The sequence below is a fragment of the Podarcis raffonei genome, chromosome 7 (genome assembly GCF_027172205.1).
Source record: "Podarcis raffonei isolate rPodRaf1 chromosome 7, rPodRaf1.pri, whole genome shotgun sequence".
NCBI lineage: Eukaryota > Metazoa > Chordata > Lepidosauria > Squamata > Lacertidae > Podarcis > Podarcis raffonei.
The window spans coordinates 1,281,690-1,566,032 of record NC_070608.1 but is presented as its reverse complement, the minus strand read 5'-3'; the positions used below and the strand labels follow the sequence as shown (position 1 = coordinate 1,566,032).

General features: G+C 48.3%; 8 protein-coding genes and 1 long non-coding RNA gene across 15 annotated transcripts; 4 read left to right on the top strand and 5 right to left on the bottom strand.

Annotated features, from left to right (window-relative positions):
* Nucleotides 1-14,008: 14,008 nt before the first annotated feature.
* FOXH1 (forkhead box H1) lies at nt 14,009-34,711 on the bottom strand. Its single transcript, XM_053395074.1, has 3 exons — nt 34,451-34,711; nt 16,331-16,435; nt 14,009-15,031 (listed from the first exon to the last, which is right to left on the bottom strand). The coding sequence occupies exons 1-3, from the start codon at nt 34,709-34,711 to the stop codon at nt 14,009-14,011; spliced, it is 1,389 nt and encodes a 462-aa protein (XP_053251049.1).
* An 8,036-nt stretch (nt 34,712-42,747) lies between these two features.
* Nucleotides 42,748-49,801, bottom strand: LOC128417266 (uncharacterized). The gene is made up of 3 exons (XM_053395691.1): nt 49,460-49,801; nt 46,067-47,052; nt 42,748-43,782 (listed from the first exon to the last, which is right to left on the bottom strand). Exons 1-3 carry the CDS (start codon nt 49,662-49,664, stop codon nt 43,300-43,302), a joined length of 1,674 nt encoding a protein of 557 aa, XP_053251666.1. The 5' UTR covers nt 49,665-49,801; the 3' UTR covers nt 42,748-43,299.
* Nucleotides 49,802-59,872: 10,071 nt separating this feature from the next.
* PPP1R16A (protein phosphatase 1 regulatory subunit 16A) lies at nt 59,873-112,929 on the top strand. Of its 2 annotated transcripts, none has more exons than XM_053395070.1 (11): nt 59,873-59,984; nt 74,672-76,214; nt 93,849-93,919; nt 96,728-96,873; nt 100,503-100,606; nt 101,499-101,623; nt 102,710-102,835; nt 105,088-105,163; nt 108,544-108,673; nt 110,142-110,301; nt 110,883-112,929. In XM_053395070.1, the coding sequence occupies exons 2-11, from the start codon at nt 75,965-75,967 to the stop codon at nt 111,264-111,266; spliced, it is 1,572 nt and encodes a 523-aa protein (XP_053251045.1). In that variant the 5' UTR covers nt 59,873-59,984; nt 74,672-75,964; the 3' UTR covers nt 111,267-112,929. The 2 variants fall into 2 exon arrangements, with proteins under 2 accessions (XP_053251045.1, XP_053251046.1); XM_053395071.1 differs by lacking the exon at nt 59,873-59,984 and adding an exon at nt 66,834-66,948.
* An 11,340-nt stretch (nt 112,930-124,269) lies between these two features.
* On the top strand, nt 124,270-162,145 carry GPT (glutamic--pyruvic transaminase). 6 transcript variants are annotated; one of them, XM_053395065.1, is made up of 12 exons: nt 124,298-124,454; nt 145,512-145,611; nt 146,013-146,181; nt 152,282-152,371; nt 153,465-153,573; nt 153,947-154,080; nt 154,222-154,465; nt 155,254-155,333; nt 156,732-156,868; nt 157,070-157,244; nt 158,352-158,507; nt 161,484-162,145. In XM_053395065.1, exons 3-12 carry the CDS (start codon nt 146,044-146,046, stop codon nt 162,063-162,065), a joined length of 1,845 nt encoding a protein of 614 aa, XP_053251040.1. In that variant the 5' UTR covers nt 124,298-124,454; nt 145,512-145,611; nt 146,013-146,043; the 3' UTR covers nt 162,066-162,145. The 6 variants fall into 6 exon arrangements, with proteins under 6 accessions (XP_053251039.1, XP_053251040.1, XP_053251044.1 ...); XM_053395067.1 differs by lacking the exon at nt 124,298-124,454 and adding an exon at nt 142,282-142,390; XM_053395064.1 differs by lacking the exon at nt 145,512-145,611 and having other exon boundaries at nt 124,270-124,454.
* LOC128416963 (uncharacterized) lies at nt 140,638-144,492 on the bottom strand. Its single transcript, XR_008331364.1, has 2 exons — nt 144,375-144,492; nt 140,638-141,462 (listed from the first exon to the last, which is right to left on the bottom strand). It is a non-coding gene; the product is annotated as an uncharacterized LOC128416963 (long non-coding RNA).
* Nucleotides 162,146-173,487: 11,342 nt separating the features above from the next.
* LOC128416961 (fucolectin-like) lies at nt 173,488-186,621 on the top strand. Its single transcript, XM_053395077.1, has 4 exons — nt 173,488-173,575; nt 175,095-175,180; nt 177,175-177,466; nt 185,927-186,621. The coding sequence occupies exons 2-4, from the start codon at nt 175,096-175,098 to the stop codon at nt 186,081-186,083; spliced, it is 534 nt and encodes a 177-aa protein (XP_053251052.1). The 5' UTR covers nt 173,488-173,575; nt 175,095; the 3' UTR covers nt 186,084-186,621.
* A 15,350-nt stretch (nt 186,622-201,971) lies between these two features.
* Nucleotides 201,972-206,424, top strand: LOC128416960 (fucolectin-like). Its single transcript, XM_053395076.1, has 5 exons — nt 201,972-202,096; nt 202,415-202,506; nt 202,866-202,943; nt 205,032-205,335; nt 206,181-206,424. The coding sequence occupies exons 2-5, from the start codon at nt 202,416-202,418 to the stop codon at nt 206,344-206,346; spliced, it is 639 nt and encodes a 212-aa protein (XP_053251051.1). The 5' UTR covers nt 201,972-202,096; nt 202,415; the 3' UTR covers nt 206,347-206,424.
* A 2,668-nt stretch (nt 206,425-209,092) lies between these two features.
* Nucleotides 209,093-265,071, bottom strand: LOC128417264 (uncharacterized). Its single transcript, XM_053395689.1, has 11 exons — nt 264,768-265,071; nt 264,348-264,439; nt 262,557-262,848; nt 260,098-260,252; nt 244,092-244,383; nt 243,091-243,245; nt 231,493-231,784; nt 229,112-229,266; nt 212,614-212,736; nt 210,761-211,055; nt 209,093-209,317 (listed from the first exon to the last, which is right to left on the bottom strand). The coding sequence occupies exons 2-11, from the start codon at nt 264,436-264,438 to the stop codon at nt 209,158-209,160; spliced, it is 2,010 nt and encodes a 669-aa protein (XP_053251664.1). The 5' UTR covers nt 264,439; nt 264,768-265,071; the 3' UTR covers nt 209,093-209,157.
* A 12,500-nt stretch (nt 265,072-277,571) lies between these two features.
* LOC128416962 (hemoglobin subunit alpha-D-like) lies at nt 277,572-278,198 on the bottom strand. Its single transcript, XM_053395079.1, has 3 exons — nt 278,107-278,198; nt 277,858-278,014; nt 277,572-277,701 (listed from the first exon to the last, which is right to left on the bottom strand). Exons 1-3 carry the CDS (start codon nt 278,196-278,198, stop codon nt 277,573-277,575), a joined length of 378 nt encoding a protein of 125 aa, XP_053251054.1. The 3' UTR covers nt 277,572.
* Nucleotides 278,199-284,343: the final 6,145 nt, after the last annotated feature.

Sequence of the window (284,343 nt, the reverse complement as noted above, 5' to 3'; positions counted from 1 at the left end):
CTTATTATGACTCAAATTTCCCTTATCTTGATCCTTTACTCCACCTTATATACTTTGACATAATATTATTCTAGTCATACCCCCCTTCTCTTTTTTTAAAATTCTTCTTTTCATAGCTCTTTTAACCATATCCCAAATGCCATGTTACCTTCACATCCCACATCATTTTAACACTCAAACATTTTACAATATTTTTGTAGATAGTTCTTGAACTTTTTCCAATCCTCTTCCATCAATTCTTCTCCCTGGTCACGGATTCTGCAAGTCATTTCTGCCATCTCCATGTAGTCAATCACTTGCATCTGCCACTCTTCCACGGTGGGTAGATCTTGTGTCTTCCAATACTTAGCGAGAAGTATTCTTGCTGCTGTTGTTGCATACATAAAAAATGTTCTATCTTTCTTTGGCACCAATTGGCCGACTATGCCCAAAAGGAAGGCCTCTGGTTTCTTAGGAAAGGTAAATTTAAATACCTTCTTCAGTTCATTATATATCATTTCCCAGTAAGCCTTAACCCTTGGGCACGTCCACCAAAGATGAAAGAATGTTCCCTCAGCTTCTTTACATTTCCAGCACTTGTTGTCAGGCCGGTGATAAATTTTTGCAAGCTTAACTGGGGTCATGTACCAACTGTAGATCATTTTCATAATATTCTCCTTTAAGGCATTACATGCCGTAAACTTCATACCGGTGGTCCACAACTGCTCCCAGTCAGCAAACATAATGTTATGACCTATGTCCTGCGCCCATTTAATCATCGCTGATTTGACCGTTTCATCCTGTGTATTCCATTTTAACAGCAAGTTATACATCTTTGACAAAATCTTAGTTTTTGGTTCTAGCAATTCTGTTTCCAATTTTGATTTCTCCACCTGGAAGCCAATTTTTTTATCCAAATTATAGGCCTCTCTTATTTGGTAATAATGAAGCCAATCTCACACTTTATCTTTTAATTTCTCAAAACTCTGCAATTTCAATTTGTCACCTTCTTGCTCCAGAATTTCCCAATATTTTGGCCATTTGGCCTCCATATTGAGCTTTTTCTGAGACTTAGCTTCCATTGGCGACAACCACCTTGGGGTTTTGCTCTCCAACAAATCTTTATATCTTATCCAGACATTGAACAATGATTTCCTGACAATATGGTTTTTAAATACTTTGTGTGCTCTAACCTTGTCGTACCACAAATATGCATGCCACCCAAAAACATTATTAAAACCTTCTAAATCCAAAATGTCTGTGTTCTCAAGAAGCAGCCAATCTTTCAGCCAGCAAAAAGCTGCTGATTCATAGTACAATTTAAAGTCTGGCAGGGCAAATCCACCTCTTTCCTTTACATCAGTTAAAATTTTAAACTTTATTCTAGGCTTCTTGCCCTGCCAGACAAATCTAGAAATATCTCTCTGCCACTTCTTGAAACAATCCATCTTGTCCAAAATTTGCAATGATTGGAACAAAAATAACATTTTTGGCAAAACATTCATCTTTATAGCTGCAATTCGACCCAACAAGGAAAGCTTCAAGTTTGACCAAATTTCTAAGTCTTTTTTAACTTCTATCCAACATTTCTCATAATTATCTTTAAATAAATTCAAATTTTTCGCAGTCATATTGATCCCTAGGTATTTCACTTTCTTAACCACAGTTAAACCTGTTTCATTCTGAAACCTCTCCTTTTCCAATGATGTTAAATTCTTCTCTAATACTTTAGGTTTTGACTTATTTAATCTAAATCCTGCCACATGACCAAATTCTTTAATCAGTTCCAAAGCCCTTTTCGTACTAGATTCTGGCTCCTGTACTGTCAAAACCAAGTCATCTGCAAAAGCTTTCAATTTATATTGTTTAGCTCCGACCTGAATTCCTTTAATAGACCGGTCCCTTCTGATCATGTTCAACAGCACCTCCAGGACCGAAATAAATAATAATGGAGAGATAGGGCAGCCCTGACGTGTTCCTTTTTCTATCTTAAATTCTTCAGTCACCACATTATTTACTATCAATTTTGCTTTTTGTTCTGAATAGATTGCTTCTATACCGTTTTCGAACCCCTGTCCCACTCCCATCCCTTTAAGATTTTTCTTCATAAAACTCCAAGAAATATTATCAAAGGCCTTCTCCGCATCAATAAAAATTAATGCTGCCTTCGTATTAATATTTGTTTGCAACAAATCCAAAATGTCAATTATATTCCTTGTATTGTCAGATAAATGTCTGCCTGGAAGAAAGCCTGCCTGGTCCTTATGTATTACTTCAGCTAACACTTTTTTAAGTCTATTAGCTAAAATATCTGCGAAAATTTTGTAATCCACATTTAAAAGGGAGATGGGACGGTAGTTCTTTAGTTGTGTCTTTTCAGATTCTGTCTTGGGTATCAATGTGATGTATGCTTCTTTCCACGACTCCGGCGCCTTCTTCCCTTCCATAATCTCATTGCAAACCTCCTTTAATGGTTGAATTAAATAGTCTTTCAAAGTCCTGTAATACTTGGAGGTTAGCCCGTCCGGCCCTGGAGACTTGCCCAATTGCATATTCTGAATGGCACCTTCAATTTCTTGTTCTGTAATTTGATAGTTTAATGTTGTCTTATTTTCTTGAGATATTTTTTGTAATCCATTGGTTCTTAAAAATTGATCTATGTCAGTTTCTTTCTGCGGCCCTTGCGTGTAGAGTTGTTTAAAATATCTCTGGAAACACCTTCTAATCTCCACCGGGTTCTGTATATTTTCCCCTTCAATCTCAAGATTTGTAATCATATTTAACTTCTGTCTTTTTTTCAATTGCCACGCTAATAGTTTTCCACATTTATTAGCAGACTCAAAAGTCTTTTGTCTCATTTGTTTAATTTTCCATTCTACTTCCTGATTAATCAGTTTCATATATTGTACCTGATATAACTTAATTTCTCTTAAAATCTCTTTTGAGTTTGGTTTTGATCTTAGCTTCTTCTCTCCTTCTTTTATTTTCTCCAAAATTTTCCCTTTTTTCTCATTTTGAGATCTCTTTTTTATTGCATTCTGTTGAATCAAGAACCCTCTCATGACCGCTTTACTTGCGTCCCAGATTACTCTTTTTTCCACCGTAGTTTTCAGATTTACCTCAAAGTAGTCTCTCAAAGTCTTTTGGGCCTTCCTTACAATGTCTTGATTTCTTAATAAGGTGTCATTCATCCTCCATCTGAAGGAACCGATGGGTGTTAGTTTCATTTCCATCCTTACCGCATTATGGTCGGAGCAGGTTTTTGGGCAGATTTCCACCTTTTTTATCTTAGGTGCCAGTCCTCTAGTTATCCATATTTGGTCAATCCTAGTCCATGTCATTTTGGCTTCAGAAAAAAACGTCCCTTCTCTACCTAGGGGGTTTTTGGTTCTCCAAATGTCAATCAAGTCCATATTGTCAGTCAGTTCAAAAAAAGTTTTCGGTAGTCTGCCCTCTTTCGTTACAGTCTGTCTTTGTGCTTTATCCATGTTCGTAGATACCACTCCATTCATGTCTCCCATCATAATGATGTTATTATAATCCATAAAGTCCATCATTGTCTCATGCAACTTCTTGTAAAACTCCGATTTCCCCTCATTTGGTGCATAAATTCCTAGAATCAAAAATTTTTCTCCTTGGGTTTGGATTTCAATTGCCAAAATTCTTCCCTGTTCATCTTTAAAAAGAAATTTTGGTGATAGGCTTTCTTTTGCATAAATAGCCACTCCTCTCTTCTTTACTCTGTCTGATGAAATAAATTCTTGGCCTAGTTTTTTATTAATTAACACTTTCCTGTGAAGCCTAGTCACATGTGTTTCCTGCAAACAAATTATGTCCAATTGTTCCTTTTTTAATAAATGAAAAATTTTCCTCCTCTTTTCAGGGGAATTCAAACCATGAATATTCCAACTTAGTAGTTGCAGAGACATGTTGAAATAGTTCTATTTTCCTCCTGTTGCTCCCAAAAGTGGTGTCTCTTTCTCCGGATCTTTCAATCCCCCAGGTGTAGGTATTGAGCTTAATAGTCCAGGTCCTAAGTCTCTTGATTCTTCTTCAATCCCTTTCTGAAGGTCTTCTCCGTAATCCTTCAAGAATTTTTCCTTGTCTTCTACAGATTTGATTTTAACTTTTTTCCCTCTAAAAGTAAAAGACATCCCCTGGGGGAATTCCCGTCTGAAGATAATTCTGTTACTTCTCAGTAGTGTCACCAAATCTCTGTAGTTCGCTCTGAGGTCAAGTAAATGCTTCGGGATATCCTTGTAAATTTCCACCCTTGAGTCTTTGATCTCTATAGGCGTCTTAAAGTGCGCACTCAGGATCTTATCTCTTTCTTCCTTCGTTCTGAGGGAGATCAGACAGTCTCTCGACTTAATCTTCCTCCCTCCCTTTCCCAGTCTGAATGCACTTACAATTTTAAAGTCCTTCTCTTCTTCCAGAGACCAAAATTCTGCAAATTCCTTTGTCAAATAATTAGTTAGGTCCTCTTATTCTGACCTTATTCTCAGGTTATTTTCTTTATTTTTTAACTCTATCATAGACAGAAGTGCCTGATGTTCCCCTATCTGTTTACGCATAGGTTTAATTTCTTCTTGAACTTCCTCAACTTTCTGCTTAGCCTCCTCAGCTGTTTTACGGTTTGCAGTAGTGTCTTCCACTAGTTTCCCAATGGTTTGCGCATTTAGGTGGACTTGCTGAGTCAGATTGTTGATACTAACAGTATTTTGGTCTATTTTAGCTGACTGGTCAGTCACTTGCTTGCTTAAACCCTCCAATTTTTCAAAAATTTTATTTAACACTGAGGTAAAATCCCCTCCTGAGGCCATTCCTTCCTGCCTAGTTTGATCTGGATCTTCCTCTTGTGCCGCGGAAATCGTGGGAACAGATGATCTGCGTAGCTGAGAAGTTGAAGTAGTCTGCAATGTTTTGGCTTTAGCTGATCTTGTCTTCCCACTCATCCCACTTCTTGTCTATGCGTCAAGGTCAGTCCCACAGTCTGCTTTTCTCATGGAAATCCCCAAATCCACAGATGGAAAATTCCCCCAGTATATTGCCAAACTTCAATGCTCCACTAGAGGGACACTATGTTCAGAAATGTCGCAGTTAGTAAAAGTTTCCCCCAAAGTCACAAAGTGCCCCCAACAAAATAACAGTAGCCAGTTACCAGAAGACCCTCAGAATCCTTTTACTCCTTTAAATTTCCACAAAGTTACTCTTGGAGAGTTACCATGTCCCAAAAAGAGAAGTGCGAGATACAAAATGACAGTTCCAAACAGCCTTCTAATTCCAGAGTTGACAGCCCGGTGACCGGGGGTCCAGTTATTTTATAGATCCAAAAACAAAGAGGAAAGAGTCAATTTTCACCTTCTCCACCCCAAATAAATTGAGGTGGGGTCTTCTGCTTGATGTGGAAGTTTAATTCTTTTAAACTCCCAGTTTCCAAAACATAGGTTGTTTAAACGTCGTTGCTTTAGTCTTTAAGCAAAGCCGAGAGACGGACTTCCTGGTTGCGTCTCCCGCTTGTATGCCAGATTAATTTATTTTTAGTCCTAATTCGGTCACCTACTCACGGGTAGTAGTTTTCTTTCAGCCGAATGGTCCCAGGAAAAGGGTCAGCGCTCACCGACAGCAGCTTTGCGGCTTCACTCCGCAAAAAGAGCGATCGACTCACAGCACCGCGCCAGCCCCGACACGTTCCGGAGCCCCTTGCGGGGTCCCTTTGCGTTTTTGGGGGGCGCTGAAGGTGCCCGCCGAGTCCCACGACCACAGGCTATCACTGCCTGTGGGTTTCCGACAAGGGTCTCCGCTTCGCCGTAGCGGACGACCCGTTTCTGCGGAGCTTCCCCTTCACAGATGAAAGGGGACCGCCATTGCCGTTCGCGCCGCCCCCGGAAGTCTAATTATGGGGGGGTCAGAGTTTTTAGGGGGCTAACCAGGCTGGGATAGCTGGGATAGCAGGCTTGTTGGGTTTTGAATGTTTTATGTAGCTTTTTCAATTTCATTGTTCTGTATGGGACAATGACAATAAAGATTATTGTATCATATCATATCGTATTGTAAAGCCATAGAGATTAACGAACTATCCAACCTAAAATGAATTTATAATGTCTGGTTTCAATAGATTTTTCAAATGCTTAACTCAGTCTTTTGTTTTCTTTATCTTTTTTAGATAAGTTCAAGTTCCCTTATTCCAAATAGGATTCCTCGCAAGAAAAGGGAAAAGTTGACAGCTATGCCCTGATGGGGCCCTTTCACGGGGGTTTGCAGATAGCATACTCCCAAGGTAGTTTTCCAGGCTTCTTCAGTGGTCTAATCTCAAAGCCTTGATAAGTGTATTGATATTCAATTTCATTTATTTTTTTTAGTCGTTTAGTCCTGTCCGACTCTTCGTGACTGTGGAGAGAACCAGGGTTAAGAAGTTCTGAGTGACGTCTCACATTCTGAGGCGTGGTTTAGTATACTGAGGGGAGTGTTTTACTGTGTCTCAGTGTGTTGTTCCGTTACTGGAGGAGAGACGGGCAAAATGAGCGCTCTGTCACCAGGAGAGTTATGAGTTGTTTTTTCTACATGAATAAAGACTTTGGAAGATAAGGAAGGCACCGTGCGTTACGACTGATTTATTACACGCACACACACACAGCAACTGCTTCTACGCTGCGTACACTCTGCTACAGGTAGCTGTGGGAGCAGAGCGCTGAGGCGGAAGCGTGTGGGCTCCGGAGAAAGAAAAGCTACAAATCAAACATTCCCCTAGACCAGAGCACGCCAGGCACTCCTGTCTTCCATTGCCTCCCCCAGTTTGGTCAAACTCATGTTGGTAGCTTCAAGAACACTGTCCCACCATCTCGTCCTCTGTCGTCCCCTTCTCCTTGTGCCCTCCATCTTTCCCAACATCAGGGTCTTTTCCAGGGAGTCTTCTCTTCTCATGAGGTGGCCAAAGTCTTAGAGCCTCAGCTTCAGGATCTGTCCTTCCAGTGAGCACTCAGGGCTGATTTCCTTCAGAATGGAGAGGTTTGATCTTCTTGCAGTCCATGGGACTCTCAAGAGTCTCCTCCAGCACCAGAATTCAAAAGCATCAATTCTTTGGCGATCAGCCTTCTTGATGGTCCAGCTCTCATTTCCATACATCACGACTGGGAAAACCATGGCTTTAACTATACAGACCTTTGTTGGCAAGGTGATGTCTCTGCTTTTTAAGATGCTGTCTAGGTTTGTCATTGCTTTTCTCCCAATTCAATTTCATAAAGAATACTATTTCTTGGCTTAAGCTTAAGACACTGTTTTGCTTAAGAAATACTCTGGCAAGGCCAGAGCTAAAATCAGACAGAAAGGGGTGTGTGTGTGCTTTCCAAACCTCCTCCTTTGTGCAGCCCAATGTGGAACCACCCCTCTCTCCCACTGTGAAAGAAATGCAAACTTTTCCAAGTGAAAATGCATTTAACAGAAGTCATTCACCACTTGATTGTAGCAAAACTTCAAAGAGTTTTTTCTAACTAAAGAACACCAGTAAGATGATCACTAAGAGACAATTAAACAAAGGTATTTAAAACCCTGAAAAATGGATAAGGAGGAACAATGGGCTAAATAAAGGATCAAAACACATGTAACTTCTCCGTCTCTGATTGGCTTACCAAAACAAAAATGTTTTTGGCAGTGCTATGAAGACACCTGCCTGGTATCAATTGCCAGGGAGTTCTAGACTGTAGGAGCCTCCATATAATAATATTGATTTCTTGCAATTGTGGAACGTGTGTTGAGAGGGCACCTATGGGGCAAAGTGATCTTGTAGGTAAGCTGGTCGAAAGCACAACAAAGTGCAAGTAGATCAATAGGTAGCGCTCCGGCGGGAAGGTAAACGGTGTTTCCGTGTGCTGCTCTGGTTCACCAGAAGCGGCTTAGTCCTGCTGGCCACATGACCCAGAAGCTGTTCGCCGGCTCCCTCGGCCAGTAAAGTGAGATGAGCACCGCAACCCCAGAGTTGGCCACAACTGGACCTAATGGTCAGGGGTCCCTTAACCTTTACATACGGTCATACCTCAGGTTAAAGACGCTTCGGGTTAAATATTTTCAGGTTGCGTACCAGAAAGGGTTACTTCCAGGTTTCGCCACTCGCACATGTGCAGACGCTCAAAATGACATCACGCGCATGCATAGAAGCGGCGAATCGCGACCCGCATATGCACAGACGCGGGTTGCATTCTGCTCAGGTTGTAAACGGGGCTCCGGAACCAATCCTGTTCACAACCAGAGGTACCACTGTACAGTGGTACCTCGGGTTAAGTATTTAATTCGTTCCAGAGGTCCGTTCTTAACCTGAAACTGTTCTTAACCTGAAGCACCACTTTAGCTAATGGGGCCTCCCACTGCTACCATGCCGCTGGAGCACGATTTCTGTTCTCATCCTGAAGCAAAGTTCTTAACCGGAGGTACTATTTTTGGGTTAGCAGAGTCTGTAATCTGAAGCATCTGTAACCTGAAGCGTATGTAACCCGAGGTACCACTGTATATGGACTCTTTACATATTGATACATATACATTATATTTGTAAATTCACATTTTCACATTTCTTTTTGTACCAACATTTATCCATTTCATATTTCTTGCCCTGTGACCTCCCTCCACTCGTGCAAAGATCTCCTTTCCGAAGAAGTGAACTCGATTGCAAGAGCTTTTGCTTGAAACCCTGGTCCATTTTGGCTGGTGCTGCCTGTTTTTATTCTGCTTGGGAAAGGCCACGGGGGCAGAAGGTTGCAGGATCAGTCCCTAAAAGAGTCTCCAGGCTGGGCTGTAGAGATGGCTTCCTGAAACCCTGGAGAGGCTGAGCTCCGTGGACCATGGACAGGGCTGGATTTAGGGTGGATGAGGCCCTCAGCTCCTGAAGGTAATGGGGCCCTTTCCATGTCCAGCTGTCCTTTGTCAACAACAAATTGTCACTTTTTTGTGTTGAATAGATGCTATATGGTCATTTATGGACCTCATAGGTATCTCAAGCCATTTGCACATGCCGAATGTAAGCACCCTATATATAGAAAGGAGCAAACCAGTGATAGTTTAGGGAGCAGGCTAATAATAATAATAATAATAATAATAATAATAATAATAATTTATAAAATCAGCTAGCAGGTGGGGCCCATGACTTACATCATAGGAGTACACAACACACAACACTGTTGCTGTATGTCAGTTTTATTTTATTTGGTTTTTTAATCTTGTATTTTGGAAATCTACATCCAGGTTTTTTCCCTTTAAATTTTATTTGGGGCCCCCAGGAGAGAGGGGCCCTAATCTATATCTTGTTTAGCTTATACGGTATGTAAATCCGGCAATGGCCATGGATCTGGGTTGCAGATTTTTGTTAAGGAGCTGAGTTATCAGATATCTGAGCTATCAGAGAGAGCAAGATATCTTTCATTTAAGCCGATAAGTGAGGAACAGCCCCTGCTTGGAATCAGGCACCTCCCTAAAGACCTTTAAGCGCAGGTTTATTGCTGATAAGGAGATTGGTCTTTACAGGACCACAGAAGAGCAAAACCCTGGGGAACGGATTGAAACGCATCATATTTATGCCCCAAGGAGCAGAATCCTTTTGGGAAAGGCTGGTTCTAATGTTTGTTTATTTCTGTCTCAAGGGACAATCTTAATTTCTTTTCTTTTCTTTTAAATTATTAATTTTGTTAGTATTCTAATAAAACAAAAAAACAAGCATACAAAAAACACACACACCACAAATCCAAATCTTACAAAATAAGAATATAAACACTAAAAAGAAAAACAAACATTGACTTCCACCATCTCAATTTCATATATGTGCTCATGGGGTCTGAACTAGCGGTGTGATGGACCGGGAACAAGACCTTGGGGGTCATGTTGTTGTTGTTTGTTGTTGTTTAGTCGTTTAGTCGTGTCCGCCTCTTCGTGACCCCCTGGACCAGAGCACGCCAGGCACCTCTGTCCTCCACTACCTCCCGCAGTTTGGTCAGACTCATGCTGGTAGCTGTTACCTTTATAACGTAAGAGAGAACATGATGAAAATGGCCCATAGGTGGTACCTCACTCCTTCCAGATTATTAAAAGGTAAAGGTAAAGGTACCCCTGCCCGTACGGGCCAGTCTTGACAGACTCTGGGGTTGTGCGCCCATCTCACTCAAGAGGCCGGGGGCCAGCGCTGTCCGGAGACACTTCCGGGTCACGTGGCCAGCGTGACATCGCTGCTGTGGCGAGCCAGAGCCGCACATGGAAACGCCGTTTACCTTCCCGCCAGTAAGCGGTCCCTATTTATCTACTTGCACCCGGGGGTGCTTTCGAACTGCTAGGTTGGCAGGCGCTGGGACCGAACAACGGGAGCGCACCCCGCCGCGGGGATTCGAACCGCCGACCTTTCGATCGGCAAGCCCTAGGCGCTGAGGCTTTTACCCACAGCACCACCCGCGTCCCTAGCTTCCAGATTATTAAGAATGTATAAAAATTTGGTGAATGCTTGTTGGAGATGTGGAGGAAATAACGGTGACATGATCCACATGTCGTGGACGTGTGAAAAGATTTAAGATTTTTTGGGGGGAAATATGCGGTGAATTAAAATTGAGGATGGGGATAACCTTCATTAAAAAACCGGAGGCATTTCTATTAAGTATTTTAGACAAAGAGATCCCCAAAAATTCAAGAGTTATTCATGTATGCAACTGCAGCGGCTCGTATACTTGTGGCCAAGGGGTGGAAAGATCAGGAGGCTCCCAAAATAACAGACTGGCAAATCAAATTATGGGAATTTGTGGAGATGGGCTCAATTGACTAGCAAACTCAGAGGAAACTCAAAGCAAAAATTTGCGGGAAAATGGCATGGTTATAGAAGATATGTTCAAAAATACAATAATAGTTTTGCCTCCGTGCTAGCGTTCGAGTGACAAAGGAAGTAAAAGGAGGTGGATAACAATTAAGGATTTATTGTGTTTTCTGAATGTATTGGAAAACTTAAATAGAAAGGTTTATTGTTTTGTGTACATTCAATTGTAAGATAAAACATATCCGAAGGGACTTGACAGGAAATCAAAAATTGAAGAAAAAAGTTTGTAAGATAAAAGGGGGAAAATATTTATTATTATTATTATTATTATTATTATTATTTGTGTGTGTTTTATATGGGATGTTTGGGAGGAAACAAGATGGTAAATAACAAACAAAATATTGATGTATGTAATTTTTATTTCTCAATTGTATTTTGTGGTCATATGGTTGTAATGTTTTTTGTAATATAAAAACATTCAATAAAAATTATTATTATTATTATTATTTTAAAAGAATCTTCCAAGACCGCTAGCAGCTGGGAATGCAACAATATTGAGTCTCCTGTGCCAGATTTCATAGTCGTTCAATTATTTTGCAATGCAAAGGATTTGCAGACAGTCTAAAGGGAGGCAAAAAGGTAAAAAAAAATGCAGTTGCCTTAACTTTAGAGCTGCTTTGATGCCTCTATAAATCTCTCGCATTGGAAACTGGAAAAGCGGAACACTAACGATAACGGCAGACACTTATGATAGAATATTTCCAACTAACAAAACTGACGGGTAAAGTCAGGGGAGCTTTAAATCAGGAAACGGAGAATGGAAAATATTTAAGGAATAAATTAAAATTATATTGTACAAATGATACCATCTTAGCAGAACTTGAATGATACTTGTGAACAAAAATGAACGAAACGAATACCTTAGTGGAATATATGAAGAAGGATATAACGCAAAGCTGTGCGACAAAACCACGATAATAGAAATAGTATAGTGAGAACGATTGGAAGTTTTAAGCAGAAATTTTTATTTGATGAACATGATTTTGTATAAATTTTTGGGTTTTTTTCTTTTTCCTTCATCTCTTCTTTCTATTCTTTTTCGTCTTTTTAACTTTTTTCTTACTCTTATGTCGTGATGTATTTTCTTCTGTATTGAATTTTTCTATACTTACCTTCGTTGTAAATGATCATTTATTGGTATTTAAAACCAATAAATATTTACCATGGGGGGAGAAACCCTCTCGCATTGCAATGCCTTATTTCCCCCCTCTATGTGGGCAATTCCTCAACAGCAGAAAAAAGGAAGAAACTGATTCAGGTGGAACATGAGATGCAGAAATGTTGAGTCTGTCGTGCAGTGACACCTGGCACAAAAATATTTCAAATATTTCCCCATCCTTCTCTTCCTCTCCCCTGCCCACGGTTCGCAGCTTTCAAAATATCCCCTTCCCTCCTTTCAAAAGTGAAGCAAACTGTGCAGCTCCCCATTCCCACAACCCGGTAGCAAAGCTTTGGACATAAATGCACCCATTTTCCTGAAGCTTATCATTGCAAGGTGAGGACTCTGTGGGGAATGGTAGCCCCAAAGGGGAGACAGAGATCTCCCATAACGTCAGCCCTATGGCCTCGTCTGCTGCCCTGTAGATTCCACCACAACACCATAGTTTGCTGCGGAGTGAATTTGTATTTATTTATAAAAATATTTACATCCCGCTATATCATTTTTTTAAAAGAGCAGTTTACAACAATATACAATTTTTTTAAAAAAATTGAAACTTTAAAAATTTAAACCAGAGACCATCACCTTACTATTATGCAAATACATTTCCTGAAGGGCCTGAAGGCACAGAAAAAGTTCAGGTTGAAACGGAAGGAGCCTGCTGAATCTAGTGGCAGGGAGTTCCACAGGACTGGCTGGGCCGATGACACTAAAGGTTTGGTTTCTTGTTGGGGTCAGATGATCCTCGCCAACTCAGGAGGTGGCCAGCAACGCTCTTGCGGATGATCTCAGCGGTTTGGGATAGAAGGGTTCAGGTGACCCCCAAGGTAGAATCGCAGAATCGTAAGGGACCCGAGGGTCATCTAGCCCGACCCCGGGACCAAAGTTGTCCCCCCCCCAACTTTTTCCTTTTATTTATTTTTTAAAAACCTTGCATTTATAAAGACAGACTTGCTACCAGCCATTATTCTCAGCAGTTGACCAGAAGGTGGAAGCAACAAGCTCTTTTCTGCATCTACTCCCGGAGTGCCAATTGGCGGGGAAGGTCTGTGAAGCTTCTGATGATTAGGTGCCAATTGGCGTAAGGGTCTTTGGAGGGGATCACAGTCCTAGGACTTGAGACCCTGATTGGTGGAAAGATCTGAAGGGGTGAGGGTGGGGGGAGATCTCCAGATTCCAAAATGTTGATTGGCCAGAAAGCGCCAGGGTCCTCCAGGGGCAGCGCAACTTGGGCATTGTGCTCTGTCTCTGCCAGACACTCTCTAACCAGCGCCCGGGGGGGGGGCGGGGCATGAATAATTCCTCCCTTCAGCCTCTCCATAGCACTCTTGCTGCCTGCGTAGGCAGGTCGACTCTCCTTCCCCGTCTCCTCAATGACCAAAAGCAAGTCTGTCTATGTGCTCTGGGAGCCTTGGGCACCTGGGGGCTTCATAGCCTGCCCGTAGCCCATCGACGGGGGCCCAAAATCGTTGGAGAGAGGTCAGAAGGGGGCAGAAGCTCCAGAGTCCAACTTTCTTTTCAGAGAGGCAAGTGGTCTGGGGACAGCAGCGCTTCTCCCGGCTGCTGGCAGGGGGCCACCACGTGCTCCGCAGAAAAGGCCCCGCCACGCTGGCAACTGGGAACACGATGTCGGCTGGCTGGGTCATCCAGTCGAGGCCTTTGTAAATCAATACAAGGACCTTGAACCTGGCTCAGTAGCAAATGAGCAACCAGCGCAGCTCCTTTAGCAAGGGAGTTCAATGTTTTCACTGGAAGCTCCGGTCAGCAATCGGATCGCAGCTTCTGAACTGGGTCCAAGGGCAGCCCCACGCAGAGCGCATTGTAGTAGTCCAGCCTCGAGGTTCCCAGTGCACGAACTATGGCTGTGCAGGAATGGCGAACCAAAGAGAGCTGGGCAAGATGGCGCCTAATGGAGGGAGACTGGGATTTCTGTTTCGATTTTTCCAGTGAGATCTGGAACATTTGCAGTTGCGAATCCCGGGTGTTGGAGAGATTAAGCCAAAAGGCGCCATCTCTAAGTCCAACTTTTCTTTTCAGAGAGGCAAGTGGTCTGGGGACAGCAGCGCTTCTCCTGGCTGCTGGCCGGGCTGGTAGGGGGCCACCACCGTGCTCCGCAAAAAAGGCCCCGCCACGCTGGCAACTGGGAACACGATGTCGGCCGGCTGGGTCAACCAGGCATCGAAGACGGTCTTGTTGGGCGGCATGGCTTGGTCCAAGTCAAGTGAGAGACCCGAGGGATGGGCCAGGGTGGCAGGGGGCCTGGGCAGCAGCTCCCAGTACCCCGGGGGGCTTGTGAAGGGCAGGGGGTTGTAAATCGGCAGGCCCGGGACAGCGGCAAAGGCGGAGAACGGAGGCGGGTAGCTGGGGGGAGCCACCACGTTGGGGGCCACGCACTTGGTGTACGAGGTGGGCAGCTGCTGCAGGTGTGGCCCTCCGGCCCGCGGGGCATCGTCGGAGTCCGAGCTGCTGCTCTCTGGGTCCTGGAGGACCCGGGGGCGCTTGGCCAAGCTGTGGGGCGCGTGCCCCTTCTTGGGCCTCGGCCACCTGGCTTGCCTTCCGTCGGGGGACAGGGACCCCAGGGAAGAGAGGCTGCTGGAGGAGGAGAAGGAACGGAGGGCTGGCAGGCGGCTAGGGGACCGCCAGGGCAGAACTGGGTGCCCTGTGCAGACCTGGTAGATGGGGACGGAGCCCCAAGCATCTAGGGCGGCGGAGGGGCTGTGGGGCAGCTCGGGGGCTGCCCTGGGCTTCCCGCTCAGACCCACGTCCTGGAAGTCGCTGAGCAGGGTGTCGATGCTGATGGGGCTGTTTTGGGGGACCCCTTCGCCGGCCGGGAATGTCCTTGTGTCCTCAGGGGTGGGCATGTTCTGGGGGGCTGGGGGTCTTCCGTTGAGCGGCCAGCCGTGGTACACATAGGGGGCCAGGTCGGCGGCAAACGCCCGCTCTTCCTGCCGGGAGATGGGGGTGTTCTGCAGTTTTAGGGCCTCCGGGGGGATGCGGTTCACATCCACGGTCCAGAAATTCCCCTTGGCCTTGGGCTTGGAGGGGTCCTTCAGCACCTGCGGGAGACGGGAGGGAGGAATGAGGTGCTTTTTATTTTTATTGTTATCAATAATAATAATAAATTTTGATTTATACCCTGCCCTTCCCGGTTCAAAAACCGGGCTCATGGCAGCTAACAACAAATTTAAAACACTTTAAAACACTTTTAATTATAAAAGCAGCATAAAATACAGTATAAAAACATGAATAACAATAAAATTCAAAGTTCAGAAATCAATTTAGCGGAAATAAGCCTTAGATGTATTCTGCTCTGGTCAGACCTCACCTGGAGTACTGTGTCCAGTTCTGGGCACCACAGTTCAAGAAGGACACTGACAAACTGGAACGTGTCCAGAGGAGGGCAACCAAAATGGTCAAAGGCCTGGAAACGATGCCTTATGAGGAACGGCTAAGGGAGCTGGGCATGTTTAGCCTGGAGAAGAGGAGGTTAAGGGGTGATATGATAGCCATGTTCAAATATAGAAAAGGATGTCACATAGAGGAGGGAGAAAGGTTGTTTTCTGCTGCTCCAGAGAAGCGGACACGGAGCAATGGATCCAAACTGCAGGAAAGAAGATTCCACCTAGACATTAGGAAGAACTTCCTGACAGTAAGAGCTGTTTGACAGTGGAATTTGCTGCCAAGGAGTGTGGTGGAGTCTCCTTCTTTGGAGGTCTTTAAGCAGAGGCTTGACAACCATATGTCAGGAGTGCTCTGATGGTGTTTCCTGCTTGGCAGGGGGTTGGACTCGATGGCCCTTGTGGTCTCTTCCAACTCTATGATTCTATTATTCTATTCTATGATTCTATAATTCCCAGGGCTAGCTGGCTGAATTGGTCCTACTTGGTCCAGCGAGGAGACCAGGGGAGAATTAGCTGTGGGGTCTCAGAGAGGGAAATCTTCATAAAAGGGGAGGCAAGGGAAATAAAAGATCAGGCTTAATTCAAATTAAAGGCCAGGCAGAATAACTCTGTCTTACAGGCCCGACGGAAAGAGGTTAAATCCTGCAGGGCCCTGGTCTCCTGGGACAGAGCATTCCACCAGGTCGGAGCCATCACTGAGAAGGCCCTGGCCCTGGTGGAGGATAATCTGACTTCCTTAGGGCCAGGGACCTCTAAACGATGGTTGTTCATGGATCTTGGTGTTCTGTTGGGAGCTGCTAAGAGTGGCTGGGGAAAATAATAATAATAATAATAATAATAATAATAATAATAATAAGCTTATGCTCTGCAATTATCCTGTCCAATTCTGGCCCCTCTTGAAGCGCAGGGTCCCCTTCAGGCCCCAACCCCCCCTCCCTTGCGCCCCCACCTCACCTTGTAGAAACAGTCGTTGGAAGACAGGTTGTGGCGGATCGAGTCCTTCCATCCCTGGTAGCCTTCCTTGAAGAAGGGGAATAGGGTGCTGATCTCTTGGATGATCTGAAAAGAGCAGGAAGCAAATGTGAAAGGATTCCTCGGGAGTCAGTGGGCACTGATCCTGGACAGTGCCCCCTAGAAACGCAGGCAATACTGGGAGATGATATATAATGAGTTGAAAAAAATATTGAAATATACATTTATAAAGAAACCAGAAGCATTCTTATTGGGCATTGTGGGGAGTGATATAAATAGAAAGGAATGCAAGCTCTTTTTATATGCAATAACAGCAGCGAGAATATTATTGGCCCAAAAATGGAAGCAAGAAGAGTTACCGTCGATTGAAGAATGGAGGATGAAGTTAATGGACTATGCAGAACTAGATAAACTAACAGGAAGGATTCGAAACCGGCAGGACCAGAAATTCACGGAAGACTGGAGTAAATTTACGGACTATTTGAAAAGTAATTGTGAAGAACAGACGTTTGTAGGGTTGCAAGAAGTTTTGTGAAGAGTATTATTAGAAGTATTGTAAAAATGGATAAGGGGGAGGAGGATTTGTTAAGAGATGTAAAGGCAATATAAAGTTCAGAAATGCATAAGGAGTGGTGAAAACGGTGGATCATCAGAGGTGCTGATGGAAGTCCAAAAAGATTGTATAAGTGATAAGCTTTGTGGTACATTTTATAATTTATATGTGAAAATTAATAAAAAATATTATATTAAAAAAAAGAAAGAAAAGAAACGCAGGCAATACAACTCTTGGGGAGAAGGAATGGAGAACGGCCGGCTCTGGATTCTAGGATTCTGCAATATCCTTGGAGGGGAGGAGGCCAGAATCTGGTACACAGCGCCATCTGCTGGAATGACCAGAGCTCTGCCATGCAGCTGACCGGGTGACCTTGGACTGGCCACTATCTCCAAGCCTTTCCCGCCTCACAGGGTTGTTGTGACAAGAGGGTAAGATCGGCTGCTTTGAGCTCCTTGGAGCAAAGCTGGGAAATAAACCAAATAAATAAATCGATTCCTGCGGGGGGAAATGGCTGGTCCAAGTATATATTGGATCAGATACGGCATTTTATATTTGCAAAAAGCCTGGGTCAAAACCATCTGTCAAGAGATAAGGGGAAATCGTTATTAAATATTATTAAATGTTACATATTAAGTATGCAGTATTTGACTCCAGACAGGTGATTTAGAATGCAGCGTGGTTCAGGGATGAGGTATACTCATTTCATATTTCATATATTTTTAACTGCAGCTATATCTGAATTGTCTCTGTTATATCCAGCTGCAATTCAATGTATCCCTGTTGTGTTTTATGATTTTCCTGATATTGTAAGTGAGCTGGAACTGGTCTGTGACCGTAATAATAAAATTCTAATTCTTCTAATACAGCGGATTTCTAATTTCTCAATTAACTTGTTTTGGATAAAAGGTTAACTATGCATTATAACTTCGCATTCTATCTAATATTAGGTTACAAAACCACTGCACTCTAATGTGGTTTTATCAAGTTATCTGAATGATGTAGTGAGGAAAAACATATATTTATGAGCTAGTATGAAGCTCTTGACAGCTACAGAAGTTTCAATTGCCACAAAGGGGAATGTTAGCATGACATTAACAGTGAAAACATGGCTGGAATATTGCAGAAATATCAGGTTACAGAGCACATTCAGTTATGGGATGGCTGGAAAAAAGCAATACGACCTTATTTACCAACTTCATGAAGAAAAAACTATAGACCACATATACACTGCTATAATTCATTCGAATTAACATAGTATTAATGAGCTGCAATGACTGTAGTTGTAATATTGGCTTACATTGCATTTTATTCATATTTATGTTAGCGCGCTTTATTGCATTTGGTTCTCTAGAGAGGTCTTTCAATACGAACCAGCCTAGAAGCTATCAGGAAAGAGGAAGATGAACTGATTAAGGGTTTCTAAAAGGGATGACCTGGAGAATTCTCCCCGCCCCACCACAGATAAGCTCTTTTAATGATCCCATCACCTCCTGGCAAATAGAAGGGGAAGAAATGGAGGCAGTGAGAGATTTTACTTTCTTGGGCTCCATGATCACTGCAGATGGTGACAGCAGCCACGAAATTAAAAGACGCCTGCTTCTTGGGAGAAAAGCAATGACAAACCTAGACAGCATCTTAAAAAGTAGAGACATCACCTTGCCAACAAAGGTCCGTATAGTTAAAGCTCTAGTTTTCCCAGTAGTGATGTATGGAAGTGAGAGCTGGACCATAAAGAAGGCTGATCGCCGAAGAATTGATGCTTTTGAATTATGGTGCTGGAGAAGACTCTTGAGAGTCCCATGGACTGCAAGAAGATCAAACGCATCCATTCTTAATGAAATCAGCCCTGAGTGCTCACTGGAAGGACAGATCGTGAAGCTGAGGCTCCAAGACTTTGGCCACCTCAGGAGAAGAGAAGACTCCCTGGAAAAGACCCTGATGTTGGGAAAGATGGAGGGAACAAGGAGAAGGGGAGGACAGAGGACGAGATGGTGGGACAGTGTTCTCGAAGCTACCAGCATGAGTTTGACCAAACTGCGGGAGGCAGTGGAAGACAGGAGTGCCTGGAGTGCTCTGGTCCAGGGGGTCACAAAGAGTCGGACATGACTAAACGATTAAACAACAACAACAAAATGATTGTATTTATAATATTGGCTTACATTGCATTTTATTCATATTTATGTTATCCTTGTAGTGCACTTTATTGCATTTGGTTCTCTAGATAGGTCTTTCAGTATGAACCAGCCTAGAAGCTATCAGGAAATAGATGAACTGATAAAGGGTTTCTAAAAGGGATGACTTGGAGAATTCTCCCCGCCCCACCAGATAGCTCTTTTAATGAGCTATAGACATATCCTGTTCGGAGGATTTGCATTTCCTGCCTTTGCTTTGTTCAAAGCAACCTTTTGAATAGAACAGGTGAGCTGCACCTGAGGGCAAGATGCTGAAGACTGAGCAGTGCTGTGTGTGCTGTCAGATTTAAGCTGTGGGACAGCTCAGTTGCTAAAGCCTGAGACTCTGAATATCATGGTTGTGGGTTCAAAACCTACGCTTGGCAAAAGATTCCTGCATTGCAAGGGGCTGGATTATCCTCATGGTCCTTTCTGACTCTGCAATTCTGTGATAACCTAAGTCAGAGGTTTTCAACCAGTTTGCTGTGCATAGCTATCAACTTTTCCCTTTTCTTGCGAGGAATCCTATTCAGAATAAGGGAATTTCCCTTAAAAAGGGGGGAAAGTTAACAGCTATGGTGCTGTGGCACCCTGGGGTGCCTTGAATTGATGGTCAGGGATGTCCTCTTGAAGCCTTAGATTAGCAGTACCCGGAGGTCCAGCGGTCCGCCAACCCCGTGGCCAGAGGGGAAAAACAATTCCAGAGACTTCTTGGTCAGAGAAAAGAGTTTTATTGCAAATCTGTGCACAGAGACAGTCAGCAGAATATAGTTTCTGAAATCTGACTGTGTTGTTACCATGTTCAGCAAGCATTTTTATACCTGAAAGCATTCACCCTCCTCCCATACCTCCCCCCAAAACTTCCCCAATCAGCTTGGCAAGTTTTCAACTCATTCCCTTTTAGGGCATATCAATATTTGCTGGCTAAGGCTGCTAGCTAAGCACTTCCTCTGCTGGTTAAGCATTTTCTCTGCTCAGTAAGCACCCCCTCCCACCTTCTTGTACACGTGTCTTTCTTTTGCTAGCTAAGCATTCCCTTCGTATCTCTTCTTATCTTGCATTACTTAAAGCAGAAGCAAAGCAGGAAACATCTTGCTAGTGGTTTTTAGTTGACAGCAGTTTTTGGCTAGGCAGGAAACGACCTTCTGACCTGTAGCTAGCATCAGCAGTTTCAGATAGCTGGTTAGACAGGAAACGGCCTCCTGACCTGTCTGATTTAGGCTTTGCAAATAACTGCATTTTTGAGTTTGAGCTTGTGTAGCCATCCTAGCAGAGTGCCGGAATTTACTATGTGTAGATAATATTAATGATTAACCGTTCCCCTCTCCCTTCACTCCCTCCTCTTCTTCTGAACAACCTAATACTTAGGTTCGTTCTGGGGTATGGGCCTATACTCCCTCATCACAGCGATGACTGTGGGTCCTAGCTTCCGTGACAGGAGTCTTTGCATCATTTGCTGCAAGCATTGCAATAAGCAGGGGATACAGAGGCAAAGAAGCAAAAGGATTAATAGCGGTCCTGCCAATAATACTATAACATTCCTGAGCCAACTGCCATCAGGGAGCCAGGAATACAACCAACCCCATAGATCACCTCCTGTAGTTTTCAGCGGGTTCCTGGCTATCATTGTTTCCATGTGATCAATGGTGGCTGAAATGCTGACATTATTATCTGGGACATATCTATTTTATTGCTGAAGGGCCCACTGATACTCGTGCTCTATCAGCTGCCTTGCTTTTTGGGAGGTTGTGTCCCACCTCTCTGAGGAGGAGCCTATTACCTTAACCAATTTTCCCACCTGTCCTTGTGGATGCTTAATACTCTCATGATTTCTTCCCAACACACTGTATCCGAAAGGGGCTTCTCCCTCTACATATATTAACATATACCCACAGGAATATATATATCCACCCTTGCAGAGGCCTGACACACGGAGTGACCATATCAAAGAGTTCTGGCCCCAATATCAAAAGTCCTGGCGGTGCCTCAGAATTTGCTGGGAAAAAAAAGTCTCTACGTTGGGGACGCTGCCCGCGGGCGTCCCTCCCATCCACTTGTCCAGTCGTCTGGCGCTCTTCTGGAGATGGTTAGCTTCAGAGGATCATCAGGATTTGGTGTAACTGTCCAATCTAAAATAGCCTTCTTCACTTAAGTGTGGTGGACCCAAGGGGTGAGGTCAGCAACTTTAACAGCAATGGGCCTGGGTCCACCTGTTAAGACAGAGAGAAAATCTCGGGAGAATTACTGCACATAATTATCAAACTGCACATTTTGACTAACATGGGGGGTTATTGCAAAACTGAGTGGACAAAGGCTGGTCCATTGTCAGATCCTATTGACCTAGGTAGTCCATAGCGGGGAATGATCTCCCTAAGCAGGCACCTGGTTACTTCAAATGCCTTTTCAGTCTTTGTGGGCCATGCTTCGACCCATCCGGTGTAGGTGCACACTGCCACCAGCAGGTAGCGGTGTAGTCCACAACGGGGTAATTCAGTAAAGTCCACGACAAGATCTTCCATAGGTGCCGTTCCACTGTGCTGAATCCCTGGGGGAGCCAGTGGTCCGGTTCTGGGATTATTCTTTTGACATAGCGGGCACTTCCTGGAAATCTGGGCTGCCAGTTGATAAAGGTGGGCTATGTAGAAGCACTGCTTCAGCTGTCTGGTTGTGGCATCTGGTCCCATGTGGGTGGACTCATGGTATCTCTGAGCAATCTGCCGAGAAAGGGACTCTGGAATCCATATTCTGTCATCATGAGTAAGGTACCATCCTTCTTTGGTTAATGTCAGTTCCTGGGCGTCTGCAGTGTCCTTTTCCTGCTTGGTATAAGCTGGCTTGTCAGCGGTGCTTAAAATTTCTTCTGGGACCAGGGCTCCAATAACCGAGGTGGGGGCTAGTTCCCGAGCTGCTTCCTTGGCCACTCTGTCTGCCAATCGATTTCCTCTGGCCACTTCTCCTGGTCCAGTTTTGTGGCCATAGCAATGGATAACTGCCACTGCCTCGGGCTCCCATACTGCATCCAGGAGGTCCAATAAGGCTTGTGGGTGGGCCACCTGATTTCCTCTGGAGGTCAAGCAGAGCTGGGACTGCATGCGGGGTCACACAAACAGTGTCTTGGCCAAAAGTAAATTTGTCTGCTTTGTTCAGTAGGGTGGCTACTGCCACAACTGCTCTCATGCATGGCGGTAAGCCTTGTTCTGTAGGCGTCAGGCGCTCAGATAGGTATGCCACGGGCTGCTGCCAGCTTCCCAATTTTTGGCACAAAACGCCTTTCGCTGTCCCTTGGTCCTCATCCACGAATAGAGTAAAGGGTTTCTCAGGGTTTGGGATGCCAAGCGCTGGGGCTTGCTGTAGTGCCCTCTTCAAATCCACGAAGGCTTGCTGTTGTTCTGTGCCTCAAACAAAGGGGTCTCTCTCAGTTCCTCTGGTTGACTCATGTAGAGGCTTGGCAATGATGCTGTAATTAAATATCCATATCCTACAAAATCCTGCAGACCCCAGAAAGCCACGGAGTTCTCTGCAGTTCTTTGGCTCTGGTATCAGGATAATAGCCTGCTTCCTTTCTTCACTGGTAACAAAAGGGTGTTCCACTGTGATTGGCATTGCCTCAAGATCCTATGTTGGAGCAGTCGCTCTAGATGCACCTACACTCCTTCAGTCGCCCTTCGTGGGATGGGATACTTATTTACTGCAACAGGATTGACAAATGGCTTGGGCTTCACGATTATTGGTGGGATATTCTTTGCCATTCCTGGGGGGTTCACTTGTTCCAGAATACTGGCGGGGATGGGTCCCTCCTCTTCTTTTATTATCATGAGGCGCCAGTACTCCCTCAGGGGTGCCTCCACAACCAGTTCCCCAAGTGACATAGTGGACAATGTGGCTTCTCCCGATGGCTTAAAAGTAATTTGGGCTTGCAACTTTACCAACAAATCTCTTCCTAATAATAGAATAGGGCATTCTCTCTTCCAGTGCCCTTCCTGTCGGCAGATGGCGCACTGATTCCTCCCCAGACGGCTTCGCCCTCCTCCCCGGGCACTTCCTCTTTTCTGAGGGGTGGGGGCGGCTGCCTGTAATGTCATCAACTTCCTTGTTTGATACTTCTCCTTTTTTCTCTGGGCCTCCTCATCTCTCTGATTGTAAGTGGTTTGAGCTATTTCCAACATCTATTCCAGCCCATGGCCGATGCACCCCTCATGCTTCTGGATTTTTTCTTTTGGCGAATATTGGACGCTGCCTGAGCTACAAAGGCAGCCTTTATAATGGGGCGTTGGCAATATCATCTGGGTTCTCCTCAAAGGTAGGGTTCTAATTTCTCCAATTGCACACATCAGCACTTGAAAAAGGCACATGTTGGACTGTATAAGTGCAAGGTGGTGCTTCCCCACCCTGTCCTGGGGGGCTGGTGGGTCATACACTCTGCATAGAGGCATCATTGCAGTCCCACCCTTTTTCTGTGCCTTATGGGACTTATAGAGGGACGCACTGGTTGCTGCTTCTATCCATTCCTTCTGCCATTACTTCCCTTGTGTTGGGAAACATCCTGCTGCTGCCAACAAATGGGAACTAACATCCACTTCTTTCGCATAGGGTTGTACATACTGTTGCAATCTCAATGTCTGATACTGTGTCCACATTTTTCCTTTCTTTGCTAACTCAATTAGTCCCTTCATAAACTCCTCATCATCCTCTTCCTCTTCGCTCTCTAATTCATCAACCTTGGAGGGTTCAGGCTGAGGGCCGGCTCCTCCCTAGTCCTGGGGCCCTGGGCCTGGGGGATTCGCTAGAGGGGCAGTTGGTGGAGCATAGGGTGGCGGCGGTTTAATGACTTCCCCCTCTTCTCCTTCTGGCTCTGGTATCACCGGGGGCTTTTCTGCCTTCCCTGCCGGTCGAACTGTACAGATTGTATTTCGTGGGGCGTCGCCTTGGCAGGCTTTCAACCACGGTGGATTCTTTTCTACATTGGTTTTCCAAGTAGAAATATAAGGGATCTGGTCTGGGTGGATGTTCAAGATATTTTGATATAGTGGGCTGATTAGTTGCAAATCAAAGCTCCCCTCCGAGGGCCAGTTAGTTTGTTGGGGCCAATCAACTTCACACAATGTCCTCATCCTCTGTCTTCTCAATTTGAACCCCCAATCATCATGCTTTGTGGCCGCTTTCCAGTTCTTTAAAAAACATTTCAGAGGACTACGTTAGCTTGCCCCAGACCCCATTTTTTTTTTTTTCCAGATACCCCGCACCTAATGGGCTGTAAATTCTTTCACACTCCACGCACTACAGATTGTGACCTGCCGAGGTCGCCCTGGCAGAAAATGCACAACCCTGCAATCGCTCGGCCAAGGGGAACGCTAGGCCCCGACCCACACTTGACAACAATTCAGTCACTGGGGTATCCGACATGCAACATATAACATACAAATCACACCATTATAATTTCAACATGCAACACACAAAACACACCAATACAATTTCCCCTCTGTTTCCCTTTTACCCAACCTTACTGGCGGCAAACTACTGCAATCGGCCAGTTCCCTTCCTGGCGGCCCTCTGCACAACCAGGTGAGGCTTGATCAGACCTCGCCCCCCTTTTCCTTGGGGCCCACGCCCTTTCCCTTGGGCTTACCGTTTTCCGCTGCGGATTCCCTCCTTCGGCCGTCCTCTTTTCTCTCCCGACTGGGTGTCTCGGCTCAGGCACAGCGTGGCGATCTCCCCCTACGAACTGGCAGGGTGCGCGCTGGAGATTGCGAGCGCTGGTCCTGGTTGCTCACCCGGTCGAGTCTGGCCCCTCGGTCCACCTTTCGTGGGGTGGGGACCCATCCCGGACACGAGCCCCCAAAATGAAGCCTTAGATTAGCAGTACCCGGAGGTCCAGCGGTCCGCCAACCCCGTGGCCAGAGGGGAAAAACAATTCCAGAGACTTCTTGGTCAGAGAAAAGAGTTTTATTGCAAATCTGTGCACAGAGACAGTCAGCAGAATATAGTTTCTGAAATCTGACTGTGTTGTTACCATGTTCAGCAAGCATTTTTATACCTGAAAGCATTCACCCTCCTCCCATACCTCCCCCCAAAACTTCCCCAATCAGCTTGGCAAGTTTTCAACTCATTCCCTTTTAGGGCATATCAATATTTGCTGGCTAAGGCTGCTAGCTAAGCACTTCCTCTGCTGGTTAAGCATTTTCTCTGCTCAGTAAGCACCCCCTCCCACCTTCTTGTACACGTGTCTTTCTTTTGCTAGCTAAGCATTCCCTTCGTATCTCTTCTTATCTTGCATTACTTAAAGCAGAAGCAAAGCAGGAAACATCTTGCTAGTGGTTTTTAGTTGACAGCAGTTTTTGGCTAGGCAGGAAACGACCTTCTGACCTGTAGCTAGCATCAGCAGTTTCAGATAGCTGGTTAGACAGGAAACGGCCTCCTGACCTGTCTGATTTAGGCTTTGCAAATAACTGCATTTTTGAGTTTGAGCTTGTGTAGCCATCCTAGCAGAGTGCCGGAATTTACTATGTGTAGATAATATTAATGATTAACCGTTCCCCTCTCCCTTCACTCTGTCCCTCTTTCCTTTCCTTCCCTCCCTCTTCTAATGTCTCCCAAAGACATGAGCAGCCGCAGGATCACATTCATCCGGTGCTCTACCGGCTACACTGGCTCCCGGTGGAATACAGGAGCTGGTTTTGACCTTTAAAGCCCTATACGGCCTAGGACCCACGTACCTACGGGACCACCTCTCCTGGTATGTCCCACGGAGGACCTTAAGGTCCACAAATGACAACATTCTGGAGGTCCCAGGTTGCAAGGTGGTTAGATTGGTCTCAGCTAGGGCCAGGGCCTTTTCAGTACTGGCCCCGACTTGGTGGAATGCTCTGTCCCAAGAGACTAGGGCCCTGCGGGACTTGACATCTTTCCTCAGGGCCTGCAAGAAAGAGCTGTTCCACCAGGCTTTGGCCAAGGCACAGCCTGACCCCCTTCTTTGGTCATCCTCACAGAACTCTAGCCCAATGGTTGCCATTAATTTGATTCTGAATTGATTTTAGAATGTATTTTAATTAATTGATTGCGATTTTATGTAAACTGTGTTACTTTTATTGTTAGTCGTTCTGAGCCTGGCTTCGGCTGGGGAGGGCAGGATAGAAATTATTATTATTATTATTATTATTATTATTAGCCCTGATCCTGCCATTGCTGGCTCCCAAGATAAGGTGCTGGCCTCGCTTTCACCTTTGGCCAGTCTCCGTTGGGCCACTAAGACTGCGGGCATCCTCTGCCCTGTGGGGCAGCGTGAGGAACCCCCCTCTAATTTTTTTGGGGGGGAGAAGCTTAGAGACCAGGGGTGGCAGCAGCGGCTGCGCAAAGGACTCCCAAGGAGAGGGGAGAGGAGAGGAACCCCGGGGGGGGGCAGGTTTGGAAAAGGATGAGGGGCTGCCGGCTCTGCAAGCAAAGGGTGACCTAACTGGATGCTTATGCCCCCCAGGGGTGCCACAGAAATAATGTACAGTGGACGCTCAGGTTGCGAGCGTGATCCGTGTGGGATGCACGTTCGCAACCCGCAGCTGCGCATGCGTGGGTTGCGATTCGGCACTTCTGTGCATGCACAAAGCGCAATTTAGCGCTTCTGCGCATGCACGACCACCGAAACCTGGAAGTAACCCGTTGCGGTACTTCCAGGTTTCGGCGGTCTGTAACCCGAAAAAACACAACCTGAAGCGGACGCAACATGAGGTATGAGTGTAGTTGGTCAAGGGAGCCATGGACTCAAAAAGGATGAAAACCTCTGGCTTAATTGCATTCCCCACCAGAGATGGAACAGGATGCCCCCTTCTGGGCAGCCTCTGCAACTGCAAAGTGAGAGACTCATGGAGTCGAGTTCCTCAGGGGTCAGATGCTCACAATGGGCCAATTTTAGCACAGACTCTCCATTTCCAGCCAACACGGGTGACGCGGGTGGCACTGTGGGTAAAACCTCAGCGCCTAGGACTTGCTGATCAGAAGGTCGGCGGTTCGAATCCCCGTGACGGGGTGAGCTCCCGTTGCTCGGTCCCAGCTCCTGCCCACCTAGCAGTTCGAAAGCACATCAAAGTGCAAGTAGATAAATAGGTACCGCTTCGGCGGGAAGGTAAACGGCGTTTCTGTGCGCTGCGCTGGTGCTGGCTCGCCAGAGCAGCTTCGTCACGCTGGCCACGTGACCTGGAAGTGTCTTCGGACAGCGCTGGCTCCCGGCCTCTTAAGTGAGATGAGCACGCAACCCCAGTCGGTCACGACTGGCCCGTACGGGCAGGGGTATCTTTACCTTTACCTTTACCTTTACTCCATTTCCAGCCAACACCAGTTGAAGCTGAGAAACCACCAAGTTCCCTTCAGCATCTTCAGCACTCGGTCAACTTCAGACCTGTACCAGATCCTGCACTGGAGGGGGTTGGACTAGATGACCGTAGGGGAGACCCCTTCCAACTCTACTATGATTCATATTTAATAAAATTTATTATTATTATTATTATTATTATTATTATTATTATTATTATTACCCCGCCCTTACCGGTTCAGAAAACCGGGCTCAGGGTGGCTAACCACAAATTTAAAACACTTAATTGAGGCAACAAAAAACAGCATAAAACGTGAAGAACAATAAATTCAGAATTCAAAAATCAATTTAGGGGGGAAATCCATCCAATGAACATTAGATGATCACCAGGGCTAGCTGGCTGAATTAGTCCTATTTATCATTTATATTGATCATCAAATTGTCAATAAGAGAAGCTGTACTTCTTAGCCTGCCTTCCAGCTGTCCAGACAAGGCGTGAGGGAGGGAGCTTTTGAAACCACCTTGAACCAGGTAAGACATTGACCTGACTCCTCATGTGGGAGAAAACCTGGATGACCCAAAAATGTAAACAGAGGAAAAACTGCCTTCGGTGCCATCCACCCCTTGAGGCTTGCAGGAAAGAGTTCAGCTGGGTGTGCTTTTCTGCATAGAGAGGGGCAGAAAAGGAACTTTCCCCCATCCGATTGAGACCCAGGTCTGCATGGCCACGAATTGTAACTGCTTGCCGTTCTCCAGCTGTGGGTCCCCAGACGTTGTTGGACTACAACTCCCATCATCCCTGAGCTCTGGCCTTGGTAGCTAGGGGTGATGGGAGTTGTAGTTCAACAACATCTGGGGACCCACAGGTGGAGAAAGGCTGGACCTGAAAGGCCTCGCAACCGACTCCCAAATTAGGGAGCCCGGCACCACCCCCCTGTTTCGAGCATCACTCTTGTGGCTTAGGGCCCTTGTATTTACGGGACCGCCTCTCCTGGTCTGCCCCGCGGAGGACCTTAAGGTCCATGAATAATCATAGTTTAGAGGTCCCTAAGGAAGTCAGATTAACCTCTACCAGGGTCAGGGCCTTCTCTGTGGTGGCTCCGACCTGGTGCAATGCTCTGTCCCCTAAGACCAGGGCCCTGCAGGATTTAACCTCCTTCCGCAGGGCCTGTAAGACAGAGCTATTCCGCCTGGCTTTCAATTTGAACTTTTATTCCCCTTCCTTCCCTCCCCCTCCCCTTTTTATGAAGATTCCCCGCTCTGGGATCCCACAGCTAATTCTCCCCTGGTCTCCTCGCTGGCCCAGATAGGACTAATTTAGCCAGCTAGCCCTGGGGATCATCTAATGTTTATTGGATGGCTTTCCCCCCAAAATTGATTTTTGAATTCTGAATTTATTGTTATTCACGTTTTATATTGTATTTTATGCTGTTTTTTGTTGCATCAATTAAGTGTTTTAAATTTCTTGTTAGCCGCCCTGAGCCTGGTTTTCTGAACCGGGAAGGGCGGGGTATAAATAAAAAACTATTATTATTATTATTATTAAGCAGCTGTACCTGCCTCTCACTGCCAGAAATACAAGCTTCTAATAATTAAACGTTTCCTGCAACACACGGGGCTGGACTAGATGACCCTTGGCAACTCGACAATTCTATGAGTCTCTTAATTTCTTTTCTGGGATAGAGGTAGAGGATGTCTGGAACAGGAAACGGGAACCGTATCTCGCCATTCTCCCACGTTGAGATCCAAAGCTGGCTTCCAATGTTTAAAAACCCACATAGGTAACCCTGGCCCACCCCATAATAATAATAATAATAATAATAATAATAATAATAATAATAAATAATTAATAATAATAATATTTTTTATTTATACCCTGCCCTCCCCGGCCAGAGCCAGCCTCAGGGCGGCTAACACCAATAATATAAAACCACAGTAAAAACGTAATAGGGGAATAAGAGAGGGAGGAAAAAAGCAAAAACAAAAAAACCCGAATTTAAAATACAGGTTAAAATGCAATTTAATAATCTTGAGGGCTGCAGTTCTGCGTAGCCATCAGGGCCAGATTTCGGTTTGACGAGGAGGTCCTAAGCTGCTGAAGGTAATGGGGCCCTTTATATGTCCAGCTGTCCTTTGTCAGCAGCAAATTGTCGCTGCTTTTTGTGTTGAATATATGCTATATGGTAATTTATGGACCTACCGGTAATAGGTATCTAAAGCCATTTGCATGTAACAAAATATGTATTTTATCAGAGCAAGTGTTGAACTGAAATACAATACATCCAGGTTGTTTTTTCCTTTAAATTTTTTTTGGGGGGCCCTAAGCTATAGCTTGTTTAGCTTATACCAGGGGTCAGCAAACTTTTTCAGCAGGGGGCCGGTCCACTGTCCCTCAGACCTTGTGGGGGGCCAGACTATATTTTTTGGGGGGGAAATGAACGAATTCCTATGCCCCACAAATAACCCAGAGATGCATTTTAAATAAAAGGACCCATTCTACTCATGTAAAAACACACTGATTCCCAGACTGTCTGGATTGAGAAGGCGATTGGGCCGGATCCATAGCTGTCAACGTTTTCCTTTTTTACGGGAAATTCCCTTATTCCGAATAGGATTCCTCGCAAGGAAAGGGAAATGTTGACAGCTATGGCCGGATCCGGCCCCTGGGCCTTAGTCTGCCCACCCAGGGGTCTTCAGAGTTAGGAGAACTGGGGGGGGGTCATTGAGTGGGGAAGCTTAGGGTCTGGATGGATAAAGGTAATCTTTGCCACTGACCCAAGAAGCCTGTTATCTCCCCAGGCACCTGTCAGCTGAGCAGGCTTATTCCTCCTACTGTATCTAGTGTAAATATCTTCCCCACATCATCCATGGGTCAGAGATCAGTCAAGCCAGATGGGGATTAGCGCCAGCAGGGTGCAAATTGCTTTGGTGGAGGGGAGAGGAATGTTGCATTGGAATAATGCAGCATCACTCGAACTCGCCTCCCTGCTGGTGCCCTCTCTCTCCAAGCCCTCTCAATTGTCTGTTGCATCACCCAGGCAGCCACTCCCAAGACATTTGCCCAGGAGATCCACAGGGGCATCAAATCGAGCCAGATCTGGGTCAGGCTGCACACTTACCGGAGAGTAAGCCACACTCCGTGCAGACATCACAAGAGCAAAATCCAAACTTCAAGGAAAGAAACTTAATCAATACAGTGGTCCCTTGGTTCTCAAACGAGGGACCCAGCTGAAAAAGTTTGCTGACCCTTGCTGAAGACTATAAGCAGGAGCCAGGATAAATTTCCAGAGGGACCTTCCACAAAGCGTTGCCAAAAGGTAGTCCTTGACTCTCAATAGCAATGGCCAAGCCCGACCGCTTGGGTCGAGGGCCTCTGAGAATGCACAGAGTGCCTCTCAAACATATTAATTGTGTTTGAGCCCACCTTTCCGCTAAGGGCCTCCAGGTGGCGACGTGGTTCTCTCCATCCTTGTGTCATCCGCACAACAGCCCTGTGAGGTAAGCTCAGCTGAGAAGCAGCAACCGGCCTTTGAGGCCACACCCAGTAAGCTTCACTGCCAAGGGACGGGGATTCGAACCCTGGTCACTGGCGGAGGAACATGATCCTGGTGGGGTGCCATCGCGGCTGCTCCGCCACTGATCCTGGTCTCCCACTTCCTAGTCCAGTGCTCTAACCATTGCACCACCGCTGCCTTTCCAATTTCTAAACTTCACCCTGCACCCTGTATGCTGCCCTGTTTTTCAGCCACAATATATTCTGGTCCTATATTGCATGACAATATATTTTGATCAACATCAAAAAAACGAAGATCATGGCCACTGGTCCCATCACCTCCTGGCAAATAGAAGGGGAAGAAATGGAGGCAGTGAGAGATTTTACTTTCTTGGGCTCCATGATCACTGCAGATGGTGACAGCAGCCACGAAATTAAAAGACGCCTGTCCTTGGGAGAAAAGCAATGACAAACCTAGACAGCATCTTGAGAAGTAGAGACGTCACCTTGCCAACAAAGGTCTGTATAGTTAAAGCCATGGTTTTCCCAGTAGTGATGTATGGAAGTGAGAGCTGGACCATAAAGAAGGCTGATCGCCGAAGAATTGATGCTTTTGAATTATGGTGCTGGAGGAGACTCTTGAGAGTCCCATGGACTGCAAGAAGATCAAACCTCTCCATTCTGAAGGAAACCAGCCCTGAGTGCTCACTGGAAGGACAGATCGTGAAGCTGAGGCTCCAGTACTTTGGCCACCTCATGAGAAGAGAAGACTCCCTGGAGAAGACACTGATGCTGGGAAAGATGGAGGGCACAAGGAGAAGGGGGCGACAGAGGACGAGATGGTTGGATAGTGTTTTCGAGGTTACCGGCATGAGTTTGACCAAACTGCGGGAGGTAGTGGAGGACAGAGGTGCCTGGCGTGCTCTGGTACATGGGGTCACGAAGAGTCGGACACGACTAAACGACTAAACAACAACAACAACATATTGCATGAATGAACCCCTTTGCTCCCCCAAGGATGGCCGTCGCTCCTCCAAACTAGTTATTCCCCAGAATTACACCCGTGGCTGTAATTCAGAGGCATAAGGCCCACTCTCATCGCCTTCAAAGGACTCTCAGCCAGCATCATCGACATCTAGTGGCAGGGAGTTCCATAGATTAACCCTGCACTGAGTGGGAAAAGTATATACACCCCTTCGTCCAAAATCTGCTGCAGGAAGAACCACAAATTGTAGGCTTCTGGGAGAGGGAGAAATTCTTCTCAAGAGTAGAGCCACTCAAATTAACGGAGCTAAATCACTCAGGGTCATTCATTTCAATGGGTCTAGCCTGGGGACGACTAATAATAGATATAACACTTTTTTTTCTGCCCCAAGTTCTCCATATAATCCAAATTAGAATTATCATGAATGAATAAAAATAACCTGGGCTAATTATCCTATGGTCTTTTAAACTGGGGGAGGTGTGTATTGATCTTGTTTGTTACCATGTTATGTATTTTTCTGTTTTTATATTGTAAACCACTGATGTATTATAATAATAATAATAATAATAATAATAATAATAATAATAATAGTAATAATAATAATAATAATAATAATAATAATGTGTTTTTCTTATTAAAACCTGAATTATTGTACTCCCTCTTTAGTTTCCTCCACCCTGAATTGCACAAAAACCAAACATCTCCCCCCTTCTAAAAATACTATCAAGGGGTTTTTGGTGAGGATGGCTTCCCCCATGCAGAGGTGTTGGAAGGGGGCGGGAAGAGGAGATTCTTAGATATCCCAGAGGGCTTTTTATCTTGCTGAAGCAGCTTAGCACAGCTGGGGGGGGGGGGAGAGAAACGGGTATCTGGAAGTAAATATTCCCTCAATTTCAGAGATAATAAAGGCTTGGAGCAAGGCATTTTGCTAACTGGTTTGGGAAGGAGCAGTCCTTAGGCAGATAAGAGCCCTGGTCTTTGAAATCCTAGCCCTAGCCTGACCCCAGGATGATCTAGAATATTTGTTTCATTTCCTAAAAGGTATACACCGCTTGATTGCAAAAAAACCAAAATCCCTCAAAGCACCAGTAAGGAAATTTGACAACAATCTTAGACTTCTGAAAAGTTAAAATAGATGAAAACAGGATTAAATCTCGCATTTCAGGGGGTTGGACTAGATGATCCTAAGCTCCCTTCCAACTCTACAGTTCTAAATATCTAGCTAGGCTGGTCTGAACAAAAATGTTCCCATCGGGCGCTGAATATCAATAGGCAGGGGGTTCCAAAGTGTATAGGTGCCACCACGCTAAAAGATTGAATTTCTGCAAATGTGGGGAGGGTGTTATTTTGGATCGAAGTGGTTGAATGGGTCCGTATGGGGTAAGACAATCTCTGATGGGTAAATAGAGAGCAATCCTGATTACTTGGACCAGAATGAAGCCCTGGAAGAGGGGCAGGCACTCTCATAAAAACATGAGCAGCCTTGCTTTTACTCTCCTGCAAGAGACCCTGGAAAGCAGCAATGGTTGCAAGACAAGGGAGCCCATTCTCTGCACAAGCCAAGGGATGTCAGAATTTCAAATACATCCCGCAATCCTGAAAGATCAAAGTGGAAACTAAGTCCCCATGATTTGGAAAGAGCTGTTGCGTTAAGGCAGCCTGTTCTGCAGCCTTTGAGGGACGAATTAAACTCCAGTTGAATTGTGAGGCTCCACAAGGATCGGGCCCAGCTTTTCCAGCATCACAGAAATCACAAGAAGTATCCCTGCAAGTAAGTTCAGGAAAGCTCCAAGCCTAAAAAAGGTCAAGATGAAATCCTTACGTTTTCTGGGCTCAAACACATTGTACAAGGCAAAGGATATTAATCCTAGGGCCGCTGAATTCGTAATGGAAGCAAATGCCATTAAGTCCTGAGCAGTAAAAAATTCCCATTTGACCGTAATAAATTATCTGTCTATTCCAGAATCCTGTTCTCACAGCAGCCAACCTGATGCCCATCGTGGGAAAACAACAAACAGGATCTGAGCACAAGAGCCTTCTCTCTCCTTTCCTGAAATTTCCAGTAACTGCCTCCAGCTGTGGTGGCAAAGCCCAGCCATTCTGGCTAGTAGCCCATGAATTTATCCATTCCTCTTTAAAAGCCAGCCAAGTTGGGGGCCATCTCTGCCTCCTGCAGTTTAACTCTGGGCTGCCTGGAGGACTTACTTTTACTCATCCTGAATCTCCCAGCACTCAGCTTCCTGGGATGCTGTGCAATTTTATAAACATCTATTGCCTCGCCTCAAAGAGAGAACCAATTCTAGGACCTTCCCTAGACATCTGAAGGCAGCTTTTACAGTCGGGTGTATCCTGTAAATTCTGTTGGAAGCTGCCCAGAGTGGCTGGGGCAACCCAGTCAGATGAGCTGGGTACAAGCAATAAATAATAATAATAATGATGATGATGATAGCTTTTTCTCTAAAGAGTCTCCTTTTTTCATAGGAGAGTTGCTCCATCTGCGCCATCATTTTGGTGGCCCTTTTCTGCTCCTTTCCCAATTCCACAATATCCTTTTGTAGGGACGCCCCCCCTCGCCCCCCACCCCTCTGATCATCTTACCTGGGACAATTTAAGCTTCCGGCTTGGAGAGGTCTGGATGGCCAGTGCAATCATTGCCAAATAGGTGTAGGGGGGCTTGGGGTGACGGTGGTAGTTTTTCTTCTTCCTCTTTGCTTTTCTGCCCGCTTCCTTGGCCAGACCCTCGCCCTGCCGGCCACCAGGCTCCTCGGCAGACCCCAGAGCTTCCTTGCCCCCCGGGGTGGGGTCCTGGCCCAGGGTGCCATTCTCAGGATTTTGCTGTGGAGTGGAGGTGGCAGACATTGCTGCTGCTGCTGCTGCCTCCGCCTGGGAGAGCCTGAAGGGTTGGTCAACTGACCTAGGATAAACAGCTTGTTGCCCTAAAGGAGGAGGAAGATTTGGAACCCATTCATGTCTTTATCATGCTGATGATGGAATCTCAGCCTGGAGATGGAGATCCTGCAGGGCAGAAGGGTGTGAGGGGAGGGGCGCAGGGGCCAGTTGGCAAACCATTAACATCTGGCTGCTAATCTCTGGGACAGAGATCCAGAGCCTGGGTTAGCCCCATGAGATGCCTACTGCAGGCATGCGGAGGTGGAGGATTTGCACCTCTTGGTAGCGGCGCCTAATGGTGCTGCCATTTGCAACGGGCACACCAAACATCTGGAGCAGAACCAGGTCCCCGGGCTAAACAGGAGCCCACAAACTGGAGTTTTAATTCGTAGCGAGCAACCTATCCTTTCCCTGGCAGGGTGGTTCTTGATCGATGAATCACAGATTTGTGGGGTGGGAAGGGGCCCCAAAGGTTGTCAAAGTGGGAGGGGTAGTGTTACGGAAATTATGGGGGGGGACGTAGCTAATGCTGCAGAAGACATAATCGGGATTCAAGGTGACCTTAGGAGATTGGAGAACTGGGCCCAAACTAACAAAAATGAGTTTCCAGAGGGACAAATGTCAAGTTCTGCACTTACAAATATAAGATGGAGGACATCCGCCTTACTAGCAGAACATGTGAAAAGGACCAGGGGATCTTAGTGCAGTGGTATCTTGGGTGAAGAACTTAATTCGTTCTGGAGGTCTGTTCTTAACCTGAAACTGTTCTTAACCTGAAGCACCACTTTAGCTAATGGGGCCTCCCGCTGCCGCCGCACAATTTGTGTTCTCATCCTGAAGCAAAGTTCTTAACCCGAGGTACTATTTCTGGGTTAGCAGAGTCTGTAACCCGAAGCATCTGTAACCCGAGGTACCATTGTAGCACACAAGCTGAACATGAGTCGACAGTGTGATGTCGCAACCCCCCCCCCCACAAAACACCCCACACTAATGCTATTCTGCATCAACAGAAATCTAGTGTCCAGATCAAGGAAATTCATAGTACAGTGGTACCTCGGGTTACAGACGCTTCAGGTTACAGACTCTGCTAACCCAGAAATAGTATTTCGGTTTAAGAACTTTGCTTCATGAGAAGAGAAATCGTGCAGCGGCAGCGGGAGGCCCCATTAGCTAAAGTGGTACCTCAGGTTAAGAACGGTTTCAGGTTAAGAACGGACCTCCAGAACGAATTAAGTTCTTAACCCGAGGTACCACTGTACAAAAGGGGGCAACATTGCAATTTAAGAGGGATATTGACAAGCTGAAATGTAAGCAGAGGAGGGAAACCAAGATGATCCGGGGTCTGGAAACTAAACCTTGCGAAGAGCGCTTGAAGGAGGTGAATATGTTTAGCCTGGAAAAGAGGAGACTAAGAGGAGATATGGGATCCATCTTCAAATATCTCAAGGGCTGTAACATGGAAGATGGAGCCAGCTTGCTTTCTCCTGCTATGGAGGGTAGGACTCGAACTCATGGCTTCAAGTCAGAAGAAAGGAGATTCCAACTAAACATCAGGATGCAGCCCCACTGAGTTCAAAGAGACTTACTTCTGAGTAGACCCACTGCAAACTGCTCAAGTCACTGTTTCCACATTCCTGATTCTTGCATCTGTGGAATGCTTTTGTGCCCCTTGTGTGAATTACGCTGATGCCTTTTGTGTTTGACTGATGTTTTATGAAGAAGAAGAAGAGTTTGGATTTGATATCCTGCTTTATCACTACCCGAAGGAGTCTCAAAGCAGCTAACAATCTCCTTTCCCTTCCTCTCCCACAACAAACACTCTGTGAGGTGAGGGAGGCTGAGAGACTTCAGAGAAGTGTGACTGGCCCAAGGTCACCCAGCAGCTGCAGGTGGAGGAGCGGAGACGTGAACCCGGTTCCCCAGATTACAAGTCTACCACTCTTAACCACTACACCACACTGGCTGCAATGTGTGATGAGTGTCCAGCAATCCTGAGTGCAGGAATCAGACTTGGTGATCCCGATTCTCTAGATGTTGTGGAACTGCTGCTCCCATTTTCATCCCTGATCATCATCGGCCATCGTGGTTGCTGGAAGCTGACACAGAGAGCCAGGGTGCTGTAGCAGTTAGAGTGCCGAACTACGTCGCGGGAGACCCGGGTTCGAATCTCTCCCTCCACCCTGAAGATCACTGGGTGATCCGGTTACTGCCCCTCAGCTGAACACCTCACAAGGTTGTTGTGGTGGAGAATTGGATCAGCCACCTTGAGCGCCATAGAGGGAAAGGTGGGATATAAATGGGTGAAAGATTCCTGCCCTGCAGGGGGTTGGACTAGATGACCACTCGTGGCCCCTTCCAACTCTGCAATTCCGTGATTCTATGAAATATTAAATAGGAGTTAGATCTGCCAGAAGCTCGGCTCTGCCCTCGCCGGTCCTGGAAGGATCCTTTAAAAAAGTCCCATATGCTCAGAGACTTTGCGCCTGTTCATTGGGGGAGATAGGAAGCCCAGAGCACTTGTTCTTTAGATGTCCCTTTTATGAAGAGGCACGTAGTGAGACCATTGATCCCCTGCTGATGAGGCTTGCTGACCTCCTAGAAAAGCATAAAGTCAACCTTTTCCTGTTAGGCAAAGATCATAAGACGACCCGGATGGTTGCCAGATTCTGTGTACAGATCTGTAGGCGCAGACCATCCCCTAACCCAAACTAGTTCGTGAAGAAAATCCCCAAATTTGGTTCCATGGGTGACTCTGGGTCATCTCTCTGCGGTAGCTTATTTTAAAGTTTTAAGCATCTATATGCTTATCGCATTTATAAATTTTAAATTTACTGTTGTACATTGTTTTAACAGTTTGTTTTCTTTCTGGGATTGTACCCCCAAGTGTGTTTTATAAGCTGGTCTCCGACCGTAATAAATTATCTATCTGAGTTAGATCTGTATGGCCCCTCCTGTTATGGGGAGCAAAGAAACCACTGATTTTTTTTCCTGGAGGGAGAAAGAACAGAGTCTGTTCCCCCCTCCCAATTTAAATTTTGCATCTGGAGGTCAAGAGACTGGAGATTTTGGCTCAAGCACCCCAGAAGGGGTCCTCCTTTCAGGGAGTTATCAGTCTCTTGCTTTCTTTCCTTAGGGAAAGAGTCGGTCCTTTTGATTCCTCATCTCAATCCACATGCAGAGAGCTTCAAACACTTGTCTGGCCCCAGAGGGCATCCCATCCTCTGCTTGAGTAGCTGCACTGAATGCCCCTCAGAAGCCCCAGGGAGCGGGGAATGGAACAGCGATGGGCAGACTGTCTGCCTGTCTGTCTCTGCCTGTCACCCAGACACTCTCCAACTCCACCCAGCCTGGCCAGTCCGTTTCTCAAGTGGATCATGCACTTCAGTAGACCTGAAGGAGCGTCTCCACCCCCATCATTCTGCCCGGACACTGAGGTCCAGCGCTGAGGACCTTCTGGCTGTTCCCTCGCTGCGAGAAGCCAAGTCACAGGGAACCAGGCAGAGGGCCTCTTCGGTGGTGGCGCCCGCCCTGTGCAACGCCCTCCCATCAGATGTCAAAGGGATAAACAACTACTAGACTTTTAGAGGACATCTGAAGGCAGCCCTGTTTAGGGAAGCTTTTAATGTTTAATAGGTTATTGTATTTTAATATTGTGTTAGAAGCCGCCCAGAGTGGCTGGGGAAACCCAGCCAGATGGACTGGGTATAAATAATAAATTATTATTATTATTATTATTATTATTATTATTATTATTATTGGCATGGAAGGAGGCCAGATGTCAGAATCATATAACTTGAGAGTTGGCAGGGACCCCAAGGCTACAGGATCTGATTTCTTTCCGCATGGCCTGTAAGACAGAGTTGTTCCGCCTGGCCTTTGGTTTGGAATCAACTTGATCCCCTTCCCTTCTTTCCTTTTTCCTTTCTCCTTCTGTTATGGAACTCCTATTTGGGGACTTCGCTGTCTTTTTTTCTGGCCCACGTAGGAGCAGTCTGGATAGTTGGCCTTGGTGAAGATTTGCCGTTTTCTCCCCCCAAACAGTTTTTGATTTGGGCTTCCACTGAAATGAGGCTGCATTTTAATGTTGTATTTTAATCTTGTTTTTAAGTTGTAAAGGTAAAGGGACCCCTGACCATTAGGTCCAGTCGTGGCCGACTCTGGGGTTGCAGTGCTCATCTCGCTTTATTGGCCAAGGGAGCCGGCGTACAGCTTCTGGGTCATGTGGCCAGCATGACTAAGCCGCTTCTGGCGAACCAGAGCAGCGCACGGAAACGCCGTTTACCTTCCTGCCGGAGTGGTACCTATTGATCTACTTGCACTTTGACGTGCTTTTGAACTGCTAGGTTGGCAGGAGCAGGGACCGAGCAACGGGAGCTCACCCCGTCGCAGGGATTCAAACTGCCGACCTTCTGATCGGCAAGTCCTAGGCTCTGTGGTTTAACCCACAGCACCACCCGCGTCCCTATTTAAATTGTACATATTTTAATCAACTGTTTTTATACTTGGTGTTAGCTACCCTGAGCCTGGCCTTGGCTGGGGAGGGCGGGGTATAAATAAAAATTATTATTATTTTCATTCAGTCCAACCCCCTCCAATGCCGGAATCTCAAGTAAATCATCCATGACAAGTGGCCCTGCAACCTCTGCTTAAAAACCTCCAAGGAAGGAGACCTCTGTTCCACTGTCCAACAGCTCTTACTGTCAGAAAGTTCTTCCCAGCGTTTAGCCAGAATCTCCCTTCTAGAAACTTGCCTCCACTTTTCCAGGCTAAACATACCCAGATCCTTGGTCATCTTGGCCACCCTCCTCTGTTAGACTTCTTCACCAGCCACTGGGGTGTTAAAAATAAAAGGCTGCTCACAATATACTTGCTTATCTCTATTTTTGAATATATAATAATCAAAGAGCAGAAACTCACCAGCCCTCACGATGCCACACCGCTATACAAAACACATGGTCAACTTAAATACAGTTTTCAATTACCCTACCACGTTACTGCATTTGGTGCAGCAGTTAAACTCCCACTCTAATTATTTAAATTCTCAAGAGACCACAGGTGTGTTGAATTGTCAAGAGCTCACAGGTGTGTTGCCATTCAGATCAGGACTACAAACAAACTCTTCTGAGTAGCACCATTGACCACCTCTATATTAAGAAAACCCAACATCCTCTGCACACCTTCCAGTTTGTAAACATCCTTCCTAAATTGTGGTGCCCAGAAGTGGACACAGTATTTCAAGTGAGAGCAGTACTATTGCTTCTCTTGATCTGGACACTAGATTTCTGTTGAGGCAGCCCAGAACAGCATTAGCTTTTTTTGCTGCGGCATCACACTGTTGGCTTGTGGTCTACTGTTGTTGTTGTTGTTGTTTAGTTGTTTAGTCGTGTCCGACTCTTCGTGACCCCCTGGACCAGAGCACACCAGGCACTCCTGTCTTCCACTGCCTCCCGCAGTTTGGTCAAACTCATGCTGGTAGCTTCGAGAACACTGTCCCACCTTCTCGTCCTCTGTCGTCCCCTTCTCCTTGTGCCCTCCATCTTTCCCAACATCAGGGTCTTCTCCAGGGAGTCTTCTCTTCTCATGAGGTGGCCAAAGTCTTGGTCTCAGCTTCAGGATCTGTCCTTCCAGTGAGCCCTCAGGGCTGATTTCCTTCAGAATGGAGAGGTTGGATCTTCTTGCAGTCCATGGGACTCTCAAGAGTCTCCTCCAGCACCAGAATTCAAAAGCATCCATTCTTCAGCCATCAGCCTTCTTTATGGTCCAGCTCTCACTTCCATACATCACTACTGGGAAAACCAGAGCTTTAACTATACAGACCTTTGTTGGCAAGGTGATGTCTCTGCTTTTTAAGATGCTGTCTACATTTGTCATTGCTTTCCTCTGAAGATATGGTCTATGAAGACACCCTAGATGCTTTCCGCATGTCCTGCTGGCAAGGCAGGTGCCCCCCATCCTATATTTATCCATCTGTCATGGGTGAAGCATCTTCTTGCAGTCTCAATTCCATCTTCTTTCCCTCCCCTTCCCTCACCTGTTGTTCTTTGTCGGGCATCTGGTCCAGGACCAGGACCAGGAAGAAGACCTTATACTAAGGTCCACCTTGCTCAGTATTGTGCAGGTTTAACTGGCAGGGGCTTGCCAGGGTTTTGGGCAGCCCAACCTGGATATGTCATGGCTGGCTGGGTTGAGGGGAGTTGTAGTCCAGGCTGGAAGAAGTCCCACCATTCTTTCTGCCTACCCAGAACCTTTCGCACTGGGCGCAACACAATCCCAAACCCTTCCAGATCTGTTGTTGTTATTGACACTTGTCTGTCTGAAGAGGCAATGGAGTGTGCCTCCAGGGATGAAGCTAAAATGTTGCGTTGGTAGCACCAAAGTGATCTCCCCAGGGTGCAAGCCTGGGTAGGGTGCTTGGAGGCCCTGGGCTGTCCAGATGGCAAGACCCCTCTTTTGACCTTGATGATGTGGCCCAAAGGAAAGCAGAACAAGACGTTTGGCACCAGCTGGGCTGCCGGAAGGAGGTGTACAAGGCACCACCCAACCGCCTTAGGGACTCCACTCCAGTTTTGTGTAGGGTTCACTTCTTAGCCTTTTCTTTTCCCCAATATATTGCCCACATAGGGAGCTTAGGGTGGGATAGGAGCGTCTCCACCCCCATCGTTCTGCCCGGACACTGAGGTCCAGCTCCGAGGGCCTTCTGGTGGTTGCCTCCCTGTGAGAAGTGAAGTTACAGGGAACCAGGCACAGGGCCTTCTCGGTGGTGGCACCCGCCCTGTGGAACGCCCTCCCATCAGATGTCAAGGAAATAAACAACTACCTGACTTTTAGAAGACATCTGAAGGCAGCCCTGTTCAGGGAAGCTTCTGATGTTTGATGCTTTATTGTATTTTTAATATTTTGTTGGAAGCCGCCCAGAGTGGCTGGGGAGACCCAGCCAGATGGGCAGGGTATAAATAAATAAATAAAATAATAATAATAATAATAATAATAATAATAATAATAATAATAATTTCAGATATTTCTTTCTCCTAGATGGGCTCTCCTCCCAGGTGGATGTGCCCCCCCTGCCCCACCCACTTCCCTTTACAGAACATGCAGAAACTGCCTTCTTGACCACTGGACCCCCTCTTGGTCTTGTCCGCTCCATCTGCTGGAGCCTGTCTTCAATCCTTTATTACTGCGCTTTGCTTTAACCTAGGTCAAGCTAGGATTATAATATGTCAGAATTTTTGGGGTTCTTCCCTTGTTTGAATTTGGTCATCTAAAGTTTATGATTTTTCTATTTCCTTCTGAGGAAATGGAATAGTTCAGTGGAACGAGCTTTGTAGCCGGCATCCCGTTAAGGCTTTGTTCTATTTTAGGTTTTTCTAATAAGCTTTTTGATTTTTATTATTTAGTTGATTTCCACAAGACAATATTTATAGTCGATTACTTCTCGTTTCAGGGATTTTCAAGGTACAGTGGTACCTCGGGTTAAGTACTTAATTAGTTCCGGAGGTCCGTTCTTAACCTGAAACTGTTCTTAACCTGAAGCACCACTTAGCTAATGGGGCCTCCTGCTGCCGCTGTGCTGCCGGAGCACAATTTCTGTTCTCATCCTGAAGCAAAGTTCTTAACCTGAAGCACTATTTCTGGGTAAGCGGAGTCTGTAACCTGAAGCGTCTGTAACCTGAAGCGTCTGTAACCCGGGGTACCACTGTATTTCATTTGTTTTGTTCAATTTCTCAGTTCTGTGACTGTCTTTTTTCTATTGGTTTCCTGGGGTGTGGCCTCTGTCGCCTGCCGACAGCCTCTGGGAGCCGCAGGTAAGAGTTGAGCGCAGCGAGGGGCTCCGAGGTGGACCAACAACCCCAGAAGGAGCAAGGTGTGTCCCCCACGAGAGGTCCCAGCCCTCCCCTAACCCCCTCCCCACACATCTTGCTTCCTACCCTTCGTCAATCAAGCAAGGGACACATCATCTCATCGTCTACACAGCCATGGTTTATTCATAATAACACACCAGCTTGAATTGCATCACCCGCCCTCCGTGGCTTCCATGGAACAGGCCATTGGACCTGCTCCCACCCAGTGGCAAATATCCCGTGTGGCGTGCAAGCAAGCATCCTTTTCTCAGGAGCCGCTGGGAAAACCTACCTACTGGCCGGGATACTGCTTCACCTTGCTGCCCCCTCCCTGCCCCGCCATTGCAGCTGTGCCCACAGCCGGCCCAGAGTGCCACCTGCAACCCCTTGGCCCATCGCTCCGTCTTCTCAGAGATCCCTTTGGCGTGGCAACTTTGGGTGCACAGTCTCCAGCACCAGACCCACGGCAGAGACCCCTGGGCTGGCGAAGAGGGAGAAGCACGCTCTCTCCATTTAGCATGCCCTTCCCACGGGCAGCGCCAGGGCATGCCCGCTTCCTATTCTGCCACCTGTTCCTGTCCTGCCTTTGCAGAAGAACAGCCCCTGCTGGCCTCGGAGCCACCGCCTTTCGGAGCCTCGCCCACGCCGTGGTTCCCTCGGCCACATCACCACAGGCTTTCCTCGCGTCCAGTCCCTGGGCATCTCGAGCCGACGGATCTAGTAGTGCCCTCGCAGCCTGTCCATGAAACTGGGCTTGGCCGTTCGCTCCCTCGCCTGGTGGCGCTTTGGGGGCCCCTCTGGCACTGCCCGGGGCCTGGGCTCCTCACACGGCATCTGCTCCTCTTCCTTGGCATGGGACTTCCTTGCCTTGGTGCCGCTGGCCTGGTGGTGGCCTCGCCTGGCGTTCCCACGCGCCTTGCTTGCCCTTGCCCGCTTCTCCAGCTCCCTCTGCCGGGCCGACAGGTACGCCTTCTCCCTCTCCACGATCTTGGCCTCCCTCAGCGAACGACGTTCGAAAGCCTCCACGATCCGGGGGATCCGGTTCTCCGCCTGCAGCTGCACGGCCACCTCCTCGGCGGAGGGGTCCGGCTTTTTCTTGCCGGAGACCAGCGTGGCGCGGGGCCTCTGCTGCTCGCAGAAGAGGCAGGAGCACGTGGCGGGAGAGGTGCTGGCATCGTCGCAGGTGTGGAGCCCGGAAGCCTGCAGGAGTGGAAAAAGACAGTCAGAGACTCAAGAAATTACCCAGAACAAAAGAAATTACCCTGAAAATCCCTGAAATGTGAAGTAATCGACTACAGAATAACAAAAATCAAAAAATAAACTAGAATTAAACAAAGACTTAACGAGGTGCCGGCTACAAAACTCGTTTCACTGAACCTATCATGTTTCCTCAGAAGGAAATAAAGAAATTATAAGATTTGAAGTGATATCAAACAAGCTCAAGAGCTCCTCGAGTTTCCAAAGAAGGTATGAAAACCTCAGTGACAAGTTTTAAACATAGCCCTATTTAAGAGAATCAAGCAGCAGTGATAAGAAATTGAGGTTTTAAAGTTTCAAACAAACTCAAAAAACAGGGCAGAAACTCAGACAAGTTTTAAACATAGCCCTATTAAGAAACTGAGGTTTTAAGTTTCAAACACTCAAAAACAGGGCTGAAGCGCTCCTGACTGCTGATGTTAAAGAATGATTTTTGTGATTCTATAGTCGATTACTTCTCGTTTCAGGGATTTTCACAGTAATTTCTTTTGTTCTGTGGAGGAGGGGAAAGGCAGAAGGGCAGGAAGCGGAGGCTCAGTGAGTTTAGGGTATGGTTACCAGATTTTTTTCAGTGAATCCGGCAACATATATTTTTTTTCTTTTTAAGCTGAGTAGCAACAGGGAGTCAGTAGTGGGGATGGCAAGGCAAAAGACCCTGGGCCCAAGCACACATGCATATTGTATAAAAGTGCAAAGCTCTTCTTTTGCACCCTGTGAAACATAAATGTGCAGTTTTTAAAAAACTGGGCAACAGTCACCTGCCCATGACTCCTCTGATCTCCTGACCCATTCCTCATTATGACTGATCGGGGGAGGCTTGGGAGTCACAGGGTTTCCCAGTTTTTAAAGAATTGCACATTTATGTTTCACAGGGTGCGAAAGAAGGGCTTTGCACCTTGCCTGGCAGAGAAACCACATGCCTTGTGCCCCTCCTGGGCAACGCCCGCCCGCCAGTGACTCCCAAGCCTCCCCTGATCTGTCAAAACAAAGAGGGAAGGGGGCAGGAGATCTGTACTGTTGGACATCCCTGGTTCCCCTTTGGCAGTGGCGACGGCAGCGGGCACCTCCTAAAGCCAGCCAGAGCCAACTGCGCTACCAAGCTGGCTCTGGGCTGCTGAGGCTGCCGCTGCCACATTTCCTGGGGACAGATTTGCAAATCCGGGGACATTCCGGGGATGGAATTTGTCCGGGGACAGATTTGCAAATCCTGATTCGGCAGCCTCTTATGGGAGTTGTTTGTAGTCCAACTATATCTGGGGAAGCCCCATAGCATCTGCCCTGGGGAACACCCTCCCTTCAGATGTAAAGGAGATAAACAACTCTTTGACTTTTGGAAGACATCTGTACAGAAGTTTTTAATGTGTGATTAATAATAATAAATAATAATAATAATAATAATAATAATAATAATAATAATAATAATTTGTACCCCGCCCATCTGGCTTGGGTTTCCCCAGCCACTCTGGGCAGCTTCCAGCAAAGATTAAAAATACATTAAAATGTCACACATTCAAAACTTCCCTGAACAGGGCTGCCTTCAGATGTCTTCTAAAAGTCTGGTAGTTGTATTTCTCTTTGACATCTGGTGGGAGGGTGTTCCACAGGGCAGGTGCCACCACCGAGAAGGCCCTCTGCCTGGTTCCACATAGCTTAGCTTCTCGCAGTGAGGGAACCGCCAGAAGACCCTCGGCACTGGACCTCAGTGTCCGGGCAGAACGATGGAGGTGGAGACACTCCTTCAGGTATACTGGACCGAGGCCGTTTAGGGCTTTAAAGGTCAGCACCAACGCTTTGAATTGTGCTTGGAAACGTACTGGGAGCCAATGTAGGTCTTTTAGGACCGGTGTTATGTGGTCTCGGCGGCCGCTCCCAGTCCCCAGTCTAGCTGCCGCATTCTGGATTAGTTGTAGTTTCCGGGTCACCTTCAAAGGTAGCCCCACGTAGAGCGTATTGCAGTAGTCCAAGTGAGTGATAACCAGAGCATGCACCACTCTGGTGAGACAGACAGCGGGCAGGGAGGGTCTCATCCTGCATACCAGATGGAGCTGGTAGATGTTGAACTGTGGTCTTAATACTTTGCTGGAAGTTGCCCAGAGTGTCCGGGGCAGCCCAGTCAGATGGGCGGCATATAAATAATAAAATTATTATTATTATTATTATTATTATTATTATTATTATTATTATTATTATTATTATTATTCCCCAACCCCTCCCTCTGCCCCCTCACCTGGTGAGTGGGGTCCTCTTCTTGATGGCTCTTCATTCTGTGCCTGATGTCAGCTGTGGGGTCCAGACTTGGACAGCCTCCTGCCTCACCCCAAGAATCCCTTTCCTTCTGATCCAGTGATCCGTACGCAGGTGGCCACCCCAGAGTGCCTGGGCTACCCCGATGCCCAGCCCCACGCCCCTGTTGCCTTGGGTGGGACGGAGGGTCTTCGGCCGGCGTCTCCTCCAGCCACTGCTGAACTTTCAAAAACCGGTCTGGCACCTGCCGCCGGCAAGGAGGCCCCGTCCTTTCCCTCTGGCGGGGGGCACTCAAACCCGCTCTCTCCTTGCCTTCTGGCAGACTCCAGCCGCTCTCCTGGAGCGTCTCCATGCCCGCTGGCGTGTCCCTGTTAAACGCTTGGCAGGCCGTGCAGCTCTGGACGTGGCTGATTCTGCAGCGAGGAAGGATCCGTGCCGAGCTGCTGACGGCCGTGGAGGGCCTGCTGCTCTCCTGCCGCCAATAGATGCGCTCCGGCGCCCCGCCTTTGCCAGTGAGACAGTGCCGGAGGGGCCGAGGACATGGGTGGCAGCCGTGGGGATGGGTGGCATCTCCTCTTCCTTGGGTTGCGCGGCTGTGATCCTGCCTCCTGCAGTTTCGCTCGGGGCCGGCGTGTTCCTTCCTGGGGTCCCTCCAGGGGTCTGTGGGGTCTTCCTGAGGGGTTCCCAGGTCGCCACAGCGGTCGGACAGGCGGGCTTTCAGCTTCTGGGAGAAGAAAGTGTCCAGCTTCTCTGCAGCATTGCGGTTGAACAGGGATGCCCTCTCTATACCCAGGCTGGGCGAAGATCGCACGTGCGGGCACATCGGCGGCTGATGCCCCTCGGGATCCTTCGGGCGGTTCCGCACCGGATCCTTACAACCCCGGAGGTGGCTTTGGCAATCAGCGTGATCCGTCCTTCTGGGCGGGTTCGGCTTTCCGAGGCTGCATTCTCGGATGGATCTAGAGAGCTCTAAAGAGAAGTGAAACCGGGAAGACTCAGTGAAAAAGTGTCTCCGATTCATGGCCTCCTAGTACATCTTCTTTCCACAACTGGGAGTCCTCCAGATGTTTTAGACTACAATACCCATCAGCCTCAGCCTGCACAGCTTGGTGGGAGTTGTACAGTCATAGGTAAAGGTAAATGGACCCCTGACCCTTAGGTCCAGTCGTGGCCGAATCTGGGATTGCGGCGCTCATCTCGCTTTACTGGCCGAGGGAGCCGGCGTACAGCTTCCAGGTCATGTGGCCAGCATGACTAAGCCGCTTCTGGAGAACCAGAGCAGCGCATGGAAATGCCGTTTACCTTCCTGCCGGAGCGGTACCTATTTAGCTACTTGCACTTTGATGTGCTTTCAAACTGCTAGGTTGGCAGGAGCAGGGACCGAGCAACGGGAGCTCACCCTGTCGTGGGGATTCGAACCGCCGACCTTCTGATTGGCAAGTCCTAGGCTCTGTGGTTTAACCCACAGCGCCACCCGCATCCCTGTACAGTCATACCTCGGGATAAATATGCTTCAGGATAGGTATTTTCGTGTTGCGCTCCACGGCGACCTGGAAGTAATGGAGCGTGTTACTTCCGGGTTTCGCCACTTGCGCATGCACAGACGGTCAAAATGACATTATGCGTATGCGCGGAAGTGGCAAAACGCAGGTACGTCTTACGTTCTATTCAGGATGTGAAAGGGGCTCTGGAACGGATCCTGTTCGCAGCCCGAGGTACCACTGTAGCCCCTCCCAAGCATCTGGAAGGCATTAGGGCGGTAGAAAACTAAGTGACAGAAGGAGCCAGCAATAAATCACACTGTGCACGTTGGAGTTAACCCTTTCTTAGAAAGAACACGACCTGCACAGACTTGGTGGCGTGTCAGGCCTGAGGAGCACAGCTGCTCATCCCAGGTCGGTCTTGCCCTATGGACCGGTTTCTGAGACCAAAGGTCCCTACCTCCATAGCTGTCAACTTTCCCCCTTTTTAAGGGAAATTCCCTTATTCCGAATAGGATTCCCCACAAGAAAAGGGAAAAGTTGACAGCTCTGCCCTACCTCCCCAGGGCTTTTTCCAAGCAATTGGAGACTGCGCCTGCATGGTTCCGCCCACTTCATGCCACTTCTGGTTCTGGGAGACAAGGTTGGAGGGGAGCTTGTCGCAGCAGGACACCCATGATTCTTCACCAGCCTGACTCATCTCGGCCTCTTGACCTCCCTCCTCTCCGGCTTCAGCTTCTGCCTCTGAATCTGGACTGCTCTCTGCCACAAACTCTCCCTTCTCACCACGTTTCTGACACCTCCTCCTTCTAGTCTTCTCCCCCTTCTCCCTCTGACCACTCATGGTTCTACCACCACCACTCCCTGGGTTCTGAGCCTTCTTCCCTTTGGGGTTCCCCAGCTGGATCCTCTCCTCTTCCTCTGCATCTAACAAGTCCAAGACACACCACTTAGAATGGATGTCATGAATCCATTCCTTGTCTGAATCTGCCCTTTGGGGCTACTGGGAGCTATAATTCAAAATAAATGCAGCAAAGCCCAACAATTTGGGGCAGCAACTGCTTCTCCTTCCCAAGGTCCTTCCAGTTCATGTTTATGGCTTCCTGGTTTTCAATCTGAACTTAGCCTGATCTTTTATTTCCCTTCCTTCCCTCCCTCTCCGCTTTTATGAAGATTACCCGCTCCGGGATCCCACAGACAATTCTCCCATGGCCTCCTCGCTGGCCCAAATAGGACTATCTAATGCTATCTAATTAGACTACCTAATGCTTATTAGATGGATTTCCCCTAAATTGATTTCTGAACTTTGAATTTTATTGTTATTCATGTTTTTATACTGTGTTTTATGCTGCTTCTACAATTACGTGTTTTAAATTTGTTGTTAGCCGCCCTGAGGCCGGTTTTTGAACTGGGAAGGGCGGAGTAGGAATAATAATAATAATAATAATAATAATAATAATAATAATAATAATAATAATAAATTTATTTATACTCCGCCCATCTGGGAATGGGAATGTCATGGCATGGGGGAAAGTGGGTAGAGAACAGTTTTCCCCCCTCTCTTATGGCCTTAGAACTTGTGGAATTCCCATGAAGCTGAATGTTGGAAGATTCAAGACTGTTAACCTCTGGAACTCCCTGCCTCAGGAGGTACTGATGCCCACCAACCTAGATGGCTTTAAGAAGAGGATTGGACAAATTCCTGGAGGAGGAGAGGGCTATCGATGGTTGCTAGCCAGGACGCCTCTGCTCTGCTCCACAGTCAGAGGCAAACCACAGGAGGAGCGCGTTGCTCTTGTGTTCGAGTCCTGCTTGTGTGCTTCTCACAGGTATCTGCTTGGCCACTGTGAGAACGAGATGCCGGACTAGACGGGCCAAGCTCTTCTTGGGCTTACCAGAAATAATGGAGGCCGTCGAAATCTCACGATCTCCCCACGGCCTGCTGGCATTGTTGACGTAGTCGTGGTCAGTCTCCCAGTCGTCCTCCTCCTCCTCCGCGCCGTGAGAAAACCGCCTGGTCTGCTCCTGCCGCCTGTGGTCTCCGCTGCTCCTCCAGGCGTTAGGAGACCGGCCGGCCCAGGGACACCCGGTCTGGGCCATGAGGGAGGACCAAGAAGTCCTGGCCCTCGGCCACGAGGTCAAGGCTGGTTGCACCGAGAGCTGGGCGGACCGAGCATGGCCTCCGTCCCAGCCCAGGTTGGTAGAGTCTGTCCACTGTGATGTCAGTGCGCTGTCATGTGTGGTTCTTCTGCACAACACTCCGCCAGAGCTGCATTCTTTGGAGGGGGGTAGGCGCATGGTGGAAGGACCGCCGGAGTCCTCGGTCTTGTCAGCTGTGTGGCTTCGCCAAAGGGTGTTCGGGAGGGCATGAAATGGGAGCATCGAGGAGTTGGAAGAAGAACGGAAGGGCAGCCCAATCGTCCAACATCTCATTCTGCCCCTGTTCCCTTTCTGGCCACCTCTGGGTTGCAGCGATGTGTGTTTGCGAGGTTGCGCACATACTGTGGTACCTCTGGTTGCAAAAGGGATCCATTCTGGAGTCCCGTTTGCAACATGAGCAGAATGCAACCCGTGTCTGCGCATGGGCAGGTCGCGATTTGCCATGTGTGCTCATGCGCGTGACGTCATTTTGCACGTCTGCGCATGAGCAAGCGTTGAAACCCGGAAGTAACCCTTTCCGGTACTTCCAGGTCGCCGCGGGATGCAACCAGAAAAAACGTATCATGAAGCAAACGCAACACGAGACATGACTGTAGTTGCATGCAAACTTCCATCGTGCATCCTTTTCCATGTTGCACCTTTCCCCTAAGGACTCCTCTGCGTGGGAATGTTAAGGATAGTAGGAAAGGATGTATTAAATAAGTCTTATCCTTCCTTCACTCACGCTAGGAAGTGATGTAGCAGAGTAGATTCCCCTCAATATAGCTGGAAGCTAGTTTGCAGATTCGTTTGAACCTCTTTGTTGTTGTTTAGTCATTTAGTCGTGTCCGCCTCTTCGTGACCCCCTGGACCAGAGCACGCCAGGCACTCCTGTCTTCCACTGCCTCCTGCAGTTTGGTCAAACTCATGTTTGTAGCTTCGAGAACATTGTCCAACCATCTCATCCTCTGTTGTCCCCTTCTCCTTGTGCCCTCCATCTTTCTCAACATCAGGGTCTTTTCCAGGGAGTCTTCTCTTCTGATGAGGTGGCCAAAGTCTTGGAGCCTCGGATTCAGGATCTGTCCTTCCAGTGAGCACTCAGGGCTGATTTCCTTCAGAATGGAGAGGTTGGATCTTCTTGCAGTCCATGGGACTCTCAAGAGTCTCCTCCAGCACCAGAATTCAAAAGCATCCATTCTTCGGCGACCAGCCTTCTTTATGGTCCAGCTCTCACTTCCATACATCACTACTGGGAAAACTATAGCGTTGACTATACGGACCTCTTAGTTAAGATAATTTTGCCCGGACACTGAGGTCCAGCTCTGAGGGCCTTCTGGCGGTTCCCTCGCTGCAAGAAGCCAAGTTACAGGGAATCAGGCAGAGGGCCTTCTTGGTGGTGGCGCCTGCCCTGTGGAACACCCTCCCACTAGATGTCAAAGAGAAAAACAACTACCAGATTTACACAAGACATCTGAAGGCAGCCCTGTTTAGGGAAGCTTTTAATGTTTGATGCATTACTGTATTTTAATATTTTGTTGGAAGCCGCCCAGAGTGGCTGGGGAAACCCAGCCAGATGGACTGGGTATAAATAATAAATTATTATTATTATTATTATTATTATTATTATTATTATTATTATTATTTCTATTATAAAGACTGAGATTTCTACCCAAAATATAAGGACAGTAGAGCCTAGAGCACAACATTTAAAGACGTCCAACAGCTCTTTATCCCATAGAAAGACATCAGTGCAACTCCCTGTTCCCTGTTCAAACGACACCAAATTAGATGAGGAATTTGGCGCCTCCGACATTTCTATGGCAACAACACCTAAAGAACTCTATGTTGCTGACAATCTGGAGATATCCAGCACCAACTCTACATCTGGACCTTTGCCTAATGTTCCAAAAACTTATCAGAATGATCAGCCTTCTCTACTCCTGGCGAGACAGGATGGACAGATCTTTTGAATTCGAATCTGGCTCTTTGTTGGCCAGTGATCCACATTTTATAACACATACCTCATTAATACTTCCACAGCCACAGATAGAACCAACAATCCTCCAATTAACTCAGGAGGGAGAGGGGGATTGACAGTTAATGAAACACCATGGGACTGTCCCCCCCGCTTTGGGTGCGGTTGGTTGGGTTTTATCTTCTAGGGATACTTACCCTGTCAGACCTCCACCTCTTCCCCATACCATTTTGACCCAGGAGTCCTGGCCCAAGAATGACTTGTTATTGAGGGGATGTTACCCATCTATTGGGCAGGCTAGTATGGGATCTGGGATTTCCACAATTGAAGGGCTAGGGAGGAATGGCGGTGGGGCTAGATATCTCTATCGACGAAGGGTTTCGAGATGCAGTGATCCTCGAACCCCTTCCAATCTACGCCCCATCCCAAGGGATGAGGGTAGGGAGAGCAAGGATTACCCACCTCCGTCATTGGTGCTGTGCAATGCCAGGTCCATGGGCAACAAAACCGCCACCATGCGTGACTTTTTTGTCTCGCAGGGGATTGACCTGGCTTGCGTGACGGAGACCTGGGTACAGGAAGGCGAAGTAGTCTCCCTACATGAGATAGCACCCCCAGGTTTCTCTGTCCTCCATCAATCGCGGACTGCGGGTCGGGGGGGAGGAGTAGCGTTGTTATTCCGAGAGGATTGCTCTTTCAGAGCTCTGCCATCCCCGGCGATCTCCGGCACTGAATGTGTTGGTCTCGTGTGGGGCACCAAGGAGAGCCTGGCTGTCTGGCTGGTGTACCGACCACCCAGCACACCTGCAGCCACCCTGTCAGACCTGCTGGAGGTGGTGGCGGGCTGGGCCTTGGAGTTCCCAAGCCTATTGGTTTTGGGAGACTTCAACGTCCATGCCGATGCCGCTCCCTCCTCACAGGCTCTGGACCTACTGACTTCCATGGCAACACTAGGGGTCTCCTAGTTTGTTTTGGGCCCCACTCATCAAGCAGGCCACACGCTGGATCTGATCTCTGGGGCTGGCATAGATGTGATCATGCTCCCCGCGGTGGAAGTGCCATGGTCTGATCACTACGCTTTGAAAGCCAAGATTGACTTCCCGCTCCTCCCCAGCTCGGGTGGCGAACCTATTTGGGCTCATCCGCGAAAACTGATGGATCCTGATAGATTCCGACAAGCCTTGCGGAACCCTGCTCCTCCTGGCGACTCATTAGATGACCTTGTTGAGGACTGGAATAACCAGCTCTTGGCAGCCATTGATGAGATCGCGCCTAAGCGCCCTCTGTGACCCCGCCGAAACCGGGCCCCTTGGTTTACTGAGGAGCTCCGGAAAATGAAGCGGGATCTCAGACGGCTAGAGCGAGTATGGCGATGGACTCGTGACGGAGCCTCAAGAACATCTTATAGGACGCTTATGAAAGCCTATGAGATGGCTATGAAAGCTGCTAAGAAATCTTACTTTGCAGCTTCCATTGCATCCGCTAGCTCTCGCCCGGCACAACTTTTTAGAATAATTAGGTCAATAACGTCCTTAGGAGGACAACCAAATTTAAGCACAAATTCGACCCACAGCTGTGAGGCATTTGCGAGCTTTTTTGTGGAGAAAGTCCTGTTGCTCCGCCGTGACCTCCCTGCCAATTTAGATACAGTGACTGAACTGGAGGCCCCTCGACTGACTTCAGGTCCAGTGTTGGACCATTTCGATCGGATACTCCCTACTGATGTGGATAGATTCCTCCAAGTTAGTAGGCCCACCACCTGCCTCCTTGATCCGTGCCCGTCTTGGCTGATTAGGGAGTGTCCAGATGTTACGCGGACCCCCCTGGTTGAAATTATCAATTTTTCCCTTGACACGGGGACATTCCCAGTGGAACTGAAGGAACTGAAGAGTGTGTCCACTCTTAAAGAAAACTTCATTAGATCCCTTAGACCTATCCAATTACCGCCCAGTTTCAAATCTTCCATACCTGGGTAAGGTAATTGAGAGAGCGGTTGCTGAACAGCTTGGTAGGTTTCTGGAGGAAACATCGGCATTAGATCCATTTCAGTCCGGTTTCCGTCCTGGTTTTGGGACGGAGACGGCTCTGGTTGCCCTAACAGATGATATCCGTAGACAACTGGATCGAGGCGGGTCAGGACTGCTGATCCTTTTAGATTTGTCAGAAGCCTTTGACATGGTCGATCATGATCTTCTGGACCACCGCCTTGCAGACGTGGGGATACAGGGCATAGCCCGTAACTGGCTGTGCTCTTTTATCTCTGGTCGGGGACAGAGGGTGGCACTAGGGAGGGAAATGTTGTCGCGCCACTCCTTGGTGTGTGGAGTGCCGCAGGGCGCAATTCTCTCCCCGATGCTTTTTAACATCTTTATGCGCCCCCTTGCCAAGATTATCCGGAGCTTTGGGCTGGGCTGTCACCAATATGCTGATGACACTCAGCTCTATCTGCTGATGGATGGCCACACCAACTCGGCCCCGAACACACTGACCAGATGCTTGGAAGCTGTGGCTGGATGGTTTCATGGGAGCCGATTGAAACTAAATCCTTCGAAGACAGAGGTCCTATGGCTGGGTTGGGATGGCATGGGGATGAGGGACCAACTCCCTTCTCTTGCGGGGGCCCAATTAGTGCCATTGCCTTCCGTTAAGAGTTTGGGTGTAATCCTTGACGCCTCCCTTTCCATGGAGGCACAAGTTACAGCAACAGCCAAGGCGACATTTTTCCACCTTCGCCGCATCAAGCAGTTGGTCCCTAACCTTTCCCGCCCCGACCTGGCCACAGTGATCCATGTGACGGTCATCTCCAGGCTTGACTACTGTAATTCGCTCTACGCGGGGCTGCCCTTGAAGCTGTCCCAGAAACTCCAGCGGGTGCAGAATGCTGCAGCGAGGCTCCTCACGGGGTCTCTGCCATGGAAGCATATTCACCCAGTGCTTTTCAAGCTGCACTGGCTCCCGGTGGAGTACAGGGTCAGATTTAAGGTGCTGCTTTTGACCTTTAAAGCCCTTCAGGGCCTAGGACCCTCGTACCTACGGGACCGCCTCTCCCGGTATGCCCCACAGAGAGCCTCAAGGTCCATAAATAACAACACCCTAGTGGTCCCAGGCCCTAAGGAAGTTAGATTGGCTTCAACCAGAGGCAGGGCCTTTTCACCTCTGGCCCCGGCCTGGTGGAACGCTCTGCCTCGTGAGACCAGGGCCCTGCAGGATCTGATTTCTTTCCGCAGGGCCTGTAAGACAGAGTTGTTCCGCCTGGCCTTTGGCTTGGAGCCAATTTGATTCCCTCCCTCCCTCTCTTTCTTTTTTCTTTTCCTTCTCCTCCTGCGATGAGGCTACATTTTAATATTTTAATGTTCCATTATTTTAATGTTGTATTTTATTTTTGTTTTTAAGTTGTAATTATTCTTCTTGTTTTTATTATTGCTTGTAAGCCACTCTGAGCCCGGCCTTGGCTGGGGAGGGCGGGGTATAAATAAAAAAGTATTACTACTACTACTACTACTACTATTATTATTATTATTATTATTATTATTATTATTATTATTATTTCCTGGTGCCCCTTCTAATCCCTCTTAAAAGAATAAAGACACAAGAGTCTTTCTGAGTGAAGCAACAAAAAGTTTGCTAACGTCAGTTCACGATTTGAGCCCTGAAAGGCAGGCTTGCCTTAATAGTTACACGACAAAGTCTGAGTCTCATATGGAGGCTGAACACATGTGCTGCTGGCTTAGAGCCAGCAGACAGCAAAATTTACATTAATGGAACAAAATGGCTGCAGGAGAGCAGCATGGCAGCAAAAGAGAGAAGACAACACTGCAACAAGACAACTTGAAGACTGATCAAGAAGGCTGAGAAAATGGCCGCATGACTCAGTTGTTTTATGGAGTCAGCCAGAGCCAGGCGCATCTCCCAGGTCACATGCAGGGCAAGGATGCTCCAGACCAGCGGAAAAGGAAGTTACATTGACGGGATGTCCCCCTGACTGTGCCCATTCTAGGGAAATGAGGAATGTTGCATTTGACTGTACCGATGGATTACATCCCACACTAGGGATGCAGGTGGCGCTGTGGTCTAAACCACTGAGGCTCTTGGGCTTGCCGATCAGAAGGTCGGCGGTTCGAATCCCCGCGATGGGGTGAGCTCCCGTTGCTCGGTCCCTGCTCCTGCCAACCTAGCAGTTCGAAAGCACGTCAAAGTGCAAGTAGATAAATAGGTACCACTCCAGCGGAAGGTAAATGGCGTTTCTGTGCGCTCTGGTTTCCGTCACGGTGTTCTGTTGTGCCAGAAGCGGTTTAGTCCTGCTGGCCACATGACCTGGAAAGCTGTTTGTGGACAAACGCCGGCTCCCTCGGCCTGAAACCGAGATGAGCGCTGAAACCCCATAGTCGCCTTTGACTGGACTGAACCGTCCAGGGGTCCTTTACCTTTTACCATTTTACATCCCACGCTCTAGAGATGCTGCAGGACCAAGTCAGAAATAATAAATAGTAATAAATTTATATCCCGCCCTTCCCGGTTCAGAAAACCGGGCTCAGGGCAGCTAACAACAAATTTAAAACACTTAATTGATGCAACAAAAAACAGCATAAAATACAGTATAAAACATGAATAACAATAAATTCAGAATCCCAATATCCATGCAATAAACATTAGATAGATGATCACCAGGGCTAGCTGGCTGAATTAGTCCTACTTGGGCCAGTGAGGAGACCAAGGGAGAATTAGCTGTGGGGTCTCAGGGCAGGTGATCTTCATAAAAAGGGGAGGGGGAGGGAAGGAAGGGGAATAAAAGATCAGGCTGAATTCAAATTAAAGGCCAGGCGGAATAGCTCTGTCTTACAGGCACTGTGGAAGGAGGTTAAATCCTGCAGGGCCCTGGTCTCATGGGACAGAGCATTCCACCAGGTCGGAGCCACCACTGAGAAGGCCCTGGCTCTGGGGGAGGATAATCTGGCTTCCTTAGGGCCAAGGACCTCTGAACTATGGTTATTCATGGACCTTAAGGTCCTCTGGGGGCAGACCAGGAGAGGCGGTCCCATAAATGAGAATGTTTCGCTAAGTGGACCATTGCTCTCTGTCTCCTTTCAGGAAGAGATTGGCATCAGGATAGGGACGCGGGTGGCACTGTGGTCTAAACCACAGAGCCTAGGACTTGCCAATCAGAAGGTCGTTGGTTCGAATCCCTGCGACGGGGTGAGCTCCCATTGCTCGGTCCCTGCTCCTGCCAACCTAGCAGTTCGAAAGCATGTCAAAGTGCAAGTAGATAAATAGGTACCGCTCCAGTGGGAAGGTAAACGGCATTTCTGTGTGCTGCTCTGGTTCGCCAGAGGCGGCTCAGTCATGCTGGCCACATGACCTGGAAGCTGTACGCCGGCTCCCTCGGCCAATAGAGCGAGATGAGCGCAGCAACCCCAAAGTCGGCCATGACTGGACCTAACAGTCAGGGGTCCCTTTACCTTTACCTGGCATCAGGATCTGGCCCATCTAGCAGGGGAAGGAGAGAATAGCCCTATATTCCTAAAGACAGGGAAGGAAAACATTTGAGTGTGCTGCAGCCGTTCCTTGGTTTTGGAGGAACGTTGAGTTCCAAGGGGAAACAAAAGGATTGCCTCCTTGCCAGATTAGACCCAAAGCTCATCTAGTCCGTTCCTTTTCGCTCTGTGGGGTGGTGGGGGATGTTTCTGGAAATGCCCCTTTACTGTGCCCCAGGACCCTTTGGGCTAACCAGAATGGGTTTCCGCTAAAGCATAAGCCTGCCCTCAAAGGGGTGTTCCTAGTGTTGGACTGCATTGCAGTTCTGGGCCTTTCTGATTGTAAGCTCCTTGGAGCAGAGACCTTGCAGAGCACCCCTCCAAATAACAAGAGCAGTAAAAGTGCAGGGAGAATTGTGCCAGCTCACATCTACTCAGGCTCTCCAGGAAGAACAGCAGTACTTCTCTGTTTGGGTCACAGCCTGCTCTAGAACCGGCACAGAGTGGTTTCCGATAATCTATGTTTACCCTTGAAATACATTTATGATGTTTGGTATCAGGGCCGGCCCACCCATGTGGCAAGGTCAGGCGGCTGCCTCAGGCGGCAAGGTCCACCGGGACAGCAGATCCCAATGTCAATCTTTCTTGCCTCCTTGTTCCTGCTGTTGATCTTCCCTCGCCCCTTCTTCCCTGGAGGGGAGGGAATACTATTTTGGGGTCCGCCTCAGGTTCCAAAATGTCTTTGGCTGGCACTGTTTGGTGTAAGTCAAGTCTTAATAATAATAATAATAATAATAATAATAATAATAATAATATGGATCAATGGCAGTACTATATACATTATTATTATTATTATCATTATCATTATTATTATTTTGTATACAGTACTACCATTGATCCAAAGATCGCAGACCGGTTCACAACATAAAGCCCTAAGGGTGTTTAAAATTGTGTACGCTTGGAAAACGTTGGTAGCATTAAGATAAATTCAACGGTGTAAATAAGTTTTGATGGATGTAATAATGGAATACGGAACGGTTTGGTTTGTATAAAATATGCAGGGATTTATGTTGTGCAAAACGAACCAAGGAAGGATTGGAAGGGAAGTCACTGATATTTTAAGGTTGTTTAAATGAATATTCTAAATTGTAAAACAGGAAAAAATGAATAGAAATATATTTTTTTTAAAAGGATGTTAAAAAATTGCAAGATGGAAAGGCAGGGCGACGAAAGAAGAATGGCAGACAAAATTAATGGACTACGCAGAACTGGATAAAACGACAGGAAGGATTTGAAACCTGCGGGACCAGAGACAAACAGAAGATTGGAAGAAATATATGAACTATTTGAAGAGCAACTGTAATCAACAAATTACGCTAGTAGGACTACAAGAAGTCTTGTAAGGAGAAATATATGAAATATTGCAAAGAAGAGAAAGATTATTTATGAGATTTAAAAGTAATAGTGAAAGTAAGAAATGTACATTAAGTGAAAAGATTGGGAAATTTTCAGATGTGATTGATGGAAGTCAAAAAATTAGTATAAGATATAAAAGTATGTTTAATAATTGTTGGAAATGATATGTTAAAAAAATTATAAAAAATATTTTTTTAAAAAGATAGGAAGGCAGGGAGAGCCCCCCCTTTGTCACCCAGACAAGGCAACTTCTGGAGCACCCCCACTTGCAGGGTAGAGTGTTTTGGGTGGGAATAGTCTCCCAGTCTAGCCAACCTCATAGGGTTATTGTGGGAATAAAATGAGGAGGAAGAGAACCATGCAGGCCACCTTGAGATCGTTGGAGGAAAAGATACTATACACATGTAATCAATCAATCAATCAGTCAGTCAATTAACAAATAAAGCTGCCTTACTGAATGGGGGTGGGAAGGGCGTTGTCCAGCCTTCCTGCCTTCTGACCCCCTGGAAGATCTTCTTATTTGTGGGCAAACAACCACAAAGGATCAGGTAGGTATCCGTGTTGGTCTGACGCAGTCGAATAATAATAATAATAATAATAATAATAATAATAATAATAATAATAATAATTGTCCAGTAGCACCTTATAGACCAACTAAGTATGTTCTGGTATAAGCTTTCATGTGCATGCACAATGGGCAATTTTTTATTTATTTTTATTTCAACCACAAAGGTGACTGCAATGTCTCAGTGGCACTCTGCACATGTTCAGAGGCGTTCTTATATATATAGATATAGATGGATAGATAGATATATACACACACAGTGCATACACACACACACACAGAGTGTGTGTGTGTGTGTATATATATATATATATATACACACACACATACACATACACAAACACATACATACATTGTTTTTAACACTTGATTAGAAGCCGCCCAGAGTGGCTGGGGAAACTCAGCCAGATGGGCGGGGTATAAATAATAAATTATTATTATTATTATTATTATACACAAAATATATATATACACACACAAATAGTGCATATATATATATATATATATATAGTACATATACAGTATGTATGTGTGTATATATATAGATATATATATATATAAGCTGCAAAATGTTTTGTTGGTTTTTCATTCTTGATGACGCTTGGGCTGCTAGATCCCCGGTCGGACTCGATCCCTCCCAACAAGGGATCCTCCCGCGCCGAGGTCCCTCTCGCGCTCGGCGAGCTTTCCCCCCTTCCTGCCTCACCCATCATGGCGTCGCCGCCGGGCGGGACCCCCTTACTTCCTGTCCGGGCCGGAAGTGTGTCCGGTTGCCATGGTGGCGACGCCGGGGCCTAGCGGGAGAGGCGAGCCCCGAGGGAAGGCCCGGCTTAGGAGCGCGGTGGGGGGGCAGAGTGAGTGAGCGAGAGGCCGGGAAGCGGCGGGAGACGGGGCGGGGGTCTCCCGGGAGGGGCGGCCGGGGGGGGGGGGAAGAGAGGCTGAGCTCCCCCCTAACCCACTCCCCCCCCCGCCGAAAGGGGGTGCCGAGCCCCATGAGTCACGTGACATGGCCATGGGGGGCATTGGGTGGGACAAGTGGCATGAGAGGGGGCAGCTGTTGGGGGGGAGTAAGGCGAGGTCTCTATTTCGGGGTGGGGGTGAACGGGGGGGGGGAGTTTTGCCTCTTAGCAAAGTGGGTGGGGGGCGTTGGGTGGGGGGGGCAGAGGAGGGGGGAGGGGTGGGAAGGGGCTCAGGATGGAGGCGAGGGGGTCTGCTTTTCGCTTTTATTAGTAATATCCAAAGCAGCACGATGACCAAGTACAACAATGCAGTATCCATATACCGTGGTACCTCAGGTTACAGACGCTTCAGGTTACACACTCCGCTAACCCAGAAATACTACTTCGGGTTAAGAACTTTGCTTCAGGATGAGAACAGAAATTGTGCTCCGGCGGCCCGGCAGCAGCAGGAGGCCCCATTAGCTAAAGTGGTGCTTCAGGTTAAGAACAGTTTCAGGTTAAGAACGGACCTCCGGAACGAATTAAGTACGTAACCAGAGGTACCACTGGACTAAGACCCCATGGTCCTTTTCACAGGTTTTGCTAGTAAGGCGGATGTCCCCAATCTTATACAGTGGTACCTCAGGTTACAGACGCTTCAGGTTACAGACTCCACTAACCCAGAAATAGTGCTTCAGGTTAAGAACTTTGCTTCAGGATGAGAACAGAAATTGTGCTCTGGCGGCACAGCAGCAGCAGCAGGAGGCCCCATTAGCTAAAGTGGTGCTTCAGGTTAAGAACAGTTTCTGGTTAAGAACGGATCTCCAGAACGAATTAAGTACTTAACCTGAGGTACCACTGTAAACTCAAGCCGGAATTCAGATTGCCCGAAAAAATATCAACAACCTCCGATATGCAGATGACACAACCTTGATGGCAGAAAGTGAGGAGGAATTAAAGAACCTTTTAATGAGGGTGAAAGAGGAGAGCACAAAATATGGTCTGAAGCTCAACATCAAAAAAACGAAGATCATGGCCACTGGTCCCATCACCTCCTGGCAAATAGAAGGGGAAGAAATGGAGGCAGTGAGAGATTTTACTTTCTTGGGCTCCATGATCACTGCAGATGGTGACAGCAGTCATGACATTAAAAGACGCCTGCTTCTTGGGAGGAAAGCAATGACAGGCCTAGACAGCATCTTAAAAAGCAGAGACATCACCTTGCCAACAAAGGTCCGTATAGTTCAAGCTATGGTTTTCCCAGTAGTGATGTATGGAAGTGAGAGCTGGACCACAAAGAAGGCTGATCGCCGAAGAATTGATGCTTTTGAATTCTGGTGCTGGAGGAGACTCTTGAGAGTCCCATGGACTGCAAGAAGATCAAACCTCTCCATTCTGAAGGAAATCAGCCCTGAGTGCTCGCTGGAAGGACAGATCCTGAAGCTGAGGCTCCAAGGCTTTGGCCACCTCATGAGAAGAGAAGACTCCCTGGAAAAGGCCCTGATGTTGGGAAAGACAGATTGCCCGAAAAAAAGGAGAAGGGGATGACAGAGGACGAGATGGTGGGACAGTGTTCTTGAAGCTACCAGCATGAGTCTGACCAAACTGCGGGAGGCAGTAGAAGACAGGAGGGCCTGGCGTGCTCTGGTCCAGGGGGTCACAAAGAGGCGGACACCTCTAAACAACCCAACGAAGAGTCATACATGACTAAACGACTAAACAACAACAACAACATAGTCTATACGGAACATTGAACAATATGAGAAACCATATATTGATGGATTCTCTTGAAAGAAACAATGGGTCTTTTCAGAGACTGGCATAGTCTACAAAGACTTTCAGAGACTTATAAGACTTATGTTTATTTGGTTCTAAGTTTTCAAGAGAATCCATAAAGAGTGCACATTTAGTGACTTTCAGAGATCCATAAGATTTCTGTTTGTTTGTTTTCTCATATTATTCAATGTTCCGTATAGACAATATAAAGAGTTCATATAGATATTGCATTGTTGTACTTGCTCATCGTGTTGCCTTGGATATTACTGATGATTGTTTGCAACACAGGGGTTTAATTGTTTGGTTACTTTTCGTTTTTATTATGCATTTTGTGCTTTTATGTCGTGAGCCGCCCTGAGACCTGCGGGTATAGGGCGGCATGCAAGTTTAAATCATCATCACGAGTGCTATTTTCCCAGAAAAAGAGGGGCCCACGGAGCTCCTTCTGAAGATGGGAGGGGTACAAATAATAAATTATTATTATTATATCATTATGAATCGTTCCCTGGCTCTCTCACAATGGAGTCACCTGAGAGGAGCCGGAGGCTGATGAAGAGCCCTGGGAATAATGATAATTATTATTATTCACTACGGAGAGGAAGTGGCTGAGGAGAAGGTTCTCCGTCTCTCCTGTTACAGTGCTCCCTTGGTTCTCAAACACCTTGGGACTCAAACAACTTGGAACCCAAACACTGCAAACCTAGAAGGAAGTGTTCCGGTTTGTGAACTTTTTTTGGAAGTCGAATGTGCTCTGTTTTGAGTGATACAGTTCCAATTTGAGTATTACATTTGCATTTTGAGTGTTACCCTGAGGTCTGTAAGGTTTTGCTATTTATTTTGTGTTTTTTTTTTGTGGCTCTTTCTGTTTTGTTTTTGTGACTGTGTGGAACCCAGTTCAACCACTGATTGATTGATTGATTGATTGTGTGACCGCAATACATTGTTTATTGCTTTCATTTTATGGATCAGTGGTCTCGTTAGATAGTAAAATTCATGTTAAATTGCAGTTTTAGGGTTGTTGTTTTTTTTAAAAAAGTCTGGAACGGATTAATCCATTTTGCATTGCTTTCTATGGGAAAGCACACCTTGGTTTCGGAACGCTTTGGTTTTGGAACGGAATAAGTTTGAGAACCAAGGGACCACTGTATTAGTATTTGGGGGCCTCCCTATGGGGCCAGCTGGGAGAGAAAGAGGGCTGGTTCACACAGCACATGGTCAACTTTGAGGACTGCCTTTGAAATGGAGGAAGAGGAGGGGTCTATCTGTGGCTCATGGCGGGTAGCAAACAGAGCCTCCATAAACCTTGGAAGTCTCTGAGTGGCGGCGGCCATTCACATGTCTTGAGGAGGGAGGGAGAGGGCTTCCTCCTTGTTGCCTTGCCTTTGGCTTCCCAGAGGCATCTGGTTGGACCCTGGAGGAAGTGGGACACTGGACCAGAGATGGCCCTCCTGGCCTGGTCAGGCAGGCTTCTGCTAAGCGGAGAGGAAGTGTCGTTGTAGCTCACGCTTTGCGTGCAAAAGTTCTCTCGTTCAGTCCCTGCCGTCTCCAGGGAGTACTGGGAAAAAACTCCTGCATGAAACCCTGGGGAGTCTATGCGCTGCTGTCGGGCTGAGCTAGAGGCACTAAACGGTAACCTGAAATGGTAAGGGAACCGGGCACTGCCTATGCTTTATGTGGTAGTGAATGGTGTGGTGCTTGGTCATGAAGGCCAGCCCAGCAAAAGTTGCTTGCAGGATGGATATTTTGGGAGGTGCTAAAACCGACAGGGATGCGCAGACTGGGTAGGATGTCTTGGGAGCCGTGGCAATGTTGCAGAGGATGCTGGTATTGCCTTGTGCAATTGCTTGGAGTGATAGCACAGGTGGAAAAGGTTCCTGCTTATGCAGCAGGTGCGGCTGTGTTGCACGAGGGCCAAGGTGCATGAAGGCAGTGAGGGAAAGGGTGTGCGGGGCTCCTCTATTTGATGTCTGTTTGCCCTGCAGCGGGTGTGCGATGGACGAGCAAGCGCAGGGCCCACTTGCAGAGCAACCACCAGTAGGCATTGCTTTGTTGCTACGTTGGCAAACAAGGAGAACTTACTGGCAGGGCTGGGCAAAGTGAGATGAGCAAATGTGATCATTGTTTGACTTCTGTTGGTGGCAGGGTGTGTAGGTGCTTAGCTTTGCACAGAACCCCATGCTTAAATAGAAGCTCTCTGTAATTCCAAATGATGTATCTTTTGACCAAGTGGGTGTTTTAAGAAATCTCTTTGTCTGTTTTGTGACCTCGAACAAATAAAGCATATTTTATTTTTTATTTTTTACTTTTCAGCTAAGATTGATTCTCAAAGTATATTCCACCACTAGGAATATATGAGTGTGTTGTTGTTGTTGTTGTTTATTTTATTTGCTAGTCTTTCTTACAAAAGTAACTAAGCCACTTTCATTTTAAACATGGCACTCTTTTTCCCCCTCTGATTGGTGCAGGGAGGAAATGGCTGCATCTGTGTTTCCTTTAAGGCTAAGGGCAATGAGTATTTAATAGGTTGAGTTAAACTGTAGTTTGCTGAGTGCCTGTTTCAAGTGCTGATGCTAGGAAGACCCGTTTTCTGCTTATATGTAATATGAACAGCTATTCACAGTATAAATCCCTTCCAAGAAAGATTTCTCTGAATCTCTCTCTTACCTGCCTATTTGCCATTTTCCTTATCCTATCTAGGTGAGGCTTCTACTACACCTCGTTTGGGGCTTGATAGTCCTCTTTCCATTCCTTTTCCTAGTTTTTCCCCACTGAAAAATCCAAGAGCACCACTTGATTTAAGAATTGTTTTCTTGTGTAAGACATATATCAGGGCAGCGACAACGATGAGCCGGCTACACACAAGCTTACAGTCATAAATGAACTCCCCTTGGACATTCAGATACAGATTGTGTTCAAGTAGGAAACCATTGCTTGTCCTGAGAAGAATGTGTGCTGTGCTGCAGTTCATGCATCTGTGCTCTGTGCGCAAGGGGGTGGCATTAAAACATCAGATCGTAATTCAGAATAAATCAGTTTCGTATTTCATCTGAATATATTACCGGGAACTGTGGGTTGAGCTTGTGGTTTGTTAACTCACTATGGTTTGTACAAAACCACAATTTCCCATCTTTGGACAAAGCAGGAAATTCTGGTTTATTTCAAACCGCAACTTGACCTTTTAATCTCTTCCTCTTGTGCAGGGAGAGTGGGGTGTGTTCAGTTGTTTGGCTTGTCACCCTGATTGAGGATTATAATGTGAATAATAATTCCACACTTGGATTTCCATAGCGGCTAAGCTTTCTGGTTAAGATGTGCTCATAATATGTGAAACAGATTGGTGCACAGGTTATTTCTGGCTAGGACCTTTATTTATTTTGTGAGGAGTTGTTATTGTTATATTTAATTAATTAAATTTCTTTTCCGCCCTTCATCCAGGTACCACAGGGCGGTTTACAATATCGAAACACAAAAATACATACCGTAATGACCATTACAACAAAACTGCCTTTTAGTGAAAATACGTTTACAGAAGGTCTAAGATCAGTCTTACAGATTTTAGAATCTGTTCCGTATTAACTGCCAGAAGCAAAATTAGTACTCTTCACGCAATGCAGACCCCATGGAGACAGAGGCAAGCATTTTAAATCTTGCTTCATTCCTTGGAACCAGAGTGGTGGAAGCAGAGCCTTGAGCTTAACAGCACTCCCCCCCTTTTATAAAATGAAAATCCCAACAGTCAGCTGTTTTATAGGGAAAAGGCTAATCAGTGAGATTTTAACTTTTCCAAAAGAGCTGTTATCCCCTTGGTGCTTTCTGTCTAGGAGGGAAGGTGTTAATTCAAGTAAATAGATTACGTCTGTTGTTTAAATTTCCGCAGTGATTTTCAGGAACGGCTTACAGCTCAGCATTCCTCCTGCCTTTGAAAATGTACCCTCTCTCTAAAATGGCCAACCATTTACTAGGTCTGTTTGCATGCCTGGTGAGGAGCCGGTGAAGAAAGATTATTTCCCCCCTTCCTTTCACATAACAATAGAACTTGAGGTCACCCAATGACACTGGCACTAGATAAAGGACAAAAAAAAAGTTGCCTCTTAATGCAGACTTCCTCAACTTTGTGCCCTCTAGGTGTCTTGGAACTGTAGCTCCCATCATCCCCAGGCATGACGGCTGTCGGTGGGGCAACAGCAGGAGCGTGCTGTTTATTGCCTTCTTGCCCGGCCTTGTGAGCTTTCTGGAAACGGGAAGCTTGGTAGGTGAACTTTGGTCTGGACCAGGGCTGTGGGTGCTTGTAACTGCTACTCAGCCAACCAACTCATGCAAACAGCCCTGTGACAGCCAGGCTTTGCAGCAGCAACACTTTTGAATTTGGGTTTCTGGAAACCACAAGCGCCCCTGCGACTGAGCAGTCAGGGGGAACAGCAGCATTTCACACCCCCCCCCCCGACACTCGATCGCCACAGCCACCACCTCAACACAGCTGTTGCCGGTTCTTTACTAGATCCCAACCAGGGGAAGGCCCCAAAAAACCTCTAGAGGATCCAGGTTTTTAGATGATTCTGTAAATTACGATATTCCCTTCCTCCCCCAGTAAAAGGTACTGCTGGGGGCTGCCTTCTTCAAGTGCTTTTGTTCTTTTCTGATTATACGCTGCAGAGAATCCGCGGAGCTCCTTGGCTGCCTCTTTCCGGCTGGGTTTGCAGCACCCGGCCATGCCCTCTCTGTAAACCACTGTCTTGTAAGCCTTGACGGCAATTGCTAGGTGTCGCACTGAGCAACAGCTTCCTGCTCTGCTTTTCTCTCTGTGTAAATATTTCATATGTCAGCAGTCCTCCTACTCTGGCCTAGTTTTTTGGCTGAGTGCCTCCTGTTTCCAGGTACGCTTTGCATTCCTAGTTCGGAGGCTGGTGTTCCCAGGGGGCCACTCCCTCCAGCCTGCAGCCTTGCAGCTGGGTGCCACCCACCTGTTCCTGTGGAGCGAGAAAGTGGTGCTGAGCTGCTTGTCAAAGGCTCACCAGAGTCTGCCTGCTTTGCCTGGGAGAGCTCCCTCAGTCTGATCAACAGCACAGGAGCCGGACCACCCCTCCACCTGCACAACTGGGGGCAGGTAAAATACTTACTGGGAATGTTCATAGGCAGCTCTTGGTGTGTTGTTGTAGGACGGGGGGGGGGGGGACGAGGACAGAGACACCTTGGCTTGACCTGCCTTTTGTTGCATAGCACACTCTGTGCTTTTATCTCTGCCTCCTCCTCGAAAGACTCCTGCACAACGTTCCACATCAAAAGAAGTTGATCCAGGAACAAAATTATAATTTCTTGTTTCAGATCTTGTAATCTTCAGGCACTTCGGCAGAAGTGAGCTCTCAGAAAGCCAGCCATTTCCCCCCAAAAGCTGAGTAGAGGCTCACAGATGCCACCCCCAAATCCCTGCCTCCCTGTGCTGTTTCCTTAAGTCACTGAAATTAGAGAGGAGAGTGATTGGCCTCCTGTGTGCGTCCCCTGCCTGTGCGCATGGGCACACCGTCTTTCTTGCCTGCTCCCATGCTCCTCTCTCGCCCAGTTTCCTCCTGCCAGGCCTTGCACCCTTCTTTGCAAGCGTCAGAGCTCCTCTGCCACTTGACCCAGGGGCCCCCAGAGAGGTTGTCTCTTCCGTAACACCTTCAGGGGCATTTCCAAGGATCCTCAACTTTTGCTGGTTTGAGTTGCTCTTGATCTTCTCAGTTTAAAGTTTAGATTTGTGGGGCTGGAAGCTGTCTCTGAGTGATGCATGTCCCAGGGAAGGGGAGAACGTTACTGGGCCGTGGGCTTGGTTGCTCAGCAGATCTTGACATCTGGAAGCATTGCCTAATGTTCCACCTGTTGAAACTTCCCTCAGGTGGGCTGGAGGGTGTGGGCCTAGTTTATATATCTGGCTTTCTAACTCTTCCCTGTCTTGAATCTTCTGTGATTCAGCTTCATTGAATGGCCCGAATTGAGTTCCAGTACTATAGAAGAGGGAGAAAACCTCTCTGTCTGGGTGTGTGGTGGACAGCTGTGTCCACTGTGTGTCCGGAGGTGCATGTTTCCCTCTCCCATTTTGCAGGAAGTGACTCTGGTGAGCCTGCACAGAGGGCTTTCTGTGTCAATTCCCCGTCCCTTTATCTTCCACCCGCATCTTCCCTTTTTTATTTTTGAATATTTTTTATTAGGAATTTCAACGTAACATGTTATCAAAAATACATCATCCTCCCCCCCATTTCCCCCCTCCCCCCCAAAGAAAAAACCCCCAGACTTTCCTCACCTCCTCTCTCTGGTTTTTCAGCACATGTTATTCTCTCCATGTTGTAAAATTGTAAATATCCTTAATTTTTCTTTCTATATATTACCAATAAATGGTTTGTGAATGTTTATTCAAAACCTGCCAAGGAGTCCAGTTCATTTTGTTGTTTCTTTAAGTACTTCCTAAAAGGTTCCCATTCTTCTTTAAAGTCACAGTTGTCCTTGTCACGTAGTTTATGTGTCCGTTTCGCCAATTCCGCATAGTCCATCAGTTTCTCTTGCCACAGTTCTTTGGTCGGGATTTCTTCATTCTTCCATCCTTGCGCTATTAAGACTCTTGCCGCCGTTGTCGCATACATGAAGATGTTTTTCAATTTCCTTGGCAGGTCTTTTCCTACAATCCCTAACAAAAATGCTTCAGGCTTTTTTACAAATGTTAATTGGAACATTTTCTTCAACTCGTTGTATATCATTTCCCAGAATTTTTTAATTTTGCTACAATCCCACCACGTATGGTAAAAGGTCCCTTCTTTTTCCTTACATTTCCTTACATATCTGCACTGGTGTTATATACCATCTATGCATCGTTTTCATGTAATTTTCTTTCAGCAAAGAGCAATCTGTAAATTTTAAAACAGTTTTCCACAGTCTTTCCCAATCTTCAACCATTATTTTGTGCCCATTTAATCAAAACTGATTTCACCTCTTCATCTTTTGTTTCTCCACCTGCATCTTCTCCATTCAGACATGCTGCCTCCCTCCAAGTTCCCTACCTGCCTCCCTTCCTGCCTTTGCCATAGCAGGGCCTATCAGCTCGTGGTGCTCTGTAGGTAAGCAGGGCACTCGGCCCTTCTGGCTCCCATGACCTTCCGTTCTATGATCTCCTGCAGAGGTATGGCAGCCCAGAGCCCGGCAGGGGTGTGATTCAAGGGGTTATGAGAACAGCACACTCTGTGCTCCTTGAGCAGCCAGTGTCTTGAATGACACCTTGTTCTTGCAAGCTGCAAGGCGTGTCAGGGATTCCTCTCCACCCATGGCTGAGATTGGATTTGGTCCCAGATCTAGCGCTTCACTGAACCACGCTGGGTTTTTTTTTAAAGTAGTCTTCCAAGTTGCTCAGTGTGCCACGCATACTTCTCCTCTCGTCTTATCTTCCACATCAAACCTGTTGAGACCGGCTAGCCTAAGGTCAGCTTTGTAGGTGGAGATTTGAACCCGGGTCTCTCCACTTCTGGCCAGACGCTATAGCCCTGCCTTTGCCAAGCCTGTGATTCCTGCATTGCAGGGGGTTGGGCTAGATGACCCGTGGGGTCCCTTCCAACTCTACAGTCTGTGATTCTGTGGTGCCCTCCAGTTGTGTGTTGCCAGTTTGGCAAAGGTGCTCCCTGAATGCCCAGCACTTAGCTATTTAACATCTGGGCAAACTGCTCCAGGACAGAACAGAAGCCGGGGGCTTGAGGGGGGGGGGTGCCTTTTGGCTCTCCTGTTCCTTATGACTGTACTTGGCTTGGCCAGTGGTGTCCAAACTTTTTTCAAAGAGGGCCAGATTTGATGAAGTGAAGGGCCGTGAGGGCCGACCAGAGGACCAACCAAAGTTTTTTTTAGGATTTTACCCCAGGAAATAAACTGCCACAGGAGCCGGATTAAACTGACCGGCAGGCCAGATTAGGCCCCCAAAACGGACTTTGGACACGCCTGGTTCTATAACTGCTGCCTCCCATCCAGCTGTTTTAGGAGCTCCACTCCAAATTTGTGTAGGCATTATTCCTTAGTGTTGTTTTCTCCCAGAGATGTTCTGCAAGGCAGCGGGTACAGATGGTTCCTCGGAGATTATTCCCAAAGCCTTTCTCATAAATGAGTACAGTGGTAACTCGGGTTAAGTACTTAATTTGTTCTGGAGGTCTGTTCTTAACCTGAAACTGTTCTTAACCTAAAGCACCACTTTAGCTAATGGGGCCTCCTGCTGCTGCCGCGCCGCCGGAGCACAATTTCTGTTTTCATCCTGAAGCAAAGTTCTTAACCTGAAGCACTATTTCTGGGTTAGCGGAGTCTGTAACCTGAAGCGTCTGTAACCTGAAGCATCTGTAACCCGAGGTACCACAGTATAGGTGAAAGATGGTGGAGGTTTATCACCAGAGTTTTCCATCTGCAGGATGGGCTGCCTTCCCAGGTTAACAAACCCCACCTGCCGCCCTCTCCATTTCCCTCTAAGCAGGTACAGAAACCGCCTTCTTGACCATTGGACCCGCTGTTGATCTTGTCTGCTCAATCCGTCAGGACCTGTCTTTGCTTACAGCAGAAGTCCCTAATTCATACAAGGTTTGAGACCCATCGGCTACTCTCACCTGGTCTAGCCAGCCAGTCGAAGCCGTTTCCCAGTGTGTGGCTGCTGTCGCCTGCTGACAGCTTCTGGGAGTCACAGGTGAGAGCTGAGTGCAGGATGGGGAGCAAAGGTGGACAGACTATCCCAGAAGGAGCACAACGTTTCCCCCACCAGAAATAACTCTGACCAGGTAACTGCCCAAGGAGAAGGGACAGGTTTTTGGGGTTTTTTGACAGCAGCCAGTCTTGAAGATGCATCTGTGGAGGAGCTGAGCTGTCGAGAGAGTGACTCTTTGCTGTGGGCGAGGCAAATGTGAACTCCGTGTGAAGCTGCCGGTTTTGTTTGGTTCAGGTCAAGTCTTTAGTGTGTAACCATTTAGGTCAGGCTTCCTCAAACTCAGCCCTCCAGATATTTTGAGACTGCAGTTCCCATCATCCCGGACCACTGGTCCTGCTAGATAGGGATCATGGGAGTTGTAGGCCAAAAACATCTGGAGGGCCGAGTTTGAGGAAGCCTGAATTAGGTTTTTACGAGATAGGCGGTTTTATTAGACCTGGTAATAAAAGTGCTCTCTGCTTAGTGATTAGTGTTGATGAGTAAATGACAGTGCAGAGGAGGAAGTGCCCACCAGCTATCTCTGGAGCAGGTGGAGAGGGAACTCCTTGTCTCCTTCAGGAAGACGGGCAGGTTCATGGGGACAAATCCAGCCTAGTCCTTTGTGTGCAGGGGAGGCCATAGCCGCTTGTGTTGCAAAATGGTTTCTCTCTCACGAGTGGTGGGGTGCAGTGCATGCCGAGAACTGCTGTAGGGTTGCTCAGACCACACCTGGAATCCTGTGTCCAGTTCTGGGCACCACAATTTAAGAAGGATGTTGACAAGTTGGAAGGTGTGCAGAGGAGGGCAACCAAGATGTTGTTGCTGTTGAGTCATTTAGTCGTGTCCGCCTCTTCATGACCCCCTGGACCAGAGCACGCCAGGCCCTCCTGTCTTCCACTGCCTCCCGCAGTTTGGTCAAACTCATGCTGGTAGCTTCAAGAACACTGTCCCACCATCTCGTCCTGTGTCGTCCCCTTCTCCTTGTGCCCTCCATCTTTCCCAACATCAGGGTCTTTTCCAGGGAGTCTTCTCTTCTCATGAGGTGGCCAAAGTATTGGAGCCTCAGCTTTAGGATCTGTCCTTCCAGTGAGCACTCAGGGCTGATTTCCTTCAGAATGGAGAGGCTTGATCTTCTTGCAGTCCACGGGACTCTCAAGAGTCTCCTCCAGCACCAGAATTCAAAAGCATCAATTCTTCGGCGATCAGCCTTCTTTATGGTCCAGCTCTCACTTCCATACATCATTACTGGGAAAACCATAGCTTTAACTATACTGACCTTAACCAAGATGATCAAGGGTCAAAAAACCAAGCCTTATGAGGAACGGTTGAAGGTATGTTTAGCCTGGAAAAGAGGAGACTGAGAGGAGATATGACAGCCATCTTCAAATATCTGAAGGGCTGTCACATGGAGGATGAAGCAAGCTTGTTTTCTCTTGCTCTGGTAGGTTGGATTCAAGTTACAAGAAAGGAGATTCCGACTAAACATTCAGAAAAACTTTCTGGCAGTTAGAGCTGTTTGACAGTGGAACAGACTCCCACAAGAGGTGGTGGACTTACTCTCCTTCCCTGGGGGTTTTTTAAGCAGAGGTTGGGTGGCCACCTGTCATGGATGCTTTAGCTGAGATTCCTGCATTGCAGGGGGTTGGACTAGATGACCCTCACAGACCCTTCCACTCGAAGATTCTGTGATTCTCCTAGGAGAGAACATGCTGGCTCCCCTGCAGAGGACCAGTCTTAGTTGAGCAATGCTTCTGCCTTTGTTTGGATGTCCTTGAGTGAAAGTTGCATGGTGGAAGCCTTGCCTGATGAATTGCTCCCAGGCGTGACGCCACATTCTTTGCATTCCTTATTCTGGGAAGACTCTGGGGAGTTCCTGCGTTCCTCGCCCCAGGCAGTTTACGTGGCTGCTCAGGCGTTGCATGTGGTTGGGATGCTGCGTTCTGGGAAGCAGATGTGTTGACGGACTGGCCTGATGGCGGGGGATAAACGCGAGTGGCGCAATATTTTTTGCCACTGCTAGTCTTGTTATATAACCAGCGGAGCACCTGTATGTTGCTAAACCAGAAGCGATTGTGCACCTGCAAAGGCTTCTTCCCCACTTTCAGGCTAGGCAAGGAGATCACATTGCAAATAAAATCCTATATGGAAATTAATTATACTGTCTCAGAACCTTTGGTACTAGGAGAAAAGGAACACTTGTAAAAGTTTTTTTTTTTTTTTTACTCCTTATAGAATCGTAGAGTTGGAATGGACTCAGGTCAGTGAGCTTCCTTGTTTGTACCCTTCTTTTTTCAAAATTGAATTTTTATTACATACAAAAGCATATAGACCCTGAAAAAACAAGTAAGTAACAAAAGGGGGTGAGGAAGTAATTCAGAATTGCAGAATGAAATAAAAGTGACCACTACACAAATTTCAACAGCAGCGTACCAAGTTACAATCACACTTCACTGGCTACCGGGTGATGTTTAAATACCCCAACCATAATAAGAGCTGTTTGACAGTGGAAGGGGAAGTGTCAACTGCAACCGTGGCATTATCAGAACTGCGCTCTAACCAGCTGAGCTATCACGAAAGCACAAAACAGTACAGGATCCTTCCGTCCTGCCGGTCCGTCCAATGCATTCTGACAGTTCCGGGGACGCAATTCGCTGCTTTGTAGCTTCTCTCCCATAAACATTTGCTGACGATTATATTGCGTGATTCAGTTGCTACTTATGGAGAGGTCCAGAGAACTCTGCAGCTAGCAGGACGCTGAGCAAGGTTAGCGTACGTCACCCGCTGACCTCCAGCCCCTCTGGGCTCCTTCTCCTACCTGTCCTGCAGCACCTAAACGGTTGTGCTGGCCTTGTCATGGGAGATAACAAGATAAGGGCTCCAAGAACTTTAGACATGGATATTGCTTTTTATCCATGGGTAATGGATTGGAGGGAAGTTCTCCTGCTTCAGCCCCTGGGTGCAAAGTGCAAGGCAGGCGGCCTTTTCTTCTTCTGCTTCTCCCCACCCTCTGCTTAGCTGATATGGGTGACAGGAGGCCTCATTCAAAGCACATTTACATTGCCAAGGGAAGCAGGGGACATTCCCTGGCCTCTGTTCTTCCTGAAGGCAACCGTGTTTTTCATTTGTTTTACTAATGCATATTTATTGCACTTATACCCAAGTTGCTCAAGGCGGCATGCATTTAAACGGCCTCGGTCCTGTACACCTGAAGGAGCGTCTCCACCCCCATCGTTCAGCCCGGACACTGAGGTCCAGTGCCGAGGGCCTTCTGGCAGTTCCCTCACTGCGAGAAGCCAAGTTACAGGGAACCAAGCAGAGGGCCTTCTCAGTGGTGGCACCCGACCTGTGGGACGCCCTCCCATCAGATGTCAAAGACAACAGCAACTACCAGACTTTTAGAAGACATGTGAAGGCAGCCCTGTTTAGGGAAGCTTTTAATGTTTTATTATATTTTAATATTGTGTTGGAAGCCACCCAGAGTGGCTGGGGAAACCCAGCCAGATGGGCGGGGTATAAATAATTATTATTATTATTATTATTATTATTATTATTATTATTATTATTATTATTATTCTCTTCCCCACAACAGCCCTGCAGGGTAGGTTATGCCGAGAGGCAGGGACTGGCCCAAGGTCACCCAGTGAGCTTTATGGCTTAGTAGAGATTTGAACCCTGGTCTCATAGGTTTATTCCTTCCTGCTCTATTTATTTATCTTCCTGCTCTATTTACCTGGTTTCATAAGTCTATTCCTTCCTGCTTTGTTTGCCCAGTGCTGGGGGGTGTCGTCGTTGTGCATCCCAGGGCCAGTCTGTTGCGTTGCTCCCCGATGAGGATTTTTTGGGGGTTCTGGGAAGGAAGACAACTCTGCTAGGCTGCAGGTGGCAGAAAAGGGGGGGGGGAGAAGTTGCTGAATGCAAGACGCTTTGCTGAGGCGGGGCAGGCAGAGGGAGAGAAGAGAAAGAGGCTTTGAGCGGCCAGTGCCAAAACCCCAAGTAATTTGCTTAAACTTTGATTGTAGGTTAATCCTGGATTAAGGCAGGGCAGCGCCAGCGCCGTGTGAGGTGGGAAGCGGCAGGGTGAGCTGGGCACCTCTTTGCTCTGTCGCCCGCATGCCTCTTTCTGATTGGCTTCCTTCTTCCTCCTCTGTTGCAGGACTCCTGGGAGCGTGCTTGGCTGGAAGCTCAGCCCAGTGCCCGAGTGGCAGGCTGTCGGAGGGAGGAGTCTCCATCGAGGAGCAGGGCTCACCCCTGCCAGCCGGTTCCTTCAGCTGAGCTCCTGAGTAGCTGGAGAGAGCGAGAGGGGGAGAGCTGAAGGTTTGGAGGCAGCGGCAAGACAAATTTCTGGGAGCGAGAACAGGAAACAGGGACCCTCCGCGCTGCCTCTCCAGCATCTCCGCTTTCCTTTCGAAGGAGGTTCGTGCAGCAACACGTGGAAGAGGTTGAACAGCCAAGACAAGATCTTGTTCCAAAACAGCTGCAAGAGCAGAGCTGCCTGGGGTTTTGGAGACGGCTTGGGGGTCGCTGGAATCGAAGCAGAATCTGGGGGGCGGTTTTGAGCTGTGCCCTGGGGTGGTGGCTGGGAAGCGCAGTCACGGGCAGCTCTCACAGGTACTCCCGTCTTCCTCGGAACGGGTTGGCAGCCTGCAGAGACCTGCCTCCCTTTGCCCCCAGATTCTGAGGCCTTCGCTTTGTCAGCAGAGGAGACAGCCGGCTGTGTGCTATCTGGGTAATGAGACTCCTATCAGAGCCTGAGCGGTAGTAATGACCATCAGGTGTGCACCTGGAAACAAGCTTGCTGCACTCTGGACTGGAGAGGGACAGAGGCTGCCGTTTGGAAGCTTCCAGTAAAGACCAACGGTGGAGGGATTTGTGCTTTGCTTTTATTCTCACTGGGGAGATGATCCGAACTGTGCTTTGATTGGAGCTAGCTGCGTTATTGAGGATGGATCTTGAAACAGGGCTCAGAATGCCTCCCCGCAGGCTCCAGGTTTGGCCCCTGCTTCCTTAGCTGTTTAGGTGTTGAAAATATCTCCCAAGCATCATTAAGACCCCTTGACAGTGTCTCGCAAAGGGCTGCTCTTTCTTCCAGCTTTGGGAATCCAGCACCCAGTTCACTATGTGCTTTTAGATAACTTGCATGGATACCCTGCTGGTGAGACTTCTCAGCTTCAGGTTTTGAGGGCCACTTTGCCCATCCAACAGGTGGGGCAGCCATGGAGGACACTCTCCCTTTGCCAGCAGGGATGTCACAGTCTTGGCAGCTGGTCAAGGCGCAGCAGTAAGAAGCCGTTGCCTTTGGGCTGAGTTCTTTGGAAGCCTTGCTGGTGATGCTTGAAGGGAGCTCCTTAAAGCCCCCTTCCTCCCCACCCCACGTGGAACTGTTCCAGATGCTTCTGAGGCACCCCTGACTGCAGAAGGCGAGCGAGCGATTTGCCACTGGTCAGCCATGGCGGAACATTTGGAGCTGCTGGCCGAGATGTCTGCGGTGGGCCGGATGGGCACTCAGGAGCGGCTGAAGCACGCCCAGAAGCGCCGCACACAGCAGCTGAAGAAGTGGGCGCAGTTTGAGAAGGACGTGCAGGGCAAGAAGACCAGAGCAGAGAAAAAGAAGAAGGGGAGCAGCAAGGAGAGGCGGGTGCTGTTCCCCGAGAACATCCGGCTGCTTGAGGCTGCGTGCCGCAACGACGTGGAAGAAGGTAGGAGCTGGAGCCCAGTGGCAGTGGGGAGGGGTTATAGCTTTGTGGCAGAACTCCTGGTTCACATGGTGCCCAAGCGCTGCAGCCATCTCAGGCAGCAGTGAGTTGGAAGGGAGCCTGAGGGTCATCCAGTCCAACCCCTCCTGCAGCTGGCCATCCCACCTCTGCTTAAAAATCCCCAATGAAAGAGAGTCCACAACCTTCCCAGGGAGTCTGTTCCACCCTTGAACATCTGTTACCATCAGAAAGTTCTTCCTGACGTTAAGTCGGAAACTTTTGTCATTTGAATCCGTTGGTTTGGGTCCTACCCTCCAGAGCAGGCATCCCCAAACTTGGCCCTCCAGCTGTTTTGGGACTACAATTCCCAGCATCCCTGACCACTGGTCCTGTTAGCTAGGGATGATGGGAGTTGTAGTCCCAAAACATCTGGAGGGCCAAGTTTGGGGATGCCTGCTCCAGAGCCTCAGAAAATCAGCTTGCACCGTCTTGCGTATGACAGCCCTTCAGATATTTGAAGATGGCTATTGAAAGTTGAAAGCATAATGAATCTGGGAAATGTGGTCGGTTTCCCATGTTTCCCTCCCAGCCCTCTTGCCGCAAGAGCTAGAAAACCTAAGAAAAATGAGGATTCTGGCAAGCCATAAGGAGTTGTGTCTCAGAGAACTTTATTCTGCTATAGCAACGTGCAAACAACAAAGACCCAAGTTGTTGTATGCTTTTCTGTCTTTGGTTAGGAGCACTGTGTGTCCAGTTATAGCTGCAGAAATACAAGTAAGAAATAAAAATATGGCCATCTGTCATTGTAAGAGCTGTTTGACGGTGGAAGGGACTCCCTGGGAAGGTGGTGAACTCTCCTTCCTTCGAGGCTTTTAAGCAGAGGTTGGACAGCTGTCCATCATGGATGCTTTAGCTGAGATTCCTGCATTGCAGAGGGTTGGATTAGATGACCCCAGATAGTTCTATAATCCTTTGTAGCAGTATCATTATGGTCCTCCCTTCATTCCCAAAGGCCCCATCCCGATGGTCCTCGATTTCCCTCTTTCCTTTACTTCAGTCTTTTGAGTCTCTAATTTCTCCGTTCCTTTACTTCCCCTTGCATGCCTTGGCCATATGATTCCACCCATCTCAAAGTGAGAAGGAGGATAGTTGTTCTTTCAGAATTCCACACTCGTCTCAGTAGTAATTCCAGTGTGGCAGCCATTGTTGACTCGAACATGTAAACATGTGAATTTCACAGAACTCATCGAGCACATTCCTGTGTGTGTCCAGAGGGGCACACTTCCAGATAAGGGAGCAGAGATTCAAGTCTGTGGCTGCAATCCTAAGGAGCAAGGCCCTCTCAGCTCAGTGGGGTTACTTCCACGCAGACATGCACAGGATCTGTGAATCCGAAAGGCTGCTACCGCTCAGTTCTGCAGAAAACCTTCCACTTGGCTGTGAAGTTCGCTGTGTGATGGCCTTGGGCAAATCACTCGGTCAGCCTGGCTTCTCTCACAGGGTTGTTGTGATGCTGGAGTGAGGAATGGAATAGTGCAGAATAGAAATGTAACAAAAAAAAAATCAAATTTAAAACCATTTCAATCCCATTGATTAAAAAGGTGAAGGAAAAATGCTTGGGCTGCGATCCAAGCCTGCTTGCTAGGGAGGAAGCTCCATGAAAAACTCTTGGAATTTCAGTTCAGCATCAGAGCTGACTGAAGTCGGTTGCTTCATAAAGACTTCTAGACATATTTCTACTTGGGTCGCTTGTGTGCTCTAGCCTGGCTTTGAGGGGAATCGACAAGGAAAGCAGTATCTACAAGGTGCAACGAAAGAGGCTTTGGATGCTAAGAAAAGATGTAGGGAAAAGAAGCAGGTGCAAACCCAGGGGATGAGATTCAGCCAAGGGCTTATTGCCCCCCAGCCTCAAGGTCCCCCTGGTGGGGCCACCCCTGACAAGTGATGCTGTGGGGTGCAGGTTCATAGCATAATCAGAAGCTCTACTAATCCAAGAAGCCAGTTTTTAACGAGCAACATTTGTTTGCCACCCCGTAAGATACTAAGTTCTCTCAGCAACTTACAATAGAAGATTGTGCAACAAGGGAGTTAAAGGCTGCAGGAGTTTCGGATCCTTTTAATGCTCTTTGTTCTATGTGCAAACCCTGGAAGTGTGCGTAGGCCTGTCTCACCACATGCAAATCACACCTCCTTGGAAGCGTCCTTTGAAAATAAAGGTTGCCATGAAACAATTGCCAAGATACACTCAGAGTAAGTTCTCTGGTGTTCAGAAAGCCTTTCATAGGATTGGCTGCTTCTGGGGATGGAGTTGCCTGATGCCTCTAGTTGTGGCTGCCCATGATTTGCCCCAAACGTCGTATTTTAAGGAAGATTTAAGTGTCGCTGGAGGGGCTTCAGTGGAGAGCAACAGAGGTGCTTGAAATTTTAAAAAGCATAATGGTTAGTTGACCAGCTGAAGCTGCCCCGCTCTCCCAGGAAGTGGAATCTTCCTGGGTTCTTCAGTGGCATCTTTATCCACTGAATGACCTGCCCCCCCACCCCCCCCCCACTCCACTGCCTTTCTTCCCAAGCTTGCTGCCTTTCTTCTATAAGACTTGCTGGTGTGTTGCAGAAACTAGAAGCCAGACCCGGTTGTCACTGCCAGTTTCCTCTTTCTGCCATGCCCCCCTTCCCATTCAGTGGCTTACGAGGTGGGTAGGCCATATCCTGGCTGTGTCCGTCCATGGGGCTCCCCCCTCCCCTCTCAGTAACATTTGAGGGAGGTTTAGAGAAATGTGACAAGTGGAGCTTTGCAGGAAGAGGGGTCAAGCAGAGACAAAATTGCAGTTTTCACATACTTGAAAGGCTTCCACAAGGAAGCAAGTCTTCTGCAGTCGCAAGCGAGAGGCTTTTCGTGTTATTCGTCCATCTTCCCCAGCCCAGAGGATCCAATGTTACAGATGTTAAAAACATGTACATAAAAGGCCTGTTAAAGACCCTGGCAAGAAAACATAGAAGTGCCTTAGCCAGAGTCTGACCATTGTTCCATCAAGTCCCAGGATTGTTGATGTGCAACAGCTCTCCAAGATTTTGGGATGTTACCAGGCTTCTGGTCGGCCACTGAGAGCAGATGGCTGGACTAGATGGGCCACTGCCCTCATCCATCAGGCTCATCTTGGGAAATGCCATGGATTTGACCCAGGACCTTCTGCACGCAAAGGATGTCCTCTATTCCTTTGCAGTGAGACACACAGATGGATGGGCAGCCCAAAGAAGGTTCTGTGATTGCAGTGGGACATGCAGGTGGAGGTAGTGTCTCGGATATTCACACTGGAAGGCGGCGGGGGGCGGGGGCGGGGGGCGTCCTGTGGCAGAGGACCTGTTTCCTCTAACTTGGAGGCATGTTGGTTTTTCCTGCCTATCCATTTTCTCTTTTTTGCTGCCCCAACCTCTGATCTCTGTGTGAGGAGTCTGTGCCCAGGTGACTTGTTCAGCTCCTTTTTTAGACCAGGGGTCAGCAAACTTTTTCAGCAGGGGGCCGGTCCACTGTCCCTCAGACCTTGTGGGGGGCTGGACTATATTTTGGAAAAATAATAATAAATGAATTCCTATGCCCCACAAATAACCCAGAGGTGCATTTTAAATAAAAGCACACATTCTACTCACTGATTCCTGGAACGTCTGCGGGCCGGATTTAGAAGGCGATTGGGCCGGATCTGGTCCCCGGGCCTTAGTTTGCCAACCCATGGTTTAGACCAATAAACTTACTTTTCAAACGTTTGAGCTCTTAATGAATGAATCAGCAGGATGAGGACCACACATGGTAGCCCTGAGCTCAGCGAGGCTTAAATATGTGAGCATCTCTGCTGGATCAGGCCAAAAGCCGTCCTAGTCCAGTACCCTGCTTCCAGCCAGATGCCTGCAGGAAGCCCCCAGGCAGGGCAGGCGAGCAGGAGCAGGAGTCTTGCATTCAGAGGCATGCTGAACCCGGAGGGAACGTGGAGCTATCCTGACTAGTAGCCATTGAAAGCCTTTTCTCACCAGGAAAGCTCAAGTGGGTCACAGAATGTCTGGGCTCTGTCGATCTCCTGTTAGTAAAAAAAGAAGAGTGTTCTAGTTTGGGACTTCTGAGCCTTGGCAGCTTTGGACACTTAGTAGTCAGTCCCCTGTGCCATGCCGTAAATATATACTGTAAGCTACTTGGGGCAGAGACTCACTTTTACTTGCATTGGCTGTGCAAGGGGACCACATTTAACAATGGCACAACCTTACAGCCAACGGCGCAACTTTGGTAAAAGTTAAATCTGCAGATCTCTTCTCCCCCCACCCCCGCCCTTCAATTCAGGGCTGCAAGAGCAAGAAAATGCAAGCCCAGCATGCAGCGGTCAGCTGCCACCACGCTCTGCTCTGTGGTGCCAAGGCGAAGTCTGTCTCTGCTGCGGCTTCTCCCTCCTCTGTGTTTAGTGGCTCCCCCTTGACTTCCTCCCGCGGCAGAGGGGCAGGCCAAGGAGCTTGCCGGGTTTTTACGATTCGCTCTCGGCTTCCGACTCTTCCTCTCTTCTTAGGCTAGCTAATGACAAAACGTGATCCTTGAATGAAAAGGCGGATGAGCCGAAAATAGAAATAATTTCAAACAGCTGGATCCGCTCAGAGTGTACTTTGGCTGCCGGTGGAAGAATGGAGCCGATAATTACGTGTGGCTTCAGGGAAGGCTGCCAGCGTTACAGTCCTGGAGGACAGAGCTTTTGGCCTCTGCAGCCATGACCCCTCCTCTGGCCCTGACCCTTTCACCTGGCTGACCCTTAGCACTTGGAGCGCCCGGCAGAATGCTGACCAGGGAGTCTCCTGGCCCCTGGCCCAGACCAGACCACCCACGCTCTGTCCAGGCCGTGCCTTTTGCCTCTGGGCTCTGTGTCTCCTACAGTTGCTGAGCCAATGACATCTCCATCTAAGAACCCATCTATTTCTCTTTTAATGCCCTGAAACTGGCAACAGTGGCATGTGCTTGTCTCCCCCCCATGAAATGCTCCTGAAGCATTAATCCAGGATGTCGGGGTCACCGCCAGAGGCACCTTCTGCAGCATATGTTGCACAGCCCCTCCCCAGCAGGGACCTGCTGTGGTCAGGCGGCTGAGCTTAGGACTTGGGGAATGTGTGGAATGTGGAGGGCGCCACTGGCTGCGGCTTGTGGGGAAGCGCGTCTCGCTTTAAAGCACAACATGGACATTTCTGTCCCTGGGTTTGTAAGGAGGAGCCCAGAACGAGCCACCTGCATCTCTGCCTCTTGCTTGCGCAACCATGGGGTCGCTCTGCCTCTGGACCCTGCGCTTTGCTGGGAGAGAGAAGTGGGAGAATACCACGTTTGCCACCGATCGGCTAGATTGGGCTAGGTGTCACCATGGAAGACGGAGAGTTGGTTCCCCTTTGGCGCACTTCATTTGAGAGTCAATAGGCACCTTCTGCAGCCAGATGCCATTGGTCCATCTTGCTGCTAACTGGGTCCCCTCTGCTGATCTCAGCAGCAGAGATGGACCTGGCTTTTCAGGTGTTTGGGCCCTGAGTCAGAACATTGAATTGGAACCCCAGGAACGAACTGGCAACCAGGTCCGCTGTTTTGAAACAGAGTTAATGGTCTCTCGCAGACATGAGTGGCACTTAACCAAACGCAGGAAAGCACACACAGTGCGTGATGAGAACTGGGGGCGCTGGAAGGTTCCTGATGGGTAGCTTTTTAAAAAAGTGTGTACAAAACAGGCCATTAGGTGCAGGGGTGGCTGGGTGCGGGGATCGTGTCACGTGGGTGAGCTGTGTCTGTTGACAGTGGACACATGGAGCCATGGCAGGAACAAGCTGTTCTGGCTTAGCTGTAATAACTCCTGTAAGGGAGCTGTGTGCTTGACCTTCTGTGCAGCCGAGGAGGAAGTCCTGCTTCCTTGCGGTCCTGAAGCAACAATGGGGTGGCCCCAGGGGCCCCCACAATGAGGGGCAGAGGCTCCTAAAGGCTGAAGCACACTTGATGTTTTGCCTGCCTGCTGGTGGCTGAGTGCTGAGGGCTCCGGTTAGCAACACAGGAAGCATTTGCCTGTCAAAACTGCAGAGCCTTAATGGAGGTGGCTTGAGGGGGGAGCCCCTGCGCCAGGGAAGGAACATGCCCCCAGAGGTGGGAATATTTGCGTGTTTGGGAACGCAGGCGGTATGGGAGTTTCGTAACTAAATCATCATATCAAAGAACAGGAAATGCAGGAGAAATTGCAACAGATGATAATGCGTGACTTTCAAAACGCAAGAGGCAGAAAGTCAGATCACGATCCTGTCTTACAATAAGAAAGACAGCTGCAGTCGATCTAAACAACAGTCAGTGAAGCTGCATCTTCAGAAACAGCAGTAGCACATGTGGAATGCATTTCCTCTGAGTGATGTCTCTTTGTTATGTCTGCAGAGTGTGGGCTTCCTAGCTGTCTAGTAATGCCAGATATAGGGAGGGGGAAAGAGCAGGCAGTTCAGTTGTGGCATCATAGAGTTGGGGGAGACCTTATATTCTTCTTCAGTGATCACTTGTAGCCGAGTAAGATTGTCTTCCATAAACATGGTTTTAACAGTGAGTCTGTAAGTGACTGTGGAGGCCAATTCTGGATCCACACGTCCTTCCACAGTGGGGACATTGGTTTCTGGGTGGGAGCTGATCACGGTGTGGATTTGCCTTCCTCTTAGCACGTTTCTTCCTTATGTCCTGAGTTTGAGTGTCTTCAAAGCCCGTGACACCTTTGGTCAAGGCTGTTCTCCAACTGGAGCGCTCGCAGGCCAGTGTTTCTCAGTTGTCAGTGTTTATACTACATTTTATAAGATTTGCCTTGAGACAGTCTTTAAACCTCCTTCGTTGACCACCAGCATTACACTTTCCATTTTTAAGTTTGGAATAGAGTAGTTGCTTTGGAAGAGGATCAGCATGCATCCACACAACATGACCAGTCGAACGAAGTTGACGTTGAAGAATCTTTGCTTCAACACTGGTGATCTTTGCTTCTTCCAGTACACTGGTATTAGTTCGCCTGTCTTCCCAAGTGATGTGTAAAATTTTTCGGAGACACCGTTGATGGAATCTTTTGAGAAGCTGGAAATGGCGTTTTTAAGTGGTCCATGTTTCACAAGCATACTGTAAGGTTGGTAGTACAATAGCTTTGTAAACAAGCATTTTGGTTTCCCTGCAAATTTTCCGGTCCTCAAACACTCTGCACTTCAATCAGGAGAAAGCTGCACTCACAGAGCTCAGGAGATGCTGGATTTTGCCATCATGGTTGGCCATCTAGCTCATCCCCTTCCCCACCCTTAGCAAGAAATCCAGAGCATCAGCATCCCCAAGAGATTGTTTGTCCTCTCTCTGCTTGAAGACCCTCAGCTAGGGAGAGCCCACCACCCTAGGCAATTGATTGCCTTTCTGAGCTGTTCTCTTCCCATGAAAAAGCCTGTCCTCATGTGTCCACCCGAAACAGATCTAGTCCTGCTCCGCCAGCAAGAACAATGGGATCCTTCATACCCTCACTGCTGAAAACTCTCACGACGTTGAGTCGCAAATCCACAAAAACAGCAATAAAAGTTATTTAGCGAAACAATATCTTTAAACAGATAAAGGATGCCTTAAAACATCACAGCTACAGCATTACAAGATATTGAGCTGAAGCATTGCAAATGAAAACCGAATGCAAAAATGCAATGAAAGTCCATGTTGTAAAGCGGCCTGATTAGGAACAAAACAAAACATCCTCTTAAATGCCTGAAAGGAAATCACATGTTACAAAACTCATTAGCGGCTGAGCAAAACCGCTGGGTTTAGAGGCTGCACCCTCTCTCCACACTCTTGTTTCACAAAGCACAACCTTGCCTCTCCCCCCGGGCCCCCACATACCAGTCTCAGCTATTCCCATCAGCCACCCCCATAACGCAGTTAATTTCCAATGAACCACTTGCCGCAAAGGGAATGTCTAGTCCGTGAAGAATCCCTGGCAGCATCAAGCATCGTTTACAACCAGCTCATTTCCCCACTTCTGTCTCTGAAGCAAGAAGCCAGCTCAAGATGCATCATAAGCATCCCTTCCTTGTCACCCTCCCAGGGAGGGCCTGACTCTGTCCAGTCTCATAGACTGGCATTAAGTGACGTTGCAACACAGAGGAACCTTACAGACAAGATTCCCTCTCTGAGCAGTGAGAAAAAACTCAGTGCCAATTACCATCCAATAATGGACCACTCACTTTCTCCTACTGGATAATAATTCAACTATATGGACATAAAGGGGGGGTAGCTTTAGCCTCACGATGACCCCGAAGAGATGACACCAACCGACCTGCTCCTCTGCAGTGGCCCTTATGCAGTCTGGGCTTGTGTGATTTAGCTGAGATTCCTGCATTGCAGGGGGTTGGAGTAGATGGCCCCCGGGACCCTTCCAACTCTGCTGTTCTGTGATTCTGTGAGTCCTACTTAAGGGAAGTGGGATGATTCTGGAAGGAGGCCCAGGACACACTCTGAAGGCATCTGAGACGGCAGGCCAAGCTTTCCCTTGTTCCCCTTGAGATGCAATTGATAAAGAGGAATTGGACTGATGGGCTTTTCATGCTGCGTGGCTGCTGAGTCCATAGAACCCCTCCCTTGTGCCACCTCACGCTCCCATTGTTGCTTCAATGCCCCTCTTGCCACCCTATGCTTGATTGACTCGACTCTTTCTACCACTGTACACCCTCCTGGATAGGCAGCTGACTCAATATTGACTGCATCCCCTTGGTGCGTAAACAGGGCCAGTTCCTGCTGCCTCCATAGGTGTTTTCCCTCTGCCTCGGGGTTTCTGGCGAGTTTCTGTTGGCAGGGAGAGGTTCCTGGCTGGAAGACAGCAGGTGTTTTCATAAGGGGTTGGGGCCGGAAAACACACCCCTCGCCCTTGGACCGCATCCAGCTTCTAGGTGTGCACAAAGGCTTGCGGTTTGGCCTCAGCCGTCTCTCTGGGGACCTTTTTGCACTTGAGAAAACCTGCCACCCAAAGTCTCCCCGTGCTGCTATCAAGACTGGCTTCCTTCTCGCTGGCCTTGATTTCCTGGGTCTCTGGCTCAGGCCTTGGCTCTTGAGCCTCCAAGGTGCACAGGAAACGTGGAACAAATTTTTTTTTTAAAAAAAAGATATTTATTAAGATTTTCAATTTTTTATACAAACAAAAAACAAACAAACAAAAAATTTAAAAAAGACATATAGTTCAAAATACAATCTTTTCAGTAACATATTTCTCTGACCTCCTCATACCCCCCTTCTTCTATTCCCTTTTAAATTCTTTGTTCAGCAAATCCTTACCTTAAAGCATTACAGCTTATAATATCACCTCATTTTCTATCCAAACCCCTTTTTTTTCATCCATATTCCTTTATATCATTACAGCTAGAAACCACTCAATTTCAATCCAACATCATTCAGCATTCCTTAATTTTACAATATTTCTGTAAATAGTCCTTAAATTTTTTCCAATCTTCTTCTGCCGACTCTTCTCCCTGGTCACGGATTCTGCTCGTCATTTCTGCCAATCCCATACAGTCAATCAGTTTCATCTGCCATTCTTCCAGAGTGGGTAGATCTTGCGTCTTCCAATACTTTGCGATGAGTATTCTTGCTGCTGTTGTAGCATACATAAAAAAAGTTCTGTCCTTCTTTGGCACCACTTGGCCGGCCATGCCCAAGAGAAAGGCCTCTGGTTTCTTCAAGAAGGTATATTTAAATACCTTTTTCAATTCATTATATATCATTTCCCAGAAAGCCTTAATCCTGGGGCACGTCCACCAAAGGTGAAAGAATGTACCTTCATTTTCCTTACATTTCCAACATTTGTTATCGGGCAAATGATAGATTTTTGCAAGCTTGACTGGGGTCATATACCACCTATATATCATTTTCATAATATTCTCTCTTAAGGCATTGCATGCCGTGAATTTAATCCCGGTGGTCCACAACTGTTCCCAGTCAGCAAACATAATATTGTGTCCAACGTCTTGTGCCCACTTAATCATTACAGATTTAACCGTCTCATCCTGGGTATTCCATTTCAGCAGCAAGTTATACATTTTTGACAAAGTCTTAGTTTTGGATTCTAACAATTCTGTTTCCAATTTAGATTTTTCCACCTGGAAACCAACTTTCTTGTCCGAATTGTAAACCTCCATTATCTGGTAATAATGAAGCCAATCTCGCACTTTATCTTTCAATTTCTCAAAACTCTGCAATTTCAGTCTGTCCCCTTCTTGTTCCAAAATTTCCCAGTATTTTGGCCACTTGGCCTCCATGTTAAGTTATCTCTGAGCCTTAGCCTCCATTGGTGACAACCACCTTGGAGTTTTATTTTCCAATAGATCCTTATATCTAATCCAAACAGGAAATGTGGAACAAATTGATGGTCCTTTTGCTTGGCTGGATAGTGGAAGTGGCAATGGCCATATTGCATTTGGGGTTTGGAGAACAGACATGGTTGCCGTTGTTCGCCCTCGGACCTCACTAACCTTGGTTCCATTGCGGTGCTTGGGACTCCTGGGTGACCCTGCCAGGAGGGACAGTTCCAGAGCCAGCTCCAGGAGTCAGCTGCTGAGGTGGCGGCGGGGAGGACTGGTTTGGCTGTAGCTTCAGACAGGTAGACTTCAGACAGGTAGACAGGAGTCCGTCCCACTGTTGGACAGCTCTTGCCATCACAATTCTTCTGAAGGAGTGTCTCCACTCCCATCGTTCTGCCCAGATGCTGAGGTCCAGCTCCGAGGACCTTCTGGTGGTTCCCTCCCTGCGAGAAGTGAGGTTACAGGGAACCAGCCAGAGGGCCTTCTCGGTGGTGGCGCCCGCCCTGTGGAACGCCCTCCCATCAGATGTCAAAGAGATAAACAACTACCTGACATTTAGAAGACATCTGAAGGCGGCCCTGTTCAGGGAAGTTTTTAATGTGTGACATTTTAATGTATTTTTAATCTTTGTTGGAAGCCACCCAGAGTGGCTGGGGAAACCCAGCGAGATGGGCGGGGTACAAATAATAAATTATTATTATTATTCCTGTCATTGGGTCGGAATCTCCTTTCTTGTAACTTGAATGGATTGGTTTGAATCCTACCCTCTGGAGTAGGAGAAAACAAGCTTGCTCCATCTTCCATGGGACAGCCCGTCAGATATTGGAAGATGGCCATCATATTGGTCTCCCTCTGGAGGTTGTGGTCTCTCCTTCCTTGAAGGTTTTTAAGCAGGGCTTTGATGGCCATCTGTCATGGATGCTTTAGCTGAGATTTCTGCATTGCAGAGATTTGGACTGGATGACGCTTGCGGTCGCTTAAACTCTATGATTCCATCTCCTCTCAGTCACCTCTTAGCCAGGCTGAACATCCCCAACTCCCTCAACCATTTCCCTTGGTCATCTTGGTTGCTCTCTTCTGCATATACCCACGTACCTAGTGGACCGCCTTTCCTGGTATGCCCTGCGGAGGACCTTAAGGTCCACAAATGACAACACTTTGGAGGTCCCAGGTTGCAAGGTGGTTAGATTGGTCTCAACTAGGGCCTGGGCCTTTTCAGTACTGGCCCCAACTTGGTGGAATGCTCTGTCCCAAGAGACTAGGGCCCTGCGGGACTTGACATCTTTCCGCAGGACCTGCAAGACACAGCTGTTCTGCCTGGCCTTTGGTTTGGACTCAGTCTGACCTTATGTTTCCCTCCCCTTACGGTTTGGATCTATGGGCTACTTTTAAAATGAGGCTGCATTTTAAATTGCATTTTAACCTGTATTTTAAATTGGTCCCCCCCCCATTATGTTTTTATTGTAATTTTACTGGTGTTAGCCGCCCTGAGCCCGGCTCTGGCCGGGGAGAGTGGGGGTATAAATAAAATTTATTATTATTATTATTAATGTCTCCCAGCTCCTTGTGCCTGTGGCACCAGCTCTGGGACTGTTCATGTGACTGTTTGACCTGAGGCAATCACAGAGTGAGAAAAAGGCTCCTTCTTGTGCAAGCGGGTGCCTCCCACAGTATCAGCCTTATGTACCTTTCCATTAAAAAAAACATAAGCTCAAGGCAGTTTGCAATCCCTTTCAGAATGAGGGGACCACGTGTTGTGGGTGCTGAAAGCACTGCGCCAGCTGAGATTGGCTGAAAAGACTTTGGTGGTGACACTGGCACTGAGGGCTTCTGGGTTGGCACTGACCCATGCCAGGGCCTTTTCCGTGGTGGTTCCCTAGCGAGGCAAGTCTGTCTCCAACGTTAGTAACTTTCAGGAGGAATTGGAAAACAGTCCTGTTGGCCTAGGCATTTGATGGCCAAAGGGCAGTGTTCCTGGCAACTCTGAAATTATTGGTTGAGGTCATGTGTTTAGAACATTTTAAACTTCTTGAAAGTTTCTAACTGCTTTTGGTTCCCCCCTCTTCAAGGTTTTGTCATTGTTGTGTCTGCTGCCCTGGACTCTCTTGAGAGGAAAACAGGATATAGATTGAAATTATTATTATTATTATTACTACAAACTTAAAAATATTGGGAGGAGACAAGTCATAGCAGAGATAAAATCAAGGGACTAGTTAAAAGAAATTAATTAGCTTCCAATGATGTGCTTGCTTGCTTCTGTCATAATATGCTTTGGGTAGCACTCCAGGCTGGCAAGAAGGAAGCTTGTTGCGTTGAACATTTAGAGCTCTGAAGTTTATGATTCCTTATTTATTACCGTATTTTTCGCTCTGTAAGATGCACCCGACCATAAGACGCACCTAGTTTTAGAGGAGAACATGAAAAAAAAATTCTCTCCCTCTCTGCGCAGCGCCTCTCCAGCAAAGCGGGAGGAGAAATGGAAGGGGCTCCGTTTCTCCTTCCGCTTTGCTGAAGGGGTGCTGCGCAGCTATCCCTGAAGCCAGGAGAGCGAGAGGGATCAGTGCGCACCGATCCCTCTTGCTCTCCTGGCTTCAGCGAAAACAATGGAAAGCCTCCGGAGCACAACGGGAGGAGCAATCCCGCTGCGCTCTGGAGGCTTTCCGTGGCTATCCCTGAAGCCAGGAGAGTGAGAGGGATCGGTGCGCACTGATCCCTCTCGCTCTCCTGGCTTCAGGGATAGCTGCACAGACCGCATTCACTCCATAAGACCCACATACATTTCCCCTTACTTTTTAGGAGAGGAAAAGTGCGTCTTATAGAGCAAAAAATACGGTATATATGCACCCTGCCTTTCTTCCAAGGGCCCTATGTAGTTCTCATTTTATCCTCACACCAACCCTGTGAGGTAGGTTAGGCTGAGAGAGGCTGTGCGTGGTCCCCAGTGCCACCCAGTGAACCCCATGGCCAAGTGGGGATTTCAGCCCTGGTCTCCCAGGTCCTAGTCCAGCGCTCTAACCACTGTGCCATACTTGGGGCTCCTGCAAGATTAGATAACCCCTTTGGGTTTCTTCTGGCTCCAAGAGGGATGCTGGTGTTCCTGTCCTGTCCCCCTGTTGCCCTTATCCATTTATTGGCTGTGATCTGTCATCTGAAGGAGCGTCTCCACCCCCATCGTTCTGCCAGGACACTGAGGTCCAGCGCCGAGGGCCTTCTGGCGGTTCCCTCATTGCGAGAAGTGAGGTTACAGGGAACCAGGCAGAGGACCTTCTTGGTGGTGGCGCCCACCCTGTGGAACGTCCTCCCACCAGATGTCAAAGAGAACAACAACTACCAGACTTTCAGAAGACATCTGAAGGCAGCCCTGTTCAGGGAAGTTTTTAATGTGTGATATTTTAGTGTATTTTTGGTTTCTATGGAAGCTGCCCAGAGTGGCTGGGGAAGCCCAGCCAGATGGGCCGGGTATAAATAATAAATCATTATTTATTATTATTGTTATCTGGAAAAGCAGAAGGGTGTGTGTGTTGCGGCATTTGCTTGGTATGAAACCACACACCCAGTTTGCCCAGAGTCACATGGCTGATCCTGCATTGATGACTCTGGAGTTAAGTGAGATTTCTTAGGGAGACCACAAAGAATTGTGTCTGGGCCCTTCTAAACAGGACCTCCTTTTGCCCTTGAGCTACCTCTCCCGAAAGCATTTGTGGCTCACGTTCTCCAGGGTTTGCGGTGGTTAGCATGAGAGATTCTCTTTGCTAAAACAGAACACACACACACACACACACACCCTCTTGGGTTTTAGCTCTGATTTTTTTAATTGCATCTGACTGTTTAATTTAAGCGACCGGCCCACAGCTGCGATGTTGAGGTCACACAGCGCAGATTATTGTTCCATTCTGCAGGGCAACACGGACAAAATCGTTCCTCTTTCAATAGCAATCAAAGCCCCGGTGAGGGAGTCACATGGCAGCCACACCGCTCCTTCCTGACCATGCTGTGACCCTCCTGACGTGAGCGAGGTCCTGCCTGGGGTCACAGTGGGGCAGGCTTTCCAGATGAACGCTGCAGCCTGCCTGCCTGTGGCAATGTTGCAAACAAAACCTGCCCTTATTCCCTTATGGGGGACACAAGAGCCCTTATAGAGTCCTTTGTAGGTTCTCCATCGGTCAGAGAAAATAACAGAGGCCAACCAGAGAACATTGAGAAACAAAGCAGCTAGTAAGCCTGATCTTTATTGATCTGTTGCAACAGGGTGCTCCCCTCACACGCAGAAGGAGGAGGAGGAAGACCCAGAACAAAGGTGTGTCTGCCCTTATATAGACATTTTAAATTGCCCGCCCTGGAGTCCAAGACCACCTCCAGAAACCTCATACATACATCAAAGAAAAGGTGGTCTACAACAGAAATCTGAGTGCGTTGTTTATCTTCTGTCTGGCAAGTTACATGATTGCATTATCTGGGTTTTGGCCACTCTTTTGTTATTATAACTACTTAATTCCTGAATCATACATACATCACAGAAGGGGTGTAGCCCAAGACCACCCCCCAGATACATCATACCTAGATCACAGAAAAGGTGGTCTGAAACAGAAATTTGAATGCTCTTGTTTTTCCTGTCTGTCAGGTTATCTGATAATGCCTTATCTGATTGTCTTTCCTGGTAGTCTGGCCATTCCTTTGAGATGGTGATTACCCAATTCCTGAGACAATGGGAAGGTTCCCTCTCCCCCTCCCTCCTTGCAGAGAAACATTTGGTCAGTTTGGGGAGTCAAAATGGTTTCAGGACTGTCTTCTTATACTGCTCCAGACATGTGGTTTATATATTTATGTACGTGTTTGCTTGGTACACTTATGAACATTTATTATATATATGAGACCTTAATTTTTTTTATTACACGAGTAAGGCCTCTGGTGGAGCTGGGGGAGGTCAGAGGCCCCCAAAGGCTCTCAGGATCCTGCCTTGTTCCAGACACTTGCTTGAGAAAAATCCCCTCCCTCTCTCATAACACTAGAACTCGTTAAAGGCGACGTAAACTTTGTACACCTGTGTAAAAGATTACGATTAGCTGTGATCTATCCGGGGTTTGTGTGTTTGTGTCTGGCTTTATCTCACTTGCTAAGATATGATTCTAGCCATATTCAAAATGTAATTAGAATAATACGTAACACAAATGATAAACATGGTGGCAAATTTGGAGTTTGATAAAATATATATATAGTGGTACCTCGGGTTAAGGGACGCGGTTGGCGCTGTGGGTTAAACCACAGAGCCTAGGACTTGCTGATCAGAAGGTCGGCGGTTCCAATCCCTGCGACGGGGTGAGCTCCCGTTGCTCACTCCCTGCTCCTGCCCACCTAGCAGTTCGAAAGCACGTCAAAGTGCAAGTAGATCAGTAGGTACCACTCCGGCGGGAAGGTAAACGGCGCTCCTCTGGTTCACCAGAAGCGGCTTAGTCATGCTGGCCACATGACCTGGAAGCTGTACGTACTGCTGCGACTGGAAGGTAAACGGCGTTTCCATGCACTCTGATTTCCGTCACGGTGTCTCATTGCGCCAGAAGCGGTGTAGTCCTGCTGGCCACATGACCCACAAAGCTGTCTGTGGACAAACGCTGGCTCCCTCGGCCTATAGAGCGAGATGAGCGCACAACCCCAGAGTCGGTCATGACTGGACCTAACGGTCAGGGGTACCTTTACCTTTACCTCGGGTTAAGTACTTAATTTGTTCTGGAGGTCCGTTCTTAACCTGAAACTGTTCTTAACCTGAAGCACCACTTTAGCTAATGGGGCTTTCACTGCATAGCAATCCCTCTTGCTGTTCTGGCTTCTGAGATTCAGAATATTTTTTTTCTTGTTTTCCTCCTCCAAAAACTAGGTGTGTCTTGTGGTCTGGTGCATCTTATAGAGCGAAAAATACGGTAGTTTGCACGATAAAACCTGTAAGAGCCAGGTCGGAGCCCTGCCTGGTTACTCACGAGCAACCACCAGCAGCATCTGACACTTAGGGATGCACATCTTAAGGCTGTTGTGTTGCTGACACGCTCCCCAAACGCCTGTTCTTGCCCAGGCTCCACCCCAGCTGGAGGCTCCAGTTTCAGCCAGCGCAAAGGATGTGGCTGCTCTCTTTGAGCCAACTATAAACAGTCGACAACTTGCGGTGTCAAGGGAGCCTGGGTTACAAACCTGGGCCAGGCCAGGCCAAGGTGTTAACCTACTTACCCAACCTGGCCAACCTGAGTGGCCTCCCTGCCTGTGTCACCTCGGCTGCTCCCGGGACTGTCGATGCGCTTCAGTGCCAGAGGTATTTGTGGTCACTGCTGCGCTCTCTTTGTTACGTCATGCGGGAAGGCGATTCCTCCCAAGCACAGGGAAGAAGAGCCTTAAAGGAGTTAGCAGCCCTTTAAGGTGATCAAAACCGCAGCGAGGGATTGCCCAGTGTGTGGTGTTGTAAACAAAAATCTGCCCTTTTCCCCTTATGGGGTATCCAAGAGCCCATATAGAGTCCTTACGTAGGTTCCCTATTGGTAGGAGAAAATAACAGAGGCCAAGCAGAGAATATTGAGAAGCAAAGCAGCTAGTACACGTGAAACTCGGAAAATTAGAATATCGTGGAAAAGTTCATTTATTTCAGTAATAAGGTGAAACTAATATATGAGATAGACTCATGACATGCAAAGTGAGATATGTCAAGCCTTTATTTGTTATAATTGTGATGATCATGGCGTACAGCTGATGAAAACCCCAAATTAACAATCTCAGAAAATTAGAATATTAAATGAAATCAGCAAAACAAGGACTGCAAATAGAGCAATATTGGACCTCTGAGAAGTAGAAGCATGCACATGTACTCAGTACTTGGTTTGGGCCCCTTTTGCATCAATTACAGGCTGATAGCATCCATGCCACACCGCATTGAGGCAGTAATTGATGCAAAAGGGGCCCAAACCAAGTACTAAGTACTGTGCAAAAACGATCAGTACATTCTGAAAACGATTGGGATCCCAGAATCTGTGTGGCTTATACAGGGGGGAGTCCTTGTTTCTCTTCCTATCCTTGCACCCTCTTGCTCCCTTTGACTCCCTGACCCAGTCTGGGCATAGCTGGCAACCTTCCCTTCTTTTGCGGGAAATTCCCTTATTCCAGCACTGTTTCTCGCTGCTTCCCGCTGCTATCCCGGATTGTTAGATACCCCGTAGACTGTCCCCAGGACAGGTGAGGCTGCTGATCCCTTATTTTCAAATCTGAAAGTTGACAGCTATGAATCTGGGCACTCCTGCTTGTCTAAAAAGGGTCTTTTGTTTCTTGCAGTTCGCCAGTTCCTCCAGAGCGGCCTCAGCCCCAATTTGTACAACGAAGATGGCCTCACTGCCTTGCACCAGGTGAGCCCAGTGCCTGCTTTCCAGGTTCCCCACCTGCCTCTCGTCGTCGGTGCCAGCCAGCCGCAGGGTATAAAGGGCCTGGCATGATCATACAATCAAAGACTTTTATGGCCTCTCTGCTCTGCTCACCCCACCGCTTGCTGCCCGCCTCCCCTTTGAGCAAGACAGCAGCAGCCTCCAGGGCCAAATGGCCGAAGTAATTTCCTTCTGCTGATCCTTCGCATGCTGTGAACTCTGGTTGAAAAATGTGCCCCGCTGAGCCTTTAATCCCAACCCTCGCTTGCAAAATGAAGGGGGGGGGGGAGGTTGGACAAGACAAGGTGGCAATTCCTTCTGTGCAGACAGGCGGTTGCCATCCCTTCTCCCCTCTTGGGTAATGGATTTCCTAGGAGGAGTGTGCATTGTCGCCCAGCTGTATTTAGGAAGCTGTCAATAATAATAATAATAATAATATTAATAATAATAATAATAATAATAATAATAATAATAATTTTTATTCATATCCCTCCCTCCCCAGCCAAAGGCAGGCTTAGAGCAGCTAACAACAGTAAAAATAACACAGTTTACATAAAATCACAATCAATTAATTGAAATGCATTCTAAATTCATTCTAAAATCAATTGAGAGTCAAATTGATGGCAACCATTGGGCTAGAGTTCAGTGAGGATTACCAAAGGAGGGGGTCAGACTGTGCCTTGGCCAAAGGCCTGGTGGAACAGCTCCGTCTTGCAGGCCCTGCGGAAAGATGTCAAGTCCCGCAGGGCCCTAGTCTCTTGTGACAGAGCGTTCCACCAGATCGGGGCCACGGCCGAAAAAGCCCTGGCTCTGGTTGAGGCCAGCCTAACCTCCCTGTGGCCCGGGATCTCCAAGATGTTGTTATTTGTGTACTGTAAGGTCCTCCGTGGGGCATACCAGGAGAGGCGGTCCTGTAGGTATGAGGGTCCTAGGCCGTATAGGGCTTTAAAGGTTAAAACCAGCACCTTGAACCTGATCCTGTACTCCACTGGGAGCCAGTGCAGCCTTGTAGCTATGGAAGGGGGAAGTCTGAGTTCCACAGCTTCTTTCGGCTGTTCGTGTCCCTGCCTATATCCTTCCTTGGCTGGGGGGGGGGGTGAGTAGGAAGCAGAAGCCACTTGTACTAGGTGGGAATCTGCCCCCCTCTACCCAAGAAGTCTTCCATGAATGATATGGAGCAATCTACTCTGAGGGGTGGTTTTTGCTTGTGGGGGGATGGAGGCACAGCTTCCCATTTCCTAAGCTGTCATTTGTGCCCTCTCTTTTTGCTCATCCTCTTTGAATTATAACCCCCCCCAAGAAATTAGACAGTTGCATTTTATTAACGTAGAAATCGGAACGATGTGTGTAAGAGTTCATCTTTCAGAGTCCTGCTTCCTGTTCAATGAAGAAAAAGAGAGCAAGTTTTCAGACCCACAGGATGCAAATTTGGGCAATGCCTGAAGTGTGTGGGCAATGGCTGGAGGTGGCGCTTATGAGCAGGAGCGCCAGTGGTTTAGAGGAGGGTCTGCCTGGCAGCAGGGAGGTGTATTTATTCCCTCTTGGCTTTTTTGCATGATACATACAGCTGCAAACTCAGATTCCTTTAATGCGCTGTTCTGGCCCGGAGTCTTTTACACACCAAGGCTTTTGGTTTCGTGGGGTCCTTGAGCTTCCACCGCAGCATCTTCTCTGGTCCTGGTGGGGTCCTTGTCCTGAGCAGAGAACCAAATCCTGCAGGTCCAGGATGCCAAATGAGTTCTGAAATTCCAGCAGCCTGGTTATGAGTAACCAGTAGCGGGTTTTATCCTGGCTGAGAGGCAGCCCTGGTAAAAAGCTCTTGTGCTCAGAATCTTAGAATTGAAAGGGACCCCGAGGGTCATCCAGTCCAGCCCCCTGCAATGCAGGAAACTCAACAAAAGCATCCATGACAGATGGCCACCCATCCTCTGCAACAACAACAACAACAACAACAACAACAAATTTTATTTATACCCCGTCCTGCCCAGCCAAGACGGGGCTCAGGGCGGCTAACACCAGGGATAAAAACAATGGATTAAAATATAACTTAAAAACAAGATTAAAATACAACATTAAAATATAGCCTCATTTCAGTAAAAACTCAAATCAAAAACTTTCTGGGGATGAAAACGTCAAGTCTTCACCAAGGCCAACTATCCAGATTGGTCCTACGTGGGCCAGAAAAAAGCCAGGGAAGTCCCCAAATAGGAGTTCAATCACAGAAGGAGAAAGGAAAGAGGAGGAGGGGATCAAGTTGATTCCAAGCCAAAGGCCAGGTGGAACAACTCTGTCTTACTGGCCCTGCGGAAAGAAATCAGATCCTGCAGGGCCCTGGTCTCATGAGACACAGCGTTCCACCAGGCCGGGGCCAGTGTTGAAAAGGCCCTGTTTCTGGTGGGGGCTAATCTGACTTCCTTAGTGCCCAGGACCTCTAGGGTGTTGCTATTCATGTACCTTAAGGTCCTCCACGGGGCAGACCAGGAGAGGCGGTCCCCTAAGTACGAGGGTCCTTAAAGACACCCAGCTTCCTTAGCCCAGGCTGTGTGTGGTGCATCTCCTGTGGGGCAGCCCGTGAGTGGGATCCTAGATCTGTCCCTCTTGTGTGAAAGGGATGCCCCGTGGGGTGGGAAGGGCCAAGAGGGCTGAAGGAGGGGGGCGCTCTCTGCTGGGCAGAAGCCACACTTCCTGAATTGATGCTCCTGGTGGGGAGCGGGGTGTGTTTTGAGGGCAAGCAAAGCTCCCCACGAGAGCATTGGCCTCATGCCTCTTCTCCCCTTCTCCCCCCCCCCCCAGTGCTGCATCGACGACTACAGGGACATTGTGCAGCTGCTGCTGGAAGCCGGGGCCGACGTCAACGCCTGCGACAGTGAGCTGTGGACTCCCCTGCATGCCGCCGCCACCTGCGGGCACCTGCACCTGGTGGAGCTGCTCATTGACAAGTAAGGGCCACGAGGGAGACCCCCCCCCGGGCCAGGAGGTGGGCCCCGCTGTTGGAGTTGCGTTCGACCGAGCGACTCCTCCGCCGATCGAGCCCTTCGGAATCGCCTCCGACGTGATTAACGCCCTGAGCCTCTTATGAGGCTCCAAGCACGTTCCCATTATGCAGAGTATCCAGCAGCAGAAGTAACGAGATTTATCAGCTACATTGCAAAGAGTTTTATTATTATTGTTATTATTATTATTATTATTATTATTATTATTAATAATAATAATAATACATTTTTATTTATACCCCGCCCTCCCCAGCCAAGACCGGGCTCAGGGCGGCTAACAATCAATAATAAAAACAAGTTGATTAAAATACAATTTTAAAAAAGATTAAAATACAACATTCAAACATTAGGATGTAGCCTCTTCACAGGAGGAGAAATGAAAAAGAAAGAGGGGGAGGGAATCAAACTGATTCTAAGCCAAAGGCCAGATGAAACAACTCTGTCTTACAGGCCCTGCGGAAAGAAATCAGATCCCGCAGGGCCCTGGTCTCATGAGACAGAGCGTTCCACCAGGCTGGGGCCAGTGTTGAAAAGGCCCTGCCTCTGGTTGAGGCTAGTCTGACTTCCTTAGGGCCCGGGACCTCTAGGGTTTTGCTATTTATGGACCTTAAGGTCCTCTGTGGGGCATACCAGGAGAGGCGGTCCCGTAGGTACGAGCTTATTACTAAGCTACACAGACAGAAAAGAAATCATCCTCTTTCTGTGAGAGCAGAGAGCAACTGAACAACAAAGGAACAGGAAACCAGTAACGTCACATCCGTCTCCTGTCTTCCGTGAGACTTCCAACAGTCTGGAATCCCAGGAATGTAAACAGAGTCCTGTGACTCCAAAGCGCTGCACAGTGGCACAAACAGAAACTAACACCCGCTTGGGCATCTCTGCAGGGCCCCTGACAAGGGGCCACACTTTGAAACCTGAGCGGGGAGGCCCTTGCACTAGTTGAGCGTAGGAACCTGCCTGGTGTAGGGCTTCGGGGAGGGTCTTCTCGTGAGCCGGAGGCGCAGTGGGGCTTTGTTGAGGCTGCTCAGCTTCCCCGCCCAAGAACTGACACATGGGGCAGCACAGCAGCCACCGCTTTAGCCTCCACAAAGTCCCGCTGCACCTCTGGATCGCAAGGAGACCCCATAGCACCTGTGGGCTCTGGGGAGGGTCTTCTCGCAAGTCACCTGCCACTTCTGGGTTCCTGGCACCGCACGTGTGTGCAATCTCATGCAAGTGGGGAGTTGCAGGGGTCTCTTTCTCTTCTTTCTTCAGTGGGATGCCTCCCATCTCTAAGCTGTTAACAGGATCCGGGCATCCTTGCGACCCACTGCACTCGCCGTGGGAGGCAGCCTGCCCCTCCTCCCCATGGCATCATTACCAGGCTCCTCACCTCACCTGGAATTGAGGTCACGTTCTTGGGCTGTGCTGCAATTGTTTTGGATCTCACTTGTAGGGCTGTAAATATTTAACAGGCTTGCATTGTTGGCAGAGCAACTGTGTCACTGGCGTAGTTGGCTGCCTGCAGGGGATCTCCTGCCCGGCCAATGAGCGAGCTTTCTGCAGAAATCTGTAGCAGTCCCTTTCGCCTTGTGGCAGAGAGTTCCCCAGCTGCTGTGCCTTGAGTTGCGGGTCTCCCTGCCTGGTGAGGGCCCCTGTATCCTTTGCCTCACGTAGACAGGCTTAAACAGGAGGGAGCATGAAGGAAACCGTCACAGATTGCGAATGGGGGATAGGTAGAAATGGCCTTGCTTCCTCAAAAACAGCAGCTTGTTTTTTTTTTATATAAGATATTTATTAAAGTTTTAAAGATTTATATAAAATAGAAAAAACAAAAAAACAAACAGAAACAACAAAAATACATACAAAACACATACAACAACAAATATAATTTCAACCCCCTATATTCATAAAACTTACTTTCCCGACCTCCTCATACCTCCCCTCTCTGTATTCCAATCTCAAATTAGTTCAATTCAGCAAATCCTTCCCCTAATTTCTGCATAGTTTTTGACCCTTCTTTTCTTAATTACAAAATCATTACAGCTAAAAACCCCTTAATTTCAAAATCAGCATCGTTCTAACATTCAATAATTTTACAATGTTTCTTAAGATAGTCCTTAAATTTCTTCCAATCTTCTTCCGCCGTCTCTTTTCCCTGGTCTCGGATTCTGCCGGTCATTTCTGCCAGTCCCATATAATCTATTACCTTCATCTGCCATTCTTCCACGGTGGGTAGATCTTCTGTCTTCCAATACTTTGCGATGAGTATTCTTGCTGCTGTTGTAGCATACATAAAAAATGTTCTGTCCTTCTTTGGCACCAATTGGCCGACCATGCCCAGGAGAAAGGCCTCTGGTTTCTTCAGGAAGCTATATTTAAATACCTTTTTCATTTCATTATATATCATCTCCCAGAAAGCCTTAATCCTTGGGCATGTCCACCAAAGGTGAAAGAATGTACCTTCAGTCTCTTTGCATTTCCAACACTTATTATCAGGCAAGTGGTAAATTTTTGCGAGCTTGACTGGGGTCATGTACCACCTGTATATCATTTTCATAATATTCTCTCTTAAGGCATTACATGCCGTAAATTTAATCCCGGTGGTCCACAACTGTTCCCAGTCAGCAAACATAATATTGTGTCCAACGTCTTGTGCCCACTTAATCATTACAGATTTAACCGTCTCATCCTGAGTGTTCCATTTCAGCAGCAAGTTAAACATTTTTGACAAGTTCTTAGTTTTGGATTCTAACAATTCTGTCTCCAATTTTGATTTTTCCACCTGGAAACCAATTTTCCTATCTAACTTAAAAACCTCCATTATTTGATAATAATGAAGCCAGTCTCGCACTTTATCTTTCAATTTCTCATAACTCTGCAATTTCCATATATCCCCTTCTTGTTCCAAAATTTCCCAATATTTCGGCCATTTGGACTCCACTCAAAAACAGCAGCTTGGAGCTTTTGCTGGAATTGATGCGCAGGTTTACGGCACATCAAAAGAAGCTCCCGTTTCCACATTATGCGATGAACCTATGGAACTCATGGCTGCAGGATGCTGTGATGGCTACCAACCTAAGTGCCGCTAAGAAAGGAAGACGCAGACAGGGAAACTCAAGGCAGCAGCTAATTTGTGTGGTGACAAGAATGTAAAGCAAGTTAGCACATTCTCTTGTTTTGCATTGTGACGCTGCTGCCTGCAGCTAGCCTTGCCCCCCCCCCCCGGGTTCCAGCGTCTCCCCTCTTCTCCGCTGCTCCCTTCTGACTCCAGGGTGGCCTTGCGGGGGCTCAGCACCCCCTTCCTTGAGGCTGCAGGGCCCTTGCAGGAGGGAGAGGCGGGGTGCTGTGGGGGAGCAGGATCCTGTTTCAGCCGCTCTCCCCAGCCGAGGGCAAGGAGGAAACTCAATCTGCAGCGCTCTCTGAAGAGGACCCACAAAGCATATTTTCCTAGTCCTGCTGCTCTGGAACGGAAATAACTCCTTGTATCTGTTACACAACCAAGAGTTGGACCGTGCCATCGGCAGTGGCCCTGGGCACGGCAGAGGGACGCTTGCTTGCCTGCTTGCCAACCCCTTCTTCCTCTCCTCCTCCAGAGGCGCCAACCTGCTGGCCGTCAACTCGGATGGGAACATGCCGTATGACCTCTGCGAGGACGATGCCACCTTGGACTACCTGGAAACAGCCATGGCTGACCAAGGTGGGTCCTCTCCTCTCGGGCTATTCGGAAGCAGCAGACTTTCTGACTTTCAAGACCCGTTCAGCAGACTCCCTCGGAAGGGGGTGGTCTCTCCTTCCTTGGAGGTTTCTCAGCAGAGGTTGAATGGGGGGGGGCATCTGTCATGGATGCCGTGGTCCCTGCATTGCAGGGGCTTGGACCAGATGGCCCTCGGGGTCCCTTGCAACTCTTAAGCACAGGAGTGTTTTACCAGGGCTGCTGTCGTAGTGCAACGGCATCTGGAGGGCCACAGGTGGCACAGAGGGGGCTGTCGGTGCCCACTAGCCAGGATGCAGGGTGCTGACAGTGCCTAGGTTGCAGGTTCGATCTTTGCATGGGACAGCTGCCTCTTCCTGTTCAGGGAAGTTTTTAATGTGTGGCATTTTAATGTATTTTTAATCTTTGTTGGAAGCCGCCCAGAGTGGCCGGGGAAACCCAGCCAGATGGGCTGGGTCCAAATAAATTATTATTATTATTATTATTATTATTATTATTATTATTATTCCTGCCTTGCAGGGGTTGGACTGCATGATCCTCAGAGTCCCTCCCAACTCCCTTCCAACTGTACTATTCTATGGTTTTGCTCGGCCTCCGCAGTTGGAAGAAACTGCAATAGGGGAGAAAGTGCTCTTGTGCTCAGGTTCTGCTCGCTGGTTTCCTGTAAGAACATGGGCCCTGGGCCTGATCCAGCCACCTCTTCTGGTGTTCTTAAGGAGCAGCCGGAGCCCTGGTGGAGGACGTGTCTCTGTGCAGGTCCTCAGTGCCCCTGCTGCTGGAGAGGAGCTGCCCTGCTTCCTCCTCCTGGCGCAGCAGCACCCCCTTGCCAGCCCTCAGCGGGCTGCTTTCCGTTCATCCTCTTCCTCTCCATCCCCAGGTATCACTCAGGACACCATTGAGGAGGCCCGTTCCGCTGTGGAGCGTGCCATGGTGGACGACATCCGCCGGCTGGTGAAGGAAGGCGTGGACCTGAATACGCCGCTGGACCACAGCGCTACCCTGGTGAGATGGGTGCGCAGGGCCTGGCTTTGAGGCGGGCGGTGGGAACGGGGACGTCTCCCCCCATGTCGCTTTAAGTGCTGGCATCTCCGTTCCCCCCACAAAGCCCAGAGAAGTTGCCAGGCCCAGGATCTTTCTTTCAGGAGAAGGATGGCAGAACATGTAAGATTTAAGGGCATCTGAAGGCCACCGTCCCAGCCCACAAAATGCAGTCCAGTGAGTCTGCCTGATCTATTCTCTGCCTCTGCTGTTTCAAAGAAGAGGGAAACGGCTCAGGTGGTGTTGAGCTCCAAGCCAGGAAAGCTTTTCACTTACAGTGGTACCTCGGGTTACATACGCTTCAGGTTACAAACGCTTCAGGTTACAGACTCCGCTAACCCAGAAATAGTACCTCATAGTACTTGAATAGCACCTGAACTTTGCTTCAGGATGAGAACAGAAATCGTGTTCCGGTGGCGCGGCAGCAGGAGGCCCATTAGCTAAAGTGGTGCTTCAGGTTAAGAACAGTTTCAGGTTAAGAACGGACCTCCAGAACAAATTAAGTACTTAACCCGAGGTACCACTTATTTGCTTATTTTCTAAAATTTATACACCACTTGATTGGTTAAAAAAAACAAAACACCTCAAAGCGGTTTGTGAAAAAGATGAAACAATAAAATTACCAATAAGAAAAATAAACAACAATAATATAAAACTTTCAAAAGTTAAGAACAGCAGTAGACCAAAGAGCAGATTAACACTCGCACCAGCTTTCTGAACATCCGAGTAGACTTATATGAACAAGAATGTTCTTAGCAGGTGCTGGAAAGGGAATAGTGAAGGCTCCTGCCTGGTGTCACTAGGCAGGGAGTTCCAAAGTGTAAAAGATCAAGTTCTTACCAGTGCGGAGCAGATATTATGTGGCGCCAGCAAATCCGCCGTGAAATGGCTTTGAGCATCTCCGTGGGTTTAAGGCAGCGGACGGGCGATCCCACCCAGGTCTTCCTCACCCAAAGCCGCAGCTCAGGCTGAATTGGTGGGACGTGGCTTCTGTGCCCTCCCTCTGAGGGTCCTGCCTTGCCTTTCCTCACTGCCCTCTCTGCCCCGCAGCTGCACATCGCCTCTGCCAACGGCTACCTGGAGGCAGCCGAGCTGCTGCTGGAGCACAAAGCCAGCATGAGCGCCAAGGACGACGACGGCTGGCAGCCCCTCCACGCGGCCGCTTGCTGGGGCCAGGTGAGTGCCAGAGGGCTCCGGAAGGAGGCAATGGGGGGCCGGGGGCCTTGCAGAAGCAGCCTTGGCATGGGGAGCAGCGGACAGTGGCAGACGTTCCTGCAGGGCAAGGTGCTGCCCCCAGTGGCCAAGGCCGCTCTCTGCAGCCTTTTCCTGGCAGATCGTTGACCGTCGTAATCCCATTAATCTGAGTCCGTCTAGAGACCAGATGGCCCTAGTGATCCCCTGCTCAGTTCGATAAGCCAGGGATTTCCTAAGGCAGCTGGCGGTAATGCAAGCAATTAGCCAGCCGTTCCGGGCGTTGGCGGTGGCCGCCGTGGGTACAGGAGCTCTGCAGGAGGGTTCTGGCGCTGTTTGCTAGAACAGCCCCAACCCTGGGGAAGCCATGGGCAGGTTCAGGGTCTGCAAAGCCAGCGCTCTGCAGAAAGAGCTGCACAGACCCCAGGAAAAGTAATAATAATAATAATAATAATAATAATAATAATAATAATAATAATAATAATAATAAAATAATAATAATAATAATTTATTTATACCCCACCTATCTGGCTGGGTTTCCCCAGCCACTCTGGGCGGCTTCCAACAAAACATTAAAATACAATAATTCATCAGATATTAAAATCTTCCCTAAACAGGGCTGCCTTCAGATGTCTTCTAAAAGTCAGATAGTTGTTTATCGCTTTGACATCTGCTGGAAGGGCGTTCCACAGGGCGGGCGCCACTACCGAGAAGGCCCTCTGCCTGGTTCCCTGTAGCTTTGCTTCTCGCAATGAGGGAACCACCAGAAGGCCCTCGGTGCTGGACCTCAGCGTCCGGGCAGAATGATGGGGGTGGAGACGCTCCTTCAGGTCTACTGGGCCGAGGCCATTTAGGACTTTAGAGGTCAGCACCAACACTTTGAATTGTGCTCGGAAACGTCCTGGGAGCCAATGTAGATCTTTCAAGACCGGTGTTATATGGTCTCGGCGGCTTCTCTCAGTGACCAGTCTAGCTGCCACATTCTAGATTAGTTGTAGTTTCTGGGTCACTTTCAAAGGTAGCCCCACATAGAGCGCATCACAGTAGTCCAAGCGGGAGATAACCAGAGCATGCACCACTCTGGCGAGACAGTCCCTAGGCAGGGAGGGTCTCATCCTGCGTACCAGATGGAGCTGATAAACAGCTGCCCTGGACACAGAATTGACCTGCGCCTCCATGGACACTTGTGAGTCCAAAATGACTCCCAGGCTGCGCACCTGGTCCTTCAGGGGCACAGTTACCCCATTCAGGACCAGGGAGTCCTCCACACCCACCCGCCTCCTGTCCCCCAAAAAGAGTACTTCTGTCTTGTCAGGATTCAACCTCAATCTGTGTAGGTCTTTCAAGACCGGTGTTATGTGGTCTCGGCGGCCGTCACCAGTCTAGCTGCCGCATTCTGGAGTAGTTGTAGTTTCTGGGTCACCTTCAAAGGTAGCCCCACAGTAGTCTAAGCGGGAGATAACCAGACCATGCACCACTCTGGCGAGACAGATGGCTTCTAGCCAGGATAGCTCTGCTCTGCTTCCACGGCTGGAGGCAGCAGTGCTTCTGAATCTCATTCCTGGAAACCCCAGGAGGAGAGAGTTGCTCTTGTGCTCAGATCCTGCTTGTGGAGCATCTGCTTGGCTCCTATGAGAACAGGATGCTGGACTCGATGGGCCGTTGGCCTAATCCTGTATGTTCATATGTGAGGCAGCATTCCTCTGATAGCCAGAGGTACCGATTGCCCTCACCTTCCTGCCTCACTGGTGAACTTCCTTGAGTCCCTGGCTGGCCGCTACTGAGGAGACAGAACAAGATGGACCACCCCCATCGTTCTGCCCGGACACTGAGGTCCAGTGCTGAGGGACTTCTGGCGGTTCCCTCATTGCGAGAAGCCAAGTTACAGGGAGCCAGGCAGAGGGCCTTCTCGGTGGTGGCGCCCGCCCTGTGGAACGCCCTCCCACCAGATGTCAAAGAGAAAAACAACTGCAAGACTTTTAGAAGACATCTGAAGGCAGCCCTGTTCGGGGAAGTTTTTAATGTGTGACATTTTAATGTATTTTTAATCTTTGTTGGAAGCCGCCCAGAGTGGCTGGGGAAACCCTGCCAGATGGGTGGGGTACAAATAAATTGTTGTTGTTCTTGTTATTATCATTATCATTATTATTATTAGAGCTGATCCCAGCAGCCTGGCGACTGTCTCATGCTGTCATGGCCGCCTCCCTTTGCTAAAACCTCTTCTCTCCTGCTGGCAGATTCACCTGGTGGAGCTGTTGGTGGCTCATGGAGCAGATCTCAACGGCAAGTCGGTGTTGGATGAGACCCCGCTTGGTGAGTAGGTTGTGGGGTGTATGTGCATCAGAACTGGGGCAGCTGCTTTGGCTTCCTGGGCCCAGGCCTGTTCTATTTCTGTTGACGCTGACGGCTGCGGTGCAAACGGCGAATAGCTTCCAAGGCCAAGAGAACAAGGACCTTGCTTCTTTTTTGCTACTCCACCCCTTCCCATGTCAGAGTCTTCTCCTGCTTCCTTGGGGCTGGGCAGTGGTGGTTGCACTCTGGAAAATACTTAGTGCAAACCTCTGCAGAGAGAATTTCATCGCATCTTATGGCTTCTGCCAGTTTGCAATTTGGGGGCAGGGCTGTAGCTCAGCGGCCGAGCCTTTGCCTTGGGTGTCTGCATGCAGGAGGTGCCATGTTCAGTCCCCAAGGGCATCTACAAGTAGGGATGAGAGAGACTCCTGTCTGAATCCCTGGAGCAGCTACTGCCAGTCCGTGAAGACAATATTGAGCTAGGTGAACCCATGGTCAGACTCAGGGCAAGGCAGTTTCCTAATCACATCGTTCCAAGAATTCTGTGGATGCAGTACTAAAATATTGGGCACGCCTAAATCCCTGAACACAGGGACGCGGGTGGCGCTGTGGGTAAATCCTCAGCGCCTAGGACTTGCCGATCGCTTGATGGCGGTTCGAATCCCCGCGGCGGGGTGCGCTCCCGTCGTTCAGTCCCAGCGCCTGCCCTACCTAGCAGTTCGAAAGCACCCTCGGGTGCAAGTAGATAAATAGGGACCGCTTACTAGCGGGAAGGTAAACGGCGTTCCATGTGCTGCGCTGGCTCGCCAGATGCAGCTTGTCACGCTGGCCACGTGACCTGGAAGTGTCTGCGGACAGCGCTGGCCCCCGGCCTCTAGAGTGAGATGAGCGCACAACCCCAGAGTCGGTCACAACTGGCCCGTACGGGCAGGGGTACCTTTACCTTTACCTTTAAATCCCTGAACTGCCTTGCAGCTACTGGATGAGGCAGTGAGCGAGCGAGCGAGAGAGGCATGCATATCTGTGGTATGACAAGGTCAAAGCACACAAAGCATTTAAAAATCATATTGTCAGGAAATCTTTGTTTAACGTATGGACAAGGTATAAGGATTTGCTTGAAAATAAAACCCCAAGGTGGCTGTCTCCAATGGAAGCGAAAGCTCAGAAAAAGCTCAATATGGAGGCCAAATGGCCGAAATATTGGGAAATTTTGGAACAAGAGGGAGACAGGTTGAAACTACAGAGTTTTGAAAAATTAAAAAACAAAGTGCGTGATTGGCTCCATTATTATCAAATAATGGAGGCATACAATTCGGATAAGAAAATTGGATTTCAGGTGGAAAAATCAAAATTGGAAACATTGTTGTTAGATTCCAAAAGTAAGAATTTGTCAAAAATGTATAACTTGCTGTTGAAATGGAATACCCAGGATGAAACTGAAATCAGCTATGATTAAATGGACACAAGATGTAGGACATAATATCATGATGGCTGACTGGGAACAGTTATGGACCACAGGTATTAAATTTACGGCATGTAATGCCTTAAGAGAGAACATAATGAAAATGATTTATAGGTGGTACATGACACCAGTCAAGCTTGCAAAAATCTATCACTTGCCCGATAACAAATGCTGGAAATGTAAAGAGTCTGAAGGTACATTCTTTCACCTTTGGTGGACGTGCCCAAAGATCAAGACCTTCTGGGAAATGATCTATAATGAAATAAAAAAGGTATTTAAATATACCTTTCTGAAGAAACCAGAGGCCTTCCTCTTGGGCATGGTCGGCCAATTGGTGTCAAAGAAGGATAGAACTTTTTTTATGTATGCTACAACAGCAGCAAGAATACTGATTGCAAAATATTGGAAGACATGAGATCTACCCACGCGGGAAGAGTGGCAGATGAAGGTGATGGACTTTATGGAAATGGCCGAAATGACGGGCAGAATCCGGGACCAGGAAGAAGAGTTGGTGGAAGAAGATTGGAAGAAATTCAAGGCTTATTTACAAAAATATAGTAAAATTGAGGAAGTTTAGAGGGAGTCTGGAAAGAAACTATGTGACTTTTGTATAAATACTATAAAGGACTTAAGTTAAATAGACTGTCGAAGGAATGCGGGAAAGTAAAATTATATTATGTCAAGATAAATTATTGGTTAACAATTTGGGAAAGATGGAAAGAACTTGCTGAAATAATTAATTGAAGCAGAATACAAAAAAGGGAGGCGGGAGGAGGTCAAAGAAACAAGCCAATGAACTTAAGTTAATAAGGTTTAATTTATTTTTCTGTATTCTTTTTTTCTTTTTTGCTGTTTGATTGTTTTTGTTTTTCTTGATATGTTTGTTTGCTGTTGTTTCTTCTTCTTTTTCTGTTTTGTTGTATTTTTAAACTTCAATAAATATTATTTAAAAAAAAAATAAAAGAGAGAGAGAGGGAGAGGGAGAGAGCAGGCTCCTTTGTGTAATAGTAATAGTAATAGTAATTTATTATTTGTACCCTGCCCATCTGGCTGGGTTTCCCTAGTCACTCTGGGCGGCTTCCAACAAAATATTAAAATACAGTAATGCATCAAACATTAAAAGCTTCCCTGAACAGGGCTGCCTTCAGGTGTCTTCTAAATGTCAGGTAGTTTTTTTATCTCTTTGACATCTGATGGAAGGGCATTTCAGAGGGCGGGCGCCACCACCGAGAAGGCCCTGTGCCTGGTTCCCTGTAGCTTTGCTTCTTGCAGGGAGGGAACCGCCAGAAGGCCCTCGGAGCTGGACCTCAGTGTCCGGGCAGAATGATGGGGGTGGATCTACCAAGTGGGTCCACTTGGGTTACGCAGCTGCGAAAAGAGCTTTCAAGCTGCCTGCCTCTCTCTCTGGGCAAGGCCCACTCAGGGCAATGACACTGGACGGCCAGGAGTGCTCGCACAAGATATCGCGGGAACTCGGGCGGCCCTGCGAGATCTCGCAAGAGCACCCTGCAATTGGTGCCCCGAGTCGCCCTTTCTCCTTCCACCCCAAGCAGGGCAAAGAGCTTAAAAGCTCTTTCCACACCCCAAGCGGAAACCCAGCAGAGAAAGAGCTTTCAGGCTCTCTCCCTTGCTTGGAGTTAACTTGTACGATTTCAGCCAGTCCCTCTTCAACCGTGCACATAAGCAGAATTTGGCACTTAAGGTCTGTGCTCTATTTATTTTTTTAAAAGTCTCTAGTCCTTCTGACTAGAGGAAAATCTGACAGTGTCTGTCTAGATCTCGGAAGGGAGGGCGTTGCTGAACTGTGCTTGCCGTGCCGTGTCCTTGCTGCTGGGCGGAGGCTCCAGGTTTGGCAAAGGTGATGGAGGGAAGAAGGGTCTGGTCCAGAATGCCCCCCGCCCCCCCGGTTCCTGACTCCCACCTTTCCTCTTCCTGCCAGACGTGTGTGCCGACGAGGAAGTGCGGGCCAAACTCATGGAGCTGAAGCACAAGCACGACGCCATCATGAAGTCCCACGAGAAGCACAAGTCCCTGCTGCAGCGACGCACCTCCAGCGCCGGAAGCCGAGGGTACGGCGTGTGATGTGGGCTTAATGTGTGGGGCCAGAGTAGCCTGCCAGGCCCAGAAGGGAAGGGCAGGAGGAAGAGGAGCGATAGAGTAGAATAAGAAGAAAGGAGATTCCGAGTTTAGGAGGAACTTTCTGGCTGTGAGAGCTGTTTGACAGTGGAAGGTGTGGGATCTTCTTCCTGGGAGGTTTTTAGACAGAGGATGGAGGGCCATTGGCCAGGGGTTCTCCAGCTGTGATACCTGCATTGCAGGGAGTGGACCAGACCTTCAGGGTCCCTTCTGTGAATTTATGAGTGGGGAGGTGGAGCAAAACCTCTCTGGACGCTCTTTTTTTTCTTCAATTTTTTTTATTGATCTTCCACATCTATAACAAATATAACAAATAAAACACACAAAAGAAAACACATTACAATGCTGAAAAAACAAAATTATGGATGCTTATTACTTCTAAACCCCAATCTAACTTTCATTGTTGTCTGACTTCCTCAAATCCCCCCTAACTGAATTTCATTTATCACCTTGTAACAGTTCTCCAAAAACTTCTTTCTAATAAAATTAACTCCTTCAGTTTACTATCATCTTCTCTTTTCTTAGTCTAAATCCATAATGCTTTACAACTCATTCTTATTCTAATCCTAGCCTATTTGATACTTTCAAGTGACTTCTAATTATCTTAGGTAAAGGGACCCCTGACTGTTAGGTCTAGTCGTGGCCGACTCTGGGGTTGCGGCGCTCATCTCGCTTTACTGGCTGAGGGAGCCGGCATACAGCTTCCGGGTCATGTGGCCAGCATGACTAAGCCGCTTCTGGCAAACCAGAGCAGCGCATGGAAACGCCATTTACCTTTCCGCCGGAGCGGTACCTATTTATCTACTTGCACTTTGAGCTGCTTTCGAACTGCTAGGTTGGCAGCAGCAGGGTCCGAGCAACGGGAGCTCACTGTGTTGCGGGGATTCAAACCGCCGACCTTCTGATCGGCAAGCCCTAGGCTCAGTGGTTTAGACCACAGCGCCACCTGCGTCCCAATCTTCTTATCTTATATTACAGTATTTAGCTAAATACAGTGGTACCTCAGGTTACATACACTTCAGGTTACAGACGCTTCATGTTACAGACTCCGCTAACCCAGAAATAGTACCTCGGGTTAAGAGCTTTGCTTCAGGATGAGAACAGAAAGCGTGCAGCAACGGCGCGGCGGCAGCGGGAGGCCCCATTAGCTAAAGTGGTGCTTCAGGTTTAGAACAGTTTCAGGTTAAGACCTCCGGAACAAATTAAGTTCTTAACCAGAGGTACCACTGTAATCATTAAATTTCTTCCAGTCTTCTTTCTAATCGCGGATTCTCCCAGTCAGGTCAGCCAGCTCCAAAAAGTCCGACATCTTCACCTGCCACTCTTCTGGAGGCTCTCTCTGCTTTGAGGGACTTGTGCAGAAGCGGTTCTCACCCCCTCCCTGCCCCTCTTTCTCTCCAGGAAAGTGGTGAGGCGGGTGAGTGTGACCGAGCGCAGCAACCTCTACCGCAAGGAGCACGAGAAGGAGGCCATCGTCTGGCAGCAGCAGGCTGAGCAGCGGGAGAGCGAAGGGGAGGACGAGGACAGGCAGACGGACGCCGAGCTCCAGCCACACGTCTTGGTGAGGGGGGGCCTGATTCAGACGGGGGGGGGGAGCTTAGCCCCTGCCCTTTTGGCTAGCCGTCTGTGTTTGCTCTCAACAGCCATGCCGCTCTGCTGGGACCCCTTGTCCCATTTCTTTGTCTCCCCCCACAATCAATCAGCCTCAAAAAACGAAGCAGCTCTGCCTTCGAATCAGCTGCAGCTTGAGTTTCAGTTTAATTGGAGGGCTTATTTTTTAATTACCGTATTTTTCACTCTATAAGACGCACTTCCTCCTCCTAAAAAGTAAGGGTAAATGTGTGTGCGTCTTATGGAGCGAATGCAGGCGGTTGAGGTCAAGGCGGTGGCCACCCCTCTGCCACCGCCATTGCTGCAGAATCAATGTCCCAAATGTGTAGTAATTAATTAATTATTAATTAAACTGTCCCCGGATTCATTGAAAAAAATCTGGTCACCTTAGTCTAGCTTCCCCAGCAGGAAGGATTCTGGTCCTTTGGGAAAAGTCACTTCACATTTTCCTCTTGTCTGTCCTTTGAGTCTGTCCTTGCTTCCTGCGGTGCTGGTGCCATGGCTTCATCCTTCCTCCCTCTGTCCTGGCAGGACCCTGAGCCGGCCGTCGCCGTGGAGCCGGGGGAGCAGCTGTCCGAGAGCAACGGCTCGGCCCACCCCAAGCACCTCTACTCCAAGCGCCTGGACCGCAGCACCTCCTACCAGATGGCCACACAGGACGATCCGCCGGCCGGGCTCAGCAAGGAGAAGGCGCGCCACACCCTGGCCGACCTGAAGCGCCAGCGGGCGGCCGCCAAGCTGCAGAGGCCCCACGCGGAGGACTTTTCCCTGGGGCCTGGCGAGGCCCCCATCCCGGACTCGGAGCACAACTCTGTGTATTTCACGGCGGCCAGCGGGGACCCCCCACTCCTCAAACTGACCGCCCCGGCAGAAGAGACTCCGGTGGAGAAGAAGCGCTGTTGTCGGCTGATGTGAGCTCAGAGGGAGGCTCTCCTCTTCCTCCTCCTCGGCACCCTTGGAACCAGGCCTTGCGCCCTCCTGGCTGTGCCTGGTGGGTGCCCGGCGCCTCTGGAGCATGGATGCAGCAGCCTAAGCCAGCTGCTCCCCAAGGGCTTGTCTGTGGGAGAGGCAGCACCCCAGCCCGACGGAAAACCCCAGCTCCCTGCGGTCGCCGGTTCAGAAATATCACCTGCCAAACTACAGTTCCCTGGTCTCTGGAATGCTGCAATGCATGCTAGGATGCGCAGTCCCAAGGGAACAACTTCTATGTGTTGGAGGAGGCAGCTGTCGGGCAGTTTGGGTGCGCTTGTCAGTTCTGAAGGGAGAGTCCCTGCGCTGCTGTCCTGGCAGGTCTTGGGGACAACAAACAAGGAGATTCTGCTGCGTCCATTGCGCTGGTGCCCAGGGCGCAAGTGGAGGCCAATGCCCTCGTCCCGGTTCTGTTCCAGTGGGCTGCTCTGCCTTTGCACAGGGAAGTGGCGGCAGGTTGTGGCTGCTCCGGAATCGCCTGGAGGAGGCCAGGTTTCCTGGGAAAGGGGGACACACGGAGTGAGGGGACCTGTGCGCCTCTGCATTATCCGGTTTGCCCGAAATTATCCTGAATGTTCTCTGCGGAGTTTTCTGTGTCTCTGAAATGAGCTGAAGCGGGTGGGTTGGGTGTTACAAGGGAGCTGGGGGTTGTACTGCACCACTTGCCATCCCAGCGAGAAGGGGGGCAGGAGGGTGGAGGCACACCAACCCTCCCCCAAAAGGCTGTGTGTGGGGCGCCCCTTTCCTGCTCTGTCAGGCCCCCCCACCATGCCCTTCTCCACTTTCCTGGAGCCGATCCGTCACAGAGAAGAAGTGCGTGCTGGGAAGCGCCAGTCGGGAAATGGGTTTCTCATTGGGCAAAGTGGCCCTTAGCTGCTGGAGAGGGGGGCCATTTCTGAGACTGGGGCAGTTGAGGGGGCACCTGTGCCTTGGCAGATGCGAGGAAGGGAAGGGAAGGGGCATCTCCCCATCGCCCTTCGTCTGAGTCCAGCCCTGGCAGAGCGGGTGTCCATGTGGGTCCTGGTCCCTCTGGCCTCTCACTGCCCCTCAAAGCCCCAACAACGGTGACCGCAAAGCATCCCCGGCTGCTTCCGACATGAGCGACGGGGAAAGCAGCCGGTAATTTCGTGCCGCTTTAGACGCAGCCCTGGCCTTCTCCTGCTCTCCTGCTCCTGGGTTGAGGCTGCTCTAGCGACGGAGCTGCTTGCTGGCCCCATAGCCGGCAAGTGGACAGGCCTGCCTCTTCGGAGTGGGGCAAAGCGCTCTTGGGCAAAGCGCTCCTGTTTTGATCATGCCTGGCTGCCTTCCAAAGGCAGCCGCAAACCTTGTGTCTCCGCAACCCGATCGAGGATGTTTCTCTCTGTCTTTACCGTGTGGCCTTCGCCAGCCTTTGCACTCCGGCCCCCATCAGCCCCCCAGGGCTGAGATCCAGGGGGCAACCAGCTGGCAAAGGCTGCTCCTCATGGATTTTTCTATTACCGTTTGTATCCTCTTTTGTCTTAAAAAATTGACAGTGTTTTTCTTCTTCTAATGACTTGTTTATATTTTTCATCCTGGTGTCCCCCCCCCCCCCCCGCCTTTGATAAAGCAATAAATTCAGTGACCTCTCTCTCTCTCTCTCTCTCTCTCTCTCTCTCTCTCTCTCTCTCTCAGCATCCTTGCCAACCCACCAAGGGCTGGCCAGCCACAAGATGGGGTGGGTGCTGGGAATCCGCCCCTCTCCTGAGGACCAACTTAGGTGTTTTCTGCCTTCCTTCCCCTCGGCACATGCCCAGGAGACAGCTGAATTCCTGCCAGGAGCTTGGCTGCCTTGCATCTCGCTTCCCCCACCCCAAAGGAAAAAAAGAATTCCCAGAAAAAGAAAGAGGAAGAGATTTTCCTCCCCACCGTTCCCCTTTTTCAAGTTCCTCCTAAAGGAAGAAGGAGAGCTCCTTTGGGCCTCCCTCCCTTCTGGGGATGCTTTGGTTGCGATTCCTGCATTGCAGGGAGTTGCACTAGGTTAGGGCGGTCCATGCGGCCCTCGGGCCTTTTTGGGGGCACTCAGTGCTGCCTTCCCAAAGCCAGGTAAGCGAGGCGCCAGGGCTGTGACAAGGTCCCAGAGTCCTCCTTCCTCCTTCCCAAAGCCTAGCTGCGCTTTCAATAATAATAATAATAATAATAATAATAATAATAATAATAATAGTAATAATAATAATAATTATACCCCGCCCATCTGGCTGGGTTTCCCCAGCCACTCTGGGCGGCTCCCAGTCAAGTGTTAAAAACAATACAGCGGTACCTTGGGTTACAGACGCTTCAGGTTACAGACGCTTCAGGTTACAGACTCCGCTAACCCAGAAATATTACTTCAGGTTAAGAACCTTGCTTCAGGAGGAGAACAGAAATCGCGCTGTGGCAGCAGGAGGCCTCAGGTTAAGAACAGTTTCAGGCTAAGAATGGACCTCCGGAACAAATTAATTATTTAACCGAGGTAACCACTGTACAGCATTAAATATTAAAAACTTCCCAAAACAGGGCTGGCTCCAGGAAGGCAGCAAGAGAGCTGGGGGGGGGCATCAAATTTAGGCCCTGCTCCCTGTCCCCATGCGGCAGGGCATTGTGCGGCCCACAGCTTACGTGTCAAAGCACTTTAGCAACCCACTTGGTATGAAAAGTTGGACTGGAGAACCCTGGGGTGGTGGTTGTCCCTTTCAACTTTGCAATTCTGTGACCTGCCATGTGGGGAATCCTGCTTCCTCAGCCCCCTGGAGGCCAGCAGGTGGAGCTGATGAGCTGCTCACTCCTCTGGAGGAGGAGGAATTCTCCCTCTGAGTCCTGTCCAGCCCTGCAGTGTAGGCTGGGCGTTCTGCGTTGCTGCCCTTGTGCTTTCCCACCCAGGAGTTGCGCCTCCAGTTCGTCGGCCCAATTGAGGTCTCTCTTCCGGCAGAAAGAGGCCTCTGGTGCCCTGTGTGGCTGAGAGAAGCCCAAAGGATGCCCCTCTTGCTGGCATCCTAATAATAATAATAATTAATAATAATAACTTTTATTTATACTCCGCCCTCCCCAGCCAAGACCGGGCTCAGGGCGGCTAACACCAGATATAAAACAATTGATTAAAATACAACTTAAACACAAGATTAAAATACAGTGTTAAAACGCAGCCTCATTTCAGTAGAAACTCAAATCAGAAACTTTTTGGGGATGAAAACGTCAAGTCTTCACCAAGGCCAACTATCCAGACTGGTCCTACGTGGGCCAGAAAAAGCCAGGGAAGTCCCCAAATAGGAGTTCCATCCTAAGGGTTGAACCTGATTCTCACACCAGGGAGCTTGCTTTGGGGTGCCGCAGCTGGGAAGTGAGGCAGGAGCTGTGAGCTGAAAGGGTTCTACCTTCAATCCAAACCACTAGCGGTTTCACCACGGAGAAAGTGCCACCCGACTGTACAGTTCTGTGATTCTAAACCCAGCAAATGGTCCCTTGCAGAGCCGCGTTTCCGTGCAAGCGGTTTGTTCCCGAGCCCTGGGCTCCCCTGGGGCAGAGAACTTTGTTCAGCAGCTCCCAGGAACCCAGCGGTCACAGAGGGACCGTGCCTTTCAGTAGAAAAGAGCGTTGTCTCTCCTCTTTCCTTCCTCTTCTCCTGGACAGAGTAGCGTCAGGGATGCTGAGGCAGCCCAGCTACGTCACTGGGGCTCCAGGAAGACGTCTGACGTGGCTTAGCAGGAGTTTGGACCCTTGGCGGTTCTGCTTTTGCACACAGACTCCTCATTTCTGCAGGGCTTGCGCCGCAGAGCATCCTTCCAGAGGCTGCCCCACAGCAATGTGAGGCTCTCTGGTTGCTGTCTGGGGGAGGGAGTGGGGGCCTGGGGAGCTTTTGGACCGACCCTTTTCTACCATTAAAAGTGTTTCTGGTAAACAACCCCAGCAGACGTCTGGTTGTGTTTGTGTGGGTCTCTGTACTGAATGAAGGTCCCCCGCCTTCACTCCTGCTCCCCTCTGCACAGCTTGTGGGGGACAATGGGGTTAAGGCTTGACAAAGCTGTGGGGGGGCTTTGCACCAATGTGAACCCTGCTGAATGTTTCTCCCACTACCGCAGAGCACCGTTATGCCCTCATCATTCCCCCCTTCTGTTTTATTAAATTTGCTTAGTAACATAACATTATTATATATATTCTATAAAACAAAGTATACAGAACAAAATTCATTCATACTACAATGCCCAACTCAGAGGGACGTGGGTGGCGCTGTGGGTAAAAGCCTCAGTGCCTAGGGCTTGCCGATCGAAAGGTCGGCGGTTCGAATCCCCGCGGCGGGGTGCGCTCCCGTTGCTCGGTCCCAGCGCCTGCCAACCTAGCAGTTCGAAAGCACCCTCGGGTGCAAGTAGATAAATAGGGACCGCTTACCAGCGGGAAGGTAAACGGTGTTCCGTGTGCTGCGCTGGCTCGCCAGATGCAGCTTGTCACGCTGGCCACGTGACCCGGAAGTGTCTCCGGACAGCGCTGGCCCCTGGCCTCTTAAGTGAGATGGGCGCACAACCCCAGAGTCTGTCAAGACTGGCCCGTACGGGAAGGGGTACCTTTACCTTTACCTTTTTTACAATGCCAACTACATAACATTAATATATATGGTTTCTGAAAAAAAAGGCTTACACAACAAAATCAGTTCAAAATACCATCTGGTTTACTTCCCCCCCTTCCCCCCCTTCCCCCTCCCTCCCCACTCCAACCCCCCCCCCCCAGTCAGGCCGTCCTTCTTCATATCTTTATCCTTATACACAGTCTGTTCATTCGAGCTTGTATCTTAGAGCTTGTATGCTTCCCCCCTTTCCTTCCAGTTCCTGTAAAATGCCCATTTATTTGTGATTCTTTGGCATTTATTTTCCCATCTATCCTCTGCCACTATCGGTGCGAATATTTCTGATTGTACGTATTCAAAAACATAATCATTCCATTTTCCCATATTCTGTTTGGCCTTTTCTTTCCATCCCAAAGCAATAACTGCCATTCCAGCTAGAATCTTGTACAACTCTTGTTTATTACTCTTTACTTTGTTATTTCCCAGTATTCCCGAAAATAACAATGTTCAAATAAACATAGAAGTTAATAGGGATTTGTTATTTTCGGGAATACTGGTTATGCCCTCATCATTATGGTGCAAGGGGAGTTGGGGAGGGGAAATAGGTGCTCAAGGGTGTGTGTGTGTGTGTGTGTGTGTGAGCAGCTGTCATTCATCTGGAATCTAGGAAGTCTCCTTATCCAGAGTCAGACCAGTGTCGTCTGCACAGGCTGGCAGCAGCACTACAGGGCTTCAGGCAGGGAGTCTCTCTCTGCCCTTCCTGGAGATGTCAGAAATTGAACCCGGGACCTTCTGCTCGTAGGTTCTATCAGACAACGGACCATGGGAACTGGGAGGGGCTCCTTTCGTCCTCTTGCTTTCTTGCAGGGGGCGGCTGAAATGTGAGGGATGGGTCTGCTTCCTTCCTGCCAACTCTTTTCCTCTCCTTTTAGTGGGACGCATTAGGCCAACCTGGCATCAAGGAACGGCAGCTCCTGCTTTAGCCATCAGAAGCTTTTGCAGTCTGTCCGTGCAGGAGCTAGGGAAGGGGCACAGCATAGTTGCGTGGCGAGTTCCCACCCCCCAGTGGAAATAATGACACATGACACAATTATTAAGGTTAATGGGCTAAATAAGGCCACAACTTTATTGGTTACAGGTGATGAGCGGTATTGGCTTAGGCATTGGTCCTAACTGACTATATCCGGCTTCAGCCCGTCCACTTGAAGTCCAGGAAGGGTTAACCACCAGTAGGGGGAGTCCTGCTGATGCACATCAACTAGGGACTCCCCTGGGGTCACCGATAGGGGGCGTGCCTTAGGCCCTCACCTCCCCAGGCTTCGGACAGGACCACGCTCCCCGGAATCCTTTACCGGACTACCCTTCAACATGCGGGGCAGGTGATGGCGCTACCTCCCCTCTTCCATCTACAGAGCAATACCAATTCCTACCCGCCAATACCAAGAAAGTTGTGACGATTTGCTACGAGGTAGGCGAAAACCAAGTGGCTGGTGCCAATTTGCCAAGTGGAAAAATTCCCACCAGGCCCCTCAACGCCGACCAACCCAGGTCCATAGAAAGATCAAGGAACGAAAACCTTAAAGGGCGGGAGGGTGGGAAAAGCAGGAACAGCTGGCAGGTGGGGAAAGAGAGAGATCCTGTGTTAAACAGGGCAGGCCACGCCCCCCCGAGCCAGCCGATTGGCTGTCCAGGGGATGACACGCCGGGGATTAATGCCAGCTGCTGCGTTTGTGGTGGGGGTGTGAAGCCCGCAACACCACCTCCTTTTGCAGGGCGGAAGTGGCTTTGTAAAACACTTGTCTTGCATGCAGAAGGTCCCAGGATTGATCCTCAACTGAGAAGGTCCCCTGTCTGGATCCCTGGAGAGCCACTGTTTGTGGGATTTCCCCTAAAGGGCACCTGGTTGGCCACTGGGACAGCAGGATGCAGGACTCGATGGGCCTCTGGCCTGATCCGGCATCCTTTCCTTATGCTTCCTCCTTCCCCATCTCTTCCCCGACCTTCACAGCCCACGTCCCCCAGCTGGCAGATGCCAACAGTGTCTTGAGGAACCGGAGACCCTGCAGCGAGGGAGGAGGCCCTGTGGGGTCTGGTTTCGTGACTTTCATGCGCGGAGCAAAGAGGTGACAATCGGCGGAGATGCTTCCCAGCTGCTTTGGGTGCTGAGGGATGGCTGTGGGAGGTGCTCAGAGCTCTGGGCTTGCCAGCAGAGCAGGTGGGCCTCCGTCAAAAGACAGGGTGTCATCACCAGCTTGATAGGTGCCAAGCAGCCTGTTCGGTGCCCGCCGGCAGCAGCGCCCGGCCTGTGCCAAGCGAGGGGCTGTTGACCTGCACAGTCTGTTCCTTCTGAAGCACATGAACATCGAAAGGTGGCTGTGGCGTGCTTCCTCGGAGGAGATGGCCTGGAAATTCAGCCGCTTGAGCTCCTGCAGTGTGACGGTGGAGCATATGAGCTGTGAGTGGCAGGTCCCTGCTGTGAGCTGGAGCTGTCCTGCTCAAGTTGCATTCTTGTTCCTGAGCTGAGCAAAGGGCTGACTTTCAAGGTGCCTTCCGGCTCTTGGGTGGGTTTATGAGTTCATTGAGTAGCACGTGGCAACCCTTTACGATACGATAATCTTTATTATTGTCCCATACAGAACAATGAAATTGAAAAAAATCTACACCAGACATTCAGAAACCAACAAGCCTGCTATCCCAGCTATCCCAGCCTGGTTAGCCCCCGAAAAACTCTGATACCCTATAGTTAAATACAATATACTCCCATAGAGACTACCTTGTTGTTGTTGTTTAGTCGTTTAGTCGTGTCCGATTCTTCGTGACCCCCTGGACCAGAGCACGACTACCTTAGGTAAAGGTAAAGGGACCCCTGACCATTAGGTCCAGTTGCGAACGACTCTGGGGTTGTGGCGCTCACCTCGCTTTACTGGCCGAGGGAGCCGGCGTACAGCTTCTGGGTCATGTGGCCAGCAGGACTAAGCCGCTTCTGGTGAACCAGAGCAGCGCACGGAAACGCCGTTTACCTTCCCGCCGGAGCGGTACCTATTTATCTACTTGCACTTCGTGCTTTCGAACTGCTAGGTTGGCAGGAGCAGGGACCAAGCAACGGGAGCTCACCCTGTCGCGGGGATTCGAACCGCCGACCTTCTGATTGGCAAGCCCTGGGCTCTGTGGTTTAACCCACAGCGCCTTACACTGCGTTTAAAACCAAAATCGCATTCGGATAGAAACTGTTTCTCAGGCGGCTAGTCCTGGTCTTTATAACCCTGTACCTTCTTCCAGAAGGCAGAAGCTGAAAGAGATCATTTCCGGGGTGCGCACTATCCTGCGCTATCTCTGCAGTCAAAACAAATTTTTTTTTCCTTCCAGTAGCACTTAAAGACCAACTAAGTTAGTTCTTGGTATGAGCTTTCGTGTGCATGCACACTTCTTCAGATACCTCTGAAGATATTCAGATACCTCTGAAGATATTCTTCAGATATCTCTGCAGCTTTCTTATGGCACCTGGCAGCATAGATTAGATCTAAGGTGGGAAGAGTGTGCCCAATTATTCTCTCCGCAGTCTTTACAACCCTGGACAGCATTGTTTTTCCCCTGACCTCCACTGCAAAATGGGCGTAAGAACACCAGCTGACCTTACAGCAGACTTGGAAACATTACTAATGTAATGAGGGAGAAAGGTTGTTTTCTGCTGCTCCAGAGAAGCGGACACGGAGCAATGGATCCAAACTACAAGAAAGAAGATTCCACCTAAACATTAGGAAGAACTTCCTGACAGTCAGAGCTGTTTGACAGTGGAATTTGCTGCCAAGGAGTGTGGTGGAGTCTCCTTCTTTGGAGGTCTTTAAGCAGAGGCTTGACAGCCATATGTCAGGAGTGCTCTGATGGTGTTTCCTGCTTGGCAAGGGGTTGGACTCGATGGCCCTTGTGGTCTCTTCCAACTCTTCTATGATTCTATGATTCTATGAAATATAAAATAAAATAAAAAATAAAAAAATTGTCCAGTAGCACCTTAGAGACCAACTAAGTTTGTTCGTACAAACTCTATATGGGCTCTTGGACAACCCATAAGGGAACAAGGGCAGATGTTTGTTTACAACAGTCTCACCCTTTTAATGCAAGCTTACTGAAGTGAATTTCTTTTTAATCCACGTTAAGAATATTGAGTTAGGGGGTTGCACTAGATGACTCTAGGAGTCGCTTCCAGCACTACAACTCTATGAAACAGAACACCAGGCTGCTAGATAATAATAATAATAATAATAATAATAATAATAATAATAATAATAAAGTCGGGCTCAGGGTGGCTAACAACAATAAAACAGTACAACAGTACAACACAACACTCTAAAATCATTCATTATAAAATTAATTCAACTCAAACCAATGGCAACCATTGGGCCAGATCAGGCCAATCCTGCAAGCTGGACATGATCTGGCCACCTGCAACTCTCAGGAGCTGGTATTCAGAGATCCCCAGACCCAAGATCAGCACACACACACACACACACACCCTGCCGCATCAGTGGTGAACCTCCAGCTGACCAGAAGGAGCTGGTTCACATGGGTTCATCTTGGAAGCCAAGCTGCTGGTTCAGCCTGCAAGGTCTCTCCCCGCTGCATGACCCTGCTGACCACGCGGCCGAGATGTTGCAACCTCGTCCGCCCGGCCCCTTCTCCAGCAGGCAGGTCAAGCAGGAACCAGCGCAGCAATCCTCATGACCAAGCAGGTTTGTCCAGAGTCAAAGGTCTGCGGCTGCTCTGGGGCTTTGTTTTCCTGCAGTCTGGTGCATCCAGCCTTCCGCTCTGAACTCCTTTCGGAGAGATTGTTGCAGGAGAGAAACTAAGCCGAGCGACTGCCGTCCAGGCACAGGGCTGAGCTGAACTGCCGTTTAAACTGGCGCTTAGCCCCTTGCACGACATCACGACAGCCCCCCAGATCTGTGGTGCAAGGAAAGCCCACCCAAAATGCAGGCATCTGTGCTGATCCAATATTTCATACACACATGACTTTGCTGAACTCTTGACTTTCCACTGCGGAGACTTTTCCTGGAAAACACATAGAGCTTTGAGGAAGAAACAAAGAGTCTCTGGTCTGCTGCAATGCAACCTTTAGCTTGGGATTAGAAAGGCAAACAACCTTGCGCAGACGTGGGACCATTTGAACTGCGAGGGCAGAGCAAGGCGAAGGCCTGCCAGCTCCCCTGGCCTTTCTGGTAAATGACGTCCGCACTCCTGCCCTGGAAGAGGTCCCGGAGCTGGGCTCCCCCTTACACCACCAATCCTCCATTGGTCTGCACTGGATCCATCTATTTGGCACCTCTTGCAATTACAGTGGGACCTTGGTTCTCAAACTTAGTCCGTTCCAAAGCCAAAGCGTTCCAAAACCAAGGCACGCCTTCCCATAGAAAGTAATTCAAAGCGGATTAATCTGTTCCAGACTTTTAAAAACAACCCCTAAAACAGCAATTTCACATGAATTTTATGATCTAACAAGACCATTGATCCATAAAAGGAAAGCAATAAAAAAATGTGCTGCAGTCACACAATCAATCAGTAGCTGAACATCCGGGATCTAGGAAGGAAGAGAAGCAGCAAAATAGTGGTTTGTCTTGTGATAAGAATGTTAAAGTCTTAGATATATAATAAATGTTCATAAATGTACCAACCAAGCACGTACAGGAAGACCAACCTGAAACCATTTTTGATTCCCAAACTGACCAAATGTTTTCTCGGCAAGGTCAAAGGAAATGGAAAAGCCTCCCCATTGTCTTTTCCTTCACAAATCCTGTCTTAAGGGTATGTCTGTGTATGAATAGGGTGAGCCTGTGACCTGGCTCAGGAACTAAGTATTTATCATTACAAAGGACTGGCCAGGCTCCCCAGTTAATCCAATCAAGTGAGCATTAACAGATAACCTGTCAGACGAGATAAACAACAATGCACTCAGATTTCTGCTGTAGACCAGCTTTTCTGTGATGTAGATATGATGTATCTGGGAGGTGGTCTTAGGTTACACCCCGTCTGTGATGTATGTATGATGTATGGAGGGGCAGTCTGGAGCTCCAGGGCAGGGAATTTAAAATGTCTATATAAGGCCAGACACACCTTTGTTCTGGGTCTTCCTCCTTCTCCTTCTGCATGTGAGGGGAGCACCCTGTTGCAACAAATCAATAAAGATCAGGCTTACTAGCTGCTTTGCTTCTCAATATTCTCTTGTTGGTCTCTGTTATTTTCTCCTATCAATAGGGAACTTACGAACAAATGAATGCTGTTGTTTTCCCTGTCTGCCAGGCTGTCTGATAATGCCTTATCTGATTGCCTTTCCTGGTAGTCTGCCCATTCCTTTGAGATGGTGATTTCCCAATTCCTGAGACAATGGGAAGGTTCCCTCACCTCCTCCATCCTTGCAGAGGACACATTTGGGAGTCAAAAAGGTTTCAGGACGGTCTTCCTGTGCTGCTTCAGACATGTGGTCCACATATCTATGTACGTGCTAGATTGGTACATTTATGAACATTTATTATATATATATAAGACCTTAAATTTTTTTATTTGACAACTAAAGCATTTGAATGATCCCTGCACACAGGCCTTGGCTTGCCAAGCAGCAGAAATCCTGTGGGAAGGGGAGAGCTGCCCCCTTTTCTCTCTGCAACCCCCCCCCTTGCAAGCCTAGAAAGAGGCTCCTGCAGTACAGGAGGAATGTCTTGACCAGCTGCTGATATCTGAGCCACCCCAAAGGACATTTTCTCCTTCAAGCCCTCCCTCTGGGTCCTCGCCTGTCTTCCTTCCCTCCTGCTTGTGACCTGCACATGATCCTGGGAGGGTGGAAAAATGTACCCCCTCCTGAATTGGGAGCAGGACACAGAGACCCTTTTGCTGAAGACACGGATCATCATCATCATCATCATCTTTCCTGGGAAAATCAGAGGCTCACTATGTCAGGTTCCTATTGGAAGACTGGACAAACACTAGAACATTAGCAGTGGCGACGTTTTTATTGGTGGTTCCAAGAACCAATGTTCCCTATCTTTAAGTCTGAACAAAATGCTTGTTTAAGCTGGAGGTAGGCTGTCTGAATTGTGCATTGCTTTGCAACGATTTGTTGGGTCTCTGGACCATAATAAAGTTTGATGAATGATAATGATAATGATGATGATAAACCAATGGAGAATCGCAGCGCCTGCTGTGGCTGCAGAAACCGGTAACTCGTCGTTTGTGCTGTGTTAGCAGCACCAAAGTGACCTCCGTGGGGCGCAAACTGGGCAGTGGGTCTGGAGGTCCTGGGGTGCCCAGCCTCGCTGAGGGGGTCCGAATACATTTAGCACCAGCTGGGCTGCAGGAGTTACTGGAAGGAGGCACACAAGGCACCTCCAACCGCCTTAGGGAGTACAGATCCGTGTAGGGTTTAATCCTGAGCCTTTTCTTCTCCTGAAGATGTTCCACAAGGCAGCAGATGCTGGGTTTTCCTTGGGGTTTACTCCTGAAACCCTTTTCACGAATAAATATAGGCACAAAGTAGCAGAGGTTTAGCACCAGAGCTTTCCTTCCTGTTATGTACTGAGTTGAATAGGATCCAGAATGCAGCAGTCTGATTGGTCCTAGAACAATAGGATCCAGAATGCAGCAGTCTGATTGGTCCTAGAACAATAGGATCCAGAATGCAGCAGTCTGATTGGTCTGCAGGAGCCACCCAATCCAACTCCAGGCGGAAGTGAATCTGCAACCTGATTGGCCTACTGGTGAATTCCGGAATTAGCCCATTGTGTAAATAATGTATATAAAGGAGACATTCTGGGGGAACTTCCATTCCTCCTCACCACTATGAGCTGAATAAAGAGCATGAAATCCACTCTTGACTCTGAGTATATTTCACTTCCCTTAGATGAGCTACTTTCCCAGGTTGATAACCTGAAAATCATAGGTTCTGTGTGTGTGATTGGAGAGATTCCTTTCATTAACATGGAAGTTGCTCTCTGTCTTATCTGCAAGGAGCCCAGAAAACTTACTTTGTCTTTGCTGGATAATGTAAACCAAGCCAACAAATAAACAGGACTCTGGACGGCCTGCCCCTGAACCTGTCGCAAGCAAAAAGCACTCTGCATATGCACAGAGCACTCTTGCTTCCAAGGCTGAGTTCTGTCGCTGAAAGCAAGGTCTGAGTGTGAGAGAGAAATGAATCCCGAGGGTTGTGTGTGTGTGTTTGTGTGTGTGCATACCTGCTTGCCCTCTAGGGAACTGGGGCCTGGAGAGTTGTGGGTCTCTCCTAGGAGGGTGGCTTTGGCCCTAGGGTGGAGAGTGCACTGCAGGCAGCCGGCAGGATTTAAATTTAGTGGCTGAGCCTCTTGGGGGCTGGCCCTGGAGGCAGCTGCTCTGGCAAAGGTCAGACCGGCCTGTGAGGGAGGGAGGGACGGAGGGGGCGCTTGGCTGGAGGAGGGAAGCTGCCAAGAGGACGCCTGGCTGGGACAGCAAAGGAGCCCAGGAGAGGCTGCTGTCAGGAAGAGAGCGAGCGACGGAGGAGGAGGAAGAGGCAGCAGGTCCGGGGGGCAGTGCCCAACAGCACCCTCTGCAGCCTGGCACAGGTAAGGCAGGGCAAAGGAGGGAGGGGGCAATGCCACGGCTCCTATCTTTGACTGCGAGAGCCAGGCTTGCGCAGGACAGCGGAGATCTTTGTTGCTTACTAAGATCTCTTAGTAAGAAAAACACCCAAATGGATTTTGCCAATGGAAGGCCCCCCAAAAGTTTAATATGGAAAATAAATGGTTGAGGTACTCAGATTTGTTGTTAGAGGATCAGGAAGGCTTTAAATTAAAACCATCTGAACAAATTAAAGATAAAGTGAATTGGTTGCAATATATAATGAATTATATAAGATGGCTAGGAGAAATGGTTTTGCAACAGAAAACAACCAAATTGGAACCGGAGTTGTTAGATACTAAAGTTAAGAATATGTCTAAAATGTATAATTGTTGGTTGTTGGAGTGGCATACAAAGGATGAACAAGTTAAATCGGTTATGATTGATTGAGCAAGAGATGTGGGACATAATATAAGGATAGCGGAGATCTTCTTTGCTCCACCCTTGCAATTGCCAGGGGCTGCACAACGAAATATTCAGAGGCCCGTATTCTAAGCACCGGGGTCCCAAAGTGGGTGTGGAGCCCCCTGCAGGAGGGTGGGATTATCTGGTGGGGGAGAAGGGGGCAGCAGGGGCACAGGAGCTTTTAAATGACTCTTTGAAAATCTGGATCAAGCGCGTCAGTTTTCTTGAATCGATTCAACTCGATAGCCTTAACTGGGTTTTGAATAAATAACGGCGTTGTAGGGATGGAAGGGAACCCAAGGGGTCATCTAGTCTAACCCCCTGAAATGCAGGGGACACAGCTGAAGAATCCCGGACAGGTGACCGTTCACCTCTGTATAAAAGATGCAGAAGAGTCCACAACTTTCCCAGGGAGTCGGTTCTGCTGTTGGACAGCTCTTGCCACCTGAAAGTTCTTCCTGATGTCCAGTCGGAATCTCCTTCCCGGAAATTTGAATCTATTGGATCAGGTCCTCCCCTCCAGAGCAGGAGAAATCAAGCAGTCAGTGTGCAATTAATTGTTCCTGGTTTGAACCTTACTCTGTCGTCATCTGCCTTAGTGGGTGGTGCAAATCACTATTCTGAAAAAGTCTTTTTATAGGGTAGGAGGCGCCAGGAATGAGTTGATGGCACCGACGAGGTGTGGGGCCCCGGAAAAGTTTGGGGGCTGCTGGTCCTAGCCATCCGGGGGCAGCAGCCAGAGCCAGGGGGCACCCTTGCTGAAATAGACTCGGAGTCGAGAGTGGATGTCATGCTCTTTATTCAGCTCATAGTGGTGAGGAGGAATGAAAGCTCCCCCAGAATGTCTGCTTTATATACATTATTTACACAATGGGCCCCACATGATTGGCTAATTCTGGGATTCTCCTGTTGGCCAATCAGGTTGCGGATTCACTTCCACCAGGAGTTGGATTGGATGGCTCCTGCAGACCAATCAGACTGCTGCATCCTGGATCCTATTGTTCTAGGACCAATCAGACTGCTGCGTTCTGAATCCTATTATTCTAGGACCAACCAGACTGCTGCGTTCTGAATCCTATTGTTCTAGGACCAATCAGACTGCTGCATTCTGGATCCTATTGTTCTAGGACCAATCAGGCTGCTGCAATCTGAATCCTATTGTTCTAGGACTAATCAGACTGCTGCATTCTGGATCCTATTGTTCTAGGACCAATCAGACTGCTGCGTTCTGAATCCTATTATTCTAGGACCAACCAGACTGCTGTGTTCTGAATCCTATTGTTCTAGGACCAATCAGACTGCTGCATTCTGGATCCTATTGTTCTAGGACCAATCAGGCTGCTGCAATCTGAATCCTATTGTTCTAGGACTAATCAGACTGCTGCATTCTAGATCCTATTGCTCTAGGACCAATCAGACTGCTGCATTCTGGATCCTATTGTTCTAGGACCAATCAGACTGCTGCATTTTGGATCCTATTCAACTCAGTACATAACCCTTGCCATCTGCTGGAGCTTTCCAGGAGTCCTTGAGCAAAAGACACCTTCAGAAACAGCATCACTTACCGGGACGGTGCCCGTAGCCCCTTCCTGGTGCAGACCATGCCAATCTTCTTTCCTGCCCACAGAGGTGCTCAGAGCTCTGTGCTGGCCAGGTGGGGGGCCTGGAGATCTGTCCATGGGGCTGTGTGGCCCCCCTGCCCGTGTGCGGTCCTTTGGGAGCTGAAAGATGCCTGCCTGTCAAGGAGAAGAGAGCTCTGCTGCTCTCCTGTGGAGGTGGAGAGGCGTTTTATTTTATGTATTAAATTTGCAGCCATCCGTTTTGGCTCATTCCCTGGAAATGGAGAAGGGCGCCCAGTTCTGTGCACCATTTCTCTGCTAGAGGCCAAAGGGAAAAGGCCTTGCCATTGTTGAATGCCCACTCCATGCCCACCCAACGCCGCCTCCTCTTCCGCTGGGTGGCAGGAGCAGAGAGGAGAAAAACTGTGACTAGCCACCTTGAGGTCCTCAGCAGAAATTAAGGTTTCCAGACGTCCCTGTTTCCCGGGGGCAGTCCCCGGATTTGCAAATCAGTCCCCATACAAAATCCACTGAAGTTGAAATGTGTCCCCGGATTCATTGAAAAAAAAACACCTGGTAACCTAAATGTAGTAGAATAATAGAACTGTAGAATTGTAAAGTTGGGAGGGTCAATTAGTCATTGCAGGAATAGAATAAAATCAAATATTGCACGGAGCAGTCCCAGTGCCAGCCCTGCAATCCATATCAGGAATTGCAAAATGAAAGGTCAATTCTCCAGCCACAGGCCTGGGTGCAGGATGAGGCTCAGACCCACCCACCCACTGAGAGCCTATTGAGAGGCTTCAGGAAGACACCTCCCTCTTCTCCCAGCCAGCTCTGAGGGGGGGTTGGGTTTGCCAAGACCCACCTGGCTCGACTCTGCCCTTGATCCTGGCATTGCCCCATCCAATGGGATGGCCTGGATAGTTCAGTCACCTAGAGCATGGTCCTGATAACACCAAGGTTGCAGGTTCAGTCCCCGAACGGGGCAGCTGAATATTCCTGCACTGCAGGGGGTTGGACTGGATGATCCTCAGGGTCCCTTTCAACCCTACGATTTGTATCTTTTGTGGATAATTATAATAATAATAATTTATTTATACCCCTCCCTTCCTGGTTCAAAAACCGGGCTCAGGGTGGCTAACAACAAATTTAAAACACTTAATTATAAAAGCAGCATAAAATACAGTATAAAAACATGAATAACAATCAAATTCAAAATTCAGAAATCAATTTAGGGGAAATAAGAATTAGATAATCCCCAGGTCTAGCTGGCTGAATTGGTCCTACTTGGGCCAGCCAGATGATCAGGGGAGAATCAGCTGTGGGGTCTCAGAGCAGGAGGGGGGGAGGGGGAGGGAAGAGAAGGGAAATAAAAGATCAGGCTGAATTCAAATTAAAGGCCAGGGGGAATAGCTCTGTCTTACAGGCCCGACGGAAGGAGGTTAAATCCTGCAGGGCCCTGGTCTCATGGGACAGAGCATTCCACCAGGTCGGAGCCATCACTGAAAAGGCCCTGGCCCTGGTGGAGGATAGTCTGACTTCCTTAGGGTCCGGGACCTCTGAACTATGGTTATTCAGGGACCTTAAGGTCCTCCGTGGGACATACCAGGAGAGACGGTCCTGTAAATAAAGGTAAAGGGACCCCTGACCATTCGGTCCTGCCATGGCTGACTCTGGGGTTGCAGTGCTCATCTCGCTTTACTGGCCAAGGGAGCCGGCGTACAGCTTCCGGGTCATGTGGCCAGCAGGACTAAGCCGCTTCTGGTGCACCAGAGCAGCGCACGGAAACGCCGTTTTCCTTCCCGCCGGAGCGGTACCTATTTATCTACTTGGACTTTGAGCTGCTTTCGAACTGCTAGGTGGGCAGGAGCAGGGACCAAGCAACAGGAGCTCACCCCGTCATGGGGATTCGAACCGCCAACCTTCCGATCGGCAAGTCCTAGGCTTTGTGGTTTAACCCGCAGCGCCACCCACGTCCAGTAAATACGAGGGCCCTAAGCCACAAAGGGCTTTAAAGGTCAAGACCAGCACCTTGAACCTGACCCTATACTCCACCGGGAGCCAGTGCAACTGGTAAAACATAAATGACCCACATAAAAGTAAAATGTGGGCACGGAGGTTCTGGGTGCTGCTTGTGTGTTCAGACCTGGGTGTTGGTGGTAAAGGAGAAGCGGCTGGGCAGTAATCTGCCTGCAAGAGCCCATTGATCTCGTTGGGTGCAGTCAAATTAATTACCAGTATTATTCTTAATTAGTTTGTTTATTATCTGCCCTTCACCCCAAGGTCCCCTGGCGGGTTAGACCAATTTAAAACAAGGGCATTAATTAAATCAGTGCACTAATCACCTGCGTTGCTCAAGAGACAGGCATCCATTGAGGTCTCTTGCCTCATAATGCCTCAGGTGATGTTTCATTCCTCAGTCCAGGGACATACCTGAAAAGAAACTGGGTGAAATGGCAATATTTTAAGTCTCCTGTCTCTGTTTGCTGATTGAGTGTTCTCAGATGAGTAAATTACTCTGCGATTATGTGAACTGTGTTACCTAGACCAGCAGTTCCCAGACTTTTTTGGGCACCTCCCCAAAAGCATCCCTGACAGATGTCCATCCGACCTCTGCTTAAAAACCTCCAAGGAGGGAGAGTCCACCATCTTCCGAGTCAGAATCTCCTTCCTTGTGACTTGAAGCCATGGGTTCGAGTCCTGCCCTCCAGAGCAGGAGAAAACAAGCTTGCTCCATCTTCCATGGGACAGCTCTTCAGATATTTGATGATGGTTTCATTGGTTCCCCACTGTGGAAGGACGTGTGGATCCGGAATTGGCCTCCACAGTCACTTACAGACTCACTGTTAAAACTGTGTTTATGGAAGACAATCTTACTCGGCTACGAGGGATCGCCCAAGAAGATGATTTGAAGATGGTTCTCATTATCTCCTTCCAGTCCCTGCAGTCTCCATAGCAATTAATGGCTTGTTGTTTAGTCGTTTAGTCGTGTCCGACTCTTTGTAACCCCCTGGGCCAGAGCACGCCAGGCCCTCCTGTCTTCTACTGCCTCCCGCAGTTTGGTCAAACTCATGCTGGCAGCTTCGAGAACACTGTCCCACCATCTCGTCCTCCGTCGTCCCCTTCTCCTTGTGCCCTCCATCTTTCCCAACATCAGGGTCTTTTCCAGGGAGTCTACTCTTCTCATGAGGTGGCCAAAGTCTTGGAGCCTCAGCTTCAGGATCTGTCCTTCCAGTGAGCACTCAGGGCTGATTTCCTTCAGAATGGAGAGGTTGGATCTTCTTGCAGTCCATGGGACTCTCAAGAGTCTCCTCCAGCACCAGAATTCAAAAGCATCCATTCTTCAGCGATCAGCCTTCCTTATGGTCCAGCTCTCACTTCCATACATCACTGCTGGGAAAACCAGAGCTTTAACAATATGGACCTTTGTTGGCACAATTAATTGCACAGTCATTCAAAATCCAGCTAAAACTATTTAGTTTAATTAATTCAATGAAATCAGTGACGTTGCTCCAGCGACCCCATATTTCCACAGTCTGATGGTTATTCGTGTCGGAATGCAAGCCAAAAGAGCACAGCCTCCAGCTTAGCTCTTAGTCCAGAGGAATTTGGCCACCCTCCAGGTGCCCGGCTTGAATCCTTATGACCTCCCGTCTGCGACTCCCGGCAAGATCAAAGGAGGTCTCCAATCGGCGATTCTCCTCAACGTGAAGGAGAACACACCACTCCTCCCCCACCTCCATTCCCGGGGGGGGGGGGGAAGAGACAGACAGAAATATATTTACATGTCTTTATTCCTGTCTTTCACCAGTACAGAGAAACATGTCTGTACACTTTGCTTCCCCACTGCAGAGAGAGAAAAAACTCCACCCATGTACTTCCAGTACAGGGTCATGTGCTGCTCTGAGGTAACATCCGGCTCTCAGAGCACTTTACAAACAGTCCCAGTTTCCCACGGGACAATCCAATAACATTCACATCCTGTTTACCATTCCAGCCACCTGGTGCTTGTTTCTGCATTGCTCCTTTTTCGTAACATCCTCCCCCAAAAGAATCAATGCGTGTTGCAGCAAGCATAGCATGATCCAGAGAAGAAAACAAACAGTTGTTATACACATAACACTCCCCTGTTGTTTCAGTTCCACCCTTGGAACTCCCCGCCACTGGTTTCCCCAGTGTACCTCTCTGGTTGTCTGGTTTCCAAGGAATGAGTGCATCTGCATTACCTTGGCTAGCAACTCTCTGTTGTGTCTTTGTCTCTGACTTAGACACAGCTCCAACCTGTCCTCGGTTGTTTACAACAGCAACACATGCAACAGCTAAGTTAGCAAACTCTTTTGAGTACCTCTTTGGTGGTTGACCCTTTGTAACTCTCTCAGACCTACGTATGAGGTGCTGATCCTCTCTGCTCACTGGTCCAGTCTCAGGACTCTTTGGAGAACTAGTTCCAATGGTAAACAGTGGTTCATCCTTCAGTTGTGAAGGCCTATCTATTGTGTGAGACTTCCTCTCAATGACTGTGACAACTGAGCTCTCCGAGCTATCAGTGTCATCACTTTTTTTACAGCTGTAATCAGTGAAATCATCATCATCTGAATCGTCCTCAGTGGGAAATGTGTGTACTATCACTCTCTCCTGTTCAGGAACACTCTCTAGAAATTTTGTGAGAATCACCTGACCAGATTCAGACAAAATTACTCTGTAGAGACCCTTTTCATACCCCACAAAAATGCCTCTGGCATTCTTTACTCCACCTGGAGCTTCTGTTCTCACATGAGACCCGAAAACCTTGAAATGGGCAACAGAAGGTTTTCTGTGGAACAGTTTCTCAAAAGGAGAACTTCCCAACTCTTTTGAAACCTTTCTCACTTTCGTATAACAGAACGACATTAGAGACTCGGCCCAGTACTCATGTGGCAGATGTGAACTTAGCAATTGCGCTTTCATCCCCTTTTGCAATTCTCTGTTCACCCGTACACAGACACCCCTGTTCCACGCTTCCGCTGAAACAGAAATCTTGTGTCTGATCCCCTTCTTCTGCAGGAACCTTTGGAAATCCTGTAAAAGAAAAATCTGCTTCTTGTCTGTGAATAGACAATCAATGTTAGCATCATGCATACTCTTAACTTTGTCACAAAACTCCTGAAACCTCTCTAAGGCTTCCTGTGGCTTTCTCAACACATAAACCCAGACATAGTTAGAGAAATGATCCACACACACAAGATAATATCTTGCATTGCCTCTAGATGGTTCTAGAGGACCAATCACATCAGCATACACTCGCTGAAATGCTCTGTTGACTCCGGTCACCTTCTTGCTCACACCTGCAAGAGAAACTAGGTTAGACACAGATGAATTACATTCCATGTAATCACTTTGTGCAAAAGTCAACAAATAAAGTCCATCTTTCTGTTTGGCAGAAAGATATAACTCTCCATCTTTGTAGATCTCGCAGCTCTCAGCATCGTAGGACAGTTTCAGTCCTCTCTTTGCAATCTGCGAAACACTCAGCAGATTGAACTTCAATTCAGGAACCAAGAAAACATTGTTTATTGTCAAGTCCAGACTCTTAAGATAGACAGTCCCCACGCCGGCCGCTTCTAGCTCCTGACCATTGGCCTGTATCACAGTGAAGCTTTGCTTCTTAAACGTTGAAAAGAGTCCTCTGTGTGGGGACATATGAACCGTCGCTGCAGTGTCAATAATAAACGCGTTCCCAACATCTGGCGTGGTTCCTTTCGCCATCAAAGCCTTTGCAGGTTCCACCATAGACTTGGTATGACCTTTGCCTGACGCCTCAGGCTTTGCTGAGCGGCCCTTCGCTCCTTTTGGCTGACGTGGCTTCTTACAGTTCCGCTGAAGATGCCCAGCGTGTCCGCAATTGTAACACTGGACAACATTCAAAGCTACAGCATCCTTTCCAGTAGCCTCATCGGTGGGGGAATTAGAACTCCGTTCCTCCCTCCCCCTGTCCTTTACTTCCAGTGCAGCATGCCGGCTGTGTTCATCTAGAACCACGGCACTCAGGGGCACTCCCCCCTTCTTGGCATCCATGCTGAATCCAAGGGTTAGCTTTGCACTCAATCTCAAGCCAGCTTTCACTTTCCAAGCCAGTAAAACTCCAAAAGTCTTTGTTTACTGCTTCACTGGCAGGCAAACCTTTGGGTTGTTTTTTCAAAACCCTTGCACAGCTGCGCAGATACACTTTCGATTTCCCAGGCTCTTTTTAGGCCACTCAGTAACTGGCAGACGTTGCCTAGCAACCTGCTCAGGACGGAACTCCTTATCTAAACCACAGGAATTCCTGGTATGCAAGCTTGCTCTTTCAGAGCTGTTGTTTTTCTTAAAATGCAGCTCCTTCTTGTGAACCAGAAAATAAGCCTTTCTGCGTTCACTTTTCTCTCTAGCCCAAAATGCAGCATACCTTTTTGGGGCTCCGTTGCCTTGAAACACACTCCTCTCGGTGTCCAGCTGTCTGTTTCAGCTTCTGGCTGCAGGCAGACGCTTTCTTTATCTTCTTAGGTGCAGAGGATGGCAACGATTCATCGACCTCTCACCTCTCATGCAGATTCTCATAGATCAGATAACCATCCTCTGCTACCAGTTGTCGGAATGCAAGCCAAAAGAGCACAGCCTCCAGCTTAGCTCTTAGTCCAGAGGAATTTGGCCACCCTCCAGGTGCCCGGCTTGAATCCTTATGACCTCCCGTCTGCGACTCCCGGCAAGATCAAAGGAGGTCTCCAATCGGCGATTCTCCTCAACGTGAAGGAGAACACACCACTCCTCCCCCACCTCCATTCCCGGGGGGGGGGGGGAAGAGACAGACAGAAATATATTTACATGTCTTTATTCCTGTCTTTCACCAGTACAGAGAAACATGTCTGTACACTTTGCTTCCCCACTGCAGAGAGAGAAAAAACTCCACCCATGTACTTCCAGTACAGGGTCATGTGCTGCTCTGAGGTAACATCCGGCTCTCAGAGCACTTTACAAACAGTCCCAGTTTCCCACGGGACAATCCAATAACATTCACATCCTGTTTACCATTCCAGCCACCTGGTGCTTGTTTCTGCATTGCTCCTTTTTCGTAACAATTCGCACCTTCTGCCACCCCCTCAACTCTTTGCACCCCCAAATAACTCCATCGCTTCAAGGGGACATTACTGCTCCCTTTGGGAACTTCCAAGGGAGTGGAACTGGCACCGTCTACCGATTATGTGGGAGAGACAACAAAGATCTCAGGAGAGACACTGGCCAACCAGGAAGACTTCTAGATGTCTCAACATGTAACTCTAAACATGGAGCCTTCCTGAAAACTGTCTCAGTCAATTACCTTAACTATATTTATGTGAGTCAATCGCCGCTCCCCTTCTCCCTCTCTCGCTCACGTACCCCCGAAAATTCCATTTCCACCCACGGCTCATCGAATCACAGAACTGTAGAATTGGCAGGGCACCTCCAAAGGACATCTTTTTTTTTTATTAAATTTTTTATTAAAGGTTTTTTTTTATAACAACAAAAACAAAACAATACAATACAATACAATAAACACAACAAACAAAAAACAAGTACAATTTCAGATCTTATTTTCTTGTACCTTACTTCCCCGACTTCCTCATGCCTCCCTTTTCTGTATTCCAATTTCTAATCATTTATTCAGCAAATCTTCCCTTATTTTAACTTAGTTTGATCTTACTTATTCTCCTTATCTTATCCATTACCAATAGTAACCATTTATTTTCTAATCCAACATCATTTTAACTTTCATTAATTTTATAATATTTCTTTAAATAGTCCTTAAATTTTTTCCATTCTTCTTCCGCTGCTTCTCTTCCCTGGTTTCGGATTCTGCTCGTCATCTCTGCCTGGCCCATGTAGTCAATCACCTTCATCTGCCATTCTTCCAAGGTGGGTAGATCTTGTGTCTTCCAGTACTTTGCAATGAGTATTCTTGCTGCTGTTGTAGCATACATAAAAAAAGTTATATCCGTCTTTAACACCCCTTGGCCGACAATACCCAAGAGAAAGGCCTCTGGCTTCTTAGGGAAGGTATATTTAAATACCTCCAAAGGACATCTAGTCCTACCCTCTGCAATGCAAAATAATTTAAAAGGGCATTTGGAGGGCCGGCAGAAATCCCGCTGTGGAAGCTCTTCCCTGTTCAGGGAAGTTTTTAATGTGTGGCATTTTAGTGTATTTTTGGTCTTTGTTGGAAGCCGCCCAGAGTGGCTGGGGAAACCCAGCCAGATGGGCGGGGTACAAATAAATTATTATTATTATTATTATTATTCCTAGCATTTGGAAGGGGAAAGCTGCACCCGTTGTAATTCTGCCTGTCTCCCGGCTGTTTAAGCACATGGCAGAAAAACGGGCAGCAACCTCAGTTCTTTTTCTCTGGAGTTTGGACAGGGAGGAATGGAGCAAAGTGCAGGGCAGGCAGGTGATGGGTTGGGTGTCTGGGGTCAACGAACGCTTGCTGCATCAGCTGTTGCCCCAGGTGCCCTGATTTGTCTGCCGCAGGTTCAGGATCCTGCCTCCAGGTGATAGAGACCTAGGACTGTAGATTGGAAGGGATCCCAATGGTAGCCTTAGCCTTAAGAGCGAATCACCTGCTTCTCAAGGTACAGGCACAGTGTGGCTAAAAAGCCTTCCTGCATAGCTCAGCTGGGTAGAGCATGGTGCTGATAAGTCCAAGGTCACAGGTTCGAATCCCATCTGGGACAGCTGCAACTTCCTGCTCCTCAGGGTCCCCCCCCCAAAAACTCTTCAGTTCTATGATTCTGTGATTCCTTAATCTGAGAGGCGGTTGGAGGATGGGATGGCGGCTAACAGATTGAGGTTGAATCCTGACAAGACAGAAGTACTCTTTTTGGGGGACAGGAGGCAGGTGGGTGTGGGGGACTCCCTGGTCCTGAATGGGGCAACTATACCCCTGAAGGACCAGGTGCGCAGCCTGGGAGTCATTTTGGACTCACAGCTGTCCATGGAGGCGCAGGTCAATTCTGTGTCCAGGGCGGCTGTCTGCCAGCTCCATCTGGTACACAGGATGAGACCCTACCTGCCCGCAGACTGTCTCGCCAGAGTGGTGCATGCTCTGGTTATCTCCCACTTGGACTACTGCAATGCGCTCCATGTGGGGCTACCTTTGAAGATGACCCAGAAACTACAACTAATCCAGAATGCAGCAGTGAGACTGGTGACTGGGAGCGGCCGCCAAGACCATATAACACCGGTCCTGAAAGGCCTACACTGGCTCCCAGTACGTTTCCAAGCACAATTCAAAGTGCTGGTGTTGACCTTGTAAGCCCTAAACAGCCTTGGTCCTGTATACCTGAAGGAGCCTCTCCACCCCCATCATTCAGCCCGGACACTGAGGTCCAGCGCCGAGCGCCTTCTGGCGATTCCCTCCCTGTGAGAAGCCAAGTTACAGGGAACCAGACAGAGGGCCTTCTCGGTGGTGGCACCCGCCCTGTGGAACTCCCTCCCACCAGATGTCAAAGGGAAGAACAACTACCAGACTTTTAGAAGACATCTGAAGGCAGCCCTGTTTAGGGAAGCTTTTAATGTTTGATGAATTACTGTATTTTAATATTGTTTTGGAAGCTGCCCAGAGTGGCTGGGGAAGCCCAGCCAGATGGGCGGGGTATAAATAATAAATTGTTATTGTTATTGTTATTGTTATTGTTATTGTTATTAAATGCCTGACAGCCAGCTGGTTGTTGGCTGTTTCATTTTTTTTATAAAGATATTTATTAAGTTTCCAATTTTATACAAACAAAAAGCAAAAAGCAAAAAAAACAACAACACATACAGTTCTCAATACTTAATTTTCAATGACATATTTCCCTGACCTCCTCATACCTCCCCTTCTTGTATTCCAATTCAAATTATTTACTCAGCAAATCCTTATCTCAAAACATTGCAGCTGGAAACCCCTTAATTTCAATCCAACATCATTCAACATTCTTTAATTTTACAATATTTCTGTAAATAGTCCTTAAATTTCTTCCAGTCTTCTTCCTGGTTGTTGGCTGTTTCAGAAGCAAGAGGGACTTTGACAGGTGTCAGTCACCTGGTGTCATTATGAAGACAGAGGATTGACAGCTGGGCTGCCCCACCCACCTGCCCAAGCTGGCTTGGGGGGTTGGGAAGAGAAGGATGTGGCCCCATCAGGTCAAATAAAGCCCCCCCCCCCTGCTCCAAATGCTCACGTTTCCCCAGCAGTTTGTGGGGTCCAGAGAGTACCCAGGTTTGCCCCCTCCCCAGTAAGCGTAACCCACTGGGACAAGGGAGCTATCCCAGAACAGCAGCGACTGAGCCAGCGGCTGCTCAGCCAAGGACCTTTCCCCCCTTGCCAGGACGGCCTTATCTCTGTTTGCTCAGCGAAGGAGAGGCTGTGCCAGCTTTCCATGCCATGTTTCTCTGACGCTGGTGCCCTGGCACTTAAGGAAAACACCTCCTGGCAAACAGAACCTCCTTGCAACAAACCTTCCCGTTTGTGAGAGCAAGCAGGTCTCCCCGGAGGAGCAGGCAAGAAGGGGAGGTTGCGGATCAGAGCACAGGCCTCCAGGAATAATAATTAATAATAATAATAATAATAATAATAATAATAATAATAATAATAATAATTTTTTATTTATACCCCGCCCTTCCCGGTTCAAAAACCGGGCTCAGGGCTGCTAACAGCAAATTTAAAACACTTAGTTGTAAAAGCAGTATAAAATACAGTATAAAAACATGAATAACAATAAAATTCAAAGTTCAGAAATCAATTTTGGGGAAATCCATCTAATAAGCATTAGATAGTCACCAGGGCTAGCTGGCTGAATTGGTCCTACTTGGGCCAGAGAGGAGACCAGGGGAGAATTAGCTGCAGGGTCTCGGAGCGGGTGATCTTCATAAAAGGGGAGGGGGAGGGAAGGGAAGGGAAATAAAAGATCAGGCTAAGTTCAAGTTGAAAGCCAGGCGGAATAGCTCTGTCTTACAGGCCCTGCGGAAGGAGGTTAAATCCTGCAGGGCCCTGGTCTCCTGGGACAGAGCATTCCACCAGGTTGGAGCCACCACTGAGAAGGCCCTGGCCCTGGGGGAGGATAGTCTGACTTCCTTAGGGCCTGGGACCTCTAAACTATGGGAAGTGTCTTTCTCACAGTCGCCAATCAGCAGGCTCTCCTTACGTGCTTATGATCCTGCGCAGAGCATGCAGCTGTCGTGACTACCAGCCCTTGACAGAGCCTTAAAAACAAAAAGTTCTTATTTCCTTGGATACACATTTTAAGTCTATTTAATTAGTATATTGATGGTTAAATTCCACTCTGATCGTTTCTGTCGTTTTTGTAAAGAACTATGCAGAAATTCTGGTTTTAGTATGCTGGCTGTTTGGCCATAAAAGCTAAAAAAAAAATCCATCCATTCATAGCATGCAATTGTCATGACTAGGAGCTTTTTAAAAAAAAAGTTGGTGGCCATTCTTGTGGCAGTGAGTTCCACAGTTTAACAAAGCCCTGTTTGAATATTCACATATTTGTCTGCCCTAAATCGTCCAGGGTGCAGCAGCCACGCTGGGTGACTCTGCTGGGATGCAGAGAGAGTTCTGTGTGCTTCTAGGACAGGGGTCAGCAAACTCTTTCAGCAGGGGGTCGGACCACTGTCTCTCAGACCTTGTGGGGGGCGAGACTATATTTTTTTTTGGGGGGGGGGAGGAATGAACGAATTCCTATGCCCCACAAATAACCCAGAGATGCATTTTAAATAAAAGCACACAATCTACACATGTAAAAACACCAGGCAGGCCCCACAAAGAACCCAGAGATGCATTTTAAATAAAAGGGCACATTTTACTCATGTAAAAAAACGCTGATTCCTGGACTGCCTGTGGGCCAGATTTAAAAGGCGATTGGGCCAGATCTGGCCCCCGGGTCTTGGTTTGCCTATCCATTTTATAGGAGATCAGTATTTGCAAGTGGGATTCATGTGCATGTCAAATGTTTAGCTTTGTGACCTCGAAGGGGAATCAAGTATTCTGCTGTTTTGGTGCAACACACACACACACACACACACACATTTTGTAATTTGGGGAGTGATGGAGAAATGCCTTGAAATCTAGAATGAATGAATGACTGAAGGCACAGAAACACCTCAATAGCAAAGAAGGGTGAATGATCAATAAAGACCAGATGCGATCTGTTGTTGTTGTTTAGTCGTTTAGTCGTGTCCGACTCTCTGTGACCCCCTGGACCAGAGCACGCCAGGCACTCCTGTCTTCCGCTGCCTCCTGCAGTTTGGGCACAAGGAGAAGGGGACGACAGAGGACGAGATGGTGGGACAGTGTTCTTGAAGCTACCAGCATGAGTTTGACCAAACTGCGGGAGGCAGTGGAAGACAGGAGTGCCTGGCGTGCTCTGGTCCATGGGGTCACGAAGAGTCGGACACGACTAAACAACTAAACAACAACAACAACAGTTCATAACTTCCTCTAGACCTTTTCCAGTTAACTGCACCATCCCCTGACGACTGCAGGCTGGATGGTGGTTGTAACATTTCCACAAGTCCCGTTGAGCAGCCCATGGACAGGTTTTTGCGCTTTCTCTGGGTGTGGTTCCCACAGCTTCTTATCTCCAGCTTCTAGCCATGCAGCTAGAAAAGCTCTTCTCCTCAGCCTGCATTTCTGACACCGTGCGATAATTATCGGTCTGCAGACAGACCAGGGGAAGGAGGGATGGCTTCAAAAAACTTCCTTTCTTAGACCAACTTCTGCAACAGCCTCTGGAACCCGGCGGGAACTGCCTGGGCCATGAGAAAGCCCTCAAATCACCCACTTCTTAATACTAAGGGAATGTCTCAAAGTTACTCCAAGTTACTTGGACGATTGCCTCTGGGAATCTGCGCACCCTGTCAGATCAGCTGCAGAGACCCTCTTGAGAGACCCTGCGAAATAGTTCTCCTGAGGTTCAGCTGGAGGCAGCGAGGGAGAGACCCTTCAGGTGTGGAACTCCCCGACTCAAGAGGTTAGCTTTTCCCTTCCTCTTTCTTTGGCTGGTACCAGCCATGGAAAACTTTCCTTTACAAGCAAGCTTTTCATTCTGCTGCAGATTCCTGGTTCTGCTCTTTCAGGTTCCGCTGCTCCTTCTTGCCACAGCAGTCTAAGTGCCCTCCAATATTTCCCCCCAAACAATTGGAGACTATGCCTGCAGGAAGTGAACTTCTCCTCCATCCTCTTCATGCCTCTTCTGGTCCTGGGAGACCAGTGGGGAGGGGAGTTGTTGCAGTGGGGGGGGGAGAGACACCCATGCCTCTTCAATAACAACAACAACAACAACAACAACAACAACAACTTTTTATTTATATCCCGCCCTCCCCAGCCAAAGCCGGGCTCAGAGCGGCTAACAACAGTTAAAAGTAACACAGCATTCTAAAATCAATTCGTTCTAAAATCAATTCAGAATCAAATTCATGGCAACCATTGGGCTAGAGTTCTGTGAGAATTACCAAAGGAGGGGGTCAGACTGTGCCTTGGCCAAAGGCTTGGTGGAACAGCTCTGTCTTGCAGGCCCTGCGGAAAGATCTCAAGTCCCACAGGGCCCTAGTCTCTTGGGGCAGAGCGTTCCACCAGATCGGGGCCACGGCCGAAAAAGCCCTGGCTTTGGCTGATTCCAGCCTGACCTCCCTGTGGCCTGGGACCTCCAAGATGTTTTTGTTTGACGACCATAAGGTCCTCCGTGGGGCATACCAGGAGAGGCGGTCCCGTAGGTACGAGGGTCCTAGGTTGTATAGGGCTTTAAAGGTTAAAACCAGCACCTTAAACCTGACCCTGTATTCCACCAGGAGCCAGTGCAGCTGGTATAGCACTGGATGACTGGGATCCCGTGGCGAAGACCCCGTAAGGAGTCTTGCCGTGGCATTCTGCACCCTCTGGAGTTTCTGGGTCAGTCTCAAGGGCAGCCCCACGCAGAGCGAGTTACAACAGACTCATTTCTGCCTCTTGTCCTCTCTCTTCTCCTGCTTCCACTTCTGCCTCTGAGTCTGGACTTCTCTCTGCCACAAACTCTCCCTGATCACTAAGCCCTGTTACCCCTTCAGCTTCTGATGTGGGAATGTTCAGGGAGGCAAGAGAAGATATATTGTTTATTAATATCCTTCCTAACTTGCGCTAGCAAGTTCTATCACTTAGCAGAGTTTACATTCCCCTTCTCACGCACAGCAGATAGCTGGTTGCAGGCTCGTGTGAGCCTCTCACTATTATACAATTCAGTCTGTCTCAGATTGAATTGTATAGTTCCTGGTTGTTGTTGTTGTTGTTGTTTAGTCATTTAGTCGTGTCCGCCTCTTCATGACCCCCTGGACCAGAGCACGCCAGGCCCTCCTGTCTTCCGCTGCCTCCCTCATGCTGGTAGCTTCCAGAACACTGTCCCACCATCTGGTCCTCTGGCGTCCCCTTCTCCTTGTGCCCTCCATCTTTCCCAACATCATGGTCTTTTCCAGGGAGTCTTCTCTTCTCATGAGGCGGCCAAAGTATTGGAGCCTCAGCTTCAGGATCTGTCCTTCCAGTGAGCACTCAGGGCTGATTTCCTTCAGAATGGAGAGGTTTTGATAGTTCCTGGTAAATTCCCTTTAGTCCCTCTTGAAAGAATAAACACACAGCAATCTTATTCAAAGTCAATAAAAGAAGTTTACTCACATCAGTTCACAGTCGGATTCATGAAGGCAGACTTAGTTACAAATATATACATGTGGATCTACCCCATGAGGAGGCAAACCCAGTGCTTCTGCTAGCTGAGAAGCTATCAGGTCACTCCAAGATAAGAAGCTGGGCAAACGATGAAGGAAGCGGGGGGGAAATGATAGAGGGTGGCAGCATGCTTTGTCCTTTTGTTACCTGGACAGGTAAGACCGTGCCCACCTCTGGTCACATGCAAGAGGAAAGATGCTCCAGTCAGGAGGAAGAGGAAGTTTTGACTGGCTGGACCAAACATTCCCACGCATGTCCAGTCTAGGAAGACAAGGAATGTTGTACATGACTGCTCCCAGTGGATCACATCCCACACCTGACACCTCTTCCTCCCCATCTTCTTCCTCTTCTCCCTCTGACCACAAATTGACCCACACACCCCAGTCCTTGGGCTCTGAGCTTTCTTCCCTGGGGGGGCTCTCCACCCGGTGCCTCCCACCATTCCTCTCTGCGTCCAACCAGCCCATGACAATGGGCCATAGTCCTGATCCATCAGGACTCTTCCTGTGGTCTAAGGAAAGCAGAGCAAAGGTGAAGGTAAAGGGACCCCTGACCATTAGGTCCAGTTGTGGCCGACTCTGGGGTTGCGGCGCTCATCTCGCTTTACTGGCCGAGGGAGCCGGCGTACAGGTCATGTGGCCAGCAGGACTAAGCCGCTTCTGGCGAACCAGAGCAGCGCACGGAAATGCCGTTTACCTTCCCGCCGGAGTGGTACCTATTTATCTACTTGCACTTTTAAGTGCTTTCAAACTGCTAGGTTGGGAGGAGCAGGGACTGAGCAACGGGAGCTCACCCCATCGCGGTGATTCAAACCGGCGACCTTCTGATCGGCAAGTCCTAGGCTCTGTGGTTTCACCCACAGCACCACCCACGTCCCAGGGAAGCAGAGTAGAATTTTCATAAATGGATAAATAAATGTCGCAGACGCTGTCGCATCGGAACAGATACCCCGAGAGGAGCTCATGCGGTCTTTGCCTTCCTGGGCTGCCTCTTGCCATTTGCACTGACCCTGAGAATTCTCCCGATGTTCTGTTCCGGAAGGTTCTGCTCTGTCCCTCACAAGGCAAAAGAACCCCCTGGAGTCACTGGCACCCAAGATCAGGCTCTGGCGAGGGAAGGATGAGGTTTCTCAGCCCCAAGGCAGAATGAGAGGGGCGCCGGGGCCCACCTGAGCACGGAGCAATGGCAGGTGAGGGGAAGGGTGCCAAAGGGGCCCTGAAATTCCCAGATAATAATAGTAGTAATAATAATAATAATAATAATAATAATAATAATAATAATTTTATTTATACCCCGCCCTTCCCGGCCAGAGCCAGGCTCAGGGCGGCTAACACCAGTAAAATTACAGTAAAAACATAATAAGGGGGGGGGAACCAATTTAAAATACAGGTTAAAATGCAGCCTCATTTTAAAAGTCAAAACCATAAGGGGAGGGAAACATAAGGATCAGACGGAGTCCAAACCAAAGGCCTGGTGGAGCAGCTCTGTCTTGCAGGCCCTGCGGGAAGATGTCAAGTCCCGCAGGGCCCTAGTCTCTTGGGACAGAGTGTTCCACCAAGTCGGGGCCAGTACTGAAAAGGCCCTGGCCCTAGTTGAGACCAATCTAACCACCTTGCGACCTGGGACCTCCAAAATGTTGTCATTTGTGGACCTTAAGTTCCTCCGCGGGGCAGACCAGGAGAGGTGGTCCCCTAGGTACGTGGGTCCTAGGCCGCATAGGGCTTTAAAGGTCAAAACCAGCACCTTAAACCTGACCCTGGACTCCACCAGGGCCAGTGCAATTGGTAAAGCACTGGGTGAATGTGATCCCGCGGCAAGGATCCCGTAAGGAGCCTTGCTGCGGCATTCTGAAAATTAAAATTTCCCCTAAACTGGACTGCCTTCTCAAAGTCAGATAGTTGTTTATTTCCTTGATATCTGATGGCAGAGCGTTCCACAGGGGCTGGGGCCACCACCGAGAAGGCCCTCTGCCTGGTTCTGTTTGGTGCTGGCAGGCCCCCACTCCAGTCGGCAATTGTGCCGCAGGATTCTGCACTCACTGCCGCTTCCGGATCCAGCCCCAGGGAAGCCCTACATAGAGTGCATTGCAGTAATCCAGTCTTGATGTATCCAACACGTGCACCAGGATCCCGGGACAGTGCTGGACCCAGAAACACCCCCAGACTGTGAACCTGCTCCTTGCTGGGAGAGCAACCCCATCCGGGGCATGCAGAACCAGTGTCTTGGACCTGGGAGCTACTCACCCCCAAATCCTCCGTCTTGCCAGGATTCAAGTTCAGCTTGCTTGCCCTCATCTGTTTTGACATTTCGTGCAGGCAAGAACCCAGGGGTTGTGCAGCCTCTCCTGATCCAGATGTTCTGGAGAAACAGAGTGTCATCAGCATATGAATGGCACTTCGCCCCCAAACTCCAAAAGACCATTCCCAACGGCTTCATCTGTGGCGATCTGTCGTGGAACAACCCCCTTGTCAATTCTGTGTACAGGGCAGCTGTTTACCAGCTTCATCTGGTACGCAGGATGAGACCCTACCTGCCCACAGACTGTCTTGCCAGAGTGGTGCATGCTCTGGTTATCTCCCGCTTGGACTACTGCAATGCGCTCTACGTGGGGCTATCTTTGAAGATGACCCGGAAACTACAACTAATCCTGAATGCGGCAGCTAGACTGGGGACTGGGAGCGGCCACCGGGACCACATAACACTAGTCTGGAAAGACCTATATTGCTCCCAGTACGTTTCTGAGCACAATTCAAAGTGTTGGTGTTGACCTTTAAAGCCCTAAACGGCCTCGGTCCAGTATACCTGAAGGAGCATCTCCACCCCCATCATCCATCCCGGACACTGAGGTCCAGCGCCGAGGGCCTTCTGGCGGTTCCCTCCCTGCGAGAAGCCAAGTTACAGGGAACCAGGCAGAGGGCCTTCTCGGTAGTGGCACCCACCCTGTAGAATGCCCTCCCACCAGATGTCAAAGAGAACAACAACTACCTGACATTTAGAAGACATCTGAAGGCAGCCCTGTTTAGGGAAGCTTTTAATATTTGATGCATTACTGTATTTTAATATTGTGTTGGAAGCTGCCCAGAGTGGCTGGGGGGGCCCAACCAGATGGGTGGGGTATAAATAATAAGTTGTTCTTAGTATTATTATTACTTGAAGAAGATAACAGTGCTTACCCAGATCTCACTGCCTTTTGTGAAGCCATTCAGGCTTCAGCGCACCAGAAATGTAGCTCCATCACTGGGCACAGGGATGCCATCAGAAACCAGATCCTCCAGCATCTGGAGGATCCAAATCGGGGTGCTCATTTTTTGTTCCGTCGCTATGGCGTGGGTCAGCTGTCTCCTGCCAGAATGCCCAGTCATAAAATGAGCGCCTTTTGCTCGGGTGCCCCTACAGCTGCCTCTTCCCGCTTGGAAAAACCAGGATTTGCTGAGACACTGGCAGAAGACGTGATGGATGAATCGTTTCCGTGGCTGCCCCGGGAGAAAGGGGGCAGTTGACGGGTATGCAGAAACTGGGGGGGGGGGGGAATAGGAAGCTGCTTATAACAAGGTTGCCTCCAGGCTGTTGGTATTTTGCCGGAGGAATTCAAGTTAAGTCCAGACTTTTACATTTGTGTGTTTAAAACGGATTCAAGTTCTTTTGCTGTGGCACAACAAAGCCGTGACACCAGCAAAGCACCAGACTTTTTGCGCCACTCCATATGACCCATTTACAGAGCGTCCATCGTTATTTGCTTGCCCAAAGCGTACGCAGAAATTAAACCAAGGAGGGGAGGACTCTGCCTTGGCAACTTGGAGAGGAGGTGGGATATAAATGTCATGAACAGAGCGGCTGGCATCAGTTCCCCACCCGCTCTGGTCGAGATGCCAACCTGGGGGCTTCTGACTATTGAGCTCTGGGCGTGCTCGAATCCTGGACGGCCTGGCTGATGCACGTCATGCAAATGGGTCCATAGACCCCTCCATTTTGCAAGCAGCTCGTGGTGTCAAAATTCTTCCTAATTCATCAGGAGCAATTTTCGTGTGAATCCTTCACTGCCCCTCTTACGTAACCCTGACCCATGAAATGACAGGGGCCCCCCTCTGCTCCCCAAAGGGCCCCTGGGCATTCTTACCCCTCTGTTTGAGCTTCTCCTCCCAACCCCTCTCCATCCCATAATGGCACCCTGCCCAGGCAGGCCCAGTGAAAGTCTCTGTGGGAGGCAGGAGGGTGCGGGGAAAGAGTTTGCTTTCTGCCTTTGTTCCCGAAGGCGAAATGGCAGGTCCCTTTCAGTCCTGCTCCACAATGTGGCTCTTTCTTCCTTGCAGCCCAGAGTCTCCTCCCTCTTGCCCTGGATTGAAAGGAGCTGCGCTTTCCCCTCCTGTGTGGGAACCAGCCTGCCTCTTCCCTGCCTGGTAGCTGAGCTGGGTAGGTGCCCTTCTCCCCTGGGGCAGGGAAGGCAGTCAGTGGACCCCCCAGTTGCAGGGCAGGCAGCCAGCCCCCAGCCCTGGATCGCAGAGGAGAGCTGGAGCCTCCTTTCCACCTCCAGCCGGGCACCCTTTTGGTTTTCCCCTGCTTGGGAATGCGCAGACCTTTGCCACCTGCCCAGCTCCTGCCCCGCCCCTGCCCAGATCTCAGCCAGGACTTTACTCCCAGCCGCCGAAGCAGTCCGGGCCAATGTTCCCCTGAAGGGCGATGCCAAGGCATGGGCTGGCCAGGGCCGTCCTGGGCCTCAGCCTCCTCCCCAGTGCCAGGCTCTGGGGGTGCCCACAGTGGACAGAGGTGTTCCTGAGCCCCACCCTCAGCCCTGCTCCCTTCTTGCTTCGCAGGGGCCTTCAGCGGCAGGTGAGCCAGCCAGGGATGGCGGAGAACGGTCTGGCTCGGCGGGAGAAGGTGCTGACCCTTGAGTCCCTGAACCCCTCGGTCAAGAAGGTGGAGTATGCTGTGCGCGGACCCATTGTCACCCGAGCCCTAGAGCTGGAGAAGGAGCTTCAGCAGGTAAGATGGCGGGCTCTCCTTCGAAGGGGGTGTCTAGAGATTGCCCAGACGTCTGCCTGCCAGGGATTCTTCAGCTGAGATTGCTGCATTGCAGGGGGTTGGACTAGATGGCCCTTGGGGCTCCCTTCAAATCATTGCAGTTCTATGATTCTAAGAGAGGAACGTGCCCGTCACCGTGGCATCAGGACAGAGAAGCATCCTGCCACAGGCAAGACTCTTCTCTCGCCTTGAGTTGGGGATTGAGCTTGTCGCTTTGGTCCTCTATCGGTTTGCGATGTTTCTGGACCATCGTTCGAATGGAGCGTTCACACGGCTGTAAATCCAGTAAAAGCAACCCAAAATGATATGAAACAAAACAGCTGGAAAGAAAATAGGGTTTCTGTCTGATGGGTCTGGCATTTGCTCCAGATGAACCGATCTGTACTGATGCATGTATTGGACACCTTTATCAAAATGTGTAGAGTGGCAGACAGAACTTTGAAATTACATACATAAGAAAGGAACTGTCTGGCAGTAAGAACTGTTTGACTGGTGCTGGTGTCTCCTTAATTTAAAGAGGGGTTGGACGGCCATCTGTCAGGGATTCTTTAGCTGTGAACCCTGCATTTCCGGGGGTTGGACTAGATGACCCCTGGTTCTCTTCCAACCCTACAATTCTACGATTCATACACACACAGGTGATAAACGGCTAGACAAAATGTCTGGAGAACAGAGCCAGAATACACAGCCCGGCTGTCCCCTCTTAAGAAACCACTAAACCAAGGCTTTTCAGCATCCCAAAAGATATTTGCAAGCTGATCTGGGTGCCCCAGGAGTTTCCAAGGTGCCAGAGTCTGCCCGACCCTCCCAGATAGACGGGACTTTCAGCCTCTGCACAGCGCTCAGAAGAGGGCAGGGCTCCCAGCAGGTAGACACTGTCGTTCAGGAGCTCAGGCTGCAGAGGCCTTGACCGATCAAAGCCAACAGCTGGCTGCTGCTGCTGCCGGTTTGGAAGAGGGTGGGGTTCCCAAAGGGTCTGTGGGTAGCAGCTGCAGCTCCTAAAAAGATCTTGGAGGGAGCCCAAGGCGGCAGGTATCAAGGGGGCACCAAGGCCTCCTGTGCTTGTGAGAGTCCTCTGACCCAGAAAGGACTGGAGCCCAACAGGTGAAGCTGGTGCGCTTGGTTTCTCAGGGGTCAATGATGATGGCTGGCAGCCTTAGTGGGTTGCAGCGAGGGTTCCTTGCGTCACACGGGGTTGGACTAAATGGCCTCTGGGTCCCTTCCAGCTCTAGAATTCTGTGGTTCTAGGTCTGGAGCCCAGCCAAGTCCTGTCCGCCTGAAAAGTTATGCCCGGCTTCTTAGTTTTTTGTTTTTTAAAAAAAACGTTTTTATTCAAAATTAAAACAAAACATATTATCCAGAAACATATCTTCTTTATTTCCCCCCCATTTTTCCTCCCCCCCCACCACACAACCCCCCCCACCCTCCGGCTTCCCTCAGTTCCAGTCTTTGGTTTCTCTAATAATGCTGTTTTCTGCATGTTACACAGTTGTGTAATAGATCCTCAAACTTTTTAGCTGATTATCATCAATAGAAAAGTTTGTGAATGTTTATTCAAAACCTGCCAAGGAGTCCAGTTCGCTTTGTTGCGTCTTCAAATACTTTGTAAAGGGTTCCCATTCATCCTTAAAGTCACAGTTATCCTTGTCCCGTAGCTTATATGTCAATTTTGCCAGTTCTGCATAGTCCATCAATTTTTCTTGCCATGATTCTTTAGTTGGGGTTTCTTCAGTCTTCCATCCTTGTGCAATTACCGTATTTTTTGCACCATAACACTCACTTTTTTCCTCCTAGAAAGTAAGGGAAAATGTCTGTGCGTGTTATGGAGCGAATGCCTACGGATGGCGGGGGGATCTGCTGCAGTCGTGAGCAGAGGGTCCATGGTTCCCCTTCCTTCCCTCCTCCATGGTTGCTTTGAAACAGCAAAGCGGGAGAAGAGCCGCTGAGTGGGGAGGAGAGAGGGACAGAGAGCCTGCTTGCTTTAAAGGAGCAAAGCGGGAGAGGAGAGGAGCCTTCTCCTCTTATACCCCTCTTCTTCATTATTAGCAGCATCCTTCTCCACCCACCCCACGCGTGCTCCTTGTCCCTTGAGTGCTTTTCCTTCCCTCCCCACTCAAAACGTGGTTACAAAGCACAGATCCACATGGATCCTCAGGATTTTTGCACTGGGTCACCCCAAATTCACCATCAGATCACATAGCATGTCCATGGCTACAACTTGCACCAAAAAAATCACGCACCCACTGTTGCCTGGGGCCACAGTGGTGCAAAAACGTGGTTACAAAGCATGGATTCAGATGGATCCTCAGGATTTTTGCATTGGGCTACCCCAAACTCACTGTCAGATCACATGTCTGTGGCCACAGCATGAACCACAAAAATCATACATCCGCTGTTTCATTAGAATATTTTTTTTCTTGTTTTCTTCCTCTAAAAACTATGTGCGTGTTATGGTCGGGTGCATGTTATAGAGCGAAAAATACGGTACATGAAGTCGCATACATGAAGATGTTTTTCAGCTTTTTTGGCAGATCTTTCCTTACAATCCCTAACAAAAATGCTTCAAGTTTTTAAACAAATGTTAGATGGAACATTTTCTTCAATTCATTGTATATCATTTCCCATTTTTTTTTATTACATTACAGTCCCACCACATATGATAGAATGTCCCCCCTTTTCCTTACAGTTCCAACATATATTTGAGCTAGTTTTGTACATTTTCCCTAACTCCACTGGTGTCGTGTACCATCTGTACCATCTGTACATCATCTTCATGTAATGCATCGGGCTTCCACAAACTGCCGGTCTTCCACAAACTGGAGCTTTTAACACTTTCGGCTCCGTAGCTGAGCTCATGGTCCTCAAAGTCCAGTGTCAGGGCTGGATTTGCGACCCCTGCTCTTTGTTATGCAGAAATCACAATCCCTCTGGTCTGTGGTCTCTTGCAGGGGGGATGTGGGAGCCCTCCTGCTGCTGAATACAGGGTCATCCATGTACGGGATGCCTTATGCAGCTCCCTGCCCCAAGGGACTTACAATCTAGAAATAGCCGCAAGGAAAACAGTGGGGGAGAATGGAGGGAGGGGCTTGCAGGGAAAGGAAGTCACTCGCTTGAAAGTGTCTGTAAATGTTGTGCCTCTTTGATCCTGTGCCTCCACACACACACACCCCAGAGGATTTGTTTTATTCATTTATTCATAAATAAATAAATGCCCCACTGTAAACAACACACAACTCAAAGCGGCTTGCACAAACGATCAAATAATGAAATTACCAATCGGCAACATGAACAACAATAATTAAAAACCTTTGGAAAGGTAAAATAGCAACATGCCAAAATCAAATCAAAACGCTCTAAGCACCTACACAGGCTTGTCTGAAGAAGAAGGCATTTAAACGGTAAAGGGACCCCTGACCATTAGGTCCAGACATGGCCGACTCTGGGGATGCGGCGCTCATCTCGCTTTATTGGTCGAAGGAGCCGGCATACATCTTCCACCTGCGCCCGCAGGTGCCAAAAAGAGGACAGCAAAGGCACCTGCTTGATGTCAATTGGCAGGGAGTTCCAAAGTGTAGCTGGTGCCACACTAAAAGATTTGAGTCGCTCTGCCTCTGCAGTTGGAGTCAGGGATGCTTCTGAATCCCAGTTGCTGGAGTATTCAGGAGGAGAGAATATTTGTCTTGTGCTCGGATCCTGGCTTGCAGGATTCCCTTTGGGGTATCTGGTGGTCCACTGTGACTAATAATAATACATTTTTATTTATACCCCACCCTTCCCGGTTCAAAAACCGGGCTCAGGGCAGCTAACAACAAATTCAAAACACTTAATTGTAGAAGCAGCATAAAATACAGTATGAAAACATGAATAACAATAGAATTCAAAGTTCAGAAATCAATTTTGGGGAACTCCATCTAATAAGCATTAGATAGTCACCAGGGCTAGCTGGCTGAATTGGTCCCACTTGGGCCAGCGAGGAGACCAGGGGAGAATTAGCTGTGGGGTCTCAGGGCAGGTGATCTTCATAAAAGGGGAGGGGGAGGGAAGAGAAGGGAAATAAAAGATCAGGCTGAATTCAAATTAAAGGCCAGGCAGAATAGCTCTGTCTTACAGGCCCTGCAGAAGGAGGTTAAATCCTGCAGCGCCCTGGTCTCATGGGACAGAGCATTCCACCAGGTCGGAGCCACCACTGAGAAGGCCCTGGCCCTGGTGGAGGATAGTCTGACTTCCTTGGGGCCCGGGACATCTAAACTATGGTTGTTCATGGACGTTAAGGTCCTCTGCGGGGCAGACCAGAAGAGGCGGTCCCGTAAATACGAGGGCCCTAAGCCGCAAAGGGCTTTAAAGGTCGAGACCAGCACCTTGAACCTGACCCGATATTCCACCGGGAGCCATCTGGGCCCCCTTTGGCTTGACTCAACAGGCTCTTCTTATATTCTGAGTTGCTGGAAGGGTCTCTTCCCTGGGGGCATCCTGCTCTGTTCCTGGCATCACAACAGCCCTGTCCGCTCCCCCCTGGCTGGCGTCCCCCTTCCCCTGAAGGCTCTCACGTCCTCCTCCATGATGTGCCAGGACTCTGCTGGCCAGGGCAGGAGAGCGGTCACCCAGCGTTTTGTCCCACTGCCATGGCAACCTGCACGGTGCATGACTCTGAATGGGGATCTCGCTCTTCCTCTTGGCTCGACACCCCCTGGCGGGGGAAGCACAAAAGGAGCCTTTCGGGTCAGGAAGGGGGGCTGCCGTTCCTCGGTCCCAAGGAGGCCCCTCACCCTGCAGGCGTCCAGCCAAGCAGAGGACGCTCTCCTGGTTTCGGAGAGAGATGCTCCGCAATGAGGCTGCCAACTGCGGTTGTCCGGTGGGATTTGTTTTCTGGAGAATAGGCAGCGAAGGAAGCTTTTACCGCCTCAAAAGTATTTCACTGTAGTAACTAAGGAAGAGGACGTGGGTGGCGCTGTGGGTTAAACCACAGAGCCTAGGACTTGCCGATCAGAAGGTTAGCAGTTCAAATCCCCGCGACGGGGTGAGCTCCCGTTGCTCGGTCCCTGCTCCTGACAACCTAGCAGTTCGAAAGCACATCAAAGTGCAAGTAGTCAAAGTCTCTGTTGTCTTTTTCTCTTAGTCTTTCTGTCATTTTTGCCAGTTCTGCATAGTTCATCAACTTCTCTTGCCATTTTCTTTAGTTGGTATTTCTCCAGTCTTCCAATTTTGTGCAATCAACATTCTCGCTGCTGTAGTGGCATACATGAATATAGTCCTCTTTTCTTTTGGTATATCTTGGCTTAAAATACCTAATAAAAAGGCTTCTGGTTGTTGTTTTTTACAAAAGTTATTTTCAACATTTTCTTCAATTCATTACATATCATTTCCCAATAAGCTTTTACCTTTTTACAATCCCACCACATGTGATAAAATGTACCTTTTGCTTCACACTTCCAGCACTCTTTCTTTTCATTTTTATACATTTTTGCCAATTTAACCAGTGATATGTAGCTATAAAAGGGACACGAGTGGCGCTGTGGGTTAAACCACAGAGCCTAGGACTTGCCGATCAGAAGGTTGGCAGTTCAAATCCCCACGACGGAGTGAGCTCCTGTTGCTCGCTCCCTGCTCCTGCCAACCTAGCAGTTCAAAAGCACATCAAAGTGCAAGTAGATAAATAGGTACCGCTCTGGCGGGAAGGTAACCGGCGTTTCCGTGCGCTGCTCTGGTTCGCCAGAAGCGGCTTAGTCCTGCTGGCCACATGACCCGGAAGCTGTACACCGGCTCCCTCGGCCAGTAAAGGGAGATGAGTGCCACAACCCCAGAGTCGGTCATGACTGGACCTAATGGTCAGGGGTCCCTTTACCTTTATGTCACTATAATATCCTTTTTGATCGGAGGTGACCAGAACTGCACAAAATATTACAAAAGCTGCCACACCATAGATTTATTTGTGTGTGTGTGTGATAAGATCTCTTTGGTGCTGATGCGTGGCTGACTCTGGGGTGGGACGGTATTGTTGGAGCTGGCTGAGGGCTGCCCCCTGTGCCAAAAGCCACACCCACACATCTTCTCCTCTTTGCAGGGGGCGAAGAAGCCCTTCACGGAGGTGATCAGAGCCAACATTGGCGATGCCCAGGCAATGGGGCAGAAACCCATCACCTTCCTCCGCCAGGTACGGTCTGAGGGGAGGGCGCCGAGGGGGACAGCCACAGGTGGGCTGAGGTCAGGGGTGCAGGGGGTGGAACCCCAGAGACAGCCCTGGGTGGGAAGGAGAGGGCAGGACTAGGAGGCCAGACCTGTTGGATTTCTGCATGGCCCAGAACTGTTAATAATAATAACAATAATAATAAAAAAATATTATTTATATCCCGCCCTCCCCAGCTGAAGCCGGGCTCAGAGCGGCTAACAACAGTAAAATGATACAACATTTTAAAATCATTTCATTATAAAATCAGTTCAAATCAGGTTAATGGCAACCATTGGGCTAGAGTTATGTGAGGATGACCAAAGGACAGGGTCAGACTGTGCCCTGGCCAAAGGTCTGGTGGAACAGCTCTGTCTTGCAGGCCCTGCAGAAAGATGTCAAGTCCCACAGGGCCCTAGTGTCTTGGGACAGAGCGTTCCACCAAGTTGGGGCCACTACTGAAAAGGCCCTGGCCCTAGTTGAGAGCAATCTAACCACCTTGTGACCTGGGACCTCCAAAATGTTGTCATTTGTGGACCTTAAGGTCCTCCACGGGGCATACCAGGAGGACCTAGGCCGTATAGGGCTTTAAAAGTTCAAACCAGCACCTTGAACCTGATCCTGTACTCCACTGGGAGCCAGTGCAGCTGGTATAGCACTGGATGAATGTGATCTCGCAGCGAAGACCCCGTAAGGAGACCCACTGGAGTTTCTGGGTCAGTCTCAAGGGCAGCCCCATGTAGAGTGAGTTACAATAATCCAGTCTGGAGGTGACCGTCACGTGGATCACAGTGGCTAGGTCAGGGCGAGAGAGGTAAGGAGCCAACTGCTTAGCTTGGCGGAGATGAAAAAATGCCGCCTTTGTTAAAAGCTTAGGGGGAAAGTGGCTGGGGTGGTGGGGATATTTGAGTCCCCTGAGTTTCCATTGATCAAATTGGATTAATGGGGGATGGTGGGAGTTGTAGACCAAAGACCCAGAGGGCACCTGCTTGGCAAAAGTCTGACTGAGAGGGTGCAGCAAACTAGACTGAAATGGGAGGGTTTTGGGGAGGCTGGTTCTCAGCTTTGCTCTCCCCTGCAGGTCAGCGCCCTCTGCATGTTCCCGGACCTCTTGAATGACCCCAACTTTCCAGAGGATGCAAAGGAGAAGGCCCGGAGGCTGCTGGCGGCGTGTGGGGGGCACAGCATCGGTGAGCCCCCTTTGCCCTTCCTCTGGCATCTATAATATTCCACGTTGTCACAAATTCCAGATCTGCTGGTCCAGGAATTCTGAAATAGACTCGGAGTTGAGAGTGGATTTCATGCTCTTTATTCAGCTCATAGTGGTGAGGAGGAATGGAAGTTCCCCCAGAATGTCTGCTTTATATACATTATTTACACAATGGGCCCCACGTGATTGGCTAATTCCGGGATTCACCTGTAAGCCAATCAGGTTGCGGATTCACTTCTATCTGGAGCTGAATTGGGTGGCTCCTGTGGACCAGTCAGACTGATGCATTTTGGATCCTATTCAAGTCAGTACATAACAAGTTCCTTCTCTCCTCCTCCCTCTCCCACCTTCAGGTGCCTACAGTGCCAGTCCTGGCATTGAGCTCATACGCCAGGATGTGGCTCACTTCATTGAGCGTCGGGACGGCGGAATCCCCTCCAGGGCGGAAAACATCTTCCTGTCTACAGGCGCCAGCGATGCGATTGTGGTATGGGGGGCGCAGTTTGCTTGGGGCTAGAGAGTGGGCGAGGGCATGAAGTGGGGTGGCGAGGTTTGGTTGCAGGATTCGGGCTGCTCCTTTAACCCCACTACCACCACCTCTGAGACTCCCTCTTGGTCTGCCCCTTAGACGATCCTGAAGCTGCTGGTCTCAGGGGAGGGGCGCTCCCGTACAGGGGTGATGATCCCCATTCCCCAATACCCGCTTTACTCCGCCGCTTTGGCCGAACTCAACGCCGTGCAGATCAACTACTACCTGGACGAGGACAAATGCTGGGCCCTGGACATTGGGGAGCTGCGGAGGGCCCTGAAAGATGCTCGCCAGCACTGCCAGCCCCGTGCCCTCTGCATCATCAACCCGGGCAACCCCACCGGTAGGTCCCCGAAGCTCAGGGTACCCCAGCTGCAGGGGCAGCCTTGGGCGGTATTGTTGTAAACAAAAATCTGCCCTTTTCCCCATATGGGGTATCCAAGAGCCCATATAGAGTCCTTATGTAGGTTCCCTATTGGTAGGAGAAAATAACAGAGGCCAACCAGAGAATATTGAGAAGCAAAGCAACTAGTAAGCATGATCTTTATTGATCTGTTGCAACAGGGTGCTCCCCTCACCACACGCAGGAGGGAGGAGGAACCCAGAACAATGGTGCGCAAGGCCTTATATAGACTTTTGAAATTCCCTGCCCTGGAGCTCAAGACCACCCCTCCATACATCATGCATACATCACAGAAAAGGTGGTCTACAGCAGAAATCTGAGTGCGTTGTTTATCTCGTCTGACACGTTACCTGTTAATGGTCACTTGATTGGATACCCTGAGGAGCCTGGACAGTCTTTTGTAATGATAAATACTTAGTTCCTGAGCCAGGTCACAGGCTCACCCTATTCATACACAGACATACGCTTAAGACAGGATTTGTGAAGGAAAAGACAATGGGGAGGCTTACCTTTTTCCTTTGACCTTGCAGAGAAAACATTTGGGAATCAAAAATGGTTTCAGGTCGGTCTTCCTGTGCTGATCTATGTATGTGCTTGGTTGGTACACTTATGAACATTTAACATATATCTAAGACCTCAAAATTCCTATCACAGTATGGCGCCCAGTGGAGGGCAGAGGCGCATCTCCTCCTGCAAACCTCTCTTTGTCTCCACTTCTCCCACCTCAGGGCAGGTCCAGAGTCGCCAGCGCATTGAAGACGTCATCCGCTTCGCCTGGGAGGAACAGCTCTTCCTCCTGGCTGATGAGGTGAGACTTTGGGACCCTGCACAATCGAAGGCAGCGGTGCTTCTGGACACCAGTTGCTGGTCCCACTTGCGGTTTTCCCAACAGAGGCACTGGGAGGACAGGTGGGCCTGATCCAGCATCCAGGCCCTTCTCATGTTCTTGTGCATCCCTCTTGCTCCATTGACTCATTGGGCCAAGGTCAGGTGGTCTCTCTTCTGGGAAATGAGCTGGAATGAGAGAGGCCAAGGCAGAACATCTGTACTCTGGTTCATCAAGACTCCTTGCTCCAAGATGTCCTGGAAACTGTGCCAGTGCCTTAGAGACCCCCTCCCCTTTTCCTCTTGGCCCCTCGGCCTCATTTACTTACTCACTCACTTACTTATTTAACATAGTTGTTGCTTGTCCCCCAAAGGTCTCCAAGAAAAATATGTTCGTAAACATGATAACATGGGGGAACAGAACTGGGAGGAACCATATAACACATTGCTATTTCATATAACATACAACTTACGGGAAAACAAGAGCGAGCCACCAGCCCCATAAATGGTAGCAAATGACATTAACAATATTCAAACAGTGAGCAAAACAGGGGGGCAGGCTGGTGTGGAGGACTCTCTGGTCCTGAATGGGGTAACTGTGCCCCTGAAGGACCAGGTGCGCAGTCTTGGAGTCCTTTTGGAATCACAGCTGTCCATGGAGGCACAGGTCAATTCTGTGTCCAGGGCAGCTGTCTACCAGCTCCATCTGGAATGCAGGATGAGACCCTCCCTGCCCGCAGACTGTCTCGCCAGAGTGGTGCACGCTCTGGTTATCTCACGCTTGGACTACTGCAATGCGCTCTATGTGGGGCTACCTTTGAAGGTGACCCGGAAACTGCAATTAATCCAGAATGCGGCAGCTAGACTGGGGACTGGGAGCGGCCGCCAAGACCGTATAACACCGATCTTGAAAGACCTACATTGGCTCCCAGTACGTTTCCGAGCACAATTCAAAGTGTTGGTGCTGACCTTTAAAGCCCCAAACCACCTTGACCCAGTATACCTGAAGGAGCGTCTCCACCCCCATCATTCAGCCCGGACACTGAGGTCCAGCGCCGAGGGCCTTCTGGCGGTTCCCTCGCTGTGAGAAGCAAAGCTACAGGGAACCAGGCAGAGGGGCTTCTCGGTGGTGGCACCCGCCCTGTGGAACGCCCTCCCACCAGATGTCAAAGAGAAAAACTACCAGACATTTAGAAGACATCTGAAGGCAGCCCTGTTTAGGGAAGCTTTTAATGCTTAATAGGTTATTGTATTTTAGTGTTCTGTTGGAAGCCGCCCAGAGTGGCTGGGGAAACCCAGCCAGATGGGCAGGGTATAAATAAATTATTATTATTATTATTGATGCTTGCGCGCCAACCCTGTGCCCCTTCCAACCCCCAAGGTCTACCAGGACAACGTTTACGCCGAGGGATCCCAGTTCCACTCCTTCAAGAAGGTGCTCTTTGAGATGGGGCCCAAGTACTCGGGCAGCGTGGAGCTTGCCTCCTTCCACTCCATCTCCAAGGGCTTCATGGGCGAGTGAGTAGCCTCTTCTGCTGCACTGCCTGGGGGATAGCCTCTTCCGTAACATGGAAAGAGGGGAGAGTCTGGCTTCTTCCCTGGCTTAAAATCTCCTGCCTAATGTGCCTAACGCAGCCAGGAAGAGTCGGGTGGATATTTTAATATTTACGGTCTGGCCAATCTTACTGCACAATTTTGCCCACTTCCTTATGTTGTCAGGTGCGGCTTCCGAGGTGGTTACATGGAGGTGATTAACATGGACCCCTTAGTGCAGCAGCAGCTGAGCAAGCTCGTCTCTGTGCGCCTCTGCCCGCCAGTGACTGGGCAGATCCTCTTGGATGTCGTTGTGAATCAGCCTCAGCCTGGAGACCCTTCCTATCAACAGTTCAGCCAGGTGAGTAAAACGGGGGCTGGCGGTGCATTGAGAGGAACAGGGGAATTTTGGGATCACCGCCAATAACAAATTGTTGTTTAGTTGTGTCCGCCTCTTCGTGACCCCCTGGACCAGAGCACTCCAGGCCCTCCTGTCTTCCACTGCCTCCCTCATGCTGGTCGCTTCGAGAACACTGTCCCACCATCTCGTCCTCTGTCGTCCCCTTCTCCTTCTGCCCTCCATCTTTCCCAACATCAGGGTCTTTTCCAGAGAGTCTTGTCTTCTCATGAGGTGGCCAAAGTCTTGGAGTCTCAGCTTCAGGATCTGTCCTTCCAGTGAGCACTCAGGGCTGATTTCCTTCAGAATGGAGAGGTCTGATCTTCTTGCAGTCCAGGGGACTCTCAAGAGTCTCCTCCAGCAGCAGAATTCAAAAGCATCAATTCTTCGGCGATCAGCCTTCTTTATAGTCCAGCTCTCACTTCCCTACATCACTACTGGGAAAACCAGAGCTTGAACTATATGGACCTTTGTTGGCAAGGTGATGTCTCTGCTTTTTAGGATGCTGTCTAGGTTTGTCATTGCTTTTCTCCGAAGAATCAGGCGTCTTTTAACTTCGTGACTGCGGCCACCATCTGCAGTGATCATGGAGCCCAAGAAAGTGGTTTAGACTAGGAGCATACAAAGTGGGGAGCGGAGGGGGTGGGTCGCCCCAGGTGCCACTCTGGGAGTGTGTGTGACAAGATATGGCCCTTGCCTCCCCCCCCAGCTGTGGAGCAGCCAAGGGCGCGTGCAGTCAGTATGGGTGCTGCTCGCGCGGCATCCATACTGGCTGCTGCTTTCGCATGCCGTCCATACGGGAGTCTGTACAGGCTGCCTCTCGCACGGCGACTGTACAGGCTGCCGCGCATGCGCACTCTGTATAGACATCGCGTGTGCGCCACCGGGTGGCGTGTTCTGCCCTGGGTACCAGAGAGAGTTCCTCTGACACTGGTTTAGACCACAGTGCCACCTGTGTGCCTATTTGGCCCTGTAGCAGCAAGAGATGAATCGTGGCCATTCCTGGCCTCTTCCTGGTTCCTTTCCTCCATCCTCTGACCTGGAGGGTCTCTCTTCCTCTTCATGATGCAGGAAAAGCAGGCCGTGCTGAGCTCTCTGGCCCAGAAGGCACAGCTCACGGAAGAGACCTTCAACCGAGCGCCCGGGATCCGCTGCAACCCCGTGCAGGGGGCCATGTATGCCTTCCCCCGAATTCATCTCCCACCCCAGGCTGTGCAAGAGGCACAGGTAAGGCCACACCTCCACCTGGGGCTTCCAGCGTCCTCTTTCCAGGGAGGGGCCAGGACTCAGGGGCAGGACAGATGCTATGTGTGCAGAAGAAGGCTGCAAGTTTGAGCCCCGGCCTCTCCAGATGGAAGGATCTCTTTGCTACAAAACGTTTCATTGCTTTCGTCGCATTTATCTATTTGTGCAAATATTTGCATATCGCCGCATCACTTTAAAAGGTATATCAAAGCGGTTGGCAGCAATGAAAACATAAATCCATGCAATAAAACCGCAAAGAAGTTAAACTATGCATCATTTAAGGATTGTGGAAAGGTGGCTTCTCAATTGCCAGCCCAAGCCTGGCAGAATAGAAGATGTCTGCTGAATCTCTGGGGTAGAAGTTTCCACAGGACAGGCCTGGAGACATTTCTCATTGTTGTCCCATGAGCCTCACCATGGGCTTGGGTTGACCAGGTACCTTTTTGGAAGTTGTGTGTCTGATTCTTTGTCCTGCCTGGCACTCACCTTCCAGAACTTGGCTGCCCATCTCCAGAGCGCTGAGCTCCACCAGCTTCAGCTTCCAAGCTGGTAGCATCCCATTCCCATCTCTCCAGAACACGGACTGGCTCCCATCTCCCAGCCCCCCCAAAAGCACCTCTATGCCACTAGCTCTTCTCTCCCCCTTCCCTCTCCCCAGTGTGGTGTAGTGGTTAAGAGGGGTGGACTCGTAATCTGGTGAACCGGGTTCGCTTCCCCGCTCCTCCACATGCAGCTGATGGGTGACCTTGGGCCAGTCACACTTCTCTGAAGTCTCTCAGCCCCACTCACCTCACAGAGTGTTTGTTGTGGGGGAGGAAGGGAAAGGAGAATGTTAGCCGCTTTGACACTCCTTAAAGGGAGTGAAAGGCGGGATATCAAATCCAAACTCTTCTTCTTCTTCTTCTTCTCCCAGGCCCTGGGCCAGGCGCCAGACATGTTCTTCTGCCTGAAGCTTCTGGAGGAGACGGGCATCTGTGTCGTGCCAGGGAGTGGCTTTGGACAGAAGGAAGGGACCTTTCACTTCAGGTAAAGACCCTCTTAGCTCCCTGTGGTTTCTCTCCACTCCTGGGACTCCAGGTGGGCTCTCAGGCTCTCACCTCTATCATTCAGCCTGGACACTGAGGTCCAGCGCCAAGGGCCTTCTGGCGGTTCCCTCCCTGCGAGAAGCCAAGTTACAGGGAACCAGGCAGAGGGCCTTCTCGGTGGTGGCACCCGCCCTGTGGAACGCCCTCCCACCAGATGTCAAGGCAATAAACAGCTATCTGACTTAGAAGACATATGAAGACAGTCCTGTTCAGGGGAGTTTTTAATGTGTGACATTTTGATGTATTTTTAATCCTTGTTGGAAGCCGCCCAGAGTGGCCCTTGGCGCTGGACCTCAGTGTCTGGGCTGAACAATGGGGGTGGAGGTGGTCCTTCAGGTATACTGGACCAAGGCTGTTTAGGGCTTTGAAGGTCAGCACCAACACTTTGAATTGTGCTCGGAAACGTCCTGGGAGCCAATGTAGGTCTTTCAAGACTGGTGTTATGTGGTCTTGGTGGCCGCTCCCAGTGACCAGTCTAGCTGCCGCATTCTGGATTAGTTGTAGTTTCCGAGTCACCTTCAAAGGTAGCCCCACATAGAGCGCATTGCAGTAGTCCAAGCGGGAGATAACAAGAGCATGCACCACTCTGGCCAGACAGTTTGCGGGCAGGTAGGGTCTCATCCAGTGTCCCAGATGGAGCTGGTAAACAGCTGCCCGGGACACAGAATTGACCTGTGCCTCCATGGACAGCTGCGAGTCCAGAATGACTCCTAGGCCACGCACCTGGTCCCCTCCTTTAAAAGAGGATTAGACAAGACACATTCATGGAGGAGGAGGAGAGGGCTGCTGGTGGCTATGAGCCCTGATGGCAATGTTCTGCCTCCACAGTCAAGAGGCAGCCAGGCTTCTGAGTCCCAAATGCGGGAGACCACAGGAGGGGAGAAGGCTCCAGTGCTCAGGTCCTGCTGACAGGGTCCCAGTCTTGCTTGCACGCGAGAAAGAGAGGGTTGCCTCTGGCAGGGGATGAGCGGATGCGGTGCTCCTTGGGTCTCTTCCAGCTCTGCACTCCCCTGAGCCAGTGTGGTGTAGTGGTTAAGAGCGGTAGACTCGTAATCTGGTGAACCGGGTTCGCTTCCCCGCTCCTCCACATGCAGCCAGGGCCTTGCAGAGCCATGCAGAGGCCCAGGCCAGGTAGATAATGTGCCCCCCCTTTTTTTACCTTGGGGATAACTGAAGTCCTATAAATAAGTACGTATATTGTTATGTACTGAGTTGAATAGGATCCAAAAGGCAGCAGTCTGATTGGTCCTAGAACAATAGGATTCAGAATGCAGCAGTCTGATTGGTCCGCAGGAGCCACCCAATTGAGCTCCAGGTGGAAGTGAATCTGCAACCTGATTGACTTACAGGTGAATCCCGGAATTAGCCAATCACGTGGGGCCCATTGTGTAAATAATGTATATAAAGCAGACATTCTGGGGGAACTTCCATTCCTCCTCACCACTATGAGCTGAATAAAGAGCATGAAATCCACACTCGACTCCGAGTATATTTCATATATAAATAATTTTCACAAAAGTTATGCTGACAAATAATTTTATTTCAAGGCTTGAACCGTATCTGCATATAAAGACAAAATGGAAAATATAGATAAATATGCTGACTGAGCCCCCCTTTGGAATCGGAGGCCCAGGCCAAGTGGTCCATATGCCCCCCCCCCCGTCTGGGCCTGCATGCAGCTGCTGGGTGACCTTGGGCCAGTCACACTTCTCTGAAGTCTCTCAGCCCCACTCACCTTGTGGGAGAGGAAGGGAAAGGAAATTGTGAGCCGCTTTGAGACTCCGTAGGGTAGTGATAAAGCGGGATATCAAATCCAAACTCCTCTTCTAACTCTTCTTCTTCTCTGAACCTCTCCTTTCTCGCTCTGCCCCAGAATGACCATCCTGCCGCCCCTGGAGAAGCTGAAGGTTGTCTTGCAGAAGATGAGCCAGTTCCACGCCAAATTCACCCAGGAATATTCTCAGCTCCAGCTGCTGGGCAACAGCCAGAAGACCGCAGAGAAGCAGGGGCATTAGGGCGGGGACTCTTGCCCAAATCTCCTCCCTGCCTTCATGCCACTGCCAGTGGGACTCCCGACCCAGAAGGCACGGTCTGGAACTGGGATCAACTCTGCTCTCCAGAGAGCAGCCTCTGCCGCACTTCAGAGCCCCTCTTAATAGCACGTTCCCATAGACAAGGCCTCAATGTACTGGGAGGGGAAATGGGCACAACCCTGTCTCGGCTCCCAGGGACCTGGCACCCCCTTTCCCTTGGCTCACGATGCCATCTCTGCCTTGCCTCCTCAGAGAGAAGAGCCTTTGCAGCATCCCAGTCTGGCTTCTCTGCCCTCCAGACGGACAAGGGGGTGGGTGGCAGAGAAGGGTGGCAGTGGGGTGTCTCTGGGGTGAGCAGAATGAGCAGTGGGGCAGGTGTCGAGGCCCCCAAAGTCACCTTCTGCCTGGACTTTGAGCCCTGATGTAGACCTGACACAATTCCCTCTGTGAACGGAGTGGGGTGGGATAGCTGAGGGTCTATTAAAGCCCCCATGATAAACCAGAGCCGCCTCCGGACTGTCACTGGGGGGCTTTCCAGACTGCCACCATTTTGGGGTGGGATTCAGTCCTGTGCCAGAAAATCCTGGTTGTAAAAATGGATTTGGTGCTTCTGCCCTCCCAAGAAAAGTTTGTCTTTTTGCAGGAAGGGAAGTGGTGGGGAAATGCTGTGGAGCGCGGCAGAACCCTTGCTTGGTGCAATGTCATTTAACTTTCTTGCAAGCCTGGCGCAGACAAATTGGAACCAAGGCTCAGTCAGTGGGGTTTCTGCAGAAGGGATTCAAGAGCGGACTGGGCATTTACTGAAGTCTGCAAAGTTAAAACACTCTGTTGCCCAAGCGCAACAAATCAACTTTTTAAAAGTCTTTTGTGGTTAGGAAAGTGATGAGAAATGTACACATAAGCACACCCTGTGACCTCCAGGTATAGGGTAGTGTCAGATGCTGGTGTGGTTGCTCGAGAGCAAACAGGCAAGACTCCAACCTGTCTTTTCCAGGCTTTATTATTAATACAAACTATTTACAGTGAAGAGTGTCGCAAGTCCATGTCTGGCTCAGTCGCTAGCAGAATCTGGGAGTGGTCTGCCCTTGTACCTCCCTCAACAAAACTGTCGCTTGACCCCCAACCTTCTCCTCCCCTCCCTGTGCCCAAACCTACTGTGCAGCGTGGGCACTGGCAAAGGGGTGCTTTCCTCCCCTCCGGCTTGCTCAGGGTCGGTGTTGAGGCTCTCCCTAGCATCCCCTGTTCCCACCACCTCCTTCCCACTGGAGGTGGGGCTTTCCTCCTGGCCAGAGGAGGAACTGCTTCGCAAGACTTTCGGAGGTTCCCTATAACACAACTGCCCTTCCACCTCTCGCCTCTGAGCTGATGGCAGTTCCCTGACAGGCGGTATATAAATTCAATTAATAATAATAATAATAATAATAATAATAATAGAAGAGGGTGAATATTCAGTAAGCAGGTTGCCTGGAGGAATCCTAGCCTGGAAGGGGGATCTCCCCTTCTGTGCCTTCTGGCCACTGGCATTTGAAAGCATTTGCGCTCTCCAACGGTGGATTCAGAGCGTAGACATCTGGCTTAATAGCCATTGATAACCTGCTTCTCTGTGAATTTTGTCAGTTTCTTTAAAGTCGACTCGGTTAGTGGCCCTCCCTGCCTCTTGTGGAAGGGAGTTCCACAGTTTGCTCTGCCTGAATAAGTCCTTCCTTCTATCCTGAATCTTCTCACATTCCACTTTATTGGATATATAAAAAGGTAAAGGGACCCCTGACCATTAGGTCCAGTCATGGACGACTCCTGGGTTGCGGCGCTCATCTCGCTTTACTGGCCGAGGGAGCCGGCGTACATCTTCCGGGTCATGTGGCCAGCATGACTAAACCGCTTCTGGTGAACCAGAGCAGCGCACGGAAACGCCGTTTACCTTCCCGCTGGAGCGGTACCTATTTATCTACTTGCACTTTGACGTGCTTTCGAACTGCTAGGTGGGCAGGAGCAGGGACCGAGCAACGGGAGCTCACCTCGTCGCGGAGATTCGAACCGCCGACCTTCTGATCGGCAAGCCCTGGGCTCTGTGGTTTAACCCACAGCGTCACCCGCATCCCTTTATTGGATATATAAGTGGCATAAATTGATGGCACAGCTTATACTGGGAAGAAGAAGCAGAAGAAGACGGAAATACATTCTGTTTTTCCCTAACACATTCCATTTTTCTTCTGTCACGGAACCCAAGGTGTGGTAAGAATTCACCTCTGCGCCGTGTTTCCCTGGTGGGGATCAACCACCTTTTGTTTTTGTTTTTTTAAATGCTTTTTATTTTTTTTTCATTTCACATAAACAAACCAAATACAATAATGCTCCATAATCATATACCCACTTTCTTTCTCAACGCTCTGCCGAGCACTGACTTCCTCCCTCCAGCAGGTTCTCTTACTCCAATTCCCTTTCCACAGTTTCTTAATAATTTCCCAACCACGTCATAAGATTTATTTCAGTCCTACTAGAGTCTTCAGACTTCTACAGTTATTACTTATATACTCCACAAATTTGTTCCACTCTCTTCGGAACTTTGTTTCCTCCTGGTTGCGGATCCTGTAGGTCAGTTTTGCTAATCCCACTAATTTGACCATCTTCATCTGCCACTCCTCCACTGTTGCTAGCTCCTGTACTTTCCATTTTTGGGCTAACAAGGTTCTAGTAGCAGTCGTAGCATACATAAATAACCTTTGTCTATTTTTTCCATTTCCTCTCCCATCAATCCGGAACAACCACTTTTTGAATAAACTACAGAACCAAGGAAACTATTTCCAAGTCCAGCATCCAGATTTAGGGACCCAGCATTTATTATAGCTATGGCAATAGGGCAGAGCTCACTCAACGTGCCAGTTGAGAAAAGTTGATATACCGTATTTTTCGCTCTATAAGACGCATCAGTCCATAAGATTCACCTAGTTTTTGGAAGAGGAAAACAGAAATTAAAAAATTCGGAATCCCATAAGCCAGGACAGCAAGCGGGATCGCTGCGCAGTGGGATAAACGCACACAGCCTCTCCCAGGCCTCTCCCTGCCCGGGAGAGTCTGCACACGGCTAAGGCTCCCCCAAGAGCCACGCTCCCTTTAAAGAGTGTGCGGCTCTTGGGGGCATTTGCGGGAGGTGGAGCCACGCGCTAAGCTAGAAGCCAGGACAGCAAGCGGGATCGCTCCTGTTATGTACTGAAGTTCTCACCCTGGGCCAGCAGGGGGATACTGTAGATAGTTATGCAAATGAAAGGTCGAAAGTGATGTTCAGTGATTGGATAGTTAGCATGCAAATGAAGGATCGAAAGTGACGTTCAGTGATTGGATAGTTTTAGAAAGTTGTTACAGTAACAAGGTACTGGAGCTCGATATAAGCGGGCTGACTGTGGCCTTCAGTTCAGTTCTGGCCTTAGAATAAAGAAGAGCTGTTTGAAGAATGGCTGTGTCATCTGATATGTTCACCCACAACTTAACAGCTCCTTACAGAGCTCCACAGAGAACTTCATGAAAAGCTTCTAGCCATCTTCATTCAGGGCCATAGAACAGCCTATCGGAATGTGAGCAATATTTCTACATCTGCCTTGATTATCTTCAATAAATCTATGTATGAGAGCTTTGTGGAGTTTTGTTAATACTATCCAGAAAGAGAGAGGAATCTCCAGATGGGACACCCGCTATGTTATTCTGTGGAATGTGTGTGTGTTCTTGAATACCCCGAAACGTAAAGGGGCGATAGAACCAGCCATTTCCCAATACCTGTGGATATTTCAGTCGTTTTCAGAAGAAATTGGGCCACCGTCTCTGAGCGCTGCATGAACTCAGCATTTATCACTTCCTATAAAAAGAAAAGCAGAAAAGAGGAGTGCCTCTCACCCCAAATGAGGCCAAGGGTAAAAGCAACTGCAATATTTTAAGATAGAATATTTATTGATTTATTTCATAACATTTATGCACCACTTAATTGTATAAAAAAAACCCACAAAGCAGTTGACAAAGAAAAGAAAACAATAAGATTGTAAAATTGCAAAACCCCCAAACTTTTTCAAATATTCAAGCATAAAACCAGTAAAACTGAAAACTAGACGAAAACACACAAACATTTGAAATATCTGGGCTGGCTTGTTTAAAAAAAGTTAAAATTTTTCAGCATGCATCGAAAAGGGTACTGTTATGTACTGAGTTGAATATGATCCAAAATGCAGCAGTCTGATTGGTCCTAGAACAATAGGATCCAGAATGCAGCAGTCTGATTGGTCCTAGAACAATAGGATCCAGAATGCAGCAGTCTGATTGGTCCTAGAACAATAGGATTCAGAATGCAGCAGCCTGATTGGTCCTAGAACAATAGGGTCCAGAATGCAGCAGTCTGATTGGTCCACAGGAGCCACCCAATCCAGCTCCAGGTGGAAGTGAATCCGTAACCTGATTGGCCTACAGGAGAATCCCAGAATTAGCCAATCACGTGGGGCCCATTGTGTAAATAATGTATATAAAGCAGACATTCTGGGGGAACTTCCATTCCTCCTCACCACTATGAGCTGAATAAAGAGCATGAAGTCCACTTTTGACTCCGAGTATATTTCAGGTACAGTCAAGAGGCAGGGAGTTCCATAGCGCAGGTGCTGCCCAATGAAGATAGTAGCCGAGAGGAAAGAAGAAGAGGTGAAGCTGTGTGGGTTGCCAGCACCTGGGGCTGTGCGGAGGGAGGGGGAGGGCGATGGATGGAGTACACATGCGCATTCAAGTCGGTATCATCTAGGGGAGTGCAGACGCAGAGTTAAGGAGAGCCATTCTGCTGTCTGGACAAGTCCCTTCTTGGTTTGCATAGAGAAGCTGTTTTTAACAGAGCCCAGCGACAGAAGGGCGCCACTGTATTGAGGCAGCACCGGGTGTTGAAATTTGCGCCCCTAACAATTTTGCTTGAACGGACCTTTGTTGGCAAGGTGATGTCTCCGTATAGTTAAAGCTATAGTTTTCCCAGTAGTGATGTATGGAAGTGAGAGCTGGACCATAAAGAAGGCTGATTGCCGAAAAATGGATGGTGCTGGAGGAGACTCTTGAGAGTCCCATGGACTGCAAGAAGATCCAAACTCTCCATTCTGAAGGAAATCAGCCCTGAGTGCTCACTGGAAGGACAGATCCTGAAGCTGAGGCTCCAAGACTTTGGCCAACTCATGAGAAGAGAAGCCTCCCTGGAAAAGACCCTGATGTTGGGAAAGATGGAGGGTACAAGGAGAAGGGGACGACAGAGGACGAGATGGTGGGACAGTGTTCTTGAAGCTACCAGCATGAGTTTGACCAAACCCTGGGAGGCAGTGGAAGACAGGAGTGCCTGGCGTGCTCTGGTCCAGGGGGTCACGAAGAGGCGGACACGACTAAATGACTCAACAGCAACAACAACAATTTTGCTCCCGGGGCAACTGCCCCTGTGGCCCCCACACTGCGCCACTGGCGTCCAAACCAGAGCATTCATGTAGACATGGGTAATTATTTCCTTGTATGAAAAGGCATTCCAGGAAAAAAGACACAAATCTATCTAGCAGGATGAAATTCTATTACTTCTTTTCCTTCCCTACCTGTTGTACCTGCAAGAGCAAAAATGTTGTAGTTGAAGTTGTACTTGTTGTTTGGCTGTTTTGTGCAAGAGCATGTTCTGCACAAAGGGACTACATATGAATCTGGTATGTGGGGAGCTCTGAGCTGCCACTTGGATGAGGAGGATGTGGTCTGGATGCTTCAAAATGAGACATCAGCCGCTTCAAATCTGCAGTGGGCAAGCTCTCTGCTAACTCTGTCCAAGGTGCCCAACAGGCAATGTGACATGGCCTCTGTGTCCACACTAGGGCATAAATACATGTTCCTGTGGGTCACGGCTTCCGCTGGGCACTTTTGATTCATGCCTCCCAAATTCACCTCCCTTTTTCCTGTCCCCACTGGTGGGCAGCGCCGGGTGGGAGCTCCTCACACTCTTTGGGGCCCCCTCTCTGCCCTGCGCCCCACGGCACCAGCCAGGATGAGGTGTGAGTGGCAGGATTTGTCCCAGGATGACGCGTCGGGTTCCCAGTGGGAGCAGCTAGGCCAAACATCTCCCCCACCTGAGCATGGGGGGGGGGTCTAACAGTGTTTTTAATAACCAACAAACAAAGAAATAAGTCACTGCTGAGGTGCCGCCCCAGTTGTGATGCCCAAAGAGGTTATGGTGACGCGTCCACAGCTGCTCCCATTGGCTGGGGGCTGTCTATGATGTCACAAAGGCAACTGTCAGTTGCCTGGCTATAAAGGTGGCCTCTCCCTCTTCCCAGCACAGACCTCAGTGGGCAGCAGCTGTGGCACTCGGCTCTGGGGGGTCTCCTTCCTCAGGGAGGCAAAATGGCAGGAGGAAGGAGGCACTCATCCCGCAATGGGATGCTGAATAACAGGCAGAAGGCAAGTTCGTTTCCTGGGTGGGATCGCAGCTTGAAGGCAGCTAATTTCCACAGTCAGAAGCTGGCTGGTGTCTGGTATTGGACCTGGCAGAAGCTGGCAGGTGTTGGTGGCTGGTGGAGTTTGCAGTCAGAAGCCAGCGGGTGCCGTAAGGTGCTGCAGATGTCAGCTGGCTGAAGGTCACCTTTGGAAGTCAGTTGGCAGAAGCTGTGTGGATATTCATGACTTGAAGCTGGGTGTGTGTGTGTGTGTGTGTGTGTGTGTGAATGCAGAGTGGCTGGTGAGTGAATGCGTCCACAGACATTCTTCACGGGATGGCAGATGGCGTGTGTCTGTGAGTGCAAATGGGAGGTTTTGAATGGTGTGTGTCTGCATGTGTGAATGGGAGCATTTGGACATGGTCCAGGTAAGTAGTGTTGTGGCTGGGAAATACGTGCCCAGGGGGTGGCAATGCCATCCTCTGGGCACAGGGTGAGTGGAACCAGTGGATATTCATGGGCAGAAACCAGCAGAAGTTGACCAGGATGTCGGGGGTGAAGTTACCAGGCAGCAGCCAGTGGAGGGTCTGGCTGAGGCTGCTGGACGGAGGCCATCCCACTCAACGTGTTGTTTGCCTTCCAGGAAGCCGGTGAGGTTTTCCCCAAGACCGATCGTGAAAGTAATGAAGAGAACAGCAGGACTCAAGCAAGGCAGTTTATTTTCCTAAATAAATGCCTTTTTCAAAAAAGCAAAACTGTGTCTGACCGGTTTCCTATATAGTGGTACCTCGGGTTACATAGGCTTCAGGTTACAGACTCTGCTAACCCAGAAATATTACCTCGGGTTAAGAACTTTGCTTCAGGATGAGAACAGAAATCGTGCTCCGGCGGCACAGCGGCAGCGGGAGGGCCCATTAGCTAAAGTGGTGCTTCAGGTTAAGAACAGTTTCAGGTTAAGTACGGACCTCCAGATCGAATTAAGTACTTAACCTGAGGTACCACTGTAAAACAAATGCAATGCTAAGTTTCTAAATGCATACATGTTTAGTGTTCTTTCTTGCCCCCACCCAATGGGGGGGGGGTTGTGCAGGTGTTTCTGTAGTTGTTGCCAATGGCTACGATGATGTCAAAGTTTCTGTGATGTCACAAACAGACATGGATCACTGAGAGGAAAAGCAGGAGGGGTAGGGATAGAAAGACAGGATGAGAAAGGATAGAGAACCAGATGGCTTTAAAAGAAGACTGGACAAATTCATGGATTCAGTGGGTGCCAGAAGGTGCTGCAGATGTCAGCTGGCTGAAGGTCACCATTGGAAGTCAGTTGGCAGAAGCTGTGTGGAGATTCATGGCTTGAAGCTTGTGTGTTTGTGTGTGTTTATGAATGGAGAGCGGCTGGTGAGCGAATGCGTCCATAGACATTCTTCCCACGATGGCGTGTGTCTGCGTGTGCGAAGGGGAGCCTTCGGACGTGGTCAAGGTGAGCAGTCCTTGTGTCTGTGAAATGCATGTTCCGTATGTTAAGTCTGCAAGCTGCGCATATTCTGTCAACTTAACATGTGGAATAAGAGAACAAGAAGAACATATGTTTGAAGAAGACTGGAAAACGTTGGTTGAATATATGGGGAATAACTATGTACACATTTCTCGTTGACACTATGCCTGACCTGACACATGTTGACCAGCTGATAATTGTGGTTTGATACTGATCCACTGTCCCCTCCTGCTACTTCCCTTCCCTGCCCGCAGCTTCCCCCTTCCTTTTCTGGCTGTCCCAGGGCACTCCCAGGGTGACCCTCCTCTTCTGCAGGGGTGAAACGAGGCTTTCTTTCACCCGGGTCAAAGACTCACTTTGGCACCCCCTCACACTCATATTATAGTAGTAGTAGTTGAAGAAGAAGAAAATGTGATAATGATCAGGCGCATACCAGTGAGTAAGCCCTATTGAACTCTGTGAGACTTACTTCTCAGTAGTAAAGGCTTGCACTTTAAGGCTCTAAAGAGTAAAATAAAATAAAATAATAAATACTCCACAAGTTTCCTTGAAAAATTACTGGCTACTGAACCAAGAAGAGCTCTCGGACCCAGGGAAATTAATTGGTACACAATGCAATCAAAATATGGGTCAAGCAAAAGTGTGGTGCACCCTAACTTGTCTATTAATTCAAATGATAGCTCTGAGTAGAACCTAGTTGGCTACCATGAAGTATTATGTTATGTAGTCATGTTAAAAGTCTGTTAGGTCTCAGGGTAAAGAAGCAAGTCTGAATGTGAATTAGATTTGCAGTGCAGACTGCCTTAATTCACCTTCCTGCCCTGGTGTTTACCATATTTTTTCATGTATAACACGCCCCCACGTATAAGACGCCCCCTATTTTGGGGGACTCCAAATTGAGAAAATGGGGGGGAGATTGTATCCATGTATAAGACGACCCACAATTCTGAACCTATTTTTAAAATAAAAAAACCTAGTCTTATACACAGCAAAGTACGGTATCTCTTCAAGCTGTCAGCCAACCTTTTCTCTTGGGCCCAGAGTCCTCAGCTCCCTTGGCCAGAGCAGCTGCCCCTTTAGACATCTCTGACAGTCGCTCAGCCAAGCAGGGAGCTTCAGATCAGGAATGCTGTCCTGCCAACCTCACGGTTCAGGCAAGAGACCCCAAGAGCATAAAATTCAAATCTGTCATACATTTACCTACATAGAATCATATATTTTGGAAGTTGGGTCATCTCAATGAAAGCATCAATGGCAGGTGTCCATCTGACCTCTGCTTAGAAGCCTCCGGAGGAGGAGAGTCCACGTGTAACATGTCTGCAGTTACACTGGTTCCGTGTTTATTCATTCTTCCCCCTCTTATCTTCTCAGCAGTTTCTAACCAACGCCATGCTCTCGCCAACTGAGCGGTCTCCTGCCCCACTTTCAACCTTTTCCCTTCGTTTCCAGGTTCCCCATTTCAATGGTCACCAAACCACAGATTTAATCACACAGCTACCACACCTCACTGACTTCCCCAAACTTACTCAACCGCATATTCTTTAACGTGTAACATTAGCATGCTAATGCAAGCATTGCCATTTTTTTGTAATTTCCCAGAACTCTCTTTCTCTCTCCCGCTCACTCCATTTCCATGCTGACAAGGACTGAACAGGAACGCTTTTGCCCCACGCATGTTCCCCCGCCACGGCCATTTGAGGAAGCGCATGGAGCTCTCTGGCCAACAGGGCCCTTCATTCTTCTGAAGGCCTCCTCTCAGCATTCCTGGCTGGCTCTGAGCCCACCTTTCCCATCTTCTTACTCTTCCTGATGCTAAGAGGGAGGCAGACCCCGATGGCTCCAGCACGACCCCCTTCCTCCTCGCAGGAAGTGACTCACCTGGACTTGGCGGCTGGTCCAGGCACTCCTGAAAGGGGATTCCCAGAGCTGCAAGCCTGAACTGCCAGGGGTTGGGAAGAGTTGCAAGAAGGGAGCTTGTCTGTGGGTCAGACACAAACCCCAATCGTGTCTTTTCCCCCAACACACACACAGGGAGAACTCCTATTTCTCCCCAAACCAATGACCTAGAAGCTGCTCTTCTGATGGTGAAAACTTGAGTCATCTTTCTCTATGGGATGGTCATATTTTACAACAACATCATAGCTTGCCGGATCGGGCCCATCTAGTCCAGCATCCTGTTCTCAAAGGGGCTGAAGAGTTACCTGTGGGGAGCCACAAGCAGGATTTTAGCACCAGGAGGGGCAGAACTGGATGTTTGCAAACGTGGCCCCCGCCAAGGGCACACCCCCCACAGGGCTGCCGAAATCATGCTACTCCGCCTGAACTTTCTTTAATTTGTCCTGAGTCTTTTGGGGTTTTTGATGATTGCAGAGGTATTGCTCAAGACCTGTTTATCAGTGGTGTGCAAGGCTTACTTGGGCAAACACTCGCCTTGTGTAAGACTTCAGTGTTGAACTTTTTAATTAAAGTGGAAATGTCTCCCCCTGCCCCACCCCCAAAGCACAAGGTGTCAGTTTTGCCCACTGCGAATCATGATAACTTTTGCTCAGAATTCACTAGGGACTAGGGCCTTGGTAAGGAAATCAGCCCTGAGTGCTCACTGGAAGGACAGATCCTGAAGCTGAGGCTGCAATACTTTGGCTGCCTCATGAGAAGAAAAGACTCCCTGGAAAAGACCCTTATGCTGGGAAAGATGGAGGGCACAAGGAGAAGCGGACGACAGAGGACGAGGTGGTTGGATAGTGTCTTCGAAGCTATGAACATGAGTCTGACCAAACTGTGGGAGGCAGTGGAAGACAGGAGGGCCTGGCGTGCTCTGGTCCATGGGGTCACGAAGAGGCGGACACGACTAAACGACTAAACATCAGGGCCTTGGTAGCCCTGGTCAGTTTAGGTATATGATGTAGGTTTAGCAGGGTCAGTCTGGAAGCTGCATCTGTGTGGGTGGAATGTATAAGAACAGGCTTGCAAACCAGTCTGTTTGTCAGGCAATGGCTTTGGCTGACTACTTAAGAACCATGATTAGCCTAATCAAAGAATCGTAGAGTTGAGGGGTCATTTAGTCCAACTGCAATGCAGGAATGCAGTTGCTCTGTGCCATAGAACAGATGGGTACCTCCATCTGGTTTATTTCCACACATAAATCACTACCCACCAGTGAACTTGACATTGATACCAGGAAAGGTCCGAGAACAGATAATTCAGCAGTCAGTCTATGAGAACTTAGAAAAGGATGCTGTGATTACTAAGACCCAACATAGGTTTCTCAGTGATAAGTCATGTCAGATGAACCCAATTTCTTTCTTTTTTATGGAGTAACAAGCTTGGTAGATCAGGGGAATGCTGTGGACATAGCGTATCTTGATTTCAGTAAGTTCTTTTGACAAAGTCCTCCATGATATTCTTGCGAGGAAGCTGGTAAAATGTGGCTTGAACGAGGTAACTGTTGGGTGGATGTGTAGCTGGTTGGCGGATTGAACCCAAAGAGGACTCCTTAATGGTTCCTTGTCATCCTGGGGCAAAGGGACAAGTGGGGTGCCTGAAAATCACCAGCCCAAAGGAGAGCCTCGCCTGGTGACCAGCACAAACCCTTTCCCCCCTCTGGCTCTTTTTTCCTCGGGTCAAGAGTCTCCAGGAGGTCACCATCGGTGAGCTGCACTTGACCAACCCTGCTGAGGGAAGTTCTTAGTGTGTGATGTTTCCTAAATTGAGCCACCACAAATTTAGGAAAGAGGCAGAATACCAGACAGAGCTGAAGTTGATGCATCAAATGGTGAGGAGTTGTGCAACTTCACCCAAAGTGTCAACACCCAAAAGCAGAATTAAAGCAATAGATGGGAGGGCAAATGCTGGACCTCAGTTTCAGTCCTCAGCATCTTTCTGATTGGCTTGGAAGGGTACAAAACAAGCAGAGCTGCTCAAGAGGAGGTCCAGGATTCAGCTAGAAGCACAGAAGAAAGAAGCCGAGCTTGCCAACTCTTCCATAAGGACACAAAGACTTCTGCTGGTCCCAAGAAACAGGGTCAAGGTAAGTCGAGGAGGGGAACTTCTTGCACATAATACCTGAATCCCAGAAAAGAGAGCCCAGCGCCTTATATTAGTCTGAAAGTGAGCCTTCCCTCAGTTTCTTGGAAGCACATTTAAACTCTTGGAAAACTTAAGTTCCCATAGCAGTTAATGAAAAAGATTGAAACTGACTTAAAGCTGTAGTGTAGAGATGCTGGGAAGCTCAGCCTAGTGGTTTCCCTTCCACAGCCTTGGCTTGCCTCTGGTTCAGCCTTTGCCAACTTCATGCCCTCTGGATGTTTCAGAGGACAACTCTCATCCTCTTCATGGGGCTGAGGAGAGCTGTAGCCCAAAGTAGCTGAAGGCCACCAGGCTGGCAAAGACTGCTCTGGGTTCAACACTCTGCTTCTGGTCCTGCCTCAACCCAGAGCAGTCTTTGCCAGCCTGGTGGCCTTCTAACTGCCCGTTCCCCTCTCCTTGCAGAGACCTCCTGGCCATTGGCTAGGCTACCTGCGGCTAGTGGCAGTTGGCATCCAACAAAAACATCACAGGTTCCCCATCCTGCTCCAATCCCTTCTCAGTCTGGTTCTCCAGGTCTTCTATTACTCCAACTGAAACTCTACTGGTTACTTCAGAGACATTTCAGGCTCTTGCTTCTAATGTCTTCTCTTTCATGGCAGCCTTCAGGGGCACACCCACCCCACTATTTTATTTCATATTTTACTCTTTGGGGGAAGGGCCATAGCTAGATGACCCTCAGGGCGCCTTCCAACTCTACAATCCTATGGTTCTAGGATTCAGTGATAGAGCACGCAATGCTTTGACCAGATGGTCTGGGGTTCGATTCCCAGCTGGGAGAGGCCTATATTCTGGAATCCTGGAGTCTGTGTAGACAATGCTGAGCTAGATGGAGCTTGTGTAAGACACCTTCCAGTGCTCCTGTGTCCCCCATGCTGTTCAGGGGGAGCCAGACCCCATGGCTCCAGCAAGCCATCTCTCTCTCATGTGCATAATAATAATAATTTTATTATTTCTACCCTGCCCATCTGGCTGGGTTTCCCCAGCCACTCTGGGCGGCTCCCAACGAAATATTAAAAACATGATAAAACATCAAACATTAAAAACTTCCCTAAACAGGGCTGCCTTCAGATGTCTTCTAAAAGTCAGGTAGTTGTTTATTTCCTTGAAATCTGATGAAAGGCATTCATTCCACAGGGTGGGCGCCACCACCAAGAAGGCCCTCTGCCTGGTTCCCTGTAACTTCGCTTTTTGCAGCGAGGGAACCGCCAGAAGGCCCTCGGAGCTGGACCTCAGTGTCCGGGCAGAACGATGGGGATGGAGATGCTCCTTCAGGTCTACTGGGCCAAGGCCATTTAGGGCCTTAAAGGTCAGCACCAATGCTTTGAACTGTGCCCAGAAACGTCCTGGGAGCCAATGTAGGTCTTTTAGGACCAGTGTTATATGGTCTCAGCAGCCACTCCCAGTCACTAGTCTGGCTGCCGCAGGCTGGATTAGATACACACCGTCTCTCCCAACTGCAGGATGCTCAACTTCTGGACCCTGCTGCTGGCCCTGACACTCCTGGTAGAGACGGGACAGTCCCAGAGCTACAAATCAATACCTACAGGTAAGAACTGGGGAAGCAGGGATGTCTCTGGGCCAAATCAAAGCCTAGATGGTGCCTCCCCAAGATGTGGAGTTCCTTTCCTCACCCTCTTGCACAGGCTATATGTTGACATTTTGACACATGGTTATGATAAGGCGATTACCCGGGAGTCACCTCAACCCATTACGCAGGTTTGCCAATTTCCCAACAATCCATTGCAAAACACAAAAGCTGCATTGCTTTGTGGATGCCTCGAGAGCTGCCTCCTCACACTGCCCCACAGCGCCCTGAGACTTGTTTGCCCATTCCCAACAGCAAGGGCTGGCGGACTGGCTGGCTGGGCTCCCTTGTCCGCTTGCTTGCTTACTCTGAGGCCACCTCTGCTTCTGGTAACCAGCACCCCCTGACCAGCCCCAGAGACACCATTCACCTGGAGAGCTTGTAGCCAGGGCTGCCAAAACAAACAGCTGTGCAAGCCTTTGGGGGGCAGAGATGCGAGAGGGAAGGAAAGAGGGACAGAGGCCAGTCTTGCCCGCGGTACCCCTGACCATCCTTCAAGGCACCCTAGAGTGCCATGGGACTACTGGACCAGATGATCCTCCAGGTTCCTTCCAACTCTACAGTTCTATAATTCTAAGTGCCGTATTTTTCGCTCCATAAGACGCACCTAGTTTTTAGAGGGGGAATGCAAGGGAAAAAATATTCTTTAAAGGGAGCGCTGAGCAGAGCCTGTATGCATCCCAGACTCTGCTCAGCGCTCCCTTTCGCGAGCCGCGTGGAGCGTGTGTGGGGCTCTTTAAAGGGAGCTTGGGGGCTTTTGCAGGAGGTGGGGAAAGCTACGGAGCCGCACGCTTTGTCCCTTCCCCCGCCTCCCGCAAGAGCCACACGCTAAGCCAGAAGCCAGGACAGCAAGCAGGATCGCTGCGGAGCGATCCCTCTTGCTGTTCTGGCTTATGAGATAGCCGCGTGCAGCCTTTCCCGGGCAGCGGGATGAAGGTGTTGGAAAAACACCCCTGGGAAGGGTGCCACCTTCCCAAGACACCAAGGCGTCTCGCCGGTGGTCACTCTGTGGCTGGAAATTGCCCTCAGTCCAGAGAGACCAGTAACAAGCAACCCCTCCATCCTGAGAGGAGCACACTTGGCTTCTGGTATCCCTTCACAGAAGAAAGAGACAGTCAGTAGTCTACACACTACTTTATTTACAGACTGTACACGCAGCTCTCATCCGACATGTCTGCTCTCCTGAGCAGCAAGTACAGAACTCTCCAGTTACTGAGAACAAGCAGAGACTTCCTGTCTCACGCTCACAGACATCACATGATGTCAACAACCATTGTGCTGCTCCTTGCAGCAGGTGAGAAATAAAAATCCCAACATACTCCCCCATTTTTAGGTAACACTAGCTGCGAAAACAAGTGCAGCAACAAGAGACACAAACAAACAGTTGTTATACACATAGTAAACCCCTGTTGCACCAGTTCCATCTCTGGAACTACCTGCAACTGATTCCACCAGTTCAAACCTCTGGTTACCTGTTTTCCATGGGACTAGAGCTTTTGCCCTACCTTCGTTTGGAAAAACCGTGTTGCGTCTTGCAACCTTCAGGTGCGGCTTTGTCTCTGTCGTGGACAAACCTTGTACCCGGTGTGAGTTGCCAGCTACAGCTATACATGCAACAGCTGTGTTAGCAAACACCTGAGAGTAGCTCTTCGGTGGTATGCCCTTTGTGACTCTCTCAGATCTGCGAATGAGGTGCAAATCCTCCTTGCTGGCTAGTGCTTCCTTGGGACTTTTAGGAGAACCACATCCCCCCAAAGCCGCACACACGCTCCACGCGGCTCTTTAAAGGGAGCGCTGAGCAAAGCCTCCCGCCTGCATTCGCTCCATAAGATGCACACACATTTCCCCTTACTTTTTAGCTTACCGTATTTTTTGTCTTATAGAGCGGAAAATACAGTAAGCAAACGAACCATGTGCATTCCTCTTCCCCTCTTTTCCCCCTCCTGTGACTGTAGTACTGAACCTGGCCAAAGGACGAAGAGCTTATCAGTCCTCCATATATCCACATAAGATCGTTGGATCGGCAGACAAAGCTGTGGACGGGTTCTATGCTGGGGACTTCCACCAGGGCTCCTGCACCCACACCAACGCTGAGAAGAACCCCTGGTGGCTGGTGGATCTGGACTCAGAGTACGCCATCGCAGCTGTCTTGGTGAAAAACCGTGGTGACTGCTGTGGCGAAAGGCTGCTGGGAGCTGAGGTCCGTGTGGGGAACACCATTGTGGACCATGGCAAATCCAACGCTCTGTAAGTTCCAGTTGCCAACCATCCCTTGGTCCCTGAACCTGAATGATTTCTGGGGGGTCAGAGAAAACTGGCGGGGAGTGACTACTTCTTAGTCTCCTCTTGTATTTGTGATAACAGGGAAGAGAGTAGGAAAGAGGCAGGTGCTGTGTGCAGCCCACCAGTGAAAGCACCCTGTTATGTACTGAGTTGAATAGGATCCAAAAGGCAGCAGTCTGATTGGTCCTAGAACAATAGGATTCAGAATGCAGCAGTCTGATTGGTCCACAGGAGCCACCCAATCCAGCTCCAGGTGGAAGTGAATCCACAACCTGATTGGCCTACAGGTGAATCCCGGAATTAGCCAATCATGTGGGGCCCATTGTGTAAATAATGTATATAAAGCAGATATTTCGGGGGAACTGGCATTCCTCCTCACCACTATGAGCTGAATAAAAAGCATGAAATCCACTCTTGACTCCAAGTATATTTCATGCCCCTTCCCCCAAAAATCATGGGAACTGCAGTTTGCGAAGTGTACTGGGAATTGCAGCTCTGTGAGGGGCAAACTATCGTTCCCATAATTCTTGTGGGAGGTGGAAGGAGCTTTAAAAGGTAAAGGTAAAGGGACCCCTGACCGTTAAGTCCAGTTGCAGACGACTCTAGGGCACAAATGACTCTGGGGTTGCGGCGCTCATCTCATTTTACCAGTCGAGGGAGCCTGCGTTTGTCCACTCCGCTGACGGTTTTTCCAGGTCATGTGGCCAGCATGACGAAGCCGCTTCTGGCGAACCAGAGCAGCGCAAGGAAACACCGTTTACCTTCCCGCCGGAGTGGTACCTATTAATCTACTTGCACTTTTTGTTGTGCTTTCAAACTGCTAGGGTGGCAGGAGCAGGGACCAAGCAGTGGGAGCTCACCCCGTCGCAGGGATTCAAACCGCCGACCTTTTGATCAGCAAGCCCAAGAGGCTCAGTGGTTAGACCACAACACCACCCGCATCCCATTAAAGGAGCTTTAATTGTGCCATTAAATGTATAGGTGTATGCTGTCAGGGGGTTAGGTCCACCATTAAACAGAAATAAATGGGGAGATATGGGGATATTTCCTGGTGAGGTTATATTTATTTAGAAAAGCATATATCCCTGTCTTTCCAGTACTCTTGCATTGCTCAGGGTGGCTTAGACCAATTTCAAAACAAAAGGATCTCATTAAGAACATCAAATGTGAAATAGGCTCAGCAGAAATAATGACAATCTAAAATGAGGACGTATCATATAAAAATCATTCTGGCAAGCAAGCAAATGCCAGCTGGAAGAGGACAGTCCTAACCAGTCACAGGAAAACAGTAAGAGAGAGGAGATCTCGCTGGGTACAATCTGGGTGCAGCTACTGAGAAGGCCCCGTCCCTTCTCCTCCACCCAGACCAGTCTTGCCTCAGCCAGAGACAGGGCATGGCAACTGCAGGGAGTGGGTAGGTTTGTAGTGTGCGGAGGTGGGTGGCACTGTGGGTTAAACCACAGAGCCTAGGACTTGCCGATCAGAAGGTCGGTGGTTCGAATCCCCGCGACGGGGTGAGCTCCCGTTGCTCAGTCCCTGCTCCTCCCAACCTAGCAGTTCGAAAGCACGTCCAAGTGCAAGTAGATAAATAGGTACCGCTCCGGCGGGAAGGGAAACGGCGTTTCCGTGCACTGCTCTGGTTCGCCAGAAGCGGCTTAGTCATGCTGGCCACATGACATCTGTACGCCGGCTCCCTCAGCCAATAAAGCGAGATGAGCGCCGCAACCCCAGAGTCGGCCACAACTGGACCTAATGGTCAGGGGTCCCTTTACCTTTCCCTTATCCTGGGCTCATGGTCCTCCAAATCACCACCCAGAGAGTTGAAGTTGAGGGAAGCTGGGGCAAAGAGACCAGTATCAGCACATGGCTCTGCTGGGGCCCCTGGAGCTAAGGTCCCTCGTCAAAACCTCCTTTGTTCCTTCTCCTTTTCCAAAGCAGTTTATAGCCATGACTGCCCAAGGCATGTACAGTTGTACCTCAGGTTACATACGCTTCAGGTTACACACTCTGCTAACCCAGAAATAGTGCTTCAGGTTAAGAACTTTGCTTCAGGATGAGAACAGAAATCGTGCTCCGGCAGCAGCAGCAGCAGCAGCAGGCCCCGTTAGCTAAAGTGGTGCTTCAGGTTAAGAACAGTTTCAGGTTAAGAATGGACCTCCGGAACGATACAAGGGGAAGAAAAGAAGAATAAAGACAGTGAGTGATAAAGACAAGTTCTTAGGAGAACACGAAGAAGACCTACAGAAAGAGGCGTTTCCAGGACAAGGGCATCCTTCAAGCAAGGGACCATTAGACACGGATACGGAATCACCGACAAAAGAGGAACAACAACTGGGAGCTGTAGGAGGAAAGAGTAAATAGCCCCATCATGGCTCTGCAACTTTTAACCTGGAATTGTAACGGATTAAATATTCCCAGAAAAAGAAAAAATATATTTCATGCTTTAAAGAAAGACCAATTGGACTTGATTTGTTTACAAGAGACCCACGTGACAAGAGCACATAGAAAATTATTGATAAATAAAAGACTGGGACAAGAATTTATATCCTCAGACAGAGTAAAAAAGAGAGGAGTGGTGATCTACGCAAAGGAAAGTTTGCAACCGAAACAAATTTTTAAAGATGATCAAGGAAGATATTTGGCAATTGAAATTCAATCTCAAGGAGAAAAGTTTTTGATAGTGGGAATCTATGCACCAAATGAAGGGAAAGCTGAATTCTTTAAGAAGTTGCATGAGACTTTGATGGACTACATGGATTACAATTTAATTGTGATGGGAGACATGAATGGAGTAGTTTCAACAAATATGGACAAAGCACAAAGACAGGTAGTTACAAAAGACGGAAGACTACCAAAAACTTTCTTTGAAATGACTGACAATATGGACTTGATTGACATTTGGAGAACAAAACACCCTTTAGAAAGAGAGGGAACCTTCTTTTCTGAAGCCAAAATGACATGGACACGGATTGACCAAATTTGGGTGACTAGCAGTATGGCGTCGAACATAAAGAAAGTGGAAATCTGCCCAAAAACCTTCTCCGACCATAACGCAGTAAAGATGGTGATGAAGCAAACAACAACTGGTTCCTTCAGATGGAGAATGAATGACACCTTACTTAGAGATGAGGAGATCTGTAAGAGGGCCCAAAAAACTTTGAAAGATTATTTTGAAATTAACTTGAGGACTAAAGTAGAAAAAAGAATAGTATGGGACGCAAGTAAAGCCGTGATGAGAGGGTTCTTGATACAACAAAATACATTAAAGAAAAGAAAGCAAAATGAGAGGAAAGAGAAAATTTTGGAAAAGATAAAAGAAGGGGAAAGGAAACTAAGATTGAAGCCAAAATCGCAAGAGATTTTAAGAGAAATCAAATTATATCAAACACAATTTATGGAACTGATGAATCAAGAAATAGAATGGAAAATTAAACAAATGAGACAAAAGACTTTTGAATCTGCAGATAAATGTGGCAAGTTATTGGCTTGGCAAATAAAGAAGAGACAAAAACTCAACACGGTAACAAACTTAGAAGTGGAAGGAAAGAACATATTTAACCCAGCGGAGATTAGGAACTGTTTTCAGAGCTACTTTAGACAATTGTACACACAAGGGCCGCAGAAAGAAACGGATATACAACAATTCCTCAAGAAAAATGGGCTGAAAAAGATTTCGCAGGAAAGTAAGACAATTTTGAATCAGGAGATATCAGCACAAGAAATAGAAGGTGCCATCCAAAGCATGACGTTGGGCAAATCTCCTGGACCGGATGGACTGACTTCCAAATATTACAAAGTTTTGAAGGAAGGGTTGATACATCCCTTGAAGGAAGTCTGCAACGAGATTATGGAGGGGAGAAGGGCACCCGACACGTGGAGGGAGGCCTACATCACACTTATACCAAAGACAGAGACTGAAAAGACCCAACTTAAGAACTACCGACCCATCTCGTTACTAAATGTGGATTACAAAATCTTTGCTGATATTTTAGCAAAGAGATTGAAAAGAGTTCTGATGGAGGAGATTCATGGGGACCAAGCGGGCTTTCTCCCGAAAAGGCATTTGTCGGATAACGTAAGGAATATAATTGACATTTTGGAGAAGTTGGAAGTGAATATAAACACTAAGGCTGTTTTGATATTTGTGGATGCCGAGAAAGCCTTTGACAATATATCTTGGAGTTTTATGTTGAAGAACCTCCGGGGGATGGGGGTAGGCCAAGGGTTTGAAAATGGTATAGGTGCAATATACTCTGAACAGAAAGCAAAATTAATTGTAAATAATGTGGTCACAGAAGAGTTCAAGATTGAAAAAGGGACACGTCAGGGGTGCCCTATCTCCCCACTACTTTTTATATCGGTCCTGGAGGTTTTGCTTAATATGATTAGGAGGGACCAGTTGGTTAAAGGGGTTCAGGTCGGAGCTAAACAATATAAATTGAGAGCATTTGCAGATGACCTAGTACTTACATTACAAGAGCCAGAAGCTAGCACGAAAAGAGTTTTGGAAATAATTCAAGAGTTTGGTCAAGTGGCAGGATTTAAATTGAATAAGTTAAAGACCAAGGTATTGGAGAAAAACTTAACACAGTTTGAAAAAGAAAGGTTTCAGAATGAGACAGGGTTGACTGTGGTTAAAAAAGTGAAATATTTGGGAATAAATATGACAGCTAAGAATGTAAATCTATTTAAAGATAATTATGAAAAAACTTGGACAGAAGTGAAAAAAGATTTGGAGATTTGGTCAAACCTGAAGCTTTCCTTGTTAGGTCGTATTGCAGTTATAAAAATGAATGTATTGCCGAGAATGTTGTTTTTGTTCCAAGCACTACAAATAATGGATAAGACGGATTGTTTCAAGAAGTGGCAGAAAGACATATCTAAGTTTGTCTGGCAGGGCAAGAAGCCCAGAATTAAATTTAAGATACTAACGGATTCAAAGGAAAGAGGGGGGTTTGCCCTGCCAGACTTTAAACTGTACTATGAAGCGGCAGCTTTCTGCTGGCTAAGAGAATGGCTACTTCTTGAAAATACAGATGTTTTGGATTTGGAAGGTTTCAATAATATTTTTGGGTGGCATGCATATTTGTGGTATGACAAGGTTAAAGCACATAAAGGTTTTAAAAACCATATCGTCAGAAAAGCACTATTAAATGTCTGGACTAGATATAAAGATTTGCTGGAAAGTAAAACTCTAAGGTGGTTGTCGCCAATGGAAGCTAAGGCAGTTAAAAAGTTAAATATGGAGTCTAAATGGCCAAGATATTGGGAAATTTTGGAAAAGGAAGGGGACAGACTGAGACTGCAGAGTTTTGAGAAATTAAAAGGGAAGGTGAGGGATTGGTTGCATTATCATCAAATAAATGAAGTGTTTAAAATGGACAGTAAAATTGGCTTCCAGGTGGAAAAATCAAAATTGGAGACTGAACTGTTAGAACCAAGTACTAGAAACTTGTCAAAAATGTATAACTTGCTGCTGAAATGGAACACACAAGATGAAACGGTCAAATCAAGTATGATTAAATGGGCTCAGGACATTGGTCATAACATCTTGTTTGCTGATTGGGAAAAGTTGTGGACCACCGGGATGAAATTTACGGCATGTAATGCCTTAAGAGAAAATATTATGAAAATGATCTATAGGTGGTACATAACCCCAGTCAAGCTTGCAAAGATTTACCATTTGCCTGATAATAAATGTTGGAAATGTAAAGAAAAGGAAGGCACATTCTTTCACCTTTGGTGGACGTGCCCGAAGATTAAGGCATTCTGGGAAATGATCTATAATGAACTGAAAAAGGTATTTAAATATACCTTCCCTAAGAAACCAGAGGCCTTTCTCTTGGGTATTGTCGGCCAAGGGGTGTTAAAGACGGATATAACCTTTTTTATGTATGCTACAACAGCAGCTAGAATACTTATTGCGAAGTACTGGAAGACACAAGATCTACCCACTCTGGAAGAATGGCAGATGAAGGTGATTGACTACATGGGTTTGGCAGAAATGACGAGCAGAATCCGAAACCAGGGAAGAGAAGCAGCGGAAGAAGAATGGAAAAAGTTTAAGGACTATTTAAAGAAATACTACAAAATTAATGAAAGTTAGAATGATGTTGGACCAGAAAGTAAAAGGTTACTATTAGTAATGGTTAAGACAAGGAGAATAAGGAAGATTAAATTAAATTTAAATTAAAATAAGGGAAGATTTGCTGAATAATTGATTAGAATCTGGAATACAGAAAAGGGAGGCATGAGGAAGTCGGGGAAGAAAGGCATAAGAAATTAAGATATGAAATTGTATTTGTTTTTTGTTTTGTTTTTGTTTTTGTTTGTTTATGTATTTGTTGTGTTTATTGTAATGTTATGTTATGTTATTGTGGTTATAAAAACTTCTTAATAAAAATATTATAAAAAAAAAGAAAGAATGGACCTCCGGAACGAATTAAGTACTTAACCCGAGGTACCACTGTATATGGTCGCCCACAGGGCCGTAGCTGGGAAGTGGTGAGCTGGCCCCTGCCCGGGGTGCAGGCGAGGGCAGGGTGCAAAATCGGCCCAAAATATGCCAATAAATAAAAATATAGATTACTGCCTCATAAGAAAAGGTTTTAAATAGAGGGTGAATTGAGGGGGCAGGGTTGGAGGAGAGGCGGGAAAAAGAGCTCATTTGCCCGTGGGTGGAGGGCGCAATTTGGACGGTTCTGCCAGGGGCGCAAGATCACCCAGCTACGGCTCCAGTTGCTGATTATTATTTTTACTTTCAAAACACATTAGCCTTTCCTACAGCATAATGGTCCTTATTCCCAAATGTTTAGCATCAGGGAGGCAGAAGCAAACTCTGTTTTATTCCTGTAGTCATGGTGGTACAGTGATTTAAAGTGATTTTGATGGGACAGGCTAAGAGCCCTTCTTTCTTTTTAAATCAAATTTTGTTGTTGTTGTTGTTCTAACAGATGAGGAAGCTATGGCAGCGCAAGGAGCGCTGTGGAGGCCCATGTGTGTTAATTGTGTGCTCATCGCAACTGAGCTAATACAACTGAGCCAGAAGTTTGGTGTAAGGAGTGTCACTGCCAACTCAGGGATCCCCAAACTAAGGCCCACAGGCCAGATAAGACCCAAGGGACTCGTTTATCCGGCCCGCGGCGACCCCCGCCGCCTGCTGCCACCGCCCACTTTTACCGGTGCTGTGCTGCACAGCTGCCCATTTCTGGGTCAGAGGAGCACCGGAAATAGCTTGTGCGCATGCGCAAGCATTATTTGCGCATGCACAAGTGTTATTTCTGGTGCACATCCGAGTCAGAGGAGGCCCATGCACATGCACACAAGCTATTTCCAGTGCTCCTCTGACCCGGAAGTGCGCCGGAAATAGCGGCCCGCCATGCAATCGGCGCTGGAGACACCAGCCCGAGGTGCGGTAAGTTTGGCCTAGCTGCACCACTGCATTTGGGGCTTTAAAGATAATCTCCAGCACCTTCAGTTGGGTCTACAAAATGGCCCTTGCAGCTGTTGCAGAGCTGGTGTCATATGATCCCAGGGGCTCTATGACATCCTTGCTGCGGCTCCTTCTCAGCCAACTCAGTTCCCAAAGACTCTTCCATTCAGAGCCCATTGCAGTGACCCAACCTGGCCGTCATAATCAAAGCATGTGCTATAATGGCGAGGGATGTGGGAGAAATTCGATTCAAGTGGTATTTAAAGGCAAACTTACCCAATCCACACTTTCTGAGGGAATAAAGGGACCCCTGAACATTAGGTCCAGTTATGGCCGACTCTGGGGTTGCGGCGCTCATCTCGCTTTACTGGCCAAGGAAGCCGGCGTACAGCTTCCGGGTCATGTGGCCAGCATGACTAAGCCACTTCTGGTGAAACAGTGCAGCGCACGGAAACGCCGTTTCCCTTCCCGCCGGAGCGGTACCTATTTATCTACTCACACTGGTGTGCTTTCGACCTGCTAGGTTGGCAGGAGCAGGGACCGAGCAACGGGAGCTCACCCCGTCGCGGGGATTCAAACCGCCGACCTTCTGATCAGCAAGCCCAAGAGGCTCTATGGTTTAACCCACAGTGCCACCTGTGTCCGCACTCTCAGGGAATACACAGACCAAAACTCAGCCCTCTTTTGGAATTTGCACTTCTCCGAATTTAGCAACAAATTTAGTTCTCCTGCTGAGTAATGTGCACATCCTATGGGAAAGTGTACATACGAAAGGATAGATAAGTGAAAACGACATACAAAACTGCGTGCTGTTAGGGGAAATTGCTTTGCAAAAATGGGGATCTTAGGATAAATACACACAGAAATGCTGACAAATTTTTGTGATGACTGGAAAAAAAAAGAGATCACAAACTGATGTGGAAATGTGGAGAACTGCGAATGCTTCCTATACACAAACACACTTGTGTCTAACCCTCCTTTTCTCCCTACAGGTGTGGGATCGTCACAGACGTCACACTGGGCTCCGTCAGTAGCTTCAACTGCAACTGGCTCAGGGGCCGCTATGTGAGCATCCATCTTCCGCGCCATGGTTCTATGACGCTGTGCGAAGTGGATGTCTATGGAGCTGTAGCAGAAGAGATGCGTTAGGGATCACCAGCAGTCTCTGTTGGTGTGTTCAGGGTGTGTGGCTGTCAAAGACCAAGGATGCGTCAATCAACGCCATAGTCCTCCTTGCAGCAAGCCCCCTTTCCTCTACTTCTCCAGCAGCTTCTCAGGGCCCTGAGAACCAACAAGGGCTGTGCTTTTGCTCCTGCCACAAAGCGTAGACCAGGCATAGGCAAACCCAGCCCTCCAGATGTTTTGGGACTACAACTCCCACCATCCCTGACCACTGGGGCTATTAGCTAGGGATGATGGGAGTTGTAGTCCCAAAACATCTGGAGGGCCAAGTTTGCCTATGCCTGGCGCAGACCAAGACACGGCTGAAAACCCATTACGGCAAGAATGAAGTCTTTCCCCACCATAGTGTTGAGCCCCATACTCTAAGGTTACCAGACGTCCCCATATCCTGGGGACAGTCCCCGAATTTACAAATCAGTCCCCTGACAAAATCCATCTATTTAATAGGAAGTTGAAAAGTGTCCTCGGATTAATTGAAAAAAATCTGGTAACCTTATCATAGTCTGCAGCCTGGTCCCCTATGGCACAATATAATTGGCACCAGGCACCAGGTTGGCGGAAGCTAACTAGAACTTAAAAACCTTGCACTGAAGGTGTGTAAAAATTCAACTTTGGGCCATATGAGCTGTAACCTATTTCTGCTCCAGACCGTGTAGATCCATCATTCCCAATGCAGAGCCCACAGAAGATGAAGTACCTGCTGTAGTGCCCACTGATACCTCCTACCTGAGATTGAATTTGTTGGCTTTTTACTGAGGGATGGTGTCAAGCATGTGTCATGGTGTCTGTATGCCAATCTGAACTTTTCCCCATGGTTCAGTACAGAATTCTCAAGGTTCCATGGTTTATTTCTGTAGATCGTGACATGTGTAAAAGTTGGCATGGCATCATATAAAACACGCCCCTCAGTTAACTTTCTTGACCCTGGTGCAAGTCTTTGCCCTTGAATGTGCCCTGGAACTTGAGGTCCAGATCAGTGCAGTAATCAGGTGTTGGCCACGACTTTTGATTCACATCTCCTGTGAAAAGAATGGGTTCCACACAGACAGTACTAAGATAACCTCGGAAAGAGAACCAGTTTGGCCATTTCTTACTGGGATTATATTGGTTCAACTACCAATGAACAAAATGTGAAACAGACAGGAACTTAATAGGAAACAATAGAATAAATAGGTTATAATGTGTGCTGGGCCCGGGGTTAACCCGAGCAACGCGGTCCAGGTCCGGTCCCAAATCCAAGGGAGGAGTCAGTCCGACAGGGCCAAGACGAGGCAGGAAACCAGGCAAGGGCAGGCACAGGGTCTCAGGCAGGTTCCAGCAAGCAGCAATGTTGCTCCCGCAACCTGGGGCGGGGTCCGACAGACTTTTATCTCTGTCGGGGTAGCGGCCGGTCCTGATCCCCCGGCGACTCACCTCCCTGTCTCGCCCGAAGGCGAGCACTCCTCCTGCGAGTACTCAGGTCTCTCCTTTTCTCAGACCTCAGTCTCTGCAGCTCAGGAGACGTCGGTGGGTTACTAGACCCAGGGGCTGCCTCACCCTCCCCTGACCCAACCGGTAGTGGAGCAGCTGTAAGTGATGGCCCGCTGAAGGCAAGGAGGTCATCCCAGCATCTGGAGCCAGGGCAGGCTCAGGCCCCTGACTCGGCCCAGCTGGTGCTTGTTCCAGGGAAACCTGTGCAGACTGGGACTCTTCAGGATCAGGCCCCAGACTTGGTTCAGACGCCGCCTGAGGCAGAGGATCCAGTGCGGACTGAGACTCCTCCGGTTCTGAGCCCAAGCCCAAGTCCCAGGCCATCACATAATGAATGACTTATCCCAAAGACCCCCTGCCCTCTCCATCATCTAATGTTGGCTCAAAAGAATACTTACATCCTAGGTTAACCATGCCTGGTTAGCTCCCACAGGATTAGAGACCTTCTTGTCACCAACCGACACACCACTTTGCTTCTTTAGGCTTTCCATGGGGATCCTTCTTCCTCTTAGACCAAGGCGCATAGGTGCCCTAGGAATAGCTGCCTGCTTCTCTTGCAACTTTGCTGCCTGAAGCAGCACTCATTTGCTCTTGTCGCTTTCCTTTCATGCAATAAACCCGCCTTTGTCCATTCCTCTCGTGAGTGAACTTATTGGGGTCCAAGGCGAGGCTTCTCCTGAGGCCACCGTTCTCCCTCTTTCCCCATGCCAAGCCAAGGATTTTTCCTTTCCCTGAAGCTGTGGTGTCCTCTGGGGCTCAGGCCACATTCTCTGTCACACACGGTCACACACCTTTGGGATACCTAGCTGGCCACAGTGAGAACAAGATGTGGGATGAGATGGTCTATGGCCCTTCCAATGAGCAGCACTTGCATGACATGGATCAACCCAGCCCATCAGAAAGGTGTTGACACCACCAGGATCTAGGGATCAAGATCAGGTTTTGACGTCCTTCATCTGAGTAGGGTCTGAGTGGGCTTGTGTGGTTTCTGACTCTCTCCCAAGAGGAAATAACGGCACCTCCTTGGCAGGAGATGATTTTAGAAGAAGACATCCTCATTCCATTTATCCCATTTAGAGGTCAGATGGGTGCCAGACTTGAGTACTGATACTAGCAGGTCCCAACCACATCAGCTAAGCTCCAAAATGAACACTTTGTGGTCAGCCTTGTGGAGGGAGGGGTGCTTCCCTTTTGAAATGGCCTCTACAAACCCATGGAAGTGTCTCTGCCTCCCTCCCCTGGCATCTTCCCAGAGGGTAGGCAAGTTAGCAACAGACAGTCTAGGTTTCCCTGAGCCCTGCTGCTTTGACTAGTCACGTAAACCAGGTGAGGTTTGCCCATGGGTCACAAACCCTCAGTGAGTTAGGGACTGCATGCAAAAGCAGGCTCCAGCAGGTTGACTGGATGAGGCCAAGAGTGGATACTATGGTGAAGAAGGAGGTTCCTCCACATGCTTTAGAGGGAAGTGAGGGATGGATGGGGGCTCATCAGCTTGGGAAGGTAGCTCTCCTTGTTGCTGTTTAGTCGTTTAGTCGTGTCCACCTCTTCGTGACCCCCTGGACCAGAGCACGCCAGGCCCTCCTGTCTTCCATTGCCTCCCCCAGTTTGGTCAAACTCATGCTGGTCGCTTCGAGAACACTGTCCCACCATCTTGTCCTCTGCCTTCCCCTTCTCCTTATGCCCTCCATCTTTCCCAACATCAGGGTCTTTTCCAGGGTGTCTTCTCTTCTCACGAGGTGGTCAAAGTCTTGGAGCCTCAGCTTCAGGATCTGTCCTTCCAGTGAGCACTCAGGACTGATTTCCTTCAGAATGGATGGGTTTGATCTTCTTGCAGTTCATGGGACACTCTGGTCCTAAATCTCTGCTGCTTTGAGGGATATATTTAGGAGAAGAAAAGTCTAAGAAGTAACCCTACCCAAATATGGAGTGGAATCCCTAAGGCAATTGCATGACTCCTTGTATACCTCCTTCCGGCGATTCCTGCAGCTAAGCTGCTGCAAAATGTATTTCTCTGCTATCCTTTGGTTCACATCAGCGAGACTGAAGGGGGGGTGTCTTGCTGTCTGGCCAGCCTGGGACCTCCATACACTGCCCAGGCTTGCACCCTGAGGTCAGTTTGGTGCTCTTGATGCAATGGTTTGACTTCACCTCCAGAGACTCACTCCTTTGTCTCTTGAGACTGACAGAGGCCAACAATAACAGAAACCATTCCCACTCTCTTCTGTCAGAATTACCGGTATCTATGACCTATGTCTTTGTCCAGGGAGTTTTCTTGGCAGGGATACTGGAGTGGCTTGCCGGTTCCTGCTCCAGGTGGATCACGTTTAGTCAAAACTCTCCACTACAACCTGTCTATCTTGGGTGGCCCTGCACGGCAGAGTTCATAGCTTCTCTTGAGTTATTCAAGCCCCTTCGCCACGGCGAGGCAGAGCTCTGGTTTTTCCAGTAGTGATGTGTGGAAGTGAGAGCTGGACCATAAAGAAGGCTGATCGCCGAAGAATTGATGCTTTTGAATTCTGGTGCTAGAGGAGACTCTTGAGAGTCCCATGGACTGCAAGAAGATCAAACCTCTCCATTCTGAAGGAAATCAGCCCTGAGTGCTCACTAGAAGGACAGATCCTGAAGCTGAGGCTCCAAAAGGATGTCACATAGAGGAGGGAGAAAGGTTGTTTTCTGCTGCTCCAGAGAAGCGGACACGGAGCAATGGATCCAAACTACAAGAAAGAAGATTCCACCTAAACATTAGGAAGAACTTCCTGACAGTAAGAGCTGTTCGACAGTGGAATTTGCTGCCAAGGAGTGTGGTGGAGTCTCCTTCTTTGGAGGTCTTTAAGCAGAGGCTCCCCTTCATGGATCACTGCCTTGCCGTGGCGAAGGGGCTTGAAGAACTCAGAGAAGCTATGAACTACGCCAAGCAGGGCACACAAGATGAACAGGTCATAGTGGAGAGTTTTGACCAAACGTGATCCACCTGGAGGAGGAACCGGCAAGCCACTCCAGTATCCTTGCCAAGAAAACTCCATGGACAAAGAAAACAGGCATATAAAAGTTATGACGCTGGAAGATGAGCCCCTCAGGTCGGAAGGCGTCCAACATGCTACTGGGGAAGAGCGGAGGGCAAGTACAAGTAGATCCAGAGCTGATGAAGCGGCTGGGCCAAAGCCGAAAGGACACTCAGTTGCGGATATGCCTGGAAGTGAAAGGAAAGTCCAATGCTGTAAAGAAAAATATTGCATAGGAACCTGGAATGTAAGAACCATGAACCTAGGTAAGTTGGAGGTGGTCAAAAATGAGATGGCAAGAATAAATATTGACATCCTGGGCATCAGTGAACTAAAATGGACGGGAATGGGCGAATTCAGTTCGGATGACCATCACATCTACTACTGTGGGCAAGAAACCCGTAAAAGAAATGGAGTGGCCCTCATAGTCAACAAAAGAGTGGCGAAAGCTGTACTGGGATGCAATCTCAAAAATGATAGAATGATCTCGATACGAATCCAAGGCAGACCTTTTAACATCACAGTAATCCAAGTTTATGCACCAACTACTGGTGCTGAAGAAACTGAAATTGACCAATTCTATGAAGACTTACAACACCTTATAGAAGTGACACCAAAGAAGGATGTTCTTCTCATTATAGGGGATTGGAATGCTAAAGTAGGGAGGCAAGAGATAAAAGGAACAACTGGCAAGTTTGGCCTTGGAGATCAAAACGAAGCAGGGCAAAGGCTAATAGAGTTCTGTCAAGAGAACAAGCTGGTCATCACAAACACGCTTTTCCAACAACACAAGAGACGACTCTACACATGGACATCACCAGATGGGCAACATCGAAATCAGATTGATTATATTCTCTGCAGCCAAAGATGGAGAAGCTCTATACAGTCAGCAAAAACAAGACCTGGAGCTGACTGTGGCTCAGATCATCAGCTTCTTATAGCAAAATTCAAGCTTAAACTGAAGAAAGTAGGAAAAACCACTGGGCCGGTAAGATACAATCTAAGTCAAATCCCTTATGAATACACAGTGGAAGTGACGAACAGGTTTAAGGACTTAGATTTGGTGGACAGAGTGCCTGAAGAACTATGGATGGAGGCTCGTAACATTGTACAGGAGGCAGCAACGAAAACCATCCCAATGAAAAGGAAATGCAAGAAAGCAAAGTGGCTGTCCAACGAGGCCTTACAAATAGCGGAGGAGAGAAGGCAAGCAAAATGCGAGGGAGATAGTGAAAGATACAGGAAATTGAATGCAGATTTCCAAAGAATAGCAAGGAGAGACAAGAAGGCCTTCTTAAACGAGCAATGCAAACAAATAGAGGAAAACAACAGAATGGGAAGAACCAGAGATCTGTTCAAGAAAATTGGAGATATGAAAGGAACATTTCGTACAAAGATCACCATAATAAAGGACAAAAGTGGTAAGGACCTAACAGAAGCAGAAGACATCAAGAAGAGGTGGCAAGAATACACAGAGGAATTATACCAGAAAGATATGGATGTCTCGTACACCCCAGGTAGTGTGGTTGCTGACCTTGAGCCAGACATCCTGGAAAGTGAAGTCAAATGGGCCTTAGAAAGCACTGCAAATAACAAGGCCAGTGGAAGTGATGGTATTCCAGCTGAACTATTTAAAATTTTAAAAGATGATGCTGTTAAGGTGCTACACTCAATATGCCAGCAAATTTTGAAAACTCAGCAGTGGCCAGAAGACTGGAGAAGATCAGTCTACATCCCAATCCCAAAGAAGGGCAGTGCCAAAGAATGCTCCAACTACCGCACAATTGCACTCATTTCACACGCTAGCAAGGTTATGCTTAAAATTCTACAAGGAAGGCTCAAACAGTATGTGGATCGAGAACTCCCAGAAGTGCAAGCTGGATTTAGAAGAGGCAGAGGAACCAGAGACCAAATTGCAAACATGCGCTGGATTATGGAGAAAGCTAGAGAGTTCCAGAAAGGCATCTACTTCTGCTTCATTGACTATGCAAAAGCCTTTGACTGTGTCGACCACAGCAAACTATGGCAAGTTCTTAAAGAAATGGGAGTGCCTGATCACCTCATCTGTCTCCTGAGAAATCTCTATGTGGGACAAGAAGCTACAGTTAGAACTGGATATGGAACAACTGATTGGTTCAAAATTGGGAAAGGAGTACGACAAGGCTGTATTTTATCTCCCTGCTTATTTAATTTATATGCAGAATACATCATGCGAAAGGCTGGGCTGGATGAATCCCAAGCTGGAATTAAGATTGCCGGAAGAAATATCAACAACCTCAGATATGCAGATGACACAACCTTGATGGCAGAAAGTGAGGAGGAATTAAAGAACCTTTTAATGAGGGTGAAAGAGGAGAGCGTAAAATATGGTCTGAGGCTCAACATCAAAAAAACGAAGATCATGGCCACTGGTCCCATCACCTCCTGGCAAGTAGAAGGGGAAGAAATGGAGGCAGTGAGAGATTTTACTTTCTTGGGCTCCATGATCACTGCAGATGGTGACAGCAGCCACGAAATTAAAAGACGCCTGCTTCTTGGGAGAAGGGCAATGACAGGCCTAGACAGCATCTTGAGAAGTAGAGACGTCACCTTGCCAACAAAGGTCCATATAGTTAAAGCCATGGTTTTCCCAGTAGTGATGTATGGAAGTGAGAGCTGGACCATAAAGAAGGCTGATCGCCGAAGAATTGATGCTTTTGAATTATGGTGCTGGAGAAGACTCTTGAGAGTCCCATGGACTGCAAGAAGATCAAACGCATCCATTCTTAATGAAATCAGCCCTGAGTGCTCACTGGAAGGACAGACCATGAAGCTGAGGCTCCAGTACTTTGGCCACCTCATGAGAAGAGAAGACTCCCTGGAGAAGACACTGATGCTGGGAAAGATGGAGGGCACAAGGAGAAGGGGGCGACAGAGGACGAGATGGTTGGATAGTGTTTTCGAGGTTACCAGCATGAGTTTGACCAAACTGCGGGAGGTAGTGGAGGACAGAGGTGCCTGGCGTGCTCTGGTCCATGGGGTCACGAAGAGTCGGACACGACTAAACGACTAAACAACAACAAAGCAGAGGCTTGACAACCATATGTCAGAAGTGCTCTGATGGTGTTTCCTGCTTGGCAGGGGGTTGGACTCGATGGCCCTTGTGGTCTCTTCCAACTCTATGATTCTATGATTCTAAGACTTTGGCCACCTCATGAGAAGAGAACTCCCTGGGAAAGTCCCTGATGCTGGGAAAGATGGAGGGCACAAGGAGAAGGGGAGGACAGAGGATGAGATGGTGGGACAGTGTTCTCAAAGCTACAAACATGAGTTTGACCAAAGTGCGGGAGGCAGTGGAAGACAGGAGTGCCTGGCGTGCTCTGGTCCAGGGGGTCACGAAGAGACGGACACGACTAAACGACTAAACAACAACAATGACCTATGTAAGTGGAGTGCCAGAGGGCAGCTAAGGCATCAATGCTTACTGGCCAAGATGGCTCTGTTCTTCCTCCTCTGTCATATATGATCTACCTCTGAATGCCAATTTCTTGGGCATCACAAGTAGCGAGAGCTCTGTTGCACTGCCCTGCGCCTTGTGGGCTCCCACGGGCATCTGGTTGGCCATTGAGAGAACAGGATTCTGGACTCTGGTTGGATCCAGAAGGTTCATCTGAAGTTCTTAAGAGAGCCTCTTGACCTCACACAGGTCTCAGTCCCTCCCCACCTATGACTGCATCACCAAAGCACATCCATGCTCCCTCCACAAGACTATTGACTCTGGAGCTTAATGGGCAAGGGACACAGCCAAAATAAACACTCATTTTAGGATTTGCTTGTTCCAAACATGCATTGACTGATAATTTGAAGTCTTTCCTTTGGCACCTGCTAGAGAGGAATGTTATTTCCTCCTGTGGGAGGGAGCCAGCAACCCAGTTGGAGATGGGGGTGGGGTGTAGGTCCCAGAGTTCAAAGAGTTCAGAAACTGAGTTTTTTGTTCTTGAGGGCATGTTACAAATCCATGAGGACCTCCAGCTCTTTGGAGAATGACAACTGCATGGTAATTCAGCAAGTCCAAATCTGAATTGAACAAGGCTTACACGGGTAGTGTTGACATGCCAGGCTGTTCAACGGCTCTTCGAATTCACCTCCCTGCTTGTCTTTAACCTCAGCCCTCCCACCGTCTTAGAATTCTTCAGGCTGTCGGACCGTAATTTCAGAGGCTGAGTTCATGGTTCCCGTACAGGACCAAAGCCCAGTTTCCATGGTGTTTGGGTGAGGAAACTGTCGGTTTCAAGCCAGCAGAGCCAGCTTAGCTCTGAGGAATTTGGCCACCCTCCAGGTGCCCAGCTTGAATCCTTGTGACCTCCTGTCTGCGACTCCCGGCAAGATCAAGGGAGGTCTCCAATCGGCGATTCTTCTCAACGTGAAGAAGAACACACCATTCCTCCCCCTCCCATATCCAGGGGGGGGAAAAGAGACAGACAGAAATATATCTACATGTCTTTATTTCTGTCTTTCAGCAGTACAGAGAAAACATGTCTGTACCCTCTGATTCCAACTGCAGAGAGAGAAAAACTCCACCCATGTACTTCCAGTACAGGGTCATGTGCCACTCTGAGCTAACATCCGGTGCTCAGTACACTGTCTCTTGTTCCCACGGTACATTTCAATAACATCAGTTTCCTGTTTACCATTCCAGCCACCTGGAGCTAGCTTCTGCATTGCTCCTTTTTCGTAACATCCTCCCCCAAAAGAATCAATGCGTGTTGCGGCTAGCAAAGCGTGATCCAGAGAAGAGAACAGTTGTTATACACATAACACTCCCCTGTTGTTTCAGTTCCACCCTTGGAACTCCCCGCCACTGGTTTCCCCAGTGTACCTCTCTGGTTGTCTGGTTTCCAAGGAATGAGTGCATCTGCACTACCTTGGCTAGCAACTCTCTGTTGTGTCTTTGTCTCTGACTTAGACACAGCTCCAACCTGTCCTCGGTTGTTTACAACAGCAACACATGCAACAGCTAAGTTAGCAAACTCTTTTGAGTACCTCTTGGGTGGTTGACCCTTTGTGACTCTCTCAGACCTTCGTATGAGGTGCTGATCCTCTCTGCTCACTGGTCCAGTCTCAGGACTTTTTGGAGAACCAGTTCCAATGGTAAACAGTGGTTCATCCTTCAGTTGTGAAGGCCTATCCATTGTGTGAGACTTCCTCTCAATGACTGTGACAACTGAGCTCTCCGAGCTATCACTGTCACTCTCAGTACCACTGTACTCTGTAAAATCATCATCATCTGAATCGTCCTCAGTGGGAAATGTGTGTACTATCACTCTCTCCTGTTCAGGAGCACTCTCTAGAAATTTTGTGAGAATCACCTGACCAGATTCAGACAAAATTACTCTGTAGAGACCCTTTTCATACCCCACAAAAATGCCTCTGGCATTCTTTACTCCACCTGGAGCTTCTGTCCTCACATGAGACCCAAAAACTTTGAAATGGGCAACAGAAGGTTTTCTGTGGAACAGTTTCTCAAAAGGAGAACTTCCCAACTCTTTTGAAACCTTTCTCATCTTCGTATAACAGAACGACATTAGAGACTCGGCCCAGAACTCATGTGGCAGATGTGAACTAAGCAATTGCGCATTCATCCCCTTTTGCAATTCTCTGTTCACCCGTACACAGACACCCCTGTTCCACGCTTCCGCTGAAACAGCAACTTTGTGTCTTATTCCTTTCTTCTGCAGGAAACTCTGGAAATCCTGTAAAAGAAAAATCTGCTTCTCATCTGTGAATAGACAATCAATGTTAGCATCATGCATATTCTTAACCTTGTCACAAAACTCCTGAAACCTCTCCAAGGCTTCCTGTGGCTTTCTCATCATATAAATCCAGACAAAGTTAGAGAAATGATCCACACACACAAGATAATATCTTGCATTGCCTCTAGATGGTTCTAGAGGACCAATCACATCAGCATACACCCGTTGAAATGCTCTGTTGACCCCGGTCTTCTTCTTGCTCACACCTGCAAGAGAAACTAAGTTAGACACAGATGAATTACATTCCATGTAATCACTTTGTGCAAAAGTCAACAAATATAGTCCATCTTTCTCTCTGGCAGAAAGAAATAACTCTCCATCTTTGTAGATCTTGCAGCTCTCAGCATCATAGGACAGTCTCAGTCCTTTCTTTGCAATCTGTGAAACACTCAGCAGATTGAACTTCAATTCAGGAACCAAATAAACATTGTTTATAGTCAAGTTCAGACTCTTAAGATAGACAGTCCCTAAGCCAGTCGCTTCCAGCTCCTGACCGTTGGCCTGTTTCACAGCGAAGCTTTGCTTCTTAAACGTTGAAAAGAGTTCTCTGTGTGGGGACATATGAACCGTGCATCCAGTGTCAATAACAAACGAGTTCCCAACATCTGGCGTGGTTCCTTTCGCCATCAAAGCCTTTCCAGGTTTCACCATAGGCTTGGTATGACCTTTGCCTGACGCCTCAGGCTTTGTTGAGCGGCCCTTCGCTCCTTTTGGCTGGCGTGGCTTCTTACAGTTCCGCTGAAGATGCCCAGCCTGTCCACAATTGTAACATCGGACAGCGTTCAAAGCTAGAGCTTTGTCTCCAGTAGCTTCATCTGCGGGGGAATTAGAACTCCGTTCCTCCCTCCCCCTGTCCTTTACTTCCAGTGCAGCAAGTCTGTCCTGTTCATTCAGAACGACGGCAGACACCCTTTCCGCGGTCAAATCTTGAGCCGGGAGGGAACCAAGCTGACTGGCAACGGTTTTGTAAGTCCGATTTAGGCTGTTGATCATCATGAAGCAAAACACTTCCTCCTGCAGATGGAAATTGCGTTCCACCATCTGCTGGCGCAGATATTTCATCTCCGTCAGGTGCGCTTGAACATCTCCATCAGGCGCAAGCCTCAGATTGGTCAGCTTCTCAAAATACAGCAACGCTGAAGAACCAGCATCCCTCTGATGTGTTCTACGCAGCATTTCCCAAATTTCCCGTGCATATTCCAAACCCTGAATATGCACCAATTGGTCATCTGACACACACAGAATTATAGCCGTTCTGGCTTTCAGATTCTGTGACTCCCAACCTCGGGTTGGTGCTGCAGGGATGGGGTTCTCAATCACGTCAAAGATCCTCTGATTCTGCAGCAGGGCCTTCATCTTTATAGACCAAGATGAATAATTGTCATTAGTCAGGGGAGGTGGATAGGGTAACCCTCCCCCCTTCTTGGAATCCATGCTGGACCCAAGTCTGTGCACTCAATCTCAAGCCTGCTTTCACTTTCAAGCCAGTAAAATCCAAAAGTCTTCTTTCGGCTGTTTACTGCTTCACTGGCAGGCAAACTTTTGGGCTGTATTCAAAACCCTTGCACATGCTGCGCAGAATTCAAAACAATTCCACTTCCCAGGCTCTTTTTGAGCCATTCAGTAACTGGCGGTTGTTGCCTAGCAACCTGCTCAGGATGGGAATCCTTATCTTACCACAGGAATTCCTGGTATGCAAGCTTGCTCTCAGAGCTTGTTTTTCTCAAACGCAGCTCTCTCGTGAACAGAGAATTAAACCATTCTGTTCACTCTCTCTAGCCCGAAATGCAGCATACCTCTTTGGGGCTCCGTTGCCTCTCGGTGTCCTGCTTGTCTGTTCAGCTTCTGGCTGCAGGCAGACGCTTTCTTTATCTCCTTAGGTGCAGAGGATGGCAACGATTCATCGACCTCTCACCTCTCATGCAGATTCTCATGGATCGAAACCATCCTCTGCTACCAGATGTCGGTTTCAAGCCAGCAGAGCCAGCTTAGCTCTGAGGAATTTGGCCACCCTCCAGGTGCCCGGCTTGAATCCTTGTGACCTCCTGTCTGCGACTCCCGGCAAGATCAAGGGAGGTCTCCAATCGGCGATTCTTCTCAACGTGAAGAAGAACACACCATTCCTCCCCCTCCCATATCCAGGGGGGGGGGGAAGAGACAGACAGAAATATATTTACATGTCTTTATTTCTGTCTTTCAGCAGTACAGAGAAAACATGTCTGTACACTCTGATTCCAACTGCAGAGAGAGTATAACTCCACCCATGTACTTCCAGTACAGGGTCATGTGCCACTCTGAGCTAACATCCGGTGCTCAGTACACTGTCTCTTGTTCCCACGGTACATTTCAATAACATCAGTTTCCTGTTTACCATTCCAGCCACCTGGAGCTCGCTTCTGCATTGCTCCTTTTTCGTAACAGAAACATGCAAAATTCTGTGGCTGTGGAATGAGGATCTGTGGTGATGGAATTTCCCCCACAGACCAACAGCATTTTGATGATAATGATTAAAATTTCTATATTGCCCTTCAACTGAGGCTCACAAGGTAGTTACAATATAAAAACACAAAAATACACAACATAGTAACAAACCAAGTGTTTTATATATATATGATTTTTATTAAATTTTCTGTTTTACAATTTAAAAATACTCAGTGACTTCCATTCTTCTCTTTCCATGATTCTAGATTCAGGTAGGTAGCCATGTTGGTCTGACGCAGTCGAAAAAAATTAAAAAATTGTCCAGTAGCACCTTGGAGACCAACTAAGTTTGTTCTTGGTATAAGCTTTTGTGTGCATGCACACTTCTTCAGATACACTGAAGCAGAACTTGCCAGACCCTTATATATACAGTGGTATCTCGGGTTACATACGCTTCAGGTTACAGATTCCACTAACCCAGAAATAGTACCTCAGGTTAAGAACTTTTCTTCAAGATGAGAACAGAAATCGTGCTCTGGCGGCACGGCAGCAGCGGGAGGCCCCATTAGCTAAAGTGGTGCTCCAGGTTAAGAACAGTTTCAGGTTAAGAACAGACCTCCGGAACGAATTAAGTTCTTAACCCGAGGTACCACTGTAGTGGGAAAGTGGGATGGGGTATTTCTCAGAAGGGTAGTAGGAGATGGGTGATTGACTCAATGGGTACGGTAAACCTGTTGATGACTGATAGCGACTGCAATTTCTTTCCGTGGTTCATTTTACATATCATAAATCCCTGCATATTTTATTTAAAAAACTATACCATTCAGTATTCCATTATTATTGCATCAGACATAACTTATTTACACAGTTGAATTTATATTAATGCTGCCAGCGCTTTCAGCTGTATACAATTCTTTTCCATATGTTCAATAAATGTTTCCCAATCTTCTTTAAATGTATGTTCTTCAAGAAGAACAAACCAAGTGTTTTGCAGAGGAGGTGAGACCCCATCTCCAGAGAGAAAGGACGGCTGTGGGAAAGAGTGGTCTTTGCTGCTGTAAGGCAACCTTGATCTTTGGAGTAGGAAAATCTACTGTTGCAGAAATGCTACAGAGCATGGGCATTGTTATGTACTGAGCTGAATAGGATCCAAAAGGCAGCAGTCTGATTGGTCCTAGAACAATAGGATTCTGAATGCAGCAGTCTGATTGGTCCTAGAACAATAGGATTCTGAATGCAGCAGTCTGATTGGTCCACAGGAGCCACCCAATCCAGCTCCAGGTGGAAGTGAATCTGCAACCTGATTGGCCTACAGGAGAATCCCGGAATTAGCCAATCACGTGGGGCCCATTGTGTAAATAATGTATATAAAGTAGACATTTCGGGGGAACTGGCATTCCTCCTCACCACTATGAGCTGAATAAAGAGCATGAAATCCACTCTCGACTCCGAGTATATTTCAGGCATTGAAGCAGAAAAGTCAGCCTTACTGTGAGGAAATTTTAATTATTTTTAAAAAGGTTTTTGATCATTTTAAAATCTGTATGACTCCAAAGAGTCCTGCTTCTGTGTGCGTCATGTTCCTCCAGGGACTTGTCCCCAGCACTGGGAGATATTCCTTCTCCCTACAGACCCCCCTCACCCTCACACTGTTTAAGGACAGTGCACTCTGCTCTGTGGAGAAATTCCTCATCTTGCCCAATAGCTTGAAGTGTGCAGGCCTCACATTGTCCTACCTTCTCTTTCAGCAACACAGCTAGATCACACTCACTGCAGGTGTAAAAGGACCCCTGACCATTAGGTCCAGTCGTGGCTGACTCTGGGGTTGCGGCACTCATCTCGCTTTACTGGCAGAGGGAGCCGGCGTACAGCTTCCGGGTCATGTGGCCAACAGGACTAAGCCGCTTCTTGCGAACCAGAGCAGCGCACGGAAACGCCGTTTACCTTCCCGCCGGAGTGGTACCTATTGATCTACTTGCACTTTGACGTGCTTTCGAACTGCTAGGTTGGCAGGAGCAGGGACCAAGCAACGGGAGCTCACCCCGTCACGGGGATTCGAACCGCCAACCTTCTGATCGGCAAGTCCTAGGCTCTGTGGTTTAAGCCACAGTGCCACCCGCGTACTTGTGCGCATTTCCAGCCAGGAAGACAAGCATGGCACAGGTGTTGCAGAGCACTGCAGTAGCTCCCTCGCCAGCCATGTCTCTTGGTCCTATGCACACCGTGAGACAGCACTTAGCCAGTCCAGGGATGTGGATGGAGTCTCTCAGAGCAGCCCTAGAGCCATTTACAGTATAAGGTAGTGATGGATCCAAGGCTGGTGTTTGTGATGCTGATGCAACTGCCAAGAGAACATGGAGGTGAACCATGGAGTGGTAGAAGTTCAAAACAACTCATTCTGCTTCCACAAGGCCGACCACAAAGTGTTCATTTTGGAGCTTAGCTGATGTGGTTGTGTCAGGGAACTGCCATCCGTGCCGGAGGGAGAGAGAGAGCTCCAGAGGGATCCCAGAGAGCGTCCCGGGATTGGGAGAGGCAGCCCATCTTCTGGGGAAGAGAATCAGCATAGCACCAGTGGAGAAGGGGGGCAGATGGGGAATCAGCGAGGCGGTCCCATGACTCCTTGCCGGGGACCAGCGGGGAGAGTAAGGGTCCTCTGCTGCCTACGCCCTCCTTGCGCAGAAGGCTTCTGCGCAGGGAGAGTAGGAGGAGACTAGGCGTCAAAGAGCTTCTTTGCTGCAAGAAGTTCAAGAAACGCCCCCTGACGGATTCTGCCAGCGATTGAGACAGCCACGGGCGAGTGGCTGTCCGGACAGAAAAGGTTCACTCAGGCAACCCAGCCAGGTGTTGGCACCGGCTTACGCACGAGCAACCCCTAGAACCATTACAGGTTGGGACCTGCCAGTATCAGCGCTCAGTTTGGCACCCACCTGATCTCTAAATGGGATAAATGGAATGAGGATGCCTTCTTCTAAAATCGTCTCCTGCCAAGGAGGTGCCGTTATTTCCTCTTGGGAGAGAGTCAGAAACCACACAAGCCTTCTCAGACCCAGCTCAGATGAAGAATGTCAAAACTTGATCTTGATCCCCAGATCCTGGTGTCACCATCTTTCTGATTGGCCAAGTTGAGCCACGTCAGGCAAGCGCTGTCCATTGGGAAGGGGATAAAACCTGGAGGTGCAGTACTCCTCTGGAAGCAGGGAAGTCTCAGTTCCAGTTTGGGGAGAAGAACCTGCGTCTCCTGTCCCACCAAGAGCAACAGACGCTTCTGCAGATCCCGAGAAAGAGAGGCAAGGTAAGTCGAGAAAACCCACTGGATGTGATCTTTGAGGTCTAGAACTTCCTACCCTACCCCCTCTGCAAAAAAGAAGGTCCTGATCCTTATTGGGTAGATCAAAAGCTGTATATTTATTTTTGAGTCTGTTAACTGACTGTTAGTGAACTCCAGCACTTTAGAGAAGGACAGTTCCTACGGCCAGCCTAGCCACAGATTCTGAATTCAGGACTCTTAGCTATCACGCAAACCCTGCAATGGTGCTAATGGGGAGCTAGCCCCCCCCAATGGCTCCATTACGAGCTCCTCGCTCACTGCTTTCTGTTCTTCCCCTTGCAGGATGATCCTCACTCGGACTTGGCTACTGGCCCTGGTGTTCCTGGCCGGATTTTGGGTGACCCAGAGCTGCGATTCTGATGTGCAACATTCTAGTAAGACCTGGGGAGAAAGAGGGGAAAGTGGGGCTGGTCTGTGGGTGAAGCTAAATGGTTCCCCTCCCTGTGATCACTCTTATTCCTCCCCAAACCAGTAGCTTATAAGCTGCTTTGTGATGGTGAATAATAATAATAATAATAATAATAATAATAATAATAATAATAATAATAATAAATTTATTATTTATACCTGCCCATCTGGCTGGGTTTCCCCAGCCACTCTGGGCAGCTTCCAACACAATATTAAAATAAAGTAATGCATCAAACATTAAAAGCTTCCCTAAACAGGGCTGCCTTCAGATTTCGTCTAAAAGTCAGGTAGTTGTTGTTCTCTTTGACATCTTGGCTTCTCACAGGGAGCAAACCTCCAGAAGGCGCTCGGAGCTGGACTTCAGTGTCTGGGCAGAACGATGGGGATGGAGACGCTCCTTCAGGTATACTGGGCTGAGGCCGTTTAGGGCTTTCAAGGTCAGCACCAACACTTTGAATTGTGCTCGGAAACGTACTGGGAGCCAATGTAGGTCTTTCAAGACCGGTGTTATGTGGTCCCGGCGGCTGCTCCCAGTCACCAGTCTAGCTGCCGCATTCTGGATTAATTGTAGTTTCCGGGTCACCTTCAAAGGTAGCCCCACGTAGAGCGCATTGCAATAGTCCAAGCGGGAGATAACCAGAGCATGCACCACTCTGGCGAGACAGTCCGCGGGCAGGGAGGGTCTCATCCTGTGTACCAGATGGAGCTGGTAAACAGCTGCCCTGGACACAGAGTTGACCTGCGCTTCCATGGACAGCTGTGAGTCCAAAATGACTCCCAGGCTGTTTATCTGGTTCTTCAGGGGCACAGTTGCCCCATTCAGGGCCAGGGAGTCCCCCACACCCACCTACCCCCTGTCCCCCCAAAACAGTACTTCTGTCTTGTCAGGATTCAACCTTAATCTGTTAGCCACCATCCATCCTCCAACCGCCTCCAGACACTCACACAGGACCTTCACCACCTTCACTGGTTCTGATTTGAAAGAGAGGTAGACTTGGGCGTCCTCTTACTCAGTGGGTAGGGGGGGTGATATTTTCCTGTGATCCATTGCAAAGCCTGAAGGGTGAACCGAGTCTTGAACCATCAGCTGACAAGCCATAATGGGACAGTGAAATTTCCCCCTGCGTCAAGCTATAGGGCCTAGACTGTTCCATGCAAGGGGAGAGCAGAAGTAAACAGAAGGTTGCCTGAGAGTGCGGGGAGAAGCAGCAATAATGGTCATTTTGCGTTATGTAATCTCCACTCCCCTACCAGGGCATCAAGGGCATAATTGGCATCCACAGCAAAATGTAGCCACTGGTCCAAAATGGTTGGCGACACTTGATCTGAGAGATCCTTCACATCTGTGGATGTTTGGGTTACCTGGCCCAGAGATATTTAGATCTTTGAATGTTAGAAACAAGACCTTGAACATATCCGCAACCAGAAAGAAGAGGAGACACAAGAAGACTGGAAGGAATTTAAAGAACGCTTAGCAAAATATTGTGGTATAAGATAAATAGAAAATTCCTAGAAGTATCAAATAGGCTTAGGGGTAGAATAAGAATAGGTCTTAGTAAGTATAAAGGATTGGAATAATAGTAAAGGAGAAGAAGTTTGTAAATGAAAGGAGTTAATATTATTAGAAATATATTTGGAGAACTGCTATAAAAGTGATATAATGAAATTCAGTTAGAGGGGATTTGAGGAAGTCACCAATTAATGTGAAGAAGTTGGGTATTAGAAGAAATAATCTTTTTTATATGTGTTTAGTTTATTGTTGTGTTTTCTTTGTTGATTGTTTTTATGTTTGTATGTGTTTATGGGATGTTTTAAATGTTGAAAGTCAATAAAAAAATTTGGGGGGAAAAAGAAACAAGACCCTGAACATGGCCTGGCAGGTGACTGGCAGTTCCCTCAGCACAGGTGTCATGTCTGCATGCGGACCTTCCACTCAGCAACCTGGCCAAAATATTCTGCACCAGTTGCAGGTTCTGGACCAACACCAAGGGACCCATTGCAGTAGTCCAGTTGTGACATTCCCAACGCATGAATCACAGCAGCCCAGCTATCCCTGTCTGAGAAAGGGCACAGTTGGTGTATTATCCTAAGGTGATAATGGGTTCTTCTTGCCACAGAGGTCATACGAGGCTCCAGGAAGAAAGATACATTGAGGAATTCCCCTAAATTCTGTACCTCCTCACAACCCCACCCAAAGCTGATGAATTCCCCACCTGGAAACTGGTCACCCACAAATTGCCAGAATTATTGATTATTTAGTGGGGAGTTTTTACTGGCAAATGCAATATAAATTTTGTAAAACAGAATGGCATTTATTCCTGGCTTATTGGCACTGCTGTTATCTGTAGGTTAACTGCTAGTTCTTAATATGAAGGAAACATAGAAGCATTCGGGTGGCGACTGGGAGAACAGGATGGGCCCATTTGGCCTGATCCTGCTGCGTCAGGGCTCTTCTTGTGTTCTTACTTCTCCCCGTCTTCTTTCTATCAAGCTGTTGCTCCAGCTCTCAACTTGGCCAGAGGCCGCCCAGCCTGTCAGTCTTCCACTTACCCCAATCCAAAAGATCCGTCAGCCGCCAAAGCTGTCGATGGGAACTCTGACGGGATCTTCTTCCATGGCTCCTGCACCCACACCAACTCTGAAGATGCACCGTGGTGGTATGTGGATCTGGGGGAGCAGTATTCCATCTCCACCGTGGTGGTGAAGAACCGTGAGGACTGCTGCGGCAGTAGACTCCTGGGAGCCCAGATCCGTGTGGGAGACTCCGTGGCTGACCATGGCAAGACTAACCCCCTGTAAGTTCCAGTTGCCTCTCCCCTCCCCACTCTCTCCTCAGCAACTACATCTTGGGAGACATCCTCAAGATCACTTGCTCTGGATTAAAAGGTAAAGGTAAAGGTACCCCTGCCCGTACGGGCCAGTCGTGTCCGACTCTGGGGTTGCACGCCCATCTCGCTTAAGAGGCCGGGGGCCAGCGCTGTCCGAAGACACTTCCGGGTCACGTGGCCAGCGTGACAAAGCTGCTCTGGCGAGCCAGCACCAGCGCAGCACATGGAAACACCGTTTACCTTCCTGCCGGTGCGGTACCTATTTATCTACTCGCACTTAAGGGTGCTTTCGAACTGCTAGGTGGGCAGGAGCTGGGACCGAACGACGGGAGCTCACCCCGCCGCGGGGATTCAAACCGCCGCCATATGATCGGCAAGTCCTAGGCGCAGAGGTTTTACCCACAGTGCCACCCGCGTCCCTGCGCTCTGGATTAGTTAACTTCTATTATACGCACACACACACACACAGTGGTACCTCTGGTTGCAAACAGGATTCTAGACGTTGTTGGACTACAGCTCCCATCATCCATAACAATCAGCCATGCTGGTTGATGGGACTAGAGCCCAACAATATCCAGAGGCCCACAGATTAGCTATCCTGTCATACAACAACACTGACCATGCGATCCTCCGAGATGGACCGTGTGGGGTGGAATCTGAGGTTCTGTTCCTACCTGCATGGTCAAGTCCAGAGAGTACCATCAGGGAGTGCTTTAGGAATCCCGGGCAGATTCTGCTACAGGCCATGGAAATAGATGGAGTCATTCTGAATTGCTTCCACCGCAAGGCTGACCTCCCTTTTTCCTCTGCAGCTGTGGGAAGATTACAGATTATAATCGTGGCTCCATCAGCACCATCAGTTGCCAGGGGATGAAGGGTCGTTATGTGAGCGTGAACCACCCGGGAGAGCCAGCTATCCTGACCTTGTGTGAGGTGGAAGTCTATGGGACAAAGGTGGAGGATGCGCCTTTGGAATAAGCAGCCACGTGTCGTGTGGAAAGGGGCATGGGCAGAACTGATGGAATCGGTGTTGGTTGTCCAATAAATATCCTTTGAGCAGCCTTCTTTTGTCTCTCCAGTTTGTTCATCAGAACCAAGGGGGTCTGTGATTTTGCCAGAGCCATAGAGGAGGCCAAATGACACCTTGTGGAGACTGCAAGTCCTATTTGTCAGGGATCCCTCACAAAGAGAACAAGTCACAGAACGAGGGAGGCCAGAGAATTCTGCTCTTTGATGACATGGATGTAGAAATCCCACCTGTGTGCATTATTCCTCACTATTCAGGACCAGAACTCCTGATTGCACCCCACATCTGATGATAGTGCAGGGAAGGGTTAACACTGAAGATTTTCTCTCTCTCCACCCCAACACACAATTTCCTAAAGCTGTTATCATGAACCTTGGTAGAAGTTTAGGACCCATCAGGAAGAGGTTAATTGATGGGCCCTTATTGACTTTGAAAGAAGGAAGAGTCAAGGTGTATATGTAAGACAACACTCTCAAACAAGTTTGTGTTACTGTTGTGGTTAGGAAAAGAAGTGGAGTGGATGGCTTTTTAAATCAAAAGTGCCCTAAAATCAAAACACCATGAAAAAAATGGAATCCAGACGCTTGAAACGCCTGCCGCAAGGGAAACAAGTAATACCGTATTTTTCGCTCTATAGGACGCACCCGACCATAGGACGCACCTTGTTTTAGAAGGGGAGAACAAGAAAAAAAATTCTCCCCCTCTCTGCTCAGCGCCCCTTCAGTGAAGCAGCAGGAGAAATGGAGCCCCTTCCATTTCTCCTCCCGCTTCGCTGAAGGGGCACTGCGCAGCTCTCCCTCTCTGCTGAAGCCAGGAGTCTTGCTCTCCGGCTTCAGCAAAAGGAACCCAAAGCCTCTGGAGAGCAGTGCGAGTTCCCGGCTATCCCTGAAGCCTGGAGAGTGAGAGGGGTTGGTGTGCACTGACCCCTATCGCTCTCCAGGCTTCAGCGAAAGTAACGCGAAGCCTCCAGAGCGCGGAGGGAGCACTCCCTTTGCACTTCGGAGGCTTCGCGTTGCTATCGCTCAAGCCAAGGAGCCTGCATTCACTCCATAGGACGCATACACATTTCCCCTCAATTTTTGGAGGGGGAAAAGTGTGTCCTATAGAGCGAAAAATACAGTATATAAGCTCTAAGCTGAAACCTTAGATCTTAGAGTGCTCCGCAGGTTGGGAATGGGTGCAGAGTCCTCTAATGTTGAAGTGGCAAGGATTCTGAATCCCGGTGGTTGGAAACCAGGGGAGGGAAGAGTTGCTCTTGCGCTCATGTGCTGCTCTCTGGTTGGCCACTGTGGGAAAAGGAATAGCAGGCCATTCTTCTGTTCTGAACCTCCTGAGCCTATGTCTATGCCTGCTCTAGCTGGAGGGGCCAGGGACTTTCCCTGAGCCCACCTGCCTATGTTCTGGGCTGTGGCCCCTTCCACCTCGAGCACAACACAGTCGGGTGTCAAAACATAAAGGGTGGGGGGTCATCCCAGGCTTGCGGCTTTCCCGCTGGCACCAGGGGAAGAGGACGCTGCCCTGATCCTGCAGGCTCTTACGCTGCTATCGAGGAGGTAGCAGGCAAGGCTAGCAGCAGCCGAGTGACTCCGCCAGGTGGCAGCAAAGCAGCTTCGTGGGGTTTAGAGTCCCTGGGATCTGTTGGGGGGGGGTTGGTGCTGCCTGCCCTGGTAGGGGGGGGAAGGCTCAGGAGTCCAAGGTGGGGGGGCACAGATCCCTGGGGTGCACAGCCTGTGGGGTGTGGAAGGGGTCGGAACTCCATCTGAGTCCCCCATCACTAAAGTCGCCAGCCTTGCTCTCTGCCCCCCCCCCTTGTGCCAAAGGGACCCCTCCTTCTCTGAGTTGCTCTCTTCTGGCCTCTGCAACTGCCCTGATCTCAGAGACTTTGGCTTCTTTTCCCAGGCTTTGCTTGGCAGAATTTCCCCTGGGCAGAAACTCCCCTAGAATTGCCAGCTGCAATTCCCATTATTCCGAGGCACCAGCCATGGTGTTTGGAGCCAGTGATAGCCTTCTACTCCTCCACGCATTCGCCTAATCCTCTCCGAAAGCTGGTGGCCATTACTGCCTCAAGTGGGAGGGAGTTCCACAGATTAACTGTCAAGAAATCCCTTCTTTTCTTGAGTGCTTGAGGAAGAAAATTGAGGAAGAAAATCTTTTCCCTATCCACTTTCTCTGTGCTATACATAATTTCACACACCTTATTATGCCCCCCTTCTTTTTCTCGGCTAAAAAGCCCCCAATATTATGCCCAGCTTGACTTTGGAACAGTCTTCCCTTCCTTGGAGGTTTTTAAGCAGAGGTTGGGTGGCCATTTTTCAAGGATGCTTCAGCTGAGATTCCCGCATTGCAGGGACTTGGATTAGGGTCTCTTCCAACTCTACAATCCTATGATTTGAACCTTTCCTCTCTGGGATGAAATCCCAAGGCCTGAGTGTGGGTCTAATGAAGACTTGTGGGTCATCCTTAGACGGCAGATGGCCTGTTCTGTGCGCCAGGCCAAAGGACAGCATCTCTTGCAGGGACGATCTGAACGATAATCTTGGTCATTTGATTGCCCTTTCTACCCATTGCTGTCTTTTTATTTGTATATATTGCTTGTTTTATGTTGCCATGGCCATTGGCTAATGCGAATAAAGTTATCTATCTATCATCTCACAGGGAGGGATGCGGGAGAGACAAAACAAGCCAATTCAGAGTAAGTTTACCGGAGAATAATTCTTTATTTCCTCACCCCCCCAACACACACGTGCAGAGACTGCTGATCCCTAGCACTGGTCTTCTGCCTTGGTGCCATAGACCTCCACCTCGCACAAGGTCAAGTATTCGGCCCTTCCCGGGATGTGGATGCTCACATAGCGGCCCTTGAGCCAATTGCAATACAAGGTGCTGACGGAGCCAAGGCTGGTGTCTGTGATGGTCCCACAGCTGGAGAGAGAAAGTGGAGGTGAATTCAAAACAGCTCAGGCTATGGGGATATTCATATATTTATTCATACGTTTTGTTTCTAAGCCGCTTTATATTTAAAGGAAAAAATCTCAAAGCAGTTTTCAACCTGTATGTGAAAGGACTCCCAAATATCAGCCCCCGCCCATTCCTATCGCTCAAAGGTGGCTTCCCACATTCCCCAATTTTCATCATTAACCGCTGGTGTTGTTCTAAGGGCCCACTGCATGCCCAGGTCTTCACAAAGACTGAGGGGCCAGATGGCTGTGCCAAGGCAGGACAAGGGGCGTCTAACAGATCTCTGAGCTGAGGGATTGGAGGAAGGGCAGCGCCCGGTGGCGAGGGGCTTCTGACCGAAGAGAGTAGAGAGGAGGTGGCCAGGTGGAGTCCGAGGAGGACCCAGGAGCAGGGGGCCGCAGGGGTCAAGGGGGGTGAGGAGCTGATGGCGGAGCAGAGCTTTGGCTAAGGAAAGCGCAACTTCACAGAGGAGGGAGAAGCGAAGAGAATTGGCGATGTGCTGAAGAGGTCGGGCAGAGGAGAGGAGACCAAGGAAAGCCTGGACTTCATCCCTGATCCAGGAAGTGGGGTCTTCTGGGAACAAAGAGTGAATGAGAAGGAGGGATTGGGGTGGGGTGAGTGTGTGTTTTGATTTATGCCCTGTCGTTTCCCCTGATGAGACTCAGTATGGCTTTGTCAGGTGTGAGTGCAGGAGCCAGGCCCTGTGACCAATAGGACTCTGCAGGACTGGGGCCTTCCTAAGTTTGTTCTGAAGAGGCAAGGTGCGGCCTCACAGGTGAGGCTGCTTGGTAACTCACTGTACCTGGTGGCAAGAGCAGGGAAGGGATATAAGGTCAGCATTTTCTTTCGACTCTTTGCCACAGCAACACGCTTTCTGCCTTGCTGCATTTGGCTTCTTGCTTCCTGATCCTTGAACCTCAGCTTCTTGACTCCCTGCTTCCTGACCCTCAGACCCTTGGCTTCTTGACTCCCTGCTTCCTGACCCTCAGACCCTTGGCTTCTTGACTCCCTGCTTCCTGACCCTTGGACCACTGACTTTGTGACTCCTTGCTTCTTGAACTGCAAAACACATGGAAAAGCAATCATTACCAAAAAACCCAATTAAACGTTGGTAGAATTAAAACTGTACACATCGTGTTTGCTGGGACCTGTGTAGAGGAGGGCGACCAAGATGGCCAAGAGTCTGGGAACCAAATCTTAATGAGGAACGGTTGATGGAATTGGGTATCTTTAGCCTAGAAAGGGAAATATGAGAGCCATCTCCAAATATCTCAAGAGCTGTCACCTGGAAGATGGAGCAATCTTGTTTTCTCCTAGGCTGGAAGGGAGGACCTGAACCAAGGACTCCATCTTACAAGACGGGAGATTTCTGAAAGGAGATTTTGGGAAGAGGCAACTGGAACTCACAGGGGGTTGGACTTGCCATGGTCTTCCACAGAGTCTCCCACGCGGACCTCGGCTCCCTGGAGTCTCAGACCGCAGCAGTCCCCACGATTCTTCACCACCACAGCAGAGATGGCGTACTGCTGGCCCAAGTCCACGTGCCACCAGGGCTCCGTGTCCAGCTGCGTGTGGGTGCAGGTGCCCGTTTTATACCAGTCCCCACCGCAGTTCCCATCCACGGCTTTGCTTGCTGTTCCAATAATCTCGTGGGGGTAGATGGAGGACTGACAGGTTGGGCGGCCTCTGGCCAGGTTGCGAGCTGGAGTCAGGGAATGACAGAAAGAAGATGGGGGGGAGGACAAATAATAATGCAATAAGAGATCAGCCCATCTCATCCACTCAAATACTTCTGGGAAGCCCCCAAGCAGGACAGGAAGGCAACAGCAGGCTCATTATTATTTTTTAATTTAAATTTCTTACATGCTCAGAACAAGCAGTGACACTAAAGAATACAGTACCACTGATGTGGTAGCATTTCTTAATTACACTGCAGCCATGTGCCCTACTTGAGAGAAGGAAGCCCCAGGTCCGCACAGAAGCTCAGAGAAAGGAGGAGGTGCTTACAGAACAAAACTAGACTTTTTATTGAATTGCACTTGCTTACTAGCAGTTCCTGTGAACAGGATCTAGGGGTCTTGGTGGACCACAACTTAAGATGAGTGATGCAGAAGCAAAAAAAAGTGAATGCTATTCTAGGCTACATCAGTAGAAGTCTAGGGTCCAGATCAAGGGAAGTAATTGTTCCACTCTCTTCTGCCTTGGAATACTGTGTCCAATTCTGGCCACCATAATTTAAGGAGGATGTTGAGAAGCTGGAAGGTGTGCAGAGGAGGGCGACCAAGATGATCAAGGGTCTGGAAACCAAGCCTTATGAGGAACGGTTGAAGGAGTTGAATATGCTTAGCCTGGAAAAGAGGAGCCTGAGAGGAGATATGAGAGCCATCTGCAAATATCTCAAGAGCTGTCACCTGGAAGATGGTGCAAGCTTGTTTTCCCCTGCTCTGGAGGGCAGGACTTGAACCGATGGCCTTACGTTACAAGAAAGGAGATTCCTACTAAACATTTGGAAAAACTTTCTGGCAGTAAGAGCTGTTTGGCAGTGGAACAGGCTCCCACGAGAGGGGGTGGACTCTCCTTCCCTGGGGGGTTTTAAGCAGAGGTTGGGTGGCCACATGTCCTGGGTGCTTGAGTTGAGATTCCTGCATTGCAGGGGGTTGGACTAGATGACCCCGGGGTGCCTTTCAACTCTACAGTTATATGATCCTATGAGGCTGGCCCAGGGTCTCTCTCTCCAGAAACAGCAGGGCCAACAGACTGAAATGGAATCCTATTTGTTGACTTAATAAAGTCTATCTTGTGCTTGCTTGTAATAAAACTCCAAAGTGTTGCTTTGACCCATAGACTGGCCCTTGCGTCCACCATGTCTTACCAATAGCTTGCAGTTCTGGCTTGCAGCTCTGGGCCTCTGCCTGGCCTGCCAGGAGCACCAGGGCCAGCAGCCACGTCCAGGTGGGGAGCATCCTGCAAAGGCAGAGGGGAGATGGCAGTGAGGGACAGCCGCCTGCAGGAGCCATGGGGCTCTGGGCCCCCTTAGCAGCCTCAGAGGGCTTTGGTTGCAGCCAGGAGTGCTGAAGAGGCATTCAGGTCAATCAAGGACCACGTTGGGCAGGAGAACGGTCGTCCTCCAAAGATTCCTGACAGTCCTATATAAGACCTGAACAATAAGAATGCCATTTCAGATCTGCCCATTCAGGGTCAAGACTTCTAGGCATGTTCTAGGCTTCAAGGCTCACATCCAATGGATTTCCCAGACTTACCTTGGCTCTCTTTCTTGGGATCAGCGCCTGTTGTCCTTCTTGGTGGCTTGGCAAGCCCAGGTTTTTCTCTGGAAACTGACACAGAGACCTCCCTGCTTCCAGCTGAGTCCTGTCCCTCCTGGTTTTATCCCCTTTCAAACAGGCAGTTCCTGTTTGACTCAGAACAACCCAACCAATCAGGAAGACTTTGACAGCGGGAATTTGGCTATCAAGATCCACTGTTTACATCCGTCTTCTCACACAGCTTGTGTGGTTTCTACATCTCTGTCAAGAGGGGGAATTTGCACTGCCTTATCACCAGGGGATCTGCCTTGAGTTTAGCAATATATCCTTGTTGCACTTTGAGAGCAGGTGGATGCTAAAGTGAGTACAGTAATACCTTTAGTTGAATGTGCTTTGTGTTGAGCGCGTTTGAGTTGCGCTCCGCGGCAACCTGGAAGTAACGAAATGGGTTACTTCCGGGTTTCGCCGCTCGTGCATGCGCAGATGCTCAAAATGACGCCATGCGCGGAAGCGGCAAAACACGACATGCACAGACGCGCCGTCACATCTTGCGTTCCGTTTGGGATGCGAATGGGGCTCCAGAACAGATCCCGTTCGCATCCCGAGGTACCACTGTATTGGACGCAGCCAGTGTGAGGTTTCCTGAGCCCTGCCATGACCACCACACTCTGTGATCTATGGCAGTTGAGTGCCAGACGGCAACTAAGGCCTTCGATGGCTGCATCCATCGAAGGTTCTTCCTCCACTGAAGGCCAATTGCTGGGAACCACAAATAGTGAGAGCGCTGTTTCGCTCCTCTCCTTCTGGTGTGCTTCCCATGGGCACCTGGTTGGCAACGGAGAGAACAGGATTCTGGGCGAGGAGATGGACCTCTGGTCTGATCCAGAAGGTTGCTATGAAATTCTTAAGAGAGCCTCTTGACCTCACATAGGTAGACTTTGTTTACAAAGCTATTGTACTGCCAACCTTGCTGTCTGCTTGTGAAACATGGACCACGCCATCTCCAACTCCTCGAAAGATTCCATCAACGGTGTCTCTGGAAATTTTTACACATCACTTGGGAAGACAGGCGAACTAATGCCAGTGTAATGGAAGAAGCAAAGATCACCAGTGTCGAAGCAATGATTCTTCAACATCAACTTTGTTGGACTGGTCATGTTGTGCGGATGCCTGATGATCGTCTTCCAAAGCAACTACTCTATTCTGAACTTTAAAATGGAAAGAGGAATGTTGGTGGTCAACAAAAGAGGTTTAAAGACTGTCTCAAGGCAAATCTTTAAAAATGTAGCATAAACACCGACAATTGGGAAACACTGGCCTGCGAGCGCTCCAATTGGAGAACAGCCTTTACCAAAGGTGTGATGGGCTTTGAAGACACTCGAACTCAGGACGCAAGGGAGAAACATCCTAAGAGGAAGGCACACTTGGCAAATTCACACTGGAATCAACTCCTGCCCAAAAATCTATGTCCCCATTGTGGAAGGACGTGTGGGTCCAGAATAGGCCTCCACAGTCACTTACGGACTCATTGTTAAGACTGTGTTTATGGAAGACAATCTTACTCGACTACGAGGGATCGCCAAAAATGCCTCTGAATGGCAATTGCTGGGCACCGCAAATAGCGAGAGCGCTGTTTCGCTCCTCTCCTTCTGGTGGGCGTCCCATGGGCACCTGGTTGGCAACGGAGAGAACAGGATTCTGGACGAGGAGATGGACCTCTGGTCTGATCCAGAAGGTTGCTATGAAATTCTTCAGAGAGCCTCTTGACCTCACATAGGTAGACTGATGTTGTCAATGCTTCTTCATACTATTGACTTTGGGTTTTAATGGGCATGGCTGGGATGTGGCCAAAATAAATATGGCTTTTAGTGTTTGTTCAAACATGTGTTTAATGAGAAATTGGAGGCTTCATATATTCAAATCACTTGGCACTGCCTAGGGACAAATATTACTTCCTCTTGCAGGACAGAGTCTGTGTCCAGTTGGAGGGGACAGAGAGTTCTAGGAGTCCAGAAATTTCATTTTTTTTTAAGGCAAGTTCCAGTCCCTTGGAGATTTACACTCCTCAGAATAATTAAGCAAGTCTGGATTTGGCTTAAACTAGGTTTAAATGTGTTGTTTAGACATGCTAGGCTGCCCAGTGGTTGTCCCAATTCACCTTCCTGCCATGTCTTTAAACTCACCTCCTTTATTGTTATGATTTGACCTTGTTATGGAAAATATTCCGGGGTGAGACACCACTCAACAGTCCAGCTCATCAGGGTGCAAGTCCCCTGTGGGTCCATGAGCTCAGTAAAAGGAGGAAGTTCCAGCCAAGTAACTTGGAGCAAAACAGCAGTCAGTAGACCATGATCTTTATTGTTGCGCAACAGGTCCCCCCAGGAGTAAGAACCCCGAGTAAGGGGTGACGTCCTCTTTTAAACCTTCCCTCCTTCCCCCAGAATACACTTCAAGGGGCATCACTGATACATCATCACTACATCACTAGCATGTCACAAATGGGCGGGGAGGGACAAGTCCAACATGAGGTCACTTTCTCAGACCCCTTTCCCAACACCTCTTAAGTCCCCATCACCGAAAGAACAATAAAACTCTTTCCATATCCTTGCCCTCAGGACTGGTCTGGAGATGGGCTTTCAGAACATCAGACTTGCTCAACCGCCTCTGCGGATGTCTAGTGTTGCCCCCCTGGTCGCTCCCTGGGTGGGGGGCCGTGTCTGTGCTCTCACGCTTGGGGAATTATGGCGGGATGCCCTGTTCCTGCTGCCTACAGGACTTCCTGCTTCTTGGTTCATGGAGGGAGGTGGAGCCCAAATTCACCTTTCTTTAAGGGTTAAAATGGCCTTGGAATGAGGAGAGCCGGTAAAAGTATGGATTTTCTACGAATTTATAAATCTAGGTATCTTCCTTGAGCTGTCAAGTTGAAAGGATGGTGTTATGTACTGAGTTGGATAGGATCCAAAATGCAGCAGTCTGATTGGTCCTAGAACAATAGGATCCAGAATGCAGCAGTATGATTGGTCCGCAAGAGCCACCCAATCCAGCTCCAGGTGGAAGTGAATCCGCAACCTGATTGGCCTACAGGAGAATCCCAGTATTAGCCAATCACGTGGGGCCCATTGTGTAAATAATGTATATAAAGCAGATATTTTGGGGAAACATTCATTCCTCGCTACTATGAGCTGAATAAAGAGCATGAAATCTACTCTCGACTCCGAGTATATTTCAGATACATTCAGACATAATATTTGTAATGAGTGCCTCCTTCCTCCTGCCATTTTGCCTCCCTGAGGAAGGAGACCCCCCCAGAGCTGCTGCCCACTGAGATCTGGGCTGGGAAGAGGGAGAGGCCACCTTTATAGCCAGGCAACTGACAGGTGCCTTTGTGATATCATAGACAACCCATAGCCAATGGGAGCAGCCAACCAGCTACAAATCCACCTAATAGTTACCTCATTCAAGCCACATTTTACCAGCTTCCTCGCAAGAATATCATGGAGGACTTTGTCCAAAGAACTTACTGAAATCAAGATACGCTATGTCCACAGCATTCCCCTGATCTACCAAGCTTGTTACTCCATAAAAAAGAAAGAAATTGGGTTCATCTGATATGACTTATCTTTGAGAAACCTATGCGGGGTCTTAGTAATCACAGCATCCTTTTCTAAGTTCTCATAGACTGACTAATGAATTATCTGTTCTCGGACCTTTCCTGGTGTCAATGTCAAGCTCAATGGTAGATAGTGATTTATATGTGGAAATAAACCAGATGGAGGAACCCATCTGTTCCATGGCACAGAGCAACTGCATTCCTGCATTGCAGTTGGACTAAATGACCCCTCAACTCTACGATTCTTGGATTATGATAATCATGGTTCTTAACTGGTCAGCCAAAGCCATTGCCTGACAAGCAGACTGGTTTGCAAGCCTGTTCTTATACATTCCACCCACACAGATGCAGCTGACTGACCCTGCTAAACCTACATCATACACCAAAACTGACCGGGGCTACCAAGGCCCTAGTCCCTAGCGAATTCTGAGCTAACGTTTTCATGATTCGCAGTGGGCAAAACGGACACCTTGTGCTTTGGGGGTGGGGCAGGGGGAGACATTTCCACTTTAATTAAAAAGTTCAACACTGAAGTCTTACACAAGGCGAGTGTTTGCCCAAGTAAGCCTTGCACACCACTGATAAACAGGTCTTGAGCAATACCTCTGCAATCATCAAAAACCCCAAACGATTCAGGACAAACGAAAGAAAGTTCAGGTGGAGTAGCATGATTTCGGCAGCCCTGTGGGGGGGGGTGTGCCCTTGGCGGGGGCCACGTTTGCAAACCTCTAGTTCTGCCCCTCCTGGTGCTAAAATCCTGCTTGTGGCTCCCCACAGGCAACTCTTCAGCCCCTTTGACCACAGGATGCTGGACTAGATGGGCCCGATCCAGCGAGCTATGATGTTGTTGTTGTAAAATATGACCATCCCATAGAGAAAGATGACTCAAGTTTTCACCGTCAGAAGAGCAGCTTCTAGGTCATTGGTTTGGGGAGAAATAGGAGTTCTCCCTGTGTGTGTGTTGGGGGGAAAGACACGATTTGGGTTTGTGTCTGACCCACAGACAAGCTCTCTTCTTGCAACTCTTCCCAACACCTGGCAGTTCAGGCTTGCAGCTCTGGGAATCCCCTTTCAGGAGTGCCTGGACCAGCCGCCAAGTCCAGGTGAGTCACCTCCTGTGAGGAGGAAGGGGGTCGTGCTGGAGCCATCGGGGTCTGCCCCCCTGTTAGCATCAGGAAGAGTAAGAAGATGGGAAAGGTGGGCTCAGAGCCAGCCAGGAATGCTGAGAGGAGGCCTTCAGAAGAATGAAGAGCCCTGTTGGCCAGAGAGCTCCATGCGCTTCCTCAAATGGCCGTGGCGGGGGAACATGCGTGGGGCAAAAGCGTTCCTGTTCAGTCCTTGTCAGCATGGAAATGGAGTGAGCGGGAGAGAGAAAGAGAGTTCTGGGAAATTACGAAAAAAATGGCAATGCTTGCATTAGCATGCTAATGTTACACATTAAAGAATATGCGGTTGAGTAAGTTTGGGGAAGTCAGTGAGGTGTGGTAGCTGTGTGATTAAATCTGTGGTTTGGTGACCATTGAAATGGGGAACCTGGAAACGAAGGGAAAAGGTTGAAAGGGGGGCAGGAGACCACTCAGTTGGCGAGAGCATGGCGTTGGTTAGAAACTGCTGAGAAGATAAGAGGGGGAAGAATGAATAAACACGGAACCAGTGTAACTGCAGACATGTTACACATGGACTCTCCTCCTCCGGAGGCTTCTAAGCAGAGGTCAGATGGACACCTGCCATTGATGCTTTCATTGAGATGACCCAACTTCCAAAATATATGATTCTATGTAGGTAAATGTATGACAGATTTGAATTTTATGCGCTTGGGGTCTCTTGCCTGAACGGTGAGGTTGGCAGGACAGCATTCCTGATCCGAAGCTCCCTGCTTGGCTGAGCGACTGTCAGAGATGTCTAAAGGGGCAGCTGCTCTGGCCAAGGGAGCTGAGGACTCTGGGCCAAGAGAAAAGGTTGGCTGACAGCTTGAAGAGATACCGTACTTTGCTGTGTATAAGACTAGGTTTTTTTATTTTAAAAATAGGTTCAGAATTGTGGGTCGTCTTATACATGGATACAATCTCCCCCCCATTTTCTCAATTTGGAGTCCCAAAAATAGGGGGCGTCTTATACGTGGGGGCGTGTTATACATGAAAAAATATGGTAAACACCAGGGCAGGAAGGTGAATTAAGGCAGTCTGTACTGCAAATCTAATTCACATTCAGACTTGCTTCTTTACCCTGAGACCTAACAGACTTTTAACATGACTACATAACGTAATACTTCATGGTAGCCAACTAGGTTCTACTCAGAGCCATCATTTGAATTAATAGACAAGTTAGGGTGCACCACACTTTTGCTTGACCCATATTTTGATTGCATTGTGTACCAATTAATATCCCTGGGTCCGAGAGCTCTTCTTGGTTCAGTAGCCAGTAATTTTTCAAGGAAACTTGTGGAGTATTTATTATTTTATTTTATTTTACTCTTTAGAGCCTTAAAGTGCAAGCCTTTACTACTGAGAAGTAAGTCTCACTGAGTTCAATAGGGCTTAGTCACTGGTATGCGGCTGATCATTATCACATTTTCTTCTTCTTCAACTACTACTACTACTATGTGTGTGAGGGGGTGCCAAAGTGAGTCTTTGACCCGGGTGAAAGAAAGCCTCGTTTCACCCCTGCAGAAGAGGAAGGCCACCCTGGGGGTGCCCTGGGACAGCCAGAAAAGTAAGGAGGAAGCTGCGGGCAGGGAAGGGAAGTAGCAGGAGGGGACAGTGGATCAGTATCAAACCACAATTATCAGCTGGTCAACATGTGTCAGGTCAGGCATGGTGTCAACGAGAAATGTGTACATAGTTATTCCCCATATAGTCAATCAACGTTTTCCAGTCTTCTTCAAACATATGTTCTTCTTGTTCTCTTCTTCTATATGTTAAGTTGACAGAATAGACTTAACATACGGAACATGCATTTCCCAGACACAAGGACTGTTCACCTTGACCACATCCGAAGGCTCCCCTTCGCACACGCAGACACACGCCATCCCAGGAAGAATGTCTGTGGACGCATTCGCTCACCAGCCGCTCTCCATTCATAAACACACACAAACACACCAGCTTCAAGCCATGAATCTCCACACAGCTTCTGCCAACTGACTTCCAATGGTGACCTTCAGCCAGCTGACATCTGCAGCACCTTCTGGCACCCACTGAATCCATGAATTTGTCCAGTCTTCTTTTAAAGCCATCTGGTTCTCTATCCTTTCTCATCCTGTCTTTCTATCCCTACCCCTCCTGCTTTTCCTCTCAGTGATCCATGTCTGTTTGTGACATCACAGAAACTTTGACATCATCGTAGCCATTGGCAACAACTAGAGAAACACCTGCACAACCCCCCCCATTGGGAGGGGGCAAGAAAGAACACTACTTACGGTCTTCAAATAAAAACATCTTGAAGGTCCCAGGCCACAGAGAAGTTAGGCTGGCCTCAACCAGAGCCAGGGCTTTCTTGGCCGTGGCCCCGATCTGGTGGAACGCTCTGTCCCAAGAGACTAGGGCCATGCGGGACCTGACATCTTTCTGCAGGGCCTGCAAGACGGAGCTGTTCCACCAGGCCTTTGGCCAAGGCACAGGCTGACCCTCCTTTGGTCATCCTCACAGAACTCTAGCCCAATGGTTGCCATTACCGTATTTTTTGCTCTATAAGATGTACCAGACCATAAAACGCACCTAGTTTTTGGAAGAGGAAAACAAGAAAAAAAATTATGAATCCCAGAAGCTAGGACAGCAAGCGGGGAAAAGCCCCCAAGAGCTGCACACACGCTCCACGCGGCTCGTGAAAGGGAGCGCTGAGCAGAGCCTCCCGCCTGCATTCGCTCCATAAGACGCACACACATTTCACCTTACTTTTTAGGAAGGGAAAAGTGCGTCTTACACAGTGAAAAATACGGTAATTTGATTCTGAATTGATTTTAGAATGAATTGATTTTAGAATGAATTGATTTTAGAATGTATTTCAATTACCGTATTTTTCGCTCTATAGGATGCACCCAACCATAGGACGCACCTTGTTTTAGAGGGGGAGAACAAGAAAAAAAATTCTCCCCCTCTCTGCTCAGCACCCCTTCAGCGAAGTAGCAGAAGAAACGGAGCCCCTTCCATTTCTCTTCCCGCTTGGCTGAAGGGGCGCTGCGCAGCTCTCCCTCTCTGCTGAAGCCAGGAGAGTCTTGCTCTCCCGACTTCAGCAAAAGGAACCCGAAGCCTCTGGAGCGCAGCGGGAACTCACACTACGCTCCGAAGGCTTCAGGCGGCTATCCCTGAAGCCTGGAAAGTGAGAGAGGTTGGTGCACACTGACCCCTCTCGCTATCCAGGCTTCAGCAAAAGCAATGCGAAGCCTTTGGAGCACGGAGGGAGCACTCCCTCTGCGCTTTGGAGGCTTCGCGTTGCTATCGCTGAAGCCAAGGAGCCTGCATTCGCTCCATAGGACACACACACATTTCCCCTTAATTTTTGGAGGGGGAAAAGTGTGTCCTATAGAGCGAAAAATATGGTAATTGATGGTGATTTTATGTAAACTGTGTTACTTTTACTGTTGTTAGCTGCTCTGACCCCGACTTCGGCTGGGGAGGGCAGGATATAAATAAAATTTTATTATATTATTTTTACCCGAAACATGTATGCATTTAGAAACTTAGCATTGCATTTGTTTTATATGAAACCAGTCAGGCACAGTTTTGCTTTTTAAAAAAAGGCATTTATTTAGGAATCTAAACTGCCTTGCTTGAGTCGTGCTGCTCTCTTCATTACTTTCACAATTGGTCTCAGGGAAAACCTCACTGGCTTCCTGAAAGGCAAACAACACATTGAGTGGGATGGCCTCCGTCCAGCAGCCTCAGCCAGACCCTCCACTGGCTGCTGCCTGGTAATTTCACCCCCGACGTCCTGGTCAACTTCTGCTGGTTTCTGCCCATGAATATCCACTGGTTCCATTCACCCTGTGCCCAGAGGATGGCATTGCCACCCCCTGGGCATGTATTTCCCAGCCACAACACTACTTACCTGGACCACGTGCGAACGCTCCCATTCACACACGCAGACACACACCATTCGAAACCTCCCATTTGCACTCACAGACACACTCCATCTGCCATCCCGTGAAGAATGTCTGTGGACGCATTCACTCACCAGCCGCTCTGCATTCACACACACACACACACACACACACAGCTTCAAGTCATCAATATCCACACGGCTTCTGCCAACTGACTTCCAAAGGTGACCTTCAGCCAGCTGACATCTGCAGCACCTTACGGCACCCGCTGGCTTCTGACTGCAAACTCCACCAGCCACCAACACCTGCCGGCTTCTGCCAGGTGTGTTACCAGACACCAGCCAGCTTCTGACTGGGGAAATTAGCTGCCTTCAAGCTGCTATCCCACCCAGCAAGCGAACTTGCCTTCTGCCTGTTCCTCAGCATCCCGTTGCGGGATGAGTGCCTCCTTCCTCCTGCCATTTTGCATCCATGAGGAAGGAGACCCCCCAAAGCTGAGTGCCACAGCTGCTGCCTCTGAGGTCTGTGCTGGGAAGAGGGAGAGGCCACCTTTATAGCCAGGCAACTGACAGGTGCCTTTGTGACATCATAGACAGCCCCCAGCCAATGGGAGCAGCTGTGGACGCGTCACCATAACTTCTTTGGGCATCACAACTGTGGCTGCACCTCAGCAGTGACTTATTTCTTTGTCTGTTGGTTATTAAAAACACTGATAGCCCCCCCCCCCGATGCTCAGGTGGGGGAGATGTTTGGCCCAGCTGCTCAGGGTGTCGTCACACCCACCCCACTGGGAACCCGACACGTCCTCCTGGGACAAATCCTGCCACTCACACCTCATCCTGGCTGGCGCCGTGGCGTGCAGGGCAGAGAAGGGGCCCCAAAGAGTGTGAGGAGCTCCCACCCGGCGATGCCCACCAGTGGGGACAGGAAAGAGGGAGGTGGATTTGGGAGGCATGAATCAAAAGTGCCCAGCGGAAGCCGTGACCCACAGGAACATGTATTTATGCCCTAGTGTGGACACAGAGGCCATGTCACATTGCCTTCTGGGCACCTTTGGACAGAGTTAGCAGAGAGCTTGTCCACTGCAGATTTGAAGCGGCTGATGTCTCATTTTGCAGCATCCAGACCACATCCTCCTCATCCAAGTGGCAGCTCAGAGCTCCCCACACACCAGATTTGTTAAATGAATTCTAGGGTCTCATATATATCAGTCATATGTTCATAAATTTACAAGGCAAACACATATGTAAGTATATAAACCACGTGTCTGAAATAGAACAGGAGAGCAATCCCAAAGCCATATTGACTCTCCTAAATTGACCCCAAATATTTCTCTGCAAAGAAGGAAGGAAAGGGGGAAGCCTCTCCATTGTCTTCTGCTTACCTGTCTTAAGGGCGTCTTTGTGTATGAACAGGGTGAGCCTGTGACCTGGTTTCAGGAATTGAAGTATTTGCTATCACAAAAGAATGGCCAGGCTGCCCAGGTAAAGCAATAAGTGACCATTGTCAGGTATCCTGGCAGACAGGGTTTCTGCTGTAGACCGCCTCCTTCTGTGATGTATGTATGATGATTTTGGGGTTGGTCTTGGGCTACAGGGTGGGCAATTTCAAAAGTCCATATAAGAGCTTGTGCACCATTGTTCTGGGTTCTCCTCCCTCCTGCGTGTGGTGAGTGAGGACCCTGTTGCAACAGTTTTAATAAAGATCAGGCTTACTAGCTGCTTTGCTTCTCAATATTCTCTGGTTGCCCCTTCATGGATCACTGCCTTGCCGTGGCGAAGGGCCTTGAATAACTCAGAGAAGCTATGAGCCATGCCGGGCAGGGCCACCCAAGATGGACCGGTCATAGTGGGGAGTTTTGACCAAATGTGATCCACCTGGAGGAGGAACCGGCAAGCCACTCCAGTATCCCTGCCAAGAAAACTCCATGGACAAAGACAACAGGCATATAAAAGTTATGACACTGGAAGATGAGCCCCTCAGGTCGGAAGGCGTCCAACATGCTACTGGGGAAGAGCGGAGGGCAAGTACAAGTAGATCCAGAGCTGATGAAGCGGCTGGGCCAAAGCCGAAAGGACGCTCAGTTGCGGATATGCCTGGAAGCGAAAGGAAAGTCCAATGCTGTAACGAAAAATATTGCATAGGAACCTGGAATGTAAGAACCATGAACCTGGGTAAGTTGGATGTGGTCAAAAATGAGATGGCAAGAATAAATATTGACATCCTGGGAATCACTGAACTGAAATGGACGGGAATGGGCGAATTCAGTTCGGATGACCATCACATCTACTACTGTGGGCAAGAAACCCGTAAAAGAAATGGAGTGGCCCTCATAGTCAACAAAAGAGTGGCGAAAGCTGTACTGGGATGCAATCTCAAAAATGATAGAATGATCTCGATACGAATCCAAGGCAGACCTTTTAACATCACAGTAATCCAAGTTTATGCACCAACTACTGGTGCTGAAGAAACTGAAATTGACCAATTCTATGAAGACTTACAACACCTTATAGAAGTGACACCAAAGAAGGATGTTCTTCTCATTATAGGGGATTGGAATGCTAAAGTAAGGAGTCAAGAGATAAAAGGAACAACTGGCAAGTTTGGCCTTGGAGATCAAAATGAAGCAGGGCAAAGGCTAATAGAGTTCTGTCAAGAGAACAAGCTGGTCATCACAAACACGCTTTTCCAACAACACAAGAGACGACTCTACACATGGACATCACCAGATGGGCAGTATCGACATCAGATTGATTATATTCTCTGCAGCCAAAGATGGAGAAGCTCTATACAGTCAGCAAAAACAAGACCTGGAGCTGACTGTGGCTCAGATCATCAGCTTCTTATAGCAAAATTCAAGCTTAAACTGAAGAAAGTAGGAAAAACCACTGGGCCGGTAAGATACAATCTAAACCAAATCCCTTATGAATACACAGTGGAAGTGAGGAACAGGTTTAAGGATTTAGATTTGCTGGACAGAGTGCCTGAAGAACTATGGGTGGAGGCTTGTAACATTGTACAGGAGGCAGCAACGAAAATCATCCCAATGAAAAGGAAATGCAAGAAAGCAAAGTGGCTGTCCAATGAGGCCTTACAAATAGCGGGGGAGAGAAGGCAAGCAAAATGCGAGGGAGATAGTGAAAGATACAGGAAATTGAATGCAGATTTCCAAAGAATAGCAAGGAGAGACAAGAAGGCCTTCTTAAACGAGCAATGCAAACAAATAGAGGAAAACAACAGAATGGGAAGAACCAGAGATCTGTTCAAGAAAATTGGAAATATGAAAGGAACATTTCATACAAAGATTACCATAATAAAGGACAAAAGTGGTAAGGACCTAACAGAAGCAGAAGACATCAAGAAGAGGTGGCAAGAATACACAGAGGAATTATACCAGAAAGATATGGATGTCTCGTACACCCCAGGTAGTGTAGTTGCTGACCTTGAGCCAGACATCCTGGAAAGTGAAGTCAAATGGGCCTTAGAAAGCACTGCAAATAACAAGGCCAGTGGAAGTGATGGTATTCCAGCTGAACTATTTAAAATTTTAAAAGATGATGCTGTTAAGGTACTACACTCAATATGCCAGCAAATTTGGAAAACTCAGGAGTGGCCAGAAGATTGGAGAAGATCAGTCTACATCCCAATCCCAAAGAAGGGCAGTGCCAAAGAATGCTCCAACTACCGCACAATTGCACTCATTTCACACACTAGCAAGGTTATGCTTAAAATTCTACAAGGAAGGCTCAAGCAGTATGTGGATCGAGAACTCCCAGAAGTGCAAGCTGGATTTAGAAGAGGCAGAGGAACCAGAGACCAAATTGCAAACATGCGCTGGATTATGGAGAAAGCTAGAGAGTTCCAGAAAAACATCTACTTCTGCTTCATTGACTATGCAAAAGCCTTTGACTGTGTCGACCACAGCAAACTATGGCAAGTTCTTAAAGAAATGGGAGTGCCTGATCACCTCATCTGTCTCCTGAGAAATCTCTATGTGGGACAAGAAGCTACAGTTAGAACTGGATATGGAACAACTGATTGGTTCAAAATTGGGAAAGGAGTACGACAAGGCTGTATAATGTCTCCCTGCTTATTTAACTTATATGCAGAATTCATCATGCGAAAGGCTGGGCTGGATGAATCCAAAGCCGGAATTAAGATTGTCAGAAGAAATATCAATAACCTCAGATATGCAGATGACACAACCTTGATGGCAGAAAGTGAGGAGGAATTAAAGAACCTTTTATTGAGGATGAAAGAGGAGAGCGCAAAATATGGTCTGAAGCTCAACATCAAAAAAACGAAGATCATGGCCACTGGTCCCATCACCTCCTGGCAAATAGTAGGGGAAGAAATGGAGGCAGTAAGAGATTTTACTTTCTTGGGCTCCATGATCACTGCAGATGGTGACAGCAGTCACGAAATTAAAAGACGCCTGCTTCTTGGGAGAAAAGCAATGACAAACCTAGACAGCATCTTAAAAAGTAGAGACATCACCTTGCCAACAAAGGTCCGTATAGTTAAACCTATGGTTATCCCAGTAGTGATGTATGGAAGTGAGAGCTGGACCATAAAGAAGGCTGATCGCCGAAGAATTGATGCTTTTGAATTATGGTGCTGGAGGAGACTCTGGAGAGTCCCATGGACTGCAAGAAGATCAAACGTATCCATTCTGAAGGAAATCAGCCCTGAGTGCTCACTGGAAGGACAGATCGTGAAGCTGAGGCTCCAATACTTTGGCCACCTCATGAGAAGAGAAGACTCCCTGGAAAAGACCCTGATGTTGGGAAAGATGGAGGGCACAAGAAGGGGACGACAGAGGGCGAGATGGTTGGATGGTGTTCTTGAAGCTACCAGCACGAGTTTGATCAAACTGTGGGAGGCAGTGGAGGACAGAAGTGCCTGGCGTGCTCTGGTCCAGGGGGTCACGAAGAGTCGGACACGACTAAACGACTAAACAACAACAACAACAATTCTCTGGTTGGCCTCTGCTATTTTCTCCTACCGATAGGGAACCCACTTAAGGACTCTTTACGGCCTCTTGGATACCCCATAAGGGAAAAGGAGCAGAACTTTTCTTATAACACCAGTTTTACCCGAGTGTCACATTCATGACTCCACATGCAGGCACTGGGAAAGAGTTGCCCTGGCTTCATGCAATGGGTGTTGGGAGGTGAATTTCTACTCCTTTGAGCCGTGAAGTGTGGCAGTTAATGACCCCTGGAAAAGTGAGGCCTTTGTCTTGCAGTGGAATCAATGCCCCCAGGGTCAGACCAGTGTGATGAGAATTTTAAAGTCTTAGATAAATAATAAATGTTCATAAATGTACCAACCAAGCACGTACATAGATCAGCACAGGAAGACCAACCTGAAACCATTTTTGATTCCCAAACGGACCAAATGTTTTCTCTGCGAGGTCAAAGGAAAATGGAAAAGCCTCCCCATTGTCTTTTCCTTCACAAATCCTGCCTTAAGGGTATGTCTGTGTATGAACAGGGTGAGCCTGTGACCTGGCTCAGGAACTAAGTATTTATCATCACAAAAGACTGGCCAGGCTCCCCAGGGTATCCAGTCAAGTGACCATTAAACAGGTAACCTGTCAGACGAGATAAACAATGCACTTAGATTTCTGCCTTTTCTGTGCTGTAGGTATGATGTATCTGGGGTGGTGGTCTTGAGTTACACCCCTTCTGTGATGTATGCATGATGTATGGAGGGGCAGTCTGGAGCTCCAGGGCAGGAAATTTAAAATTTCTATATAAGGGCAGGCACACCTTTGTTCTGGGTGCCTCCTCCTTTCCTGCGTGTGAGGGGAGCACCCTGTTGCAACAGATCAATAAAGATCAGGCTTACGAGCTGCTTTGCTTCTCAATATTCTCTGGTTGGCCTCTGTTATTTTCTCCTACCAATAGGGAACCTACATAAGGACTCTATATGGGCTCTTGGATACCCCATAAGGGGGAAAGGGGCAGATTTTTGTAGAAAACACCAGCCTGCCCTGGAGACTGGCCTGCCTGCCTCCTTTGTTTTATGTCCTTTGTAAGCCAGGAGAAGGCGCGAGGAGCGTTGCTGGACTTGGCCAAAAGGGTGTATCTCACCCTGTGCCCTTCTTCCAGTAATGGGCAGCCAGGGGCCTCCAGGAAGCCTCTCAGGGGGGCTTGAAGGCAACGGAATCTCCCAGAAACTACCCTTAAGAATCTGATAGACTGAACAGATTTGAAATTCACAGCATGTTGTACACTGAAAGAAAATTATATGAAAATGATGTACCGGTGGTACCTGACTCCTACTAAGCTATTCAAAATGTATAGAACAAGCTCCAGTATTTGCTGGAAGTGTAAAGAAAAAGAGGCTATCTTTTATCATACGTGGTGGTCATGTAAGGTAACAAAGTCTTTTTGGGAATGAATTGGAAAAATGTTTAAAATAACATTTGTTAAAAAAACCAGAAGCTTTTCTACTAGGAATTACAGGTTCCGACATCCCAAAAGACCAGAAAAGACTGTCTATGTATGCGGCAACAGCTGCAAGGATGCTACTAGCCCAAAGATGGAAAGAACCAACAGAACCGACCAAGGAAGAATGGCAAGCCAAACTGCTGGACTATGCTGAAATGGCAAAACCGAATGGGAGACTCAGGAATCAAGAAGATAATGACTTTTAAAAAGAATGGGGGAAATTCATAACTTACTGAGGAGACCATTGTAAACAAATAGAAGTGTTAGCTGGACTTTAAAAATAACTTGTAAAGAAATGAAAGATATGGATAATTTGGAGAGATGAAAACTGTGGAGAACGTAATGATATGTGTGGGATGTGAAACGCAAGGGCAATCAAGTACAACATTCCTAGAGTGAACATGTTTACACATGGGGAAGAATGTTTGTCCAGCCAGCAGGTAAACTTCCTGTTTTCTTCTGGGCTGGGAGAGACTTCCTCTGCATGTGACTAGAGGTGGGCATGGCCTCACCTGTGCAGGTAACGACAAAAGCAAAGGGCAGGGCAGCCACCTCTCTCTCTTTGACTACATGCATTGAAGAAGCAACATCAGCTTAGCCAAAGATGCTCTCTAGGCTTCCAGCCAAGAGAGGACAAAGGGACTGTCTTCTTATGAGATAGTTTCCAGGTGTATGTTACGTTTCGAAGCTAAGTCTGCCTGCTGGGATCCGATTGTGAACAGAATAATGTGTGAGTAAGCTCTTTTTATACTTTTATAGAAGACTTTGTCGTGTCTTATCTTTTATGAGGGAACAAGGGGAAAACACCAGAACAGTTATTATAGAGGCTTTAGTGAGCCTGAGCAAACGCATCCGCTGTGAGTTTAAAAAGGGGAATGTTACTCTGCTAAATTTTGAACTTGTTAACACAAGTTGGAAAGGCTATTATCAGACAATATATCCTCTCCTGCATCCCTGAACATCCCCACAATATGTAGTCTTAGAAAAATTATTTTAAGGACCCACGCAGAGGACAGGGGGAAGTCGCGAGATTCAGAGAATCTCATACGGTAAAAGTTTTTTCTCTTCATTATTTTAAATTTGTTCTAGCAAAAACCAATAAAAATATTTCACAAAAAAGAAAAGAATCTGATAGACTATTTCTGAGTCTGGAGATCCCATAGCCATCATGATCAAGAGTCATACAATGAACAAGGATGAATGAAACTGATTAATGCTGCAGTCACTTCTCTCTGGCACAGGCAAAATCTTAGACTCTCCGGGTTTTCAGGGCCCAAGAAGTCAACTGGAGAGACAAAGGAAGCCCGCTCAATGAAAATTTATTGGAGAGACAACATCAGTTTCATCACTTTTGCCCTCCCCTCAAAGCACACACAGGTGTGGACTTCTAGCACTGGTCTTCTGCCTTGGTGCCATAGACCTCCACCTCACACAAGGTCAAGTACTCTTCAAGGTCTGGGATCTGGACACTCACATAGCGGCCCTTGAGCCAATCACAGTTGAAGACACTGATGGATCCACTCCTGGTGTCTGTGATGGTCCCACAGCTGCAGGGAGAGAAAGAAAGTCACCTGTAGGGTGGGATCCATGTGGAATCTCCATCCTAGGCTGTGGAGAAATGCACTCCTAAACCTACAATGTTTCTAATGATACCACAAGAATGCACTCTCCCTCTAACGCTGGCCTCCTGCTACCTGCCATTGTAGTCTAGACGAAATATTCCAAAATAACTACCACCTGCTTGTTCCGTCTCTGTTCCCAGCCCCAAACGGTGACCAGAGTCACTGTTCCACCCAGAAGAGCATAGTTTAAAAAGGAGGCAGAACCCTCAATTTCTCCCCAATTTTGACTACAAATTGGAACTCTTAAGACGTCATCAGTGCACATATCTGCCATAGACTGGCTGGATGCAGAGAAGCGGTGGGAGACATCAACTGGAGAACCCCCGAGGGAACCCCAGGGGAAGAAGGCTCTGGGTCAGGGGACTGGTGGTGGGACAATGATACGTGGGGACAGGGAGAAGAGGGAGCAGACTGGAAGCAGGAGGAGGAGGTGTTGGAAACTGAAGAGGCAACAGGATTTTGTGAGCAGGAAGAGGCTGTGGCAGAGGGCAGTCCAGACTCAGAGGCAGGAGAGGAGGGGCCTAGGAGACAGAGGGGAGACCGGCTGTGGTAGAATCCAGGTGTCTCCCCCTCCTCCTGTGACCAGCTCCCCTCTCCCCTGGTCTCCTAGAGCACACAGAGAAGTGAAAAGAGCAGAGGAGAGATTGGTTGTGCACAGACGCAGTCTCCGATTGCTTGGGGAAAACCCTGGAGTGGAGGGGACTGTGGGAAGTCGGGGACCTTCAGTCCTCACAATTGCCTCCTTAGGGCAAGACCTACTGGGCAGAGTTCCTGAGATCACCAGGCCTGCGCTTTCTTGGTTCTTTGAATAAAAGTGGAACGCTCAGGAACCAAGAGGACAAGAACTTTTTTAAAAAAATTGGGGGAAATTTATAATTTATTGAAGAAACAGCAGCAAGAATACTTATTGCAAAGTACTGGAAGATGCAAGATTTACCCACTCTGGAAGAATGGCAGATGAAGATGATTGACTGCATGGGATTGGCAGAAATGACTGGCAGAATCCGTGACCAGGGAGAAGAGTCGGCGGAAGAAGATTGGAAGGAATTCAAGGACTATTTACAGAAATATTGTAAAATTAATGAATGTTGAATGATGTCGGATAGAAATTAAGGGGTTTTTAGCTGTAATGCTTTGAGATAAGGATTTGCTGAATAAATAATTTGAATTGGACTACGAGAAGGGGAGGTATGAGGAGGTCAGGGAAATAGGTCATTGAAAACTAAGTATTGTGAACTATATGTGTTTTAAAACTTTTTTGCTTTTTGTTTGTATAAAAATTGGAAATTTTAATAAATATCTTTAATATATATATATATATATATATATATATATATATATATATATATATATATATATAAAATTTATTGAAGAGAGCATTGTTAGCAAATGGGAACATTAGCAGGATTTTAACCTTACTTGTAAGGTAACAAAGATTATGGATAAATAGATGGACAGAAAATGTGGATAATGGATTGATGTGCAGTTGCATTAGACCCATGGAGGGGGCAGGGGGTGTCATGAGATTCAGATAAATCTCTTTATATGGATTTGTAAATGATTTTGCTGTAAAATTATATTTGCAAAATCAAATAAATATGAGAGAGAGAGAGAGAGAGAGAGAGAGAGAGAGAGAGAGAGAGAGAGTTAACTTCAATTACCGTGGTGGTTTTTTACAAAATTGCTGACCTACTCCTGACACCAGTTCCTGACATACATCAAATTATACTGGATGTATTCTGGGGTGTCTTTGTTGTCGGAATCTCCGTACGACCGAGCTAGTCCTCCGGTTGTGTCTTTAGAATCTCCTCCGACGGTGATTAACGACCTAAGCCTTTGATGAGACTTCAGGCACATTCCCCCATTCCGCAGAGTACCCGGACAGCAGAAGGAGTCGAAATATGTGCTCAATCGCTACGTTTTATTTCTAACTACACAGGACAGAAAAGAATATGCATCTGTTCTCTGTGAAAGGCAGAGAACCAACTGAAACAAAGAAACAGGAAACCAATAACATCAACATCCGTCTCCCGTGAGACTTCCAAGAGTCTGGAATGTAAACAGAGTCTTGTGACTCCAAACACTGCACATTGGCGTAACAGAAACCTAACATTTGTTACAGGGATTGAGGGTGTGAGAAATGGAACTTACAGGGCATTGGACTTGCTACGGTGAGCCATATTGTTGCCCACACGGATCTCAGCTCCCCGGAGTCTGTCGCCGCAGCAGTCCTGGCGGTTTCTCACCACCACGGCCGAGATGGCATACTCATCGCCCAGGTCCACGTACCACCAGGGATCCCTTTCCTTCTGCGTGTGGGTGCAGGAGCCCGAGCTGAAGAGCCCATCACAATTCCCGTCCACAGCTTTGATTCCTCCTGTAAAAATCTCATGTCGGTAGATGGAGGACTGGAAGGCTGGGCGGCCTTTGGCCAAGTTGTGAGCTGGAGCATGATGGGAAGGAGATGGAGGGAGAATAAATGGTTAGAGAGTTACACAGCCTCCATGGAAGCTCCTCTCTGGACAAGAACAGGGAGCAGCAGAGACCGGGGGAAGCTTTGCAAAGCCCCTCAGGAGACTCACTTTCAGTGATCAAAGAAGCTGCAACAGAAGAGGGAGGAATATTGCCACACTGATATTAAAATAGTTGCATTTCCAGATTTTAATTTTTCATGGCCCTCCAACCAAGAGGTGAGGCTCTGCGGTGTTTAAAGGCTTTTAAACTACCTTGGTAGAAAAGTAAGCTGAAGAAGCTCAGAGATGGGCCTTCTGCAACCTTGGAATGGCTATCAAAGGAGGCCAATGTTCATGCCTTCTCCCCTGCAGGACAAAATCGCAGTGACAACAAAGAGGTTGCGCTCATTTACTCCCAATGAAAATTACATCTGAACGTGTTGTTGGAGATTTCAAGAGTGTGTTGATCTTCTGCCATCCTTGAGTATCTCCCAGCACCTTCATCCTCATTTCACCTCTACCAAGATAGAGGTTGCATTGGGCAAATCGGAAATGTAAAAGTGCACCAGTTCCCCCTCCTTCTCCCCAAGCAGTCTTGAAGGATAATGCAGAATATAGTCCTACAAGGACCATCTTGGTACTGAGTATGAAAGCACACTGAACATGCTCAGAGACCGGTCCTCTCCAACCTTGGCATTGATGTCCAAGGATGGCATTGTTCATGGCCTTCCCTCTCCCCAGACACATTTTTGAGGGTGCCCAGTTGTGCAATGGGTTGGTGGTTCTGAGAGCTGGAGACGGCGCCATCAGGGTGTCTCTTGGAAACAGCAGCCCCCTCAGTGCTGCATCCACTCCTCTGCCTGGGGATGGAAGGGCCTCAGTCTGAACACATAAAGGGAGGAATCTGCTGGATGGGGCCCTTCCCAACCAAAGGAATGCACATGACAGATGGTTAACTCTTTATTATCAAAGAGAACACGGTTGCTGCTGCAGCTCTGGAGACCTAGGCGTGCCAGTTGAGCATCTTAGTAGGTATTTCCAGGTCCGCGCTTTAGGGAGCGATTGCAGCAACAGCAACTGCCTCCGACTCTTGCCTCCTGGTGGGAACATTTCCCCCCAAATCACTGACCCCCTCCCCTTCTCCTGAGTTAGGCAGCAGTCCCTCTTCCCCTGGCACACACTCAGCAGCCTCCTGCCAGTCCCCGGCACAAAATCCCATCACTACCTGTAAGCCTGTGTCAAAACAAAATTAAAAAATTCCTTCCGGTAGCACCTTAGAGACCAGCTAAGTTTGTTATGGGTATGAGCTTTCGTGTGCATGCACTTCTTCAGATACACTGAAACAGAAGTCATTAGCAGGTTTACCACACCTATCAGCCAATCCCCCATTCCCACCACCCTTCTGAGTAATACCCCTCCCCACCCTCTCACTATATATAAGGGACTGGTGACTTCTGTTTCAGTGTCTCTGAAGAAGTGTGCATGCACACGAAAGCTCATTCCAAGAACAAACTTAGTTGGTCTCTAAGGTGCTACTGAAAGGAATTTTTTTATTTTGTTTCCACTACGGCAGGCCAACACGGCTACCTACCTGTAACTGTAAGCCTTTGGTTAACTACTTTTCCATGAATAAATTTGATTTCCCCACTAGATGAGATGTCACCAGTTTGGGGAGGGATAGGAATGCTTTGGTGGTGGTGGAGAGAAGTATCACTTGGGTTGGGGTCTGACCCACAGGTAAGCCCTCCCTTAGCAGCTCTTACCACTTTGCCATTCATACATGCAGTTCCAGGCATCCCCACGTGCTGCCAGGAGCGCCAGGGCCAGGGGCCAAGTCCAGGTGAGGAGCATCCTGCAAGCGGGGAATGGAGACAGCCGTGAGGAGGAGCCATTGCTGAAGCCATAGGAGTCTCTGCCTCCCTTTTGCACCAGGAACACGAAGAAGGTGGGCTCAAAGCTGGCTAGGAATTCTAAGAGGAGGCCTTCAGATGAATCAAGGGCTCTCCTGGCCTTCCTCAAATGGCCAGGAGCATTTTAAGGCAAGTGGTGTTTGTGCTCAGTCCTCCTTGGCAGCATGGATGAAGGAGGCAAATCCTCTGTTTAAGGGGGCAGATCAAGGGTGCAGGACCAAGAGAGAAGGTTAGCTGATAGCCCTAAGAGGCCTAAGAGAGAATAAGGTTAAAGACAAGGCAGGCAGGTAAATTGGGATCGCCAGCGGACAGTCTGACATGTCTACACTACACTTTGAAGAAGCACGAACTCAGGACGAAAGGGAGAAACATGCTAAGAGGAAGGCACGCTTGGCAAACCCTCATTGTGATCAGTGTCCCCACTGTGGAAGGACACGTGGATCCAGAATTGGCCTCCACAACCACTAACGGACTCAACTGTGAAGACCATGTTCATGGAAGACAATCTTAATCATCTACAAGGGATTGCTAAAGAAGTATTGCTTTATTCTAGTTCCTTCTTAGTTTGACCAAACTGCGGGAGGCAGTGGAAGACAGGAGTGCCTGGCGTGCTCTGGTCCAGGGGGTCACGAAGAGGCGGACACGACTAAATGACTAAACAACAACAAAGTTCCTTTTTGCTTAACTCCCATAAGAACTGTCCCTCTCCAGAGGAATAGAAATACCTAACAGACTTCTAGCCTGCCTTCAAAAAATACTTTTTTCTGGACTCAAATCCTTGTAAGTTATATTGGTTTCAAACCAGATTGAACATCCAGTATAGATATGCTGGACTTCAGACATCACATCCAATGGGTTCCCCCAACTCACTTTGGCTTTCTTTCTTGGGGTCAGCAGAAGTCTCTGTTGTCCTTCCTGATGGGTCGGCAGCCACAGGTTCTTTCCCCCAAACTGGCTCAGAGACTTCCTTGCTTCCACCTGAGTTCTGGATCTTCTATTTGGCAGTCCTGGTTTTATGCTCTTCTGAAGGGGCAGCTCCTGCCTGGCTTAGAATCACCCAGCCAATCGGAGAGATGTTGATACCAGGATTGAGCCCATCAAGATCAGGTTTCCGTATCCTTCTTCCAACTGGGCTTATGTGGTTGCTGACTCTCTCCCAAGAGGAAATAACATTTTGTTAAGGGTTGTATTACTTAATCCACAATAGCCAACAACCAGGAGCAAGGAAGAAGTTGCATATTTATGGGCAGGTGAGAAGTTTATCTTGATGCCCTCAACTGCTACAAGGTGTGCATCTGAGCCCACATGCACTCCCAGCCCTCGTAGATATTCAACAACAGCTTTGGGAGGACCAAGATCTTTTGCTGGAATTTGTATGTGTGTCCAGTATTAATACGTATTTGTCATGGACTGGTTGGATGCACAGGAATGGTGGGAGGAACCAGCTGGAGAACCACCAGGGGAAGAAGGCTCAGAGCCCAGGGAATGGTGATGGGACAATGAGAAGTGGTCAGAGGGAGAAGACTGAGAAGAGGAGATGTTGGAAGCTGAAGAGGTAACAGGGTTTGGTGAGCAGGAAGAGTCTGTAGCAGAGAGAAGTCCAGACTTAGAGGCAGAAGCTGAGGCAGGAGAGGAGTGAGGCCAAGAGGCAGAGTTGAGTCAGGCTGCTGAAAAGTCGTGGGTGTCTTCCCCTTCTGCTGCGACAAGCAGAACCAGAAGAGGGATGAAAAGGGCGGAGGAGATGTTGGCTTCACACGGGAGAAGTCTCTCATTGCTTGGGAAAAGCCCTGGAGAGGTGGGGACTTCTACGGCTGTGAGGGGGTGGGGACTTTCAGTCTCTGCAACTGATGTTCATGGAGTAAGATCACCAGGAATGAGCTGCCTCTCTGCTCATTGGGCCTGGCATTCAACCAAGCCTTGCTTTTGCTAATCAAGGTAAAGGTAAAGGGACCCCTGACCATCAGGTCCAGTCGTGGCCAACTCTGGGGTTGCAGCGCTCATCTCGCTTTACTGGCCGAGGGAGCCGGCATACAGCTTCCGGGTCATGTGGCCAGCAGGACTAAGCTGCTTCTGGCGAACCAGAGCAGCGCACAGAAACGCTGTTTAGCTTCCCGCCGGAGCAGTACCTATTTATCTACTTGCACTTTGACGTCCTTTTGAACTGCTAGGTTGGCAGGAGCAGGGACCAAACAATGGGAGCTCAGCCCGTCGCGGGGATTCGAACCGCCGACCTTCTGATCAGCAAGCCCTAGGCTCTGCGGTTTAGACCACAGTGCCACCCGCGTCCCTTTTTGCTAATCAAGAGTTAACTCCAACTTTGAACTGTACAATTGCTGACCCGCACACTCGGTGACAGTGTTTACCCATAATCTGATAACTATGAAGATGTTGCACTTGCCAGGAACTGAAGAAAGCTATTTTTATTACATGAAATAAAAGAGGCAGAGTATTTGGACACTGCTTCAGACAGCCCAATGTTGTAAAAAATAATAATGGGCTTGGCTTTAACAGCTCATATCCCAATCAAGGTCTGCTACCCGTCAGAGAAAAACAAACAGAGGCTACAACCAGGTAAGAGGAAACAAGGCATCTTATTGGATCTGTTGCAACAGAGTCTCTTCCTGCCCCTCACTTTCAAGGAGCCGAGGAGCCCAGAGCAAAGTGTGCAGCCCCCTTTAAATCTTAAGAACTTGTAACAGAGAAATTGTAATGCAACAGAGTTTGCATGAAGTTCATGTTTTTCCAACTTATTTTCCAGCCTGACCATCAAAATACCTGATAATGACCCTTTCTAGCCTGTTTTTAAAATATATATATTTTTATTAGTTTTTGGTTACAATCCAATAATAGCCTCATTATAACAATACCAATCAATCATTCAAATACCGAATTAAATAATTTAGATAAAGTGGCCCCCCACGTTCTAGATTTGATAGATTTCTTTATTTCTGCATTCCAAAATCTTATTAATTTCCATTACATTCCGGTCATAATAACAATCCCTTATTCAGCAACTGCAATACAGTCATACCTCATGTTACATCCGCTTCATGTTACGTTCTTTCAGGTTACGTCCTGCGGTGACCCAGAAATACCAGAAAGGGTTACTTCTGGGTTTCGCTGCTCGCGCATGCGCAGAAGTGCAAAATGACATCACGCACATGTGCAGAAGTGGCGAATTGCAACCTGCGCATGCGCAGAAACGCCGCTGCGGGTTGCACTCTTTTCATGTTGCAAACGGGCCTCCGGAACGGATCCTGTTCGCAACCAGAGGTACCACTGTATTAATAACTTCTATTCATGTTGACACATTAAATAATTTATAAAACTACAAGTGAGGATCTCAGACTCTATCCTTGTTCTTCCTGTGTGTGGCAGTTATTCTGTCCATGGTATTTCTTCCTGTCCTTGTAAGATGTTATGTCTTTCTTTCCCCTGATTGTTGCTGATATCCATCATGCCTTGGGCAGAGCTGCTATCCCATTGTTGTTCCAGAAATTCCCATTGCTCAGTCCCAGGCTTCGTTGTTTTGCAATTTTAACAACAGCAGCAAAAGTCACTCTGTCCCAATAAATAACGTGTTTTCACAATTTTCCCTCTCAGCCTGGGAAGAAGAGTGGTCTGTCAAACTGCAGATGACTCAATAAAGAACCTTATCAGTTCCTTGGCCACTCACAGACTCCTTTCCTCCTTTCTTCCAACTGAAGATAAATGAGCAATTATACTTTCAATTAAATTAAATTCCAAGTCCTCTTAGCATTATTCAGTTCACTCTGTAAATAATAAAGGATGGGGAAGAGTCAGCTCTAAGTTTCTATCATAAACCTTTAGCAAAATAAAGCTTCCCTCTCTTTTCCCTTTTTTTACACACATAGTTCCATTTGGTGCTATATTCCATATTTATAATCCAATTTCTTCCATCCTCGCTTGGACGAATATAATTTGAACTAACATCCAGAGGAGGGTTGCCGAATCATAAATTTAGAGAAGAAAACTTTAAATAAAGAAACCATAGGCTCCCCCCCCATCTTATCTCAAGTTCAGACCTTAAAGTCCTTGCAGTTCGTTTTGTTCCGTAGTTTGTTTTGTTTCCGTAGTTCCAGCACATGCCTGTACTTTGGTCCAATTAAGCTCTAATTAACAGGAGAACCTCTGCTTCTGAATGGCGGCGTTGGAGGGTTTTCGACAGGCGAAGTGCTTTTGCACTCAGCACCTCCCTGCCCCCCACATTCCATGCCAGAGTGAGAACCAGGTACCGAGACGAACAGCAAGTGAAGCCCGTCCCCCCCTGTCCCTGGGGGGAATTTGCAAGGATAATTACCCTCAATCATCCTTGTTTTTCCTTCGCCAGTGATTTCCCACTGTCGTGGGAGCTGCCTCCCTTAAGGCAGAGCAGAACCGAAAGCCACCTTTCTAGCCTGTTTGAGACACTCTTAAAAATGGTGGCCACCTTGGCTCCCAAACCCATTGTCATGATCCCTTTTTCATACACTGAATATGCTCCTTTGACAGCTCTGCTCTTAATCGATACTTGCAGAGTGGAGGCCCATTCAGGTTTTCCTGCTATGTGACTTGAGAGGGTCTCCGAGGTTCAATAGGGTGTAAACGTGGCTTCTGTATTGCTCTCTGTTTCAAATATGTGGTTTATGTGCTTATGTATGCGCAGTTACCTTGTGTACTTAGGGCACGCTAGAATTCTTTTAACACTGGCTACAAATAGGTAAGGGGGACGTGGGTGGCCCTGTGGGTTAAACCACAGAGCCTAGGACTTGCTGATCAGAAGGTCAGCGGTTCGAATCCCCACGACGGGGTGAGCTCCCGTTGCTCGGTCCCTGCTCCTGCCAACCTAGCAGTTCGAAAGCACCTCAAAGTGCAAGTAGATCAATAGGTACCGCTCCGGCTGGAAGGTAAATGGCGTTTCCGTGCGCTGCTCTGGTTTGCCAGAAGCGGCCTAGTCCTGCTGGCCACATGACCAGCTGTACGCCGCCTCCCTCGGCCTATAGAGCGAGATGAGTGCTGCAACCCAGAGGCGGCCACAACTGGACCTAATGGTCAGGGGTCCCTTTACCTTTTTACAAATAGGTAAAGGAGTCCGTGATCATGTAACACAACCCATGCTAAAAGAAAAGAGAAAAGGGGAGTGTGTGGGTATATCCGATTTTGAAGCCTAATGGAACACAAAGTCAGGGTTCAGAGATCTGTGCCTCCTGTACATGCTCAGCCCTTTGAAATCCTATACCAACCGAGCACAGAAATCTCTGGCCCATTCTTTAGGTCCATATCCAGCGAGGCATATAGCTGATCCCTGAGGATCAAAGTGGGGGTCCCACTGGCACTTGTGAGCTAGCTGACTATTGGAAATTTGAGGTTTAAGTACAGCAGTTGGGGGCCCAACTCTTCTCTTTGGGGAGGGGAAGGGCTTTCTGAGTAAGCAAATAATGAGAGCCATTCTCCCAGAGATTCATATGTTTGCAGGTGCCACTGTTTGGATATCTGAATCAGACATTTGTATAGTGAGGTTAGGATACAAATCCTTCATGTTTGGGTAACAGTATGCAGATGACACCCAGCTCTACCTCTCTTTTAAATCAGAACCAGTGAAGGCGGTGAAGGTCCTGTGTGAGTGTCTGGAGGTGGTTGGAGGATGGATGGCGGCCAACAGATTGAGGTTGAATCCTGACAAGACAGAAGTACTGTTTTGGGGGACAGGAGGCGGGCAGGTGTGGAGGATTCCCTGGTCCTGAAGCGAGTAACTGTGCCCCTGAAGGACCAGGTGCTCAGCCTGGGAGTCATTTTGGACTCACAGCTGACCATGGAGGTGCAGGTCAATTCTGTGTCCAGGGCAGCTGTTTACCAGCTCCATCTGGTACGCAGGATGAGACCCTCCCTGCCCACGGACTGTCTCACCAGAGTGGTGCATACTCTGGTTATCTCCCACTTGGACTACTGCAATGCGCTCTACGTGGGGCTACCTTTGAAGGTGACCTGGAAACTACAACTAATCCAGAATGCGGCAGCCAGACTGGTGACTGGGAGCGGCCGCCGAGACCATATAACACTGGTCTTGAAAGACCTACATTGGCTCCCAGTACGTTTCTGAGCCCAATTCAAAGTGTTGGTGCTGACCTTTAAAGGCCTAAACGGCCTCAAAGGCCCAGTATACCTGAAGGAGCGTCTCCACCCCCATCATCTAGCCGGACACTTGAGGTCCAGCTCCGAGGGCCTTCTGGAGGTTCCCTCATTGCGAGAAGTGAGGTTACAGGGAACCAGGCAGAGGGCCTTCTCGGTAGTGGCACCCGCCCTGTGGAACGCCCTCCCATCAGATGTGAAGGAAATAAGCAGCTATCCTACTTTAGAAGACATCTGAAGGCAGTCCTGTTTAGGGAAGCTTTTAATATTTAATGCTGTATTGTTTTTAACACTCGATTGGGAGCCGCCCAGAGTGGCTGGGGAAACTCAGCCAGATGGGCGGGGTAGAAATAATAAATTATTGTTGTTCTTGTTGTTGTTGTTCCAAGTGTTTTGAGTCAATGCTATAATAATAATAATAATAATAATAATAATAATAATAATAATAATAATTTATTATTTGTACCCCACCCATTTGGCTGGGTTTCCCCAGCCACTCTGAGCGGCTTCCAACAAAGATGAAAAATACACTAAAATGTCACATGTTAAAAACTTCCCTGAACAGGGCTGCCTTCAGATGTCTTCTGAATGTCAGGTAGTTGTTTATCGCTTTGACATCTGGTGGGAGGGCATTCCACGGGGAGGGTGCCACCACCAAGAAGGCCCTCTGCCTGGTTCCCTGTAACCTCACTTCTCGCAATGAGGGAACCTCCAGAAGGCCCTCGGAGCTGGACCTCAGTGTCCGGGCAGAACGATGGGAGTGGAGACGCTCCTTCAGATATACTAGGTTATGGAGGAGTCTTTGGGAGGAGTAATTTGTTATAAGACCGATATTCTGTTCTTCCCTCCCAATTGCAGTTCTGCCTGTTTCCCCTCTTGTTTAATCTGCATACTTGGGGGCTGAAGGGATCTATGTAGATATATAATGCCACTTAGACCATCTCTATAAGGAGGTGCCTGATACATACAAATAAATGGGACTTCCGGGTTGGTGCCATTGTTTAATGGCGGATTCCCTCCGAGCTCCGGAGGGAATCGGCTCCGTAGCGTCTGGGTCTGCCCGCTGCGGAGACCCTTAAAATCACAGGCGCGGATGCCTGTGAACACAGAGACTTGGCGGGCACCATTTGCGCCCCCCCAATCCGCGATGGAGCCTTTTTAAAGGCTTCGGAACGGAGGCAGGGTGAGGCGTGGTGCTGAGAGTACTCCCTCGCCTACGGAGTGAAGCCGCAAGCCATTGACAGAGAGCGCCAACTTCTTCCAAGACCGATTGGACTCCAAAACATAAACCCGTGAGTAATACGGAGATTGGAACTTTAAAAATTTCTAATTTTGGACTTGGAACGAGCGGGAAGGGGCTAAAAAGGAAGTCCACCCCCCCCTCTTTGTAAACAATTTAAAGCAAAGGACTGGGCAGCTAAGGTCGAGAGAATCTGTTTCTTGTTTTTCAACGAAAGATCCTGACTTCACGGTTTTGACACTATAAGAAGATTTACTGGAGGATAAAAAGAATTTTGGGAGCTGAAATTTCACCCCCCCCCCCGAGACCCGGGAACGTCCTACGAGAAAGCCTGTTGCATTGAAGATTTTGACAGCTGTCAAGTGAGCTGTTAGTCAGCTAGTTGTCAGCTGGAAAAAGAGAACATTGTTTCTGCTGTTTTTGCTGGTTTACTTGGTATAACTTGTTGAAAATAAGGAGGGCTGATACAAAATAACTGGACTTTTGGTCTTGAGCTGAAAGGAACATTAAGGATCTAAAATCCCCCTAGAGGGGTAATAGGGACATTACATCACAAAAATGGTTGGAGTATGTAAATTCCAAGCAGAATTGGACAGAGCACTCGTTCTCTTGGGAAACTTGCAAGATGAATACAATGCTTTGTCTACAGAGGTATCACTACTATACTGGACAGTAAACAACAGTTTTGAGCTTGATAAGGACTTGAAACAGGAAGCCTGTTCAACTGAACAAATAAATGAAACTGAAAGTGTAGATATGATGGAGCAATATGCTGTTTTTGAAGAAAATGAAGGAGGAGCAGGAGATTTGCAGGAGTTAAAGGAGAGTTACAATATGAGGCCTGACATGATGATAAAAAAGGACAATAAAAATTGGATGTGGAAAGCCTGGTCTGAATGGGAGTCTGGAAAATGGAGAGATCCCCTTTGGAGGAGATCTGAAGACCTGAGGATTACAAATTTGTTGAAGGTGAAGGCTGGAGCTTGGGGGACATTTGGATTTGAAAGAAATTTGAAACAAGAGTTGGAGCACCCCATAGGCTTTGCTTTTAAGTATGGAGGACTGGCTGGAAGCAACATGGATTCTGTTGGGCCGGAGCCCCTCCGAGACTTGGGGCTTAACATCAAGGACTATCAAAGAGACCGGCAGAAAGGAACTGAGAGAGATACAAGGGCCTCGGACGTGAGATCTCCAGGCTAAATAAATAATATAAAGACTGATGGATATTGGTTGGGGACTGGAACCGGGAAAAGGGTGGGTGGAGGTTGGGAATCCAAAGGGTACATAAGGATAATTTGCTTTTTATATTTTGTTAATGGTAAGGAAATTGGGTAAATCGTGGAAGGGAAATTTTGGTCGACTTTAGGAAAAAGGTTTAAGAATAATTAATGGGGTATAAGTATTGATGTGTGATATTAATAGGGTAAAACTGGTTTTTTTTCCTCTTTTTAAATTAATTGAAAATAAGGCTGTTAAAAATAAATTGAGGAAATGGAAAAAAGAAGTAAAGCAAAATAATAGTATGTTAGAACAAATGTTTAAGTTAAGGTAAAGAAATAAGTTAAGGACTTGCTGAACTGACAATTTAAATTGGAATACAAGAAGGGGAGGTGTGAGGAGGTCTGAGAAATAAGGTTAAGAATAATAAGTATCAGAAACTTTATGTGTTTTTTTTCCATTTTTTTTGTTTAGTTTTGAATACTATGTACTTTTGTGTTTTTTTGGTTTGTTTATTTTTTGTTTTTGTCTGTTGTGTGTTTCTTGAAAATGCCAATAAATATTTATAAATAAGATACATACAAATAAATGGTAATGCGTGAGAAAGATTGGTGCTGCAACGGCTGCTTTCTGGCACAGGCAAAGCCACAGACTCTCTTGGTTTTCGGGGCTCAAGAAGCAAAAGGGAGAGATGAAGGAAGCCTGCTCAGTGGCCATTTATTGGAGATACAAAATCTATGAAATCCCCTCACCCCTGAAACAATCAAAAAACCACCACCCACAGGTGCTGATCCCTAGCACTGGTCTTCTGCCTTGGTGCCGTAGACCTCCACCTCGCACAAGGTCAGGTATTCGGCCCTTCCCGGGATGTTGACGCTCACATAGCGGCCCTTGAGCCAATTGCAGTACAAGGTGCTGACAGAGCCAAGGGTGGTGTCTGTGATGGTCCCACAGCTGCAGAGAGAGAGAGAGAGAGAGAGAATCAGCTTTAGGGTGGGTTTAATGTGGAATCTCCATCTAAACTGTGAAGGAATACATCCCTAAATATATGCTATTCCTCATGATCCCAGTCAAAGGGTGATGCCCAGTCTCCCCCAAAAGCTGGCTTCCCTGGTGTTTATAATGATGATTATGATTATGATAATTTATTTATACCCCGCCCATCTGGGCAGCTTCCAACAAAATATTAAAAATACAATAAAACATCAGACATTAAAAACTTCCCTATACAGGTCTGCCTACAGATGTCTTCTAAAAGCCAGATACAGTGGTACCTCAGGTTACAGACGCTTCAGGTTACAGACGCTTCAGGTTACAGACTCTGCTAACCCAGAAATAGTACCTCAGGTTAAGAACTTTGCTTCAGACTGAGAACAGAAATTGCGGCGCAGCAGCAGCGGGAGGCCCCATTAGCTAAAGTGGTGCTTCAGGTTAAGAACAGTTTCAGGTTAAGAAAGGACCTCCAGAACGAATTAAGTTCTTAACCCGAGGTACCACTGTAGTTGTTTATTTCCTTGACATCTGATGGGAGGGCGTTCCACAGGGAGGGCGTCACCACCGTGAAGGCCCATTGCCTGGTTCCTGGTGAGGGAACTGCCAAAAGACCCTTGGAGCTGGACCTCAGTGTCCGGGCAGAACGATGGGGGTGGATACACTCCTTCATAACAATCACAACCTTTCATTGTAGTCCAGATTAATTACTACAAAATTACCACCACCCACTTTTTCCATCTTTGGTCACTGTCCCTGTCCCACCCTTGTAAAGGGGGCAGGATGGAGGTTGGGGAAAATGAAACTTACAGGGGGTTGGACTTGCCATGGTCAACCATGGAGTCTCCTACATGGATCTGGGCTCCCAGGAGTCTCTCACTGCAGCAGCCCTGACGGTTTTTCACCACCACGGCCGAGATGGCATACTGGTCGCCCAGGTCCACGTACCACCAGGGGTCCTGGTCTTGATTAGTGTGGGTGCAGGAGCCTCCGGCGAAGAACCCGTCACAATTCCCATCCACAGCGTTTTTTGCGCCAGTAAAAATCTTATGTGGGTAGATGGAGGACTGGAAGGCTGGGCGGCCTTTGGCCAAGTTGTGAGCTGGAGTGTGATGGGAAGGAGATGGAGGGAGAATAAATGGTTAGAGAGTTACACAGCCTCCATGGAAGCTCCTCTCTGGACAAGAACAGGGAGCAGCAGAGACCGGGGAAAGCTTTGCAAAGCCCCTCAGGAAATCCACTTTCAGTGATCAAAGAAGCTGCAACAGAAGAGGGAGGAATATTGCCACACTGATATTAAAATAGTTGCATTTCCAGATTTCGATTTTTCATGGCCCTCCAACCAAGAGGTGAGGCTCTGCGGTGTTTAAAGGCTTTTAAACTACCTTGGTAGAAAAGTAAGCTGAACAAGCTCAGAGACGGGCCTTCTGCAACCTTGGAATGGCTATCAAAGGAGGCCAATGTTCATGCCTTCTCCCCACTTCCCTGCATTTTGGGGGAAGCCCAGTCCTGCAATAAGCTGGTGGTGCTGAGAGCCAGAGGCTGAGTTTGGTCCTTTCTCCTGCAGCCTGACACACCTCGCAGGGCTCTTGTGAGGATAAAACGGGGGTTGTCATTGTGCAGTGTAAAGGTAAAGGGACCCCTGACCGTTAGGTCCAGTCATGGCCGACTCTGGGGTTGCGGTGCTCATCTCGCTTTATTGACCAAGGGAGCCGGCGTACAGCTTCCGGGTCATGTGGCCAGCAGTACTCCTGTCTTCCACTGCCTCCCGCAGTTTGGTCAAACTCATGCTGGGAGCTTCAAGAACACTGTCCAACCACCTCGTCCTCTGTCGTCCCCTTCTCCTTGTGCCCTCCATCTTTCCCAACATCAGGGTCTTTTCCAGGGAGTCTTCTCTTCTCATGAGGTGGCCAAAGTCTTGGAGCCTCAGCTTCATGATCTGTCCTTCCAGTGAGCACTCAGGGCTGATTTCCTTCAGAATGGAGAGGTTGGATCTTCTTGCAGTCCATGGGACTCTCAAGAGTCTTCATGGATCCCTGCCTTGCCATGGCAAAGGGGCTTGAATAACTCAGAGAAGCTATGAGCTCTGCCGTGCAGGGCCACCCAAGATGAACAGGTCATAGTGAAGAGTTTTGACCAAACGTGATCCACCTGGAGCAGGAACTGGCAAGCCACTCCAGTATCCCTGCCAAGAAAACTCCAAGGACAAAGACAACAAGAAGGTATTATTCATTGCAAAATCTGAAAAACTTGCACATTCTTTGCTAGTTTTATTATTATTATTCATTTCACTTCTATACCGCTTTAAGAAAAACCTCACAGCGGTTTACAGCAGCTTACAACATCAATAAAACAATCCAGAATCAAACATTTCTGAAGAAAGCCAAATATAAGGCATACAGTCAAAGCAACATCATTAACAGGAAACAAAAATATTATCTGAAAGATTTCGAAATAAAACATTACAAAGGAGGTCAGTTACAGAATGCATATTTAACACAAACAAACAAACAAAATCTTAAATATTAAAAAAAATTGCTAAGTGAAGTCAAATATAAAATGCACATTTAAATCAGCACAATTAACAAGAGAATAAAATATCATAGAATCATAGAATCATAGAATCATAGAATCATAGAGTTGGAAGAGACCACAAGGGCCATCGAGTCCAACCCCCTGCCAAGCAGGAAACACCATCAGAGCACTCCTGACATATGGTTGTCAAGCCTCTGCTTAAAGACCTCCAAAGAAGGAGACTCCACCACACTCCTTGGCAGCAAATTCCACTGTCAAACAGCTCTTACTGTCAGGAAGTTCTTCCTAATGTTTAGGTGGAATCTTCTTTCTTGTAGTTTGGATCCATTGCTCCGTGTCCGCTTCTCTGGAGCAGCAGAAAACAACCTTTCTCCCTCCTCTATGTGACATCCTTTTATATATTTGAACATGGCTATCATATCACCCCTTAACCTCCTCTTCTCCAGGCTAAACATGCCCAGCTCCCTTAGCCGTTCCTCATAAGGCATCGTTTCCAGGCCTTTGACCATTTTGGTTGCCCTCCTCTGGACACGTTCCAGTTTGTCAGTGTCCTTCTTGAACTGTGGTGCCCAGAACTGGACACAGTACTCCAGGTGAGGTCTGACCAGAGCAGAATACAGTGGCACTATTACTTCCCTTGATCTAGATGCTATACTCCTATTGATGCAGCCCAGAATTGCATTGGCTTTTTTAGCTGCCGCGTCACACTGTTGGCTCATGTCAAGTTTGTGGTCAACCAAGACTCCTAGATCCTTTTCACATGTAGTGCTCTCAAGCCAGGTGTCACCCATCTTGTATTTGTGCCTCTCATTTTTTTTGCCCAAGTGCAATACTTTACATTTCTCCCTGTTAAAATTCATCTTGTTTGTTTTGGCCCAGTTCTCTAATCTGTCAAGGTCGTTTTGAAGTGTGATCCTGTCCTCTGGGGTGTTAGCCACCCCTCCCAGTTTGGTGTCATCTGCAAATTTGATCAGGATGCCCTTGAGTCCATCATCCAAGTCGTTGATAAAGATGTTGAATAAGACCGGGCCCAAGACAGAACCCTGTGGCACCCCACTAGTCACTCTTCTCCAGGATGAAGAGGAACCATTGATGAGCACCCTTTGGGTTCGGTCAGTCAGCCAGTTACAAATCCACTGAGTGGTAGCATAGTCAAGACCGCATTTTACCAGCTTCTTTACAAGAATATCATGGGGCACCTTGTCAAATGCCTTGCTGAAATCAAGGTAGGCTACATCCACTGTGTTCCCTTCATCTACCAGGCTTGTAATTCTGTCAAAAAACGAGATCAGGTTAGTCTGACATGACTTATTTTTCAGAAATCCATGCTGACTATTGGTGATCACAGCATTCCTTTCTAGGTGCTCACAGACTGTTTGCTTAATGATCTGCTCCAGAATCTTCCCTGGTATTGATGTCAGACTGACTGGGCGGTAATTATTTGGGTCCTCTCTTTTCCCCTTTTTGAAAATAGGGACAACATTTGCCCTCCTCCAGTCTGCCGGGACTTCGCCTGTTCTCCAGGAATTCTCAAAGATGACTGCCAGTGGTTCTGAAATCACATCTGCCAGTTCTTTTAATACTCTTGGATGCAGTTCATCTGGCCCTGGAGACTTGAATACATCTAGACTAGCCAAGTATTCTTGTACTATCTCCTTAGTTATTCTGGGCTGTGTTTCCTCTGCTGAATCATTTGCTCCAAATTCTTCAGGTCGGGCATTGTTTTCTTTATCGGAGAAGACTGAGGCAAAGAAGGCATTGAGGAGTTCAGCCCTTTCTGTGTCCCCTGTTTGCATTTCACCATCTTCTCCTCTGAGTGACCCCACTGTTTCTTTGTTCTTCCTTTTGCTACGAACATACCCATAAAAGCCTTTTTTGTTGCTTTTAACCTCTCTAGCAAGCCTGAGTTCATTCTGTGCTTTAGCTTTTCTGACTTTGTGTCTACACGTGCTGGCTATTTGTTTGAATTCCTCTTTGGTGGTTTCCCCCCTTTTCCATTTTTTGTACACATCCTTTTTTAATCTTAACTCAGTTAAAAGTTCTTTAGATAGCCACCCTGGCTTCTTTAGGCACCTTCCATGTTTCCGTCTCATTGGTATTGCCTGAAGTTGTGCTTTTACTATCTCCCTCTTAACAAACTCCCAGCCATCATGAACTCCCTTTCCTTTTAGTATTACTGTCCATGGGATCTCACCAAGCACTTCCCTAAGTTTTATGAAGTCAGCTTTCTTAAAGTCGAGAAATTGAGTCCTAGTATGCTTGGCTGCTCCTTTCCGCTGTATAGTAAACTTCAGAAGAGCATGATCACTCGCGCCTAATGATCCTTCCACTTCTACCCCACTAACCAGGTCATCAACATTGGTTAGGACCAGATCTAAAATGGCTGTTCCTCTTGTTGCTTCTCCCACTTTCTGGACAATGAAGTTGTCTGCAAGGCCAGTGAGGAATCTGTTTGACCTTATGCTCTTGGCTGAGTTTGACATCCAACAAATATCCGGGTAATTGAAGTCCCCCATTACTACTATCTCCCTTCCTTTTGCATGCTTGGCCATCTGTTCCAGGAAGGCATCATCTATGTCCTCCGTTTGGCTTGGGGATCTATAGTAAACTCCCACAGTGAGGTCACTGTTATTCTTCTCTCCCTTAATTTTGACCCAAATGCTCTCACTTTGGCTTTGAGGTTCTAAATCTTGGATCTCTTCACAGGTATACACATCCCTGACATATAACGCCACTCCTCCTCCTTTCTTGTCTGGTCTGTTTCTCTGAAATAGATTGTATCCCTCCATTATTACATTCCAATCGTGGGACTTATCCCACCAGGTTTCAGTGATTCCTATTATGTCATATTTAGTTTGCTGTACCAAGAGCTCAAGCTCATCTTGTTTATTTCCCATGCTTTGCGCATTAGTGTACAGACATTGAAGTCCATTAATCATTCCCCCGTGTCTCTTATTTAAGGATTTTTTCCTCCCACCACTAGGTCTGCGTGCTGTTTGCTCCATTCGGTCTATGACATTTGGATGATCATCTTCATCAATTGATAGACTCCTACCTTCAGGAGCACTGTCTCCCTCCCCCACATTAGTCAGTTTAAAGCCCTCCTGATGAGGTTTCTGAGATTTTTTGCAAAAACATTCCTCCCAACCGTTGTGAGGTGCAGCCCATCGCTTGCCAGAAGTCCATCTTCAAGAAACTGCATTCCGTGATCTAAGAATCCAAACCGTTCCTGTTTACACCATTTGCGAAGCCAGTTGTTCACTTCCACTATTTTTCCCTCTCTCCCTGGGCCACGTCGTTCAACTGGGAGGACAGATGAGATGACAATTTGTGCATTTAATTGCTTCAATTTCCTGCCCAGAGCCTCGTAATCTCTTTTGATCTTCTGGAGGCTATTGCTTGCAGTGTCATTGGTTCCCACATGAACCAAGAGGAAGGGGTATTTGTCAGTGGGTTTTATGATTCCTTGCAGTCGTTCAGTTACATCTTGGATCTTAGCCCCGGGGAGACAGCACACTTCCCGAGACATCTTGTCAGGCCCACAGATCACTGCTTCTGTTCCCCTCAGTAGGGAATCCCCTATCACTACTACACGCCTCCTCTTAGGTCTGGTCGGGGTTCTTCCGTGAGCTGTCCGTTCCAAGGTCGCCTGCACATTCCCTGAGGACTGACTTTGCTGCTCGTCTTCATATACCTGATCGACTGTAATGAGGGAGAGATCCTCAAATGGAGTCTGCTCTTCGTCTTCCATGCTAGGGGAAAGGACCTCAAAGCGATTGCGTATTTCTAAACAATCAGAGCGAACCCTGGGCCTCCTACTTCTTTGAGTCACGTTTCTCCATATATCTGGCTCCTGTGTTGGTGAACTAGCCTCCTCAGGGGAGTCCCCTGTCTCCTCCTTGGTGGAGACGGTGTGCTCTGTTGCTTCCAAGAAGAGCTCCAGCTCTCTAATTCTTTGGAGCGTAGCTACACGTTCCTCCAGTTGCTGGACTTTGTCTTTTAAGAGGGCAATCAACATGCAATTGCTGCAGGTAAAGCTGCCTGCAACCTTTGGCAAGATGGCAAACATTGCGCAGGAACCACAGGCGACTGCAGCTGTTCTCTCACCCTCCATCTTGAGAAGGTGTCGTTGGGGGTGACTACAGCGGTCCTCCATCATAAAAAGCGTGAAGACAGGACAAATAAATCCCCCCAAATAAACCTATATCTCCCCCAACAAACGTTTGAGACTAGCTCCCCTAAATCTAAAAGATGGATCAAACTGCGCGCGCCGCTAGGCGCGCGCCGCTGCCCTACAAGCTCTGACAAGCTCCTCCCACAGCTAATCACCTACCTCAACAGAAGCCCTGCCCCCTCTGACCTTTGCACAGAGAAAGCAGCTAATCAGCCACAAGAAACTCACACAAGAAAACCCTTTTTGTTCCTTCTTCAGCTGCTGCCCTACAAGCCCTACAATCATCATAAGCATGGTACGGCTGTTTGGCAGGCTCAAAAAGATGGGGCACAAGAACCCAATAGTTTGGGTTTGTTGTCAGGCATAGTGATGTCCCTCTGGTCTCCTCTTTTGTAGGGCTGGTGAGTGTGGGCCCCGCCCCCTAGGCCAGGTGGAAAGGGCCTTGCAGAGAGTGGCCTCCACGCCCCACAGCCGGGCGATGTTCCCAAGAGCAATGCCAATGTCTGTTCATTTTATAATAAAGTATTATTCTCCTTTGTTACCAACAAAGGCCCATCTAGTTCAAGCTCTGGTTTTCCCAGTAGTGATGTATGGAAGTGAGAGCTGGACCATAAAGAAGGCTGATCACCGAAGAATTGATGCTTTTGAATTATGGTGCTGGAGGAGACTCTTGAGAGTCTCATGGACTGCAAGATCAGACCTATCCACTCTGAAGGAAATCAGTCCTGAGTGCTCACTGGAAGGACAGATCCTGAAGCTGAGGCTCCAAGACTTTGGCCACCTCATGAGAAAAGAAGACTCCCTGGAAAAGACCCTGGTGTTGGGAAAGATGGAGGGCACAAGGAGAAGGGGACAACAGAGGACGAGATGGTGGGACAGTGTTCTCGAAGCGACCAGCATGAGTTTCACCAAACTGCGGGAGGCAGTGGAAGACAGGAGTGCCTGGCGTGCTCTGGTCCAGGGGGTCACAAAGAGGCGGACACGACTAAACAACAACATTATTCTCCTATGATCTTGTTTCTTATTTCATACAGCTGCAGAAGTTATTCAAAGGCAGCGACCGAGTTCATACTGCAACAATTCTTCTTAAGATGTGTTTTGAAAATGCTCAGCACCTCCAGCTTGGTCTCGGAAGGTCCCCTTTTCCTGGAGCTCTGGAAAACCTGCTACTAGTCAATAGAATAGTAAGCTAGATGGAGCAATGATCTGTCTCATGTTCTTATGAGTACATTCAGGGAAGGATGAAGTCCAGAAAACAATTAATTAATGGGTCTAGAGGGGGGGGGAAAGCAGGATACACTTAATTAAAATCATCATCATCATCCCAACGGGAATATTTTTGCGATATCTGCAACATTTCCCCAAGCATTTCATGTCACTATTTGTCTACTGTGGGGCTTCGCCCACACACCTGACAGATGGTTCCAGCGAAACGGCCTCAGGGTCAAGCTTTCAGGGAGGTGATTCCAACACAAAAGCACGTCCACCCTCTTTCCACAAGGCCCCAGCAGACTATTTGCTTTGGAGCTTATGGGCATGGCTGGTACAGGGCCAGAACAAATACCCTTTTCCGTGTTTCGTTGCATGATAAATTTCTTATTTTCAAATCATTTGGCACATGGCAGTGGGTTCTTTTTTTTATTTCCACCTGTGGCATGCAGTTGCAGATAGGCTGGAGAACCCGCAACCCATAACCAGAGTTGTGGGTTGTGTAACTGGACCCCCACAGGCGTTGGCACCTGGGAACAAGAATGAAACTGAGAACAGGAAGGAGAAAAGTTGATGTCCTCAATCTTGGTCTCAGCATCTTTCTAACCTGCTTAGGTTTTTCTGAGCTAGGCAAGAGCTGCCCATCACGAGGAAGATAAAACCAGCAGGGCTGCTCTAGAGGAGATCCAAGACTCTTCTCTAAGTGCTCACAGACCGACTGTGTGATGATCTGTTCTGGACCTTTCCTGGTATCAAGGTCAAGGTCACCAGTCGGTAGTTCCCTGGGTCTTCCTTTCCCCCCTTTCTGAAGATGAGGACAACCTTTGCCCGCCTCCAGTCTGCAGGGACCTCACCTGTTCTCCAAGAATTCTCAAATATAAGAGGCAAAGGCTCTGAAATTACCGTATTTTTCGCTCTATAAGACGCACCAGACCACAAGATGCCCCTAGTTTTTGGAGGAGGAAAACAAGAAAAACCATGTTCTGAATCTCAGAAGCCAGAACAGCAAAAGGGATCACTGCGCAGTGAAAGCAGCAATCCCTCTTGCTGTTCTGGCTTCTGGGATAGCTGCGCAGCCTGCATTCGCTCCATAAGACGCACACACATTTCCCCTTACTTTTTAGGAGGGAAAAAGTGAGTCTTATAGAGCAAAAAATACAGTACATCCGCAAGCTCCTTTAGTACCTCTTGGATGCAGCTCATCTGGACCTGGAAATCTGAATTCATTTAAAGCAGGGGTCAGCAAACGTTTTCAGCAGGGGGCTGGTCCACTGTCCCTCAGACCTTGTGGGGGGCCGGACTATTGTTTTTTTTGGGGGGGGAATGAATGAATTCCTATGCCCCACAAATAACCCAGAGATGCATTTTGAATAAAAGCACACATTCTACTCATGTAAAAACACACTGATTCCGGGACCATCCGCAGGCCGGATCTAGAAGGTGATTGGGCCGGATCCGGCCCCCGGGTCTTAGTTTGCCTACCCATGATTTAAAGTATCTAAGTGTTCCCTTACTACCTCTTTTCCTATCTGGGCTGCAGCTGCCTCCTTGCATTGCTTATTCTGTTATCACCAGGTGGGGCATCCCTTTCCTTCTGGGTGAAGACAGAGGCAAAGCAGGTGTTGAGTAATTCCACCTTCTCTCTGTCACCCAATGGCATTTCTCCACGTTTCCTATGCAGAGGACCTACTTCTTGCTGGTTCTTCTTCTTGCTTCAAACATAACCAAAGAACCTTTTTAAATATTATTTTTAACCTCTCTTGCAAGCATAGGAGCCAGCTCCCAGGGGCCGAGATCCCTCCAGGCCCTCAATAATTTATTTGAGGGGGCCAGGCCCCACCCCCAGTTGATGGAAATTGCCATTCAAATGGTGTGCATGTATCATGTTATGTGATTGATTACCTGGAGTGTAATATTTTATTCAAGTTGGAACCCCGGTTTGCAAGCCTGAGCTCATTATGAGCTTTAGCCAGCCTGACCTTCACCCTGCAATTGTTGGTAACTTGTGTATACTCCTCTATTGTGATTTCTCCTTTCTTCCGTTTCTTATACATGCCCTTCTGAACTCTCAGGTCATCTGTAAGCTCTTCATGCAGCCAAACTGGTTTCTTTAGATGCCTCCCATTCCTTTATTGTCGGAATTGTCTGCATTGTGCCTTCAATATTTCTCCTTGAAGAAGCTCCCATCCATCTTGGACTTCTGGATTTCTGACCATGGGATCTCACCCAGTGGTTCCTGGAGCCTTCTTTAAGTCCAGAGTGCACGCCTGACTACACTCAGCTTTCTCTTGTTTAATGAAAACCAAGAGGACACGATCACTTTCTCCCAAGGTTTCATCGATCCTTCTTCAAGTTACAAGAAAGGATTCCAATTAAATGCCAGGAAGAACTTTCTGACAGCAACAGCTGTTCATCAGTGGAACAGACTCTCTCATGATGTGATAGGCTGTCCTTCCTTAGAGGTTCCTGAGACAGATGGCTATCTGTCATGTATGATCTAGCTGAGAATCTTGCATTGCAGGGGGTTGGACTAGATGACTCTTAGGGTCTCTTCCAACTCTACAATTCTATGATTCTGTGAGAAGAAAGCCTCTATGGCAGGCATCCCCAAACTTGGCCCTCCAGCTGTTTTGGGACTACAATTCCCATCATCCCTGACCACTGGCCCTGTTAGCTAGGGATGATGGGAGTTGTAGTCCCAAAACATCTGGAAGGCCAAGTTTGGGGATGCCTTCTCTATGGACTCCAGGGACAGACAGGTAAGCTGGGTGCCTTCTCTTTATCCCCTCCTAAGTATTTGCCTTGGACTCATGGAAATAACTCCTGCTTGTAGACACAAGGATCCTCAAGGCAAGACTGGCCTACCCAGACTGGTTGTTGTGTTCAGAAGAGAGAGAAATGCCCTCTGTCTCACTTCTGATTGATTTCAGGTAAGGGAGGCAAAGACATTTCCATGAGTTTGTGGAGACCCTTCCAGCACAGAAGTGCCTCCCTTCTCTCCACAAGGCTGAAAGCAAAGTGTTCATTCTGGAGCTTGGTGTGAGAGATTAGGACCTGCTAGAGTCAATACTCATGTTATTATCCATCTGTCCTCTTTATGAAATAAATGCAGTGAGGACATATTAGGTAAAGGGTAAAGGGACATCTGTGTCGGGATTCAAGCCATTCAGAGCCTCCAGCTCAGCTCTTAGTCCAGAGGAATTTGGCCACCCTCCAGGTGCCCGGCTTGAACCCTTGTGACCTCCAGTCTGCGACTCCCGGCAAGACCAAGGGAGGTCTCTTCGGCGATTCTCCTCAACGTGAAGGAGAACACACCACTTCTCCCACTCCTCTCCCAGGGAGGGGGAAAGAGCCAGACAGAAATATATTTACATGTCTTTATTCCTGTCTTTCACCAGTACAGAGAAAACATGTCTGCACACTCTGCTTCCCACTGCAGAGAGAGAGTAAACTCCACCCATGTACTTCCAGTACAGGGTCATGTGCTGCTCTGAGGTAACATCCGGCTCTCAGAGCACTTTACAAACTGTGCCTGGTTCCCACGGGACAATCCAATAACACCCACATCCTGTTTACCATTCCAGCCACCTGGTGCTTGCTTCTGCATTGCTCCTTTTTCGTAACATCCTCCCCCAAAAGAATCAATGCGTGTTGCAGCAAGCAAAGCATGATCCAGAGAAGAAAACAAACAGTTGTTATACACATAACACTCCCCTGTTGTTTCAGTTCCACCCTTGGAACTCCCCGCCACTGGTTTCCCCAGTGTACCTCTCTGGTTGTCTGGTTTCCAAGGAATGAGTGCACCTGCATTACCTTGGCTAGCAACTCTCTGTTGTGTCTTTGTCTCTGACTTAGACACAGCTCCAACCTGTCCTCGGTTGTTTACAACAGCAATACATGCAACAGCTAAGTTAGCAAACTCTTTTGAGTACCTCTTGGGTGGTTGACCCTTTGTAACTCTCTCAGACCTACGTATGAGGTGCTGATCCTTTCTGCTCACTGGTCCAGTCTCAGGACTCTTTGGAGAACTAGTTCCAATGGTAAACAGTGGTTCATCCTTCAGTTGTGAAGGCCTATCTATTGTGTGAGATTTCCTCTCAATGACTGTGACAACTGAGCTCTCCGAGCTATCAGTGTCATTACTTTCAGTACAGCTGTAATCGCTGTAATCAGTAAAATCATCATCATCTGAATCGTCCTCAGTGGGAAATGTGTGTACTATTACTCTCTCCTGTTCAGGAGCACTCTCTAGAAATTTTGTGAGAATCACCTGACCAGATTCAGACAAAATTACTCTGTAGAGACCCTTTTCATACCCCACAAAAATGCCTCTGGCATTCTTTACTCCACCTGGAGCTTCTGTTCTCACATGAGACCCAAAAACCTTGAAATGGGCAACAGAAGGTTTTCTGTGGAACAGCTTCTCAAAAGGAGAACTTCCCAACTCTTTTGAAACCTTTCTCACTTTTGTATAACAGAACGACATTAGAGACTCGGCCCAGTACTCATGTGGCAGATGTGAACTTAGCAATTGCGCTTCCATTCCCTTTTGCAATTCTCTGTTCACCCGTACACAGACACCCCTGTTCCACGCTTCCGCTGAAACAGAAATCTTGTGTCTGATCCCCTTCTTCTGCAGGAACCTTTGGAAATCCTGTAAAAGAAAAATCTGCTTTTCATCTGTGAATAGACAATCAATGTTAGCATCATGCATACTCTTAACTTTGTCACAAAACTCCTGAAACCTCTCCAAGGCTTCCTGTGGCTTTCTCAACACATAAACCCAGACATAGTTAGAGAAATGATCCACACACACAAGATAATATCTTGCATTGCCTCTAGATGGTTCTAGAGGACCAATCACATCAGCATACACCCGCTGAAATGCTCTGTTGACTCCGGTCTTCTTCTTGCTCACACCTGCAAGAGAAACTAGGTTAGACACAGATGAATTACATTCCATGTAATCACTTTGTGCAAAAGTCAACAAATAAAGTCCATCCTTCTCCCTGGCTGAAAGAAATAACTCTCCATCTTTGTAGATCTCGCAGCTCTCAGCATCGTAGGACAGTTTCAGTCCTCTCTTTGCAATCTGCGAAACACTCAGCAGATTGAACTTCAATTCAGGAACCAAGTAAACATTGTTTATTGTCAAGTCCAGACTCTTAAGATAGACAGTCCCTTTTCCGGTCGCTTCTAGCTCCTGACCGTTGGCCTGTGTCACAGTGAAGCTTTGCTTCTTAAACGTTGAAAAGAGTCCTCTGTGTGGGGACATATGAACCGTCGCTGCAGTGTCGATAATAAAGGCGTTCCCAACTTCTGGCGTGGTTCCTTTCGCCATCAAAGCCTTTGCAGGTTCCACCATAGGCTTGGTATGACCTTTGCCTGACGCCTCAGGCTTTGCTGAGCGGCCCTTCGCTCCTTTTGGCTGACGTGGCTTCTTGCAGTTCCGCTGAAGATGCCCAGCCTGTCCACAACTGTAACACTGCACAGCATTCAAAGCTACAGCATCCTTTCCAGTAGCCTCATCGGTGGGGGAATTAGAACTCCGTTCCTCCCTCCCCCTGTCCTTTACTTCCAGTGCAGCATGCCGGCTGTGTTCATCTAGAACCACGGCACTCAGGGGCACTCCCCCCTTCTTGGCATCCATGCTGAATCCAAGGGTCAGCTTTACACTCAATCTCAAGCCAGCTTTCACTTTTCAAGCCAGTAAAACTCCAAAAGTCTCTGTTTACTGCTTCACTGGCAGGCTTGCCTTTGGGCTGTTTTTTCAAAACCCTTGCACAGCTGCGCAGATACACTTTCGATTTCCCAGGCTCTTTTCAGGCCACTCAGTAACTGGCAGACGTTGCCTAGCAACCTGCTCAGGACGGGATTCCTTATCTCACCACAGGAATTCCTGGTATGCAAGCTTGCTCTTTCAGAGCTGTTTTTCTTAAAATGCAGCTCTTTCTTGTGAACCAGAGAATTAAACCTTTCTGCGTTCACTTTCTCTAGCCCAAAATACAGCATACCTTTTCTGGCTCCGTTGCCTTGAAACACACTCCTCTCGGTGTCCAGCTGTCTGTTTCAGCTTCTGGCTGCAGGCAGACGCTTTTCTTTATCTCCTTAGGTGCAGAGGATGGCAACGATTCATCGACCTCTCACCTCTCATGCAGATTCTTGTAGATCAGATAACCATCGGTCTGCTACCAGTTGTCGGGATTCAAGCCATTCAGAGCCTCCAGCTCAGCTCTTAGTCCAGAGGAATTTGGCCACCCTCCAGGTGCCCGGCTTGAACCCTTGTGACCTCCAGTCTGCGACTCCCGGCAAGACCAAGGGAGGTCTCTTCGGCGATTCTCCTCAACGTGAAGGAGAACACACCACTTCTCCCACTCCTCTCCCAGGGAGGGGGAAAGAGCCAGACAGAAATATATTTACATGTCTTTATTCCTGTCTTTCACCAGTACAGAGAAAACATGTCTGCACACTCTGCTTCCCACTGCAGAGAGAGAGTAAACTCCACCCATGTACTTCCAGTACAGGGTCATGTGCTGCTCTGAGGTAACATCCGGCTCTCAGAGCACTTTACAAACTGTGCCTGGTTCCCACGGGACAATCCAATAACACCCACATCCTGTTTACCATTCCAGCCACCTGGTGCTTGCTTCTGCATTGCTCCTTTTTCGTAACAATCTGACCATTAGGTCCAGTCATGGCCGACTGGGGTTGCTGTGCTCATCTCACTTTACTGGCCGAGGGAGCCGGCATACAGCTTCCAGGTCATGTGGCCAGCATGACTAAGCCGCTTCTGGAGAACCAGAGCAGTGCATGGAAACGCCGTCTACCTTCCCGCCGGAGCGGTACCTATTTATCCACTTGCACTTTTGTGCTTTTGAACTGCTAGGTGGGCAGGAGCAGGGACCGAGCAACAGGAACTCACCCCATTGTGGGGATTTGAACCGCCGACCTTCTGATTGGCAAGTCCTAGGCTCAGTGGTTTAACCCACAGCACCACCTGAGTCCCTTGTGCAGTGTAAGGGCAGGACAAAATTGCAGTAACAAAGAGGTTACATCTAAACATGATGTTGGAGATTTCAAGAGTGTGTTGATCTCCTGCCATCCTTGTTTGTTTTTTTCATATACATTTTTATTGATTTACTTCAAATAAAGAAAACAGACAAAAAATAAAAAGAAAAAGAAAAAACACACGTTAAATATTTCACATCAAAGATTTTACATTACCGTCTCTTTTGAGACTTCCTTCAGCTTGTCCATAAATCATTCGTGGTGATAATTAGAGTTACGCATTTCCTGGCTTGTATTGACATATATCTCTCTCTCTTCTATTCCCTTTAGACAATAACTCTTAGTCTTTCACAATGCTTCTTTAAATCCCATTAACGTTGTTTGTCCCTCACTTATATGTTCCAGGTAATCTACATATTTTCCCCATTCCTTAATGAACTTTTGGTCTCTTAAGTATCTAATCTCACCCCGTTGCGGGGATTCAACCGCCGACCTTCTGATTGGCAAGTCCTAGGCTCTGTGGTTTAAGCCACAACGCCACCCGCATCCCTTCAAGGACATATTATTATATTCAAAGCAGATCACCTGCTGATAAGGAGGTGTGTCTTTCCCCTCTTGGCAGAGAGCCAGAAACCACCTGAGGCCACTCTGAAGAAGGACCTCAGCACCTGGTTTTGACAGCCAAAATCCCAGTGTCAACATCTTTCTGATTGGTTGGGTTATTCAGAGCCAGACAAGAGCTGGAAGGGGATAAAACCAGACGGGGGCAGGACTTCGCTGGAAGCAGGGAGGTCTCCGTGTCAGTTTCACTAAGAGGTTGGGTCATTCTGCTGATCCCAAGGTGAGCTGATGTGATGCCTGAAGCCTGGATCATGCCCCCCCACACCCTGAATGGGCATATTGAAAACTGCATTTAACCAAAAAAAGATTTGTTGAAGAACTGTTTAGGGGTTCCCAGCATTCTGGAGGATGACTCCTCTCCTGGCTAACCTTGATGGATCTGAATGCCTCTTCAGCACTCCTGGCTGTCTCCAAAGCCCTCTGAGGCTGCTATAGGGGAGCCAGACCCCACCCCCACCCCATGGCTCCAGTACGAGCTTCGCCTCAAGAACCCCTCCATCCAACCACCTAATGCCATGTGGGCAGTTGCAATGCATGAAGGGCTCAAAAGGGGCTCATGGCATGGTCCCCACCTGGGTAGCAGTTTGCAGCTCTGAGCTTGGATTTTATATAATGCTTAGTTCCCTAGAGAAAAGTGTTTCAAGCTTCTAGAACCCACTTCTTCATGGTGTTTTGAATTTAAGACATCTCTGATGTACAAACCCACCCACTCCATTTGTTTTCCTGACCACAACAACAGTAGTACAAAGTTGTTCTTGAGGGTTGTCTTACAAACACCTTGGCACTAAATAATGGCCCATCTTCCTGACGGGTTGTAAACCTCCACTGAGCTTCATGATAACAGCTTTAGGAAATGTCAAATTAAAAACAAAACATTAATTATATCTAATTTCTGGTGTTAATCTCTCCCCTCCCGGCACTATCATCAGGAATTGCTTCAAGGAGTTCTGGCCCTGGACACTGAGGAACCCTGAGAACTGAGGGGATTTCTGTATCTGCTTCCTCTTAGAGCAGAACTCACCAACATCTCTAGTTGCATGACTAGTTCCCTTTGTGATAGATTCTTAGCAAACAGGACTTGCAGTTCCCACACATGGTCACCCCGCTTTCTGGCTCTGTTATCTGGCACGGGCAAAACCATGCACCCTCTTGGTTTTGAGGGCCTGATGAAGAAATTGGAGAGACCAAAGAAGGCTGTTAAATGGATATTTATTGGAGAGTCAACATGGGTTCAACTAGCTCTGTCCGCCCCCTCTAGTGATCCCTAACACTGATCACCCAGCTTTGTCCCATAGACCTCCACCTCACACAGCGTCAGGGTGGATGCATCTCCTGGGAGGTTCACGCTGACATAGCGGCCCTTGAGCCAATGGCAGTTGAGGCTACTGAAGGAGCCACGTCTGGTGTCGGTGATGTTCCCACAGCTGCAAAGAGAAAAGGGAGGTCAGCCACATCTTTGTACAGCACTGGGCTCACAAAACCATCCATAGCTGCATTGGAAGAGCCCTGAAGCCATCTAGACCAGCATCCTGCATTCACAGTGGCCAGCCAGGTTCCCCAATGGAAGTCCGCAAATGGGACTTCAGAGCAGCAGGGCTCTCCATGCGGGAGTCCCAGAAACTAGTATACACCTCTGTCTGTGGAGGGAGAACATACGCATCATGGCTAGGAGCCACAGATAGCCTTGTCCTCCAGGAATTTGTCTAATCCTCCTTTGAAGCCATTGTGATGGCCTGGGATTCGGGCTCAGACTCGGAACCAGAGGAGACTCAGTCCGCACCGGATCCTTTGCCTCAGGCAGCACCTGAACCAAGTCTAGGGCCTGATCCTGAAGAGTCCCAGTCTGCACAGGTTCCCTTGCAACAAACTCCAGCTGGGCCGAGTCAGGGGCCTGAGCCTGCCCTGGCTCCAGATGCGGGGATGACCTCGTTGCCTCCAGCTGGGCCATCACTTACAGCTCCCCAACACTACCGGTTGGGTCAGGGGAGGCTGAGGCGGCCCCTGGGTCTAGTCACCCACCGACGTCTCCCGAGCTGCAGAGACTAAGGTCTGAGAGAAGGAGAGACCTGAGTACTTGCAGGAGGAGTGCTCGCCTTTGGGCGAAACAGGGAGGTGAGTCACCGGGGGATCAGGACCGGCCGTTACCCCGACAAAGATAAAAGGCTGTAGGACCCTGCCCCAGGTTGCGGTATGCCAGATCCCACCTGAGATCCTATACCTGTCTTTGCCTGGTTTCCTGCATCGTTTCCTGCCCTGGCCCTGTTGGATGACTCCCAGCAGAACCTTTGGGTTCTGGACCAGTCCTGGACCGCGTTTCACAGGTTACCCCCGGGCCCAGCACAGCCATCCAAGATGGCGGGGGTCATGATTTCTTATGGGAACAGACTTACAGCTTGAAGCTCAGAAGTGAGCTTCTGTCGGCTGCCTTTCCAAAGCAGCCAGAAGCTTATCGGCCATCTTGGTGCTGGAAAGTGGGCAGCTCACCAGTGGAGATGGGAGAGTAAGCAGGAGACCAGAGAAGAGGTGACCAGAATGTGGAAAAGTTTTAATATAGAAGAGAAGAAACATGATTCAGCAACAAACTGTCAGGGACTGGACTGAGGAGGAATGGTATAGATGTAGAACAGTGGTTTGCAGAAGGTCATAGTTCAGAGGCTGCAGAGGGGAGAAGCTGGGAATTATTAGGAGAGCAGCAGGAAGAAGAATCACCCGGGGAGACACAGCTGACAGACTCGGTGTCTTTGGAAAGCATTCCTGACCCCTCCCCTTTCTCCCAGGACCAGGCATGCATTGAGGGTAGTGGAACAGAAATCTCAGAGGCAGAAAGCAGAGATCAGCCGGCGCAGGGATGACGTAGAATAGGAGGGACTGAGGGGGTGGGATGTTACTCAGAGCAACACCATTATCTAAGAGAGACTGCGTTCCTTCTTCTCTCTGTGTGAATATTGAATAAACAACTTGGTAGGAACTCTTCTTGTTTATCTGCTTTTTGGCTGACACCTTTGGAGGGATCAGATTCCCTGAAGCCTGACACAAACTTAATATACGATACAATAATCTTTATTGTCATTGTCCCATACAGAACAACGAAATTGAAAGAAATCTACATCAGACATTCAAAAGCCAACAAGCCTGCTATCCCAGCTATCCCAGCCTGGTTAGCCCCCTAAAAACTCTGATACCCCATAATTAAATACAATATACTCCCATAGAGACTCCTTACACTGCATTTAAAACCAAAATCGCATTTGGGTAGAAACTGTTTCTCAGGCGGCTAGTCCTAGTCTTTATAACCCTGGACCTTCTTCCAGAAGGCAGAAGCTGAAAGAGATCATTTCCGGGGTGCGCACTATCCTGCGCTATCTCTGCAGCTTTCTTATGACACCTGGAAGCATAGATTTGATCCAAGGTGGGAAAAGTGCACCCAATTATTCTCTCCGCAGTCTTTACAACCCTGGACAGCATTGTTTCCCCCTGACTGTGCAGCTCCCAAACCACACACAGAGACCATAAGTTAATACACTCTCAACAGTACAATGGTAAAATGCCATCCACAGGTCCTTTGAGAGATTGTTTTTCTGGAGGATTCTTCAAAGATGTGCAGGATCCACTTTTCTGCTACTCTCCCTTCTCCTCAATTATGAATGGGGGGGGAGGAACTACAAGTGATCTTGAGGGATGCAGTTGCTGCAGAGCAGGTGGGGAGTGAAGAGGCAACTGGTACTTACAGGGGGTTGGACTTTCCATGGTCAGCCACGGAGTCTCCCACGTGGATCTCGGCTCCCAGGAGTCTCTCGCTGCAGCAGTCCTCGCGGTTCTTCACCACCACAGTGGAGATGGCGTACTGCTCCCCCAGGTCCACATGCCACCATGGTTCTTTTTCAGTGCTGGTGTGGGTGCAGGAGCCATGGAAGAAGTTCCCATCACAATTCCCATCTATGGCTTTGCTTGCTGACGGAATAATTGGATGTGAGTAGATGGAGGACTGACAGGCTGGGCGGCCTCTGGCCAGGTTGCGAGCTGGAGAAACAGCGTGGTGGAAAGAAGATGGGGAAGAGAAAGAAGAACATGACGAGAGGAACAGCATTCCGTGGGTTTACTGAGCTTGTAACTGCAGCAAAAAAAGAAATGAGATTTACAGAACCGTAGAGTTGTAGAGTTGTTATCTGGCACAACTTGTTTTTGCAAAACCCCTCCTGGCTCTTAGTAATCACAGCATCCTTTTCTAAGTGTTCACAGACGGACTGTGGAATTATCAGTTCTAGGACCTTTCCTGGTATTGATGTCAAGCTCACTGGTCAGTAGTTACCTAGGTCTTCCTTTTCCACTTTTCGAAGATGGGGACAACATTTGCTCGCCTCCAGTCTGCAAGAACCTCACCTCTTCTACCAGCTCCACCTGGTACGCAGGATGAGACCCTCCCTGCCTGCAGACTGTCTCGCCAGAGTGGTGCATGCTCTGGTTTTCTCTTGCTTGGACTACTGCCATGTGCTCTACGTGGGTCAACCTTTGAAGGTGACCCAGAAACTACAAATAATCCAGAAGGTGGCAGCTAGACTAGTGTCTGGGAATGGCCTCCAAGACCATATAACACCGGTCCTGAAAGACCTACATTTCCAAGCAACATTCAAAGTGATGGTGCTGACTTTGAAAGCCCTAAAGGGCCTCAGTCCAGTATACCTGAAGGAGGGTCTCCACCCCCATTGTTCAGCCCGGACACTGAGGTCCAGCTCCGAGGGCCTTCTGGCAGGTCTCTCACTGCGAGAAGCAAAGCTACAGAGAACCAGGCAGAGGGCCTTCTCGGTGGTGGCACCTGCCCTGTGGAACACCCTCCCATCAGATGTCAAGGAAATAGCCAACTATCTGACTTTTAGAAGACATCTGAAGTCATGATGTGGAATTAGCAGGGGGTGGAATTGTTCTCCCATCATGGCTTGTCAGGTCAAAACTTTGGTTCCCCCTTCAGGCTTTGCTATGGATCATGGGGAAATGACGCCAAATCACCACCCACTGGGTAAGATGATGCCCAGGATTTCATTGTCACTTAGAGGCCATTGGTTTGGGCAGAAATAAGAGTGCCCTATGGACGCGGGTGGCGCTGTGGGTTAAACCACAGAGCCTAGGACTTGCCAATCAGAAGGTCGGCAGTTAGAATCCCTGCAACGGGGTGAGCTCCCGTTGCTCGGTCCCTGCTCCTGCCAACCTAGCAGTTCGAAAGCACGTCAAAGTGCAAGTAGATAAATAGGTACCGCTCCGGCGGGAAGGTAAACGGCGTTTCCGTGCGCTGCTCTGGTTCGCCAGAACAGGCTTAGTCCTGCTGGCCCCATGACCCGGAAGATGTACGCCGGCTCCCTCGGCCAATAAAGTGAGATGAGTGCCGCAGCCCCAGAGTCGGCCATGACTGGACCTAATGGTCAGGGGTCCCTTTACCTTTACCTTTACCTTTATGGGGATGGGGGCACCATTTGGCTTTGTCCACAAACCAGTCTCCCTTTCCCTTCCCTTTCCAAAGGTCTTACCAGCACCTCGCAGGTCAGGCTTGCAGCTCTGGGCCTCTGCACATTCTGCCAGAAGTGCCAGGACCAGCAGCCAAATCCAGATGGGAAGCATCCTGCAAGGGAGAAGGACAGACGTCAGTGAACAGGGAGCCCGTACTGGAGCCATTGAGGAGGGGGCGGTGTTTGGCTCCCCCTTAGCACCGTCACCGGGTTTTGGTGACAGCGAAGAGTGATGAAGGGGCATTCAGAATCCAGGGCCATGTTAGTCATAATATTCTCCAAAGTGCTGGAGATCCCTAACAGACTTTTAACAGACTTAAAAAAATAATAATACAGCTTTAGATCTACCCAATAAGGATCAGGCCCTTCTTTTTTGCAGAGGGGGTGGGGTAGGAAGTTCTAGACCTCAAAGATCACATTCAGTGGGTTTTCTCGACTTACCTTGCCTCTCTTTCTCGGGATCTGCAGAAGTGTCTGTTGCTCTTGGTGGGACAGGAGACACAGGTTCTTCTCCCCAAACTGGAACTGAGACTTCCCTGCTTCCAGAGGAGTCCTGCACCTCCAGGTTTTATCCCCTTCCCAATGGACAGCGCTTGCCTGACGTGGCTCAACTTGGCCAATCAGAAAGATGGTGACACCAGGATCTAGGGATCAAGATCAAGTTTTGACATCCTTCATCTGAGCTGGGTCTGAGTGGGCTTGTGTGGTTTCTGACTCTCTCCCAAGAGGAAATAACGGCACCTCCTTGGCAGGAGATGATTTTAGAAGAAGACATCCTCATTCCATTTATCCCATTTAGAGGTCAGATGGGTGCCAAACTGAGCGCTGATACTAGCAGGTCACAACCACATCAGCTAAGCTCCAAAATGAACACTTTGTGGTCGGCCTTGTGAAAGGAGAATGAGTTATTTTGAACTTCTACCACTCCATGGCTCACCTTAATGTTCTCTTGGCAGTTGCATCAGCATCACCTTGGATCCCTCACTACCTTATACTGTAAATGGCTCTAGGGCTGCTCTGAGAGACTCCACATCTCTCGACAGGCAGAGTTCTTGACCTTGGGTGAGGTGGAGATCTATTGCACAAAGTCAGAAGTCTTACATTAGAGATCAGCTGTCTGTATAAGCTTCATTAATATGTAACCCTGAAATTTTTGATCCCCTCCAAACTGATGCCAAAGTTTTGTGCCTGTTTTGTGTTATTTTGTACCCCAAACCTGTATTTTGCACCTCCCACAAACTGAGCAATTGATAATCCAACTGGAGGCCATGGGTATCTGCCCCCAAATCCAACATTGTCCGGTTCACTGCAAACTGGTGCCAAACTTTTGCAATAATTTCAAACCCTTCCGCACCACAAACCCCACTCCCAAAATGAGGAATTGGTACTAAAAACTGGATCCCCAGTTCATGCCACTGTAGTTAACTGCACTCAAAATCTCACATTGTGCGACTGGTTCTAAGCAGTGCCCAATTTCTGCATTTGTTTTGCACTGTTTTGGAGCACAAACTGCATGTTTTGCATTGCCCAGTAAGTGATACATCAAACCTGGGAACAGTATCTGTCCAGAGGTCTTAGAGCATCGTGAGTGGTTCTGCCACACAGCGTGATAACCAAGGGGGGGGTGGCGAGGTGCAGAGCTCCCACCTCTTTCCCAGAGGAGCAAGGTAAGTGTTACCATTTGCATTTTCAATTTGAATCTGACATCTCTCCATGAAGAAATAATTTAAGTGGATGAGAGTTTGCACGGATGCCAAAAAAGAAACAGAAGAGAAGAGTTTGTTTATATTGGTCTGCTGTAAAATCTGCTTTTATTAATTGAAACTCAATGCAATTAAACACACACGTCAGCAGATGCAGATATAACTATGAAGCAGGCTCTGGGTGGCAATTGCTGATGACATCACAAAAACTGTTTCTAAATTCCCACAGGTAGGTAGCCGTGTTGGTCTGACGTAGTTGAAATAAATAAAAAATTGTCCAGTAGCACCTTAGAGACCAACTAAGTTTGGTCTGGGTATAAGCTTTCTTTTCCCCACCCCATTTTATTTATTTATTAACATTCTTATGTTACATATGCACACATTGTCATATTATAATAAGCCCTGTAATGTAATACGACAATGTGTAACATAAGAACGTTAATTTCCAACATGTATACAAAGTTTATATACAAAGTTTATATACCTAAAGAAAGAAAAAGGAAAAAAGAAAAAACAAAGAAAAAAGCTATTCCAAAATCATATATGTGCCAACACTACGGACTTCCTGTCAATCCCCTTGTATATTCCTTTTTTACAAATGAATGTACTCTTATTATTGTATATTTCTTTACATTTTATCTAATACATCCCCATATCAGTATGTACCCTTAATCTTATTTCTCAACTCAATTTCTCTCCAACGTCAATCGAATGCTAGCATAGATAGTGAACCTTAACTGTATTTTGGAACATATATCTTATATCTATCCCAGGGTGGTATGAATTCAAAACAGCTTATTCTCCCTCCTAAAGGTTAGGAACCACTGTTGATGTGGTTAGGAACTGCCGGTATCAGTGCTCAGTTTGGCACCGTCTGTTCTCTAAATGGGATCAATGGAATGAGGATGTCTTCTTATAGGCCAAGGAGGTGCCTTTATTTCCTCTTGGGTGACAGTCAGAAACCACAGAAGCCCCCTCAGATGACAAATGTCAAGAGCTGATTTTGATTCTCTTCATCCTAGTGTCAACATCTTCCCAATTGGCTGGGTTGTTCTAAGCCAGGTGAGAGCTGCTCATTGCAAAGGGGATAAAACCTGGAGGTGCAGGACTCCTCTGGAAGCAGGAAGGTCCCAGGGTTGGGAGGAGAATCTGTGGTTGTGACCCACCAAGAAAGGCAACAGACACTGCTGCTGATCCCAAGAAAAAGAGCCAAGGTAAGCTGAGAAAACCCATTGGATGTGATCTCTGAAGCCTAGAAAATCCCCCCAGATCTGGAATTGGCATATCTGAAACTATATTTTTAATTTTCAAAAGTCTATTAAAAGTTCATTAGGGATCTCCATCAGTTTACAGAAGGGCATTCTCATGGCTGCATGGCCTTTCATCAATCTGGGTTTATTATTATTATTTTTAATTCATTTTCCATTTTTCTGTTTTCCCGTCATAAATTGTTTCTGTAAGGCTTCCCAGCACAGCATTCCATGCAATTCATAATATACCTAAATTTGCTGCACATCTGTTAATGTATCCACCCTATTAAAAAGATAAAGGGACCCCTGATCATTAGGTCCAGTCATGGCTGACTCTGGGGTTGCGGCGCTCATCTCGCTTTATTGGCCGTGGGAGCCACCGTACAGCTTCCGGGTCATGTGGCCAGCATGACTAAGCCGCTTCTGGCGAACCAGAGCAGCGCACGGAAACGCCATTGACCTTCCCGCAGGAGCAGTACCTATTTACCTACTTGCACTTTGACGTGCTTTCGAACTGCTAGGTTGGCAGGAACTGGGACTGAGCAACGGGAGCTCACCCCATTGGGGGGATTTGAACCGCCGACCTTCTGATCAGCAAGCCCTAGGCTCTGTGGTTTAACCCACAGCACCACCCGCATCCCTATCCACCCTATTATTCCCCTTCTATTCCAACATTGTTGTCAGCTGTTGGTTATAGAATTACCCCTACTTGTAGATTGATTTAATATCGTATTTCCCCACTCACTCCTTATCTGTTTTTCATCCTTGATCCTTATTTTGGCTGCCATGTTCTGCCAATTCCGTCAATCCTGCAGCCCAGCAGATGGACTTTCCTCCATCTGAACATGATTCCCCCCTTGTCCAGCCTGGTCTCCCACTTACGGCCATCTCCCTCCCTTGCAGGATGCTGCTCAGCTGGACTTGGCTGCTGGCTCTGATGTTCCTGGCAGGGCAGGGGGAGGCCCAGAGCTGCAAGCCTGGCCTGCAAGGCATTGGTAAGGCCTGGGGGGAGGGAGGGGAAAGGGCGGCCAGTCTGGGAGCAAAGCCAAATGGTTTTTCCAAGTGCACTCTTCTCCCCCCTTTTTTGTATATAATTTTATTTAGTTTTTTAACATATCATTTTCAACAGTAATTAAACATACTTTTACATCTTATTCAATTTTTTTTGACTTCCATCAATCCTGTCTGAAAATTTTCCAATCTAATCTCTTAGTATTATCTTCCCTATTACATTTCAAACTCATAACCAATATCTCTATCTTTTCTTACTTTGTAACACTTCGTCTAGTCCTCCATACAAAACTTCTTGTAGTCCTACTGGCGTAATTTGTTGATTACAGTTGCTCTTCAAATAATTCATATACTTCTTCCAATCTTCTGTATATCTCTGGTCCCGCAGGTTTTGAATCCTTCCCGTCATTTTGTCCAATTCTGCATAGTCCATTAATTTCGTCTGCCATTCTTCTTTCATCAGAATTTCTTCTTGTTTCCATTTCTGGGCTAACAATACCCTTGCTGCAGTTGTAGCATATAGAAACAATTTAACATCTTGCCTATTAATGTCCTGACCAATAATACCAAGTAAAAATACTTCTGGTTGTTTTTTTTTAAAAAATGTATGTTTCAACATCTTTTTCATCTCATTAAATATCATTTCCCAGAAGTTCTTTACTTTTTTACATTCCCACCACATATGATAAAATGTTCCTTCTTTTTCTGGTTTTTCCAAGTGCACTCTTATTCCTCCCCAAACCAGTGGCCCAAAAGTTTTGTGACAGTGGAAACAAGGGCGCCATCTTACTCAGTGGATGGGGGCGTGTCATTTTCCCACGATCCATTGCAAAGCCTGACGGGTGAACCAAACCCTGGACACATGCAGTTTCTGGACCAATTGCAAGGGAAGCCCCACATGAATCACAGTGGCCATGCTGCCCCTGTCCACGAAAGGGCCCAGTTGGCGTATCAGCCTAAGGGGATAATGAGTGCTTAGAATCATATAACTGTAGAGTTGGAAGGGCAGGAATCTCAGCTAAAGCATCCATGGCAGATGACCATCCAACCTCTGCTTAAAAACCTCCAAGGAAGGAGAGTCCACAACCTCTCGAAGGAGACCATATCACTGATTCTCCTCTCACCACAGAGGTAATCTGAGGCTCCAGTGAAAAAGATGGATCTAGGAGCTCCAAAAGAACTCCACATCTCATTCTTCACAACCCCATTCAGAGCTGGTAAAAGTCCCCAACTTCTGGACCTGGGAACTGCTCACCAGGAAAGAGATTATTGATTAGTTATTGATTAGTTAGGTGGGTGTTGTGTTTTGTTTTTGAAAACCACTTGGAGGTTTTATTACAGTCAAATGCAATTTTGTAAAAAAAAAAACCACCAGAATGAGATTCATTCTCAATTTATTGCTGCTGCTGTTAACCTACTGATAATATGAAAGAAACATAGAAGCATCTGGGTAGCCACTGGGTGAACATGGGCCCCTCTGGCCAGATCCAGGGGCTGCAGGTCTCTTCTTAAGTTGATATTTCTCTTCCCATCGTCTTTCCACCATGCTGTGACTCCAGTCCGCAACTTGGCCAGCGGCCGGCCAGCCTGCCAGTCCTCCATCATCTCACATCCACTTGTTCCATCAGCAAGCAAAGCCGTAGACGGGAATTGTGACGGGGACTTCGCTCATGCCTCCTGCACCCTCACCAAGTTTGAGAAAGAGCCATGGTGGCATGTAGACTTGGGGGAGCAGTATGCCATCACCGCCGTGCTGCTAAAAGGCTGTCTGCACTGCTGGTGCGAGAGCCTCCAGGGAGCTGAGATCCGTGTGGGAAATTCCATTGCTGACCATGGCAAGTCAAACCCCCTGTAAGTTCCCGTTGCCTCTCCCCTCCCCACTCGTCCCTCAGCAAAGGCCCAGGAGACACACTCACGATGCCTGCAGATTCGTTAACTTGTAGCTCCTTTGTTCTATTCCCAATCAGGGTGGGGGGAGCAGGGGGTAGTGGATCCTGCCCATATTTCAAGACCTGCTTCTGTGTGGAATGGCAAATGCTAAGTCCTGCTCCTGGGTGGAAAGGCCTCTCTGACTTCTCCACTTGGATGCTTCACTGGTATCTCAAGTTCATAAGTCCAAGACTGAACTTCTCATCTTTCCTCTCCTCCCTCTTCTTTCGCTCTCCCTCTTCCCTGACACTCCTGCCTTCTTCAGCAAGCATGAAGCCATGACTTTCTCTTTGACTGTTCTCCATCCTTCCTCCTGCACCACATTTTTAGTTTGTTGCGAGATGATGTCTCTTCTCTCATAAACTCATGACAAAAGATTTTCCACAATCTGTTGACTTACTACTTTGAGTCCTGCAACCTCCTCCTCTCTGGTCTCCCCCAATGGTGGGCTTCCCACTTTCCTCTTGGCCCTGTAGATGTTGTTGAACTACAACTCCCATCATCCCTGACTATTGATCATGTTGGCTGATGGGACTGATGTCCAACAATATCAAGAGGACCGCAGGTTAGCTACCTTAACATACAGTAGTTTGGTCTCTGGGCTTGTGATCAAGCAGCGCTTCCCTTAACATTTGGGGTAAACCATGCATGGGTCATATGAAGCATCAAATTTAAGCACTATGTGCTAAGATCAGGGATAATTAAGAGAAGCACTAAGCACAACAGCACCAAGATCAGAGATAGGCTTATATCCAGTCTGAGCACTGTGGTTTTTAGCACTAAGATTGGAGACTAGCCTCTGCCTGCTCTTTGACAGTCAGCTTTCAAGAACCAAGTAGCTTTTCCTCTTATGCCCAATCTTAGCGCTGTGGGACCACAGCTCTAAGATTGGAGATAAGACTTCACCCAGCCTTTAAGAGGCAGCAAGCAGAGGCTTATCTCTGGAAGCCTCACAGCACTAACATCAGAGTGAAGCAGATGTCTGCTCCTACAGATCATTTTGGGACAACCACGTCCATATATCAATCACGTCATGTCAGATGATACTGGGTGCAAAAGTCTGTTGTCTCCAATAGTGCTATATTTCAGTTGTGGTGTCCTGTGGCTTAAAATAATAGCAGTTCATTCACTCATCTCCAGTCTAAGTGTCCCAGTACTAAGATCAGAGACAAGCTCACATCCAGTCTCAGTGATACGGTGCTTTGTGCTATTACTGGTGCCCAGGGAGGCTGTTTTGCTGGCTGACTTTAAAAGGCTGGTGCTTAACAGATCAGAGAGATGTCCCTACCTGCTCTTTGGTATGAACAGGACATGTCTCCATTCTGAGAGCTGTGGCCTCACAGCACTAAGATCTGTGCTAATTCTCCGCCTGCTCTTAAAAGGCAGCAGACAGAAGCTTTTAGCTGACATTTGCACTGCAAATTGAGGTATGGAAGTCCCGTCTCCCCACAAGAAATAGTGAGTTCCCCCAACATGGATGGTTTCAAATGAGGATTGGACCAGTTCATGGAGGATACTCTCCGTGAGTTCTGTCCCTACTTGCCTGGTCCACTCTAGATAGTATGAGTCCCTGACACCTGTGCTACTGGGTTCCTTGGAGTATTGTCACATACAGTGGACGCTCAGGTTGCGAACGTGATCTGTGCGGGATGCACATTCGCAACCTGGAGCATTCACAACCCGTGTCTGCGCGTCTGCACACACGCAGGTTGCGATTTGGTGCTTCTGCGCATGCACAAAGAGCAATTTAGCACTTCTGCGCATGCACGACTGCCGAAACCCGGAAGTAACCCGTTCTGCTACTTCCGGGTTTCAGCAGTCCGCAACCCAAAAAAATGCAACCCTGAAGTGTCTGAGACCCAAGGTATGATTGTACGTGTGTAGACAGAGTTATTTTGAATGGCTTCCACCCCAAGGCTGACCTCCCTTTTCTCTCTGCAGCTGTGGAAACATTACAGACCCCATACGTGGTTCCATCAGTACCATCTTCTGCCAACAGCTCAAGGGCCGTTACGTAAGCGTGAACCTCCCTGGACGCAAAGCTGCCTTGACCCTTTGTGAGTTGGAGGTCTATGGGACAAAGTCGGGTGCTAAGTGTTAGGAATCGCCAGCCACGTGCTTTTGGGTGGGGGGCAGAGCAGATTGAATCTCCCGCTCTCCAATAAAAATACTTTGAGAAGGCTCTATTTGTCTCTCCCGTTTGTTCATCAGGCCTTCAGATCCAAGAGGGTCTGTGATTTTGCCTGTGCCAGAGAGCAGGCTGAATGGCCCCTTCTGGGGCTGCGAGTCCTGTCTGCATATCGACGAATTCTGCTCTGCGAGGATGAAGATGCAGAAATTCCCTCTGTGAGCAACATTATGAAATGGCTGCACCCCACAGTTGTCGTTCGTTGGGGTGAGGTAGATAGGGTTGCCATATGATCAGTTTTCCCCAGACATGTCTCGGATTCCAAGGACGAAATTACCACCCAGGGGGAATTTTTCTCCCCCCCCCTTTTTTTGAATTTGCATTTTATTTATTTGTTAACATTCTTATATCACATCAGTAAACATTGTCATATTACATTACAGGACTTACTATAATTTCCAACATGTATACAAAAATTATATACAAATTTTATATACCTAGAAAGAAAATGAAACACAAAAAAAGAAAGAACAAAGAGAAAAAGCAAAAACAATTTATTCCAAAAATCATATACAAACCAACACACTAGACTTCCTGCCTTTCCCGTTGTATATTCCTTTTTTACAAATGAATGTACTCTTATTATTGTATAGTTCTTCACATATTATCTAATACATTCCTATATCAATACGTACTCTTGGTCTTATTTCTCAACTCAGTCTCACTCCAATGTCAATCAAATGCCAGCATAGATAGTGACCCTTTACTGTATTTTTGAACATATGCTTTATATCCATCCCACTTTTCCATTAATTTTTGTTTTTAATTGCCTCTCAGGGTATTTGTCAACTGCGCCATTTCAGCCAATTCTTGTTGCTTGTACTGCCAGTCCGTTATTGTCAGGGCTTCTTGTTCCTTCCACCCCTTTGCCACCAAAGTCCGAGCTGTGGCCGTTGCATGTAAGAATACCTCCCTAAATGCCTTCGGGATGACATCCAGGGGGATTTTTTCTAAATCAGCAGGAAGTGTGTGCCCCCAAAAAAGCTCAAGGCATTTTCCCCCAAAAAGCTCAACAACTTTTTGTGTCGTGATTTGGCAACCCTACGACATATAATTTATTTCTCCGTTTTTATTTGACATTTCCTCAAGCTACTAACTTGAAGTTCAGAAGAGGTTCAGAACCGTTCAGGAAGACAGATTCAGCTAATGAGGGGCCATTGTTTGCAAGAAGGAAGTGCCAAGGAGTATGTAAGACAACCCTCAAGACTTGTCCACTCTGTTAGGGAAATAAACAGAGTGGACAAGTTTTTAAGCCAAAGGTGCCATAGAAACCTTAAGAAGTGGAATTCAGAAGCCTGAAACTTTTGTCTCAAGGCAGCAAAGTATTATATAAAATCCAAGCTCAAACTGCTACCCAGGTTGGGAAGGAGGAAAGACACATCTAACCTCATGAACCCTCTTCAGTTATTTATTGATATTGTTATTTATTATAGTTATATACCACTGTTGATTAAAAAAATCACTGGGTGGTTTAGAATTTGAAAGGACAACCCCCCAACCACAGGTTGCATAACATAATAACAACAAAATAATAATACTTGTACACAGAGAGACACATTTAAAGGGCCATAGTTTGTTTAATCAGCCCAAGGCCAGAGTGAAGAGGAATATTTTCACCTGGTGCCTAAAAATATGTAAAGGAAGGTGCCAGGCAAGCCTTCCTGGGGAGAGCATTTCATAAATAGGCAGTTCCTGCCAAAAGAAAAGGCCTGTTCTTGTGCTTCCACCCTCTGGGCCTCTCATGGAGGGAGGGGGCACATGAAGAAGGGCTTCAGATGATGATTGAAGGGTCTGGATCAGTTTATATGGGGCTTCAAGACCTTCGTGCATTGGAAATTCTTCATGCTGTGGGTTAAACCACAGAGCCTAGGGCTTGCCGATCAGAAAGTCGGCAGTTCGAATCCCCGTGATGGGGTGAGCTCCCGTTGCTCAGTTCCTGCTCCTGCCAACCTAGCAGTTCGAAAGCATGTCAAAGTGCAAGTAGATAAATAGGTATCACTCCGACGGGAAGGTAAACTGCATTTCCATGTATTGCTCTGGTTCGCCAGAAGCGGCTTAGTCATGACCCGGAAGCTGTACGCCGGCTCCCTCGGCCAATAAAGCGAGATGAGCGCCGCAACCCCAGAGTCGCCCACCACTGGACCTAATGGTCAGGGTTCCCTTTACTTTTACCTTTAGTTAAATATTGTGAAACCATGTGTCAAATTATGCATGGTGACGTACGGAATCCACTGATGCTCTTAACACCTCATAACAGAATTTTGTCAGGAAATACGTACACTTAATGTAAATACTATGAAATTACATAATGCAACACACACCCACTGTGTGCCCCCAAATATGTGACATTCGGCTGAACTGCAGGGGGATGGAATCAGCTCTGCTCACTTCATGTAAAACAAAAAGTTGCTGCGTTTGGGACTTTTTAATTTAGAGAAAGGGTGTGTAAGAGGTGACAGGATAGAAGCTTATAAAATTATGTATGGCATGGAGAAGTTGGTAGAGAAAAGTTTTTGACCCTCTCTCATAACACCCAAAGTCAGGGTCATCCCTGAAGCTGAATGTTGGAAGATTCAGGGCTGGTGGGGGGTGAGGATGCTTTACTCATGAAGTGCAGAGTCAAACTGTGGAACTCCTTGCCACAGGAATCAATGATGGTCACCAACTTGGAGGGCTTTAAAAGAGGATGGGACAAATTCATGGAGGAGGAGAGGGCTCTTGAGGACCACTAGCCAGAATGGCTCTGCTCTGGTTCTGAATACCAGTTGCTGGAAAGCACTGGAGTGGAGAGGGCCCTTGTGCTTGACTCCTTCTTGCTAGTTTCCCACGGGCATCTGGTCAGCCGCTATGTGAATAGGATGCTGGACTAGATGGGACCCCATTGGCCTCACCCAGCAGGCTCTTCTTAGGTTCAGATGTTCGGTGGTGGTGGTTTTTTGTACAAGGTGCGACTGGAAAGTTCAGTGAATGGTCATAGAAATTGGACAGCGAGAAATTTTTATTATAATAATAATAAAATTTTATTTATATCCCGCCCTCCCCAGCCGAAGCCGGGCTCAGAGCAGCTAACAACAATAAAAGTAACACAGCATTCTAAAATCAATTCAGAGTCAAATTAATGGCAACCACTGGGCTAGAGTTCTATGAGAAATACCGAAGGAGGGGTCAGGCTGTGCCTTGGCCAAAGGCCTGGTGGAACAGCTCTGTCTTGCAGGCCTTGTGGAAAGATGTGAAGTCCCGCAGGGCCCTAGTCTCTTGGGACAGAGCGTTCCACCGGATCGGGGCCATGGCCGAAAAAGCCCTGGCTCTGGTTGAGGCCAGCCTAACCTCCCTGTGGCCCGGGACCTCCAAGATGTTTTTGTTTGAAGAAGGTCCTCCGTGGGACATACCAGGAGAGGCGGTCCCGTAGGTACATTTGAACATACATGCCTTACAGGCCTTGAAAGTAGGCCCCCTCTGATACAATGCACTGTTGACAACGTTCATAGAGCTGTTGAAAACTTCCGGAAAAGTCCTCTTTTCATACTGCTTTCAGTTCCCTCATCACAGCAGCTTTGGACGTGTGAAATGTTGGAAAATCTGTGCCCTTTCAGTGCAGATTTCAGTTTTGGGAAAAGAAAGAAATCCGGTGGGGTCAGATCAGGAGAATATGGAGGGTGGGACAACTCATTAACCTCAGTAACGATTTCACACAGAATATGCAATTCTTCCGCCATCATTTGGACGGACAAACGCCGATCCCACATCAATAACACACCATCTCTGTCTACATTTGCCGCCATTGTGCTCATCGACTGTCTGCCAGAGCGAGGTTCTGCCCTTCATGGAATTGCTTAAACCACCCATACACTGTCTTTCGAGTTACAGCTTCATCTCTGTGCACAATTGTGCCAACTGTATGTTTGAATATTTCTCGCTGTCCGATTTCTGTGACCATTCACCGAACTTTCCGGTCACACCTTGTAATTATCAGTTGCTCTTTCATGTGAAGATACAAACCTAGCTGCATACACTATTTTTATTTGTTAACGTACTCCCCTCCTTCACAGCAGCAGCCTTTGAGGATGAAAAGTTGACCTCCTGTCAATCCTCCATCTACCCATGTGCAAGTATTGAAGCAGCAAGCAAAGTAATGGGTTGGACTTGTGACAGGAAGGGCATCCATGCCCTCCGTCCCAGGACAGGGGTGGGCTTCGGGGGCCCACCTGAGCAGGCGGCGGTCGCCCCGGCACCCTCTCTTAGTTCTTTCCTTATTTTATTCGTATTTTCAAAAACAACTTTTAATAGGCAGCGGCCGGGCTCTCCCGGGCGCGATCAATTTGTTGTGTTCACTTTGAAAGCATCCGATAATACTTTTTTTTTCCCAATAAAAGGATGCTTATTCCCTGGTGCATCAGGGCAGCAAATAGCAGCTTTAAAAAGGAGGAAATGTGCATATTCAGAGGACTTCCCTCTTTTAAACAGGGCCAGGGGCTGGCAAGCCTCACCCTCTGTAGTCTAAAATATCAGAAACACAGAAGCCGCAGAGGAATGGGCCTGGGGTCTCCCCCCCTCCCTCTTCTCCTGCCCTCCCCAGATGTTGCGGGGAGGGGCAGACTCGCAGCTGGGGGTAAGGGCTCCTTCCTCGACGGGATCCCCAGGAGAGCCCTCTCTCCGCCGGGTCAGGCTGCCTCTGAGGGTGAAGGGCTCTGGACCGCCCCCTCTCTCTCGAGCCCGGGCTCCGCTGCGTTGGTTTAGGGATGAACGCGGAGGACTTGGGGGGGAGGGGAGAGAGAAAGGGGTCTCAGCGGGTACTGGACTCCGCCTTCCCTCCCCTACTCCTCCCCCTCGGAGATGCCTGTGGGATGGACGGGGCTACGGGGGAGTTGGGGAGGCGGTTGTGGCGTGCGCTCCCTCGGAAGTGGACGGGAGCACTGCCAAGGAGGCGCGGCTGTCTCTTCTCTGTCTCCCCCACCCTCTTCTCTGCAAAGCTCACTTGATGCTCTCTCGCCCCCTTGGCATCTCTGCACCCCCTGAGAGTCCTCCCCGCGTCTCCCACGCATGGCACCCCCTCCCCACAAAAGTGAAGGAGGCCAGAGCGAGGTTCACGCATTTTATTGCTCAGAGGCACGGCGGAGGCGGAGTTGCAAACGGCAACTCCGAGGCGAGGGGGCGGGGTGGGGGGCTCATCTGTACTTCTGGGTCAGCACCTGGGCCACCACGCAGAGGAGCTTGTCCCAGGCCAGGTAGGTCAGGGCGTTGTAGTCTCCGCGGAGGCTGGAATCCAGCGGCACGTGCATGCGCCTGGGCAGAAACTGGAAGAGAGAGAGAGAGAGAGAGAGAGAGAGAGAGAGAGAGAGAGAGAGAGAGAGAGAGAGAGAGAGAGACGGGGGTCAGGTGGGGGGGGGAGGATCAAGGGAAGAGCCAAGGCGCGCCCTCCTGGCCCTCGCCCGCCCCGTCGCCGCGCTTGCCTTGAAGTTAAAAGGGTCCACGCGGAGGTTGGAGGCGTGCAGATCGCTGGGATCCATGCGGATGTTGTCCATGTTCATGATGGCGCTGTCGTTGGAGCCGGGGATAGAGTCGAAGCGCTGGAAGTAGATATTGGACTCCATGTAGACCTGGAAAAGCCTGCGGGGAGGGAAGGAGGCCGTCAGGAAAGGGGACGGGACGGGGGGGAGGAACCAGAGGCTTCTCTCCCGCCGACGCCCCGTCGAGCCTACTTTGTCAGCGCTTCGCCGCCCATATCCTCGTCGTCGTCGGCAAGTTGGGCAGAGATCTGGAGCGCTATGCGCTCTTCAGCAGTCAGCACCATGTTGGCAGCAGGCGAGGTGGCGGGAGGTGGCGGAGCTGGGAGCCCTGCAGAGGCCGCCGCTTTTATAGCGGCCCGCACTGCCCTCCTCCGCCCGCTCCCGCTTCTCTTATCGCCCCGGGGCTGCCGGAGAGGTCGGCTGCGCGGCGGAGAAGCCAAAGCCACCGACGGCGCAAGGAGGAGCCTCGGCGAGGGCGGACAGAGCTCGGCTCCTGCCTTGGCGGCCGAAAGAGCCGGTACTAGGGGGAGAGCCGTCTGTGCTGCCGGAAGGGGGGGCGAGATAGAGGAACACAGCAGCATCAGAAGAGACGGCTGGATCCGTGCAGTCTCGTGTTTTCCCGGTGGCCACCCAGGTGCCTCTTGCAGAAAACGCGCAAGCGGGTTCCGAGAGCAAGAGCGTCTTCCTCCGTCATCCTACTTGGACCGAGGGAGCCTTCTGCTTTGGCACGCGGCAAGTGGGAAGACGACACGGGACTTCAGGCGCTGCCAAAGTTCAGACGACCAAAGAACCCGGGTGGATGCCCCGACTCTTTACGCCACGCGCGAGAGGCTGGAGGCTCCTAAATCCGACCGCCCCCACCCCATTTCATGGCCTCGCAGGTCCCCAGCCCAAATCAAACACGCAGGGGATGTACGGTATCCGTCTGAAAAGCCTCCCGAGACGCCCCAGTTGGTGGCATGAGGGCCACGCAGGAGATGGACTGGCGTCAGGCTGATGCGTAAAGCGCATATTGCTAAGATCAGCCGTGCAGGGAAAGGTGTGTTGTTGTTTTTTACTTTAGATCAAGCTCAGAAAAAGGGGTCGAGAGATCCTTGAGAGGCAAGCAGGAGACACCTGCAGCAGTCTCTGAGGCCAAGTATTTGTTTTCAGTCCTAGAAACAAGCTCCTGTTTCTCACACGCAGAGAGCTATTCCTGGTTTCCCCCTCCCCGCCAAAAAACCCAGCCTTCATTTGTTCCAATAGCTTCATTTGAAAGCTCTTGTTAAACAATCCGGGACCACAAAAAGCGCTGCAAGTTGTTTTTTTCTACAACCAAGCGGTATATAAATGTTGTGAAACAAACAAACCAACAAGTCCTAGGAGATCTACTACGAATCAATCAGTAGGTCCTGATCTACCCCCTGCTCCCCCCAACACACCACTTCCCCCTTCCCATCGTCTGGGCAACTTTACGCCATCCCTTGACCTGGTGCGAGGAGGGTCTCAATCTGGTTCTCCTCACAGGGTTGTGGTGGGGAGAAGGACGACCACGTAGAGCAGCTTGAGATCCTTGGAAGAGATACATGTAACAAATAAATACAATACAGCGAAAAGGAAAAAGAGTCTAAAAATATTTTGGGAATTCAACATTCTGAGGACCTTACTGCACATGACATTAAGTGTGTAGTGTTGTGAGCGGTTTGGGTTTTTTTTAAAAAAAAAGTTGATATGGGGAGGGAGTTTTACAGTAGGACTACAATGTTGGGAGAAGGGAAGTTTCATCTTTTGCACCACAGTTGTGGAAGGATACAGAGAGCCCAGCAACAGGTGACTTGGGAACGTCAGGCAGCCCTAGCCAGAACCAAGAGGACCTCTGGCACCTCCTGCCCTGCTGTGCTATGCCTCAAGCCCTTGCCATGTGGGCTCTCTAACAATAATAGTAATTATAATTATAATTATTATAATTATTTTTATTTATACCTCACCCATCTGACTGGGTTTCCTCAGCCACTCTGGGCAGCTTCCAACAAAATATTAAAATGTAATAATCTGTTAAACATGAAAAGCTTCCCTAAACAGGGCTGCCTTCAGATGTCTTCTAAAAGTCTGGTAGTTGTTTTTCTCTTTGACATCTGGTGGGAGGGCGTTCCACAGGGCGGGTGCCACCACCGAGAAGGCCCTCTTCCTGTTTCCCTGTAGCTTGGCTTCTTGCAGGGAGGGAACCTTCTGGCCCTCGGAGCTGGACCTCAGCATCTGGGCGGAACGATGGGGATGGAGACGCTCCTTCAGGTATACTGGACCGAGGCCATTTAGGGCTTTAAAGGTCAGCACCAACACTTTGAATTGGGCTCAGAAACGTACTGGGAGCCAATGTAGGTCTTTCAAGAACGTTGTTATGTGGTCTCGGCGGCCGCTCCCAGTCACCAGTCTAGCTGCCGCATTCTGGATTAGTTGCAGTTTCCGGGTCACCTTCACCCACATAGAGCGCATTGCAGTAGTCCAAGCGGGAGATAACCAGAGCATGCACCACTCTGGCGAGACAGTCTGCGGGCAGGGAGGGTCTCATCCTGCATACCAGATGGAGCTGGTAGACAGCTGCCCTGGACACAGAACTGACCTGTGCCTCCATGGACAACTGTGAGTCCAGAATAACTCCCTGGCTGCGCACCTGGTCCTTCAGGGGCACAGTTACCCCATTCAGGACCAGGGAGTCCTCCACACCCGCCTGCCTCCTGTACCCCCAAAACAGTACTTCTGTCTTGTCAGGATTCAACCTCAATCTGTTAGCTGCCATCCATCCTCCAACCGCCTCCAGACACTCACACAGGACCTTCAGCGCCTTCACTGGTTCCGATTTGAAAGAGAGGTAGAGCTGGGTATCATCCGCATACTGATGAACACCCAGCCCAAACCCCCTGATGATCTCTCCCAGCGGCTGCATGTAGTAATTTCACTTTCCATATTCAACTACAGTAACGTGATCTTGGATGAAATAACTGTGATCTTGCGAATTAAGTACGTAACCAGAGGTACTACTGTAGTTTGCCCAGACCAAGTTGTTTGAAGTCCCAAAGGAAGGAGTCCATTATGCTGTCAAGCGACTCTATTCACCAGAAAATTCTTCCTAAGGTTTAATTGAAATCTCCTTTCTTGTCATCTGAATCCACTGGTTCGAGTTCTACCTTCTGGAGCAACATAAAACAAGTTTCCTCCATGGGGCAGCCCTTCAGGCATTTGAATATGGCTCTCATGTCACCCCTCCTTGTCTCTTCTCCAAGCTAAACATACCCAACCCTTTCAACAGTTCATCACAAGACTTGATTTCCAGGCCCTTCGTCTTCTTAGTCGCCCTTCTTGGCACACCTTCCAGCTTGTCCTTATCCTCTCAAACTGTGGTGGACAAAGGGCTCCAGGTAGGCTCTGGCCAAGGCTGAATAGAGTGGTGCTATGACTTCCCTTAATTGGGACACTAGACTTCTTTTGATGCAGCCTGGAATTGCAATAGCTTTTTCTATTGCTGCATCACACTGTTGGCTCAGTGGTCACAGCTTATGGGACAGACATACTTCAGACCCCCCTGTCAGATTGGTTACAATACCATCAACTCCACGAGACCTTTAAATCAGACAAGCGGAAAGGCTTCTCTATAGAACCCTCTAGACAGCCTGTGATAATATTTTTACAAGTCACCTCAGTTTCCAAGTGGGGAAAGACTCCAGGTGTTCCTTGGAATAAAGGTCAGCAGAACCAGTGGTGTCTTTAGGATCCGTGGCTTTATTTGCACTTATATACAGCCTGAGCATAGGACAGAGGTTCCCCACAAACATTGCATCTCCAATCTTTATTTCATGAGATACTTTGACAGCAAAGAATAGAAATGCAGCATGAAAAGCAAAACCATACGACAAGATACAACTAGGGTTGCCACCTTTGCTCTTGCAAAATACAGGACAGGACTGGGGGGGGGGCTGAGGGTGAATTCCCCCCCCCCACCTGGTGCTGAAATGACTTCAGAGCAATCCATTACAATCCATCGCAGCGTAATAGGAGGACATCTGTGAACTATGTCTCTCTCACACACATTTGTAAACCTCTCTGTTCTTTGCTACCCAGAGCTAAGTACATTACCTTTCACACACATGCAGTATTACACAGCAAAGCTGCATCACATAACCTTTCTTTTTCTTCTTTGCATTCACATTCACACAATCATTTTGTTGCCTTCACATGGGATTTGCTTGTGAAAGCCTACAAAGGCCCATAACAAGATGAGACCGCACCATCCTACTGCCAAAATGTAGGAATAGGTTTTTGTAGAGAGTCAAGAATGCTTAGTTTATGGCACAAGCTTGCATGACATTATTCAAAACTGTGCATGCAATGTACATGAAATACATATTTCATTAAGAATTGCATAAAACTATGGAGAGTAAATGGTTGAAATATGCGGATTTATTGTTGGAAGACCATGAAGGATTTAAATTACTGGCCAACTCACCACTGTGTGCTCACCACACTTGCCACTTAGCTATTCTGCAGTTTCTCTTTGATGGTAGCGTGACATCCAAGTGTGGAACAGGTGAGTGATGCCTCCAGCGACCTGGCAGGTGCAAGGAAAACAGAGAAACCCAAACAAGACGTACCCTGGCTGCATTTGGTTCATATTATTTACCTTTAATGGTTTTTTATTGCCCCATGGCTGTCAAAGTGACACAATGGCTTGAAGAGTTATAGGTGAGTGGTAATTACTGTCCTTGAGCTAATGTGGCTTAATTGCTTCAAATTTGCAAAAGGCTTTGAAACAGGCTCTTGCTCCGGCCCATTGGTGGTGAGTGGAAGGTATGAGAGCAAGTTCAGGAAACCAGCTTTAGGGGTTAGGGGTTGGGGTTAAGGGTTAAGGTTTAAGTATTAGGGCTAGGATTAGGGTTAGGGTTAGGGGGTTAGGCATAGGGATTAGGGTTAGGGATTAGGGGCTAAGGGTTAAGGGTTTAAAGATTAGGGTTAGGATTAGGGGTTAAGGGTTAGGGTTTAAGTATTAGGGCTAGGGTTAGGTTTAGGCTTAGGGGGTTAGGCATAGGGGTTGGGGTTAGGGGTTAAGGGTTAAGGGTTTAGGGTTAGGGTTTTACGATTAGGGTCAGGGTTAGGGATCTGGTCGGCCACTGTGAGAACAGGATGCTGGACTAGATGAGCCACTGGCCTGCTCTCACCGTCTCTTCACAGAAACCACAGGAGGGGAGTTGCTCCTGCGCTCAGTTTTGGTCAACTCACCACTGTATGCTAACCACACCTGCCACTTACCATCTTTGATGGTAGCGTGACATCCAAGTGTGGAACAGGTGAGTGATGCCCACAGCAACCTGGCAGGCGCAAAAGTGGGCACTGACAGAGAAATGCAAACAAGACGTACCCTGGCTGCATTTGGTTCATACTATTTATCTTTAATGGTTTTTTATTGCCTCATGGCTGTCAAAGTCACGCAATGGCTTGAAGAGTTATAGGTGAGTGGTAATGACTGTCCTTGAGCTAATGAGGCTTAATTGCTTCAAATTTGCAAAAGGCTTTGAAACAGGCTCTTGCTGCAGCCCATTGGTGATGGGTAGAAGGTAATAATAATAATAATAATAATAATAATAATAATAATAATAATAATAATAATAATAATTATTATTTATACATCGCCCATCTGGCTGAGTTTCCCCAGCCACTCTGGGCGGTTCCCAATTGAGTGTTAAAAACAATCCTATGTTAAATATTAAAAACTTCCCCAAAAAGGGCTGCCTTCAGATGTATTTTAAAGATAGGATATCTGCTTATTTCCTTCACATGTGAAGGCAGGGTGTTCCACAGGGTGGGTGCCACTACTGAGAAGGCCCTCTGCCTGTTTCCCTGTAGCTTTGCTTCTCACAATGAGGGAACCGCCAGAAGGCCCTCGGAGCTGGGACCTCAGTGTCCGGGCAGAACGATGGGGGTGGAGACGCTCCTTCAGGTATACAGGACCGAGGCCGTTTAGGGCTTTAAAGGTCAGCACCCACACATTGAATAATGCTCAGAAACGTACTGGGAGCCAATGCAGGACCGGTGACATGTGGTCTCGGCTGCCGCTCCCAGTCACCAGTCTAGCTACTGCATTCTTGAATAATTGCAGTTTCCAGGTCACCTTCAAAGGTAGCCCCACATAGAGTGCACTGCAGTAGTCCAAGCGGAAGATAACTAGAGCATGCACCACTCTGGCAAGACAGTCTGTGGGCAGGTAGGGTCTCATCCTGTGTCCAGATGGAGCTGGTAGACAGCTGCCCTGGACACAGAGGTGACCTGAGCCTCCATGGACAGCTGTGAGTCCAAAATGACTCCCAGGCTGAGCACCTGGTCCTTCAGGGGCACAGTTACTCCCTTCAGGATCAGGGAATCCCCCACATCCGCCTGCCCCCTGTCCCCCAAAAACAGTAC

Bases quoted from the DNA above. Each gene is read 5' to 3' on its own strand.
- LOC128416961 (XM_053395077.1), top strand. From the start codon at position 175,096: ATGCTCAACTTCTGGACCCTGCTGCTGGCCCTGACACTCCTGGTAGAG. The intron at 175,181-177,174 runs GTAAGAACTGGG...CTGTGACTGTAG, and splicing joins CTACAAATCAATACCTACAG to TACTGAACCTGGCCAAAGGA. The intron at 177,467-185,926 runs GTAAGTTCCAGT...TTCTCCCTACAG, and splicing joins CATGGCAAATCCAACGCTCT to GTGTGGGATCGTCACAGACG.
- LOC128416962 (XM_053395079.1), bottom strand. From the start codon at position 278,198: ATGGTGCTGACTGCTGAAGAGCGCATAGCGCTCCAGATCTCTGCCCAA. The intron at 278,015-278,106 runs GTAGGCTCGACG...CCCTCCCCGCAG, and splicing joins GGCGGCGAAGCGCTGACAAA to GCTTTTCCAGGTCTACATGG. The intron at 277,702-277,857 runs GCAAGCGCGGCG...TCTCTCTTCCAG, and splicing joins TGGACCCTTTTAACTTCAAG to TTTCTGCCCAGGCGCATGCA.
- FOXH1 (XM_053395074.1), bottom strand. From the start codon at position 34,711: ATGTCTGCCACCTCCACTCCACAGCAAAATCCTGAGAATGGCACCCTG. The intron at 16,436-34,450 runs GTAAGATGATCA...TGCTCTTTTCAG, and splicing joins GGAAGCTTAAATTGTCCCAG to ATCATCCAAGAGATCAGCAC. The intron at 15,032-16,330 runs GTGAGGTGGGGG...CGTCTCCCGCAG, and splicing joins CCAACGACTGTTTCTACAAG to GTGCTGAAGGACCCCTCCAA.
- PPP1R16A (XM_053395070.1), top strand. From the start codon at position 75,965: ATGGCGGAACATTTGGAGCTGCTGGCCGAGATGTCTGCGGTGGGCCGG. The intron at 100,607-101,498 runs GTGGGTCCTCTC...CTCCATCCCCAG, and splicing joins AACAGCCATGGCTGACCAAG to GTATCACTCAGGACACCATT. The intron at 105,164-108,543 runs GTGAGTAGGTTG...TCTTCCTGCCAG, and splicing joins GTTGGATGAGACCCCGCTTG to ACGTGTGTGCCGACGAGGAA.
- LOC128417264 (XM_053395689.1), bottom strand. From the start codon at position 264,438: ATGCTTCCCATCTGGATTTGGCTGCTGGTCCTGGCACTTCTGGCAGAA. The intron at 212,737-229,111 runs GCTAGAAGTCCA...AAAGGGGATAAA, and splicing joins CACCAAGGCAGAAGACCAGT to ACCAGGAGGGACAGGACTCA. The intron at 211,056-212,613 runs GTAAGTCTGGGA...CCCTGACTCCAG, and splicing joins TCCCAAGAAAGAGAGCCAAG to CTCGCAACCTGGCCAGAGGC.
- LOC128417266 (XM_053395691.1), bottom strand. From the start codon at position 49,664: ATGGCCCAGACCGGGTGTCCCTGGGCCGGCCGGTCTCCTAACGCCTGG. The intron at 47,053-49,459 runs GTAAGCCCAAGA...ACTTCTCTTTAG, and splicing joins GACGGCCTCCATTATTTCTG to AGCTCTCTAGATCCATCCGA. The intron at 43,783-46,066 runs GTGAGGGGGCAG...CCACTCCTGCAG, and splicing joins AAGAGGACCCCACTCACCAG to GCTTCCGGGCTCCACACCTG.
- GPT (XM_053395063.1), top strand. From the start codon at position 145,879: ATGCCAAGGCATGGGCTGGCCAGGGCCGTCCTGGGCCTCAGCCTCCTC. The intron at 153,574-153,946 runs GTGAGCCCCCTT...TCCCACCTTCAG, and splicing joins GTGTGGGGGGCACAGCATCG to GTGCCTACAGTGCCAGTCCT. The intron at 154,081-154,221 runs GTATGGGGGGCG...TCTGCCCCTTAG, and splicing joins GCGCCAGCGATGCGATTGTG to ACGATCCTGAAGCTGCTGGT.
- LOC128416960 (XM_053395076.1), top strand. From the start codon at position 202,416: ATGATCCTCACTCGGACTTGGCTACTGGCCCTGGTGTTCCTGGCCGGA. The intron at 202,507-202,865 runs GTAAGACCTGGG...GGCTTCTCACAG, and splicing joins TTCTGATGTGCAACATTCTA to GGAGCAAACCTCCAGAAGGC. The intron at 202,944-205,031 runs GTATACTGGGCT...CTTTCTATCAAG, and splicing joins GGATGGAGACGCTCCTTCAG to CTGTTGCTCCAGCTCTCAAC.